The sequence below is a fragment of the Schistocerca americana genome, chromosome 1 (genome assembly GCF_021461395.2).
Source record: "Schistocerca americana isolate TAMUIC-IGC-003095 chromosome 1, iqSchAmer2.1, whole genome shotgun sequence".
NCBI classification, from domain to species: domain Eukaryota; kingdom Metazoa; phylum Arthropoda; class Insecta; order Orthoptera; family Acrididae; genus Schistocerca; species Schistocerca americana.
Window position 1 is genome coordinate 141,148,609 of NC_060119.1, and position 288,358 is coordinate 141,436,966.

Here is a 288,358-nt window from a genome sequence, read left to right on the forward strand (position 1 = left end):
GCTGAACACAGGAAGAACGTAGATACAGGATCCATCACTATCACAGTGGTAAATCGTTGTAGCTGTGTTGAGAAAGTACCACAGCTCCAAGCGCCAACAGCACGCACTGATGCTCAAATCGTTACAGGTACTGAAGCTCGCTAAAGCCGGGATAAGTTCAGCAGAAATTTTTTGCGAAGAACTTAACGGTGTTCCGAAAGAAGAGGCTAAACACAGTTGGCGGTTGTGTGTTTTTTGGTGTTAGAAGTAGTTTATCTTGTTGCGAAATTGAAGCAGGTGGTTCCTGTGAGTTACTGGGGGCAGAGGTAATTCTTGGCAACCGGAATAAAACAATAACTGGATCCTTTTACCGACCTCCCAACTCATATGAAGCAATTTCTGAAAGGTTCAAAGAAAACTTGAGTTTAATTTCAAACACGTAAAATTATAGTAGGTGGTGACTTTAATTTACCCTCGATATACTGCCGAAAATACGTGTTTAAATCCGGAAGTACGCAAAAAACATCATCCGAAATTGTGCTAAACGCATTCTCTGAAAATTATTTCGAGTAGTTAGTTCATGAGCCCACACGTATAGTAAACGGTTGTGAAAACACCCTTGACACGTAGCGACAAATAATCCTGAGCTAATAACGAGCATCAAAACGGATACAGGGATTAGTGAACACAGGGTTGTCGTAGCGAGACTGAATATTGTAACCCCCAAATCCTCCAAAATAAACGAAAAATATGCCTATTCAAAAAAGCAGATAAAAATATATTTGACGCCTCCACTCCCTCCAAAGTAACAATATAAGTGTTGACCAGATGTGGCTTGAATTCAAAGAAATAGTATCGACAGCAACTGAGAAATTTATACCAAATAAATAAACGACGGTGCTGACCCCCCTTTGGTATATAAAACGGGTAGGACACTGTTGCAGAAATAACGAACGAACGCAAAATCTCCAAGACTGGAGACAGTTTACAGAAGCTCGAAATACAGCGCGGGCACCGATGCGAGATGCTTACAGTAGTTTCCACAACGAAACTTTGTCTCTAAACCCGGCAGGAAATCCAAGGAAATTCGGTTGTATGTAAAGGATGCTAGCTGCAAGACACAGTCAATGCCTTCTAAGCGCGATAGCAATGGAGATACTATCGAAGACAGCGCTGCGAAAGCAGAGTTACTAAGCACAGCCTTTCGGAATTGTTTCACCAAAGAAGAAGAAGTAAATATTCCAGAATTAGAATCAAGGACAGCTGCCAACATGCGTAACTTAGAAGTAGATATCCTTGGAGTAGTGAAGCAACTTAAATCAATAAAAGCAAGTCTTCTGATCCAGACTATAGAGGGTGTTACAAAAAGGTACGGCCAAACTTTCAGGAAAAATTCCTCAAACGCAAAGAAAAAAAATATGTTATGTGGACATGTGTCCGGAAACGCTTACTTTCCATGTTAGAGCTCATTTTATTACTTCTCTTCAAATCACATTAATCATGGAATGGAAACACACAGAAACAGAACGTACCAACGTGACTTCAAACACTTTGTTACAGGAAATGTTCAAAATGACCTCCGTTAGCGAGGATACATGCATCCTCCCTCCGTCGCATGAAATCCCTGATGCGCTGATGCATGGAATCCCTGATGCGCTGATGCAGCCCTGGAGGATGGCGTATTGTATCACAGCCGTCCACAATACAAGCACGAAGAGTCTCTACATTTGGTACCGGGGTTGCGTAGACAAGAGCTTTCAAATGCCCCCACAAATGAAAGTCAAGAGGGTTGAGGTCAGGAGAGCGTGGAGGCCATGGAATTGGTCCGCCTCTACCAATCCATCGGTCACCGTATCTGTTGTTGAGAAGCGTACGAACACTTCGACTGAAATGTGCAGGAGCTCCATCGTGCAAGAACCACATGTTGTGCCGTACTTGTAAAGGCACATGTTCTAGCAGCACAGGTAGAGTATGCTGTATGAAATCATGATAACGTGCTCCATTGAGCGTAGGTGGAAGAACATGGGGCCCAATCAAGACATCACCAACAATGTCTGCCCAAACGTTCACAGAAAATCTGTGTTGATGACGTGATTGCACAATTGCGTGCGGATTCTCGTCGGCCCACACATGTTCATTGTGAAAATTTACAATTTGATCACGTTGGAATGAAGCCTCATCCGTAAAGAGAACATTTGCACTGAAATGAGGATTGACACATTGTTGGATGAACCATTCGCAGAAGTGTACCCGTGGAGGCCAATCAGCTGCTGATAGTGGCTGCACACGCTGTGCATGGAACGGAAACAAATGGTTCTCCCGTAGCACTCTCCATACAGTGACGTGGTCAACGTTACCTTGTACAGCAGCAACTTCTCTGACGCTGACATTAGGGTTATCGTCAACTGCACGAAGAATTGCCTCGTCCATTGCAGGTGTCCTCGTCGTTCTAGGTCTTCCCCAGTCGCGAGTCATAGTCTGGAATGTTCCGTGCTCCCTAAGACGCCGATCAATTGCTTCGAACGTCTTCCTGTCGGGACACCCTCGTTCTGGAAATCTGTCTCGATACAAACGTACCGCGCCACGGCTATTGCCCCGTGCTAATCCATACACCAAATGGGCATCTGCCAACTCTGCATTTGTAAACAATGCACTGACTGCAAAACCACGTTCGTGATGAACACTAACCTGTTGATGCTACGTACTGATGTGCTTGATGCTAGTACTGTAGAGCAATGAATCGCATGTCAACACAAGCACCGAAGTCAACATTACCTTCCTTCAATTGGGCCAACTGACGGTGAATCGAGGAAGTACAGTACATACTGACGAAACTAAAATGAGCTCTAACATGGAAAGTAAGCGTTTCCGGACACATGTCCACATAATATCTTTTCTTTATTTGTGTGTGAGGAATGTTTCCTGAAAGTTTGGCCGTACCTTTTTGTAACACTCTGTATACCAATTACGTCCCTTTCAGAGTATGCTAAGGCAAAGGATCCATACTTAACAATCACATATTGTATAATCGGTCGCTCGACAAAAGATCCGCACCCAAAGACTGGAAAGTTGCACAGGTCATACCAATATTCACGAAAGGTTGCAGGAGTAATTCACTAAATTACAGGCGCGTATCATTGACGTCGATATGCAACAGGATTTTGGAACATGTATTGTGTTCAAACATTATGAATTACCTAGAGGAGAATTGTCTGTTGATACACAGTCAACACGGATATAGAAAACATCGTTCTTGTGAAAGACAACTAGTTCTTTACGGTGATCTCAAATTGATTCCGTATTTCTAGATTTCCAAAAGGCTTTTAACAATGTATCACTCAAGCAGCTTTATAGTGTAATTGCATTCTTATGGAATATCTTCTCAGTTACGTGACTGGATTCGTGATTTTCTGTCAGAGAGGTCACAGTTCGTAGTAATTGGCCGAAAGTCATCGAGTAAAACAGAAGTGATTTCTGCCGTTCCCCAAGATAGTGTATAGGTCCTCTGCTGCTCCGTACCCATATAAGCGATATAGGAGACAATCTGAGCAGCCGTCTTAGGTTGTTTGCAGATAATGCTGTCGTTATCGTCTAGTAAACTCACCTGAAGATCAAAAGAAATTGCAAAACGATTAAAAAAGACAACTGAATGGTGCGAAAATTGGAAATTGACCTTAAATAATGAAAAGTAAGGTCATCCACATGAATGATAAAAGGAATACGTTAAACTCCGGTTACACTATAAATTAGTCAAATCAGAGGCCGTAAATTCAACTAGATACCAAGGAATTACAATTACGGACAATTTAAACTGAAAAGAACCCATAGAAAATGCTGTGGGGAAGGCAAATCAAAGACTGCGTGTTATTGGCAAAACATTTAGAAATTGTAACAGATCTACTAAAGAGACTGCCTAAACTACTCTTTTCCGTCTTCTTCCAGAGTCCTGCAGCGCGGCCTGGGATCCTTACCAGATAGGACCAACGGAGTACACAGAGAAAGTTCAAAGAAGAGCAGCACGTTTTGTATTATCGCGAAATAGGGGAGAGAGTGTCACTGACATGACACCGGATTTGGGGTGGACACAATCGAAACAAAGGCGCTTTTCGTTGCGGCGGAATCTTCTCACGGAGTTTCAATCACTAACTCTCTCCTCCGAATGCGAAAATATTTTGTTGACGCCGACATATGGAGGAACGATATCACAATAAAATAGGGGAAATCAGAGTTCGCACGGAAAGATATACCTGTCCGTTTTGTGCGCGCCCTGTTCGAGAGTGGAATAACAGAAAATTATTGTGAAAGTTGTTCGATGAACCCTCTGCGAAGCACTTGAGTGTGATTTGCATAGTATCCATGTAGATGTAGATATAGAATTCTTATACTAGGGTAATCGCAAGGGAAAAACAAATACTAACATAATTTCAAGCATACTGAAATTACAAAAATGTTCCCCAAAAATATTACACTGACTGTGTTGTAAAATTACACAACTGGCGGTATGCTGACTAATCTATTGTAGCTGGACATATCGTCTACCTGTCGAATGCCTTTCTCGAATTTAAGCCCCAAGAGCACAAGCGCAATACGTGGCTGACAGAGACACGAGGGAATGAGGAAAACTACGCATATCAATTCCAATCTAAAGCAGATCTGAAGTGAATACACTCTAATGACTCACTTCAGTCCACTGCTACAGAAATGTTACTTGTCTATCAACTTGCAAGTCAGATGTATTTTGTTAGTATCGAGTTCATGTGAGCCACGCACGGATTAATTATTCTTCGGACTATGCAAATAACGTGATTATAAGCGAAGTATGCCTTGTGGGGAATGAGATTCATCGGCTTGATTAGTAGAATCGGTTTCTCGACATAAAAATTATGTTAGGCGGTAAAAATTAACTTGCCACCTTACAATGTCATTGTCACCATTCCATTATATAGCTGATGGCTGTTCGTATTCGCAAATACGACTACTTTTCATGTACTTCGTAACGGTTGCAGTCCCTGCAGTGCCTGTTCTTTCGGACATACAGCGCAGACACTGGAATACCCTACTTGACTTATTATTCCAGCAAATACTTTGAAGCACTGTAGCTCAAATAGTCTCGTTCCAGTTCTTAGTCCACAGAAATCGGCAAGAAAAATCGGAGGCCTTCGGTCATACAGCATATTTGCTCCCGCCGCGAAGCACTGCATCCCCCAGTATATGCCATGACTTAACGACGGCATCAGGTTGCTGCTGCAATCCAACACCATTTTGGATTATATTCTAAAAAAGGGCTTAGAGATCCGACTACATTACAAACTTATAAATGAAGTTAATTAGTTAGTTACGCATGTTCCATAGATCATTTGAACGATTGTTTTATCGAAACAATGTAGAACGAATCACTTTACAGAATATACATACACCATTAGTGCTAACATTAATTAACACTTTTTTTACTGGCTACCAATTTTTAAGTAGAAATTCGTCCATAGAATAGAATGAGTTGTCCAGGGAAATGATTTTAAATTATATTTTAAACTTGTTTCGCTATCTGCCAGATATTTTATTTTATTGGGTAAATTATCAAAAATTTTTATTGCTGCACATTGAACTCCTCTATGAACCGCTAACAGCTTTAATATCGGGTAATGAAGGTCTTTTTCCCCTCTGGTGTTGTAGGTTTGCACATCACTGTTCTTCTCACATTATGATGGGTTATTTATTACGAATTTCATTAGCGAAAATATGTACTGACACGGCGCATTTAAAATACCTAGCTCTTTGAAGATGTACTGACATGACTTCCGTGTGTGAACACCACATATTATTCTTGTGCTAGCTTTTGTGGAGTCAATAATTTCTTTCTAAGTGATGAGTTATCCCAGAAAATTATTCCCTGCAATATTATTGAGCGGAAATATGCAAAATATATCAGAAGGCTGGTACGTTTCTTTTCAAGATTAGCAGTTATAAGAAGAGCAAAAGTAGCTGACTTAATGTCTGGGAAGCTCAGTAATATGCTTCTTCCAGTTCAGGTTTTCATCAACATGCACACACACAAATTTGGGGCACTCTGTTCTGTTTACTGACTCCTGCTCACATCCTACATCATTTGTTGGTACGCCTCCGTTTATTGTACAGAACTGAACGTAGTGTGTTTTTTTTCAATATTTAGGGAAAATATTATTTATTAATTCTTCTGTTGCTTTCTCTCTAATGAAATTTATTATAACATTACTGTTGTTGTTGTGGTCTTCAGTCCTGAGACTGGTTTGATGCAGCTCTCCATGCTACTCTATCCTGTGCAAGCTTCTTCATTTCCCAGTACTTACTGCAACCTACATCCTTCTGAATCTGCTTAGTGTATTCATCTCTTGGTCTCCCTCTACGATTTTTACCCTCCACGCTGCCCTCCAATGCTAAATTTGTGATCCCTTGATGCCTCAAAACATGTCCTACCAACCGATCCCTTCTTCTGGTCAAGTTGTGCCACAAACGTCTCTTCTCCCCAATCCTATTCAATACCTCCTCATTAGTTACGTGACCTACCCACCTTATCTTCAGCATTCTTCTGTAGCACCACATTTCGAAAGCTTCTATTCTCTTCTTGTCCAAACTAGTTATCGTCCATGTTTCACTTCCATACATGGCTACACTCCATACAAATACTTTCAGAAACGACTTCCTGACACTTAAATCTATACTCGATGTTAACAAATTTATCTTCTTCAGAAACGATATCCTTGCCATTGCCAGTGTACATTTTATATCCTCTCTACTTCGACCGTCATCAGTTATTTTACTCCCTAAATAGCAAAACTCCTTTACTACTTTAAGTGTCTCATTTCCTATTCTAATTCCCTCAGGATCACCCGATTTAATTTGACTACATTCCATTATCTTCGTTTTGCTTTTGTTGATGTTCATCTTATATCCTCCTTTCAAGACACTGTCCATTCCGTTCAACTGCTCTTCCAAGTCCTTTGCTGTCTCTGATTGAATTACAATGTCATCGGCGAACCTCAAAGTTTTTACTTCTTCTCCATGAATTTTAATACCTACTCCGAATTTTTCTTTTGTTTCCTTTACTGCTTCCTCAATATACAGATTGAATAACATCGGGGACAGGCTACAACCCTGTCTCACTCCTTTCCCAACCACTGCTTCCCTTTCATGCCCCTCGACTCTTATAACTGCCATCTGGTTTCTGTACAAATTGTAAATAGCCTTTCGCTCCCTGTATTTTACCCCTGCCACCTTCAGAATTTGAAAGAGAGTATTCCAGTTAACATTGTCAAAAGTTTTTTCTAAGTCTACAAATGCTAGAAACGTAGGTTTGCCTTTTCTTAATCTTTCTTCTAAGATAAGTCGTAAGGCTAGTATTGCCTCACGTGTTCCAATATTTCTACGGAATCCAAACTGATCTTCCCCGAGGTCCGCTTCTACCAGTTTTTCCATTCGTCTGTAAAGAATTCGCGTTAGTATTTTGCAGCTGTGACTTATTAAACTGATAGATCGGTAATTTTCACATCTGTCAACACCTGCTTTCTTTGGGATTGGAATTACTATATTCTTCTTGAAGTCTGAGGGTATTTCGCCTGTCTCATACATCTTGCTCACCAGATGGTAGAGTTTTGTCATGACTGGCTCTCCCAAGGCCATCAGTAGTTCTAATGGAATGTTGTCTACTCCCGGGACCTTGTTTCGATTCAGGTGTTTCAGTGCTCTGTCAAACTCTTCACGCAGTATCTTATCTCCCATTTCGTCTTCATTTACATCCTCTTCCATTTCCATAATATTGTCCTCAAGTACATCGCCCTTGTATAAACCCTCTATATACTCCTTCCACCTTTCTGCCTTCCCTTCTTTGCTTAGAACTGGGTTGCCATCTGAGCTCTTGATATTCATACAAGTGGTTCTCTTCTCTCCAAAGGTCTCTTTAATTTTCCTGTAGGCAGTATCTATCTTACCCCTAGTGAGACAAGCCTCTACATCCTTACATTTGTCCTCTAGCCATCCCTGCTTAGCCATTTTGCACTTCCTGTCGATCTCATTTTTGAGACGTTTGTATTCCTTTTTGCCTGCTTCATTTACTGAATTTTTATATTTTCTCCTTTCATCAATTAAATTCAATAGTTCTTCTGTTACCCAAGGATTTCTACTAGCCCTCGTCTTTTTACCTACTTGATCGTCTGCTGCCGTCACTACTTCATCCCTCAGAGCTACCCATTCTTCTTCTACTGTATTTCCTTCCCCCATTCCTGTCAATTGTTCCCTTATGCTCTCCCTGAAACTCTCTACAACCTCTGGTTCTTTCAGTTTATCCAGGTCCCATCTCCTCAAATTCCCACCTTTTTGCAGTTTCTTCAGTTTCAATCTGCAGTTCATAACCAATAGATTGTGGTCAGAATCCACATCTGCCCCTGGAAATGTCTTACAATTTAAAACCTGGTTCCTAAATCTCTGTCTTACCATTATATAATCTATCTGATAACATTACTATAGTCTGCAAAAAGTGCCAGTTTTGCTTGTTGAATGCTAAGTGAGGGGTCATTCACATATTTACGGAATAAGTGTGGACCCAAAATTGAAACCTGAGGGACTCCCTTTAAGACAGTGACTTTAGGTTATGCAAGCCTGGGATCCGGCGTTTAATATGGCTGAACCATAGCGGCACCCAACACGGAAATCTGCTCCCCTCGTGGGAACTGACGAAGGGGAGGACGCAGTGGCGCCACGCTGGCAGAGACCCACGTCTGGCACCGGCAGCGTCGCGACGGAAGCCCCAGGTTCGAGCCCGGACACCGTATTTCCCCACCACCGCACCAAGTCCGCACCCTGAGCCGGCCACCTGGAGGCAGTCAATCTCGTGAAGTTCGCTCCCCACTTTCGATAAATACACAGCGTGTCAATAAATTATCTTTACAACTTAAGACCCGAATAACTTTAAGACTTTAACCCTGTAAGGGGTTCATTAGGGGTGCATTAATATTCGCTAGTGCACTTGAGCAGGTGTAATTTCGATGGATTGCTCACGCGCTGCCTGTGATATGAAATATCTGTGCTACAACAGAATCGCAGGTCAGAGCAGTGTTGGCAGTAAGTCGAGTTTAGTAGTTCGCAGAAAGTAGTCGTGTTTTGTAGCTCGCTCAGAGCACTTGAATTATGGAGTTCGGACACGGCAGTGCAGCGGTTGACTTGTGCTGGGCCGGTCGTGCAGAACGATGGAGGTGCCTGAGCGATGTGGTATAAGTTAAAAAAATATATATGTTATTGTTCTTTGTTGCCACGAGCATATGTTAATTGCCACAACTGATTTAACCACAATTGTAATGTTAAAGTCCCATGTAATTCCTTGCAGAAATGTTTCAGCAATAACTTTTGTTCTGAAGAAAACGTTTGCCAGTCATTTATCTGAGTTTAAAGATTTTACGAATTTTTCCTGTGCATATTCATGTTGATTAAGCAAAAGAAAATCAGTTTTCCTACAAATGAAAATCTAGTGGCCAGCACTGCACTGGGCTGAGGTAAAAAATTCTTATAGGAGCAGATATATAGATAGCGTAATTCGGCGACATCATTATGAGGTAAGAATTTTTCAGTTTATTCAGGATGATTTCACAGGGCCATGACGCAGCGCTGCTGAAGTCAAAACTTATTAATCTCGATATGCAATCAGTCTTTAATAGAAGGTCACATTAAAACTTGAAATTTTTTAATTGGAAAGAAATTATTCTATTGGGAACTTAAACGAGATTTCTCTGTTGGGAGGTTACACTAAATACGAATATTATAATAATTTTTCTGTTGGGAGGTTACAACCCAAGTGCAACACGGTATGGAAGGCAACCACCGTCCCGACCAACTATTCTGGCCTGTCGTACGTCGTTTATGGAAAAAGGTAGTGTTCTCCATAAAAAGGGTGCGTGTCGCCCATCCATGTATCCAGCCTACCGAATTGTCATAACGTTCATGTATGGGGTTCACGGTGTCCACGTGTTACACGTGAAATGGAAAGAGACAGTCCAAATGTGAATGCTTGGTGCGGACTGATGCACAGTTGTACCACTGGTCCAGTCCTGTTCGTCGAGTCTACCGTCAACGGTGGACGTGTTACAGGAGTTTGATGTGCCACAACTGGAACACGTGAAATCTGATGTGACATTCCATCAGGATGGAGCACAACCCAACTGGTCCCTAAACGTCCGTCAATTTCTAGATGAAAAGTTGCCGGGTAGGTGGGTTGGACGAGATGGCCGCCACGATCCTCTGATCTCGCACTACTAGAATTCTTCCTGTAGGGTGTTGCAAGGCATTTTTTACACCGATCCAACGTTTCAAACCTACAGGACTTCAAGGCACTCATTAGCAGTGCATCTGAATATGTCGACGTGGACATCTTGAATAGCACGGGAGACAAGTGGAATTCTGGCTAGACATTATCCGTGCCACTATGGTTGCACACATTCATGTGTATGAATGAGAAAACAAAACTTTATGAGTCGAAAATCTTTTTTTAATGTCTAGTACAGTTTTAAAGATATTAAAGTAGTAAGTGGTAAAGATAATTTATGGACTTGCTATACATTTTGTGAAACAAAACATTGTCTGTAGTAGGATGTAAGCTATACAGCCTCCTACGGATGACGTTTTCCTTTATAAAACTCTAGGAGGCTGTGGATCCCCATGCGAACAAAATACATTTTTTTTCAGAGTTCGTGTTGGATATGCTGTAGTATTACAGTTCTCTGTGGAAACTTTCAGGAGTTCTGTAGAGTTTTACGAAAGGAAATTTTGATCACAATTCTGATTAGCTGGATAGCTGTGAAGTTCTTGATAGATATGCAGTAGTACAAAATGTACAAAATGTGAATGGTTCTGCAGAACTTCGTGAAAGCAATTATGACACAATTCTGAATTGTTGAGTAGTTGTAGATATGGGCAAATTCGTTCATCTTCGGTAACTAGTTCACTGGTGATCGTTCCTTTTTGGGAACAGTTCATTTCTATTACTTCACCGTTCCTTATTTATCTTACTGTATGCTATATGGATTTCAGATGAATTTCCAAAAAAAAAAAAAATAAATAAATAAATAAATAAATAAATAAAATCACGTACACACAAGTGCTACTTCCACATTATAAATTCATTGATCACCTAATGTAGTCAGGTTGTTTACTTCGATTTCCTCAGCTGAATGCGTACCTAGAAGCATCACATCAGTTGGGTGATGCAACAGTCCAGTGACCGCAAGGCAGTCAGAGATAGGCCCGGGCAAGATGAACGGAAGTACGGATTACGGAACCTGTTTACGACACATCATGGACAGGAGTTGTCATTCACTGTCGAGGGAAGCTCGTAGTCGTAGAAAGCACAATCCCTTGGTAAATTAACTACACACCAAAATGTAATATGGAGTGGGAAGCGAAAATTTATTTGGAAAATTATAGATTTCCGACTCAGGGGCTAAGAAACTGTATCTAAAATTAGAGGATTTGTATCAGTAAAGGCGGCAACTACATAAATATGCTGGGAGGTCGTCGAAACTTAACAGGTGGAGAGAAAGAAAACATTTTTTAAAAAAACTTTGAGGGCATAGCACACGTATCGTTCTTATTATCAGCTACACCAGAGCGACTGCACAAGAGCACCGACTGAGCGGGTATAACTATGCTGTCGAAACCAGCGTGAGCAATATTGTTGCGTACAGCCCTTACATCTTTATAACAATACTATTTGGCTTCACCAGAGTATTTTATTGGCTTTATGTCACTTTACGTGTTTCGGCGTATCGCCAATTTCGAAAGATATAGAATAAAATGTTTATCCATGAGGGATATGTGATAACGTCCGAAACAGTAAGTACACCGTGACAAGCAAATGAAACTTAACCCTTAACTCATGAGGTGACTTTTCTGCAACTGAAACCACAAGGTGGGGTCTCTGGTACCCCTATGTTAAAATAGACATTTAAAGCTCAGACCATTTGAAATTTTTGATTAACGTTATATTTTTATCACTATTATTTAAGTGTTGTTTAAATATTTCGTGTTTCTTTTATTGCTTAAATAAAGCATGCACAGCCATAAAGTGTATGAAATTCGCGCTGTCACAATAGCATAAAATACTACTCCTTTTAGTGGTATCTGTGTATTCTGATTGAAAACATTTTGGAGAAAGATCTCTTGCATTAACCTTGCAGGCATCAGATTTATCAGAAGATTACACTGGTAGTTTTTGAATTAACTCTGAATAATCTCAAAGAACCATTGTATGGAGTATCTTTCCGTACTCCAAACGGATCCATTATGTTAAGCGGATTGAAATATTTTGCGTTCCTTGATGAAACTGTGTTGCGAGCAGTAGAATATATTTGAGGTTTGCCGACGATATTGTAATACTGTCAGACTGCAAAGGACGTGGAAGAGCTGATGAACAGAATGGACAGTGTTTTGAACTTAAGATATAAGGTGAACATCAACAAAAGCAAAACAAGGATAATTGAATGTTGTCGAATTAAATCAGATGATGCTGAGGGAAGTAGATTAGGAAATGAGACACTGAAAGTAGTAAATGAGTTTTGCTATTTGGATTGCAAAATAACTGATGATGGTCAAAGTAGAGAGGATATTAAATGTAGATTGGCCATTGCACTTTTATCACACACTTACTTTTGTGTGGTGTTTTTTTTAAATAGTACACAGAAATGAACTGTTCCAGAACTCAATTTTACATTCTGAAAAATTATAATATCTTTGTAGCAAGTAAATTATCACATAAATCTAAGTTCCAGTGTTTAAAATTGCACTTGATAGGTGCAAAAAGTTTACAAAACTGACATTCTATGGTAGATCTATGTTTTTTATTTTATGAGCACTCAAAACATATTTGATTTTAACTAAAATTTTACGTATTGTATTAGAGAAACAGAAAGGTGCACATCACAGTTATCTTAAAGTTCTTCTTCTGAATGATCCTCTTGTTAGCAGAACTATGATCACTGGCTACTGTAAAATCGTCGCCTGACATCTTCTTCCATCCACTGACTAACAGTTTCCTCAAACTTAGGATTGTTAAAAACAGAGATATTAGAATACAGGGATCACGAGGTGCGTGCGCAGTAGGAAGCTGGGCCGCTGACGTCAGAGTGAACTCAACTAGCGCCCAGGAGCCCGCAATTGCCATAATGTATTGAGTAATAATTGCGTTTCCCAGCGGAAACAAGGTTATTTAGAGCAGTGTGAATTTTTATTAGTGGTCAGTTACTGAGTACAGAGTCACACCGTAGTTATGAGTGTATTGAGAAATCTTTTAGAATCAAATTTTAAGTGAAAACAAAGGTTGCCAGTTCTACGAATCACAGTAGACAAGTGGGTTAGGAATAAACTTTCATATAATTTCTAAAAACAATAAGACGAAACGAAAATGGATAAATGCCAACGGCCTTGCCGCAGTGGTAACACCAGTTCCCGTCAGATCACCGAAGTTAAGCGCTGTTGGGCTGGGATAGCACTTGGGTGGGCGACCATCCGGTCTGCCGGGTGCTGTTGGCAAGCAGGGTTGCACTCAGCCCTTGTGAGGCAAACTGAGGAGCTACTTGATTGAGAAGTAGTGGCTCCGGTCTCGGAAACTACATACGGCCGGGAGAGCAGTGTGCTCACCACATGGCCTCCATATCCGCATCCAGTGACGCCTGTGGTCTGAGGATGACACGGCGGCCGGTCGGTACCGTTGGGCCTTCATGGCCTGTTCGGGAGGAGTTTAGTTTTTATAAAATGGCTAAATGCTTGTAAATATGCAGATTCGTTTTCAGTTGAAGATACTCGTGTCAGCTCAGTTCAATTTTATTGGTTCAAATTATGAACTGTTGTATAGTCCTTCGAATCGCCATTTGAAGACTGATCCTGTTCCAGCCCTAAATCTACCATCCTCCGGTGCTTTTCGGGGTGTAGTGCTGAGCCTAATAATGAGAGAAATTTTGGGGCACAGAAACGAACCTGCCATAAAAAAGGAGAAGATATTTCACACGTAAGTAAATTACCAAATGACGAAGAAATTAGTACTACACAAAACGGTAAACGCGAAACTTAACACTGCTGTGAATGCGAAAATCCATGCGTACGCCAACAATTACAAAGTATGGTAACAGGGATAAAAGACGTTCGGCAAAAGAATACAGATTTACAGGATCGTCTCTATGTGTTACTGAAATTAAAACATCTTCAAAAAGTGATACGTGGCTCTTTTTCTGACTCTCAACAAGTGGTTATAAAAGGACGATGTAGTAACTGATCATCCGAAGGTACCGAAAAGGCTGCGACCTTACGTCGCCTACTTTTTAAAGCGTTACCTTTTGTCAGGGACGTATTGAAATATCCTCTTCCTAGTGAAGTCACTACTAAAAGAAGACTCAGGCAATTTACCGAGCCATTAGGTTTTACTTAGTGTTTTGAAAACTCAGTCAAAGTTATTAGCAAAATTTGAAACAGACGAAGTTCTTAGCTTCGATGAAATAAAAGTAAACAGTGATTATGTTTTAACTACGCAAAGGAGATTATCAGCGGGCAACGCAACAATGCGGATGTTATCGTCAACAGAAGTTTGGTAAGAAATTGGATGCAGTCCATTTATTACAAATTTGACACAGCCGTTTCTATAGACTTGTTGACTGAAACGATTCAAGTAACAGAAAATGTTGAGTTTGAAGTGGCAGCATTTGTGCATGATATGGGGCCATCAAATAGAAAACTTCTAGGGAATCTAAAGATTAAGTTTGAGGTTTGCCGACGATATTGTAATACTGTCAGACTGCAAAGGACCTGGAAGAGTTGCTGAACAGAATCGACGTGTTTTGAACTTCAGATATAAGGTGAACATCAACAAAAGCAAAACAAGGATAATGGAATGTTGTCGAATTAAATCAGATGATGCGAAGGGAAGTAGATTAGGAAATGAGACACTTTAAGTAGTAAATGAGTTTTGCTATTTGGGTTGCAAAATAACTGATGATGGTCGAAGTAGAGGGGACATTAAATGTAGATTGGCTATGGCAAGAAAAGAATTTCTGAAGAAGAGAAACTTGTTAACATCGAGTATAGATTTAAGCGTTAGGAAGTCGTTTCTGAAAGTATTTGTATGGAGCGTAGCCTTATATGGAACTGAAAAATGCACGATAAACAGTGCAGACAAGAAGAGAACAGAAGCTTTCAAAATTTGGTACTACAGAAAAATGCTGGGGATTAGATGGGTAGATCGAGTAACCAGTGAGGAGGTACTGAACAGAATTGGGGAGAAGAGGAATTGTGGCACAATTTGACTAGAAGAAGGGATTTGATGGTAGAACACGTACTGAGGCATCAAGGGATCACCAATTTAGTATTGGAGGGAAGCGTGGAGTGTAAAAATCGTAGAGGGAGTTAAGAGATGAATACACTAAGCAGATACAGAAGGATGTAGGTTGCAGTAGTTATTTAGAGATGAAGAAGCTTACACAGGATAGAGTAGCATGGAGAGCTGCATCAAACCATTCTCTGGACTGAAGATAACAACAACATTATGAAGATTTTAGTAGATACATGCATAAATAAGCACTGAATGCAAACACATCTAACATTTTAAACGAAATAGGTGCTAGATTCATAAAGGAACAATTTTTGTAGTGTATCCGATAGTTAAACGTGCAAAGTACACCTTAAGTTTATATTAGATGAAAATTTTCTTTATATGTGAACACATAAATATGCACTGAATGCAAATACAGTTAACAGTTAATAAGAATTAAGTGCAGGATTCACCAAAATTATTTTTGCACTGTATCCAATAGTTTTATGTTCAAACAGTACTTCAAGTAAAAAAATTCATTTCCTTGTCGTAAAACGTTCCAACTCCATCATTGAACAACAGGATAAATTAATCACTTGTATAGAGATGGCAACACATGGATCTTATAAAAATAGTTTTTTAGAAGCTTTAGTACTCTTCACACCAATGCACTAATTCACAATGGGCTGGTTAGTTTTGAAATCTCGAAAATATTCTTGTTGAAAATTATTTTAGTCTTGCATGTAAATATAGGATGTTGATACTTGTAAAGGTAGAGGCAGGGGCTATTAAATTTCAAGCAATATCCTGTTATTGTTCACAAAATAGGATTCTTCTGGATAGTTGTGAAACAGAAATTTTCGTTTCTGTCTTCTTGTATTTTTCTTAACCTTTTCTGTAACTAAAAAGAATACTGCCACCTTATTATGGCAAGTGATATGTCTTCAGTTAGAGAAGATTATCTTCTGGAGATTTAAAATGTCTTCTTGTAGAAACTAAAATTGACTCCTTGCCAAATAAAGAAATAAGAAATAATAATGATATTAACATAAGATAGTTCTGCTAGTTTTGCTGGTTTTCCCACGTTATTGTGATATGTTGTTTTGTAGTGACTTAAATTGATCCACCTCTGCCGGCCATGGTGGTCCAGTGGTTCTAGGCTCTTGTCTGGAACCACGCGACCGCTACGGTCGCAGTTTCGAATCCTGCCTCGGGCATGGATGTGTGTGATGTCCTTAGGTTAGTTAGGTTTAAGTAGTTCTAAGTTCTACGGGACTGATGACCTCAGCTGTTAAGTCCCATAGTGCTCAGAGCCATTTGAACCATTTTTGACTCACATCTGCACAATAATTTTCAACACGCCACCATATGTGTCAACGTAATCTTTGTCCTCTTAACTTTGAATGTTCCTATTCCATAGACGCACAGTATTCTTCAAGTGTTGCATGACGATGATTGATAATATAAGCAGCGGTGTAACCTAAAGTCCAAATGGCAGCATTTTGGTTCCTGCGGGGGGTTTTGTATTTCCTCTGGTCTGGTTAATTCCATGATGAAGGCGGTGTCGGTCGTGCACTTTGCGGAAAAACGTTTTTTTTTTATCTGGAGAGGTGCGAGGCATTCTGGTTTGGGACTTCGACCTGGAAGCAATTTCTGGTGGAAGCTCTGGCATGTGTGGTTGGTACTTGGGATCTGTCCTAAGACTTGCGAGTAGTTTGACTGGGGAGCCTGGGGTGAAGTTCTTCCTCTACCGACAGTGTGAATTCAAAAGTCTCGGACTACTCGTTTGCCGAGGGCACACTTATTCGTTTTTGGTTAACCAGTCTTGATGTTTGGCATCCTTGTGCGCTCTGTCGTATGAGTGAGCCAAATTGGTCCTCGGTACGACCAGCGAACGTGTGTGTCACACACTGAAATCTACCGTTATTTCTGGGCTCTGGCAGAGAGTAAATTGCGATCCGTGCGCCTGAGCGGTAGATCGTGAGATTTTGCATTTCTTTCATGGCCGCGATCGATTCACACGTGCCGCCTTGCGCCTCGCCTCTGTCGCACACTTGTCAGCTGCAAGTTACATCGCTGCACGAAGCAAACAGTTTTTTAGTACTGCTCTCCAGCCTTGACTCGGAGAACAAATCCCAATCGCCACTTGCTCTGTGCTGCACCTATTGAGACTTCTGTAGATCATGGATCAAAGTCTGCTCAGCGTCAGAACAATTCAGATTGCGTTATACACATTATTTTTATGGCCAGAGTACTTGACACACTTTTGCCACCCAGGATGCTTGTCCATTGTAGTCTTAAACCACCTGTTAGTTATTTACGATATTCTACTAGAATTTGTTTAACTTTAATTATGTCTGTCTTTGCTTGTATTTTTGGGAAAATAAATGTTGTCAGTAAACTAAATTTTGCTTACATTCTCAATCAAATCATCACTTTTATATAGTCACCACAAGTGTTAACGTTCATTGTGGCGTCCCATCCCAAGATAACTTTCATTGTGTACGACCCTGCCAGGTTCTCAGTCACTAATTTTTATACAGCCAACAAACGGGTTAACTTTCAAGGTTTCTCGGCGATAAGTGTAGAAGGCCCGTTCCAAGCTGACGAAGTAAGCGCGAGGAAAATGGTAAGAAGGAATAAGGAGCTATACCATAAGAGGATATAGCTATACCAACCAGTCTCGTTTTGGTATCTTTCCACTAAGTTTTTCTTCGTACGACCAACTGAGTAATTTTAAATTATCCTGTCAAGAGACCCACGAAATAACTTCCAAGAAAAACAACATTCTTGCTCAAGTGGGCTAAAATGAGAAATATCAATACTTAAATGCAGATTATTGTTATTTATTTATACCGGTAAGTCTAACTGAAATGAAAGAAATTATTGAACACCCTTTATTTTTCCATCCCAGAAGAATAGGTAACTGTTTATTTTGTTTAATGAACTACTTTTAGTTTATTTTGACATAAGATTATCTTAGGAGACATTAAGAAGACTGAGCATGTAGATGCTGTCATTACTGTCAAATTATATGCTGTTGACTAATTTATTTTTTTAGCTTCAGCACATTTGAGGCTGGTCTCGCAAAAAAATGACTGTAATTGATTATTAATAAAGGACTGAAAATATCCGACTGACTCCGTTTCTATTTAAAATAGGTACTCCGGCTGTTAGGGTAAAATATCAGTCCCGTCCGGCTCTTGTTGGACCTGTCAACGCTAAGTGCACATAATCCTAAACAACAGTCCCTTTACTATTTTCAATTTAAAAGCTGCTGAGAATTAATTTCCTTTCGGTACCTGTAATGTGTGTACTTGTGCCCTACAGACAAACAGCATAAGGTGGAATGACTTAAGTTATAATTTCTTTCTGTTAAACAGTATATTTCGTATGCCAGCTTCTTGTGGTATTACTTTCTCAAAAGGAAACGATACGCACTTGTTTTCATTAAGTGTTGTAAAACTATAGCCGTAGAAACAGCATTCCCATCGTTGCGAAACTCAGCAACACAGTTAAGTGCGAAGTAGACGGCTGCCAGCAGGCTCCATATTAACAAATGTTAATTGCTGACAGCGAAAAACGTTTCTTGATCCTGATATAAAATAATTTATTCAATTCAGTATACACGCTATTGACCCTGTGCTGGCAATCGAGAACGGATGACATTTCCTGACGACACCCGAAGAAACCCAGTACGGAAAGTTCGTAAACATGTTTTATTACAAAGTTTTACACAAGACGCTTACCACAGTTATTGAAAGCGATTGACAAAAATATTCGCCCCCGGGTGGGCTCGAACCACCAACCTTTCGGTTAACAGCCGAACGCGCTAGCCGATTGCGCCACGGAGGCAGATGCATGTTCAGTTCCTGATAAAGCCAATTACTAGTCTACACAGAGCAACGGACCCTTATTATTTTGTAGTGGGGTCAGTTCTCTGCTTATTAGGCCATCATCAAATTCTAATAGCACAACTGTTAATTTCCACGCCCTACATTGTTAACGAGATTTGATTATTTTTTAACATTCAAAGTGTCTTTTTCACTAATTAAATTTTTGTTGACCTTTAGGTGGAAACAATAGACGCATTACAGTTGCTTGTCAAGATTAGTGAAGAGAATTAAACCTTGAGATACAGCATCAATATGTTACTTAAAATAAAGCTGTTGGAAAAAAAAGCGTTGTTAATATTCATGGTAGACAGTCGCGTGAATGACTTCATTTACTGAGAGCAGTGCTTAATATGCGGCTTACAGATTACTGATTAATAGAAAATGAAGACAGCTACCAGCACCCTGCGAATGAGTTTCCAATAAGCTTGAAGTAAAAATCCAACCCTATTTATACAAAAGATAAATAAAAAAAAAAAAAAAAATTGGACAATGTGCTTAAAATACAATCATTTCAGCAGCCTTTAAGCGAAGATCATTATGGCAATCGTGTGGAAATAAGTCGCTATGCAATTGTAAAATTTTATTAAGCGGCACACGTTTGTTAATTTTTTCTGACGCCTTTTTGAAATGCGGTACTGGGAACAGAACATTTTTCTACACGAGCGACTAATAAAAGCCCATCACTCCTTCCCGCTTTCCCCACGTACAGCTTCACCTGTGTCAGGTTATTGTTACTAAATATGATCGCACCTACAAGTGCGTGACCTATTCGCGTGGCACGCGAGCGCCTGTAGTGTGCGAGTGAGAGTTGTTGAAGATTAACCATACTTATTCAGCCGCGTGAGAGCTTGTTCTTAGCGACGCGGAACTTTCGCACCTGCTCTCACTCGCACAGAGGCTGCGAATTTGCAGTATGCGCCTGGGCGATGCGCTTCGTTTGCCTGCTGACTTGGGCGAAGTTTATGGGATTAACGAATAACGAATATAAGTGTAAATTACACAGGTTTACAAAAAAAAAAAGAAAAAAGTTGTCAGCTGCATGAGATATTTTTACTGAATTATATGTTTTGGAATGCGCTGATTTCAGAAGTGATTTCCATTTTTTTTCTATCACATAAGGTTTGTTTGCAGCTTCAAACACCAAAAATTGGTAAAAGCACTCGTTTATTCAAAATTATCAAACATAACATTTTTTTTACAACCAATCAAACATTATTTTGAGACATATAATAACAGTATTATACTTATTCATGTTATTTATGTAGCCTTTTCTTCTTTTCCTTGATACCTCGCCGAGTCCTTTTCCGATTTTCGTCTTTAGTTTCCCGCTTAAGCATCCAACAGTACATCTACATCTACATCCATACTCCGCAAGCCACCTGACGGTGTGTGGCGGAGGGTACCCTGAGTACCTCTATCGGTTCTCCCTTCTATTCCAGTCTCGTATTGTTCGTGGAAAGAAGGATTGTCGGTATGCTTCTGTGTGGGCTCTAATCTCTCTGATTTTATCCTCATGGTCTCTTCGCGAGATATACGTAGGAGGGAGCAATATACTGCTTGACTCTTCGGTGAAGGTATGTTCTCGAAACTTTAACAAAAGCCCGTACCGAGCTACTGAGCGTCTCTCCTGCAGAGTCTTCCACTGGAGTTTATCTATCATCTCCGTAACGCTTTCGCGATTACTAAATGATCCTGTAACGAAGCGCGCTGCTCTCCGTTGGATCTTCTCTATCTCTTCAATCAACCCTATCTGGTACGGATCCCACACTGCTGAGCAGTATTCAAGCAGTGGGCGAACAAGCGTACTGTAACCTACTTCCTTTGTTTTCGGATTGCATTTCCTTAGGATTCTTCCAATGAATCTCAGTCTGGCATCTGCTTTACCGACGATCAACTTTATATGATCATTCCATTTTAAATCACTCCTAATGCGTACTCCCAGATAATTTATGGAATTAACTGCTTCCAGTTGCTGACCTGCTATTTTGTAGCTAAATGATAAGGGATCTATCTTTCTATGTATTCGCAGCACATTACACTTGTCTACATTGAGATTCAATTGCCATTCCCTGCACCATGCGTCAATTCGCTGCAGATCCTCCTGCATTTCAGTACAATTTTCCATTGTTACAACCTCTCGATACACCACAGCATCATCTGCAAAAAGCCACAGTGAACTTCCGATGTTATCCACAAGGTCATTTATGTATATTGTGAATAGCAACGGTCCTATGACACTCCCCTGCGGCACACCTGAAATCACCCTTACTTCGGAAGACTTCTCTCCATTGAGAATGACATGCTGCGTTCTGTTATCTAGGAACTCTTCAATCCAATCACACAATTGGTCTGATAGTCCATATGCTCTTACTTTGTTCATTAAACGACTGTGGAGAACTGTATCGAACGCCTTGCGGAAGTCAAGAAACACGGCACCTACCTGTGAACCCGTGTCTATAGCCCTCTGAGTCTCGTGGACGAATAGCGCGAGCTGGGTTTCACACGACCGTCTTCTTCGAAACCCATGTTGATTCCTACAGAGTAGATTTCTAGTCTCCAGAAAAGTCATTATACTCGAACATAATACGTGTTCCAAAATTCTACAAGTGATCGACGTTAGAGATATAGGTCTGTAGTTCTGCACATCTATTCGACGTCCCCTCTTGAAAACGGGAATGACCTGTGCCCTTTTCCAATCCTTTGGAACGCTACGCTCTTCTAGAGACCCATGGTACACCGCTGCAAGAAGGGGGGCAAGTTCCTTCGCGTACTCTGTGTAAAATCGAACTGGTATCCCATTAGGTCCAGTGGCCTTTCCTCTTTTGAGCGATTTTAATTGTTTCTCTATCCCTCTGTCATTTATTTCGATATCTACCATTTTGTCATCTGTACGACAATCTAGAGAAGGAACTGAAGTGCAGTCTTCCTCCGTGAAACAGCTTTGGAAAAAGACATTTAGTATTTCGGCCTTTAGCCTGTTATCCTCTGTTTCAGTACCATTTTGGTCACAGAGTGTCTGGACATTTTGTTTTGATCCACCTACCGCTTTGACATAAGACCAAAATTTCTTAGGATTTTCTGCCAAGTCAGTACATAGAACTTTACTTTCGAATTCATTGAACGCCTCTTGCATAGCCCTCCTCACGCTACATTTCGCTTCGCGTAATTTTTGTTTGTCTGCAAGGCTTTGGCTATGTTTATGTTTGCTGTGAAGTTCCCTTTGCTTCCGCAGCAGTTTTCTAACTCGGTTGTTGCACCACGGTGGCTCTTTGCCATCTCTTACGATCTTGCTTGGCACATACTCATCTAACGCATATTGTACGATAGTTTTGAACTTTATCCACTGGTCCTCAACACTATCTGTACTTGCGACAAAACTTTTGTGTTGAGCCGTCAGGTACTCTGTAATCTGCTTTTTGTCACTTTTGCTTAACAGAAAAATCTTCCTACCTTTTTTAATATTTCTATTTACGGCTGAAATCATCGATGCCGTAACCGCTTTATGATCGCTGATTCCCTGTTCTGCGTTAACTGTTTCAAATAGTTCGGGTCTGTTTGTCACCAGAAGGTCTAATATGTTATCGCCACGAGTCGGTTCTCTGTTTAACTGCTCAAGGTAGTTTTCAGATAAAGCACTTAAAAAAATTTCACTGGATTCTTTGTCCCTGCCACCCGTTATAAACGTTTGAGTCTCCCAGTCTATATCCGGCAAATTAAAATCTCCACCCAGAACTATAAAATGGTGGGGAAATCTACACGAAATATTTTCCAAATTATCCTTCAGGTGCTCAGCCACAACAGCTGCTGAGCCAGTAGGCCTATAGAGACATCCAATTACCATGTCTGAGCCTGCTTTAACCGTGACCTTCACCCAAATCATTTCACATTTCGGATCTCCGTCAATTTCCTTCGATACTATTGCACTTCTTATCGCTATAAACACGCCTCCCCCTTCACTGTCCAGCCTGTCTCTGCGGTATACATTCCAATCTGAGTTTAGGATTTCATTACTGTTTACGTCTGGTTTCAGCCAACTTTCTGTCCCTAGTACTATATGGGCGTTGTGACCGTTTATTAATGAGAGCAGTTCTGGGACCTTTCTATAGACGCTGCTGCAGTTTACTATTAGCACATTAATATTGTTATTCCCTGTTGCATTTTGCCTACTCCTACCTTGCCGCGTCTCAGGAGGCGTCTTGTCGGGCCTAGGGAGGGAGTTCTCTAACCTAAAAACCCCCATGTGCACTCCACACGTACTCCGCTACCCTTGTAGCTGCTTCCGGCGTGTAGTGCACGCCTGACCTATTCAGGGGGACCCTACATTTCTCCACCCGATAGCGGAGGTCGAGAAATTTGCACCCCAGATCTACGCAGAATCGTCTGACCTTCTGGTTTAAGCCTTCCACTCGGCTCTAAACCAGAAGACCGCGATCGGTTCTGGGAACGCTACTACAAATAGTTAGCTCTTGATTCCACCCCGCGAGCGAGGCTTTCCGCCTTCACCAATTCCGCCAACCGCCTGTACGAACTGAGGATGACCTCTGAACCTAGACGGCAGGAGCCATTGGTGCCGACATGAGCAACAATTTGCAGTTGGGTGCACCCAGTGCTCTCTATCGCCGCCGGCAGGGCCTCCTCCACATCTCGGATGAGACCCCCCGGCAAGCAGACAGAGTGAACACTGGCCTTCTTCCCCGACCTTTCCGCTATTTCTCTAAGGGGCTCCATCACCCGCCTAACGTTGGAGCTCCCAATAACCAATAAACCCCTCCCCCCGTGTGCCTGCTCGGACCTTGCTGAAGGAGCAGCCACATGTCCACTCACAGGCAGAGCGGGCGATGCCACACGGCCAGCCTCCACATTTACCCTCCGCCTCGTGCGCCGCGAACGCCGCTGAACCCGCCACTACCCTTGGGGAGAGGGTGGCCCAACCACGTCCGGTACCTGCGAAGATGTCTCGACAGCAGGGACAGTGGGTGAAGCATGTAACAACCGGGGTGTACCATGCGACGCACCAGACTCCCCACTGCCGCTACACTCAGAGGCAGCAGCCTGAAGACGGCTGACCGCGGCCATCAACACGCTCAGCTGTTCGCGAACAGTGGCCAGCTCCTCCTGCGTCCGTACACAGCAGTCACACATCCTATCCATCCTAAGGAATCAATTTACTGTAGAGAGTTAACCAACTTTTAACTAGACTGCTAATTCACTAAAGGCGGCTGATTGTTGACTAAACTGTGATTGCTAGCCACTTCTTGCAGAAAACAATGAAAATAGCACTACCTGTCTCTGGACTGTATTGATAACAAACACTAGCACTACTGGCTCTATGGCTGACTAAAGGGACTCTCTCTGACTGTATTCAAAACAAACACGAAATCTATGGAACACTATTACTAGCACTCGACAATTAAAGCTTCCTGAAAGCAAAAACACACGGAAGAAGAAGTGACAAGACGTGAAGCAGACGGCAGTTACGACGACACTGACACTAGTAGTCAGCAAGTATGGTGACATCCTATCTTCTTTGGTACCGTCTCTCCATATCACGGACATCCTGGCGAAACCGTTCCCCCTGTTCTTCACTGAACGCTCCCAGGTTTTCAGGAAAAGTGTCGTAGTGTGAAAAATGGACCTTCGAGCTCATATTGCAGCCTTGAGCTTCGTATGCTGTTAGCATCCGTTGAACAATGGTTTTGTAGTCAGGATCCTTAGTATTTCCCAGAAACTTTCGCACTACATCTTTTTCCTTCTCATTCATACTTTCCACAAAGAGGGCGTCGCTAAAAAGTTTTCTTATGTCAGGGCCAGTGAAAGCACCCGCTGTCAATTTTGCTTCTGACAGCTTCGGGAATTTTGTACATAGATATTTAAAACAGTCCCCAAATTGTTTCATCAACCCCAATTTGATATGGAGAGGGGGCAACAAAACCTTTTCTGGTGGAACCACAGTAGTATAGATAACATTTTTCTCTCCAGGTTTAAGTTTCTCGGGGTGGCCAGTCGCTTTTAGTCCATCGCTGTTCTCTGGCTCTACTATCCCACAAGCATAAGATGCATGGGTATTTAGTATAGCCTCCTACTGACCCAAAAGCATCGTGTAACGTCACAATAGGTTTCGTTACATAGTTAAAATCAGTGTAATGTTGCTATCAGCTGATAGACATTATCAGTATAAATTAAATTACTTCACATAATTAATGAACAGTGAAACAATTTCAGCCCCAAATTACATGCATGTAGAAACAAATGGTTCAAATGGCTCTGAGCACTATGGGACTCAACTGCTGAGGTCATTAGTCCCCTAGAACTTAGAACTAGTTAAACCTAACTAACCTAAGGACATCACAAACATCCATGCCCGAGGCAGGATTCGAACCCGCGACCGTAGCGGTCTTGCAGTTCCAGACTGCAGCGCCTTTAACCGCACGGCCACTTCGGCCGGCATGTAGAAACAATTATGGATCAAAGTCTCTTATTCTCATTACAATATGCACGTCCTGTGTGCCTATTTACATTTCCCCACCTCTCCTTAAAGTACGTGGTCAGGTGTGAATGTTTTGAGTGTGGTAGCAGACAAACCAGACATGTAGTGGGTCTCAGAATCTTCTACCAACTTTAACACAGTCAGTGGAAGGCAAAGAGCAGGAACAGGATGGTTTGACCAGAGGTCCGAAAGTCTAAAAAAAACGTTTTCTTACCAGAGGTTGGTCATGGGCCCCCCACACCAACTCGCGCTGCTCGGGAGAAAGAGCCGCGCAACGGTTACGGGGAGTTTTTTGGAAGACAGGTAAGCGACCAGGCGTTCCTTCAGAACGCTGCGTCGAAATCAGGACAAAGGTATTTGAATGTTTAAATACGTTTAATGTTAACAGTTTATTTATCAGAGGCTTTTTCGCGATTGATTAATTAAGAACCATTTATTGATTTTTGTTCAATTCATCCGATATAAGAATAATCTTCTCCGTTCGAGATTTCCGTTACGACCCGCCACGTGGTGCATAGTTTCAAACTGCAACCACCGAGAAAGCTAATAGAGGAAGTTGTAGCCAGTTTTTGCGATTGCTGAAAATTTTTGCTAGCGTGTGTCGATGTTTAACAAGTTATTGAAAATTTAGTGACGAGTGTAGCTTTTCTAAGATGAATCGTTTCGTATTCAAGCACTTCGCGCTGAAGATACCAGCCACGAGTCCTGCTCGGCACCAGCCATTGTACATAGAAAATCTGCATAGAGAAATAGTTACGATATTTGCATTTCAGTGATAACTTAGTGCATGTGCATGTATCAGTATAGTAGTAGTGACCACGTGCTCTCCAAGATTTTCCTTCCCCCCACAGGAATTTGCAAATCAAAGGCAACACGGTTTGTAATTCAAAGGAGAAATAATCTATGTGCATAGTTACATAATCTTTGTCCATAGTTTAATGAAAATTCAAAGCACAATTAGTGAAATGTGTATTCAAAAGATTGTTAAGAAGTAACTTCGTAAATTTGTCTAATGTTGGTTAAAAGTAAAATTAACTTTGTTTTTCGAAGTAATTTCTGTTCTCGGGTTGCTAATTTAAATCACACTTAAGAAAAGAGAACCATGTCAATCACGCTGCCCCTTTACTCAAATTATTGGCACAAGGCTAGATTCATGCAGGATGTAGTTTTCTCTGACAATCCCCAAAATTACAATTGCGTTATCAGTTGCGACTTCAAATTCAATCGATAAGATTGTATTCTGAACTTTGATGGGCCTAAACATCAATTCTAAAGCGGGCAGATTGGTCAGGGAAGGTAACGCTGCCGAGAGAGAAAAAAGTGTGCATGAGATCCTTCCCCACAGCCGGATTATATAAAAATGAATAAAAGTAATCCCTGCTGATAAAATTAAGCAAACTCCCTTCTCAGCCTGCCACAGACAGGGAGAATTAACGACATTTACTATCCAAATACCAGTCGTTGGGAGCTTGCATGTGGTCGACCCTTATCCAGGAGTAACATTCGAACACCGGTTTCTTCCGATCGTGTGGTCAGTGGGGATAGGATGTACTAATTAAACCTCTTTTTCAGGCATCCACAATTCTGTTTCTTGTCTTCTTTCAGCGTTGATAACGGTGTTGAAAGTGCAGCGTTGCTGTTGTGTTTTATTTTGTTTTGTACTGTGTGAAAACCTTTTGGAGGGATAAAAAAAATTATGAGTAATTGATTAGTATTTTCACTTATAGGATAATTATTTGAAAAAAAAGGTCTTTCCGTTAGGCATATTGTGGTATGCGAATTACTAGGGCGCGAGCGCGTAGTCTGATAGCCATGGAAAACACAGAGTATAGCTTAGTGCCAGTTGAGAACGTAACGGCTGACCAAGGTCCCGAGGGTGCGAAAACGCAAACCAGCACAATGGGCAGCGCTGGTATGCAGGGGGGTACAATGGAAAACCAGACCGGCGGCCTGCCCGCCGCCGAGGCAGAACCGTTAGACCGCTCGGGGGTGCGAGGTAGCCCGCTTTCACAAGGCCAAACACCGGGGCACTCGACGTTCGGAGAAAGTGCACAGCCGACACTGGCGATTACCACTGGTACCTGCAGTGATATTTTAGGAGAAATTCTTAAACTCGTGCAAGAACAAAACCGTAAATTAGATCAACAGAAAAAGAATTCAGAAGAACGGAACCGAAAATTACATCAGCAATCGGAAGATTTAACGAAAAAAAATTCTGCAGTAGCAGACGACTTGAATAAACGTTTCGATAGGCAGGAAGAAAAATTAGCCCAACAAAACCAAAAATTGGGAGAATTTGAAATCTGCGTTAATGCGTTAGCAACAAAGAATCAATCAAGTAATAAGGCCATAAGTACTGAAGTCGGTAAAATACGAAAAGATATGGAAGAAATAACCGAGCGAATAGAAAATCGAATTGTAGTGATGGTTCAAATGGCTCTGAGTACTATAGGACTTAACATCTGTGGTCATCAGTCCCCTAGAACTTAGAACTACTTAAACCTAAGTAACCTAAGGACGTCACACACATCCATTCCCGAGGCAGGATTCGAACCTGCGACCGTAGGGGTCACGCGGTTCCAGACTGAAGTGCCTAGAACCGCACGGCCACACCGGCCGGCTAATTGTAGTGATTGAAAGTGACTTGCAAGGGCACTCTTAAATTGTAGTAAATCCGGAAAAAATTAAAGAAGCCGTAGAGCGCGTATGTGAAGAGCAACAGGAAACTCTGAACAGTGTTTGCCAGCAAGTTTGTCAATAAGAAGCTGCACTGAAAGCACAAGCGGGTGCAATGACGCAAGTCGCGCAGAAAATGGAAGTACTGACTTTAGCAGTCGAGAGTACGTCCGAACGGAGAGAAAATGATTCCGATAGGACACTCCCTGTTGCTGTTCGTGATAGTGAAGAGGTGCAGTCACTACTACGCGACATAAATAAAAGAAACCGCGAGTTGCTAAACCAACTTCTACAAATGAACGAGCGCGAAACAGCCAGGCGTGAACACGTCATAGATGTGGGATCATATGATAGAGAAACAGGCACAAACGAAAGTAATGAAAATGACGAAATCCGTCAAATGGAACCGCGCCTGTACAATCTGCAAAGAACAGATGCACATCCGAGTTCCGTTAACAGAGTTACACTCGCGACAGCAGAAGATGAAAACTGTAGGAAACATTTCATTTCGGTACTGAAGTACTCGATATTCCCAGATCCAAACATTTCGCAACATCGCCGAATTTGGATTGCACAGTTTGATACCTACACCATGGGGGGAGCTGTTACAAATGAAGTTCGTGTATAACCACCTCCCAGACGAAGCAGCTGTCAGAATGGACCTATGCTTCTACAGTGCAAGTCACATGCGGAGTTTCGCGCTGCGTTCATTCGAGAATTCTGGTTAGAAACTAAACAAGAGAGAACAAAATTAGGATTCTGTGGTGTCACCGCCAGACACCACACTTGCTAGGTGGTAGCCCTTAAATCGGCCGCGGTCCGTTAGTATACGTCGGACCCGCTTGTCGCCACTATCAGAGATTGCAGACCGAGCGCCGCCACACGGCAGGTCTAGAGAGACTTCCTAGCACTCGCCCCAGTTGTACAGCCGACTTTGCTAGCGATGGTTCACTGACAAAATACGCTCTCATTTGCCGAGACGATAGTTAGCATAGCCTTCAGCTACGTCATGTGCGCCGGCCGGTGTGGCCGAGCAGTTCTAGGCGCTTCAGTCTGGAACCGCGTGACCGCTACGGCCGCAGGTTCAAATCCTGCCTCTGGCATGGATGTGTGTGATGTCCTTAGGTTAGTTAGGTTTAATTAGTTCTAAGTTCTAGGGGACTGATGGCCTCAGAAGTTAAGTCCCATAGTGCTCAGAGCCATTTGAACCATTTTTTTACGTCATTTGCTACGACCTAGCAAGGCGCCATTATCAGTTGCTATTGATATTGTAAATAATGTACAGACAAGAGCTACGTTCAACATTAATGGATTAAAGTGAAGTATTCCACCATCTGCGTCCGTTTTTCTAAGTTCTAATTTCCTTGTCCTGTTCCAGACCTCACGCCAGCCTGCGTGAGCTAAAACGCGTGCCTTTCGGCTTCCTCTGTTCATACGGGTTGGCTCTCCTGCCAGCCCACAACAGAATCCTTATGAACGCAGACTATAACGACCGTGATCACCCAGATCCTGCCGCTTACTTTCGCGATTTAGCACGACGAAATCAGAACCTCGATGCACCTTATTCACCTTCTGAGCTCATTAGAATATGTTTGACAAAACTACCTCACAAGCTCAGGCGCGAGATAACAATAGCAGGAAGAAGGCTACAAGACGTCACTTCTTTTCAGCATCTCCTGCAAGAACTCGGACGACCGCGAGTGCAAAACAATTCAAATGCGACCCGAAATAACATAGAAAACGCGCCTCCACGTAATGATGACCGCAGGAATCGGTCGCAACATTCTGCACCCTGGAGAAATTATGACCGGTGGGACAGAAACCGTGGAAGAGGAAGTTGGGGATCGCGACCGTATGACAGCCAAAGAGCACGTAATGTCGACCGCGGACCGCCAAATGATGCCCGAGAACCGGTACAAATAGTTGAGTTGCGATCTCCAGACCCACGCCACAATGAGCGTGAGCATCATACGGAACGTAACGAAATCAGTATATTTTTTATTGACTTTGAAAAGATACGTGAAGAGTTTTGGAAGAAGGAGATGAAATAATTTCGGAAAAATGCCCCATAATAAATTTAAGAATTAACGGTATACTTGTGCCTTCTGTGCTGGACTCAGGCAGCGAAACATCTGGATTAGGGAAGACGCTCTAAATCGTTGCAGTACGAACTGCGAATGGCCATCTTTTACCACTGCAGAAAACGAAAGTTAGGGGGGCTGTCCAGAGCACGTGTGTTGACGTACGGAGACAAGTACACCTAGAGTTTACTTGCCAGTCACATGTATTTAATGCTGTATTTTTGGTCCTACCGTTTCTGGCAGTGGAAATAATTCTCGGGCGCGACTTTTTAAGCACATATCAAGCTGTCCTTGATTTTAGACAGAGCTGTGTTTCATTAGCCCGGCAAGGGCGCACAGTGGAAATAAATCTGGCCGAGCGGTTCTAGGCGCTACAGTCTGGAACCGCGCGACCGCTACGGTCGCAGGTTCGAATTCTGCCTCGGGCATGGATGTGTGTGATGTCCTTAGGTTAGTTAGGTTTAAGTAGTTCTAAGTTCTAGGCGACTGATGACCTCAGAAGTTACGTCCCATAGTGCTCAGAGCCATTTGAACCATTTTTTTGGAATAAATTTTAACAACGAGACAGACTCCGACGATCTCGAATCCGAATTATCCAACATGAGACTAGAATCAGATGAACCTTTAAGGGTTACTCGGTCTGCAAGAAATATGCAAAACGAAAATCAAGAGCCGGCCGCGGTGGTCTCGCGGTTAAGGCGCTCAGTCCGGAACCGCGCGACTGCTACGGTCGCAGGTTCGAATCCTGCTTCGGGCATGGATGTGTGTGATGCCCTTAGGTTAGTTAGGTTTAAGTAGTTCTAAGTTCTAGGGGACCGATGACCACAGATGTTAAGTCCCATAGTGCTCAGAGCCATTTGAACCATTTTTGAAAATCAAGACGCAGACGTAAGTTTCGAACGAATAGTGAGAAACAGAACAGAGCATATCGAAACGGAAGAAGATAGGAGAGAGCTGGAAAAAATTCTGCAACTCAATACAGCAGTGTTTTCGGAAATGCCAGAAACAATCCGGGATTTTGCGTATGAATTCCGTATAAAACAACATTTTCTGTTCGTCCATATGGGATACCGTTAGCGTATCGAAATAAAGTAGAGGCTGAAAATCAATCTATGCTATCACAAGGGATCATAGAAACAGCTGTCAGCGCCTACAACAACCCGTTACTCTGTCTGGTTAAGAATGACGGTTCTATCCGACTCGTTCTCGATTCCAGAGAGATTAATACAATAATCGAGCCGGATATGGACCGCCCTAAACCTTAGATGAATTGTTACAACGATTTCACAGAGTAAAAGTATTGAACTCGCTCGACCTCCGATGGAGTTTCTGGCAGGTCGAACTCGCACCCTCCTGCAGAAAATACACTGCCTTCTTATGCTACAGGAGATGTTATCAATTCCGAAGACTTCCATTCGGACTTAATGTTTCGTCCTCTGCATTCATACAGGCGCTGTACACCGTAATACCGAGGGAAATTAGGAACAGGATAACATTATATGTGGATGATGTGCTCATTGCAGAGAGATCGTGGTCGGTACACAACAAATTGCTCGACGTATGGTTAAACGCATTCAGAAACAAAGGCGTCACGGTGAATCCAAATAAATCCGAATTTGGCAAAAGGGAAGTGAAATTCCTGGGACACATTGTATCATCAGATGGAATCCGCCCTGATCCCAAAAAACTCAGTGCAATACAGGACTTTCCCGTACCTAAAACAAGACGAGAATTGCGCAGTTTTTTAGGAATAATAAATTTTTATAAACGTTTTGTAAAGCTAGCGTGTGTGACGACTCCGCGTCCATGTACTCTAACCGGTAAGAAAACTGTTTGGAAGTGGGATGAGAACGCACAAGTCCAATTCGACGAATTAAAGAAGGTACTTCTTGCTGCTCCTCTGCTTGCACATCCTAATTTGAACAATGAGTTCTGCCTGTGGACAGATGGTTCACGAGCTGGATTGGGAGTGACCCTGTTTCAAAACTTTGAACAAGACGGAAAGATAGAACCCAAACCCATATCATTTGCTAGCTTTTGTTAAAGAAACCTGAGAGAAACTATACCGTCACGGAACTGGAGGCTTTAGCAATCATTTGGGCCTTTACCAAATTTAGATACTATCTGTTCGGTCAAAAGACAAAAATATATACCGGTCATAAAGCCCTCCAGTTTCTCATGACGGCAAAATTATATCATGGTAGACTTCAACAGTGGGCGGTATACGTGCAAGAATTCCAGTTCTCAGTTATCTATGTTCCCGGATCACAAAACATCGTGGCTGATGCCTTATCGCGATGTCCCATTGGACTCACGGAAGGTGCAGACATGGAACAAAATGAGATGCGGTTTGACGTTTTATACATGAAACAGGAGCCGTTTGAGAATTATATAACGGTAACACTTGCAGGGATAGGAAAAGAACAAGATAAAGATCCTACATGGTCTCCAATAAAAAATGAGCTAAAGGAAGAAAGAACTTCATCTTTGAGCAAATATTATACCATTGAAAATGATGTTCTTTTTCTCCGAAAGTGCGCCAATGAAACAAACTGGCGCCTGTGCATTCCAAATGAGCTCATCAACAAACTAGTATGGTATTGTCATCTAAGCTATGGACATTTTGGGGCACAAAAAAGTTACAAGAGTCAGTCTACTTTTAACAATATGGCCAGGCACATTAGAAGCGTCCTCAGTATATGTAAAAGTTGCCAAAAGGTAAAACCACCAACCGTGTCGTTCAAAGCACCGTTGTATCCGATAGTACCCACTCCATTAAATGAAGTGGCGGCAACTGACCTCTTCGGGCTTTTACCCAAGACAATAAATGGGGTTCGATATGTTCTAATAGTGGTAGAGCTGGTATCAAAGTATGTTACATTCTCTCCACTACGCAGCGCGACCGCCAAAGCGGTGTGCACAGCATTCGTGCGAGACTTTCTCGCCGTGGTCGGACACGTAAAAAGGATAAAGTCCGACAACGGACCACAATTTAGGTCCAAAGAGTGGAAATCGCTGTTAAATAGACGACAGATCACGCCTATCTTTACATCCAGATTTAGCGCACATGCGAATTCTGCCGAACGAACAATAAAAGAACTAGGCAAACTCTGTAGAATTTATCGTCACAAACAACACAGGAATTGGGGTCTTTACATCGAGGAATTCCAAAGAATATTGAACACCATGCCCCACGGAACAACAGGAATCTGTCCGATAACTGTATTAAAGAATAAACCGGCACCTGACCGGATCAGAGAGATCGTGAACTTTCCAACATCACAGAAACCAAGACATTCATATGTTGTTCGCCGCGCCATAAAACGTGTCACAGAGGAAGCTGAAAACAGAAAACAAAGGCAGAAAGGTCCATTGCGACAGATACATCTACAGCAAGGAGATAAAGTCCTAGTCCATTTTCACCGGTTGTCTAAGAAACCTAGTTATCTGTATAGTAAATTTTTCAATCTCTATGAGGGATCATTTCATGTAAAAAGAGTGGCACACAAAAACACGTTTGAAATACAAAATATTAGGACGAGAAAATCCAGGGGTTTACACCATATCAGCAACCTCAAACTGTGGAAGGAATAGGATACTAAAAAGAGGGTCGATTGTGTTTTTGATGTAGTAGTCATAATAATGAAGGTTAAAGTAATGCTATGTTTTTAACTCACAAGTATATGTTAAGATAGTTCTCTGAATGTTGGTCGTTTGCAAATTCAGCAACAACAAGCTATTCAGATAATTTGGTTGAAGTCTGGTTACACTGTCAGTCCCAAGCAGTATGTCCAGGTGAATGAGAGGCAGGCAGGGCAAGGTGCATTATCTAATAAAGGGGAAACAGATTTGATGACCACGTATCGTGTCGAAAGTAGGGAGTTTGCGCCATATAGGAACGCCTCAAGTCATGCTAAAGCGGAATGCGCCATGTACAAATTAAATGTTGAGAAGCCCATAGAGGCGAAATATTACGTGCCGTAATGCAGCACGTGCATTATGGATAGATAGTGCAAGGCAACGAAAGGAAATCGATAGAGGGAAGAGCCCGAGAATTCTGTGTTTCAGGATCACGAAGTATTGCTGCGACTGTGGCGACGGAAACAATGACAAGACCACATCAGGAAAGAGATCTACTGCAGCGACGAAGTTTCACTACCCTCAAAATAAGATGAGAGTGCGTAAGAAGAGAACAGGGAGTACATTAACTAAACATAAGTATTTGAATAATTATTAACAGAAGGAACTGTTACCTGAAATATCATTAATCTTAATTTGTCTGATACATGAAGTTACTAGATAATTTTGTTGACTACCTTAGCCATAAACACAATCACCAAGTATCTGTAAGGAATTTATACCCATGAGTAAACAGTTTTAGAGTAGATGTCATAGTAAATGTTATTCACATATTAACAGATTAATGCTGAACTAGCGAATGGTGCCTCAATGAAGGGTAAAAGCCTTAAATAAATAAAACTTGGGTACAGAGCAGGTATAGAAGGAAGACATCCATTCACACCTAATCAGCAGCAACAGCCTGGAGAGAAGGGTATCCCTGTGGTAATCGTATCGGTAACATTTTCTAGAACAAAGATTCACAAGGTAAAATATGAAACTGAACAATTAATTCATTCAGGATGAATGACTGAATGATAACTTTATCTATATGAAACAAATGAGCTTACACAAACTATAAGCCAAGTGATGTAAGTGACAGAATTACATTTACAAAAAATGGGTCATTTAGCTGTTTTACAGTGTTCACTATTCGAAACGTTAGTCCTTTCTGGACTGGTATTGACGGTATCTTTGAGTGAATTTTGCATGTAAAAAAAAAAGGAAGGTGTGAATGCATCTAAACCTTTATGAGATGAATGTAATGGTACTAAGATTTTCAAAGTGTCTTAATTTCTCCATCTATGATATTACTAATTCATGGAGTATTTCCAGTAGTTAAGAAAGGTAATAAACCAGAGGTGTAAATGGGTAACCTAGGCTCGGACTTTAGGGATATTAACTTGTTTAATCTGTTTGCCAGTGTATGCTACACATGATGTAATAAAGTGACGTAATAAACTCGAGTAATTGCATGATTGGGAGAGCAGATTTGGTAAAAGAGGCCTCATCCTCAAATACCTCAACCTCACCAACAAACCTTTACCAACAATGTCAGATTCAACAAAAAAGAAATAATTCAGATAGTGAAGGGAGATGAAAATTTAATAGTCATGGGTGACTGGAATTCGTCAGTAGGAAAAGGCAGAGAAGGAAACGTAGTAGGTGAATATGGATTGGGGGTAAGAACTGAAAGAGGAAGCCGTCTGGTAGAATTTTGCACAGAGCACAACTTAATCATAGCTAACACTTGGTTCAAGAATCATAAAAGAAGGTTGTATACATGGAAGGACCCTGGAGATACCAAAAGGTTTCAGATAGATTATGTAATGGTAAGACAGAGATTTAGGAACCAGGTTTTAAATTGTAAGACATTTCCCGGGGCAGATGTGGACTCTGACCACAATCTATTGGTTATGAACTGTAGATTAAAACTGAAGAAATTTAAAAAAAGTGGGAATTTAAAGAGATGGGACCTGGATAAACTGACTAAACCAGAGGTTGTACAGGGTTTCAGGGAGAGCATAAGAATGGGGGAAAGAAATACAGTAGAAGAAGAATGGGTAGCTTTGAGGGATGAAGTAGTGAAGGCAGCAGAGGATCAAGTAGGTGAAAAGACGAGGGCTAATAGAAATCCTTGGGTAACAGAAGAAATATTGAATTTAATTGATGAAAGGAGAAAATATAAAAATGCAGTAAATGAAGCAGGGAAAAAGGAATACAAACGTCTCAAAAATGAGATCGACAGAAAGTGCAAAATGGCTAAGCAGGGGTGGCTAGAGGACAAATGTAAGGATATAGAGGTTTATCTCACTAGGGGTACGATAGATACTGCCTACAGGAAAATTAAAGAGACCTTCGGAGAAAAGAGAACCACTTGTATGAATATCAAGAGCTCAGATGGAAACCCAGTACTAAGCAAAGAAGGGAAAGCAGAAAGGTGGAAGGAGTATATAGAGGGTCTATACAAGGGCGATGTACTTCAGGACAATATTATGGAAATGGAAGAGGATGTAGATGAAGATGAAATGGGAGATATGACACTGCGTGAAGAGTTTGACAGAGCACTGAAAGACCTGAGTCGAAACAAGACCCTGGGAGTAGACAACATTTCATTAGAACTACTGACAGCCTTGGGAGAGTCAGTACTGACAAAACTCTACCATCTGGTGAGCAAGATGTATGAGACAGGCGAAATACCCTCAGACTTCAAGAAGAATATAATAATTCCAATCCCAAAGAAAGCAGGTGTTGACAGATGTGAAAATTACCGAACTATCAGTTTAATAAGCCACGGCTGCAAAATACTAACGCGAATTCTTTACAGACGAATGGAAAAACTAGTAGAAGCCGACATCGGAGATCAGTTTGGATTCCGTAGAAATATCGGAACATGTGAGCTGACCCTACAACTGATCTTAGAAGCTAGATTAAGGAAAGGCAAACCTACGTTTGTTGCATTTGTAGACTTGGAGAAAGCTTTTGACAATGTTAACTGGAATACTCTCTTTCAAATTCTGAAGGTGGCAGGGGTAAAATACAGAGAGCGAAAAGCTATTTACAATTTGTACAGAAACCAGATGGCAGTTATAAGAGTTGAAGGACATCAAAGGGAAGCAGTGGTTGGGAAGGGAGTGAGACCGGATTGTTGCCTCTCCCCGATGTTATTCAATCTCTATATTGAGCAAGCAGTGAAGGAAACAAAAGAAAAGTTCGGAGTAGGTATTAAAATCCATGGAGAAGAAATAAAAACTTTGAGGTTTGCAGATGACATTGTAATTCTGTCAGAGACAGCAAAGGACTTGGAAGAGCAGTTGAACGGAATGGATAGTGTCTTGAAAGGAGGATATAAGATGAACATCAACAAATTAAGTCGGGTGATGCTGTGGGAATTGGGTTAGGAAATGAGACACTTAAAGTAGTAAAGGAGTTTTGCTATTTGGGGAGCAAAATAACTGATGATGGTCGAAGTAGAGAGGATATAAAATGTAGACTGGCAATGCCAAGGAAAGCGTTTCTGAAGAAGAAAAATTTGCTAACATCGAGTATAGATTTAAATGTCAGGAAGTCGTTTCTGAAAGTATTTGTATGGAGTGTAGCCATGTATGGAAGTGAAATGTGGACGATAAATAGTTTAGACAAGAAGAGAATAGAAACTTTCGAAATGTTGTGCTACAGAATAATGCTGAAGATTAGATGGGTTGATCACATAACTAATGAGGAAGTATCGAATAGGATTGGGGAGAAGAGAAATTTGTGGCACAACTTGACTAGAAGAAGGGATCAGTTGGTAGGACATGTTCTGAGGCATCAAGGGATCACCAATTTAGTATTGGAGGGCAGTGTGGAGGGCAAAAATCGTAGAGGGAGACCAAGAGATGAATACACTAAGCAGATTCAGAAGGATGTAGGTTGCAGTAGGTACTGGGAGATGAAGAAGCTTGCACAGGATAGAGTAGCATGGAGAGCTGCATCTAACCAGTCTCGGGACTGAAGACCACAACACAACAACAATAATCAAAATGATGTGCCACATGTAAAACCACATGTCACATTTTATTCTAGAATAGATTAGATATTAGCGTATGACCTTCTGTCATCAAACCATGTGCCATACGTAAAGCAATCATGGCAGATGTTAGAATAAAATAAGTGTTAGAGTACGACTTTTTGCTATCAAATCTTGTGCCGCATGTAAAGTTATCAAGGCACACTTTATATTAAATATTCGCAGGTTTAAGTATCTTTTCTTGGGAATGATACGCCACTTGTAAAGAACTTGTGGCAAATGTAATATTGTAAATTTAGGATGTAAGTCTTTTGTTGAGGGAACTCTGTGATCTAATGTGCTGTTGCAAGGCACGTAAAATTATATAAACCATACTCAAATATAGCTTCGATTGTGTACCAACACCTTTGAACATGTAATCTGTGTTGTCTCTGGATTGTGTTGAAGCTGACTGCCTTCATAGCGGAAACCAGTTCGGCAGCGAGCGGCAACGAGGTTGCAACTCGAGGACATGAGCAGTGGGCCAGGGTAGCCAAGGTAGCGCTAGCAGAACCCTGCACACGCCGACTCACCGTTACCCGGCCCCAGTCAGTGAGGGCTGTGACGCAGGAGGGAAAGTGGAGTCGCCCCTGCCCCTGCGTTCACAGCTGATGCGACTGAATGGACCGAAGCTCGGGCAACTGGGCGGTCAGTGGACCGCCGGCACACACCAGGGAGCCCGGCGGCGTGAGAACCACATGCTCCAGCAAACAATATGCTCGACATACTTGCACCGAAACTGTCAGCAATAGAAATGCCGCGTAAGAGCGAACCTCGCCCCACATTGAATGTCACGTACAACACTGCAAGGAACCACAGACTGTTAGGTCATTGCAGGGGCGTGACAGCTACTAAGGAACTGATTGAAATTTTGGATCAAAGACACAAACACATGACTGCCATTGTAGTAGCACAGACATGTTAGTTACACAGAATTTATAACTGGTAAGATTATGGGAATTCTGGAACGGTATTCAGAATGCAAAATGTCAAATAAAGGACAATGTCATTTAGAGATGTCAGACTCAGACAATAATGAAGCAGTCATGAAAAACTCTATATTCAATGTTAATGCCAGATATAGGGATTTTGTAGACAATGGGACAATGTCAAGTGGGCGGCATCATAGACACTGCCACAATCCAGTGAAGTACTCCCTTGTAGTTAATCCTCCAAGTCGTTTTTAGAAGAGATGTGAATGACCACCCAAGCACCTCTAGGACACCCTGTGATATCAATTTGCGTGTGATACAAACAAATAGAAATGAGTAGGAGAGTGTTTCTGAAGTTGCGAGGTGCCGGGGCTAGCAGTGTATTTAACACTAAATTATAGAACCTACATATGTAAATGATGCTCTAAACCCCCCCTCCCCCCTATTCTAACTCCGACTTTTGCTGTTGCACAAGGATTCAAAAATATACGCGAACTGACTGTAATCAACCCTGCAAGTGGAGTAGAAAAGAGTTTGGCACCTGCAATAATTTAATTTGATAAATAAGTTAAATAGACGAAGGTTTCATTAACATAGTGAGGAATGATAGGTTTGCTCTACCGATTAACAGAATGAAAGTTCTGTCCAAAATAACAATATGATTTATTAAGACTAAACACAAAATACTAAACTAAAACACATGAAACATTTACAATACATCAAATTGGCTCAAATTGGATACTCATACAAACACTGTAAAGGTGAAGTTGTCCCTAAACTAGATTGTGAGGTTTAAGACGAAGTGGTATGTGGAGCCAATTCCTTCCTACTCAAATCATAAGAGAGACACACAACTAACCCAACATTAATTGCTGCTACTCAAGACAGAACAAAGTTAGAAAAAGACGAATAGGCGCGCTCTGCTGAGCTCTGATTATCACCTAGGAAAATCCCTATCTGCCGGTGCTGCGGACATACATTACCAAACTGTCTTCTTAACTGCCAGAACACGATCTGGCATACCGTAGGCGATGGCTGGTTGCTTCGACGTCCTCGACCGAAAGGCGAGAGCCGACTACCCACAAGAGCACCTGTACAGGCCGAACACAGAACATTCCCGCCCCCACGACAGTGGCCGTGGTTAAACGTTCCAATCAGCAACTCGAAAACCGGCGGAAAATTCCGCCCCATTGCCAGAACACTACCATTCCACCAATGGAGATTCTTGGCGCCAATTTCTGCGCTGATTTTGCTACGTCACGGAGCTATGCCCTGAGCAAGCCAATCACAGTTACTATTTTGCAGAAAGCGCGGGAATTTTCCCGCCACAACTGCCTGGGTACACAAGTCATTCCCACGCCTCGCTGGTAGCCCGCCAGAAAGTGTTTTCGCTAAGTTTCTGCGAAGTAACGGAACCTCTAGCCCAGCCGCTACTTCAGGCCCCGGCGGGCGTGTCTCTTGACAATGTCGTCGTCTGGAAAGCATTCACTCGACTGCCTCACACACGTCGGCTTAACCCTCTCGAGATCAGTGGAGCCCGCCTGTCACCGGACCACCTGGGTGACGAGAGACGCTGCGTGGGAAGTCGGCGTGTGAAGGAATAGCAACTTTCCACCGCATGCAATTATAGAGGAGAATCGTAAGATAGAAATATGAGAGGGGGCTCATGCCACCTCTCAAAGTGACCACTGGTCATATTTCACGTGTGAAGATATTTTCACATAAATGCAGGTTCTTTTTACTATTCTGTTGTATATGTATTTGTTTTTCTTTTACAGAATGATAAATGTCTAAGATTACACATAAATGTAGATTATCTCTTGACTTTTCTGTTGTATATGTATTTGTTTCTCTTTTACACGCTCATAAATGTCTATTGAATTTTGTTGTTAGTCATGTATCTTTATATACACCTGAGCTCTGTAAACAGCACGAGCACGTTCGAATTCTGCAAACCAACGAATCACTGTAGTTCGAATGCACAGAGCAGAAAGTTTTTTTCTCTAACTTTGACCTCATAATTTTGACATCTTTGTTTTACTAGGCATAACTAATAAGTTCAGCAGTATCATTTATTGCAACTACCACATAATAGTGTTTGATGGTAACTTTGCAAATCAATGTTTACATTCAATTATAACTGGAAGCAAAACAAACTATGTAATGTTCTAAATGTGGTATGAGTCAAAGTAAGTTCCTAATAAGAATAGAGGACCATGCCACAGGAAGCTGTGGTACAGTATAATTAAATTTTACCTTACAGAAGTAACAAATCCATCTATTTAACACAAAAAAATTCATACCTCAGTGGAGGTACGCTGTAAGATTTTGTCTACTCTATATTTTACTTTAATTTTGCTTTAGGATAGCCATTGATAGATAATAGAATCAATTCGACGCATATTTGTTAACTTGGGTATTGAGACGTCTTTAGAAAGATAGCTCCTAACTTAGAGTCATATCAATCATTTTAGAACCTTGGCAAATTCTTTACTAGTTATTCTCACCTCATAAGAGGCATACTATATTTGTAGAATTTAACCTGATCTGAGGACATTTTGATTCTATGTACACCACAACTGCAAGTCACAAGACTGATTGTATTGCTTATTCTGTGACTGCAAAAAGATAGAAAAAAATTCAAAGGAAGAATATTAGATTAAAAAAATGTTTGTGATTATCCTTCCATTGGAAGAATAATCCCGAACCATTTTTTTTGTTTCTGGCGTAAATTAAATTACTTTACATAATTAATGAACAGTGAAATAATTTCAGCCCCAAATTACATGCATGTACAAACAATTATGGATCAAAGTCTCTTATTCTCATTACAATATGCACGTCCTGTGTCCCTATTTACATTTCCCCACCTCTCCTTAAAGTACATGGTCAGGTGTGAATGTTTTGAGTGTGGTAGCAGACAAACCAGAGATGTAGTGGGTCTCAGAATCTTCTACCAACTTTAACACAGTCAGTGGAAGGCAAAGAGCAGGAACAGGAAGGTTTGACCAGAGGTCTGAAAGTCTAAAAAAAAAACGTTTTCTTACCAGAGGTTGGTCATGGGCCCCCCACACCACCTCGCGCTGCTCGGGAGAAACGGTTACGGGGAGTTTTTTGGAAGACAGGTAAGCGACCAGACGTTCCTTCAGAACGCTGCGTCGAAATCAGGCCAAAGGTATTTGAATATTTAAATATGTTTAATGTTAACAGTTTATTTATCAGAGGCTTTTTCGCGATTGATTTTTGTTCAATTCATCCGATATAAGAATAATCTTCTCCGTTCGAGATTTCCATTACGACCCGCCACGTGGTGCATAGTTTCAAACTGCAACCGCCGAGAAAGCTAATAGAGGGAGTTGTAGCCAGTTTTTGCGATTGCTGAACATTTATACTAGTGTGTGCCGATGTTTAACAACTTATTGAAAATTTGGTGACGAGTATAACTTTTCTAAGATGAATCGTTTCGTATTCAAGCACTTCGCTCTGGAGATACCAGCCGCGATCTGGGCGCTGCAGTCGGGAGCCGAGCGGCCGCTACGGTCGCAGGTTCGAATCCTGCCTCGGGCATGGATGTGTGTGATGTCCTTAGGTTAGTTAGGTTTAATTAGTTCTAAGTTCTAGGCGACTGATAACCTCAGAAGTTAAGTCGAATAGTGCTCAGAACCATTTTTGAACCAGCCGCGAGTCCTGCTCGATGCCAGCCACTGTACATAGAAAATCTGCATAGAGAAATAGTTACGATATTTGCATTTCAGTGATAACTTAGTGCATGTGCATGTATCAGTATAGTAGTAGTGACCACGTGCTCTCCAAGATTTTCCTTTCCCCCGACAGGACGATGCAAATCAAAGGCAACACGGTTTGTAATTCAAAGGAGAAATAATCTATGTGCATAGTTACATAATCTTTGTCCATAGTTAAATGAAAATTCAAAGCATAATTAGTGAAATGTGTATTGAAAAGACTGTTAAGAAGTAACTTCGTGAATTTGTCTAATGTTGGTTAAAAATAAAATTAACTTTGTTTTTCGAAGTAATTTCTGTTCTCGGGTTGCTAATTTAAATCATACTTAAGAAAAGAGAATCATATCAATCACGCTGCCCCTTTACTCAAATTATTGGCGCAAGGCTAGATTCATGCAGGATGTAGTTTTCTCTGACCATCCCCAGAATTACAATTGCGTTATCAGTTTCGACTTCAAATTCAATCCATAAGATTGTATTCTGAACTTTGATGGGCCTAAACATCAATTCTAAAGAGGGCAGAATGGTCAGGGAAGTTACGCTGCCGAGAGAGAAGAAAGTGTGCATGAGATCTTTCCCCACAGCAGGGTTATATAAACATGAATAAAAGTAATCCCTGCTGATAAAATTAAGCAAACTCCCTTCTCAGCCTGCCACAGACGGAGAATTAACGACATTTACGATCTAAATACCAGTCGTTGGGAGCTTGCAAGCGTGAGTATTTTGAAGTCCCGACAATCCATCCATTGATGGTTCTGATATTTGATTATTTCTAAATGTAACTTCATCCAACTCACTCGGAAATTCATCCAAACTGGAAGGAGGCTGTGGGATAGGTATTTCAGAGCTATGGGGCACTGGACGTATAACTGAGTCAAGGTTAGGATAAGTTATGTTTCTTTTGTTTTCTGAATTGAATCACTTTACGTCAACTGAAGTAGCAATCAGTGGTATGGTTTTTCTGCTCACACCATATCATAGGACTCCCAAATCGAAGTGCATTTTTCTTACCCTTAAACGACAAACAAAGATCTTCTTCACATCTTCTACACACCTTATGCAGGGCCCATGGTTTATCTCGATCACCAAGTTTTAATTTAAAGTAAGCAAAATAAACTTTTCTCACAAAATCACTTATGTTTCTCTGTTGACTTTTAATAGAGTATTCACCACAGATATAACAAAAACTGTTTGGAGAAATATCACAACCTCTTCTAGCCATGGCTAGACAGAAACAACAGCACTGTTCACTTGAACAGCAATATGTCTACTGAGAGTTTCTCTTCATTTCATGCGAGATATAAATCGTCATTTGACTTGTCGCAACATGATAAAACTGAACAATAAGATTGTTTCCATTTGCTTCTGGTGCCTAGGAGTTCATGGTAAAACCTGCAAGTGGTAACAAAGAATAGTTAACCTGGTAATTTTTTTAAAATTTAAGTTGATTTTATCAATTATAATTGATATAATTTTTAATAATTATTAAATTGAAGAACAACATAGGTTTATTACTAATGAACATAAATACTGCAATATAGATAAAAGCCTATGTGAAAGAATTTTTTAAATATTTTTCCTGTTTCTGGGAGGTCAAAATCTAGAAGAAAACGTTAAAAAATCCTAAGCAGTTTTTTAGTCGCAGACTTGTGTTATTTTTCGTTATTCGCGAATAACAAATATCATTCGAAACAGTATTCACTTGACATGAATAAAACATCTGTTAAGTGCTATGAAAAATAGATAAATTTGAAATCCACCTATGTAATCGAACATTAAAAGACATGGAAGATTCATTACAATTTGTAAACGGTTCAGCATCGTACTTCATAATATATATTAATGCTGACTTCCTACTCTTACATGATTGAACATCAAATAAACCCACAATAAGACCGAATATCCATTCCAACTTAGTCCTAATATCAGACAATACATATATATTCGACGTCTTAAAATACCCATGTAAATGCCTCTACTCACCTTCAGCAAATCTCTCTTCGCACACACAATATTCCAATACATAAAGATCTGTTAACAAATACTGACCAAAGGCAGCTATACATCGAACAGAGTCTGCATTGACTGTAACTAGAAACGACATACTACCCTTTTTTATCGTATTGGGGTCTGGAGACAACATTGGAACATATCCATGCCTATCCGGCATGCCCTGGCCTACTGCCGAAGTCGTTAACCTTGGCGAATGCCAGGTGCTGATGTCACTTAATGGGCATCACAGAATCACTGGGGTTGTAATACTAGACTCCAGCGAAGACGTTGAGTGGTGGGGGCCTACCAAGGCCCCCAGTTGGTCTTGTGCAACAGAGGATGACTCATGAATTGATGAAATATACCCTGGTAGTTCATGCAGTCACATGTCCCGGCTTGCATTAGAGGACAGTGGAAGTTGCTTGCTTGACCTTGTTCGCGTTTTATCACTTTCAGAACGATGTTTCTCTTGCTTCTTCTCTCTAGATACATAGAATGATACCAGTCAGCATTGATATATATTACAAAGTACGATGCTGAACCTTTTACAAATTGTTATGAATCTGCCATGTCTTTTAATGTTCGATTACGTAGGTGTGCGAAGCTTACCAAGCAGTTCGATTACACCGATCCTTTTTTGGTTAGTCACTGGTCGTGTGCGAAGTTTATTGAGAAGTATTGGGAAGCGTGTCAGCAAAATTGGAAGGAAAATTGTCAATTGTCGCATTGTGATTCGTTATATTCTGGTTGGGCTAAAGAAGTCTGCCTAAAATCATAGTAACTGTTAGCACACCTTATACCATTAGGCATAAAAACATATTCTCGGTAGGCTTCTCTAAATTGTGGTAACAATTACTCCAAATTGGGTTTATAATGCCACAACTCTTCTAAAACAATAACAGCTGCTGATGCATTTATTTTATTTCCATAAAATGTTCTTGCAAGTTTGTCAATTCGAGCGTCAGAATCAAAAACCAGGAAAGCTAGCCGGAGACTATCAGGATAATGTCGGATATGTTCGCAGTTTACGTAAAAAAGTAATATTACCAACATCAGCTGAAACAATACGCCTTTATTTAAAATGTTATATTGCCGACATTATCCTGATAGTCTCCGGCTTGCTTTCCTGGTTCCTGATACCGACGCTCAAATTGACTTACTTGCAAGAACATTTTATGGAAATAAAATAAATGCATCAGCAGCTGTTATTGTTTTAGAAGAGTTGTGATATTACAAACCCAATTTGGAGCAATTGTAAACACAATTTAGAGAAGCCTAGAGACAATATGTTTTTATGCCTAATGGTATAAGGTGTGCCAACAGTTATTATGATTTTAAGCAGGGTCGTTACCGACCTCTGTGGTATACGTATCAGAGCCTCTATAATACACTACTGGCCATTAAAATTTGATACACCAAGAAGAAATGCAGCTGAGAATGGGTATTCATTGGACAAATATATTATACTAGAACTGACATTTGATTACATTTTCACGCAATTGGGTGCATAGATCCTGAGAAATCTGTACCCAGAACAACCACCCGGGCCGTAATAATGGCCTGGGCACTGAGTAAAACAGAGCTTGGATGGCGTGTACATGTACAGCTGCCCATGCAGCTTCAACACGATACTACAGTTCATCAAGAGTAGTGACTGGCGTATTGTGACGAGCCAGTTGCTTGGCCACCATTGACCAGATGTTTTCAATTGGCGAGAGATCTGGAGAATGTGCTGGCCAGGGCAGCAGTCGAACATTTTCTGTATCCATAAAAGCCCGTACAGGACCTGCAAGATGCGGTCGTGCATTATCCTGCTGAACTGTAGGGTTTCGCAGGGATTGAATGAAGGGTAGAGACATGGGTCGTAACACATCTGAAATGTAATGTCCACTGTTCAAAGTGCCGTCAATGCGAACAAGAGGTGACCGAGTCGTGTAACCAATGGCACCCCATACCATCACGCCGGGTGATACGCCAGTATGGCGATGACGAATACACGCTTCCAATGTGCATTCACCGCGATGTCGCCAAATATGGATGCGACCATCATGATGCTGTAAACAGAAGCTGGATTCATCTGAAAAAATGCCCTTTTGCCATTCGTGCACCCAGGTTCTTCGTTGAGTACACCATCACAGGCGCTCCTGTCTTTGATGCAGCGTCAAGGGTAACTGCAGCCATGGTCTCCGAGCTGATAGTCCACGCTGCTGCAAACGTCGTCGAACTGTTCGTGCAGATGGTTGTTGTCTTGCAAACGTCCCCATCCGTTGACTCAGGGACTGAGACGTGGATGCGATGCCTGTCATCTCGACTGCTAGTGATACGAGGCCGTTGGGATCCACAATGGCGTTCCGAATTACCCTCCTTAACCCACCGATTCCATATTCTGCTAACAGTCATTGGATCTCGACCAACGCGAGCAGCAATGTTGCGATACGATAATCCGCAATCGCGATAGGCTACGATCCGACTTTTATCAAAGTTGGAAACGTAATGGTATGTATTTCTCCTCCTTACACGAGGCATCAAGCAACGTTTCACCAGGCAACGCCGGTCAACCGCTGTTCGGTTGGAAACTTTCCTGATGTCAGCACATTGTAGGTTTCGCCACCGACGCCAACCTTGTGTGAATGCTCTAAAAAGCTAATCATTTACATATCACAGCATCTTCTTCCTGTCAGTTAAATTTCGCGTCTGTAGCACGTCATCTTCGTGGTGTAGCAATTTTAATGGCCAGTAGTGTATAAAATCTCAAAAGTCGTACCTCAGACGCACAGCCTAAGGCCATCCTAGAAATTTGCCTCATGGTTATGGAAAGAAAAACGTAGTTCTGAAAGTGATGTAACGTGAACGAGGTCAAGCAAGTGACTTTCAACGTCCTCTAATGCAAGCCGGGACATGTGACTGCATGAACTGACAGGCCATATTTCATCAGTCATCCTCTGTTGCCCAAGACCAACCAGTGATCTTGGTAGGCTCCCACCTCTCAACGTCTTCACTGGAGTCTATTATTACAACTCCAGGTATTCCGCGATGCCCATTAAGTGACGTCACCACCCAGCGTTCGTCAAGGTTAGCCGCTTCTGCAGTTGGTCAGCACGTGCCAGACAGGCTTGGATACATTCCAATGGCGTCTCCAGACCCCAATACGTATAAAAAGGGTGGTATGTCGTTTCTAGTTACAGTGGATGCAGACACTGTTCGAGGTAAAGCTGCTTTTGGTCAGTGCTTGTTAACAGGTCTTTACGTATTGGAAAATTGTGTGTGTGAAGAGAAATTTGCTGAAGGTGAGAAGACTCATTTACATGCGTATTTTAAGTCGTCGAATATATATCTATTGTCTGATATTAGGACTAAGTTGGAATGGATGTTCGGTCTTACTGTAGGTGTATTTAATATTCAGTCAGTCATTTAAGAGTAGAAGTCTGCATTAATATATATTACGAAGTACAATGCTGAACCGTTTACAAATTGTAATGAGTCTGCCATGACTTTTAATGTTCGATTACGTAGGTGTGCAAAACGCACCAAGAAGTTCGATTACACCGACCCTGTTTTGGTTAGTCACTGGTCGCGTGCAAAGGTTATTGAGAAGTATTGGGAAGCCTTTCACCAAAATTGGAAGGAACGTTGTGGATTGTCGCATTGTGATTTGTTGTATTCCGGTTGGACTAAAGAAGTCGTAGCTTGGTACAATGCGTCCTTTCATTCTACAAAGGTGAGGAAACCTCAATTGTATTTGTTTGATGACACAAATATAGGGAAATCGACATTGATTGAAAAGGTGTTAGGTCGTAAACAGGAGGAGGTTTATGTGTCTTATTGTTCTGAATTTGGATTTGGAGGGTATAATCCATCTATTCAATATGTTATTTTGTTTGAAGAATTTGAGTGGTGTAGATGGAAACCTTTTGCAGGTATTTTGAAGAGAATTGTTGAAGGTAAGCCGGTAACAGTGAATGTCAAAATAAACCCGGCCTAACAATTACTCATTCGGGCCCGTTATATTTGTGTCGAATGAAATGGCTATTGGTGATGAGGCATTGTTGTCTCGATTAAATATTGTCCATGCTAATTGTCTTATCGGGCATTGTATGTCTGTTAAGGAGGAGATAGACACTTTGTCATCCCTGTATGTTTATATTTCTTTGTCAATTACGTGTATGGATGTCGTTGTAACCCTCCCTTGGTCATGAGCTGCCATAGAGGTCAGCTACTTGTCTTTAAATCGTGGGTAAAACTTTGCTCCAAATCTTTGTTCTTTATTAAGTGAATGTACTTTTTGTTTCTTTTAAATCAGTTTTCAGAAAACTTTTTTTTCCCAAACATCTCATCAAAACTTTCTTTGATTTCCGGAGATTTACCATTCTGACACTAAAATGTTCTACACATGAAATGCATTCCTGAATTTGCCTTTAATCACGATAATCATGAAGACTCAAAATGTTCTTGAGGAAAAATTGAGAAATCGTCAATTCCTCTGTAGATTTTAGCAAATAATTCGTTATGATTCTAATTTAACGCCACTTCTGTAGTCACATTCCAAATAAAATCCATTCACATGGTAATATTTTTCGAAACTCATGACCCGTTTTCTTTTACATTTCTTCGTCAGTTACGTGTATGTATGTCGTTGTTACCCTCCCTTGGCCATGGGCTGCAATAGAGGTCAACTGCTTGTATTTAAATCACGGGTAACATTTTGCTGCAATAATTGCAGTTGGTGTAGAAACGCAAATAGCGTCTCCCAGTCTTCTCTTGATACTCTCACGCTACAAAAGCTGTTAACTTTTTTTATGTACCCAAACCCAGTATCTGTTCCAAAATTTTTCAATCTCAAAGCTCTACGTAACTGGTGAGACGACTGTTGGATAAAAAAACTATTCCATGTTTTAATAGCCGGCCGCTGTGGCCGAGCGATTCTAGGCTTTTCAGTCCGGAACCGCGCTGCTGCTACGGTGGCAGGTTCGAATCCTGCCTCCGGCATGGATGTTTGTGATGTCCTTGGTTAGGTTTAAGTAGTGCTAAGTGTAGGGGACTGATGACCTCAGAAGTTAAGTCCCATAGTGCTTACAGCCATTTGAACCATGTTTTATTAGCAAGCTTACTAAGAGTTAATCCTAAAACAGTTTAGATGACTTTGGTCGTCCTGCAGCATTCAACAAACGTTTAAGGATACTTTAAATTAAAAGTCTGGTGATGCTGTTTCACTCAATTTCACAAACTCGAACGAATTGCGTAACTATATCAACGAAACGCGCATGTCCAATAGTGTTAGCAATCTAAGAACGATACTGAAGATTGAAGAGTTTCCATCGACTGTATTCTCATCGTTGGTTGCTTACGTAGAGTTCCTGCAGTTATTAGCAATGGGAGGGGAGACAATGGCAGGTGCACAGTCAGTAGAATGCGGCCCGAGCCCGTATTTACACGCACACGTTGCAGAAGTGTAGGCAGCTACTGCGCAAACTGAAACGCACGGGCTTCTTAGCCCGCACCGGTTTGCAGCGCGCTGCGCTGACAGAATCGAAACGCGCATCCATCAATCTTTCTCAAACGATTTTATGGAAATTATTCGGTAATATATTTGATTTTTACATTACTGTTAGCTTATACGTCAGCTTAATTGTGAAGTGCCCATCATCTTGCTAATCGTCATACTTATTGTGGTACACTCATTTAAGTAAGACACTGCGCAATAGTAGAAAAATTGCAACGAAAAATAGGGTTCGCTATGATTTTGCGTTTGATGCATATTATACCACATGTTGCTGCGTGTGAATTTTAGCTAAAATATTGAATTTTTCTTTGTACTTGGGAGAAGGTCCCTCTATCTCCGTCCTCGAGAAAATGGATCGCACACGCGGGAGAATGAAATATTCATAACAAGCCTCATATCTATTAACTCTAGAACACAAACGTTCTTCGATTATACAGGGTGATTCAAAAAGAATACCACAACGTTAGGAATTTAAAACTCTGTAACGACAAAAGGAAGAGGTAAGCACTATCTGTCGGCAAATTAAGGGAGCTATAAAGTTTCATTTAGTTGTACATTTGTTCGCCATTTCAGCCAATAAAGTTTTTGGTCCCTTTTTCTTCGAAGGTGCTACTGTAACTGGACTACAGTATCTGGAGATTTAGAGAATTGGCTGTTCCCTCAGCTCGAACAAGAAGAACAACAATTCATATTTCAGCAGGAGGGAGCGCCACCACATTGGCACTTATCTGTCCGTAACTACCTGAACGTCAACTACTCGAGGCGATGGATCGGCCGCCAGGCAGCCCGTGACAGAGCACTTCATCACTGGCATCCAAGAAGCCCTGATCTTACCCCCTGCGATTTTTTCTTATGGGGGTATGTTAAGGATATGGTGTTTCGGCCACCTCTCCCAGCCACCATTGATGATTTGAAACGAGAAATAACAGCAGCTATCCAAACTGTTACGCCTGATATGCTACAGAGAGTGTGGAACGAGTTGGAGTATCGGGTTGATATTGCTCGTGTGTCTGGAGGGGGCCATATTGAACATCTCTGAACTTGTTTTTGAGTGAAAAAAAACCTTTTTAAATACTCTTTGTAATGATGTATAACAGAAGGTTATATTATGTTTCTTTCATTAAATACACATTTTTAAAGTTGTGGTATTCTTTTTGAATCACCCTGTTTAATGTAACAAACGTTCGTTTTTTTTACAACATAACAAAAAGTAAGCAAAATTTGGTAACACATTTTAGTATTTATTATCACTAATGAACAATACAGGCCACAGTCTATAATCACAGAAACAATAGTTTTTGACAACAATGAGAACATTTATTTCGAACAATTAGTGCATAATTGCACTCAATGGTCTTTGCAAAATGCCTTACAACAAACAGCACAAAACGTTGTTCTCATTCTTCTCTTTTAGGACAGACATTTGGCAGATAGTTCTCCTCAGGGCAGACGACAATCTAGCATTTCCACCAATGTTCTCACGATGTGATTCGATTCCAAGGACGGACTGGATAGTAGGCGCAGATCATTAGGTATTTTTGGTATGTGAGCCTGCTTTGCATCCATGGTGAGAGTAGCTCTTCACGCAGTCGCATTAGGAAGTGTTTCCTCTTTAGGAAATTCTCCTTTTCACGGGTGATGTGAACGTGGATTATCCACATATTACCACAAATAATGTTCAAAATTCCATAAAAGACACCCAAAGGCCAGCGTTTAGTTTTCCGACTGCAAGAAATGTTGGGAGACATCTGGTCTAATGAATCAACGCCACCTTTTGTGTCGTTGTAGCAATGAATCATCTTAGGTTTCTCAGTTACTCTATTTGAGTTTGGTCGTGCATCGTCGGTAACAGAAGGAATATTTTATTTGCCTAGTTTTATATGAGATAAGATCCTTGTCAAAGATCAACATGGATGTGTCTATCTCTCTCTTCTTGGTTATAAGTAGTTCTGGAAGTATTTCTCGCTTATCGTGTCTCATAACACCAACGAGAGTGAGTTTCTCCTTTAGCAGATCGTCGGCTAACTTGATATATGTGAACCAGTAATCAACTGCAACATTCCTCTCATTGTGTTTGAGATCTCCTTCACGTATTATTCTCCAAGTGGCATACCGTTAGTATCTGTGCTTTTGCCGAAATATGGGGAAGCGTCAACCATATATTTTGTTCCTGCGTCACTCACCTTGACAATTTTAATCCTATATTTATCGGGTTTGTTAGCTATACCGCGAAAAGGAAGGAGTTGTTCGTCCACTGTAATTAATGAGCCTGGTCTGTAATAGTTACGGCAACTGATAACAAATTCATCCCTTAATTCCGTGATAGCTGCAAATGGATCGGACTGCTTTCGTTCCTCATGAGTCACCTTATCATCAAACCTCAGGTAAGAAATTCCAACAGCCCCCAAACTCAGAGCACAACCAAAAGTCCATAAAACCAACATAACCTATCAGGCCTATTGTGAACTCAATTAATAGCCCAGCCTACAAATTAATGAGAGAAATAAATGACATACGTGTAGAAAAATACACATTTGAAAAATCATATTCCATAAAGAACAGCTATGAACTTATTAACCGTTTGAAAGATTTGACAGCACCACCTCAAGCCAAGCTTCTATCCCTAGATATTGTTAACCTTTACATCAGTATACCTGTAAATGAAACAGTTGAGATAATAAGAATGAACCTATTGAGAAACAAGACAATGAGCAAACCAGAAATCATAGCACATGTAGATGTACTTAATCTAGTGCTCTCACATAATTACTTAACAATAAAATTTACGAGCAGGGCCAAGGACTAGCAATGGGAAACCCTCTCAGTGGCCTATTAGCTGAAATATTTATCAACTATATAGAAAATAAAATTCTAACACGAAATGATAACATCACAAGCAAAGTTAAATTCTATAAGAGATATGTAGATGGCACCCTCATTCTATATGATGGCACAGAGGATAAAGTGACAAACCTTTCTAACAAATTCAGTAGCCTACATAAAAATGTTCAATTCACCCTTGAACAGGAGGAAGACAACACCATACCTTTTCTTGACATAAAAATATCAAAACAGAACCAAAAGGTAGCTTTCAATATTTACAGAAAACCTACTGGCACTGACACCCCTATACCAAACTCCTCAACTCATCCCTCCTCCCACAAAAAAGCTGCTTATAGGTCATTCCTGTACAGAGAACACAAATTTCCACTTCAACATACAGAACTCCAACAAGAAATGGAAACCATAACATATACTGCAATAAACAATGGATATGACCCTTCTCTAATTAATACCATGTCACAACAGATAAAAAATGAACTGAAGAAACAACATCAAAATACCCTCACAACTGACAGTGCCCCAGCAGTCAAATATGTAAAAATATCTTGGAGTAGTATCTGACAAATTAGCAAGACTATTCAAAAACACAAAGTAAAAATCAGCTTCAGCACCAACAACAACCTAAATAGGAAGCTTATTTACAATATAAAACCACCTGATACAAGTATTGATGCATCTGACATTTATAAAATTACCTGCAGCCAATGTAATATATATTATTTGGCCAAACAGACAGAAATTTCAGAACCCGATTCAAAGAACAATTAGACTGCTAAAGGCTTGATAAATGTAACAAATCAGTAGTAGCAACTCTTGTGTCACAAGACAGAGGCCACCCTTTGAAAATCGTAGACAACCTCGAAATTTTACACAAAATAGGAAAAAGTAAAAGGATGGATATCATGGAAGAAATGTAAATTTTCATACATAACACAAATCATGGAGATAACATTCTTAATGAAATAACCGAATTCAAAAACTCAAAATTCTTCAAGTCTTGCCGGCCGGAGTGGCCGTGCGGTTCTGGGCGCTAGTCTGGAACCGAGCGACCGCTACGGTCACAGGTTCGAATCCTGCCTCGGGCATGGATGTGTGTGATGTCCTTAGGTTAGTTAGGTTTAATTTGTTCTAAGTTCTAGGCGACTGATGACCTCGGAAGTTAAGTCGCATAGTACTCAGAGCCATTTGAGCCATTTCAACAGTCTTAAGCCAGTTCTAACTCAATAGATTCAAGATATGTCAATGTAAATAATTGACAACAAATCTGTCAGTACCAAGAATATCAATACAAAACCTCGATAATCGATATAGACTCACATGCTACAGTCCGCCATCTTGTGTTGTGTGTATAACATCGAAGCAATTTGTGCAGTGAATTACGTTGGCAATCAGTGACAAAATATAATGTGCAGTAGTGTAATGTCAATCAACAGCTCCGCCATTACACCAGTGATGCAAGTGAAGCAGCAAGATGATGAAATCGTAGGTGATCAACTGTCATATAAAAGCCTTTCACACTATTTTCATAACACATAACTGATGCGAATCTATCTGCATCCTATACAGGCTGTGATATAGATATTCAACCACAAGGAAGAAAACCAGCAGAAGACATCACTGATTTCGATTTCTAGCCATACACTGCCCCCCTCCTTCCCCTCAAATGCCACACCAGCAGCTACAGTAAAAAACAATGGACAAAGAGTTCTAGATTAATCTAGTTTAAGACTGTTTATTTGTAAGTAACATTTCTCTGTATGTATGTATAAACGCCTGAAGATGAACAGAACATGTTCGAAAGGCGTTGCATTATGTTAGATTAAGCATAAAATAAAAAGTGACTGGTAGCAGAAACTTGAAATAAATAAGTATCCCACACAGTCACGGTTCACAACATAGCCATTATCGCTGAAAATAAATAGTTTAAGCTACTTTAAGTAGTGTGTAAGTCTAGGGACCGATGACCGAAGCAGTTTGGTCCTTTAAGACTTCATACACATTTGAACATTTACAGGGAAAGGTCAACAGCTGAGATTAATGAGTGTGACAGTAATACGGAAACTAGCCAGGTGTACCTTGTGAGGAGAAGAGTTCACATCCTTCGAAAACCATTGTGATGAATGTAGGCCTGCCTTTGTCAACAATACGTTGCACGCAGCAAATTAAATTCAGAAGATATATAAATATGAATACATAAAATATATAAAACCGCACACTCTTTCAGTATACTCATACTTTCGCAATAATACCGACCACGTTCTTCATTTGAGTAACCTGTTGTTTAATTAGTTTATTGATTCTGATACAATGTATACAACCACTGAAATTGTTTTTCTCGTCACTACACGCAAATTAGAACATTGACATTCGTGAAGGTTTCTCGGCTGTTTCCAGCTTACAGTGAAAATATGATGTCCACATGCATGTAGTATAATGTCTCTTATTACATCCATGCCCAAGTAATCGCAGTGAAACTTAATACACTTGTGATCTTGGACGCTTTTTAGCAGGAGCAAAGAGGGGATACATCTGTGAAAATTCCCCGTTTTCGAATTTTTGTAACAAATGGTTCAAATGGCTCTGAGCACTATGGGACTTAACTTCTGAGGTCATCAGTCCCCTAGAACGTAGAACTACTTAAACCCAACTAACCTAAGGACATCACACACATCCATGCCTGAGGCAGGATTCGAACCTGCGACCGTAGCGGTCGCGCGGTTCCAGACTGTAGCGCCTAGAACCGCTCGCCCAATTTTTGTAACAGATCGCACAGATACACGAGCGTAATAGGCTGCACGTAAACTACCTTGTTCACTGTATAATATTTAAAAGTTCCTGCCCTGTTTCTTGATCACATGCTTATATTATATTCCTTCCAATTTCACTTCTCTCACTATGAGTGGCCTATCCCTTCTTGCGATCTGAACACATTGTGGAGGCAGAAGACGTAAACCCAGTGGTTAACGGCTGTCACTGAACTGTGTATTGTTCATGACAAAAGGAAAACAATAACGAAACAAAACAGCAATGCTGTATGGATATAAATAACTTAGAAATATGATGTACTAATGAAAAAAAGAACGAGAGCTTATATGGCGAAAAACGAAACACTGCTCAGTGACAATAAAGTTTAGTACTAAGGCAATATTTTTCGGACGGCCGATACTATCACTGCCCGAATTTGCGGTGCTCCCCGCTTCCGCCCTACCGTGGTGATGGCGTGGCGTAGGAAACTGTGCCACAAACACAACGCCACGTGACCAGCGCTACAGCCTGGCTGCGGTAACCAACAAAACAATGACTTACGTGGCAGCCCGCGCGCTGGGCAGCTGGGATTTCCCGGCAGCGGCTGCCGTTAGAACACGTCCGATTGCACGGCAACCAGCTGGCTCAGCGCAGCCAGTTGTGAGCATTGTGTTTCTTGGAGAACACATTATGTGACTGTTTGCAGTACCAGTGGACTTGTCGAAGCAGCCAGACCTTGTTCGCATCCCGAGACAAAATTCGCGATGACTCTCGACTGCTTGCAGGGCCTAGGGGAGTTTCCAGTTCTGGAGGGACGTATAGTGTGTCTTCAAATATATATTTCTTTAAAGTGCCATTATCAGATGTTTCCTGTAAGCAGGTTAGACAATAACAGTGGAATACATAACGAGTGATATAACTGTATAAGAATACATATTTGTAATGCTTACTTACAAGTGTTATAAATTGCCTAACATGGCATACTGTCGCATTAAAATACACTATTAGAGTCGATATTTCTGGCAGAGCCTACTGCTTTGTTTCATTACTGAGTACACCGTCTTGACTGAATGGCAGTTGGCTAAGTGTCAAATTGCCTTGGTCAAAGAAATTCCTGTTACAAGCAGGTGACCTTTTTCTAGTCTTTGGACTCAGTGTCCGGTAGGATAGGAAAGGTTTGGAGCAATTTATTTTCTCTGGTAGTTGTAACATCTTTGCAGTACCTGTTTATCTTAGTATACAATGACGTTGCCTGTTCATAAACATAAACAGTAACAAACCTCTCGATAATATTCGCTGCATCCATAAATATAGCAGTTCGGCTAGTTATTGACGTTGTTTAAAGTACATTTTAGTAGGTAAACATACAGCTTTGTACGTGAAATTAACACATGGCCAACTCTAAGTTGTGTAATTTTGCCTCAATTCAGAATTAATACAATACAGTGCAATTACTTTTTCTACTCACACATTAATTAACCAGTGAGGTTTGAAGCGATATTTATGATGTACATACCATCAGGCATGTAAATCCTGTTATATGTGATGGAACACTACTTAGGAATAAGTGCAAATAACTCTTAGACAATGTGTCTAATAGTGTATGCCATCTTAGGCAATTTATAACACTTGTAAGTAAGCATTACAAATATGGATCCTTATACGGTTATATCAATTGCTACGTATTTCACTATTATTGTCTAACCTGCTTTCAGAAAACACTTGATAATGGCACTTTGAAGCCGAAGTCATGATTGTGTAAGTGTAAATGTAACGCTGTAAATAAACAAGTCTAATGGCGGTACTGACCTTAAAGAAATATATTATGAATGTGGCCCTGCAATATGAAAAAAAATTATTCAAATATATAGCTACTTCTTTCTCACACATATTTACGTAAAACATATTATGCTTACACAGGGTGTCCCACTCGAAAGAGGCACCACAAACAAATATTTGCTTAAATTACACTTACAGGCTTTGCACAAATATCTGGAAATGGAATGAAGATGCTATACCTTGATCATGGGGAAATAAAGGTGAATCACTAAATGATTTGTTCCTGTAGCCTTCGCCATTTAGGCCACCCCAGATGAAAAAGTCAGGTGGTGTTAAATCAGGGGACCCTGGGGGCCATGATCCTTTCGAAATCACTCTGATTCGACCTCAGCCATGGTTGGGTGTCGCATGTGGCACCATCCTGTTGGTACCAGCCGAAGGTAAATTGTTCATCGTCCAACTGGTTCAAATTCCCGAAATATTTCGATGTAAACTGCACTTGTCACCGTAGAGTCGAAAAACATTGGTCCGATGATGCCACTCCGTGATGTTGCACAGAACACTCCAATCATTTGTGAATTGAGGGGTTGTTCGTCTACTGTATGTAGATTTTCATTAGCCTACACTACAAATGCGTATTTTGAGAGTTTACATAGCCAGAGAGGAGTAACTACGCCTCAACACTGAAGCATGTGTATTGCAATATTCCTGGCCCCTAAGCAACAAATTGCTGAAACCAAAGGCAATATGGAATGCGTTTATCTTTGTCATTGACATTAAGTTCCCGAACAACTGTAAACATGAATGGGGCTACTTTTATCGCAGTTCTGTGACATGTGCTCCGTGACATTCCACATTCCTGAGATAAACGTCGAACAGACTTTGCAGGAGAGGCCAACAATCATTGTTTCACGTCAGTCACTTTCTCTTTCGATTATGGCGACCATGCCCCGCCATGAAGATCTAACACTCTTCCATTGCTCTCCATCTTGTTCACTAATTTTTGTATACTACATCTAGACGGTATATGCCGGTTAGCAAGCCGTTCAACAAAAATTCGCCGACATGTCTTGATTCAAATGGCTCTGAGCACTATGTGACTTTACTTCTGAGGTCATCAGTCCCCTACAACTTAGAACTACTTAAACCTAACTAATCTAAGGACATCACACACATCCATGCCCGAGGCAGGATTCGAACCTGCGACCGTAGCGGTCGCGCGGCTCCAGATTTTAGCGCCTAGAACCGCTCGGCCACTTCGCCCGGTCTTAATGGAACCAGTAATCCAATATTATTTCACAAGAAACACGCGCTCTTCGACGGAATAGGGATACACGCCACTTAACACAAAGTGAACACTGAGCTCCAGTCACAGAGACGCATCGGAACACACTGTTGGGTCAAACGCTGTTGCAGAGTGCAGTGTTGCTACGTCAAACGTCACAAATTACGCAGTGCAATTTCGGCGGAATTACTAAACATGTTTGTGGGCTTCTTTCGAGTGGGACACCCTGTACTATGGCAATTGCAAATTCTTCCATTGGGCAATGAAAAATTGTCAATTTATTTGCCAGTACGCCAAATGTTCATTCTATAAACCGCCTAACCCAAGGCTGTCGATAGTTATTCTTTTGTTATTTGTGAAACCCTTCCTCCATATGGACGCATTAAGTTTTCAGATATACCAAGTGCTTCGTCTCACACAATGACACAGTACTCACTGCTTAATATGGGACGTTTCTCCAGTATTCTTAAATTTTTATTCATCAGTTTTTCATACAAAACTGATTGCTTTAAAACAGATGAGGCAAAATATTTTCCCTACACTCAAAAATCTACGCATGTGAAGTTATTATCCGCAACGCATAAAGCAAGTACAACAATGGAAATTAATGTTTATAATTATAGTAAAGTGAGCGTGATTAATGTGGCTTTGCTTTCGTTATGAGAAAAAAAGCATGACATATTCCATGTGCATCTCGCTCGGCCGGTCACGACTGGCCTTAGCTGCTTGCTCAAATTCTCAGCTGCCTCGTGCATTATACACTACTGGCCATTAAAATTGCTGCACAACGAAGATGACGTGCTACAGATACGAAATTTAACCGACAGGAAGAAGATGCTGTGATATGCAAATGATTAGCTTTTCAGAGCATTCACACAAGGCTGGCGCCACCTACAACGTGCTGACATGGGGAAGTTTTCCAACCGATTTCTCATACACAAACAGCAGTTGACCGGCGTTGGTGAAACTGTTGTGATGCCTCGTGTAAGGAGGAGAAATGCGTACCATCACGTTTCCGACTTTGATAAAGGTCGGATTGTAGCCTATCGCGATTGCGGTTTATCGTAACACGACATTGCTGCTCGCGTTGGTCGAGATCCAATGACTGTTAGCAGAATATGGAATCGGTGGGTTCAGGAGAGTAATACGGAACGCCGTGCTGGATTCCAACGGCTTCGTATCACTAGCAGTCGAGATGACAGGCATCTTATCGCATGGCTGTAACGGAATGTGCAGCCACGTTTCGCTCCCTGAGTCAACAGTTCGACGACGTTTGCAGCAGCATGGACTATCATCTCGGAGACCATGGCTGCGGTTACCCTTGACGCTGCATCACAGACTGGAGCGCCTGCGATGGTGTACTCAACGACGAACCTGGGTGCACGAATGACAAAACGTCATTTTTTCGGATGAATCCAGGTTCTATTTACAGCATCCGTGTATGGCGACATCGTGGTGAACGCCCATTGGAAGCGTGTATTCGTCATCGCCATACCGGCGTCATGGTATGGGTTGCATTGGTTACACGTCTCGGTCACCTCTTTTTCGCATTGACGTCACTTTGAACAGTGGACGTTATATTTAAGATGTATTACGACCCGTGGATCTACCCTTCATTCGATCCCTTCGAAACCCTACATTTCAGCAGGATAATGCACGACTGCATGTTGCAGGTCCTGTACGCGCCTTTCGGGATACAGAAAATGTTCGACCGCTGCCTTGGCCAGCACATTCTCCAGATCTCTCACCAATTGTAAACGTGTGGTCAATGGTGGCCTCGCAACTGGCTCGTCACAATACGCCAGTCACTACTCTTGATGAACTGTGGTATCGTGTTGAAGCTCCATGGGCAGCTGTACCTGTACACGCCATCCAAGCTCTGTTTGACTCAATGCCCAGGCGTATAAAGGCCGTTATTACGGCCATAGGTGGTTGTTCTGGGTACTGATTTCTCAGGATCTATGCACCCAAACTGCGTGAAAATGTAATCACATTCCAGTTCTAGTATAATATATTTGTCCAATGAATACCCTTTTATCATCTGCGTTTCTTCTTGGTGTAGCAATTTTAATGGCCAGTAGTGTAGAACTGCTGAACCTTCCGCTAAGGTATTTTAACGTTTCATTGTTACACTGTAAATCAGGTACAACCGTGCTCAACTCGAGGGTTGGTTTGAGCAGTGCAGTGCTTTACTGGGTATTGTGGTGTGCTCTTGACATATTCTGCCTCTGAAAGTCTTACACAGGCATTTCAAAACGAGCTCCGAAATACGATGCAACTTGACTTGGCATTACTGTCATTGTAACAGGTGAAAGAAGCGATGAGTAACGAAGATAACCGTTGGACCAACTGGGGATCGACCCCTAAACTTTTATTTTTGTAGTCTGGAACTGAGCCACAAAGGCACATTTCTGGACAACACATTAATAAGTTATTTACGAAACAGAAACTGCACTGAGCCAAGAGAACAAATACTAATTCTGCACAATAAGTAAACAAAGAAAATACGGTGGCATTATATGTTATTCGTTATTTAAGTTGCAATTAACTTATTGAGGGATATATTTGAATGATCTGCTTATGCGAATAATTATCCAGATAGAAATATATTCGAATATTATCCGTCTCTTCTCACCCTAAACCTTACGCTTCCTTTCTGTTTCCGTTCGTATCAGCTGTAACGAGTTCTATTACTTCGTTTGCTCCTTTTGTTCACGAAAGCCTGTTATGTAACTTTCATGAATTTTTTCGTTAATTACAAACAAAGTTGACAATTATAGTCTGTTGTCACGCTCATCAACATAAATCTTTTAATATGTTCTGATCAAAATATGTTTCAGTATCAGTCCGAATATAGCATCTGACAGATAGCGAGTATTATTTCATCAGCTATCGTTTCACGCAAATATGCAGTTCCACAACTAATACAATCAGCTACAATAACAGTTAGTATTCGATCATCACTATAAAATTTTCGTTACACTTGCGGCAACACTTGGTGAATATGAAGTATACTGCACACATTTTCTACATACACTACTGGCCATTAAAATTGCTACACCAAGAAGAAATGCAGATGGTAAATGGGTGTTCATTGGACAAATATATTATACTAGAACTGACATGTGATTACATTTTCACTCAATTTGGGGGCGTAGATCCTGAGAAATCAGTACCTCTGGCCGTAATAACGGCCTTGATACGCCTGGGCATTGAGTCAAACAGAACTTGGATAGCGTGTACAGGCACAGCTGCCCATGCAGCTTCAATACGATACCACAGTTCATCAAGAGTAGTGACTGGCGTATTGTGACGAGCCAGTTGCGAGGCCCCATTGACCAGACGTTTTCAATTGGTGCGAGATCTGGAGAATGTGCTGGCCAGGGCAGCAGTAGAACATTTTCTCTATCCAGAAATGCCTGTACATGATCTACAACATGCGGTCGTGCATTATCCTGCTGAAATGTAGGGTTTCGCAGGGATCGAATCGAAGGGTAGAGCCACGGGTCGTAACACATCTGAAATGTAACGTCCACTGTTCAAAGTGCCGTCAATGCGAACAAGAGGTGACACACGTGTAACCAGTGGCACCCCGTACCATCACGCCGGGTGATACGCCGGTATGGCGATGACGAATACACGCTTCCAATGTGCGTTCCTCGCGATGTCGCCAAACACGGATGCGAACATCATGATGCTGTAAACAGAACCTGGATTCATCCGAAAAAATGACGTTTTGTCATTCGTGCACCCAGGTTCGTCGTTGAGTACACCATCTCAGGGGCTCCCGTCTGTGATGCAGTGTCAAGGGTAACCGCAGCCATGATCTCCTGCATGCTGCAAACGTCGTCGAACTGATCGTGCAGATGGTTGTTGTCTTGCAAACGTCCCCATCTGTTGACTCAGGGATCGAGACGTGGCTGCACGATCCGTTACAGCCATGCGGATGAGATGCCTGTCATCTCGACTGATAGTGATACGAGGCCGCTGGGATCCAGCACGGCGTTCCATGTTACCCTCCTGAACCCATCGATTCCATATTCTGGTAACAGTCATTGGATCTCGACCAACGCGAGCAGCAATGTCGCGATACGATAAACTACGATCACGATAGGCTACAATCTAACCTTTATCAAAGTTGGAAACGTGATGGTACGCATTTCTCCTCCTTACATGAGGCATCACAACAACGTTTCACTAGGCAACGCCGGTCAACTGCTGTTTGTGTATGAGAAATCGGTTGGAAACTTTCCTCATGTCAGCACGTTGTAGGTGTCGCCACCGGCGCCAGCCTTGTGCGAATGCTCTGAAAAGCTAATCATTTGCATATCACAGCATCTTCTTCCTGTCGGTTAAATTTCGCGTCTGCAGCACGTTATCTTAGTGGTGTAGCAATTTTAATGGCCAGTAGTGTAGAAAGCATAGAAAATCGACAGCTAAAAAGAAATTCTAATTCTAAATGTATTTGAACGCTTGATGAGCCCATTAGTGCAGCAAGTTGTAACAAAGCTGTGTAGCGTCTATGTTTCTTTACGCGCGTAGCGAGTGAGTGAGTGAGTGAATTGCCAGCTGCGTCCTTCCTCGTGCGCCTGCATAGCGGGTGACGTAACATATACATAGAGTGACGCGAGAAAGCGAGTGGCTGCCGCAGCAGTCGCTACGAGCATTTGATACAGAAAAAGTATTCGAGAAAACTGAAGTTTAATTAGGGTATAAAATACGTAAAAACCTGTTGCTGTTGTGGTCTTCAGTCCAAAGACAGGTTTCCTGCAGCTCTCCATGCTACTCTGTCCTGTGCAATACCTCTTCATCTCCGAGTAACTACTGCAACCTACACCATTCTGAATCTACTTACTGAACCTATCTCTTGATCTCCCTCTTCAATTTTTACCCTCCGCTTCAATCCAGTACTAAGTTGGTGATCTCTTGATGCCTCAAAGTGTCTTACCAACCGATCACTTCTTCTAGTCAGGTTGTACCACAAATTTCTCTTTTCCCCAGTTTTATTCAGTACCTCCTTATTAGTTACATGATCTACCCATCTAATCTTCAGCATTCTTCTGTAGAACCTCATCTCCAAACGCTTCTATTCTCTTCTTGTCTAAACTGTTTATCGTCCAAATTTCACTTCCATGCATGGTTACACTCCATACAAATACTTTCAGAAATAACTTCCTGACACTCAAATCTACACTCGATGTTAATAAATTTCTCTTAATCAGAAACGCTTTTCTCGCCATTGCCAGTCTACATTTTATATGACTTATACCATCATCAGTTATTTTGCTTACCATCTACTACTTTAAGTGTCTCATTTCGTAACCTAAGTCCCTCAGCAGCACCTGATTTATTTCGACTACATTCCATTATTCTCGTTTTGCTTTTACTGAAGTTCATCTTACATCCTCCTTTCCATTCAACTGATCTACCAAGTCCTTTGCTGTCTCTAGCAGCATTATGATGTCATCGGCAAACCTCCAATTTTTTATTTCTTCTCCCTGGACTTCAATTTCTACTCCAAGTTTTTCTTTCGTTTCCTTTACTGCTTGTTCAATACACAGATTGAATAACATCGGAGATAGGTTACAACCCTGCCTCACTCCTTTCTCGACCACTGCTTCCCTTTCCTGCCCCTCGACTCTTATAATTGCCATCTGGTTTCTGTACAAATCGTAAATAACCTTTCGCTCATTGTATTTTACCCTTGCCACCTTTAGAATTTGAAAGAGGGAATTCCAGTCAGCACTGTCAAAATCTTTCTCTAAGTCTACAAACGCTATAAACGTAGGTTTGTATTTCTTTAACCTATCTTCTATGAGAATTCTTAAGGTCAATATTGTTTCGCATGTTCCTGCATTTCTCCAGAACCCAAACTGATCTTCCCCGATGTCGGCTTCTACCGTTTTTCCATTCGTCTGTAAAGAATTCGCGTTAGTATTTTGCAGCTGTGACTTATTAAGCTGAGAGTTCTGCAATTTTCACACCTGTCAGCATCTGTTTTCTTTGTAATTGTAATTACTATATTCTTCTTGAAGACAACGGGTATTTCACCTGTCTCATACATCTTGCTCACCAGATGGAAGAGTTTTGTCACAGCGGGCTCTCCCAAGACTATCAGCAGCTCTAACGGAATGTTGTCTATTCGCGGAACCTTGTTTCGACGTAAGTCTTTCAGTGCTTTGTCAAATTCTTCAAGCAGTATCAAACCTCCCTTCTCATCTTCCTCTACGTCCTCTTCCATTTCCATAATACTGCCGCCAAGTACACCTCTCTTGTGTAGACCCTCTATACACTCATTTACATTTCTGTTTTCCTTTCGTTGCTTAGGACTGGTTTTCCATCTGAGCTCTTGATATTCATACAGGCGGTCCTCTTTTCTCAAAGGGCTCCTTAATTTTCCTGCAGGCAATATCTATCTTACCCCTAGTGATATATGCTTCTACATCCTTACGTTGTCCTCTAGTCTGCTTAGCTACTTTGCACTTCCCTTAGATCTCATTTTTTAGACGTTTGTATTTCCTTTCGCCTCCCCCCATGAACCATGGATCTTGCAGCCGTTGGTCGGGAGGCTTGCGTGCCTCAGCGACACCGTAGGTGCAACCACAATCGAGTGACATCTGTTGAGAGGCCAGACAAACGTGTGGTTCCTGAAGAGGGGCAGCAGCCTTTTCAGTAGTTGCAGGGGCAACAGTCTGGATGATTGACTGATCTGGCCTTGTAACACTAACCAAAATGGCCTTGCTGTGCTGGTACTGCGAACGGCGAAAGCAAGGGGAAACTGCAGCCGTAATTTTTCCCGAGGGCATACAGCTTTACTGTATGGCTAAATGATGATGGCGTACTCTTGGGTTAAATATTTCGGAGGTAAAATAGTCCCCCATTCGGATCTCCGGGCGGGGACTACTCAAGAGGACGTCGTTATCAGGAGAAAGAAAACTGGCGTTCTACGGATCGGAGCGTGGAATGTCAGATCCTTTAGTCGGGCAGGTAGGTTAGAAAATTTAAAAGGGGAAATGGATAGACTAAAGTTAGATATAGTGGGAATTACCGAAGTTTGGTGGCACGAGGAACAAGACCTTTGGTCGGGTGAATACAGGGTTACAAAAACAAAATCAAATAGGGGTAATGCAGGAGTAGGTTTAATAATGAATAAGAAAATAGGAGTGCGGGTAAGCTACTACAAACAGCATAGTGAAAGAATTAATGACAGACACGAAGCCCACGCCTATCACAGTCGTACAAGTTTATATAACTAGCTCCGCAGATGACGAAGAGATTGATGAAATGTATGATGAGATAAAATAAATTATTCAGATAGTGAAGGGAAACGAAAATTTAATAGCCATGGGTGAGTGGAATTCGATACTAGGAAAAGGAAGAGAAGGAAACGTAGTAGGTGAATATGGAATGGGGGTAAGGAATGAAAGAGGAAGCCGCCTGGTAGAATTTTGCACAGAGCATAACTTAATCATATCTAACACTTGGTTCAAGAATCATGAGAGAAGGTTGTATACATGGAGGAAGCCTGGAGATACTGGAAGGTTTCAGATAGATTATATAATGGTAACAGAGATTTAGTAAGCAGATTTTAATTTCCATGGGGCAGATGTGGACTCTGGCCACAAGCTATTGGTTATGAACTGTAGATTAAAACTGAAGAAACTGCAAAAAGGTGGAAATTTAAGGAGATGGGACCTAGATAAACTGACAGAACCAGAGGCTGTAGAGAGTTTCAGAGAGAGAATTACGGAACGATTGACAAGAATGGGGGAAAGAAATTCAGTAGAAGAAGAGTGAGTAGCTTTGAAGGATGAAATGATGAAGGCAGCAGAGGATCAAGTAGGTAAAAAGACAAGGGCTAGTAGAAACCCTTGGGTAACAGAAGAAATATTGAATTTAATTGATGAAACGAGAAAATACAAAAATGCAGTAAATGAAGCAGGCAAAAAGGAATACAAACGTCTCTAAAATGAGATCGACAGAAGTGCAAAATGGCTAATCGGGGGTGGCTAGAGGACAAATGTAAGGATGCAGAGGCATATATCACTAGGGGTAAGATAGATACTGCCTACAGGAAAATTAAAGAGACCTTCGGAGAAAAGAGAACCACTTGTATGAATATCAAGAGCTCACATGGAAACCCAGTTCTAAGCAAAGAAGGGAAACCAGAAAGGTGGAAGGAGTATATAGAGGTTCTATACAAGGGCGATGTACTTGAGGACAATATTATGGAAATGGAAGAGGATGTAGATGAAATGGGAGATAAGATACTGCGTGAAGAGTTTGACAGAGCACTGAAAGACCTGAGGTGAGCCGTCCGAAGTGGCCGAGCGGTTCTAGGCGCCGCAATCTGGAACCGTGAGACCGCTACGGTCGCAGGTTCGAATCCTGCCTCGGGCATGGATGTGTGTGATGTACCTGGGTTAGTTAGGTTTAACTAGTTATAAGTTCTAGGGGACTAATGACCTCACAAGTTGAGTCCCATAGTACTCAGAGCCAGTTTTGAACCTAAGGTGAAACACGGCCTGGGGAGTACACAACATTCCATTAGAACTACTGACAGCCTTGGGAGAGCCAGCCCTGGCAAAACTCCACCATTTGGTGAGCAAGATGCGTGAGATAGGCGAAATACCCTAAGACTTCAAGAAGAATATAATAATTCCATTCCCAAAGAAAGCAGGTGTTGACAGATGTGAAAATTACCCACTTATCAGTTTAAGAAGTCACAACTGCAAAATACTAACGCGAATTAATTACAGACGACGGGAAAAACTAGTAGAAGCCGACCTCGGGGAAGATCAGTTCGGATTCCATAAAAATGTTGGAACATGTGAGGCAATACTGACCCTACGACTTACCTTAGATTAAGGAAAGCCAAACCTACGTTTCTAGCATTTGTAGACTTAGAGAAATCTTTTGACAATGTTGACTGGAATACTCCCTATCAAATTCTGAAGGTGGCAGGGGTAAAATACAGGGAGTGAAAGGCTATTTACAATTTGTACAGAAACCAGATGGCGGTTATAAGAGTCAAGGGGCATGAGAGGGAAGTAGTTTCTTCAGTTTTAATCTACAGTTCTTAACCAATAGCTTGTGGCCAGAGTCCACATCTGCCTCCTGGAAATTAAAATTTGCTTTACTAAATCTCTGTCTTACCATTATATAATCTATCTGAAACCTTCCAGTATCTCCAGGCTTCCTCCATGTATACAACCTTCTCTCATGATTCTTGAACCAAGTGTTAGCTATGGTTAAGTTTTGCTCTGTGCAAAATTCTACCAGGCGGCTTCCTCTTTCATTTCTTACCCCCATTCCATATTCACCTACTACGTTTCCTTCTCTTCCTTTTCCTAGTATCGAATTCCTCTCACCCATGGCTATTAAAGTTTCGTCTCCCTTCACTATCTGAATAATTTATTTTATCTCATCATGCATTTCATCAATCTCTTCGTCATCAGCGGAGCTAGTTATATAAACTTGTACGACTGTGATAGGTTGGCCGATGACATCGTAATTCTGCCAGAGACAGCAATGGACCTGGAAGAGCAGTTGAATAGAATGGACAGTGTCTTGAAAGGAGGATATAAGATGAACACCAACAAAAGCAAAACTAGGATAATGGGATGGAGTGGAATTAAATCGGGTGATGCTCAGGGAATTAGATTAGAAAATGAGACAAAGTAGTGAATGAGTTTTGTTATTTGGGGAGCAAAATAACTGATAATGGTCGAAGCAGAGAGGATATAAAATGTAGACTGGCAATGGTAAGGAAAGCGTTTCTGAAGATGAGAAATTTGTTGCTTTTGAGTATAGGTTGAAGTGTCAGGAAGTCGTTTCTGAAAGTATTTGTATGGAGTGTAGCCATGTACGCATGTAAACATGGACGATAAATAGTTTAGAGAAGAAGAGAATAGAAGCTTCCGAAATGTGGTAGTAGAGAAGAATGCTGAAGATTAGATGGGTAGATCACATAACTAATGAGGAGGTAATGAATAGAATTGGGGAGAAGAGGAGTTTGTGGCACAACTTGACTAGAAGAAGGGATCGATTGGTAGGACTTGTTCTGAGGCATCAAGGGATCACCAATTTAGTATGGGAGGGAAGCGTGGAGGGTAAAAATCGTAGATGGACACCAAGAGATGAATACACTAAGCAGATTCAGAAGGATGTAGGTTGCAGTAGTTACTGGGAGATGAAGAATCTTGCACAGGATAGAGTAGCATGGAGAGCTGCATCAAACCAAACTGAAGACCACAACAACAACAATTTCCTTTCGCCTGTCTCATTTATTGCAATTTTATATTTTCTCTTCGTTTAAATTCAATATCCCTTGTATTACCCAAGGATTTCTACTAGCCATCTGCAACGGTCAACAGTTTGAACATTTTCGATAAATGAGTTGTTTCTACACTCACATTATCCTGAATTCTGAAATTATTCCGTATCTTAATAAATATTAGAGCTACACTCTTAAAAAGAGAGTACCCATTTTTGTGGGACTCGCTGTACAATTATTCTTTGAATGCAGTCTTAACGGAGCGGAATCGATTCTCACAGAATTTTCATTTTCTAGAACCAGTGAATATTCTCTACTTCTTAAAGCTATGCCAGTCTTGTTTTAAACTTCGTGCGATAACCTCGAGAACAACCAGGCTATATTTGCATGTTTCATGTCTTTGCTGTGGTGTCACCGCCAGACACCACACTTGCTAGGTGGTAGCTTTAAATCGGCCGCGGTCCATTAGTACATGTCGGACCCGCGTGTCGCCACTGTGTGATCGCAGACCGAGCGCCACCACAAGGCAGGTCTCGAGAGACTGACGAGCACTCGCCCCAGTTGTACGGACGACGTAGCTAGCGACTACACTGATGAAGCCTCGCTCATTTGCAGAGCAGATAGTTAGAATAGCCTTCAGCTAAGTCAATGGCTACGACCTAGCAAGGCGCCATTAGTAACATTGCATGTATCTAAAGAGTCTCACTTGTATCGCCACAATCTCCAGATGTACCAAAAGGATGGATTAAAGTTAAGTATTCCAGAAGCTACGTACTTTTCTTTATAGCATTCATTACGTATCCTGTTTCAGACCTCACGCCATCCTGCTTTAGCTTAGCGCGTGCCTTTCGGCTTCCTCTCATTGTGTCTAGGCTGTCTTGTCTAGACACAACATTTGCCTTCTAAACCTTGTTCCCTTGTTTTCAACTACACAAAATTGGTTCAAATGGCTCTGAGCACTATGGGACTTAACTGCTTTGGTCATCAGTCCCCTAGAACATAGAACTACTTAAACCTAACTAACCTAAGGACATCACAAACATCCATGCCCGAGACAGGATTCGAACCTGCGACCGTAGCGGTCGCGCGGTTCCAGACTGTAGCGCCTAGAACCGCACGGCCACTCCGGCCGGCTCAACTACACAACCAGGTATTTTTATATTAAATATTACCAAACATTCCGGACTTCTAAGGTTTTTTTTTTTTTTTTAGAGAATCACTGAATCTATTAAGTAAAATAACTGTGAAGCAACTTTCGCTAAGTTCTCAGTTGAAATTTTAATACTGATAGTATCATTTCCAAAGCAAGCATAAATCCACTTCCTATACAAGCATTCCACTTTTGGAAAGTTATAATATTTCACTAATGTATCTTTCGTTTTTCTATAGGTGTGACTCCAGGTAGAGGGAAGCCTTTCTTAGTCGTGGCATAAGGAGTATGGGTGGTGAGGGGGGGGGGGGGGGGTGATGGCGGGCCCATCTCCCCGGCCGCCTTTTATTCACGGGAAAGTTCCCCGTTCTCATTTGAGACCGTTCTCATTTGAGAGCAGGCTGGCAAGGGGTCCGTGCCTGTTCCTCATTACAGATTTCGTCCAAATTTATGGTGTATGCAGGGTTTGCCCTGAAGTAAAAGTGAGATTAGTGGAAGCTCCAAATGGCCAAGAATTTAGAAAAAGGAAAGGAATTATTGGCGCGGACCGGGCCAGATGTGATCCGTTATGTTTGCCTATTTTCAAAGCAGCAATTGGCGCAGCGGAAAAGAGTACGGATTGGTAATACGACGGTCGCTGGTTCGAGTCTGCATATGAAAACTCTTATTCTGCACATTTTCAGTTTTTTACGCTTCTTATATTGCAAACAAACCGGAATAATCGCCAGTATATTGCATTTATTAATATTTTTATAAAAGGTATCAAAAGGAATGGAAAAGGAAATTTGGGACTAAAAATGAACTTCCAGGAAGGGTTTCTAATTTTTACACGAGAATTTCGTATATAAAATTAGATTGTTTTATGATTTTATATTTGATGATTTACACTTAAACACAGTGGAACTTGCTGTTCACCTGCAGCTGCCGTGGGCTAGTCGAAGGTGAAAATGAGACTAACGGAAGTCCTGTGAGTTTTATTTACAATTCCTGCTTGGAAAGTTACTTGCAGAATTCTCGTGGACGCTTTAAGTACAATTCTTTCTTGTAAATCATTAACATTCCCAAGTTTTTTTGCCATTCCTTTGTATGTCTTTTACGAAGATATTAATAAATAAAACGTTTTGAGCATCTTTTCAGTTTATTATCAATGTAAGTAAAGTACAAATTGAAAATAAAAGAAGTTACACACAAGGGCTCGAACCCACGACCCTAGTATTACCGTTCTGTACACTTTCCACTGCGCCAACCGCTGCCTTGAAGTTGCGCTACCCTAAATGGTTCATCTCTCGCCCCGACCCGCGCAACAATTCTCTTTTATTCTAAACGCTTGGCCATCTGAAGTTCTCACCTCCAGCCAAGCCCTGCATATGCTATAAATTTGGGCGAAATCGATGATTACGAGCAGACGCGATCCCTTTGTGATTGGACCTCGGGCCGTCCTGGAGGAACTGGGACGAGTAAAACTTGCCGCCCCCTATCGGAACTGAACTTGGGCTTCCAAGCCCGGAGTCTAGTGCCCTGTCGGCTAAATCAGCACAGCCACACTTGGCATTTACTAATTTAATATTCTTACCTTTTAAGTGTAAGAATAATCAACATTCAGAAAATATTGTGATTAACTATGAAACGTTTGGGACACGATTAGTATTGTGTCTTGTCTTTCAAATTTCTTCTGGTATCACACATTCTCAAACTCGTCAAATGAGTTGTACCAAAAATGCCAATTTTAGAATCTTGATTCCTCTTCGATGAATTACTGCAGACGCCCATGAATGGAAATCAATTATGACAGCTTTCGTTTAAATTCGTCAACGCTGTCATTGTCACCAATATGGCGCACTCTTCCTGTCGCGAAATACTTCTACATACTGCCAGTTACTTCCTCACTGTGGGAGGTCTATCAGCTGAGTCACGTTGTGTGGCATTCCAAGAACGTTGATTACAGCTCTCCTTGACATTAACAGGGTCGTGAACGACGAAACAAACGGATGCGATTACACAAGCAGAGGATAAGGAATACATTAATATATCGATTTGTGAAGGTGGTGACCCATAGTAAGCTGTCGGCCGTGGACCCGTTTCAGCATATGCGTCAGAAAAACAGCACTGGGGGTGACGTTATTTACATGATAGACCAGTGGAGATACCGTCAGAGCTTACTGCACGAGTGACCAATTACACACACACACACACACACACACACACACACACACACAAACACACACATACATATATACAGAGAGAGAAAGAGAGATAATTCTCTTGAATTCACCGCTCTTGAGTCAAATATCAATAGACCATAACGCATCGGATTGCTTCCGACTGGAAGCTTTATTAACAAACACGATTAGCTTTAAATCGAAAGATATATAGTTAGGCTTGACTGTTATGAACATAAATCGAAATTACGAATTGTTGTAACCACTGACATTTATTACACTTTCTACTACGCATGTCGGAGTATTACAGTCCACCATGAGGTGGATATTAGTCATGGATGTGTTGTGTGTACGAATTTTGGTGGCCTACGCCACTGACTTTTAGTAAGCGTAGGCTCCTTGGTCTAGGAGCAACATCTTTGAACCCCACCACTGTTTAAGTTTTGAAAAAAAAAACACATCAGCAAGGCGTCCGAGGACTTACGGCATAAGAAGTCACCTCGTTCTGCCAAAAGCCCTGTCAAAGAAATTCTTCAGTTGATGGATGAAAGAAGGCAATACAGAAATGTTCAGGGAATTTCAGGAATACACAAATTCAGGTCACCGAGGAATGCAATAAACAGACGAAATGGCTGCATAAAAAGTGTGAAGAAGTCGAAAAAGAAATGATTGTCGGTGAGACTGACTGAGCATATAGAAAAGTCAAAACAGCCTTCGGGGAAATTAAGGAAGGGTGGTAACATTGAGAGTACAGTGGGATTTCCACAGTTAAATGCAGAGGAGAGAGCAGATAGGTGGAAAGAGTACACTGAAGGCCTCTCTCAGGGGTACACTTGTTCCATGACGTGATAGAACAATAGACAGCAGTAGATTTTGAAGAGAGACGGGATCCTGTATTAGAATCAGAATTTAAAAGAGCTTTGGAGGACTTAAGTAACGCAGTAGGGACAGAAACATTCCATCAGAATTTCTAAAGTCATTGGGGTCAGTGAAAAAAAAAAACAACTATTCACGTTGGTGTGTAAAACGTATGGGTTTGGCAATATACCATCTGACTTTCGTAAAAATATCATCCACACGACTCCGAAGACTACAAGAGATGACAAGTGCGGCAATTATCTCACAATCAACTTAATAACTCGTGCATTCATGTTGCTGCGAAGAATCATGTACAGAACATCTATTAGATGGCTATCAGTTTGGCTTTAGGAAAGATAAAGGTATCAGAGAGGCAGTTCTGATGTTGCGGTTGATAATAGTAACCACACTACAGACAAATCAAGCATAGGATTTGTCGATCTGGAGAAAGCGCTCGACAACGTCGAATGGTGCAAGATGTTCGAAATTCTGAGGAAAATAGGAGTAAGCTATAGAAAGAGACGCGTAATACACAACATGTACAAGAGCCAAAGGGGAATAATAAGAGTAAAAGACCTAGAACGAAGAGCTCGGATTAAGAAGTGTGTAAAACAGGGATGTAGTCTTTCGCCCCTACTGTTCAATCTTCAGGTCTAAGAGGCAATGATGGAAATAAAAGAATCGTTCACGAGTTACTGAGAAAAGTTTAGTGATAGTGTTGTTTTCATCAGAATCGACAGCAAAACCACATCGACAACTATAGTTCAGTTATATATCTCAACGTGCAAGCAGAAAATGAGAAGGTACGGAAAATATATGAGGATATTGAACGTGTAATTCAGAACGTAAAGGGAGACGAAAATATGAAAATCTACACTACTGGCCATTAAAATTGCTACACCAAGAAGAAATGCAGATGATAAACGGGTATTCATTGGACAAATATATTATACTAGAACTGACATGTGATTATATTTTCACGCAATTTCGGTGCACAGATCCTGAGAAATCAGTACCCAGAACAACCACCTCTGGCCGTAACAACGGCATTGAGTCAAACAGAACTTGGATGGCGTGTACAGGTACAGCTGCCCATGCAGCTTCAACACGATACCACAGTTCATCAAGAGTAATGACTGGCGTATTGTGACGAGCCAGTTGCGAGGCCACCATTGACCAGACGTTTTCAGTTGGTGAGAGATCTGGAGAATGCGCTGGCCAGAGCAGCAGTCGAACATTTTCTGTATCCATAAAGGCCCGTACAGGACCCGCAACATGCGGTCGTGCATTATCATGCTGAAATGTAGGGTTTCGCAGGAATCGAATGAAGGGTGGAGCCACAGGTCGTAACACATCTGAAATGTAACGTCCACTGTTCAACGTGACGTCAGTGCGAACAAAGGTGGCCGAGACGTGTAACCAATGGCACCCCATACCATCACGCCGGGTGATACGCCAGTATGGCGATGACGAATACACGTTTCCAATGTGCGTTCACCGCGATGTCGCCAAACACCGATGCGACCATCATGATGCTGTAAACAGAACCTGGATTCATCCGAAAAAATGACGTTTTGCCATTCGTGCACCCAGGTTCGTCGTTGAGTACACCAACGCAGGCGCTCCTGTCTGTGGTGCAGCGTCAAGGGTAACCGCAGCCATGATCTCCGAGCTGATGGTCCATGCTGCTGCAAACGTCGTCGAACTGTTGGTGTAGATGGTTGTTGTCTTGCAAACGTCCCCATCTGTTGACTCGGGGATCAAGACGTGGCTGCGCGATCCGTTACAGCCATGCGGATAAGATGCCTGTCATCTCGACTGCTAGTGATACGAGGCCGTTGGGATCCAGCACAGCGTTCCATATTACCCTCCTGAACCTACTGATTTTATCAAAGTCGGAAACGTGACGGTACGGATTTCTCCTCCTTACACGAGGCATCACAACAACGTTTCACCAGGCAACACCGGTCAACTGCTGTTTGTGTATGAGAAATCTGTTGTCAGCACGTTGTAGGTGTCGTCACCGGCGCAAACCTTGTGTGAATGCTCTGAAAAACTAATCATTTGCATATCACAGCATCTTCTTCATGTCGGTGAAATTTCGCGTCTGTAGCACGTCATCTTCGTGGTGTAGCAATTTTAATGGTCAGTAGTGTAGTAAAAAATATATTAATCGACACTCAAAAGCGTCTGAATGATAGGAAGACTGCCAATTTTATTGCCATGCAAACCAAAGTGAGTTTGAGGAAATTAAAGAATGAGAACCCTAACCAAAAAATAATTAATTTGATTTCGAAATTTGAGAAAGAGACACTTGCTATCCACACCATAGCATTTGATTACTTAGAGAAATGGGCTGTTTCTTGCAATATATATCAAATTTTTGGTTGGATGTCGCTATTTGAAACCTCAAAGTGAGTGATGATTGAAAACACTATTATATACCTGACTAAAAATGTTGTGTAGATTTCAGGTGACAATTGTTTTGCATAATAAATGTGTCTGAAGAGCCTTTTAGAAACCAAGCATGAACCGGAAACACGAAAACCGAAACTCCTGAACCCAAATGCCAGCGGCTAAAGTTATGCGAATATTTGCTTCAAAAAATGGCTCTGAGCACTATGGGACTTAACATCTATGGTCATCAGTCCCCTAGAACTTAGAACTACTTAAACCTAACTAACCTAAGGACACCACACACATCCATGTCCGAGGCAGGATTCGAACCTGCGACCGTAGCAGTCGCGCGGTTCCGGACTGAGCGCCTAGAACCGCGAGACCACCGCGAACGGCGAATATTTGCTTCTTTTCTCGCACACAACGCTAGTGTGTAAAGAGTATTTTTCCTGATGGCGGCCCAGTGTATAGATCGAAAGAAATCGATTGCTGGTAGGAACTGTGCAGTCAGTCTTACAGTGCAATGTAACTACAAGTTGACTTGCATGGAGTTTTATAAACACGTAAAAGGGGAAAAAGACTTGCCGAAGAAGGTGTAATCTTCCTAAAAATGCGATGTAGCAACTAATTCCGTCGCAACAAGATACATGTAATTGTGCTCTAAATAAAAAGTAATTATATTAAATAAATATTTTCACTTCTCCACCCCCATCTCAGAGTGTCCTGACGAGTTCCCAGCTAGATATAGCAACCTATTCGTATTGTTTCATTTACCACATCATACCAGACTGACCATAGGCGGGATTTAAAGCTGCTGTTGTGAATATTTTACATACTGGTTTCCATTTTACGCTGTCATATTTGAACTAAATCGCTTCACATCACTTTCTTAGGATTAGCAGTAGGTATATTTCGCTGCAGGTAAAAGTTGGGACATCATCGTGAATGTAGCTACGTTCAACACAATATCTGCTTACATACTCTTAGGTCTTCATTTATGTGCTGACATTAGTCGGTACTGCTAAAACTCCTGATTCCAGAGCTGCAAATAGGCTGTTTGTTGAAGTACCCACATTGTTCCTCATTAGTTTTAAGTTATGATTTAAAAATGTAGCCGTACAGTGTTGTTATAATTCATTAGTATTACTAAGCCTCCTCGGAGCAGAGCTAAATTGACCTCTAAAAGTGCGCAGCTCGTGGTCGTGCGGTAGCGTTCTCGCTTCCCGCGTCCGGGTTCCCGGCTTCGATTCCCGGCGGGGTCAGGTATTTTCTCTGCCTCGTGATGACTGGGTGTTGTGTGATGTCCTCAGGTTAGTTAGGTTTAAGTAGTTCTAAGTTCTAGGGGACTGATGACCATAGATGTTAAGTCCCATAGTGCTCAGAGCCATTTGACCTCTAAAAGGAAAGTTTAACAATATTCCTCCGCCGTAAAAACCAACAAACAGGCACTAACGTTCTTTTTGCGATTGTTGGTGAAATGGGTAAACAGCAGCAGCATAGCAAAGTTTACATTTAACAAAGTTATTTACAAAAATTTTAAAATTATTCTGTAGCACCACATCTCAAATGCTTCGATCCTATTCCGATTTACTCACAGTCCATATTTCACTGCCATACAATACTTTGCTCCAAACGTACATTCTCAAAATTTGTTCCTCAAATTAAGGCCTATGTTTGTTACTAGTAAACTTCTCTTGGCCACAAAATCCGTATTTCCCTGTGGTAGTCTGCTTTTTACCTCCTCCTTGCCCCATCGGTCATGGGTTGTTTTGCTGCCTAGATAGCAGAATTCCTTAACTATCTACATCGTGAACCCCCCCCCCCCCCCCCCCCGTTCTGATGTTTAGTTTCTCACTGTTTTCATTTCTGCTACTTCACATGACCTTCGAATTTCTTCTACTTGCTCTCAGTAAATTTTCTGCAGTCATTAGACCGTTTATTCTATTCAACAGTTCTTGTACTACTTCTACACTTTCACTCAGGACAGCAATTTTAATCTCACTCTTGAACCTGTCTTTTATTTCCGTCATTGCTTCTGCGATGTATAGATTGAACAGTAGGGGCGAAAGACTGCGTCCCTGTCTTAAATACCCTTTTTAATCCGAGCACTTCGCTCTTGGTCTTCCATAGTTATTGTTCCCTTTTGCTTCTATTATTGTATATTGTATGTTACCCGCCTTTCTCTACAGCTTACCCCTATTTTTCTCAGAATTTCGAACATTTTGCACCATTTTACAGTGTCAAAGGCTTTCTTCAGGTCAACAAATCGTGTCTTGCTTTTCCTGTAGTGTTGCTTCCATTAACCACAACGTTAGACGTTAGAACTGCCTCTCTTGAGCCTATGCTGTTCCTAATGCCAAACTGATCGTTATTTAAGAGATCCGCAATTTTTTTCCATTCTTATGTATATTATTCGTGTCAGCAACTTGGATGCGCGGACTGTTAAGCTGATTGTGCGATAATTATCGCATTTGTCTGCTCTTGTTACCTTCGCAATTGTATTGATGATGTTTTCCCGAAAGTCAGATGATATACCGCCAGTCTCACACATTCTACACACCGATGTGAATAGTCATTTTGTTACCACTTTCCCCAATGATTTTAGAAATTCCAGTAGAATGTTACCTGTCTCTTCTGTCTTACCGGGATTTGACCTTTAGTAGAGGCCTTCAATGCATCTTTCCGCCTATCCACTCTCTCCTCTGCGTTTAACAATGGAATTCCCAGTGCACTAGTGTCGTTATCACCCTTGCTTTTAATTTCACCAAAGGTCGTTTTGACTTCTCTGTATGACGAGACAGCCGTTCTGATAATCATTTTTGGACTGATAAGTAAGGAATGAGGAGGTTCTCCGCAGAAACGACGAGGAAAATAATATATGAAACACTGACAAGAACGTACAGGATGGTAGGACATCCGTTAAGACATCACGGAATTATTTCTATGGTACTAGAGGGAGCTGTAGAGGGTAAAAACTGTAGAGGATAGAGATTGGGATACATCCAGCAAATAATTGAGGACAGATGTGCCAAGTGCTGGTCTGAGAGAATGGATTGGTACAGGGGAGGAATTCATTGCGGGCCGTATCAAAACAGTCAGAAAACTGATGATTAAAATAAAAATCACAAAATGTGCTCTCTGCAGTCTGCTGAACTTCCTTATACTCTGCCCTTTAATTACTGCACAAATGCTCTGAGTTTCCCTTCTCATTTTATTCGTAAATTTAATTTGAGTTTGGCGCGACGTCTTCCCTAGGTGTCTCATTTTGGTGGTTTCTTTCCAAACATGTCATTCCCGCAATTTGTATTCTCCCTTCTCACAACAGTATCTTAGACTTGTTTTCCTTAAGCCTAGCACCAGATGTGTGCAGTTTTTCGTTAGTGCTCGCTATAAGACTAATCCGCATATGCGTGACAAACAGATTTGGTGTTGAAGGTTTGTAGTCCGTTATCGACGTAAAGTGAAAAGACCGCAATGGCAAACAGTGTGATCGACAAGGGGCATCCTGGTGTGGCGGATTGCTTTACAGATTGCCAAACCCATCTTCCCGGAAACGTTTCTTGTTAGTCGAATGTTACTGTTATGTGATAACTGCAATGCCCACTAAAATTGACAGGCCACATTGCACAGTCTTTAACATACTCAAAAACGCTTTGGTGGTATATATGCTGTCTATACGGGTTGTAGATCTGCTGTTGTCATACGCGTACATTAAAACATTCAGTCTTAGTTTAAGCCAAGTGTCTGTTAAAGCCCATACTGTCTACAAATATTTGCAACTCATCACAGAAGTTGTAATGTTTAGTTTGGTTTTCAGGTCGCAACACGCAATTACAGTCACCGCCTGTCAATAATTCGACGATTTCTTCGCGTTTGTCATTTGTTCCGGTTGAAGCACAAATGTTAACAAGGAGAGTCATAAAGCTGTGCTTTAATTCTGTTACCATTTTCTAAGACGGCTTGCCCTTTGCATCCTATGTCGTCTATGTGTAGGATCGCACGTGTTTATAACAGCGTCGTGTCTTGCAGCTCTCATTCATCTCCTGAACATTTTTACCACAGAAGCGTCACTAACTGACATTTAAGCATAAGAAGTCGTATTAAAAGTGAGGTACTGGCGATAAATCTTCAATGCACCATTGCTTTAAGGCGACATACTACTATAACAAGTTTTCAAAGTTGTCGACTCCCATGATCGCAGAGAGTGACAAGTCTGTTCGACTCCACTTGCCAGCAGAACCGAGCGTGTCAAAAATATCTCTCTTATAAGAGATGAGGAACGTGAAGGTGAAGCATTGGTTGAGAAGGAAGTGAGACATGGTTATAGTCTATCCCCGATGATATTCAATGTGTACATTGAGCAGCGTGCGGTTCTAGGCGCTGCAGTCCGGAACCGCGGGACTGCTACGGTCGCAGGTTCGAATCCTGCCTCGGACATGGATGTGTGTGATGTCCTTAGGTTAGTTAGGTTTAAATAGTTCTAAGTTCTAGGGGACTGATGACCTAAGATGTTAAGTCCCGTAGTGCTCAGAGCCATTTGAACCATTTTTGAACATTGAGCAAGCAGTAAAGGAAAGCACGCACGAATTTGGAGAGGGAACTGAAGTTCAGGGAGAAGAAACAAAAGCTTTGATGCTAACTGTTGACATTGTAATTCCGTCACAGACAAAAAAGGACTTGGAAGAGCAAGTGAATCGAATGGATAGTGTCTTGACAAGACATTATACGATGAACATTAAGGGGAAGGGAAAGTAGTCGAATTAGGTGATGCTAAAGGAATTAGATTAGAGACGTTACAAGTAGTAGATGAATTTCGCTATTATGGCAGCAAAATAACTGACGATGACCGAAGTAGAGACGTTGGAAAATGCAGACTGGGAAGGCACGAAAAAAATTTTCAAAAAGAATTTGTTAACGTCAAATATAAGTTTACTTGTTAGGATATCTACATCTACATCTACGTGATTACTCTGCTATTCACAATAAAGTGCCTGGCAGAGGGTTCAATGAACCACCTTCATGCTGTTTCTCTACCGTTCCACTCTCTTAAGGCACGCCGGAAAAACGAGCACTTAATTTTTTTTCGTGCGAGCCCTGATTTCTCTTATTTTATCGTGATGATCATTTCTCCGTATGTAGGTGGGTGCCAACAAAATGTTTTCGCAACCGGAGGAGAAAATTGAAATTTCATGAGAAGATCCCGTCGCAACGAAAAACGCTTTTGTTTTAATGATTGCCACTCCAATTCACGTATCATGTCTGTGACACTATCTCCGCTATTTCGCGACAATACAAAACGAGCTGCTCTTCTTTGTACTTTTTCGATGTCTTCTGTCAGTCCCACCTGATGCGGATCCCACACCGCACAGCAGTACTCCAGAATTGGGCGGACAAGTGTAGTGTAAGCAGTTGGTATGGTAGACCTGTCGCACCTCCTAAGTGTTCTGCCAATGAATCGCAGTCTTTGGTTTGCTCTACCCACAATATTATCTATGTGATCCTTCCAATTTAGGTTATTTGTAAATGTAATCCCTAAGAATTTAGTTGAATTTATAGCCCTCAGATTTGTGTGACTTATCGCGTAATCGAAATGTAGCTGATTTCTTTTAGTATTCATGTGAATAACTTCACACTTCTCTTTATTCAGGGTCAATTACCACTTTTCGCACCATACACATATCTTATCTAAATCATTTTGCAAGTCGTTTTGATTATCTGATGACTTTACAAGACGGTAAATGACAGTGTCATCTGCAAACGATCTAAGACGGCTACTCAGATTGTCTCCTACGTCGTTAATGTAGATCAGGAACAATAGAGGGTCTATAACACTTCCTTGGGGAACGCCGGATATTACTTCTGTTTTACTCGATGACTTTCCGTCAGGAAATCACGAATCCAGTCGCACAACTGCGGCGATACTCCGTAAGCACGCAGTTTGATTAGATGACGCTTGTGAGGAACGGTGTCGAAAGCCTTCTGGAAATCTAAAAATATGGAATCAATTTGACATACCCTGTCGATAGTACTTATTACTTCATGAGTATAAAGAGCTAGTTGTGTTTACAAGAACGATATTTTCTGAATCCGTGCTGACTATTTGTCAATAAATGGTTTTCTTCGAGGTACTTCATAATGTTCGAATACAGCATATGTTCTAAAACCCTACTGCAAATCGACGTTAGTGATATATGCCTGTAATTCAGCGGATTACTCCTACTTCCCTTTTTGGGTATTGGTGTGACTTAATCAGTTTTCCAGTCTTTAGGTACGTATCTTTCCGTGAGCGAGTGGTTGTATATAACTGCTAAATATGGAGCTAGTTTATCATCATACTCTGAGAGGAACCTGACTGGTATACAATCTGGACCGGAGGCTTTGCCTTTATTAAGTGATTTAAGCTGCTTTGTTACACCGAGGATATCTACTTCTATGTTTCTCATCTTGACAGTTGTTCTTGATTGGAATTCAGGAATATTTACTTCGTCTTCTTTGGTGAAGGAGACGAAGTAAATATTCCTGAATTAGACATCGTGAGAGAGCAGAATGGGGCGCTCCGCGGAGCTCACGGACTTAGAACGTGGTCAGGTAATTGGGTGTCACTTGTGTCATACGTCTGTACGCGAGATTTACACACTCCTAAACATCCCTAGGTCCACTGTTTCCGATGTGATAGTGAAGTGGAAACGTGAAGGGACACGTACAGCACAAAAGCGTACAGGCCGACCTCGTCTGCTGACTGCCAGAGACCGCGGAGAGTTGAAGAGGGTCGTAATGTGTGATAGCAGAGATCAATCCCGACCAACACACAGGAATTCCAAACTGCATCAGGATCCACTGCAAGTATTATGGCAGTTAGGCGGGAGGTAAGAAAACTTGGATTTCATAGTCGAGCGCCTGCTCATAAGCCACAAATCACGCCGGTAAATGTCAAAACGACGCCTCGCTTGGTGTAAGGAGCGCAAGCATTGGACGATTGAACAGTGGAAAAACATTGTGTGGAGTGAATAATCACGGTACACAATGTGGCGATCCGCGGTATGGCGAATGCCCGATGAACGTCATCTGCCAGTGTGTGTAGTGCCAATAGCAAAAGTCGGAGGCGATGGTGATATGGTGTGGTCGTGTTTTTCACGGAGGGTGCTTGCACCCCTTGTTGTTTTGCGTGGCACTATCACAGCACAGGTCTACAGTGGTGTTTTAAGCACCTTCTTGCTTCCCACTGTTGAAGAGCAATTCGGGGATGGCGATTGCATCTTTCAACACGCTGTTCACAATGCCCGGCCTGTGGCGGAGTGGTTACACGACAATAACATCCCTGTAATGGACTGGTCTGCACAGAGTCCTGACCCGAATCTTATAGCACACCTTTGGGGTGTTTTGGAACGCCGACTTCGTGCCAGGCCTTACCGACCGACATCGATACTTCTCCTCAGTGCAGCACTCCGTGAAGAATGGGCTGCCATTCTCCAAGAAACCTTCCGGCACCTGGTTGAACGTATGCCTGCGAGAGTGGAAGCTGTCATCAAAGCTAAGGGTGTGCCAACATAATACTGAATTCCAGCATTACCGATGGAGGGCGCCACGAACTTGTAAGTCATTTTCAGCCAGGTGTCCGGATACTTTTGATCACATAGTGTAGACGGGTAGATCGAGGAGGTATTGAATCGAATTACGGAAAAAATAAATTTATGGCATAACTTCACTAAAAGAAGGGATCAGTCGATAGGACATATTGTAATCGTCAGTTTGATAATGGTGGGAAATTTGAGGAGGAGGGGAGGGGGGTAAATAGTGAAGAGGGAGACCAAGGAATGAATACAGTAAGCAGATTGAAATGAATGTAAATTGCCGTAGTTGTTCGGAGATGAAAAGGCTGGCACAACACGGATTAGCGTGGAGAGCTGCATCAAACCAGTCTTCGGACTAAAGGCCACGACAACACCGATATTCGTATGTGATGTAAACACACCGGTCGTGTTTACATCACATACAGTCCGAATACAATGTTTGTGGAGTGCGTCGCAGTCAGCCACGAGAGTAAACAAACGAGAACTTCGACCGACCGATGGGTGAGGAGAGGAGCGGGGGAACAAGACACTCGAACAGCTGGCAGTGATAGGAAAAATCGAGCGGTTAAAGCCGATACCGGTAGTTTAGTTCTGAATAACCGGTGTTTTTCGGTATTTGTCTGGTTGCGGTTCTTACAGGTGTTTTTAATTTTTTACTAATAACCAAGTAAAAAAACCGAAATATCAATTACCAATAGCAGTAGTGCTTAAATTTGCAATGAATTACAATGTAACATTCGCTTTAAAATATTGAAGATTTATCTGCGATTTCTTTGAAATGATGAAAGAAGACTGAAATTATGGCAACAGTAATAAATTAAAAACTTAGCAACGATTCATTCGTAGTAGACAATGAAAATAGAAAGTAGTTGATCTGCTCCCTGTAGTTACATAACATGCCTTCATCTGCTTGTAGCCCTTAAAAACGGACGAATTAACACAAAAAACCGAGTTTTTCAAATCCAGATTTCACCCTTTGCACTGATTATTCATAGTGCCCAAATAGTGGTACGATCACCGATTACAAAATAATTTTTTAGGAGCGTTTCAAAAAATAAGTCGATAGGAGAATACTTGTGATATTCTGTACCAGTCAACCACTTAGTACTTTTCGAGAAGTTCGAGAAGAGTGGTTAATGGTGGGTAGACTGAGTTTTTTTGTGTGCCTATGTGGTCCAATAATTTGATTCTACGTATCCTGAAACTGAGAGGGACAAAATTTTTCAATCTGTGCTCGATTTCTACTTTTATTAATGTACAGAAAGTAATAGGAATCATCATCATCATTTCCTGGTGCCTTTGTCGCACTTCAACGCAGGGTAGGCCTTGTTACCATTGATTTAGCTTTGTTAGTGTTAGAGGGTGGCCGGATGCCCTTCCTGCCGCCACCACATACCCCCCAGGACAGAATTAGTGTGCCCCAGCTCTCTGTGCCATATGTGATCCATGGAATAGTGCGAACGTGTTCAGATGTCTGCGAGTCGTGTAACTGAGGCGGGACGTGGGGACCGGCCCGGTATTCACCTAGCGGGATGTGGAAATCCGCCTAAAAACCACATCCAGGCTGGCCAGCACACCGGCCCTCGTCGGTGCCGGTGCGCCTATTCGAGACCAGAGTGGAGTGCATTAGCGCTCTCGACTAACCTGACTGGTCACAGGAAATAATAGGAATAAAAGAACGAAAAATATGTTATTTCAGAAATTGGTTAGTTTGAGAGGGTTTCACAGTCAGATTAAACTGGCATGGAAAAAAGCGATACAACCGAAAACCGGTTGTTACAGCTACAACCTCCGTTCCTAGGAGCTGACAACCTACGTGCGTGTTCTGTGCTCCTGTAAACCAGAAGCTGTAGTCGAAACCCCATCATTGACCAGGATTACTCTCTTCACTCATTTCAAAACGAGAATAGAAAACAACGACCAACGACCAATGCCCAACATAAATGCCTTGTTATGGAACCAACACCTAAATCACGTGACGAAGTGCAAAAAGCCGGGTTTCTGCCATTATGGATTACGAGAATTGAAGCCATCGGTTACAGCGATTCTCATTTATAGCACAGTTGTAACACTGATTCTAACACCTGAATGAATAGTTATGGTACTATTGCACAGGTCCTGTGTCACGGTTCGAACCTCACCACTGCTTAAATTTTGAATAAAAATCATCAGCAATAATGGCTGAAGACTACCAGCATAATAAGTCAACCTCGTTCTGCCCGCAGGATCGGGGGGGGACATTGCCAAGGGGGAGGCGAACATGAGAAAAAGATTGAATAACAAACCAAACGGTATTTTTCTATGAATCGGTGTTCGAAATGTCACAAATCTGAACGTGGTAGGGGAACTAGAATATCTAAAAAGAGGAATGCCAGGGCTCACTCTACATACAATTAGGTGACAAAAGTCATCTGATGCCTCCTAATATCATATCGGATCTGCTTTTGCCTTGCGTAGCGCAGCAGATCTGGAAGTTCCCTGCAGAAACATTGAACAATGCTGCCTCTAAAGCCATAAATGTTCCATGGGATTGATCTCAGGCGACTTGGGTGGGATGTCGACTTCTTCTTGTATTCCTATTGTTGTCACACATTCGGTCCCATGCACAAGAATTTTCCTGTATCAAGCAGACATGTAAGCATTTTCTTATTCTTCCCCAATTTTCCCGCTTTTTGTCGTATATTCTCTCAATCTGTACGCCTTTTACGTCAATTTACGTACTCTCTACCGATCACAACCAAGCTGTGTCAGATAACAAATACCTTACGGAACAGTTGCTGAATGGCTTTTTAGAACAACCTGCAGTATATATACTGACGTAATAGAAACACATGCAAGTTGACCGCTGTCTTGGAGGATTTTCTAGAGAAAAGAACCATCTGCCTCTAAATTGAGCCGGCCGAAGTGGCCGTGCGGTTAAAGGCGCTGCAGTCTGGAACCGCAAGACCGCTACGGTCGCAGGTTCGAATCCTGCCTCGGGCATGGATGTTTGTGATGTCCTTAGGTTAGTTAGGTTTAACTAGTTCTAAGTTCTAGGGGACTAATGACCTCAGCAGTTGAGTCCCATAGTGCTCAGAGCCATTTGAACCATTTGAGCCTCTAAATTGACATGGATATGTGTTAAAGGATAATAGAAAGTAGATGGAGTAATTGGATGAAATGGGTTGTAACGAGGTAGACTGATGATGCGTTCTAGAGGGAGGGAGATGTGGCAGGTCATTTATTGCAATTTTAATCATTTTTTCTCGTTGTTCTCTCGGGCTGTATCACTTGCGCAATACAACATGTGTTCGACTTATATACAACTGCATATTCTTGGTGTGACTTAGAGTGCTATCTACCTGCAATGATTAATAGCAAACCTCTCCATATCACAGTCAGCAGAGGACTTCCAAGCATGTCTGCTAAATCATATTCATCAAACCTATGGAATACCTATTTGGACACCCTTCTATAGATCAACAAAGTTGCATGTGAAGTATTCCTTTCCCATGCCACAGCTTGGACATAAATCAAGTCTTCTATTTCATAACTGCAGTCATTCTACGTCAGTGACAGGGGTTTGTGAAGTACTTCATTCCCTATATCAACATCTGCATAAGAGTTGTGTGTGTGGACAAGAATGTATTCTGTTCACAGAATTCTTGCAGCATGACACGAAATTTCACATGTCAAACACCACTGCTTTGCATCTGTCTGTTTTCTCGTAAGTTGCCGCTCTTTCACTCTTTCTCCGTTGGTGACGATAATTTTATAGGACTAATACGAGTATAGCGTAATTTCCGAACCCTAATCTGACGTTAACAGTGGGCGCTATATACCCCCAGAAACCTATACGGTGCATGTATCACAAAGAATCTACTTTTTTCTTTGGTATAAAAGGTAGTAGTTTAACATCTTGATGTTTGTCACCATAGTGACTCGGCTAGATAACATGCAGAATTGTGTAGCCTTAGGAATGTGTGTTTATGTTCTAAGATCATTTCTCTTTTTTCAGTACCTTCCCGGTATGGACTCCAAACACTAGAACAATACTCCAGAGTTGATTGCACAATTCATGTACGTTAAATGTTTCAAATTCTTTTTTTCTGGAGCCCCATCATGCATAAATCACACGTTTCTTCTTCTTCGTAACCGACTGTTCCGTTATCACAACACCGTCAATTGTACCTGGTTCATATCTACTGTACACCAGTAAGGCGTGCTAACCTCCTAAGCATGCATGCATCTAGAGAGATTGTGTGTACTGGAGTGGGTGACGTTAGTAAGATTCACAGAGAACAGTCTTCGCATACAGCAGTTATGATACTAGAGTGGGAATACCGGTCTGTCGGCTGTGCCGATTTGGAACGTATGTTACGCTCTTTCTGAACGCAAGATATCGAGGTGTATTGAGTACATGGAATTCAGCTCGTTCCGTTCCTTCACGGGACATCGAATGTAGCGGGTGTAGTGCCCTCCTGCTTTGATCAGTTCCAAATTAAATGTCACATGGAGGGTTGGTTACAGATGGAGGAACAATTTGTGTAGGTACATCATGAACGACCCCCAGGATACCGTTAAGTTAATATTTATTATAAAATAAAAAAAATTGAAACACCGATCGATCATAAGGATTAGCAAAGACGTTAAATATGAATGCGTGGTAAGGCGCAGACAAATGAAAGAAACACATTTGTTCATTTTTTGTAGATGATTTTGTTTTTTTCACAGTCTCTTGTATGTAGTTCTGTTGTGCCGTACGGAGGATGGCGGGCTACGAGTATTTTGTATCACACATGTTTGAAATAAGAAAGAAATTTGATATCAGTATTGAGTATTTCTTATTCAAGTGAAACCAGATCAGTAGGATTTTGCTCCACAAAGGGCAGCCCTCCGGAACTTGCGAGCAGAGCCGGTTACAGTGGTACTTAAATCGGCCAAAGGTAATACTACTACCGTTTCTGGAGTTAGGAACTTGCTTATTAATAATAGTGATGCTGTAACTGTTGGTTGGTAATATTTACTGACAAAATGCAACCGAACGCTAGATTGCGTACTTGCGGGTATCCTGTGTGGCCGTTTTTTTAGTACAACTTTAAAAGAGAGAGAGAGAGAGAGAGAGATTATTAATTGATCACCGATGCGTCGGTTCTCGATTGTATTCAGGAGACGTACGTATTGATTACGCGAATAATTGACCTTTTGACACGGATTGCCTTCACGCAATCAGAATCTTCGATGAAAATACCTAAGGGCCCTATTTGAATATAAAAATGGAAATGAAAGCAAATGAGTGGAATTTCATAAGAGAAAGATCAACAGATCGGAAGTTGATCACATTAGTGGTCTCCCAAATACAATCGAGACACCGCGATAAAGAGCGAACCAGTAACAAATCTCATATACAATTTGATCATTTTTGGTTAGTGAAAGAAAAGAATAAGAAGAAAATTACTGCATCGTAAAATATTAATATATTTTGAACAAATTGGCTTTACACTTCTACACATTGACAAATACACAATAAATGCATGACTTACGTCTGCTGCCTTGTCAGTCCGTTCCTTCTTAAAATTAAATGTCCTTGCGTGTGCGTAAGTACATTGTGTCCTCACCCGCGTTACTGAAATGTTTGTTCGTCGTTTCACATAGTTTTTACACAAAATAAAAATACAACTTGTAGCAATACTATGTAGTACGTCTTAACATGTCGGCGACCAAAAGTACAAATGATAATGAAGTCTCTAGAATATTTCTTAACAAAAGATAGATTGTTCTTTCTTCTGTTTCGCAGCTTCTTGCTGTCAAGCGCTGCGGCAATGATTTTAAATATCTGCGCCCAGTGTGTCATAGTGTTTATTTAGAGAATTTAAACTCTGGACGCGCGTTTTGGTATAGGCGCACATTAAAAAATATATATATTTTTTATTTCTTTACTCTCGCGCTGTGATGCTTAGCATCTTCACGTTGGCTGTCCTTTTCTTTAATGACAAATATCTCCCATGCAAAGAAGCTGAAATCCAATAATATTACACGTTTTAATGCTACGGGAGGACTATATTAATAAGATCAATGTTTTATTAAACGATTCAACATATCGCAAAATCGATAAGGGTCCTACTACCAGAGTGGTGCGGAAAACAGCACAACTTCTAACAGTTCCTTACCAAAGAAGGTAATTAATAAACTGAAACCAACTAGTTCAGTTGCACCTAGGCTATACCGATTGCCGAAGATCCACAAGGATAACGTGCCATTACGTCCAATTGTAAGTAATATTGGAGCAGCCACCTACAATTTAGCAAAGTATTTGGCGTCTTTGCTCAAACCAATGGTAGGAAAGTGTGCACATCACATAAAGAATTCTATGATTTCATCTGCAGACTTAAGTTATTGCAGCTGCGAAGTTGTGACTTGTTGGGCAGTTTTGATGTAGTTTCACTTTTTACAAATGTACTTCTTGTGGACTCACTACATCTCATTAGCAATAGGTTTGGAGCTGACATTACAGCGCTGTTTGAGCACACCCTCTCCTTCACATATTTTTTATTTAACAACGAGTTTTATGAGCAATCAGACGGTGTCGCCATAGTTGTCCTTTGTCTCCCCTTGTGGCCAATCTTTTTATGGAAGGTTTTGAGGAGCGGGTACTCGCCTCAGCCACTTTTAAACCAACAGTGTTTTAGCGATGTGTTGATGATAATTTTATAGTTTGGCGTCATAGTTTGGATCGTCTGCGAGAGATGTCCTACTGGCAAATAAAGCTCCATGAAGAAAGCTGAAAATATACAGCATTTATTTGTGGTGGCAAAAGCTACGAATTCCGAGTTCTACCCTTTGGACCGAACATTAGCGCAGGAGTGTTTATATCTGAATTAAACAAGCTTTTAGGACCATAATTGCTTAGCAAAGTCACTGTTTATGTAGACGACATGCTTGTAACTACACCCACTTTGTTAGAACACATCAGGCTCATTGAACAGGTGCTTCAACGATTTGCAGATTATGGAGTAACAGCCAGGTTAAAAAAGTCTAGTTTTGGAAAAAGAGCAAGTCAAATTTTTTGGACGTGTTGTGTCTCAACAAGGTATATTACCTGAGCTGAAAAAACATGCCTTACGCAATTTTCCAGCTCCAAGGAATAAAAAACAACTAAAAGATATTTTAGGACTAGCATCCTTTTTTCGTAAATTCGTACCACAGCAAATTATGAACAGTGATGCATTGCTCAACTTGTTACGAAAAAAAAAGCTTTGGCTAAGCTATGATCGGTGTCAAGAGGACTTTAATAACATTAAACAAGCATTAGTCAATGCAAACATTCTTAGCCACCCTGACATGTCCAAGGATTTTTGTCTATGCACAGATGCCTCATCTCAAGGGCTCGAGGCATGGTTCATCCAGTTGCGAGAGGAAGAAGTTAAGGAAGTACGCAAGGTCATCAGTTTTGCTAGTCGTACGTTATCAGATGATCTTAGTCTGTGTCAAAATTGGAAAGTTTAGTGGTAATACGGGCATTTAAAAAGTTTCAATACTTTTTGTGGGGCAAGAATACCAAAGTTGACTGTGACGATCAGTCACTGTCATTTCTTTTAACATGTAAACTAACGCACCGTAGATTAGCTAGATGTTGTCTATATACACAAGAATTCAATTTGGAAATGATTTATATTAAAGGAAGTCAAAATGTTATTGCAGATGCCTTGTCTAGGTTACCCCAAGGTTTAAAGGAATTTGGTGAATTAACAGAGCAGGATGCAGAACTCAGAACGTTATTAATGCAAGGCACAGCACAACAGTCTGATTACCATGAGTTTTGTAAGCAACAGAAAATTATACAACAGCAAGATGGCAGATGGAGGAAAGTTAAGCAAAACCTTAAGCAAGATGAAGATGGAAAGGTAAGTAAAAGGGCGTTTTGTTTCGTAGGAAACATGAAAAATCTGATCAATGGTGTGTGTGTATTCCTGAATATTATATCGACGAATTTATAACACACACATGAAGTGTGGGGACATTATGAAGTGAACAAATGTACTGTAAAAATTGCAATACTTTCGTATTTTCCAAATTTGAGAAGATGAGTCCTACAGGTATTAAGAAAGTGTGCAATATGTCAAAAGTCAAAAGAGTCCATTGTGTCAAAATATACTGAGCTACACCCAATACTCACAAAAAACCGTCTAGATACAGTATCCCTGGACATAGCTGGTCCATATCCAAGAAGTAAAGGAGGAGTTAGATACGTAGTAGCACTATACGATTTTTCTCGAAACATGTCAAAATGTATGCCATTAAAAATGCAATGGCCTCAAATATCAGAAAAAGAATTGAGGGAGACCATTTGAGAAGAGTAGGTAAACCAAAGGTACAACTAACTGATAATGATTCATATTTCGTTGCGCGAAAGTGGAAACAATTTATGACCTCACAGGGCATAAAGCACATATTAGTAAGCCTTTTTCACCCAAAAACTAGCCCAATAAACGAGTCTTTAAAGAATTTAACCGGTTTATTAGGACATACACCCCTCACAAACACACCCGATGGGTAGAATACGTAACTCCTTTCATGCAAGTTGTCAATAATCTTCCACCTTCTTCAACAGGTTTCACACCTAGCGAATTGATGTTCCGGACAAACCGAACGAATGAGTGGGAGTCGCCCATACCAAAGGTATCCACTACAGAAATGACACTACAAGACAAAATCAAACAAGCCATGGTTACTCTAGTAAACAGGACCGAGTACAGAAGGAAAATCTACAACAAGAAACTGAAACGTGTTACACATTTTTTGAGGGGCAATGAGTCCTCTTACGGACGCACTCTAAATCAACAAAATTTGGAAAACTAAATAAGAAGTGGCAATTACTCTATTCAGGACCATATGTAATTTCCAAAATGCCGTACCCTGGGACGTACAGATTAGCCTATGAGAAAACAGGGAGAGACCCTCACAAAGATATAAAAGCCTTTATAGAATGGCGAAGCGTGGTAATATTTTTTTTATCACGAGATAATTGTACATAGTGTACATAATTCTAACTGTAATTTTTCTTTTGAAGTGTATTTTAAGATAAGGTAATGTGTATAGGCATAAGCAATTCTTTTGATATGTAACGTAGGCATAAAATTAACAGCAATGGGAAGTTACACACAGCTTCATGCGAAGCGAAAGTATAAACGAAATTAGATTATGGCTCAGCAGTCCGCACTCAACAATACGCTCTGACGTCAGTAGTGGGACAGGAGGCATTGACCTGTGCGCATGCGCGACAGACTGACAGAAGGCGTAACCAAATAGGAATGCGATATATACAAGTACTTAACTTAAAAACAAAGTAAACGAAAATATTACGTAATTAAATCTACTATCTAAGAACTAAGGAACCTATTGATATATGCACACAGAGATTTAATTAAATACTAAGCTATATCTAACGTATTCACAGGCAAGAGGTAACATTATGAAAAATTATACGAGATGTATAAGCTAAGGACTAACGACAAAGTATTGTGAGAAATGCCAAATAATTTTCTTCGTGGAGTCAATGGTCATAGTGGCTAACGGAATAAACAAATGTCTAAGAATTTACACAAAATACGAAAATATCTGCGGACATATGCAATGACCAAATGTATCAGTGGCCACCGAGCTAAATAATGCAATTAGTTTTAAGTTTTCTCTTTCAGCGACCAGTGTATCGTCACGGCGCAGAAGAAGAGAATTACGCCGAGAGTTGTTGGTACCAAATGAAGAAACGGGCCGAACCTCGAGTAAACAATTTAGTTATAAGGATATTTACACAAAGGTCATACGGCAAATGAAAAATGAAATATGCATCGTCGCAGTGTGTCTCCGTGACAATTATCAGTATCTATTCGCTGGAGAGTACACACAAACATTAAAGCGTGTGATTTTACAAAAACCAGTTAATTTTGTCGCGTCACATGAAAGCTTGAATTATGACATTTCCAGGTAATTGTGAAAGATAAGTCTACGATGGTTAAAACATCACATTTCACACTAAGCCACACGTGAATTGAAGTAAACAGCACTAACACATGAAGAAACAACACGATACTACATGGGTGATTAGTCGGTACACATTATTTCAATGAAGAAAAAGTTCCTTGGCAACTAGTTCATCATCGTACGAGTAACATTTCCTCATTAATTCTTGAACCAGTAGATGAGTATTTCCTTTCTTCCCTCCAAAACAAGGAGGCGGCGCCAAGTTTAGTTAGGCTAGCAATGCGCAATGTTTTAGTCCTATTTGCAATGTTCTTCTCCCTCTTCTACCTACGGAAGGAATGAGCACCCATACGTGATAAAAGTCTATCTATAAAATGAACTATAAATGTGTCATATGCTTGTATTGTGTCATAATAATGCGATATGTAATTAATTTGTACATGTGATGTGAATGAAGAGAAGTTGAAACTAACAAACAAACTGTAGTAACAGAACCCAGTTAACGAAAATTTTATGCCGTATTAAAACCTAAAAAAATTATGTTCGTAGTATAAGCTATAGATGGAATGTCATTCATAGGTATAAGCTATCATGTTATGTATATTGCTGTAACTCAATACTTGTATGAATTTTCATTGGAAACCAAAGTCTATATGAAGAAAGGAACAGTGAAGACAAGCAATTTATACAGTGTTTTAGACGGCTATGTGTGTCATTTAACAAGTGGACGGTCGAGTGTGGTGACAATAACATGCGTGTGCAACGAAATAATTTCTGAGTATCGTGGCTCACAACACTTGATACATTGACAAGTGAGGTATAGTTGTTCGAGCCGGTACTTACCTCATCGACGGATGCTGTTGGTCAGGGTTCTGTGCGCTGAAAATGCGAGTGCGATGGGTCTGGTCAACACCTTACGCCATCGCTGCACTTGTGGCGGTCATCTCATTGACTGGAAATGGGTGCAGTAGAGGCTGGGCCTGATTACCCACAGCAGCCCAGCCAGCCACTGCACCGACATCCTGCTCTGGCCGGACGCGAAACATTTTCCCGCTACCAAGAACAACACCGTGATGTGGATGTTAGGACAGTTTGTGACATATATCATCATCCACAATAGTGAAGATAATCTCATTAGTTTCGAGGCTTACATGAGAACGGCACGCTGGAAGATGAAACGTTACCCAAATTTCAGGAAGATGTTTGCTAACATGTTAGACATAATTTTTGAAAAACAAGGCGTAGGGTAATTCTCGATGCCGGTAAGGACACAAATCACATGCAAGACTATGTAGCGGACAAAATACACAACGAATAAGGGGTTATACCAGTTCCTAGGACTACTCCCGACTTCTCAATGGTGTTATTAACTTCGTTATGACGTTTTCATTAATTTGTGTTCCTGTGCATCTCTTGTTATCCGTTTGTGTGCTCCAAATGACTTTGAGTTTGGACGGTTATGAATCAAATGACAGAACTGTCATTCCAGTTAATACAATCAATTATATATATGTTTGCGTTTCGGATCTATGTCTCTGTCTGGACTGAAGAGGCTATTGTCAGTTTACTATTTATGTTCTATTTTGTAAGCTTACAAATGGCACTATCTTGAAACGTGTTCTTCAGTCTATTGTAGGATACAATTCGTGTTGAATCAGTTCCAGCACTTCAATATTTTGTTTTTGTGCTTATGTACATATATGGTTGTTTTAATAAAGGAAAAAAAGGTACTAATGACGCCCGGGCCGTAAAAATGGAGATTTATGCCACAGATCTTTTAAGACTTATGTATGGAATGTATATACGTAGTTCATGAGACTTATTTAATTTCTGGGGAATAGTGTTTTTGAAAAAGAAAATAATACCAATTTTCACCATTTTTACCTATAATTTCCGGCTTTTCTGCAGACACAGATCTACTACTGTAAGGATAACAGGTGCATCACAGTGTGCAAGGGAAGTGAATGAAGTCGAAGTACACGGGACAGTACGATATTTGGGGGCAAAACGTCTGAAGTGCACACAGGTACCCCTGACGAACGTGCTTGTTTGAGCAACACGATTTACTTTTATGAGAGATCTGTTGTACAATCCACACAAGGCACCCACATTTCCGCAGACTCAGTGCAAAGTTTGGAGAAGTCACATTGATAAACCACTTTGTTGAAGCAGAAAGGATGGGAAACTGGCACCTCCATCTTGACACGGTTCAAAAAATTGATTCCATGTTTTCACGCTATTGGATACTTTTACTACGCCAAATATACTCACCTTGTAACACGCCCGGGGGTACTAATGGGTGGGGGAACTGTTTAACTGGTTGTCGCTTTTCGTGACCGCGCGCCCTGTCCACACCACATACCTGTCAATCCCGCGGCGGTCGCACTGTTCTGCTCTGCTGCTGGCTTGCCTGAAATTATGAATCTAAATATGCAAGCGGATTTAGGGGAACCGCTCAACGTTAAGCGCAACACTGTATGAACATTATATTCTGAGACGATAATAACTCACAGGTTGCACTGTTTACATTCTAACTCTTAACTGCTTATCCCAATTAACATTCTTGATGATTATCTGTCCACAATATCACTTGGACGAGCGTACGCGTAACCGACACGACGCGGGTGATTGTTGAAGATGCGGAAGCCGAATGATCGAACGGAAGTTCTTACGCTCGTCACGCATACACAGATATTTGGTACCAGTCCTCCTTGACATCAGTAATAATATAACACTGTTCATGGAGTTAATTTTTCAGTTGTCAGTTCTCACTTGTACGAGCGTGTGCGTAACCGTCGCGGCGCGGCTGATTGTTGATGATGCGGAACGCGATGACCAAACGCACGTCCTCACACTCACTACAAGACAATGGCACTTGAATGCTCCTTTCGTGGTAAACTATATTGCTGGTCGACATTAGTTCATTCTGAGGGGCCGAAAATGGGGCGGATGATTGATGTATGGTGCGACACGCAACGAGAGGATACACAAATACGTTATCGGCGACACTGCTCATTTTTAATTACATCATTACGCACTTTCCTCTGAATCACTTCCATATTTCATCACTTTACTGTAATAGCACTTGTAGCAACACTTGAACTTTCATAATAACAATGCCTCTCACATGCAGAGCTACCCACAACACAACCCTACAGTTCCGTGTCCCGTGCTCGACACTGCAAAACGCGCTGCCCGCAAAGATACTCCGCAACTAAGCCAGCGATATGACAGGACGCTTACAACCTATGTGTGCAAGATGTACTGACTCTTAAAGATAAAACAGATGCATTAGACTTTCAAAAATTCACAACTCGTGGCTATTTCGCCATCAGACGCTCTGACAAGTTTTGGGCTGGGATATGGACGAGTATGACAGCTGAGCAAACCCTCATGAAAAAAATGAAGACTTACGGTGGGCCGAATCGTGAACGAGGTATAACGGGCAGCGTTCTCACTCGCTGGACTCTGGGGTCAGTTGCATTAGAAAATGCTACAACAGAACCACACACTGACATGAGATGTTCCCGTGTCGCCAGGGATAATAGTGACGTTAATAAACTAAATCAGTGGTTTTCCAGTCGCAGTCCTTTGTCGCCTGTTAAATAAACTAAACTCCTCCCGAACGGGACATGAAGGCCCAACGGTACCGACCGACCGTCGTGTCATCCTCAGCCCGTAGGCGTCACTGGATGCGGATATGGAGGGGCATGTGGTCAGCACACCGCTCTCCCCGCCGTATGTCAGTTTCCGAGACAGGAGCCGCTACTTCTTAATCAAGTAGCTCCTCAGTTTGCCTCACAAGGGCTGAGTGCACCCCGCTTGCCAACAGCGCTCGGCAGACCGGATGGTCACCCATTCAAATGCTAGCCCAGCCCAACAGCGCTTAACAGGAACCGGTGTTATCACTGCGGCAAGGCCGTTGGCAAACTGTGAAATACCAAATGTTAATAAGTAACGGAGTTGACTGGAGGTGAAAACGTCAACTGGCATCTGTGTTGAAAGAATGGCGCAGTGGTTCCCATTACCCCTTCCATTACTTCTGAGTTCAATCAGACATTACGTAGTGCCCTCGCCATCCCTCTGTGGTGAAATAAATAAAAAAAATTTGAATTTATTTGTTTTTTTTTTTTAATGAGAAAAAATTATGGATATGGAACTGTAACTTTAGAATTTTTGAGAGGCTTTTTTACGGATTGTATTGACCGGCTTGAATGCGGACAAATACAGTGCTGCGTGAAGTATGCCTGTAATATAATTTACCATTCCGATTAATTTCATTTTGAATTCTACGTCATTGTTGATTTAATCAGAGTTCTCACCTTAGACGTAGAATTAGTCCTTCTGCCACAATATTAATTCATTAGTCGCCATCGGTGTTCTTCTCTTTGTTGACCGTGTGTATCTTGCTAAGTCGGCATCGGTTCACTTCACGAAGACGGTGGAAACCAAGAATTACACTGCTACGTTGCTTTAAATAATTTTTGTAACACTTCGATACTTCTCACTATTTTTTATTCACAAGACAATAAGACTTACTCTGCTCGTCGCACAAACCATAATTACTAACAATATGGCTACCTTTCCGCACACCAAAAATTACGTCCATCCTCCACGAGGCAACAATCGAAAGTGTCCCTTAGCTCCTTGGAGTATGAAACAAGAGAGAATCCAATGTGAACATTACAAAGATTATAATCTACATGCCTCTCAATTTAATCTTTGGCGCAGCCTTTAAGGTATTGTATGTGACTGCGTCGGAATGTGTCATTACAACTGCCCCCCTACTGTATACTGTCACCAGAAAATTTTATTTGGTTGACAGGATACAGTAGTCGACTTTGCAATTGATATGTTTGAGGGTCTTTTTATTTACAAACTTCATTTTTACTGTCTCATTTTCATGGCACTGTGAATTCTTTGGTATTACTAAGTGTGTGTCAGTTTCTTGGTATACTTATGCTAATATTTACAAACCTTAATCCTAATATACAAAGTTCTGGTTGATACTGAGAAAACGACATCATGTGGTAAAGTTTGTACAATAAAATATACAATGAATACAACGTTATTTACAAATGTTTCCTTCCTCATCAGCGGTGAAAATTAAGTCCTTGTATTGCTTTCTGTATTTATTCTGGGGCGACGAGCTTTGTTCGCTAGCCCCAGTGTTGAATATGGGCGGGTGATACTCGCGCCTGATTGTTTGGTCGTCCGTTAGCGGGCGACGTTGGTTGAATGCACGCGCCAGTGCACTGAATATACACTGACGTGCCGGTACCGTCGAGACTTCCGAACCTCAGTATGCGTGTGCTTTTTGTAGTTCCTTCCAGTACTTAGACTGGATACGACGAGGTACATGGGAATATGTGCCCCGAAGAACACACCACACTATGTGTGAGGCGGAGGACGATCCCGTCGATGCAGCTCCAGGTAAGGAGCGTACCATGTCAAACTTGTTTGGCATTGTCCTTTCCTATTGTGACGCCATGGGTAGTTTGACGAAACAAGCTTCAATTTTCGATGTCACTTGTTTAGGCTCGCTGACACTTGCGACGTAGTACTACTTGGCACAATTTTAATTTTTACACACACCACTTTAACCGGGAGTATTGCGATCGAAACTTTCTTTTTCACTACACCTTTTTTTTCGCATTAAACCCTTTTACCTATTGTACCGAGATTCATTTCCCTCAATACTTCTGGTCAATGTACATAAGTATTCACAAATTTGTAAGTCAACCGAGATTCATTTCCCTCAATACTTCTGGTCAATGTACATAAGTATTCACAAATTTGTAAGTCACGGTACTTGGCATGAAATACAACGTACATCACATACAATGGAATAACATATAACACATACAATACATTGTTTACATTAACTACAGGAAAAAACTATCGACTAAAATTGAAAAAAATTTTGACCACTCATAGTGGCTTCTTCGTCTTGGATTTTACTGACACACACACCTTTTTCCATTAATCTGTTAGAAGGAACAAGTCCTTTGTTTTCCTTCTTGAACTCGAGTATATGTTAAGGTTTACCTCCGTTACATATTCTTCATACGCAACGACATGCATCAGCATGCAGAGAATACACCTGTAGCCACTCCACTGAAGCTTGGGAACGGAATTTTCTACCTTCTACTTAGGGTAGTGGCAACGACTACGTGTATGCTACGGTTTTTACGTATAAAATCTGAAAATGCACGAAATAATCATTTATATGCAGCATAACCCTAATATGTACAGTGTTTTGGGCGTAAGCACATTCTGGTGTGCTTGTAAATCATTAACCCTAATAAAACTTCCTACTAATCATGTACATATAAACATAAAATTTTGAAGTTCAGGGTGTAACTACTATTACTATGTACAGTGTTTCATAATAGCGGCACGCCCTTGTGTGCGTGTACCATCTTCAATTAAAGTGTGCTTATAGGCGTCTTGTGTTATCGTGGGAGAAAAAATACAGACATTTTAATACATCGGTTGTCACGAAAATCTATGTACACGAATAATCCGACTTTCATAGCTTCAGTGCAGCATGAAATTCTGTATGACGTTTTTTTTTTCATAGTTTATTTTATAGACGATTCCTTTGCTTACAGGTCGTCCATCACACTACTTACCTGTTTCTCGTACAGCGGCGAAATCATTTTCATTCTTTGTGACCGTAAATCGTTATATGTATGAAAGATATAATTTTGACATGATTTATCATTTCATATTTCAAGTGTGTATAGTAATTCATACCTTCCTTCCGCATACATGAGTGAAGAATCGCTAATGTTGCACTGGGTATCAGGTTTTTCGTATTTTCTCGTAAACTCGTAGAGTCTTACGGTTTTAATTAAGTTATTTCTTGAATGAGATTTTCACTCTGCAGCGGAGTGTGCGCTGATATGAAACTTCCTGGCAGATTATAACTGTGTGCCCGACCGAGACTCGAACTCGGGACCTTTGCCTTTCGCGGGCAAGTGTTCTACCATCTGAGCTACCGAAGCACGACTCACGCCCGGTACTCACAGCTTTACTTCTGCCAGTATCTCGTCTCCTACCTTCCAAACTTTACAGAAGCTCTCCTGCGCAGGAGAGCTTCTGTAAAGTTTGTTCTGCTTATACGAGGTTGTCTTAGAGTTTAATTTTCCTTATACACTTCTATGTTGTTTAGGTTTCGTACATGTACAGAGCTTCTTTCGCCTTTCACACATTCATACATACGTTTATACACAAAAAAATATCAACCACTATAATATACACTTTGCTGGTGGGGCCCTTTTTCGGTACCCTGCACCATTCCCTCAATATTCCAAAATAATTCAGGGTGTGCTGAGCATCGTCCCCTCATACTAATAATACTTACAACTAAATATTTCTTCTTACATACATAACTGCCTTACGGTCCATTTATGCGCAATCATTCCATATTTTCCTCCTTTACACTTTAGCTTTCGTACATGTAACCTCGTGTATAGCTTATATATTCTACAAAGTTGTTTGCTGAGTGCTTTTGGTGTTTCCTAACGTTAATGTGTTTCTCTCTCTATAAATCCTAGGTATTTGTTTTGAGAGCGATTCAGTTAATTACTCACGCTGCATAGATCTGTTTATTATTTTCCTATTTTAAAGCTTGTGCCATTCTTTTCCTTAGTCACAAAAATTCACGCGTTTACCTTGTTCATTCTGAAAATCGCTAGCTACTGTGTAATGTAAATGTATGCGTTATCTCTTTGCTGCTTTTTCCCTGTATGTAATTGTGTGTTGTTCTCGTGTACATAGCCTTTCTTCCGGTTATATATCTGCATTATTTATTTATTTTTTGTTCTATTTTCTGTCTCCTTCCGTACAAGCTAAGATTTTATTCAATATAATATAATATTACAATACCGTCCATGACCAGTGTGTGCTTTTATGTTCACTTAATACTACGTAGTACCAGCTTATAATTAAATCTTCTAAGCTACTATTAACAAGACTTGTGTACCCTTTTCTTTCTTGTTTTTGAATGACTTTCGTCACTGTGTCTCATAGTAAGCGTGGTCTCAAAACTTTTAAACGTTCCGCGCATCCGCGCTTATGTACCATGACTGGACTGCAGGCGCGGGGAAAACTCTGCATTGTTGGTGAACATTATTCGTGATAGCCGCCATCGTGTAATATGAGTCACATGTCGTCTGGACTCGACCGCGCATGCGCCTTCGCGCTTTGTATACACTCAGCTGATCGGGCAGGGAAGGGGGAAGATTTCTCCCCGGCTCGCTGCCTACAGCGCAGCCAATGACCTCGTCTTGCCATGACGCTATCGCGTGCTCCTCAGCTGAGCGTTCGATTGCAATTTCGCCGCGTGGTTTATTGTTCGTCTCAAGCGAACAAACTCTGACCTTCGCGCTAATTTGTCTTTGTTCCTCTCTCTTAAATAACTGAGTTAGACTACAAAAGTACCGTATGGTTTATTTTATAGTGTTAAGACTCACAGTAACACATGTTTCATTAGGTGTGATTAACTATGCGTTTTTAAGCTGGCATATGCCCCCAGTTGGTTACTAGTTTCGATGTTAATTGAAATTTCAGTAATGTTTTCTAGTTTAATGCATGTTTTTCACTAACTGACTGTCTTTTTCAATGTACTTCTTGATCTACGAACACTGGTTTTAGAGTCTTTTTCGTGTTCGCAAGTCTCTTAGGTTAATGACAGCAATTTTATTATGTGATCCAAGGTTGTATAATTTCAATTTTGCTAAAATAATATATAACCTTTAATGAAAAAATTCCTTGATATCCTTGTGGGGGTATATAACCCTTTCACCTTGCCCGTTCGTGTGTTACCTAACAGATAACATCCTGGGTGAGGTTTGTCTATTATAATGAAAGGGCCATCATACAATAACTGCCACTTAATACTTTTTGACTTGTTACCTACAGCTGTCAAGATTTTACAATTTTCCGTTGGCAACACTGGTACTTTTAATGCTTCCGAAACTTCTTTAAATAAACTGTTAGAAATAATATTCGTAGATGCGCCTGTATCTAATAAAATTACGTTGGTAATTATAGTTCCTATCTTTGCTGTTATTACTGTTGTGACTTGGCAAGACTGCCAAGTCACAATGAGAGGAAGCCGAAAGGCACGCGTTAAGCTCACGCAGATTGGCGTGAGGTCTGGAACAGTTAAAGGAATTAATAGTAGCAAATAAGGTACGTAGTTGATGTAATACTTAACTTTAATCCACAATTGTAGAACATCTCTCTTGACGGTACATGTTATAACCACAATATAAAATAATATCAAATGCTATGGCGCCTTGCTAGGTCGTAGCAAATGACGTAGCTGAAGGCTATGCCAACTATCGTCTCGGCAAATGAGAGCGTAGTTGTCAGTGATCCATCTCTGGCTAAGTCGGCTGTACAACTGGGGCGAATGCTAGTAAGTCTCTCTAACCTGCCGTGTGGCGGCGCTCGGTCTGCAATCACTGACAGTGGCGACACGCGGGTCCGACGTATACCAATGGACCGCGGCCGATTTAAAGGCTACCACCTAGCAAGTGTGGTGTCTGGCGGTGACACCACAATTACAGCCTGCACGAGGTCACTTACCTTGTCCGGTGCTTTCATCTCTTCTTCACATAGATCATCTTCTACGGTAGCATCCTGATCATATCTTAAAAATAATTGTTTAAGATGTAATGTGTGTTTGTTTGTGCCCCCTGTTGTCAAATCGGTCGGCCGGTGAGGGCTAATTGCGACCGATTGTTGTTTACCGAGGGGGACAACGGCGTTGATTGATTACTGTCCGTTACCTCTACGAAGTGTACTGAGTGGTTATTCTGTCGCCAATTAGTTTCCGGACCGCTGCGTGCAACATTTCCTTGCGACCGGTCGTCGCTATTTCTCCTTGGTCGGTCATTCCTATTACCGTAACTATTGAAATTTTCATTTGTGTGCCGCCTTTCATAACGCGGACCTGACCAATCATTCACGTGATTTCTATCATTTCCATACCGGCGTGGACAGTAATCTGTACTATATCTTCGGTCTTCACGTCTCTGTGGCGCCGAATTCCTCCGATTTCCGTAATTCCAGTTTCCATTATTTGGCCTTGTCGCATACGGATGCCAACTGTGATGGTTTTGTCCATTGCCATTAAAATGATTCCCGTTACAGTTGTTTTGATTGGTTACGGAGTGTTCATTCCGATTACTTGTGTTCGGCTCTTCTTCATATATTAGATCAATTGAGTCAAGCACGGAAAGAAAGTATTCAAGGACGTTCTCCGGTATGGTTACCAATTTTTCGCGTAGGTTCGCGGGTAGTCTGTTTTTCAGAATTTTGAGAACATCTACGTGCTGTATTGGATTGTTCCAATAGCGCGTTTTATTCAAATACCTTTCGAAATACTTTCTCAACCCGCCGTTTTTTAGGTTGAACGGTTGTGGGTTGAATACCTCACGTCGCATTATTTCTTGGACCCCAGCAGACCAATATTTCTCCAAGAAAGCCCGTTCAAATTGTTCGTAGGTGACGCACTGTTCAGCCATGTCTGTGGCCCACAAAAGTGCTTCGCCTTGTGTGAAGCCTACTACGTATCTAATCTTCTGTGCCTCAGTCCAGTTTCTTGGTAAGACATTTTTAAATGCTCTTACGAATACGACTGGATGAGTTTTTCTGGATTCTGTGGAGAAAACTGGAAACTGTCTATGTTTCAACAGGCTCTCATCGACTAGAATCGTCGAGATGCAAGGCGACACGCCTACTGCCTGTTGCAGCACCGCGTTTGGCGAATAGCCATTGTTTGCCTGCGCCGGTGCGTGCACATACGCCGGACTGGGCGTGTGATGTTCTGCGTTATTGACATCGTAATCTGGCACGGGTGAGTGTCAGGCTGCCTGTTGCTTGACGTAGGCAAATCATTTGAAACATTCAGTCTACCCGCAATTTCCTTACGTATTCTGTCCTCGGCTACTTTGATTTCATTACCTAATTTTTCAAAAAGTTTTGTTTCCCGGTCAGTTATTGATTCATTTACTTTAACGGTTTCTAACGTTTCATTTATTTTGATAATGTCCGCCTTGATACGTCCAGTCTCCTGTTTCAGAAGACCGACTTATTAACTTGATCAGGTATTTCTTCACATGCGGACTGTACTCTAACTAAATTTAATTGAATAGCCTGTACGTGTTCATGTATTTCTTTTTGTACGGTTTGTGTTTGATTGTGTGTTTCTACTATTTCTGACAGTTCCTGTTCCTGTTTGTTTGTAAGATCTGACAATTTCTTTTCTAAGTCATTTGCCAATACATTGTACACACTATTGACGGTTTTGATGACTTTGTCTTCGATCTTTTGATCGATTTCATTGGTGAGTTTCTTTAAGCGTTGATCGAAATGTCTGTGCATGTTTTCAAATTGCGTGTTTACACTTGAAAACTGCTGTTGGAACCCAATTTCCATGTTTGACAATTTTGTGTTTGTCATGTTGTGGCTGATTTCTAGATTCGACAGTTTTGTGTTGGTTGTGTTGTGGCTGACTTCTAGATTCGCCAGTTTTGTGTTCGTTGTGTTGTGGCTGATTTCTAGATTCGCCAGTTTTGTGTTCGTTGTGTTGTGACTGATCTTTAAATAAGATAATTGCTCGCTCACGTTTGACATCAGACTATATAATGCCTCAAGCGTAACTGACGAAGCTTGTGTGTTTGTATTTATGCCATTATTTGTTGCCATTGTTTCTCTGCCACGGTCTGATTGAATCGAAACCGGGCTAGGTTCACTGATTTCACGCGAAATATTTTCATCTGATCTAGTAATCGATGCTTCATCGACTGTGTACAAGGTTTCATTTGCAAGTGGTTCGTTATTGTTAATCCCTGTGGAGTGCAATTGAATTGTATTTACTTCTACATTATGTTGTGCTGAAAAACTAATTGCGTCATCATTTACGTCACTATTGTCAGAATCGGTGACGTGTCCATGAACATTTGTCAAATTAAAATTCTCCGATTCCATTGTGGAGATATTATTTTTATCTGTACTTTACTGAATCTAAATCTTTAAAATCTCTCGCAGTTGAATTAATAAAAATATCTCGTGATTGTTATTGGTTGCGCGTCGGAAATTTACAAGATGGCGCACTACGTCTTCTAATTCTGCGATTGTTGAACATAAAAAAGTAATTATCAAAGTGTAATTGTGTGTTGCCACAAACACTACCAGGATTTTAATATGGAAAGGAAAAGGTTCTGCTTTAAGTGGAGCTAAGGCAAGGTGCAGCCACTGCATGCGTTTGCGCTTTCCTACCTTAATTCCGGCTGGGCTGCGTCACTCACGATTACGTTAGTTTTGTAAATCCTTGTCCTTGTTCCTTCTGGTTATTGTGCCATCCGTTTATACAGTTAATATTGTTTCACCTTATTCGTCATTTTCCATGTGCGTCATATAACAGAGAAACAGTAATTAGTACAAGTACATTTGTAGTACAACAATCAAGTACTTACTCTTTGTTCCACCAGCACTGTCCCTGTCAGCGGTCGCCAGTGTGGCGAAATAAATAAAAAAAAATTGAATTTATTTGTTTTTTTTTTAATGAGGAAAAATTATGGATATGGAACTGTAACTTTAGAATTTTTGAAAGGCTTTTTTACGGATTGTATTGACCGGCTTGAATGCGGACAAATACAGTGCTGCGTGAAATATGCCTGTAATATAATTTACCATTCCGATTAATTACATTTTGAATTCTACGTCATTGTTGATTTAATCACAGTTCTCACCTTAGACGTAGAATTAGTCCTTCTGCCACAATATTAATTCATTAATCGCCATCGATGTTCTTCTCTTTGTTGACCGTGTGTATCTTGCTAAGTCGGCATCGGTTCACTTCACGAAGACGGTGGAAACTAAGGAATACACTGCTACATTGCTTTAAATAATTTTCTTAACACTTCGATACTTCTCACTATTTTTTATTCACAAGACAATAAGACTTGCTCTGCTCGTCGCACAAACCATAATTACTAACAATATGGCTACCTTTCCAGGCACACCAAAAATTACGTCCATCCTCCACGAGGCAACAATCGAAAGTGTCCCTTAGCTCCTTGGAGTATGAAACAAAAGAAAATCCAATGTGAACATTACAAAGATTATAATCTACATGCCTCTCAATTTAATCTTTGGCGCAGCCTTTAAGGTATTGTATGTCTCTGCGTCGGAATGTGTCATTATACCTCCTACCGTCTGTCCTCTATGCCCCCCACCCGCGCCCCAATCCTCCACATTATCGCCAACTTTAGCACCTAACTAAGCTGTAAAATGAAACACTTTCCTTGGAGCATTTTCATTTTTAAAACGATGAAAGACGCGAAAGACGAATGATACTTAGTGTGTGTGTGTGTGTGTGTGTGTGTTTGTGTCAGAATGAAAGAGGAAGCAATCTGCGGCGCATTGGAAGTGCTACTCACAACTCCTTCTCAGATAAGAAAGCTAATTATCCACAACGAGTGTAGACACTTGTTACATACTATACATACACCCCCTGCATTACTCATCTCCATTGCGTCGCTTGCTTGACCTGCACACTGCAACCTCATTTAAAATCAAACAAGTTCAGACGTGCGCGCTATGCTTACTGTTTCTGAATCATTTGATTGCTGGACTCCTTACTTCTGAACTGGCACAAATTGGGCTATTTTAGACTGTTAACGTTTTTGGTCGAACAACTTCAATAATAATACTGCGTACAGTCTTATGCAGTTACTGCTGTGTCGTGCTGTCAATTAATTCATTTACGTAACTTCCTGGCAGATTATAACTGTGTGCCCGACCGAGACTCGAACTCGGGACCTTTGCCTTTCGCGGGCAAGTGCTCTACCAACTGAGCTACCGAAGCACGACTCACGCCCGGTACTCACAGCTTTACTTCTGCCAGTACCTCGTCTCCTACCTTCCAAACTTTACAGAAGCTCTCCTGCGAATCTTGCAGAACTAGCACTCCTGAAAGAAAGGATATTGCGGAGACATGGCTTAGCCACAGCCTGGGGGATGTTTCCAGAATGAGATTTTCACTCTGCAGCGGAGTGTGCGCTGATATGAAACTTCCTGGCAGATTAAAACTGTGTGCCCGACCGAGACTCGAACTTGGGACCTTTACCTTTCGCGGGCAAGTGCTCTACCAACTGAGCTACCGAAGCACGACTCACGCCTGGTACTCACATACGAGGTACTGGCAGAAGTAAAGCTGTGAGTACCGGGCGTCAGTCGTGCTTCGGTAGCTCAGTTGGTAGAGCACTTGCCCGCGAAAGGCAAAGGTCCCGAGTTCGAGTCTCGGTCGGGCACACAGTTTTAATCTGCCAGGAAGTTTCATATCAGCGCACACTCCGCTGCAGAGTGAAAATCTCATTCTGAATTCATTTATGTGTTTCGAAGCGAGTAATGAAGTGATTTCTGGATGACTGCAGGTAATACCTACAACTTGGAGAAGATATTTTCTTGAGATATATATAGCATTTTTTATTCGTATGTCTCACTTTTATCATCAGCAGCATTCGGGACAAAGCACTACATATGTGTGTAGTGGGTGGAGTATGTGAGGAACCTGTAACATCCACCTGATTAATGCTTCCAATTGAGAAAAAGGTATTAATAATAATTTATAGAATTAATATAAGAGTCCTACAAAATTGTGATAATAGTTATGATCTTTCCAAAATAATTTAGTTTCGTGACTGAAACAGAATAAAATCGTTTAGTTTTTACTCCTTAAAAAATTTCATTTTGCCCCTCAGGGGATAATTACCCCAGGTTGGGAACCATTGTTCTAATGCAATGAACAGAATTGCGAACAGCAACTGAGGTCATGAATTTCCGACGCAAAGATACAATAGTTGCTAACCGTATAAACACGATCAAAGGAAAAGTAGCTCTGTGTCCTCTGATGCTTTCCCACAGGATGATCGTCTACAAGAAATCTGATGATGATCTGAAAAAATACTTCGAGTACGAGCGTGCTCCCTTTCCACTCTCACTATTTTTCTGAGGAAGGTATTCGCAATCGACAAAGTCTACATTTTACTCTGCCTTCGCGCCCTTACCAAGTGACTTAGAAATGGGAAATAACGAAGATGATATAGTAGATGGTGGCCGCTTCCTGTAGAGAGTTCACTGGAATTATAGCGAAAGCTTATTTTTTTTTTTTTTTAAATGTGACCTACGTACAGCGACATCATGTTCAGAATGCTGTAGTAGTCTTCGATGGGTATCCCACAGAGGAAAATAAAAGCAACACAAAAAACACCGAAAGGCCACAAACTTTTGCAGAATTTCTCTTTGATTGTATTATGTTCCCGCAGATGCCAGGGGATAAATTGTTATCGAATGGAAAAAAAAAAATTTGCCGATTCATCTCGTTGCTTCAGAAGGAAGCACAAATAGTCACCAAGCAGGAAATAGAAGATGCACATTTGTTAATTGTGAAAACTGCCGTTTCGTTGTCTTCCGATCATAGTTCTGTTGTTGTTATCGGAGGAGACATTGATCTTTTGGTTTTGGTGACGGCTTTATCGTCAGACAATGTGTTCTTTTGCAAATCTTGAAGGGGTTACATAGGAGATGCGCTGTATTCCAAAACTCCCTTCAGATGCAAAGACATTGGGGAAAACATTGCATCTCTCCGTGCGATAATTGGTTGTGATGCCACTTCCACTCTGTCTGGACAGAGGAAAAATAAAGTTTCCGCCGCACTTGAAAGTGATGCTCCTGACAACAGAAGTGCAGGAAAACAGAAGAACGTGAAAGCAACTGAAAATTTCCTTGTGGGAATTTATTGAGGTGTCTAGAACACTTCTATAGACGAGTGCGATATCTTCGCTTTTCTAAAGTTGCTGCAAACACCAGATTGTATCTGGCACAACTACTTCCAGCAAGAGATGCAGTTCAATATCATGCATATAGAACTTATCCATAAGTTCGAACTTAGATGGGGTATGAAAAAGACATCCTCAAGTAGCACTAGAAGAAGGGTATTGGTGGTCTAACTCCAGTGCCAATGAATAACGAACCAACTCCACAGGCTTTGCTGAACAAGATTTCATGCCAATGCAAAAAGTGGCAACAAATGGACTTGTAGAGAGGTAGGACTTCGATACTCTACTCTATGCATCCACTGTGGATTCGAATCACGCGGCAATACACCACAGGCTGAATTCAACATGGAAGGGGGCAAGTTGGATGATTCAAATGGTTCAAATGGCTTTGAGCACTATGGGACTCAACTGCTGTGGTCATAAGTCCCCTAGAACTCAGAACTACTTAAACCTAACTAACCTAAGGACATCACACACATCCATGCCCGAGGCAGGATTCGAACCTGCGACCGTAGCGGTCGTGCGGTTCCAGACTGTAGCGCCTTGAACCGCTCGCCCACACCAGCCGGCCCAAGTTGGATGATCCACTGCCTGTAGGTAGATGTGATGGCTTGTATACATCAAGCACATTTGAGTCAAAACAGCAGAAAATGGGGAACTTTTAACTTCATATGTAGTGTATATCAGTAAAATAAAATTTGAGATGTATTTTAAATTTAAACTATATTTTGTTGAAATATAACTGTAACTAAAAGTGTTAAAATTTGTGTTTTTCTATTTAAAAAATACGTATTTCCCAGAAATTACATGAATCTCATTAACTCTTTGTATATATATTGCACCCGTAATGGCTTAAAGATGATGTTACATTCAGGAATACTGTTTTTGACTGTGTTTTCTGTATTTTCTGTTTCGAGTCCACTTGCACTGAAATTGTGAACGTAACGTTTCTCGGTGTGAATAGCGAGTAATTACAAATATTTTGAGTGAGTCTTCAAGGAAATTAAATCCTCTACAAGACTGGTTAATATGCATTGTGCACAAAACTGCACTTAAAATGTTATTACGAAACCACTAACATATCTAACTTTTTTGCGATTTCTTGGCATTTTTTCAGGCTTCCACAGTAGCTGTTCCGAATTTTTGCACCATGTTGTATAAGAAACTTACAGGAAATTAAACGCTCTTTAAAACTGATAACGGCATATTTTTGCTTAAAACGCACTAGAATCGCGTTACTGAGGAAAAACTAAAAAGTGTGGCATTTCGTAGTGGTTTTTTCAAGACGCTGGATAACGCACAAGGGGGACAAGATCTAAAAGTTGGATTTTTCACGAAAGCGGTTTTACATAAAACGAACCTGAAAATCAAAATTACTCCACCTTTTGCAGTCCAATCCTTCACTGTACTGGATCATATAACGCACTGTGGTCTTACTGATCCATTACTGTCTATCGAAGTAAATCCGAATTTAATGTAACTATCGCCGTATTTCCTCTAGAAAAATAAAACGAAAATGCAAACGAATACAATCATTGCAAACAAAAGCGTATAAATAATACTTTTTTATAATAAAATAATTAAATAATAAACAAGTATATATACTTTTTCTATCTTTAGTTTTAGCTAGCTCTCCTCGGCAACGCTTTGCTGTAGGTAAGTCTGCTTAAACAGGAACGAAAGAAAAGAGAAAGCACACTTTATAACGTGTAGCTCCTAATCTCCTTCTCTGCCTCCTGTCCTTCCCTCTCCCTCTCTGCAAATTCAGATTCTGTAGCAATATTCTAACCGTAAAAATTTGAAGTAAATTTTGAGTTTATTGGTAACAGTGTTTTCTCTTTATGTGTCACATATATATGTTTTTATAGTATATGTATTAAATACGCATATGTTAATGAACTAGATATGTAAAAACACTCCCGTATTAGAATTCAACGTTATTCAATATTTCAAGGCAATCGGCCGAGGCCTATTGGAGATTAACGATTTTGAACAGTTTTCTGTTAGAAACGGAAACAGAAAATGAACTGTGTTTGTAGCGCCGTATCGAAAAAATTTCGCTTTGATGTATTGGTGGAAACACCTTTGAAATTATAAAACAGTCGTACGAAGAAATATGCATACTGCAGAAATGTTTAAGTACAGCTGCTTCGTCCGCAGCTCGTGGTCGTGCGGTAGCGTTCTCGCTTCCCGAGTCCGGGTTCCCGGGTTCGATTCCCGGCGGGGTCAGGGATTTTCTCTGCCTCGTGATGACTGGGTGTTGTGTGATGTCCTTAGGTTGGTTAGGTTTAAGTAGTTCTAAGTTCTAGGGGACTGATGACCTCAGATGTTAAGTCCCATAGTGCTCAGAGCCATTTGAACGGCTGCTTCGCGCGCGTGTCCACAACGCGATTTTGTAAACGTCTGGGAGTTACAGTGGCTGCAACACCTAGAAGACACCAAATGTTTCACAAACAGGCAAGGGGCCTTATTTTTAAAGTGTTGTCGTTCTTCAAACGTAAGGCAGTTTCAGGAAAGCCAGTCTGGGAGGTTACCAGAGTGGAGAAACGCACTGCATGGTCCTATGGCGATATTGGTGTACAGACTGTCAGATGAATTTGCAAGATGCCAAGCTGTGTGGCAAGCAATAGGAAGAAACCTAGCACGCCAAAGCGCCTAGGAGGACTCGACGACTTCGATCAAGATGTTTTACTTCGAAAAATTTTCGAATTTTATGAAAGGGGCGAGTTCCCCACGTCAGCGATATAGCTCCCTCTTCTGCGTGAAGCTACTGGGATTGAACGAAATGCAATGTCAATGCAAAGAATATTGAAGAACATCGGATTTAAATGTGTAAATCTAATGAGGGATGGAAATTTTTAATGGAACAAAGTGATATTGGTGCTGCTAGGATGACGTTTCTAACAAGGGAAACACCCCATCGCACGCTCCTCACATTTAGTGGTAATATGACACAGTCAAAAACACAGATCAAGCACGGAAACAGGAAAAAGGTGTAGCGAACTGTGAGAAAAGATGCAAAATAGAAAGTCCAAGCACAAAATATGCAACATCGAGCGATTTACGCCAGTAACGACGTCGTAGTTGTGTGGTCACGGTGTTGGACTGTAAAACGGAAGATCAGTGTTCAAATCTGCCTCGCACCTCTCTTTTTCGCGAAATTACAAACTTTGTTCGCTCACTGACGTGTCTGTTTTCCTTCAGTAGGCTTGGCACTTGCCGTACTGTACTTTGCTGTATATGGTAAGAATATATTACCTTCGCAAGTGAGCTATGTTACAACAAAGGAATTCAAGAGTCAAAACTTCCAAAATGGAACGTAAGAGTCATAACATGTGGTACTTGTAGGTCAAGTAAGAGGTACGTACGTCTAGAGGTCCCTTCCTTCGTCGCTGTTGGAAGCGACCGTTACACCACAGAACACAGACACAGATTTAAATACAGTGAACAGTCACATCAATAGCCGGACGGACAGTTCAAAATTTTGTGAAAAAAAAGCGGGACACGAGGGAGATAGGAACCTCGTTGGGGTTGGGTTGATTTGGGGGAAGAGACCAAACAGCGAGGTCATCGGTCTCCTCGGATCAGGGAAGGATGAGGAAGGAAGTCGGCCGTGCCTTGTCAAAGGAACCATCCTGGCACTTACTTGAAGCGTTTTAGGGAAATCACGGAAAACCTAAATCAGGATGGCTGGACGCGGGATTGAACCGTCGTCCTCCCGACTAAGGATGGGGCCCCTCCACGCCCGCACCAACGTGGTGACCAACACAAAAGTTCTACTGTCACCTCCGTATGCATGTTAGTTTTGAATCAAGGCGTCACAGGATGCAGGCTGTGATGTTATCCATGCGTCTGGGTAAGACTACTCATTAACATGGTCCATCAGGAGATAGAAGTGGTCGAAAGCGATCGAAGGGTAGCGGTTGTAAGAGCAGAGGAAAAAAAGTGCCAAGGCCAGCGCCAAGGGAAAAAAACCTCTGCGACAGTAGGACGGGTAGTAAGAGCAGCAGCGGTTTGCTAGCTGCGACAGAGCATGCAAGGTGAGGGGGGTTAGCGTGAGGTATCGTGCAACGTTACCTATGTACTGCGTAGTCGTTCGCTGGGTCAGTCCGGTGCCGCGGCTGGGCTCCCTCGTTGTCTCCTGGGCCGGCCGCAGTGGCTTACTCCCTGTAACATAAAAGTTCGGCGCGGCAGCGCGGCGACGCTTGGCGATGAAGACTGCCCTGGCGGTTTTCTTCTTTGCACCTTTCACCTGCGGTGCTGCTGGGGCAACCGCTGGGACAGGCGCGCGAACGTCCTTCTGCGAGGTCGCAGGAGTGTTCGCAGGTACGACTGCACTGAGGCCTTGGGCGAAGACTGCTCGCAGTTGCCTCAAGGCCTCTTCCTTCTCTGCAGCCACGGCGGCTGCGAAGGCAGCCCTCTCCGCCGCCATGACGGCTTTGAGAGCTGCTGTGGCCTCCTTCACGGCGATGCCGAGCTCGAGGTCACATCTCTTCGCGGGAGGGCGAGCTGCGTCCTGGCTGCCCGTTTCCGAGCGGCCGTCCCCGCCCCTGGCAGGTGGATCTGCTGCTGCGCCGTCCCTCAGCTGCACCGGGCTGTTCTCCGCCCTACGCCGTTTCCGACGTCGTCTTCTCTTCTGCTGCTGCGTCGGTGCGGCCGCGGCCGCTTCGCCGCCCCCGGCACGGCTGCGGCTAGAGAAAGCCGCGCAACCGCGCCAGCTGGCGACGTGCGGGCCGCCACACCGGACACAAGTCGGCAGAGCGTTGCTGCCGCGGTCGCAGGCGCGGCTGTCGTGCTCACCTGAGCACTTGACGCACCGCGCCGCGTTGCGGCAGTACTTCGCAACATGGCCCTCGCCCTGGCACCTGAAGCACTGGGGCTGAGGATCCATGGCGGCCGGGAGAGCTTCCGTCGTAACCGGGAAGCCCAGCAACTTCCGCAAGTCGAAGATGTCGCTCCCGCCGTCGACCGTTTGCACGGTCACGGCATAGAGCGGCGCCCTCTTCCTGTTGGTCCGGTTGTGCAACCTTGCGGCTGCATTACCAAACCCGGCTCGCAGCAGCCCTTCCCGGACCGCTGCCTCATCACAGCACCAAGGCAACCCCCTGAGGAGTGCCTTAGTCGTCTTCATCCTTCCTACGGAAGGTGCCTTCTCACGCGCCGGCGGCGCGTCGACGATGTGGTCGGCCACTGCGACCTTGATCGCCCTGTGGTCGGCCACGTTTGCGGCTCTAACGCAGATCAGCGAGTCTGTGTCGACAGACTCGTAGACCACCTCGTTCCGAGCGCAATTCGTCATGGTGTCGAACAGCGCTGTCCACCCGCCTTTGCGCTTGACGTACAAAGGGGGGACAGGCCGCGACTCGTCTTCACGGGAGTTCCTTGCACGGTCGGCAGACTCAGAGAGTCGCACAACCGAAGGACCCTTCGTAGCGGCAGGTTTCCTCTGCGCACCCTTCTTTCCCATGCTGCGAGGCGCGGAACACGACAATTTGCACGCGTTGTAAAAACAACGCACGACAATTTGCTCTCCGCAGCGCCCACAGCACAGAAAACCTCTTCACGAGCTCTCAACGGCCGAGTAAGCGAAGCGCGAAATAGCAGCGATGCGCTCGCCTCGCCAGCTCAGGCCCTCCCGAATGCGAGTCCAGTGTGCTAACCACAGCGCCACCTCGCACGGTATGAACCTGGCTCTCCCCCCTCCCACTCCAACACCGTGACCACATATCCACGACGTCATGGCCACCAAAGCTCGATCGATGTTGCGGATTTGAACTTCGACCGTTCACTGTTTCAGTTTTGCTTCTTTTTTCACAGTTCGGGACACTTTTCTGTTTCCATCTTTCATCTGTGTTCAGTTTTTGACGGGCTTTCAGCTGGACCATCTTACCACTAAATCTGAGGGGGTGCGATGGGGATTTTCGATTGTAAGAACAATGCATGAAGTCAGGTCAAAGGGAATTTCACCAGTATGCTACTTGCACGAGACTTGGCTAAATCAAAACCACACTAGAAGTTTAATTTGGTAAACAACAAAGGGACAAGGCTGTTTGGAAGTTAACAGTGCGGAAAGGAGGGCGTCTTATAATATGTTCAGCCGGTTCCGTTGCTACCGGATTTGTGCCTCAAAGTAAACCTGTATTCTGATCAAAATCGAAAACCAACTCTGACTACCATTCCGAAATGAACAGAGAAACATTTCGAGAATTGTTTCAGAATCAGCCGTTGCCTTAAAAGATCCAGGCTCTGTCTTTGTTATGGATAATTCCAGCTATGACGTTGTTATACTAGACAGGCTTCCCAGTACAAACACACCTGCGAAGTAAAATTATACGAATTCTTGAAATACAGACCAGAGCAGAGCTGTTGGAGCGTGCTAAGATTTCAAAAGGCAGCGATAAAAAAATACGAAATTATTTCCATAGCTCTGCAACATGACCACAATCTCATACGAATACCCAGGGCCGGCCTTAGCCATCCAGGTGCCCCGGGCGAGTCGTCCAGTTGGCGCCCTTTATTGTATAAATAGCGAACCTGGCAGTGCTTTGCAACACGGTATTTGACTGTTTTCTAGAAATCGTCTTAAGTGGTTAATGACGTCATCTTATGATCATAACATGGTTTTTTCCATCGTAAATTTGAGTATTTTATTTTTTTAAATGGAAATGAAGTCCAAATAATCTGAAAGCCCGCTAAGACGCTCCATGTGAGTCTCGTGTAGCCTGTGACGTCAGTCCAGCATGATACTGTCGCTGCCGTAACAGTCAGTATAGCAGTGATATATTGTTTGGCCATTCACGTTTTGGGAAATTGTCTAAAAATATTGCGTAGTACTGCACTGTACATCTACAACAACTCCAGAAAATTGTTTTTGCGTGTTCCAAACAAAGAAAAGATGCGTAAAATGTGGTTGAAACAGGCTCGTATATCCCAAATATTTCTTTTCTTTTCTGAAGCACCCCTGTACTAAAGCGAACAAAACAAAACAAAAATTATTCAAATTGGTCAAGCCATTTCTTTGTTTTGGTGAGACTAACACACAACAATTGATTTTTATATATAGGAGGTAATATTTATAACGAAAAAACACTAATTTTGAATTGGGTACCATATTTTTATTGAATTTAATATAACTGTAAGCCATAAACCTATATTTTCTGTCAGTCATCTGAACACAAAACATATTACGCCTAATGAAAAACAATTATAAACGACTAAAATTTTACTTTTCTCGCTTTTCTGTCGGCAAAGTCTCTGATCAGATTAGCAAAGTCCAGGTTTTCTGCAAGTTCATTTTCAATGGACAGTGAGGCCAAACTGGTTAGTCTTGTTTGAGACATTGTAGACCGCAAGTACGTTTTTATCAACTTCAGTTTGGAAAAACTGCGTTCGCCGCTTGCGACAGTCACTGGTATTGTTAGCAAAATACGTAACGTTATCCAGATGTTGGGATATAACTCTTGAAAATTATGCTTTTTTATGAAGTTTAAGGCTTCAATAGGCGTTGCCTGGTTGTCTTCGGGATAGTGTTGCAGGCCTAAAATTTCGTCGCACAGCAAATTTCCATCAATATCTGACTTCATGTTGACAGTTAACTTTTCTTGTAATTTAGAACAGCATTGTATTAGTTCTTCTTTATTTTGATTTTTTTAATGTCAAACAAGACACTCCACGTCGCAGAAAATTCTTGCATCTGTTCAAATCTTTCTTTCATGGATATGTGCGCGGTGTCCAACAGTGCATTGAAAAACTCTACTTTAAACTTCTTTTTTGGGTCAGTTATTTGATCATCAACAGCCTCTTCACCCGGCCTGCGTTTAATACGTCTTAATCGCATTTGTGGTTTAAATAATGGCTGCGTATCAAGATCCGAAGCCAGTTCAGTTGCTGTTACAATAGCTTGTTCGAAACCTGTTTGTCTATATGTTTCCAAATAAGAGCAACATTTGTCAAGGATTCCCATAAACTCGACAAAGTTGATTGTGGGTGACTGACTTACTTTACTCACAACGTTAATTTGAAACAGAACATCATACCATGTCACGAGAGAAACAATGAAGCTGAAGTCTTTTAATTGTCCTCCTAGTGTTGTCGCTTCGTGTGACACCGCAGCATCGCTTTGTTCAGTAGCATCGGCCAAGGAAACCAAAGCGTCATGCATTTCGCATAATTGATAACGAACCGCTTTGACGCTATCAATTCGAGCTTTCCAGCGTGTGTCACTTACATTTTTCAGGGTGTATATCTTCAAATGGTCGGTCAAAATTTTCCATCTATTTACCGATCCAGCAAATAGATCAAACATTTTTTGTAACATTCCGAACAGTGTCACGGATTTTACTGATGATTTTGCCGCATCACACAATACCTAATTATGACTATGGCATCCACATGGCACAAAAAAAGCTAGTGGATTTAACTTCTTAATTCTGTTCTGGACGCCTTTATTTTTCCCCTTCATGTTCGCGCCGTTATCGTAGCCCTGTCCTCTGCAGTCATTAATGTTAAGGTCAAGATCACTCAATGTTTTTAAAATGCTTTCTGAGAGGCCTTCACCGGTTGTATCATCTATTTGCAGAAATGAGATGAAATGTTCTTTTACACTTACGCCATCCTCTGTTATGTCGGCGCATCTTAAAGTTATCGAAAGTTGTTCTTTGTGGCTTATATCTGGAGTACAGTCAGCTATGATTGCATAATACTTTGAACCCTTTATGCGGGATACGATTGTAGACATAACGTGTGATGCCATGAGTTGTATTAATTCATTTTGTATATTTTTGCCGCAATAATGGTCAGCCAAATCACCATTCAATGCCAGTCTGACGTGCTCTTCCATGATTTGATCAAACTTTGCCAATAACGGTACAAGACCTAAGAATTTTCCATTATTTGGGGTAAATAATTTATCTGATAACCCTCTGAATGCCATATTATTTTCAGCCAAATACAAAGTAATGTGCAACAATCTTTGAAGCACATTGCTCCATCGTAAACTTTCTTTAGAAATTAGCTTTTGTTCTTCCTTGTCAATAGTTAATCCAGCTTTAAACCTGATTTCAGCTTCAGTCCATTGAGTAAATGCTTTTTTTTTTGGTTAGGACTATTTTCATGCAGTTTCAGAGCTTCACTTAAATGTTTCCAATTTCTGAAACCCACAGTGGTAGTCAAATTAGTAGTTGACTTTAAATCAAACAGTCGACAACAAAAGCAAAAGACACTGTCGTTTGATACAGAATAAACTAGCCACCGTCGTCTGATAGTTTCTTCGTTTGATAGTTTTCTTGTGTAATGAGTTGAAGAGAAATGACGCCCATTTTCATCTTTTGGAAAGTTATTTAGACATACTTGTGAGGGTCCACATATTATAATGCGATCTATATCTCTAGCATTAAGTACTTTTGGCCACGTACCTACATCAGAAACATTGTATTCTTTTATTGCAAGAACGTTGATACTTTCATCGACCACAGATGTCATATGTTGATTTTGACTTGGAGAAATATCAGAGGATTCATGCAAAGATGTACTGAGCTGGTCAATTTGTTCACCTTCGATAGGTGATTGTATATTTTTTGTGTATAATTGTTCACAGTCTGAAGAAATATTTGCTGATACATGGACTTTTGATTCAATATCTGAAGTATTTGCCTTACAATTTCCTTTAAGGTACTTATAAATATTCATGTGCTTTTTAGTTTCTTCAAGACCTTTTTCTTTTTCAGCTTTTCTTTTCCGATTTTCTGAACAAAACAGCTTTTTTTTTAATCATTTCCTTCTCTTCTGGCATGATTTAATAATTTGACAAATTATTGCTTGGACACTGCTCTATTTCGCGACCACAATATTCGATCTATAACAAATAAAGAAATTCACCTATCAGTAGACGTAACTAGAAAAAAACCTGAACTGAAAGATAAAAATGTTTTTCGCACTTACCAGAAAATTAAAATGTTGACACAGTCACGACACTCGTTTCACTCACCATTATTCAGCCGCGAAAACATGACCGCTGCCTCCGACTCTTACTGACATGCGGGTGCAAATCGTAGCGCTGCCAACATATGCAGTCTAACAAACATTGTGTGGCGCTGTATTATTTCAGTAAGTTAGGTGAGAATTCTCTATGAATGCAATGCACGCATTGCATGATCTATTAATTAATGTACATGAGTCATTAAGTCACAAATATTCGATATAAATACATTCGTACTAATTAAATCATAATGTAATGTATATTTCACAGTCTGTATTTTCTTTTATTTGGAGCGACCGGTAGTTTCTGTTGTAAACGAGAGATGGTGCGGCTGCATGGGCTCTTCCTTGTTGCAGTTCTTGAAACAAATAAGAGAGGCGCTTTGGTAGAGCCCGTGCTAGCCCGCGTCAAACATGGATGGTTGCAGACAATACGAAGATTGCATTCAGCATGATTTCTCTTCTGCTACCCCGAATTCATCGCGCATTCGTGAGATTAGCGACGTATGTTGAATGAGACTGAATAATATTTTAGTTTCGCGAAATGGGTGATTGTAAATTGTAATTTTTTTTTTTTACATGCGTTTAGTACGTGGCGCCCCTTGGGCCCCGGCGCCCTGGGCGACTGCCCGAGTCGCCCCACCCTAAAGCCGGCGCTGCGAATACCACCTATAACCGCCATTATAATCCAATAGAACCGGTGTGGGCACAGGTGAAGAGATACGTGGTAGATAAATACGCTACGAGGGTCGTTCAATAAGTAATACCACAATTTTTTTTTAAAAAAAAAGCCATTAATATAAATGGACAAACGTCCCTGTTGGTACTTCACATTTGGTGTTTGTTCTGCGCGCCGGTGAAGTTTCGAACCGTTCAGGCAGATGGCAGAGCCGCAGTACAGCGTCAAAATGGCGTCTATACACGACTCACGTTACAAGCAGCGTGCTGTTATTGAATTCTTGTACGCAGAAATAGAAATCGTGGTAAACATCCGTAGGCGTTTGTGTGCAGTGTATGGCGATGCTGCAGTTGATACGAATACAGATGGGCGATGGGTAAACAAAGTTACAGTCTCAGGAAATGCAGAAACAGAGCTCCACTATCAGTCACGCTCGGGACGTCCTGACACAGCCACTGATCCAGACAAGCTGAATCGTGCGGATGCCATTATTCGTGCCGACCGGCGCATCACAACTCAACAATTGGCTCTACAGTTGTCGGTCGGCATTTGAAGTGCGTCTGCAATGATGGAGACTTTCGGATATTCAAAGAGCTGCTCACAATGGGTTTCACGAATGCTCACGGCGGACCACAAGATTCAAAGAAAGGCCATTTCATCTGAATTGTTGGAGCGTTTTGAAACAGTCGGAGAGGCCTTTCTATTGCGGATCGTTAAGGGGGACGAAAGCTGGGTGCACCACTTTGCGCCGGAAAGTCCATGGAGTGGCGTCAGCCTCATTCACCACAAAAGAAGAAATTCAAGACAACACCCTCTGCCGGAAAAGTCATGATGTCAGTCTTCTGGGATTGTGATGGCGTCATTCTAGTGGATGTGATGCCAAGAGGGTCAACCATCAATTCCGAGGCATACGTGAAGACACGTTTTTGACGTTTTCGATCGGACAAGGATCCAGCAGAAATTTTGCTCCAACACGATAATGCCCAGCACACAAGTCTGCGAACCTGGGAACACAGCACCATATTGGGTTGGACATCATTGCCTCATCCACCCTACAGTCCGGTCCTGGCACCCTCGGACTTCCATCTCTTTGGGCCGCTTAAAGATTCTCTACGGGGAACACTCTTTGCAGATGACGAGAGTGTCAGTCATGCAGTGAAAACATGGCTACGCCTCGAGGACAAGAGCTTTTACCAGCAGGGAATACACACTCTTCCACAACGTTGGCGTACGGCCATAGAACGTGTTGGAGACTACGTAGAAAAATAGGACATGGACAAGACATGTTGATGTATATTGTAACCAAATTCTGACTCTTTAACAGTAAATATGTTCAGAGAAAAAATGTTGGGCATTACTTATGGAACGACCCTCATACGTTTAAAGTAGCCGACAGTGAAAGACTGATCCATGAAGCAACAGATAGAATCACCGTTGCTGATTTGGAACCTTGTGTACGTTACACTGACAAACTGGAGAAAGAAGATATCCAGAAGGAAGTTGTTAGAGACGAAATAACGGATTCGTTAGTTGTCAATCTGGCACCCACGTCCAGAGACTCCAGTTCTGAAGGCAATGGCAGTGAAACATCTGAATAAAAAGGTAAGTGAATGGAATGAAAATTTATTTTGTAATTTTCACTAAACGATTACTTTCCTGTCTAGCTGTCTGTACAGTAGAAAGTAGTTCAGAGCATAATCTGTTCTTTATTTACTTATCCCGCTCTTCTGACTGCAGTACAACACAGAAGGTTCCTTAAGGACCAATTTATTATAGTATCCATTCTGCAGTGCGAGAATCTGTATCACTGGTTTCTCTTCGTGTCTTTATGACAGGGGAAGACTGAATACACATTCCATTCTTTCATGTGAATCTCATACTTATTGGCTACACTTAATGAATGCCGCAGCGGTAACACCGATTCCCGTCAGATCACCGTAGTTAAGGGCTGTTGGGCTTAGATAGCACTTGGATGGATCACCGTCCGAGTCTGCTGAGCGCTATTGGCTGCACTCAGCCCTTGTAAGACTAATTGAGGACATACTTGATTGAGACGTAGCGGCTCTGGTCAAAGAACTGACTACGGCTAGGGAGCGGTGTCCTGTATGTAGGAAGATGGTGACTGTGCAGCTCGTTAGAATGAAATTACAATTAAATCAATACAATGAAATGAATACTCTTAACTGCTTACAGGCGTTGATATACGTCAACGGGGACAGTTGAAAATGAGTGCCCCGACCGGAACTCGAACCCGGGATCTCTGTTTACATGGCAGACGCGCTATCCATCTTTTTTTTACATTCCTTGTTGACCTTATTTTGTTCTATTTTGTTGGCTGGCTCTGAGCACTATGGGACTCAACTGCTGAGGTCATTAGTCCCCTAGAACTTAGAACTAGTTAAACCTAACTAACCTAAGGACATCACACACATCCATGCCCGAGGCAGGATTCGAACCTGCGACCGTAGCGGTCTCGCGGTTGCAGACTGCAGCGCCAGAACCGCGCGGCCACTTCGGCCGGCTTCTACTCGTATTTTGTTCGTTGTATATGTTCGGGGCGGACGTCTCATGACACCCGTTCAGGTTGTTCGTTGATCCGTTTTTATTACAGAGGGTAGCTAACCCTCTGACCGAACACGCTGAGCTATCTGAGCCACCGAGGACACAGAGGATAGTGCGACTGCAGGGACTTACCTCTGACATGCCTCTCGTGAGACCCATATTCCCAACTTATTGTTCCGCACTATATTCGTAGTGCCCCTGTTCATTCCACTCATTACTCGCGGCTGCTTGCCCGATTCCCGCAAGAGTTCGGGCAATGTGTATGCTTGCAGGAATCGGTCAAGCCGCGACTAATGAGTGTAATGGGCAGGGGACAATAAGTTGTGAATGTGGGTCTCACAGGAGGCGTGCCAGAGATAAGTCCCTGCAGTCGCACTGTGTGCTCGATGGCTCAGATTACCGGCACGGTAGCTCAGCGTGTTCGGTCAGGGGGTTCGTTGCCCTCTGTAATAAAAAAACTGAGTAAATGGATTAGCGACGAACTGAAACTGGTGTCTTCCGCCGTCCGCCACTAGCGGATACAACGAACGAAAACGAACAAAATGAGATTTTAAAAAAAAGAATAGAATAAAGATGGATAGAATGTCTACCATGTAAGCAGGTGGTCCCGGGCTCGAGTCCTAGTCGGGGCACACATTTTCAACTGTCCCTTTTGACGTATATCAGCGGTGTGCTGATCACATGCCCCTCTGTATCAGCAGCCAGTAAAGCCTTTCGGAAGAGAATGACACGGCGGTCGGTCGGCACCATCGGGCTTTCCGAGACCTATTTCGACGTAGTTTAAGGGGCTCCGGAAAGGCTCAAAATCATGAAAAGTTCAATTTTTACTATTTTGCGTTTTCTGAATCTGCAGACTATTACCTTTTAATAGATATATAATTTATTCAATTCCGAAGACTACAACTATTTTTAAATTTTTTTTGAAATGTGTTCTACATGGGCGTGACCCACTGTGGCGCTGTTAAACTGCTGTCAAATGGTGTTATTATTAACGTCCGTCTTCATCAGGTACATTTTAGTGATGTGAGATAAAGTATGTGTTGTGGCTAACCTGTGATGGTTCAATATATATCGCTGGTGTGATTGTCGATTGTTTCATGTTTATTTACTCTGTCGTTATCTCGAAAATATTTGTAATTAATTCTGTTTCTTGAGTCTCTGTTTTGTTGAAGTATAATAATGAGTAAAAGTAAAGTTATTAGAAATCCTCTGAAGGCTTTTAAGAAAAGGAGAAATGTTGGAAAGCCAAAGGTATGTGTTATTACTGTAAACAATAAAGACGATAACCAAGTGAGTGAAACTAACCTCTCAAGTACACCTGCCCATAGCAGTCAAAGTGGGAAAGAAAATACTTCACAGAAGAATCTTGGTTCAATGAGTGAAAACCATGAATGTTTTATGGGCGAATCGGATGTGAATGAAATATTTGAAATGTCGGTTCTCAAAGGATTTTTTTCAAACTGTGTAAGATGTATTCATTGTAGTGAAGTTGGTCTGCAACTCTCCATAATAAAGCACGTAGGACTTGCTAGTGAAATACAACTGAAATGTGGTAAGTGTTCATACATGACCACCTTTTGGAACAGTGTTGCAGTAACTGCAACTGAAGCAAATGGTAGCAAAATCTACGAACACAACAACCAGCGATGCTTGCTTTAGACAAGGAACGCCTTCGGGCTGCAGACAGGGCTGTAAAGAGTCTAGAAATACAAGCAAGAGTAAACAGGAGGAGGAACAAGAGGAAGCTGGAGGAGGAGTTTGCAGAGGATGAAGATAATCCATCCTATGGACCTGGAATGCAATAAAAAGTTAATCCAATCTTTGTCGCTCGATTCCCAAAACTTTTATTTTCTCATACTAATTACATGTTTTCTAAGGATCTTCCAAACATATTTGTTTCAAACTTTCAGTAAATGTTACACAGTACCTTCTGCATAATTTAACACAGCCTTTTTCCAAAAATCTGTATATTTTTGAATATATAAATAAAAAATTGCAAAAAAATGTTGTGAATTTTCATTACAATTGAAAAAAAATCATCTTTCAAAACTGAACTAAAATTTTGTAAAATCCCTGTGTTAAGTTGTAGCCCATACTCCAATAAATAATCTGTAAAAAGTTCAACTTCCTACCTCAAATACTTTGTGAGGAAAGATGTAATTTATAAGCGTTATTTTAACATTGCAAGTATAGGGCGTCCCGGAGCCCCTTAATAAATTTATCACGAAACGGGTTGTGGCGCACAGTCAAGCAGATCGTAGCAAGATGCTATTGCAGCTGTCCGTGTCGTACCCGCCGTCTACGCACTTTCAGCCGAGCTCACAAAGCAGCAGTCCTTGCGAGCTGTGCGGCTAGAGGCTATTAACGATGTCGCCGGCTATACGTCATCAGGACACAAGCGCTAGCTCATCTTGATAATACTGGGGAAGGCAGTCGATAGTAGTCTTGTACCAGGAACCGTTCAAGCATCTGCCTGATTGATTTGCGGAAACTATAGCGTATCTACAACAGAATGACAGGATGGAATCTGAACTTTGCACTACCCGAGTACCTTTAAAATCTGAGCCACTGAACTGCCTTGGTAGATACACTGGCTCAAATAGATCGTAGGGCACTTTATGCTGGAAACTGGGGTATCTTTAGTTTAATAAACAATACTAGGTTGGCATAATAAACGTGACCCGCAAATATTTACAATAAGGCACCGGCAATATTTTCTGGTGTTCGCACTCTTTTCGGATATTTACAATTTTCATTCGCTACAGAACTCGTTTGGCGCAATTTTGCCACTAAGTTTGGCGTTGCAGACTTGGCTGGGGGTTTTGCCGAAACACTTCCAGGTTTAAACTCTTGACCAAACATTTCGCAGGAGAGCTTCTGTGAAGTCTGGAAGGTAGGAGACGAGGTGCTGGCAGAAGTGAAGCTGTGAGGACGGGGCGTGAGTCGTGCTTGGGTAGCGCAGATGGTCGCCGGCACGGTAGCTCACCGTGTTCCGTCAGAGGGCTGCGTGCTCTCTGTAACAAAAAAACTGAGTCAAGGAATCAACGATCAACTTGAACGGATGTCTTGTGACGTCTGCCCAGACCATACGCAACGAACTATATCGACAAAAAAGAGAAACATATGGTAGAGTACTTGCCCGCGAAAGCCACAGATCCCGAGTTCGAGTCTCGGTCCGGCACACAGTTTTAATCTCCCAGGAAGTTTCATTCCTCCACACGTTTTCTACGAATTGCGCTTTGCTTAACACTCGACAGTGAAAACGTCTTGTTTTATTGTGACCACCATTTTGTGTTACGTCCAACCGTTCATTAAAACACGTCTGCTCCTCTTACGATCTCAAACGTAATGACACAGCGAAGTACTCGGAACAGAGCATGAAGGAGGCGCGCGCGCGCAGATATGTGACAGCAACCGACTGGTGCATCGATGACACGGTTTCAGGGATTAGCTGTGATGCGCAAGTCTCCTGTTCATTAATAAGGCTCAGTTCTGCGTCACTCTTATGAATATTTTCCGGGCCAGTCTTCTTTTGCTCACCCTCAAATCACATAATTACAATTATTGTAATGGCAATTTTAATAACTAGGCTTGCAATATTCCTTGGTTATCATCCTATTGGATGATTTAATGCACGTGCTGGATGGGGAAAAAGATGCAGGAATGTTATGGAGCGCTACCCGGAACATATGAAGAGCTTGTTTCAATAGTGGTACAAGTCCATTTTTGTTCATATTGAGATACAGACTCCTAAAGTTAAATGAGAGCTGAAAAATCTGCAGTTGAGATACCAGAAATATTCAAGCATATGGCTTCTTGCTAGAGATGAACCTTTCTTTCTGTTTGTTTGGCTCATTAATTTCAGAAGTATTATAGACAGAAAAGTGGAGGTAATGGAGTTGTACAACTATTGAAATAAGCCCTTCATATATGGACCAATAAAGTTGGAAATGGATCGTTGAATTATGTGAAAATCTTAATTTGTACTGATTTCCACATATTATCGCCAACTACCCAGAAAACAAACATCATGACTAGGAATATTTCAAACAGACCATGTTGCTATATCTCGGAGGCGTTGTCCAGAATTAATGAATGTTAGATTCAGAAAGGAGATAAGCATACACGTGATCAATGTGTTTCTGTCACATTCGTCAGACTATTACCTTCGAATGTAATGAGCAATACAAACGCTGTATCAACATTCGACATCAAGAAATTATTAGAAAAGGAAAATAAATTTAGAGGGCTTACTCGACCAACAGAGAAAGACTTCGAAAATACAAAAACGCAATTGGTACAAGTTGTAGCGGGGATGAAAAAAAGAATGAGAGACGAATATTAGGATGATAATTTCGAACAAATATTGAAAAATCGTTTGACTGCTTGGAGAAAATACTACAGAACCAAGAAAGAAGCAAACAGTGGCACGGATAAAATCTTATGACCAAAAACAGCAAAGAAAATACGCAGGGAGACGCGAAAGTATGAGAAAGAACCATTGAACAAGATGGAACACCACAATCATCTAAATGAGTACAACGCATATTACAGATACTTTTAATAAGAGGATAGGCTGCAAGGATACATCCCTTCCCCTCCAATCCCTTCCACGGATTTGAGAGGAAAGATGGAAGCTGTACAATTTCAAACGAATAAAACTGTGAAAGCCTTGTCGAAAACTTTAAGACCAACTAACCCAATTAGAATTAATAAACCATGAGGTCAAACATCCTTTCCCAACGCCTCTCTCAGTTTTCGAAGGAAAGACGGGATCTTAGCAACGTCAAACGACTAAAACTGTAAATTCTTTCTGAAATACCTTCAGATTTTTCTAAATGGTGAAAACCCAACGAATCTAACTGGAACTAATAAATTATGAAATCTGAAATCAGTGGCCCCTTTTCCGGAATGCTGTGAGCTCAAAGTCTCAGACGACTAAAAAGCAACAGGGCTGCATGAGAAGACTCCATACTAGCACTGTTATGGAAACTTATGCCTGAAGAACAAGTAGATGCTTTCAAAAAAAACCGTAGTAAACATATGGGAGAAACAAGAATTAAAAACGACTGTGAACTAACCTTGATTATACTGCACATGAGAAAGGAAAAACTGTAGAGGTAAATAAACATCGTGGCATCTCATTACTCCCAGTAAGGCTAAAAATGGTTCAAATGGCTCTGAGCACTATGGGACTTAACATCTATGGTCATCAGTCCCCTAGAACTTAGAACTACTTAAACCTAACTAACCTAAGGACAGCACACAACACCCAGCCATCACGAGGCAGAGAAAATCCCTGACCCCGCCGGGAATCGAACCCGGGAACCCGGGACTCCCAGTAAGGTACATTATCCATCCTATAATGCCAAAGGCAAGCCGCGCATAAACTGCGAGAATTTCAAGAACAGCTGTCGTAAAAACGTCATATTACAAACACTGTCAAAAACTTGTGGAACAAGTAATTCATTGTAATTTACGAGAAAAATATCATATGGCATTGGTAAGCAAATGGCGTGATGATAAAGTGGAAAAAAGGTCGAAAATAACAAGCTGCTCTTCCAGACTTGTGGAACTCTGGAATACAATACACCGCACATTACAATCGCGGAGTAAATGACGGATGTTGATCGCTATTCCAGCCAGTAGTAGCACAGACGATAAACGATGGAAGAAACTTACGAGACACGAAGACCTGACATTGAACTTCAGAATCTCTGGCAACCCAGTGAAAGCGGTTCCGTTAGCTTTTAGCTTATGTGGTGGGCTCTTGAAAACTATTATCGTTGATAAAATACCCACCTGCCATTTATAAAAAGTCACTTTTCTGATATCCACACACATTATCCGACACATCAAGCAGTTCCAGACACTGATGATGAAATATGAAATCTAGCGTAGTGACCTTCTTGCTTGTGTTTTCTGTTGTCTTTTAGCCAATAATAATAATAATAATAATAATAATAAACATGTTACATCACTCTGAATGCCAAAAGATTCAGATGAATTGTTTCCCCTAACGGGATGATTTAGTTTCATTGCACGGTAAAAAAAGTCTGAATAGAACAATCTGAAGATCCATTATTTACTAGGGAAGTCTTTCACACTATAAACTGGACCGGAAAAACTAAAGTACGGTGGCCATCCGACACATTGAAGGGTCTCAAAGATTGTTGACCCCACCAAAGTGACAAGATGAATTAGTGGGAAGACAGGAAGAACAAGAAAATAAAGCTAACCAATAGCCTATGTACTCTTTAAAGAGCCGAACGGAATAACAATAGAAATAAATAAAGAACGAAATATTACATTATTCACTCACTTCTCAAAAAGGGAGGCAAACAAAATGTCAGCAGCTACGGAGAGGTGTCACTTCTACCAGTGGCATACAAAATATTATCAAACTTTCTAGTGAAGGGATTCGAAGAAACTTGAGACAAATAACTGATAGAAAGCGAGGATGGTTTACGAAAGGTGAGATCCTACACGGAACAGATTTCTAGCTTAAAATTAATAATTGACTACAGAATGTTTACCAGCAGACCAATAACCGTGTCATTTACTCTTTTCAAGAAAGCATCTGATGCTGTGAAAGAGAAAGAAACTTAAAATGCCTAGAAAATTTGGTATTAAACCAAAATTAGCAAATATAAGTCTTGTATCTCTAAAAAAAGGTGTCTAAACTGAATTTAAGGGAGAAATATCTCAGTTATTTGAAATAAACACAAGGCAAGGAAAATGCGCATCATCTTTACTGTTCACCTGCGTTTTATTAAAAGTTGTAAGGATCTTGAATTTAAAACAAAAAAAAGTCACAAAATAGAACCAATAATTCTGTGAAGAAAATAAAATGGAATTAAGATGAACTGGCTGGTCTGTGCGTACGATTTTGTACAAGTTTCAGAAAATCTGACAGAAGCAGTTACTCAAATCATTATTCTCGAAAGAATAACTGATGGAAATGTTCTCCGAATTTCAGCTGAAAGAACAAATTTTATGACAAAAATTTAAAAAATGCAACAAAGTACGTAGAAATACAAACAGGTAAAACACAGCAAGTTAGTAAATAATATAAGGTGGACAGAACAGAGATAACTGGAAGACGTATTATTAGGAAGATGATGAGTTCAATACAAATTACAGATGGTTGGTAAACGAGAAGTAATGAGGAGATATACCAACATATACAGAACGTATCAGAAGTAATGAGAAAGTGCAGATTAATCTTCTTTGGACACCTCTACCGAATGAGTGAGAACAGGCTAACGAAACAGATATCCCCAGGTCCTGGAAAAAGAAGTCAGCTGAAACATGGATTACAGAAATAAGAAAAGAATGACAAATCAACATCAAAGAATAGGAAATAATAGAAACGTTTATTAAATTTAGAAGGCTTTCAAGGCAGAAAAAATAAAAAACCAGTACTGTCAACACGTATGATGGATTTACGGTACCCCCGTGTTCTCGTGGGTGACCAGCGTTCGTGTTGGACTAGCGAAAAACCGGTGCCTGGAAACCGAGAGATCGTGGGTTCGAATCCCGGCCGGACTACGGAAATTTTCAGTCTGCCCGTAATCTAGCTTCATCTCTCCAAGATGTGATGAGCCACCAGGAACGACACGTGGTTCGGACTCCACGTTAAACTGTAGGTTCTCTTTCCCCGTTAGATAGCAGGGACAGATGAGGGACACACAGGTCGCCGATGTGGGGTCCAGTTGAAAGACTTGCACCCGGCCATTGAGGCACAAGGCGTTGTTATTGGCAGCGTGCGTGCTGTCAGATTACGGGGGACGGACCTCATAGGTCAGAGGCTCAGCTCGCTGATAACGCGCACGTGATACGCGCTCGTTTGGAAACCCAGCTCCAGTGGGACAGGTCAGGGTATATAAGGCTCCAGTCGCCACTTGGTGGGTTCACCCTCACCAGAGCGACACGTTTGGGGCTTCTCGTACTGCCTCTCCGACCTCTTTCTTGTTTCGACCTCTACTAGCAAGACAACAGGTAAGCTGCCACCCAGTCATGTCTGATATGGCTCAGTGCCTGTACACTGGTTCATATTTTTATGGTAGGGAGAGGGGTCTCCAACCGACGTGAGTCAATTACCTGTCTGGCCATTCAGTTTGATAAGGAGAGGTCCTTCGCGGTGCGATCGACTTTTTGAGACCATCTATACGGTTACGTAGATTACGATCCAAGGTATCACACACTGCAGCCATTCAGCCTGGTGGGCCCTCGTTCGCGAGTAACCCGCGAAAAAAAAATTCGGATTTTTACGTGCGGCTGCGGCTCAATAGCATTAAAAAAGTAGTATAATAGAGACTGGTTGCGTAGTGTATTTGGTGGGTTAAGGCCTTCAGCTGCTTAAAAATTTCTTTTTACTTTTAATTTTTCTCGAAATGACTCTTTGATCATTATTTTTATTCAATTAATTGCTTTAAACGTAATTTTTTTATTTCTGTTCCTTTGTCACATCATTTTAATCATCATATCAACTTTTTCCACTTTATCATTCTTTTTCCACTTGAAAATTCTTCCTGTGTTTTTTATTAATTTTATCTTTTAATTTTGGTTTAATTTCTTTCGTTTATTATCCTGTTTTTTCGTCCATATTGTCGCATTCATTTTTTCTATCCCTTATTTTGCTTGAATTTAGTTTTAATTCTAATCCACTCTTCCGTTTAAATCTTCATCTGCGTTGTTTTGTCCATAGTGCAGTAGGGATTTACGCTACGTTTTAAACGTTTGTATGACGATTGCTATCCACAAAGACACACAACTTTTAGCGAGAAATAATTTTTGACATCACTGCACAGTCAGTATAAATATATTATTTCGCCTTTTGTTTTTTAATCGATAGATCGGCATTGTCAAATATTTATATGTTATAAGAGGTTAATATCACTATATTCACATTCACAAAAATTCCGAGTGGAAAAAGAATGATGTAAGGATAAAATGACAACAAATGAAAAAGTTCATACGATGTGACAAAGGAACAGAAATAAAAAAATTACATTTTCAGCAATTGACTGACTGATGTTAAAGCCTATTCAATAAAGATTTTAAGATAAAAAAATTCTAAACCTGACGAAATTCAAAACCATACATGAAGGTCTTACCTATTAAGTACACCACTCAACGTGTCCGTGCAATACTACGTATTACTGTTATTGAGCGTGAAGCAAAATTACGATTTTTTTCGTCAATTACGCGCAAGTCAGGGCGCGCCACGGGTGTGAAACTGGGGATCTTAGCCTACGTCACCGTAGAGACGGTTTCAAAAAGTCGATCCCACCGGTGGTGACCTCTCGTTATGAGATGTTTTGTGGTTGCTCTAATCACTTGAAAGGCTTGCAAGTTCCCCCTCCCAACTCATAAACAAAACGAAATCCCATGTGTAACAAAGCTTCGTTTCAAGAAAATCTAGTTTTTCACCCATCTCAATGTCTTATGATGCCTTATTTCACGAACTACGTGACGTGCAATGATATAATTTTGCAGGTACATTCAGTGATGTACGTGATTACTATCTGCAAAATGTGTTGCGATTACAGCTGGTGGTACAGAAATGGCTCTGAGCACCATGGGACTACACTTCTGAGGTCATCAGTCGCCTAGAACTTAGAACTACTTAAACCTAACTCACCTAAGGACATCACACACATCAATGCCCGAGGCAGGATTCGAAACTGACCGTAGCGGTCGCGCAGTTCCAGACTGTAGCGCCTAGAACCGCTCGGCCATTCCGGCCGGCGGTGGTACAGAAATAACAAACTAAAACGGTTGGCGTGATGCTGAAGTTTTTCTGCACGCACAGCGAAAATGTAGCAAGTGGTTTTTTTCTTTCGTTATTTCATGAAGTGTCCCTGGGAGAAAACCTTTCCTAAAGGTTTGAAATTATATGTGAGGTTTGTTGGAACTCGCTAACGGGACGACCTGCTCTATACGTCGTCACTGATTACGTCGAAATTTATGGTGAGTACAGGGCTTGACCAGACGTGAAAGTGACAGAAGTGGGAGCTTCAGATGGCAAAGTATTCAGAGAGAACAGCATCTTTGGCACGGGTCGGGCGACGCACGAGGCATTTCGTTAGCTTAGCTTCCAGGTAGTGGTGGGCGCGGCGGAAACCACAGAACTGTAATGGGAGGGTCGTGCTGTCGAATACCTATGCTGAAACCTCATTTTCAATTTTTATGTTACGTTGCAAATAAAGTGAATAACCAGATGAGATTTTCACTCTGCAGCGGAGTGTGCGCTGATATGAAACTTTCTGGCAGATTAAAACTGCGTGCCGGACCGAGACTCGAACTCGGGATCTTTGCCTTCCGCGGTAGAGCACTTGCCCGCGAAAGGCAAAGGTCCCGAGTTCGATTCTCGGTCCGGCACACAGTTTTAATCTGCCAGGAAGTTTCAAAGTGAAATAACGTACACTATATTGTATTTATTAATACTTTTATAAAAGACATGAAAAGAATATTTATTAATACTTTTATAAAAGACATGAAAAGAATAGGAACAGTAAAATTTAGAATTGGAAATAAATTTCCAAGAATGGATTATAACGTATACACAATATCTTCGTATATAAAATTAAATAATTTCATTGTTTTACAGTTGCTCAGGTGATATTCCCTGTAAAAACAAAGGAAGTTGTAGTATTCTCGGCAGCCTGCACACGTTATTAACACCACATTTTTACAGTTACGCGTAACACATCATATCGCCAAATATTGGTGAGGACAACTCGTGATGTACAGTGGGGCGTATTTTGACGCTGTCTTCTCTGGACGTGAATTCTTTTTCCCTCTCAATGAGGAAGGAGTGTTTTGAAGCTGTTTGATTAAATTCTTTTTCTGATTATAAAAAAGGACATCGCAGAGCTCCACTAGCATTTGGGAGGGAATCACTTTAATACTGTACAATGGCAATCTTTCTTCACTTTGAAAAGTGAAGTTGTGGATTTGTTTCTCGTCCCACGAGCCGGCAGCTGTGGCAGAGCGGTTCTAGGCGCTGCCAGTCCGGAACCGCGCTGCTGCTACGGTCGCAGGTTCGAATCCTGCCTCGGGCATGGATGTGTGTGATGTCCTTAGGTTAAGTTAGGTTTAAGTAGTTCTAAGTCTAGGGGACTGATGAACTCAGATGTTAAGTCCCATAGTGCTTAGAGCCATTTGAACCATTTGAATCTTCGCACGATTCATTTAACAAATGAAATTTGCCGTCCTGCGCGGAGAGCTTCATCACATCAGTCAGTTTTTTTTTTTTCGTTTAAGGCTGTTCTAAGTTTATGTGTGATGTCTGTTCTTTCGGACATGTTCGAAAGAACAGATACTACATATAAAGAGAGTCAGTGCGGATGCACTCTACGTTCGAGCTCTTATGGGTGTTTGCGAATTGCAGAGGGTAATAAGGATATCGGACAAAGGGCACTACATTAGTAGTGTGTGGATAGGTTGAGAATTTGGGTTTGACGTGAGGCGTGCTAGGGTACTCCGTGCAGCTCCGATGACCACTGTCCGCGGATAGCTTAATGGTCAGAGAATCTGCCTAAGTAGGCGTGAGACCAGTATCCGAATCACAGTCCGCCACAAATTTTCAACTTTCCCCTTTGATTTAAACCTATGCCCACTAGGAACCAAAGTCTGTTCAGATGGTTCAATGGCTCTGAGCACTATGGGACTTAACTTCTGAGGTCATCAGTCCCCTAGAACTTAGAACTACTTAAACCTAACTAACCTAAGGACATCAAACACAGCCATGCCCGAGGCAGGATTCTAACCTGCGACCGTAGCGGTCGCCCGGTTCCAGACTATAGCGCCTAGAACCGCTCGGCCACCCGGCCGGCGAACCAAATTCCTTTGTGTCTGTTATAAGTTTTCCAGATTTTGACGAACTAATGACAACATTCCTATACTATGCCGTGTACGCATCCACCGTATTTTTAATCGTCGGTCGAAAAGAGTCAGTACTCTCTTATACGTACACGTAGGCGACTATAATTTTACAGAAAGGGTTATAGAGTATTGTGCTGTATACGTGTGGTTACTTCGTTCATATTTCGGCGTATTTGCAGTAGCGCAAAGATTGAAAATTTTAAAAAAAGAAAAATGTTTCCGCACAGGAACTCGATCCCACGACCCTTGGATTACCCTGCTGAACTATTTCAGCTGCGACACCCGCTGCCTCGAAACTGCCCTATCATACATGTGCCATGGTTCGCCCGACCCTCGACAAAAATGCTACTTTTTCTAAATGTTTCGTCATCTGGAGCTCTCAGTTCCGTCACTTTCGTTTCTGGCCAGCTTATACCATAAATCTGGACGAAATCGGTGATGCCCACTAGGTGCGTCCCCTTGTAAGTGCTGTCAGTCTTAAATACTGGCTGAATATGATCTGGGTAATTTGCGCGTCATGGGTTATGCTGCCCAAGTTGTATACGCAGTTCCTAACAGTAATACCTGGCTTATTGCGTTACACCTTCAATGTAAGATTATACATCTTAATAAGCATATTATAACAACATTTCAAATTTTTAATTTCGGTCGATAATTATGTGAAATACTTAAAACCAAATTTTTGTTGCTCCTGAGAGCTATCAGAAATGCAACAGCGGATTTGATGTAGAACTGGAAATGTTTGGTGCTTGCATATCATGACATTTCTAGAGACCGAAAAACCTCCTCTTTAAGAATCAACATGGATACCGAAGACGGTGATGGTTTGAAACCCAGCGTGCTTCGTCCACGAGACCGAAAAAGTAGATACTGGTGTCGAGGTTGCTGCAGTGCTCCTTGACTTCCGAAAGGCGTTCGATGCAGTTTAAATAACTTACTGGATTAGGTAGGAAGTACCATTAGGTATTCGCGGATGACGCATTACGAGAATCAAAACTCTCCAACCCAGCAGCAGCAGCACAACTACAAGCTCTTACAACGACAACAGTAAGCCAAGCGTTACCATGACTGGAAGTGTCTGCATCTACAGCTACATGATTACTCAGCAATTCACAATTAAGTGCCTGGCAGAGGGCTCATTGAACCACCTTTAAGATACTTCTCTACCGTTCCATTCTTGAACAGCGCGCGGGAAAAACGAACAGCCGGCCGATGTGGCCGGTACTGACCGTCTAGGCATGGCTGAACTACAGACAACACGAGTCTTATAGCTCCTTCCTGGTGGAATGACTGGAACAGATCGGCTGTCGGAACCCCTCCGACTAATAAGCGCTGCTCAGGCATGGTTGCTTACATCTTTAGGCGGCTTTAGTGTCATCTCTGAACACTCAAGGGACTGCGTCTGTGATACAACATCTACAGTCAACGTATATCCTTAAAAGTTCTGTTAACCGGGGTGATGGAAAACATTTTTTGATGTTCATGTTCACCGAAGACTTTGAAATAATGCACATCGGATCACAAAAAGTTTTAATTCCAATTTTGTTGCCTCGGAGGGGGACATACAACGATACCACACTCGACCCGCCACCCAAAACCCCTGCGTGGCTGCTTTGAAATCTTCAATGGGAACCCCCGTTTTCTTTGCAGATTACGATTCTACGGGAAAATCTACACGCGTTTTGTTTGAAACATTTTCATCCTATCACCACAGATGGCTCTGTAATTGGAGGAATAGAAATGGGTACATGTCGTAACTGGTATGCGGTTCTTCTTGTCTCCAGCTGTTGTGGCGAACTCGATGTTCCCGATGGTTTTATACACTGTCTGTTTAGAACGGCGACGAATTCTCCTGTAAGGCATCGTGGCGGCGTTCAATGCAGTTGCCTGTACAGCAGCAGCAGCGCGAATGAGCCTCTGCGCGGCTCTCGCTCGCTTGTATAGTATATGCAGTAGCTTCGACTTGAAGATTTTGACAGTGCCAGCGGAACGTTATCCCGGACGCGTACACCGGGTTGTTCTAGGGCAGGCTGTTCCAACCGAGCTCCCGGGAGCCGGAGCGCGCTCCGGAGCGCTCACTGCGGCAGCTCGGAGCCCGCGTGGAGGGGGAAAGCGAACTCACTGCCCCCTGGCCGCATGCAGCCGTAATAATCCGTGCTCAATGACAGCTATGACTAGCCGCGGGAGCTCTGTACCTCTATTGGAGGATACCTTTCTATTCATTGAGAGGGATGGTCTTCCGCAGTGTCTTGTATGTCATAAAGTATTTAACTCTGCGAAGAGGTACAATATACAGAATTAAATACAGTCAGGTAGAAGGCGTTGCACGCAGAGAACTGGTAGCCAGGCTTAAGAACGACATACCAGTAGACGTATGTTTAAAAACGAATTCGTAATACGGAAGGTATCAAAACATGCAACATAGTTCGTGTTCTGTAATGCACCAAGAGGCACTGTGTGCTGAAACAGTAGAGCTAGGTGGCGTAATGAAAGATGTCGTGAACTGTGTGAATTTTGTGCGTCGTCAAAGGATTCCTGAAAGATGTGGAAGCGGAGTATGGGGATATATCTTACCACAGTACAGTTCGTTGGCTGAGTTGGGGAAAAGTTCTTGATGTTTTCTTTGCCATTAGTGAGGAAATACCCATTTTCTCGAAATGAAAGGGGAAGAAATGCGTTGTCTGAAAGATATAAAATGGATATCAGACCTGGCGTTCCTAGCTGACATAACTATGCATCTGAATAATTTAAATCTGTCATTGCAGGGCAAAGGGCAGCTAATCGTTGACATGCACGACCAGATCAAAGTGTTCATGGAAAAGTTACGTCTATTTGAGAGACAGATGAGTAATGGACATCTAACGTTCTTCAATCATCTTGCTTCTTTAAAACTACCTGATGGTACTACTTTCGGCGATTACCAAACAAAGTTAAAGCAGCTCATCACGTCGTTTGAAACACGATTCCGAGACCTCACTAGTTTGGAAATGGAACTTAAGGTATTCAGCACTCCTTTTACAGTTTCCACCGATGACTTGTCATCGTCGCTTCAATTGGAGATTATTGATTTGCAAAATTCAACTTTGTTGAAAGAGAGGTACTACATCACGTTGTATTTGTCACGATGGTAGTATTCATTACAGAAAAAACATTTCCCAAACTTCACAACAATGCCGCTCAGATCATGTGCATGTTTGGATCTACGTTTTGATGTGAGCAGCTTTTCTGAGCAATGAAAACAGTTATAAAGTAAGGAACGATCGCTTCTTCAGGATGCAACAATGAAGGCCATCCTCCGCATTAACGCTGCGAACACTTTGACGCCTGATATTTCCGATCTTGCAATGAAAAGAAAATTTCAAACTACAGAGGCCCAATAAATTTAGTATGCAATTTCTTGTAAAACATTTGTTTCTTATTTATTTCCTGAAGATCGTATTTCCTGGTGTAGCACGTCACCACGTCTTAGCAGCTAAGAGTGTGAGGTTGTCGATCTTGTAAGACGCAGCTGGCACATCAAAACCCTTGCCTTGCCGCCTGCCTCAGCCAGCCGTGCCACGTGCTGGCGTGCCGGCCCACTTGACTGGTCACAGCGAGAGACGAGGCTCCCTGGAGCAGGGAGCGCTCCGCGGCTCACAGCGGAGCCCACGAGCTGGAACAGACTGTTCTAGGGTGTGCGCGTCCGCTGGCGCGCCGCCACGATTGCGTCAGACAGCCGCAGCTGCGCGAGGTCGGCAAGGTCAGGCGTTAATAGTACAAAACTGTTGCCTCCTTGAGCCCCCCGGCTGACGCTACAGATCAGTTTGCATACAGATGAATTTATTTATGAAAATACAAAGTACAGTCACCAACAAACTTTACATACTCCATTACCTTTAACCCAAATAAATACAGACTCATTATCAGATATTTTTCTCTCATTACGAGTATACAAAGACAACGCAGAAGGAGACATATAAGCAGATTTACCAAAGTCCTTATTAGCAAGTTCTGCCATGTGGTAGGAACGATAGGCAATAATGTCTCTATCAACAAAACTTTCAAGTCCAGGAACACTAGGTACTCCTGTACCTCCATGTACAATGGCTACAGTGAGCCAACCATTACCATGATCGAAAGTATCGTTAATGTCAATACTAAAATTGAGTCTGCAACCACAGGAAACACAAGGTCCGTCGAGAAGTGCAGTAGCAGCAACACTCTTAACTGGTATGCGGTTCTTCTTGTCTCCAGCTGTTGTGGCGAACTCGATGTTCTCGATGGTTTTATACACTGTCTGTTTAGAACTGTATCATTTCTGTGACACTCTCTCCTATTTTCGCGATAATACAAAACGTGCTGCCTTTCTTTGAACTTTTTCGATGTACTCCGTCAGTCCTATCTGGTAAGGATCCCCCACTGCGCAGCAGTATTCTAAAAGAGGACGGGAAAGCGTAGTGTAGGCAGTCTCCTTACTAGGTCTGTTACATTTTCTAAGTGTCCTGCCAATAAAACGCAGTCTTTGGTTAGCCTTCCCCACAACATTTTCTATATGTTTCTTACAATTTAAGTTGTTCGTAATTGTAATACCTAGGTACGTAGCTGAATTTACGGCATTTAGATTAGACTGATTTATCGTGTAACCAAAGTTTAACGGATTCCTTTTAGCACTCATGTGGATGACCTTACACTTTTCGTTATTTAGGAACAACTGCCACTTTTCGCACCGTTCAGATGTCTTTTCTAAATCGTTTTGCAGTTTGTTTTGATCTTCTGATGACTTTATTAGTCGATAAACGACAGCATCATCTGCAAACAACCGGAGACGGCTGCTCAGATTGTCTCCTAGATCGTTTATATAGATAAGGAATAACAGAGGGCCTATTACACTACCTTGGGGAACTCCAGAAATCACTTCTGTTTTACTCGATGACTTTCCGTCAATTACTACGAACTGTGACCTCTCTGACAGGAAATCACAAATCCAGTCAATATAACTGAAACGATATTCCATAAGCACGCAATTTCACTACAAGCCGCTTGTGTCGTACAGTGTCAAAAGCCTTCCGGAAATCCAGAAATACGGAATCGATCTGAAATCCCTTGCCAATAGCACTCAACACTTCATGTGAACAAAGAACTAGTTGTGTTTCACAGGAACGATGTTTTCTAAACCCATGTTGACTGTGTGTCAATAGACCGTTTTCTTCGAAGTAATTCATAATGTTCGAACTCAATACATGTTCCACAATCCTGCTGCATATCGACGTTAACGATATGGGCCTGTAATTTAGTGGATTACTCGTACTACCTTTCTTGAATGTTAGTGTCACCTGTACAAATTTCCAGTCTTTGCGTACGGGTCTTTCGTCGAGCGAACGGTTGTATATGATTGTCAAGTATGGAGCTAATGTATCAGCATACTCCGAAAGGAACCTAATTGGTATACAGTCTGGACCAGAAGATTGCCAGTCTTGGGAATTTTGCGTCTGTTTAAATTTGGCATGTTTGTTTCGTTGTATCTGCAACAGTGTTCTAACCCAGAGTGTACCAAGGAGGATCAGCTCCGTCGTTTGTTAATTTATTTGGTATAAATCTCTCAATTGCTGCCGATACTATTTCTCTGAATCTAAGCCACATCTGATCTACACTTATATTATTAATTTGGAATGAGTGGAGATTGTCTCTCAGGAAAACGTCAAGTGAATTTTTATCTGCTTTTTTGAATAGGTATATTTTTCGCTTATTTTTCGAGGATTCGGGGATTACAGTATTCAGTCTCGCTACGACAACCCTGTGTTCACTAATCCCTGAATCTGTTCTGATGCTCGTTATTAACTCAGGATTATTTGTTGCTAAGAGGTCAAGTGTGTTTTCACAACGGTTTACTATTCGCATGGGCTCATGAACTAACTGCTCGAATTAATTTTCAGAGAATGTGTTTAGCACAATTTCGGATGATATTTTATGCATACCACCGGAATTAAACATGTATATTCAGAAACATATCGAGGGTAAATTAAAGCCACCACCAACTATTGTCGTATGAGTCAGGTACATGTTTGAAATCAAACTCAAGTTTTCTTTGAACCTTTCAGCAACTGTATTATCTGAATTGGGAGGTCGGTAAAAGGATCCAATTATTATTTTATTCCGGTTGCCAACAATGACCTCTGCCCATACTAACTCACACAAAGTATCTACTTCAACTTCGCGACAAGTAAAACTACTTCTAACAGGAACAAACACGCCACCGCCAACCGTGTTTAGCCTATCCTTTCGGAACACCGTTCCGTGTTTCCCTATCCCTGTTAATACATGCCGGTAAAACGAATATCGCACTATACTAATATGGGACCGCCCTATGGAATGGACACGTAAAAGTCAACTTTAAAAGTAATTTTGTTTATAACGGGAAACAAACAGACGTTTTCTTTCGACACTGGGCATCGCATAAAAGACGTGGTGAGCAGCATTTGCTTTGGCAGACTAGCTACACATAGCAAAGACGAAATTGCAAATGCATGCCGAAACATCAGAGAAAATGCGCCTGAAAGCTCCTAGGAGAGATACACAATATTCTACTGCCATCTAAAAGCTTGCTGGTAACGTGACCACTTTTACAAGTAACTTATTAGGCGTGACCCAGTACATCACTTATTCTACAGTTCCTCTCATTTAATAACCAAAGAAACAAAAAGGAAACTTAGTTTTCACAAACTCTGTTGTCTACAGTAAGGCCTCTTCCAATTGGGGTGTGCCGCGTCTCCGTGGAGTACCACAGTTACTCCCGCTGACGATGAAATTACCCCTTTCTGTAACCCGTTGCGTAGTGGCTAATAGGTATGCGATCGATTAGGACATTTTGCATGATGATCTTGCTGAAGGTGACGAGGAGCTCTTCCATTACCATGAGATTCGCGGTACAGAAAGCTCATGTCGGTGTATTCTGCAAACGTGTACTCAACCACGCAGCTCTAACTCTGAGGCAGTTTAAACAAACTTGAAACAGGCCAGAGGGGTAGGACAGACGTCAAATGCCGTCAGCCGATTCGACGTAAGCACCCTCGATCATTACTACCCTGTTGCATACCTACCTAGCAAACATGTTTTCAAACGGCTCTAGCACGGAAATGGTACGTTTTCGGAGATGGGTTCCAGTTCTAAATATTGTCTACTCAGTCCCCTGGAAGTTTGTAACGGGAGTTTCCGAATAGGCTATATATTGGACAATGGACAACGTTGCCCAGAAATAAATTGAAATAGCTCCAATACCCTAGATTCGACCAAGGTTTTCGGACAGTTTTCCTTGGTTATCAGGCGAATGCCAGAACTGTAAATCTCTTCCCTAAATGTTGCCACTTGGTATCTTTTCTGTCACACAGCTAGCCTGCCTGCTAGAATATTTGGCTGAAATGGATAAAGTTCCACAATAGCTCGCTCGCTCTAGTCAGCATCGAATGGAGAAGTGCGTAAAATATTAATTTTTATTATTTATTCATTTATTTAATCTGATCTGATTAGTCTCTGTAAGTCCATCTTAAATAGATGGGCCGGCCGGAGTGGTCGAGCGGTTCTAGGCGCTTCAGTCTGGAAACGCGCGACCGCTACGGTCGGAGGTTCGAATCCTGCCTCGGGCACGGATGTGTGTGATGTCCTTAGATTAGTTAGGTTTAAGTAATTCTAAGTTCTACGGGACTGATGACCTCAGCAGTTAAGTTCTATAGTGCTCAGAGCCATTTGAACCATTTTTTAAAGAGATGGTTGCGAGACTTCGGCTCTTCAATATAATATGAAAAATTAAAACACCTTCAGCTCTCTAAATTATCAGTAGTTATTCTATTTGAGCAGCCAGTTTCGGGGCTACATTGCGCCATCTTCAGGCCCCTGACCAACGTGTAGGAAGCATCCCACTTCTGGCCAGCATTCAGTGAATGGTATCCATAGATTACTTCGTAACACAGCAGTTCCTTCGATCAACACTTGCCAGCAGTTGAGAAACGGACGGGAAGAAATCCGATAAATTTTGGGTATACGATAAATCGCACTAATGTAAGGGCTGTCAATTCGACTAAATACCTAGGAATTACAATTTCGAGCAACTTAAATTGGAAAGACCACATAGATAATATTGTGGGGAAGGCGAAACAAAGACTGCGCTTTGTTGGCAGAACACTTAGATTACTTAGAAGATACGACAAACCCACTAAAGAGACAGCCTACATTACACTTGTCCGTCCTCTGCTAGAATATTGCTGCGCAGTATGGGATCCTTACCAGGTAGGATTGACGGAGGACATCGAAAAAGTGCAAAGATGGGCAGCTCGTTACGTGTTATCGCGCAGTAGGGGTGAGAGTGTCACTGATATGATACGCGAGTTGGGGTGGCAGTCACTGAAACGAAGGCGGTTTTCTTTGCGGCGAGATCTATTTACGAAATTTCAATCACCAACTTTCTCTTCCAAATGCGTAAATATTTTGTTGACACCCACCTACGTAGGGAGAAATGACCATCATAATAAAATAAGAGAAATCAGAGCTCGAAGGAAAAGATTTAGGTGTTCCTTTTTCCCACGCGCCATTCGAGAGTGGAATGGTAGAGAAGTAGTATGAAAATGGTTCGATGAACCCTCTGCCAGGCACTTAAGCGTGAATTGCAGAGTAACCGTATAGATGTAGATGTAGATGTAGAAGTGATGATCGAAGGGATCGCTGTATTACCAAGAAATCTGCGGGTATCAGTCACTGTATGCTGACCCCTACTTCGACTGGACCAGAGGTGGCATTCTTCCTACATGTCGATAAGGGGCGTGAAGATGGCGTGATGCAGCGCTAAACTGGTGCACAAGTAAAATAACTGGAAATTTAGACTGCCGAAGTTGTTTTAGATTCGTCACTTTTTATTTTACTCCGATTTGGGCCCATCAGCCCATCTCCTACACCAGACCAGGCTTTCACACGTACAGTATGTATTACATCATAGTTACCTCAGAAAATAAGAGTTTCAATATCACACCTAGTATTAAAATGACTTTAGTGTCTGATATGGCGGTGTGAGTAACTTATATTGAGTATTAACTAACAATACTGGCGTTACTTGTACTGTTACAGCTGCAGCCACTGATAGTAATAATAATAATAATAATAATAATAGCAATAATGACAATAACTGTGACATTTAGTGATACTACCAACAATATTACGATACTGTATGTCACAGCGTACATTACTTTGAGTTCGGAGCCGGCCACTACTTCCCAGTGAGCAGTGTTCATTGTTATCGGTTTGCTCTCTCTGTGTTGCAGGAAAAAGAAAATGCTGCGTAACCTGGTGGCGAGTGCCTCTCGCTCTCTGGTGTCTGTGGGCAGGAAGAGCCGTTTGGTGTCCACTCAGACTGGTGCAGCAACTCAGCAGGTACGGCCAACACTCCTACAACTCCAAGGCTTAGCCTCTGTTCTACATGTATGACAGTTAATCGCGCACTTGCTACTGATTGTTCAGCACGTGGGGCATCTCGCCACGTTCTTTCGTGAAGGCCCTGCTGTAGGTGGTTTGCTGTTCCTAATACTTTTTTTTGTATGAGACTACTGCCTTAATCAGTATAAGTAGAGATGTAAATGTTCATTATTTCACAATGTCTGGAAGTTCTTCACCGATGGCTTTGAAATTTTGATACGACGTTGCTTTCGAATACGCGTGTGTTCTTGTACTGGGTGTTCGGAAATTCCCGTTACAAACTTCTAGGACGTGTACAGGGATGTGATTACATAATATTTAGTATAGGAACTTGTGTCCGGAAACGTACCGTTTCCGTTCTACGACGATTTCAATTCATATGTGTAGCTCATCCACTTCTGCTTGAGGAATTAGGCGTGACGCACTGCATTTATTAGGCAACAATTCGAAAAGAACCGTAGCCAATCACCCATTTATCACTTAACCACATTTGTTTTAATAGTTAAACATGATGTGTTTACATTATTCCAATACTAAAAACAACCCAGAACACTGTACAGACAGAACAGTTTTGATGCATTACAACAGCGGCTCGATGTCGCTACCACCAACGTTGTCACAGACATTGTACACTCGGAGCATGTCCTGTACACACACCTCATCCCACCTGAGGTCTCCACAGTGTCCAGTGCAGCGGCCAGCACTCGCGCCAGCAGATCACCCTCTGTATCTGTAGGAGACTCGTAAATTAAAATTTGCTTACAATCTCGCAAGAAGTGGTTCATAGGAGTTAAATCCCGCGGTCACGGCGGCCACGCATTTGGACCACTTCGGTCTATATTCTTTCACCATATCGTCTGTTGAAGAGCGAGGTGGAGCAAATTCACGCTAAAGCCACGTCGTTTCCTGAAGGACTATCAATGGCATAGCTTCCAAGAAGGGGTGCAGTACGTCTCGTAGGAAGATCAAGGATGAAGGACCAGTTAGCTTGAGTGGAAGCAGATGTGGACGCGTTACACATCTGAACTGTTACCATTGACATGGGTTCCTATTCAAAATATTATGTACCCACTCCCCTCTGCAACTCCTACAAGTTTGTAACAGGAATTTCCGAACACCCTATATACCTGCTGAGCGTCTTCTCTTGAACGTAAATACATTTATAAAATACACACATCAAAAAAAGTTTTGTATCACCCTGGTTCCCAGAACTCCTGATGATATTGTATTACAGACACAGTCCCTTTCACTGTTCAGAGATGTCCGTAAACCCGCCCAAAGATGTAAACAACCATGCATGTGCAGCGTCTATTAGACAGAGGGGGCCCGACAGCCCATCAGTTCCAGTCATTCCACCAGGAAGGACGTACACGGCTCGTGTCGTCTGTAGTTCAACCATGCCTAGACGGTCAATACCGCAGTTCGATCTCGTCCGCATTGTTACTTTGAGCCAGGAAGGGCTCTCAACAATGGAAGTGTCCAGGCGTCTCGGAGTGAATCAAAGCAATGTTGTTCGGTCATGGAGGAGATACAGACAGACAGGAACGGTCCATGACATGCTTCCCTCAGGCCGCCCAAAGGCTACTTTCGCAGTGGATGACCGACGAGTGTCGCATATGTCTTCAACCACACAATCTTCGGAGATATGTTTGGAGGCAACCTGATCAGGCTGAACGCCTTAGACACACTGTCCAGCGAGTGCAGCAAGGTGGATGTTCCCCGATGTTTTGGGGTGGCATTATGTGGGGGCCGACATACGCCGCTGGTCGTCACGGAAGGTGCCGTTAAGGCTGTGCGATACGTGAATTCCGTCCTCCGACCGATAGTGCAACCGTATCGGCAACATATTGGCGAGGCATTCGTATTCATGGACGACAATTCGCGCCCCCACCGTGCACATCTTGTGAGTGACTCCCTTCAGGATAACGACATTGCTTGACTTAAGTGGCCAGCATGTTCTCCAGACCCTATCGAACATGCCTAGGATAGATTGAAAAGGGCTGTTAATGGTCGACATGACTCACCAACCACTCTGAGGGATCTACGTCGAATCGCCGTTGAGGAGTGGGACAATCTGGACCAACAGTGCGTTGATGAACTTGCGGATAGTATGCCACGACGAATACAGGCATGCATCAGTGAAAGAGGACGTGCTACTGGGCATTAGAGGTACTGGTGTGTACAGCAATGTGGACCACCATCTCTGAAGGTCTCGCTGTATGGTGGTACAACATGTAATGTGTGGTTTTCATGAGTAGTAAAAAGGGCGTAAATGATGTTTATGTTGAATTCTATTCCAGTTTTTTTACGGGTTCCAGAACTCTCGGAACCGAGGTGATGCAAAACTTTTTTTGATATGTGTATAATAGCGAACACCGAAACATTGTTAGCAAAAATCTTGAAAAGCTCTTGACTGATTTACTTGAAACATATCTATATGAATCGACAAGGAAAGAGATGCTGAGAGAGAGGGAGTAGGGGGGAATGGAGTAAGAGGAGGAAAGTGATCTACAGTGAGAGGTGGTCGGAAGTGATGGACAGAGACAGGGGAAGGAGAAGGAGATGAAGAGGAAGGGGAGAGGAGATGGACAGAGGCAGGGGGTAGGAGGAGATTAGGACATATATCCGAGTACCATACATAATTAGCTACTGCAAAGCATAGCCTAGTACATAATGAGTTGAAACTTGAATACGTTAAATTGTATCTTTGACAAAATGTAAATGGCAAAATAAATTGTAACTCACTCAGGACGGATAGTTATTGAAAGTCTGTTGACAATGGTTATGATTTATTTAGAAAGAGACTGAACTTCTTTCTTCATGCATCTGAATCTCCATTGAAACCAACAAAAAATACTAAACTGTATCGTAAATATTGATTAGCAATAATTCGTTAGCTATAACGTTAAGGATAAAGCCAGTCTTTTCGTAACACTCACCAAAACATGTTTTTTTTATTATCTCTGAATATAAAACGGGAACTCCGCTGCGTGTAACAAAGCGTCATTTCTTGTCAGTATGAAGGTTAGAAAGACAGCGATATTACTTTTCGAGTTCCTCTTCGAAATAGGAGTCAGCGAGCAAAAATATATGCGATGGCAGAGATTTAAATTACCTGCGATGCATCTCTGATGTAGCCAGCACACACTAATAGACCACAGGCATAATTCATAGTATTCTATGCTTTATTTGACTTTGTCGTTACAAAGCCCACAATGGGAAAAGACTTTCTGCTTGTAAACATCTCTGACACCGTTATAGTTTTATCACTTTCTTGTCACTAATAATTGTAAAATTATTTCCTTTTAAAATATCTCTTTTGCGGAAGGCCTTACTAAAATTATATTTTTAGAGTGATTTTTATATGCAACATTTCTTATTTTTTGAGAGGGGTGTTATGCTTCTTTAGTAACAATCTTTGACTTAGTATTAGGGAAAACCGTAAGCGCTATCTCTGGATAGACACACATGTCAACCGTTACTGAGTCGTAAAACACAAGGTAATCTCGTACAATACAAAACAATTCCTTGTATGCAATTAAACTGAATAAAGTTACGCCAGTAAAAAGAAGTGAATTTTTGAAGCGCAGCTTTGCATAATGTAGACAATTATTTATGGATATTATTTTAAAGAGTGCAGTTGTAACATGTACAAAGATGGTTATTTTAGAGTCTTGCACATTTATGTATTTGAGGAGAGTGCTTTTCAGTTCTGATTGCTGGCTAAAATTTAGATAGTCACTCGTTAATTTTTATAATTACTTGGTCAAAAATACTTGGAATGGAACTCAACTCAGGCTGAAGTGTATGGCTACTGTCCCATGCCATATGTTTGTTTGATAGGAACCTGAGCAGCTGGCTCATATCCCAACTGCTCTGTAACTTTGGGGGAGACTGAAGTGCCACATAAATGCTATCCATGAGTGATTCCTTATTCACACATTTCCTTGTACACTCTATACTTTTTAACTGATTTTATCACTTCCAAAATGATATTGCGCCATATGACAAAATGTAGACCTACAGTTTCTCTTAAGCTTTAAAGTTCCATCTGTACTTGCATTAGTCAGGCCTTCTGCCGAGACTGAACTTCTGCCAAGCCGCTAATCACTGCTTCTTTAATTTTATTGTCAGTTTCTACATTTTTTAGAAGTTGTTAGTCAGTCTTTCTCCTCTCATTCATTAAATTTTGTGTGACCTACTATACTAATTTGTTTGTCCTTCTCAGTAGACCATTTAGACAATTCGTTATCCATGTGATATGTATGTGCATCAAAGTGCCCCATTAAAACTCTTTCCTGTTCAACTGAAGTATTGTTTACTTTTTCTGATAATTTGCAGACAGTTCCTTCTACCCCCGTCTGCGCTTGGATAATTTCAGAAACTTCACGTGATAACTGACGATAAGTTCTGTTACCCCTGTCTGCGCCTGGCTGATTTTATAAACTTCACCTGATATCCTAATTTGTGCTGATCAACTTTCAGCTACGCATGTTGGTACAATAGTCACTGTTGTGATCAAAAGATCTATTTTTCTAACATTTACAACATCTGATCGATAGTTTCAGTTATTTAAACACCCAATTTCAGCTTCCGCGCCGTTCTCAACGTTACTTAGTCTGGTTGCTTCCATCTTTTGCTCTTTGGAACCTTTGCCGTACCTAAAAAAGTCGTTGTTTAATATTGTTATTAAATCTTCAAAAGTGGCTGGCCAACTTACTTCATATTTTTACACGATACTCTCTGACAGATATAGACTGACAATTTTTTAAACAACAATGTACAGGTTTTCTCTTGAAACAAACTGCGAGAAAGAAAATGCTGTGCTACGTTGTGCTGTGAATGTATGTGGTTTCGCTTTTTCTTACAGTCAGTTTTAACTACAATACCACGACTATTAAACCTTTAGAAAAATGGTTCTCTTATGTATATATTCTTTCTTTCTTTCTATATATATATATATATATATATATATATATATATATATATATATATATATATATATATATATATATCAAAAAGTGCATACGCAGCTATGTACTGATTTTTCTTTCTGACAGTTTTCACAGATAACAGGAAAGTTGTATTTATGGGTTATGGGTTTATGATTACACTACTGTTATGGTATCTGAATCATCCGAAACTTCGTAATCCTATTGAAACTACGCTAAATACTGTCAATGAAGCTACTATCCTCACATATCAAGCAGCAGGAAAAGTCTCTCAACCTCATATACCCAACCAATTTACCCATTCATTTTTAGTGGCTTTAGTTCCAACTCAAATGATTCATTGGGAATAACAATAAACAAGGGTCAAGATTAGAGAGAGGAGGAAGAGGACATGGACAGAAAGGAGGGAGGAAACTGATATAGAGAGAGGGAAGAAGATGGACAGAGCGGAGAAGGATATTAGGATATATATCCAATTGCCATACGTATTTAGCGACTACAAAGCATTCCTGGTTTGCTAGTAGTAAATAAAGTCAACAGCTTCTCTTTTTTTCTTCATTAAATTAATTAATTATTCTAATTTTCAGATGTACACACATAATAGCGTCTAATATAAAGCGGCAACCTAGTTATGTTTTGCATCCTTGAACATCCTACTACACCACAATCTTGTCCCCACAAAAATACTAAAAACTAAAACTTCGCTACTAAGGAAATTTATCAAACCTATTAGCTGAATTTTGAATTTATCAAACCTATTTGCTGAATTTTGAATACTAGAGTATTATTTTCTTTAAAACTCGTCTGGCTCGCTCTACCAATGCTGGTCTCACTTAGAAAGTTTGTTTGCACATCTTGCTTCTGGCAGTTTTCAGTTAATAAACTGTTTTTATTTTTTTATGCTCCAGCATGCCAGAGTTTTGTTCATGAAACAAAGAAAAGGCAACATTCACAGATATAAAAAAGTCATAATTTTTTTTACAACTGTTGTATTTCACTTTGCCTTATTGCAAAAATTTAACACGTAGTTCATGTTTCTGTTTACTGTCCTGTAACATCCAGAGCCACTTGTAATATATTATTTGCTGAATACGTAGTGAACTGAAAAGTGAAATTTTATCTTTGACTGAATAAAAAGAGCAAATTAAATTCTAACACTCTGAGGAATGAAAGTTATTGAAAGTCTCTTCGTAATGGTTGCGATTTTGATAGAAAGACATAGCGTATTAAAATGAGGGTCTTTCGTTATGCATCTGCTCTGCCTCTTCATTGAGATCAACAACAAACGCTAAACTGTACTGCAAACGAAACTTCCTGGCAGATTAAAACTGAGTGCCGGACCGAGACTCAAACTCGGGACCTTTGTCTTTTGAGGAATTAAGGCTGTGAGGACGGGTCGTGAGTCGTGCTTGGGCAGCTCTGTCGGTAGAGCACTTGCCCGCGAAAGGCGAAGATCCCGTGTTCGAGTCTCGTTTCGGCACACGGTTTTAATCTGCAAGCAAGTTTCATATCAGCTCACATTCCGCTGCAGAGTGAAAATTTCATTCTGTACTGTAAACGTTCGTCAGCATTAATGTCAATGATAAAACATTATGGGCAGCGCGTTTTGTAATATTCACCAGGAATGATTCTTTTTTTATTGTCTCCGAACATACAACAGCCACTTAATTGCGGATAAGAAATATTCTCATCTTGCCTATAGGCCTATATTGTCTCAAAAAACAATGATATTATTTTCATCTTCCTCTCTGAAATCGTAGTCTGCGAGCAAAAATGTTTGCGATGGCAGATACTCAAATTATCTGTGTTGCGTCTCTGATACATCAAACATACACTACTAGCCCCGTGACATAATTTACTTTATCGTAAAGCATGAATATTGATTGATTGAGATTCAGCACATTTCACTTCTCTGGACTCTGATTGAGAATAACTACGCTGAAAACTTGTACAGTGCAGTGTTTTTGGCGTTATGGATGAATGTTTCGTTGTTATGAATGAATATCAAAGTCAAGGGAAGAGTTAGTATGAAGCTCATCGTCGGCGCTTAGTCCACCCCTCTCAAACAGGATCAAGTATCTCTCTTCAATTTTTTAGCGCCTACACCGCCCCCCATTACCAAAAATAATTATTACTAGTTGCTTCACGGATTGTTTGACCAACCTGTCCCTTCCTTTAGTCGTACCGTAAACATATTTCCTTACCCCTTCACTAGTATTGAAGCTTCGGAAACCATCTGTAGCTTCCGTTCGGAACCGTGCGACTGCTTCGACAGGTTCGAATCCTGCCTTGGGCATGGATGTGTGTGATGTCCTTTGGTTAGTTAGGTTTAAGTAGTTCTAAGTTCTAGGGGACTGATGACCTCAGATATTAAGTCCCATAGTGCTCAGAGCCATTTGAACCATTTTGAACCATCTGTAGCGCCACATTTCAAAAGCTTCTATTCTGTCTGTAATGTTTATCGTCCTCTTTCACTTTCGTTTGAGGCTACACTCCAGACAAATTCTTTCAGAAAAAGACTTCTTAACGTTTAAATTTGTATTTGGTGGTAATCATTTGTCTTTCCGAGAAAAGTTTTCCTTAGCATTTCTCTTCACTTTTGCAGTCGTCAGTTATTTTATTGCCCAAGGAGCAAAACTTTTCTGTTATTTTTAGTGTCTTATTTTCTAATCTAATTCCCCTAGCTTCACCGAATGGTCTCAGTTAACTGTGTGTTATTTCTGCTGATGCTCATTTTATGAACTTCTTGAAGAAATTTTATTCTGTTCATCTTATCTTCTAAGTCCTTTGCCGCCGTTACAGAGTTAAAATGTCATTTCTTCTCCCTAAACTGTAATTCCTTTTTCAAATTTCTCCTTTCTTTAGTGCTTGGTTTAAGCAGACATCAAATGGCGTGCCCCTATGTCGTTACTCCATTAGCTTGATCTTTTACCCAGTATGTTGGAGGATAATGTGTTAATCAGAAACTTCATGTCATTATCTCTCCTTCTGATGACTGGATACTGACCTGGGGATGAAAGTTTCTTCAACCATTAGGACTCGCCCGTAACACCAGCATTTATTACTGACTTTAGCTACATATGCGATTTTTAACGCATCTAAAGGATGCAAATAGAGAAACACCATGTTAAACTATTTAGATACCAACCGTAACCGTTCTGAGGACAGGAATCGTGCCACTAACACTAAGTCGAAGGTCTGATTGAAGTGATTTTCTGATGAAAGTCTAGGAACTGACTGAAAAAGATGTGTTAGTCTTGCAACAGCAAGTTGGAGGATATTAATGGGAAATCCCAGGTATAGTTATTTGCAGAGTGGACAAAATAAAAACTGGCCCAGAAAACGTTTCGCGTAGCTTAAGACAATTAATCCAATTTCCAGATGCAAGTGATTTCAGCTGTGTTGTTTAACTTAAGGTGTGTGAAATATTTTCCAGGCCAGTTTTACTTTGTCATTTCCTGTCACATACGGCGTATGGTGGGTTGACAACAGAACACTTTTCTCTTCTTCAGTCTAACAACATAATACTCTTAAATAGGTTTTTAATGGAACTGGAATATGAAAAATCTTGAGAAAGTGGTTAAACGTGTTTTGATGTTGTTGATAAATGAAGAGATGTCGCTCACGATTCGTTGGTATATTAAGATACTGGTGACATTGATATAAAGTGTAAGATCACGGTGCTTTTTTGATTTGCAGAGAAAAATCCTCATCTAGTGTGGTCTGATCCAGTGTTCGGAGATATTGTGGGTTACGTGAGGAAAAAGTATGAAGCATCAGACGTGCGATCTCACCTGGCGGAATATCTTAGATAAGGTTGTCCGTTTTCATGGAAATGTGGGACTATGAAACCAAGAATGGACTTCAGCGAATTGAAGTGTTACAAGGAGAGCGTGCAGCTTAAACTGAGTTGTCCAAGTAGCTGAAGATGGAGTGATCTTCTTTATGAGAGCTGATACAATTGACATGATGATGAATGTAGGGCAGACATCAGAGTTTCCCGAGTGGATGGGTACATTCCGCAGGATGGCTGTTAGAAACCTTCATCTATTGGCTTCTAGTGATGACGAGCGTTCGTTAACAGGGCACATACATTTAATTCAGCTGTAAGTTAAGAATTTATGGTTTCTATGTCCAGCTGTATGTGGGGTGGGATTTGTTGCATGTACTATGTATGGCCCAAGGGAAACATGCGCGAGGGTAGTTTCCGTATGATGTAAATTTGGAGTTAAGTCATTATGCGAAAACATCTGCGTAGTTGCGGATGGGAACTCAGGGTTCAACATTAAGACTCTGTAGTAAGTCTCCTTTGTAATGAGTTGGTGATTATTAGAAGCAGTTTCGGTGATGAAGTGGCCTTAGTGAGTGGGCATCATTTAACGTTTTCAAGAGTTTTAGGACTAACGTAAGTTTACAGTACTGTGTACTATAACGTGGGATAATGAAGAAGTAATAATAATACTCGCGACAAAATAGTAATCTGTTTGTCTTATGCTGTGTGCAGCACCCAAAACCTTTGGCGACGGTGGACGGTGAACTGGTATCGCTACAGCTGCCCTCTGGGGAGCACCACAAGTTTCCCATCATGTGGCTCAGGGACAACTGCCAGTGCCCCAAGTGCTTCAACAGCCAGCAGATGTCGCGCATCATCTACTGGGACGAGCTGGACACCAACGTCAAGCCTGCTGACATACAGGTAAGTCTCAATCCCTTGTCCCCTGGATCGGTATTAACGCCAGTTCTCTAGACATTATGAACTGTTTTATAATAAATGAAAAGCACCAGTTTGCTTATGTTCTACAATATTACTTTTATTGTTAACCGGTTTTCGGCTTACAAGGCCATCTTCATACATTTACTGAGTATTATCACCAAAGAAGTTACAATGTTTGCAAACAACATTGGAAGAGAAGTAACACGCCAAGACTGAAGTAGAAACATACAGTAAGTAACATCTTTAACAGTGTGGTGGTAATGCAATGAAAAAGTAAAAATTGAACAGTACATAAATAACAATGGAGTAGACAAGAAAACCTTTAGCACAAAATAGGAATAACATGCCTTCATAACAGTTTCTATTAATAAACAGAACTAATAAAATAAAGTAAAATTAGTACTAGACAAGGCTACATCAGGAGGTATGAAACATGGAGAGTGATGCACAAACCAATCAAAAGAAGAGACAATTATTAATGTAACTACAGAATACACAAGGAACTTAAGCAATATCAATCAGATAAACAGAAATAAATAAATGCAGGAAAATAGAGATGTTTGAGGGAACCTACAGTAAGTGCAATCTTTGAGAGTGCGGTGGTACCGCATTTTAACATTAACAATATAATGTGGTCCAACCAAAACATTCGTACCTCTTTACGTACTACACGAATGTGTAATGAAAATGGGGGTTCCTATTTTTGAAAAACGCAGTTGTTATCCGTTTGACCTATGGCAGCACCATCTAACGGGCCAACCATAGCGCCATCTGGTTTCCCCCATCAAGCTAGACAAGTTTCGTCCTTTGCAGTTTTTCGTTTGGCGCTTATTTCGTGAGGTATATGGCCCAGTCACGATCAATGGACCACCCTGTATAAATAAACTGGAGAAGATTAAAGCATGGGAGGCATTCATTTCATGGAGGCAAACGTGCTTCATAGAAGAGGATATCTGGTGTGCCATGACAAACTGAATATATAACACATTTTCAGTGTCATTAAACGACTAAGTAGACAAAAAATGTTTCATTTCATTGATATTTTGAGCAAGGCCATCAAAGATATTTTAAAGCAGTCGTGGTAATTGCCCCTCTGTGCTGGTAATGTATTCTGCAAATTCGTCACACACACCATTCACATTTCTTGCTGCTTGCGTTGGACCTGTTAACATTTAACGTAAACCACAAGTAGTCAGAGTGTCCTCAAATCTGTATTCATCTCAATCACGTACATAATTGTGAAACACACACCTGCTTCTTGTAATACGAGGGCTGTTTGGAAAGTAAGGTCCGATAGGGCGCGAAATGGAAACCACTGTCAAAATGTTTTATTTCCAACAGTTAGATATACTTTCCAGCTACTTCTCTACATAGTCGCTGCTCTGACTCGACATTGCATACGATCAAACACTTCCCATCTTCATTGACCCTGCAGAGCGCGGCCGAGAATTGTCATGAAGAAAACGCATGACAGCTCTGCTATGTGGGCTGCATGACATCAGGCGAAATCTCTCACCAGGCCTTCATACTAGGCAGGAGATAATGTTTTCTAAGCATCTTTACGTGCTCACTGTGCCCTCAGAGCAGAAAAAGAATGACGTGACACGATCAAAAGGGCACACAAGAGATACTGCCCAACTCCTCTGTGCAAAGCCTCGACAGGTTTTCACTGTGATTTCCATTTCGCGTCCTGTCGGGCATTACTTTCCGAATAGCCCCCATATCTTCAGGAATTCCTAGAGATTAATTCAGAAGACGATGGAAAAATTTCCAATCATTGAAAAGAATGCCAAAAGCACTTTCAGCAACGTTCGTCAAAGGAGCTCCGCGACATTCATAAATACGGAGATAGACTTCCCGTCATCCTGTATGTGGACCATCAACCTTCTCAACAATACTATTCAATAAGTTTGAACTGTGACTGGATATCTTCCTCTTTCTTACAGGCCGACGGAGAAAAGTTATGTGTGAAGTGGTCAGACGGCCACAGCAGCCAGTACACGCTGGAGTGGCTCCAGGACCGCAGCTTCCACCCGGAAGACCAGAAGAAGTGGCTGGAGGAGACCTACAGGCTGCCCAAGGCTGGCTGGAATGCCGAAAACTTCGAATCCATCCTCCAGAGATTCAAGTATAGCGACGTCGTAAACAGGTAGAAGCTACGTCGTGAAATGAAACAATTTCCAACATGACATCTTGGGTCGTCGGGTGTTTTGCCAGATATCAGCGTCGTACTTGCACGATATTTCGGTCACGTAGCTCGTAACCTTCATCAGGTGCGACCTGACACTGCTCCTCGAGTGGACCTGGTCCAGTATTTATGCCTATGGCCTTCCCCCTCCACCAACGGCTGCAGGCGCTTCCTCTGTGGTCCGCGCCCATTCCCTGCGACCTGCTGGAGCGTTGCTGCTCCGTTTTCCGTCCGCTGCGGTTCTATGTGTCATTAGATGTCATTAGATCGCCGGGCAAGCCTGAAGAATTTCCAACATCTTCATGACCGCATTTAACTTCACCTTACTCTGCAGTTTTTCTTCTTTCGGTTGCTGCGTAGGTATTCATCTACTTTCGTTAACTTTAAAACTGACAGTAACTCACTTTTTTACTGGATAAGTACTTAGCTGTTCCCTGGAGAGGGAAGAACGTCCGTTACAGTTCGTCAGCAACAACGAAAATTTTCTCTCGGCGTTAATTCCTTGGTGTTTCCACTTCTTGTCATGCATTACTTCCTTTTTAAGCTCGCAGTATTCATTCTTTCGAAACGTCAAGCTTTCCATTGCTTTTCGTTTTCTATTTCCTTTGTATACCTCCTTTCAGTCTCTATTCTTCTTACGAGATATTTGCTTTCGCGAACATAACTTTCAACGATTTCTCTTAAGTGCATCGTATCTGATTTTGTACAATGATTTTTATTCCGTGAGCAACACTGTCCTATTGCTATCGTTTCCAAAAGTTTTTATGTTTTCTGAGAAGACCATACAGTCTCCATGGTTGGTCTACTCCACACACGCTTTTTAGAAATTACTACCTCCAAGAAACTCAAGAGAAACAACCAAATGATGATACTAGATCAGTTTTTGTTATTTTTGTTATTCAAAAAATAAATTTTTTCGTTTTATTTACTTAGCTACTTTACCACATCCCGCTCTTCTTTTCTAGCCAGGAACATTTTCGTGGGTGGCTAGAAGCAATGGCCAAGTATGGTGTCGCTATTATGTACGACACACCTCCAACGGTAGAGTCATTGCGTGAACTGGGAGACAAAGTAATGTACCCTAGAATGACTCATTATGGGTAAGATCTTTTCATTACCTTGTGGCGACTTGTGAACATGCAAAACCCACGTAGACTACACACGTTCATTTTTCGTTACTTTTCAGTTTGCAGTACCATGTGAAGATCAAACCCGACGCCACAAATGTGGCGTTCCTCAAGGATAAGCTAGAGATGCACACGGATCTTATGTATTGTGAAAACAAGCCCGGGGTAAGATATTTTCACTGATATGGTGCAACGAGTGAAGACTACTAAAAGTCTTGTCTACATAAATCCCACAGTATGATAACTAATAAAACATCTATTTTTTCCAGATAAATTTGCTTCACTGTGTGGTGCAGACGAAAGGAGATGGAGGTGATAACCTCTTGGCTGACGGTTTCTATCTGAGCGAAAAGCTGAAAGTTACCAACCCTGAGGCGTACAAAACTCTGAGCACCGTCCCTGTAACATGGTCAGACGTTGGAAAGCATGGAGGGAGGCTCTTCTACTACTTGTACAGGACACCTGTCATCACGTAAGCCTGGTTTTATACTTCCGTGCTTTAAGGATGGGACCTCCTACGAGGGTTGGAACTTTAATAGAGCAACAATTTACTTACAGCTCGTACAAAATAGATACGTTAAAGAATGCATTAAGGAACACGAACGGCACATGCGGCTAAAACAAAGTTCAAAATCGGCAGTAACGGAACATCATGAGAACTGTGGCTCTGACATCGATTTTAATAACGTACGTGTACTGGATAAGGAAACAAACTTTTATAGAAGAAAGGTCCGAGAAGCGGTTGAAATTTCTAAGAATGCATCTAATTTCAATAGAGAGGACGGCTATAGGCTTTCGGCATCGTGGCTCCCTGCCATCAAGGAAGTAAATACGCGGCCGCGGTGTGTGAACGGCATAACAACGCAGTGCAAGTCACCTCGGTGGACAATAATATTTTGGGTAAACATTCCCCCTCTCTTGCTCTGTCCGTTTCGAATCTAGCCAGTGATGACGACCAACCAATAGCGGTAGCAGGAATTTCAACCAATAACCCTATCTCCAGCCTTTCTATCCAACGACGATGGGCCGCCTATGGTGTCCACTGGAGATTAACTAACAACGCCCCTTCTTCTGCGTCAGAGCGGGAATATTAGTGTTGTAACGGCGACCGAAACGGTCGCGGGGTTGAAATGACATATAGTAGAGATGGGACCCCTCCACGCCCGCACCAACGTGGTGACCAGACCAAAAGTTCTACTGTCACCTTCGTCAACATGTTAGTTATCTAATAAGTGGAGCACAGGATGCTGGGCTGTGATGTTGTCCATGTGTCTGGGTAAGACTACGCATTAACCCGGTCCATCAGGTGATAGATAGTGGACGAAACGCGAATGAGGGTAGCAATTTGAAGAGCAGAGGGAAAAAAGTGCCAAGGCTCGTGCCGTGGGAAAAAAACCTCTGCGACAGCGGGATGGGTAGTAAGAGCAGTAGCGGCTTACTAGCTGCGATAGTTCATGCAAGCTTGGGTTTTTCAGTGTGGGTGTCACGCATCATTACCGTGGCAGGCGATGGCGATGTATCCCAATTTGCTGCAGCCGCTGCATTCCTGGAACAATCAAGATCGTTATGTAGTAGTGGGGGATCGGCCATAGATCATCTCGCTGTGTGGGGTGTGTGTGGAGCTTGTCTGCATGCAGTGTACAGTACGGCTTCCCTGTGTGGTGCCAGTTATTTGGCAGTGTGTTCCAGCTGGATATCCAGTAATGGCGTCTGATTAACAGGGGCTCACCTGTACCGTTGTGTTTGCGTGTGCTTGGCCATAGATGTTAGGTCCTTTCAAGTATGTCTTTTGGTCTTTTATGTTTCCATCTATGGTTTTGGTCGTAGTTCCCCAGATTCAGAATAAACGGGTTCTGCGAATGTCTGGAGTTTTTGTATAGTCTTGTGGTGAGTTTGTGGATTACCTCCGTGAGAGTCTCAAGTCGGTATTCCCGGTGAAGGTCCGCGATGCGTGTGTATCGTGGAGCATTGCTTATGATTCTGAGTACTTTGTTTTGTATGAGCTGCAGACGGCGCAGGCGTGTGGGCGCAGCGTATCCCCCCAAACAGGAGCTGCGTACGTCATCAGGGGTCGAATAAGTGTCATGTACGTGGACCTCGACACCCATCTGTTCAGTGTGCTACGCCTGTTGAGCATAGGGTAGAGCTATTTGAGCCTCGCGCTTGCTCGGTTGGTCATGTGTTGTATGTGGTCCCCCCAGAGTAATTTCCGGTCCAGCCAGACACCGAGGTATTTGACTTTCTCACGGAAACGTATTGGGCGTGCATGTAGAGTTATTGGTCTGCAGTATCGGTGTTCCCGCAGTTGCTTCGGTCTTCTAGTGAACAGAACGGCTTCCCACTTGTCGACGTTTACTCTAACACGCCATTTCTCCAACCAAGGCTCAGCCACTTTGAGTGCAGTCTGTAAGCCTGACGTAATGTTTGATGGTTTCCAATCTTGCGCGAGGATGGCAGTGTCATCCGCGTACATTGCCATCGTTGTGTTGTGTGTGGTTGGGAGATCGTTTATGTAGAGGTTAAACAGTAGGGGTCCTAGGATGCTTCCCTGGGGTACTCTCGCATGTATACCGTGTCGTGTTGATTGTTTTCCCTGCACGTCTGTGTTGAAACTCCTGTCTGTGAGGTATTATTATTTAGCGTATGGCAAGTACAAATCACGTTTATAGAGAAATAAGCTGCTACAATAACTTTATAACTTTGGCACTAAAAAACAAGACATAAAGAATTAAATACAGTTATGTCATGAACAACATATATATAACTACAAATTAACATTTAGGTTTTTAATATATTGATCTGCACTTCGAGTCGCATCCAGGAAGTCCGTTGTTTGACCTGAGTAGGCTCTCAGGGGGCACTCTGCAATGATGTGCCGGATCGTCTGCTTCTCAGCGCCGCAGTCGCACTTTGGGGATGGTGCTCTTCCCCATTAGTGTAGAGAGTCCGCACATCGACCGTGCCCTGTCCTGATCCTGTTGAGGATGGTCCAGGTTTTACGTGGTAAGCCAAAGCCTGGAGGTCTGTTCGACGGTTTCAGTAAGGTGTTTACCTGTGGTGGTACTGATTCTTCTCATTCCACTTTCCAGCGTTCTTCAAGACAGAAACCATTTTACTCCAGATCTTTGGACCTTATAAGAGGTGGATGTCTAGAGCGCAATCTATCTTCGTCAATGCCATTGCTCAAAGCGTGAATCGGAAGTTGCGGGTTGTCTTGTATTTTTTTAAATTCTCTGAGAAGCGCATGTTCTCTTCGTAAGTGAGGTGGCGGTATGTGGCTCAGTACAGGTAGCCAGTGAATGGGGGTTGATTTTATTGTACCTGAAATAATCCTCATAGTTTGGTTCAGTACTGTGTCCACCATCTTGGTGTGAGCGCTCTTTAGCCAAACAGGGGAACAGTACTCTGCCGCAGAGTAGACAAGTCCCAAAGCAGAGCATCGCAAGGTAGAGGCGGAGGAGCCCCAGCTGGTACCACATGGTTTCTGAATGATATTGTTCCTAGTACGGATTTTTGCAGCAGTGTTGATGAGGTGTTGTTTGTAGCTCAGGGTTCTATCTAGTGTCACTCCCAGGTATTTTGGATTTTTATTATCAGGCAGAGTATTGTTATCAAAATACACTCCTGGAAATTGAAATAAGAACACCGTGAATTCATTGTTCCAGGAAGGGGAAACTTTATTGACACATTCCTGGGGTCAGATACATCACATGATCACACTGACAGAACCACAGGCACATAGACACAGGCAACAGAGCATGCACAATGTCGGCACTAGTACAGTGTATATCCACCTTTCGCAGCAATGCAGGCTGCTATTCTCCCATGGAGACGATCGTAGAGATGCTGGATGTAGTCCTGTGGAACGGCTTGCCATGCCATTTCCACCTGGCGCCTCAGTTGGACCAGCGTTCGTGCTGGACGTGCAGACCGCGTGAGACGACGCTTCATCCAGTCCCAAACATGTTCAATGGGGGACAGATCCGGAGATCTTGCTGGCCAGGGTAGTTGACTTACACATTCTAGAGCACGTTGGGTGGCACGGGATACATGCGGACGTGCATTGTCCTGTTGGAACAGCAAGTTCCCTTGCCGGTCTAGGAATGGTAGAACGATGGGTTCGATGACGGTTTGGATGTACCATGCACTATTCAGTGTCCCCTCGACGATCACCAGTGGTGTACGGCCAGTGTAGGAGATCGATCCCCACACCATGATGCCGGGTGTTGGCCCTGTGTGCCTCGGTCGTATGCAGTCCTGATTGTGGCGCTCACCTGCACGGCGCCAAACACGCATACGACCATCATTGGCACCAAGGCAGAAGCGACTCTCATCGCTGAAGACGACACGTCTCCATTCGTCCCTCCATTCGCGCCTGTCGCGACACCACTGGAGGCGGGCTGCACGATGTTGGGGCGTGAGCGGAAGACGGCCTAACGGTGTGCGGGACTGTAGCCCAGCTTCATGGAGACGGTTGCGAATGGTCCTCGCCGATACCCCAGGAGCAACAGTGTCCCTAATTTGCTGGGAAGTGGCGGTGCCGTCCCCTACGGCACTGCGTAGGATCCTACGGTCTTGGCGTGCATCCGTGCGTCGCTGCGGTCCGGTCCCAGGTCGACGGGCACGTGCACCTTCCGCCGACCACTGGCGACAACATCGATGTACTGTGGAGACCTCACGCCCCACGTGTTGAGCAATTCGGCGGTACGTCCACCCGGCCTCCCGCATGCCCACTATACGCCCTCGCTCAAAGTCCGTCAACTGCACATACGGTTCACGTCCACGCTGTCGCGGCATGCTACCAGTGTTAAAGACTGCGATGGAGCTCCGTATGCCACGGCAAACTGGCTGACACTGACGGCGGCGGTGCACAAATGCTGCGCAGCTAGCGCCATTCGACGGCCAACACCGCGGTTCCTGGTGTGTCCGCTGTGCCGTGCGTGTGATCATTGCTTGTACAGCCCTCTCGCAGTGTCCGGAGCAAGTATGGTGGGTCTGACACACCGGTGTCAATGTGTTCTTTTTTCCATTTCCAGGAGTGTATATCTTAAGGCGTCTGTTAGCGAATTTATTATTCAAGTGGAAACACATAGCCTCAGTTTTAGTTGGACTAGGTTGTAGTCTCCATTCACGAAAGTTCGTTCCCAGCAAGGACTAGTCGCTTGTCAGGACAGTCTCAGTATGCTCCATATCTCGATGTTGTGTAGCTATGGCCCAGTCATCTGCATATCCAAACTTTTCAGATTTAGTATTAGGCATATCGGCTATATACTTGCTGAAAAGTAGCGGTGCCAGGACTGATCCTTAGAGCAAGCCATTATTGAGCTTCATTGTTTTGCTCCTATAATTTCCAAGTATCACCTGGAATGGTCTGTTGCAGAGCATCTCGTTGGTAAGGTTAGCCATTTTCAAACATGGCACGATGCGGAGTAGTTTGTAAATCAGGCCTTGCCTCCATACAGTATCATAAGCCGCTGTTTTTCTTGTCTTTGGAAGCCTGCCTCGATGTAGGAAGTTAGTGAGAGGACTTGATCTGTGCAGCTCCTGTTTGGCCGGAAGCCTGCTTGTCCCACAGGGATATACTTTAGGATATCTGGACTTATTCTGTTACATATAAGTCTCTCAAGTAGTTTGTAGATCATGCTAAGAAGGGCAATTGGGCGGTAGCTGTTTGGTTGGTCATTCGGTTTACCTGCTTTCAGTATCGCTATGATTTTTGCTTTCTTAAGGGTATTTGGTATTCTTCCAGTTTCCATCATGCTGGAGAAGAACTGCGCAAGCCATAATTTTGTAAATTTACCGCAGTGAATTAGAAACTCTGGATGAATTCCATCAAAACCTGGGGCTTTCCGTGGGTTGATGTCTCTCAGAGCCAGTGTTATCTCTTCGATTGAGAAGGGCTGCGAGTGTAGTGAATTGTTTCCTACTAAGGATTTCAACTTTTTAAGTTCCTTTTTAACTTTTATGGTATGAGCTCGATCCCCTGGAGCTTTGGAGGTTTTACTGATGTGCGCCGCAACTGTGTTTGGAGAAATAGAGCTGGTTGGTCGTTGGTTCCTGCTACTGCCACCAAGCTTCTGAAGTAGCGACCACGCCTTTCTGCTTGATTTTGTGAAGTCCATTTCCTCAACAGTCTCTATCCATTTAGTGCGCCTGGCAGCGTCCAGACTGCGCAATAAGTCATCTGCAATCTCCCTATCCCCATGCTCTAGGAACTGTTTATAGAGCACTCACTCTCTTCGTTCCACCCCGGCACGTATTCTTTTCTAAATCCCCGGGGAATGCTGTTCTTAGCTGAGCTGATGACTGCTCCCACAGATCTTTTGTAATTTTTATAAGTTGGAGGTATCCATCCAAGGCGTTTATCAAGTTTTTCTGGGAAAGTAGCCCAGTCTGTTTTCCCAAAGTTCCATCTGGGCCGAGGATACGAGGAAATTAGGGGAATAGTAAGGCCTATTTCTATGAGCACCGGACGATGTTGGGAGTGAGGGAAGTCCCCAAGTATTCTACGGGAGGCTGGTATAGGTTTGTTATTAGTGTCAGCCGTAACAAAGCATAGATCAGGGTGGGTTTCAGTTCCCCATGCAGCTGACTTAAATGTACTTTGGTCTTTGGCGTCAAAGATTAGCTGTGTATTGCAATCTTCAGCCCATGAGCCTGTGTGTCAGACAGACCAGCGCGTCGGGGAATCCCGCGTCGCTGAGTTTGCGAATGAGGCCGTTGTGCCATAGACGGTCGAAAGCCTTTTCGATGTCCAGGAATACCGCCCCTATTCCTTTGTTTGTGTTGAAGCCATGTGTTATATGTTCAACGACCAGTAAGAGTTGTTGTGTTGTGGTGATTCCTGCAGCCGAATTGCTCCGGTCTCAGGATGTCATTTGTTATGCAGTGCCCAGTGAATGCGAGCCAGGATGCGCGCGCCACTACAGCATACGGCGCGATGGTGCAGAGACCTCTAGGGGTCCTCGACGTCCATGACGTCTGGCGGGGATTCAAATTCCGCGGCGCGCGGTACCAAATTTTGCCTATGACTATGGCCCACCAATGGTAGCCATATGATTTTTAACCAATACTATCACTTCTCTGGCACGGACGCCTGAAAACTCCTCCTTTATAAGAGGACGCGACACTCGTCTCTGACAGAGCTCTAGCAGTAGTGGACACCAGAAGATCGTGAGGAAGATCCCAGCAGAGGGGTCGAAGCGTCGATCATTTTAGAAGAAACATGACGCGGTCTAATACCCCAGAAGATTTTAACTTCAGTGACAACGGCCACGAAAGCCAGCAGACTTAAATAAAACAGATACGTGTTTCAAAGTTTTACTGGCCTTCAAAGTAGTCACCAGCATTGTGCATAACGCGTTGCCAGCGATGTGGAAGTCGTACGATACTCTTAGCAGTGCCAGTTATGCTGCCAGTTCGAGCAGTACGGTCTATTGTCCGACGAATTTGTAGCAGTTCTGAGGCGAAGCCTTGGTGAAGTGTTTCCTTCAGTTTAGCAGGACGTGTTTGAGCATTGTCCTGCAAAATGATGGTCAGGTCCTGCAGAATGTGTCATGGCTTCTGTCTCTAAGCTGGTCGTAGGTTGTGTTCCAAATACGAACAGAAGTGATGACACGAGGCCGTTGGGATCCAGCACGGTGTTCTGTATTACCCTCCTGAACCCACCGATTCCATATTCTGATAACAGTCATTGGATCTCGACCAACGCGAGCAGCAATGTCGCTATACGATAAACTGCAATCGCGATAGGCTACAATCCAACCTTTATCAAAGTCGGAAACGTGATGGTACGCATTTCTCCTCCTTACACGGGGCATCACAACAACGTTCCACCAGGCAACGCCGGTCAACTGTTGTTTGTGTATGAGAAATCGGTTGGAAACTTGCCTCATGTCAGCACGTTGTAGGTGTCACCACCGGCGCCAACCTTGTGTGAATGCTCTGAAAAGCTAATCATTTGCATATCACATTATCTTCTTCCTGTCAGTTAAATTTCGCGTCTGTAGCACGTCATTTTCGTGGTGTAGCAGTTTTAATGGCCAGTAGTGTAAAACTCTATCACAATAGCATTCTGACATCAATTGTAGGATACATGTCAGCAGTCTGGGTCCACAGGCTTACGAGGGTCATGCCTGCCATGGCCGTAAGGAGAGTGCAGTGTAGGGGCATGTAGGACAACTCCAAGGGGGAGCATTATCAGTATTGATGGGACTTTGTTCTCTTGATATAAAGATTAGGGTATTGGGTAAGAAAGGAGAAGAGAGACAAAATAATTGAATTTATGGGGATTCACGTGGGGAACAAATCAGAAATCAAACGTAGGGTGGAGGAGCTATGGCACGAACAGTGGGACAACGACGAAACGGGTCGTAGAACACACGAGTTGTTGCCCAACATCATGGAGCGATTACAGCTACACTACTTCAAGCCATCAAGAGGACTGCAACACTTCCTTACTGGACATGGATCCTACCCGGCATACCTATGCCGGTTTGGGAAGCGGGCTACACCAACGTGTGACTATGGGGCCACACCAGGCACCCCTTCCGCAGCTCGTGGTCGTGCGGTGGCGTTCTCGCTTCCCACTCCCGGGTTCCCGGGTTCGATTCCCGGCGGGGTCAGGGATTTTCTCTGCCTCGTGATGACTGGGTGTTGTGTGATGTTCGTAGGTTAGTTAGGTTTAAGTACGAGGTGCATTCAAGTTCTAAAGCCTCCGATTTTTTTTCTAATTAACTACTCATCCGAAATCGATGAAATTGGCGTTACTTCTCGACGTAATCGCCCTGCAGACGTACACATTTTTCACAACGCTGACGCCATGATTCCATGGCAGCGGCGAAGGCTTCTTTAGGAGTCTGTTTTGACCACTGGAAAATCGCTGAGGCAATAGCAGCACGGCTGGTGAATGTGCGGCCACGGAGAGTGTCTTTCATTGTTGGAAAAAGCCAAAAGCCACTAGGAGCCAAGTCAGGTGAGTAGGGAGCATGAGGAATCACTTCAAAGTTGTTATCACGAAGAAACTGTTGCGTAACGTTAGCTCGATGTGCGGGTGCGTTGTCTTGGTGAAACAGCACACGCGCAGCCCTTCCGGGACGTTTTTGTTGCAGTGCAGGAAGGAATTTGTTCTTCACAACATTTTCGTAGGATGCACCTGTGACCGTAGTGCCCTTTGGAACGCAATGGGTAAGGATTACGCCCTCGCTGTCCCAGAACATGGACACCATCATTTTTTCAGCACTGGCGGTTACCCGAAATTTTTTTGGTGGCGGTGAATCTGTGTTCTTCCATTGAGCTGACTGGCGCTTTGTTTCTGGATTGAAAAATGGCATCCACGTCTCATCCATTGTCACAACCGACGAAAAGAAAGTCCCATTCATGCTGTCGTTGCGCGTCAACATTGCTTGGCAACATGCCACACGGGCAGCCATGTGGTCGTCCGTCAGCATTCGTGGCACCCACCTGGATGACACTTTTCGCATTTTCAGGTCGTCATGCAGGATTGTGTGCACAGAACCCACAGAAATGCCAACTCTGGAGGCAATCTGTTCAACAGTCATTCGGCGATCCCCCAAAACAATTCTCTCCACTTTCTCGATCATGTCGTCAGGCCGGCTTGTGCGAGCCCGGGGTTGTTTCGATTTGTTGTCACACGATGTTCTGCCTTCATTAAACTGTCGCACCCACGAACGCACTTTCGACACATCCATAACTCCATCACCACATGTCTCCTTCAACTGTCGATGAATTTCAATTGGTTTCACACCACGCAAATTCAGAAAACGAATGATTGCACGCTGTTCAAGTAAGGAAAACGTCGCCATTTTAAGTATTTAAAACAGTTCTCATTCTCATCGCTGGCGGTAAAATTCCATCTACCGTACAGTGCTGCCATCTCTGGGACGTATTGACAATGAACGCGGCCTCATTTTAAAACAATGCGCATTTTTCTATCTCTTTCCAGTCCGGAGAAAAAAAATCGGAGGCCTTAGAACTTGAATGCACCTCGTAGTTCTAAGTTCTAGGGGACTGATGACCATAGATGTTAAGTCCCATAGCGCTCAGAGCCATTTTTGAACCAGGCACCCCAGAACATGTGGTGTATGAGTGCCACTTCTTCGACGATGTAGCGGCACATTTAAGACAACATCTACCCAATTACGACACGTACCACCTTCTCAGGCAAGAGGACCACTTCCACATCCTGAATAAACTTGCAAATGGAATATCAAGCAAGGTTATAAAAGAATTCCTAAGGAACAACCATTAATAGATCATACCTGATTTAGACTCCTTACACCTATCCTGTTCCGCCAAGGCGTGGACCTAGCCAGCCGCTTCACGTCTAGGATTAGGGGGGGGGGGGGGTGCACGTTCTAACCGATTCAGACATTCACCGAATATGACTATAGAATTAGTTTAGGTTAGACGTAGGATAAGACAGGATAACTCCATTAGCACAGTACTACAGCGATTCACTGTTCCGGGCTAGCTTGGTACCAGGGGCACGCCCACTGGGATTAGCTCAGTGGGCACGCCCAACAATGCAAGTTTATAAACGATGGCACAGCTGTAACGCTACAGGTAGAGTAGACTAGCAACAAGTAGTAGGTAAGTAAGACCCTGGTAACCCAGAAAGACAGCAAGTAATGCCCATAGTGGAAACAGGAACAACACCACATTCTAGAACTAGATAAGCTGCAGTAAGAGTAATTGTAATAAGCATAAATTGGGAACCACTAATGTATTAGGTAGGGGGTTATTTTGTACCATGTATTTTAAGAATAAGGATTTAAAACAAAAACAAGATGTTACATAAATAAAAAATTAATTACCTGCCGTGAGGTCAGTCAGCGAATGCGGAATTGCTTGCACGATTGACAGTTATTGCCACGTGGCTATCGACAAAACATATTTATGTATTGTTCAGGGCATACAGTTATATCGCCAAGTGATGACAGTTATAAATTAGGGCAGTAAACAAAGTCCAAACAATAGAATCAAATGATCACTTTAAATGAGAATTCTGACGCTAAGTCGTGGAACTAAAGTTCATTTGTGTCCTAGTACAGTTACTGTAAGTTAATCAATTACTTGGAACTACTTCTAAATGAATTTTATCATTTCACCTAAAGATTAAGTTCAATTAATGCTAGTTATTCTGTCACTTGAAGGCTACACCCAACTGGAAGACTGACTCTTTACGTGGTGACTAAGTCCAACGAGGCAGTGGTCTCTCGTAAGAGCAAAGATTCATCCTAGGAATGGCTTGACAGCTCGTTGACTTGCTGGAGTAGCGTGTATCCTGCACCGGCCCAGTAACTGGATCTCGTTCACTAGGTGCTGGGCGGCCTCTTAAATGCTCGCTGTGCTGGTTCCTCGTTCTATTACCAGTCGGGCACGTGAGCGGCCTAGAAATAGTCTGGCGACTGTAGCAGCACTGGTGACCATGTTGCGGCCACAGGTTCGCCCAGAGCCTCCCACAAGTGCGCCAGGAAACATGTTTATATTTATTTGCTATTGACGCCTGCCGGTGTGGCAACTTGTCAGCCGTGGCTGATATACAGTGAAGTCGAAGTCGTAGGGTACAGCAAAATTCTTGCTAACTCCTTTTCTGTTCCTGCTGCGCGCCTATGGAACAAGTTGTCGTACACTCTGTGCACAATTCATTACCCTGTAGCACTTTTAAAAAAAGCTGAAGCACTTCCTTTTATGAGTCTCATAAATTTTCCCTTAAAAGTTAATATTCATGACCAGCTTCTCTCTGTCAGACAGTGAAGCAAATGCTCCCATCTTCTCCCAGTTACTCCTCTTTGTGTTTTTACCTTTCACTATAAGATGTGCTATATTATTCGCCACTCTCTTCAATACTTGTGTTCTGTCATGTTCCTCCTTTTATGCACATTCCATCCCTTATCTCAGTCCACTGCTACCAGCGCTCTCTACCACACTTTAACTAGTCTTTGTTAATCTACTTTTGACGAACGATTTTTTCTGCCGTAGCTACTACCATTTGCACTGTTAATGGTACAGTTATTTCTAAGTCGAAATAAATAAATAATAAAAACGTGCTGGGTCCGGTGGACAACGAGGTTGTGGCCCTCATACCTACAGCCCCTCGATCCGGCAATGCCTGCGTGCCGCCAGCGGTGCAGGCGTGTCCTAGCGCTGCCGGACCTCTCTGCTGCTCCGTCCCAACCGAACTCGCGACACACCCGACCCAGAAAACACTTCACGTCCTTCCAAAGATAGTACGGGTACTAGATATCGATAAACACTTCTGCTGCCACTTGCGGACAGACAACGCTAGCAAACGTAGTGGCGCCAGTAAACAGAAGAAGATAACGGGACCCACTATCCCTATTACACGATACCTACCTACCAACGGCACCAACTTGAGCCACCCATGGCTCAGCTGAACGCGAAATCCTTGACATCAACTGCATTAGGTATAGATCTAGAATCCAATAGTAACATATGAAAATGTATGCCAGATTCGAACCTGTGTTTCCTGCTTATCACGAGCGGTTGCCTTAATCACTTCAACTATCAATGCATGCTTCTCAGGCCGATTCAACTTCCGCATGTCACACTGTTTACATCTATATATCACAGTCCACTGATTTTATCATCAGTGATCAACGATATAAAGATGTGGACAGTGTGATACGTGGAAGTTTGGGTCGGTCCGGGTAGTGCACACGAATAGCAGAAGTGGTTAAGGTGATCACTCATAATAGACGGTAAATCCGGATTCGAGTCCTGGTCTGGCACATATTTTCATATGTCACTACAGGGTAGTAGATCTATACCTAATGCTGTTGATATCAAGAAATTCGCGTTCAGTGAATTTATTTCGAATTATTTCGTCACCTGTGGTCTGTAAAGTGTCCGTTCTTTCAGACGTGTGTGTAAAAATTATTTCCAAGTATCCGATTTCTTATTAAATGTAGAACTTATTATAACATGTACATTAAGGTGACAAAAGTCATGTGATACCTCCTAATACCGTGTTGGAACTCCTTTTACCTGACGTAAGGAAGCAAATCTTCTTGACATGGACTCAACAAGCCGTTGGAAGTTCCCTGCAGAAATATTGAGACACGCTGCCTCTGTAGCGGTCCATAATTGCAAAATGTTACCTGTGCAGAATTTTGTGCACAAAGCGACGTCTCGATTATGTCCCATAAACGTTCGATGGGATTCGTGTCGGGCAGTCTGACAGGCCAAATCGTTCGCTTTAATTGTCCAGAATGAGCAGTGCTGCGGTTCGCGATGGTGCTGTTTGTAGGTTTCCGCCCTCAACTGGAAGTCAGACCGTATCCTTTAGTTGACATGATTGCGATTTTTTGTCTTCTTCTCGTGTTGACTGGCGCCACTCGTTTCGCAAGCGATGCCTGTCCGCTAGTGGCAGCAGTGGCGGTTACCGATATGTAGTAACTGTTCCCCTATCTTTGGGGCGACGTCGTTGTTTTTCCGTGTCGTGTGAGCGTGGCAGTTTGGTTGGGGACTCAGGAGGCACCAGATCCGCGCAGTGCCAGGACACGCCGGGACCGCTGGTGGAACGCATGGAATGCCGGATGGAAGGGCTGTGGTCACGAGAGTAAACCGGACCCAGCAAGCTTTAAGATGAGAGCATTTCAATCCAAGTAGAGAAACCTCCACCATTGTGATATCTGGCGATTCTCCAGTGACTTCGTGTTGCTGCTCGTAGTGTCCCCAAGGCGAAGAGCAGCGAGTAGAATGCTTGGGGAAAGCGGATCTGATTAGCTTTCCTCGACTTGTTATTACTATTTACTGCGTTCAACTTGTTACAATTTGTTAAGTTCAATCAGCTAACTCCCCACTTACCTGCCCTGGGGGCCGGTTGCTGATTCTTCTACTCTGGTGGTAGTGATTCCTTTCTCGTTCTGGGCACTCTAAGCACAGTATTCTGGAGACGTAATGCAGCCCACCGGTTCCGGCTTTGGCGTGTTGTTCCATTCTTGCATTTCGTTTATTGGACGTCAGGTAGCTTCAGCAAGATTATCATTAGTCATTCGTTAGACTGCCACCAGTCTGAGATACCATCTTGTCAAATGACTGCAACTCTTGGCTGCCTATCTCATCGCTAGCCTAAGTGTTTGTTGCCGGACCTTCTCAGAGGTCGATTTCTGGAGCACCGTCTGTGACTGGTCCTTGTGTTTTATTATTGTATTATTTAGTACCATACCTTGTAATGCCTACATTAAAGGTTATGTATGTCTAGTTAATAGTTCTGGTCGCCTTCTGGGATAAATCTATCAGTGTAAGGGTTGTGTTACAAAGTTAGCATCATCTTATTTCACCCGTTTGGTTGTTAGTTGCTTGTTTCTTTTAATTAACCTTTGCTTGTATTTGCTGTTTTACAGGAGGTTCCAAAAATTTTTATGTAATTGCCGTTCGTGGCGTGTAAGGCCTTCAGCCTTGATTGTGGTCATTTGGTTTGAAAAAATAATTCGATATTTGTATTTTAGCAGTAAGCCTTAAAACATTATTTACTGCCATTCCTGGCGTCTGATACCTTGTGCTGTGTTTGTGGCCACTTACTTTTAATATTTCAATACCTGTAAGTTGTAATTGCAGCGAGTTATTAATCATCCTGAATTTATTGCCATTCTTGGCGTGTAAGGCCTTCAGCCGTGATCACAGTGGCTTGTTTTGTTTTTAAACATTATCTGTATCTGCATTTTATGGTGATTTGCTAAATTGTAAAGCACTGAAAACACAGTTGTTTATTCCTTCATTAATAACGTGTGGTATTTATTTATTGTTGAGTCTGGTATTACTGTTTTAAAAATAAATGTGTGTAACTGATCACGGCCCCGTCCACAATCGTAGCCGAATCCTGCCTTCCCCTGACCATCAGGTTTCACAGAATGTTCAAACCAGTTGCGAACAACTGTGGCCTGATGACAAGTAGACGAACGTAACTATTTCCAGTCGATGATCGGTGCATTTGCACCAGAGGACCCAGCCAATTTCAGCTTGTACAGTGCGTCGTTGACAACTTGGGTCCATGGCATCGTGGGGCCTGCGCCACACACAAACCGTACCATTATATCTCACCAGCTCAAATCGGGGCTCATTTTCCCAGGCCACGGTCTTCCAGTCGTCTAGGGTCCAACCAATATAGTCACGAGCCCTGGTGAGACGCTGCAGCTCATGTGCTGTTAGCAAAGGCACTCGCGTCAGGCGTCTGCTGTCATAACCCATTAACGCCAAATTTCTTCGTACTGTCGTATAAGTTCGATGTACGTCACACACTGATGTCTGTGGTTATTTCACGCAGTGTTACTTGTCTGGTAGCACTGGCGACACTACGCCAACGCCACTGCTCTCTGTCTTTAAGTGAAGGCCGTTGGCCACCCCGTTGACAGTGGTGAGAGGTAATGCCTGAAAGCTGGCATTCTCCGCCCGCTCTTGACATTATGGATCTAGGGATATTGAATTCCCTAACGATTTCCGGATTGGAATATCCCGTGCGTCTATCTGCAACTACCATTTCGCGGTAAAAGTCTGAACTTTCGTCGTGCGGCCATAATCACGTCGGAAAACTTTTCACATGAATCACCTGAGTACGAATGACAACTCCGTCAAGGCACTTCCCTTTTATATCTTGTGGACACGGTACTACTGCCATCTGCATGTGTGCGTATCGTTTTCCCATCACCAGTGTATATCGTAGTGAACGTAGCGCAAAATACAGGGTGATTCAAAAAGAATGCCACAACTTTAGAAATTTAAAACTCTGCAACGACAAAAGGCAGAGCTAAGCACTATCTGTCGGCGAATTAAGGGAGCTCTAAAGTTTCATTTAGTTGTACATTTGTTCGCTTGAGGCGCTGTTGACTAGGCGTCAGCGTCAGTTGATGCTAAGATGGCGACCGCTCAACAGAAAGCTTTTTGTGTTATTGAGTACGGCAGAAGTGAATCGACGACAGTTGTTCAGCGTGCATTTCGAACGAAGTATGGTGTTAAACCTCCTGATGGGTGGTGTATTAAACGTTGGTATAAACAGTTTACAGAGAATGGGTGTTTGTGCAAAGGGAAAAGTTCTGGACGGCCGAGAACGAGTGATGAAAATGTAGCACGCATCCAGCAAGCATTTGTTCGCAGCCCAGGAAAATCGACTCGCAGAGCTACCAGAGAGTTGCAAATTCCAAAATCAACTGTATGGAGAGTCCTACGAAAAAGGTTAGTTATGAAACCTGAACGTCAACTACCCGAGGCGATGGATCGGCTGCCACGCAGCCCGTGACAGAGCACTTCATCACTGGCCTCCAAGAAGCCCTGATCTTACCCCCTGCGATTTTTTCTTATGGGGGTATGTTAAGGATATGGTGTTTCGGCCACCTCTCCCAGCCACCATTGATGATTTGAAACGAGAAATAACAGCAGCTATCCAAACTGTTACGCCTGATATGCTACAGAGAGTGTGGAACGAGTTGGAGTATCGGGTTGATATTGCTCGTGTGTCTGGAGGGGGCCATATTGAACATCTCTGAACTTGTTTTTGAGTGAAAAAAAACCTTTTTAAATACTCTTTGTAATGATGTATAACAGAAGGTTATATTATGTTTCTTTCATTAAATACACATTTTTAAAGTTGTGGTATTCTTTTTGAATCACCCTGTATGTAGAATATATCATTTCGTGTAACAGAGGACCATATAGCTATAACATTGCAAGTATACATAAATAAATCAATGAATAGTTCGTGCAAGTGAATGTTGCAAGGTATTGTGTCGGAAAGTCCTGATTCTCACTTGTGTCTGTATATAAGAGAAACTTTGTTACTTCTGCAGATTTGGAGTGTCCAATTTCACGGCTTTCTGATTCAGTTACTAAATACAATATTCCTTTTTTTCCAGCAATGACTTGTATGGAGAGTTCGTGAGGATAAATTACAGCCAGCCTCAGAGATCCTCACACTTCACTGCTCCCCTAGACCAGGTAGTCGCCTGGTACAAAGCGTACGACATCTTCACAAAAGAGCTGAATAGTCCAAAGAACCTAGCTCGCATCAAGACACGACCAGGTAATTAGATAGCTCCACACTTGCAGGGAAGGATGACTGATACACTACCTACAACGTGAAACTTTGAAATACACTACTGGCCATTAACATTGCTACACCAAGAAGAAATGCAGATCATAAACGGGTATTCATTGGACAAATATATTATACTAGGACTGACATGTGATTACATTTTCACGCAATTTGGGTGCATAGATCCTGAGAAATCAGTACCCAAAATAACCACCTCTGGCCGTAATAACGGCCTTGATACGCCTCAGCATTGGGTCAAACAGAGCTTGGATGGCGTGTACAGGTACAGCTGCCCATGCAGCTTCAATACGATACCACAGTTCATCAAGAGTAGTGACTGGCGTATTGTGACGAACCAGTTGCTCGTCCACCATTGACCAGACGTTATCAATTGGTGATAGATCTGGAGAATTTGCTGGCCAGGGCAGCAGTCGAACATTTTCTGTTTCCAGAAAGGCCCGTACAGGACCTGCAACATGCGGTCGTGCATTATCCTCCTGAAGAGTAGGATTTTACAGGGATCGAATGAAGGATAGAGCCACGGGTCGTAACACATCTGAAATGTAACGTCCACTGTTCAAAGTGCCGTCAATGCGAAAAAGAGGTGACTGAGACGTGTAACCAATGGCACCCAATACCATCACGTCGGGTGATACGCCAGCATGGCGATGACGAATACACGCTTCCAATGTGCGTTCACCGCGATGTCGCCAAACACGGATGCGACCATCATGGTGCTGTAAACAGAACCTGGATTCATCCGAAAAAATGACGTTTTGCCATTCGTGCACTCAGTTTCATCGTTGAGTACACCATCGCAGGCACTCCTGTCTGTGATGCACCGTCAAGGGTAACCGCAGCCACGGTCTCCGAGCTATTAGTCCATGCTGTTGCAAACGTCGTCGAACTGTCCGTGCAGATGGTTGTTGTCTTGCAAAGGTTCCCATCTGTTGACTCAGAGATCGAGACGTGGCTGCACGATCCGTTACAGCCATGCGGTTAAGATGCCTGTCATCTCGACTGCTAGTGATACGAGGCCGTTGGGATCCAGCACGGCATTCCGTATTACCCTCCTGAACCCACCGATTCCATATTCTGCTAACAGTCATTGGACGTCGACCAGCGCGAGCAGCAATGTCGCGATAAGATAAACCGCAAACGTGATAGGCTACAATCCGACCTTTATCGAAGTCGGAAACGTGATGGTACGCATTTCTCCTCCTTACACGAGGCATCACAACAACGTTTCACCAGGCAACGTCGGTCAACTGCTGTTTGTGTATGAAAAATCGGTTGAAAACTTTCTTAATGTCAGCACTTTGTAGGTGTCGCCACTGGCGCCAACCATGTGTGAATGCTCTGAAAAGCTAATCATTTGCATATCACAGCATCTTCTTCCTGTCGGTTAAATTTCGCGTCTGTTAGCACGTCATCTTCGTGGTGTAGCAGTTTTAATGGCCAGTAGTGTACGTATGCTACATAATCTATAACGCAGCCTAACTGGATATTGTGTTCCGATTGCAGGAGAAATTCTGATCTTCGACAACATTCGGCTGATCCACGGTCGAGCAGCCTACGACGACAATCCGGGCAACGAGAGGCACCTCATAGGCCAGTTCATCGACTGGGACGAAGCGTTAGCCCGCCTCAGGGTTCTCCGAAAGGACGCCGGCCTCGTCAACATCTAACGCAACTTCTCACAGAGCTCCGAACGATACAAATATACCCCACGATGCAACTTCCAGTGGTGAACAACAGCAGTTAAGCCACATCATCATAATGTACAGGATATATCTGAAGAATTGAGTGAGACAAATAAGTCATTTTCCTGTTGCCTGGCAGAAATATGACTCATCTTCATCCGGAATGCAACACTGAGTGATAAGATAATTTCTACTTTTGGACTTGTTTTCTGTAGCTGTTTGTGTATGAATGTGTTTTTGTGTCTATTTGTGAATGACAGCATTACGTGATTTAATATCTTACAAACGTAACAAGACTGATGTCCTCGTTTAATTATTGAACCGCTTGGTCACTGCGCTATTGTTAGCAACTTTCAATGCATTTCATTATCGTTGTGCGGCAGTTTTTGTCTATTTTTATTCTCAGAATGTAATAACAATAAATTATTTTTATGTTCATTATCTCCAGTCGAACTAGCGACCAAATTCATAATTTCCTTCTTATACCTTCTTATAAGGTTAATACAATTTAAGCTATAGCACACTACAACTTTCCTTCTGAAACGCTGCTAACACATTTGTTGGAGAAATTCTTGTTTTTGATGTACCTGGTGCGTCAGGTAGCATGTCAAAAAAAAGTTTTAAGCTTCAATTAATTATTCCTCTTATTTCAGGCATATGACGTGACGTTCTATCCACCCCATAAAAAAAAGAAAAAAAAGGCTGCTCTCCTAACTATTAAAATGAAAGGAGAGCATCATAATCAAATCTCTCTTTTCCGCACACGTACACACGCACACACACACACACACACACACACACACACACACACACACAAACAGGCGCGCGCGCGCGCTTTTCCATGTGACTTACATTACTTGCATAGAGTGATATTCTTTACTGAAATGGAGATCGTTTCGTCAAAACACCTTGGCAGTGAACTACATTTCCTTTGCAGGAGTTGATCAAGCAGCCCGCTTCCATCGATCTCAGTCTTTCTCCTATGTAAACTCGCTTCTACCATCGCATGCAATTTTGATCATCCAGTATTATATACCCTTCTGATTGTCGACTCCCAGAACTAATTCTGTTCGATCGCGGATGGAGTTCTTCTGCGAATGTCGAAAATACACTGGGGGGGAAAAAATCGCAGCAGCGAAAAGCAGTTAATGTAGAGTAATGAAATTTCAGGACTACATTTGTCTGGGCAACACATTTGTGTGACTGCCGTTGTAAGATCACAGGTTAATGAAAGCGCGGGATAAGCCATTGAAAATGTAAAATTCTCGTACATTAATAACTGGTGTAACCGCCAGACAGGTTAATGCAGGCATGCAAATATCCTTGTTAATGATTGAACCGTTCAGTCATGTACAGGTGATGGATGTCAATTTGTGGGCCGGTGTTCCATGCCCGTTGCAGTTTGTGGGTCAATACAGGAACGATTAAGGCTGTTTGTGAATGAGGGTCGAGTTGTCGTTCGGTGACGTCTCACGTGGCTCTATCTGGTGATCTAGCAGACCAGGTCAACGTGTCGACACTATATAGAACATGTTGAGTTACAACAACGGTGCCCGCCGGTGTGGCCGAGCGGCTCTAGGCGCTTCAGTCTGGAACCACGCGACCGCTACGGTCACAGGTTCGTATCCTGCCTCAGACATGGATGTGTGTGATGTCCTTAGGTTAGTTAGGTTTAACTAGTTCTAAGTTCTAGGGGACTGATGACCTCAGATGTTAAGTCCCATAGTGCTCAGAGCCATTTGAACCATTCTGAACAACAACGGTGTTGTGTACATAGTTCCGCGTAGTCAGCGCGTACACAACTTTCCCACTAGAGCCGACACCCCCGGGATAACAAGGCCGTCCAGCAGTGTTAGTGACGTCACACTAAGCGGCCCATAGCCGACGCAGCAGTCCACGGACACCTCCGTACAGACGCGCCTGATACTAACGATCTTCTGTCCGTCATACAGAAAGGAGCCAACTATAATTCGAACCAAAGACCAAATTATATGTATTCTTGCAAACAGCATAAAGGTTCGTAACGAAATACCGATTACATATACGGGCAGGAATAGGTTCTAGAACTCCTCTGAAAAGTGTTTATCTTCAGTACCAGAATGAACATCAAATTGTCAGGTTCTCTAAATAGAAAAGCACTTTGTTAGTAACAGACAGCAATAATGAGACTTGCAGTTGGTAATTTCTACGTGGAAATGCTGTAGAGAGATTGAAAATGGTAAGTAAAGAGAGCCTCAGCCTTTTGCTCACATTATTACATGTAATGCACTTGGTTGTTTTTCATTTCCTTACCTTTCATAACATTTTTAATATTGTTTCAAGAAGTGTATCTTCAATAGCAGAGTGAACTTCAAATTGTCAGGCTTTTCTTAAAGGAAAGAGCAGTCCCTTAGTATCACAGTGCAAGACAGAATCTTGTGTTCAGTGATGTCTATGTTAAAAGGAGAATATTTGATATCTGTCTTCTGTTTCCATTCTTTATTACTGGGGATACACTTGTAAAAATTCTTGAAAAGAGCTGTCACCATGAACATATGAGTAAATTCACAATAGTCATGTTTTTATGAGATAAAGCGAACTCTTGTTACCTTATTGTAAACGAAAGTTGTGAGGGTTTTGCTATGTATGACAGTGTTTAAGATAATTTACTTTCAATGTAATAGCTTGAAAATGTTAAGTCCTGCTGTCAGTTGGCATTTGTCACCACCTGTATGCGAGTTTTAAAGCTGAATAGTGTTCTGGCAATTATAAAATAGTGGCAAAGTTCCTCAATCGATTAAACTTATTCCTCCCCGTATATGTAATCGGTATTTCGTTATGAACCTTTATGCTGTTTACAAGAATATGTATAATTTGGCCTTTGGTTCGAATTATAGTTGGCTCCTTTCTGCATGACGGACAGAAGATTGTTAGCATCAGGCGCGTCTGTACGGAGGTGTCCGTGGACTGCTGCGTCAGCTATGGGCCGCTTAGTGTGACGTCACTAACACTGCTGGACGGCCTTGTTATCCCGGGGGTGTCGCTAGAGCGCGCCCCGCTAAGCACAACAGCGCAGGCGCAGCGCTCGTCCGTCTCCACACTACGAGATGGCCCTGCCATAGAGACGAACCAAATTCTGCTTCCGCCGATCCGCGTATTAATATGTAACGCAGCCAATGAGATTGCTGCTAACGTAGAGCCTTTTCTCCTCGCGGATCACACTCGTGCAGTGATACATGACCGCGCGAGGTATTATAACCAGTGTACAGACCTCCGATTAGTCAGTCTGCATTTGTCTGCATTAGTCTGTACCAGTCTGCATTGGTCTGCACCAGTCTGTACCAGTCTGCATTAGTCTGTACCAGTCTATAGTCAAGTTTCAGTCTGCACCTAAGAAGATTATAATATTCCTGTACATAGCCTTGAAGATAAATGTGTAGACACTTTGTCAAGTATCAGAGATATGTGAGAATAAGATTAACGTACCAAGACCAAAGGAACTTCAGTTTGTCAATTGTAAATAGCATCCAGAATCAAGTTACGTAATATTTATGCTTGTTATGATTTTAATAAATGTGTGTGAAAATTAATGAAGTTCTGTTTAAAGTTGGTCACCGTCAATCTCCTACTCTAAGTGTGCAAGTGGCATTTCTATCGTCTGACCTAACGGCAGAAGATAATCACGCCACGATAAGACCACGAGACATATTGCTGACACTCGCCTACTTCGTTAGAGCGACAAGTCAAATAATCTGATGGTGTGTGTACAGAAGGTCTTACAGTACGCACACCACAAACTGTATGTGGGCGAACGTTATCTTGTTAGAAAACACCCACTGGAAAGCTGTTCGTGAATGGCAGCGAGACAGTTTGTACCACCAGACTGACGTACAATTTGCAGTCAGGCTGTTTGGGATAACCACGAGAGTGTTCTTGCTGTCATAGGAAATTGCACCCCAGACCATAGCTTCAAGTGTAAGTCTAGGATGTGTAGTAGGCAGACAGGTTGGTTGCGGGCCCTCAACTAATCTCCTTCGAACCAATACACAACCATCACTGGCACTGAGGGAGAAACAGTTTATCAGGAAACAACACAACGTGCACCCTGCACTCCAGTGAACTCCCACTTGCTCACGACCGTTACGTGTACTTAAAGCAAACCTCTTTTGCGTCCTCATAGTGGCACTATTGGTGCCACTCTTATGCGACTATCGCGAAATTTGAATAGACGTCATCTTTCAGATGAGAAACACGCCAGCAACTTTCGTTTATGTCACATAACTTCACTTTGCTGTTGCGATATTTTTTTCCGTCTGTGTATACCCTTCTTTTTGAAAACCTTGTTACTCATTGCGTCCCAAGAAGTTTTATTTAATTATATCAGTATATGCCATACATACAGGGTGCGTCAAAAAATGTATACACACTTTGAAACGTCATAGATAATTTACTTCCAATTCTACAATGTTAAATTTCTGGAAATGGGAAGCTTAAAGTCCAATTGGAAAAATAAATATACTTTGCAAATGTGATTAATGTTCAAACTGGTGGCCTTCAGCATCAATACATTTCTGAGTACGAGTCACCACTGATTCTGTACAACGTACCAAAGTGTCGAATGAGATTTCTGCGCACGCCGTCTGAATCTCATTCCAAAGTGTGTACAGGTTACGTGGTTTACGTTTGTACACCTCATCTTTTGCTGTGCCCCATAAGAAGAAATCCATCGGCGTGAGGTTTGGAATGCGTGCAGTAAACTCGATTGGTCCCCCGCGTCCTATCCACTGGCCTGGCACACTGTGATCCAGGTATGCTCGTATGTCCTACGATAGTGCCACGGGGCGCCATCTTGTTGGAAATAAAACTCATCATTACCGTATAATGCACGAATGGCAGGGAATATGGAATCAGCAAGCATTGTTAGGTAAGTTTCTCCAGTAACAGTACCTTCAAAGCGGAAAGGCCCAAAGAGTCCCCTTGCAGACAAACCACACCACACATTTACACTAGGCAAATTCACAGCCTTTTCAACTGTAATGTGAGGATTATCTTCAGACCAGTACACACAATTGTGCCTATTGACAGTTCCATTGAGTTTGAACTGGGCTTCATCCGACCAAATTATGCTACCCATAAATCCCGGTTCACATCTCACCATCTCCTGAACTCATTCACAAAATTCTAACCTTCGATCTGTATCGTCGTCACTTAGCTGTTGCACCAGCCTTGGAATGTACACGTGAAACTTGCCTTTCTTCAGAATGGGTAGCACACTACTAGCACTTACATTACTCTCACGTGCCGCTTGCCTTGAAGATTTTTGAGGCGAACGCTGAAACAGTTCCAAGACCGCAGTTGTGGAATCATCACTTGTAGCTGTACGAGGTCGCCCTGATCGACCTTTATGCAAATCACGCACTGTTCCATGGATTTCGAATTTGTCTCGTAGACGTGTAATTGTTATCCTTGAAGGTGGTTCTGTACCATACTCACTTCTCCACTGTCTTCGCACCGCAGCTACAGTCTCAAACTTCCAGTACCACTTAATTATCTGCTTCCGCGCTTCAAAGCTCAAACGCACGTCCGCCATGTTGCAGTTACTTCCTTGCCACTGCTGCCACCTGTTGAAGAAACATAACATTACTTTCTCACAAATATTTAACCTTGAAGAACGGGAAATAAATTGTCTATGACAGTTCAAAGTGTGTATACATTTTTTTGACGCACCCTGTATATTCCAAGTTTTATGAAGACCAACGTTAGTATACATAATATGAAGCTATTTTCTCGAGTTTTTCCCCGTTTTAAAGTGTCGTACGTCAGCCTTTTTTCCTCCATCGTAATAAATAAATATGTTTATGTCCATACTTCTTTAAATCTTTGGCAGCTCAAATTGTTAGAAGTGTGACGGCACCTCCCTTGTTCATCTCAGTTTTCACCGGCAGCTGAGAAACCTTTTGTTTCGTACTCCAGGCCATATCCAATTCGAGAACATTTTTCGGCACAAGCGACGCATAATTTGGCGTCCTGCCGCCCCCTGCTGTCCACCTCTGCTCAGGTATTAAATAACTTTCCCTGGAATTTTACTCATTTTGCTGCCTGTAGCTGAATAGTGGCCTTCACCCTTTTCCCGCAGTGGACCTGGGTTCGATTACTGGCAGGGCTACAGTTTAAACTGACACATCCATCACAGAGATGATGTCAGATGGTAGAACTGCACCAAGTTATGAGCAACACGAGATTTATTATTTTCATACCTATAGTAAGGATAATATTGTAATATGAAGAAGGAAACACTTCCTAATGTTCCGCAAAATTATATTTATTCGCACGCGAATCGGCTTTCGGCCTCTCAAGCAATCTTCATGTGACAACTGAATGTAGCGAACACTAATAAAATGACGAGCGATTTACACAGATATTATTCACAGATATTATTTTGTAATGACGTGATAGGCTTTCAAAATCCAGAAACTTCAGTCAAATCTCGAACTATGAAAGGTTTACGCTTCCGTCAGACAAGCACAAGATGCCTGTCCTCTTCTTTTGCTCTCGACTTATTAAAGAAAAATACGTGTCAAAACTCAAGCAAAGTTGTTCTAGAGCAAAGCTAGTCATTCAAATTCCATTATATGATAACGACCGTTCATAAATATGCTTACCTCCGTCATCTGTTTCGCTGAGAGATTCATACGCCTATCCGAGGGGGTGGTAAAATGAGTGGTCGCTGGAAAAATGCTTATTACTTCCGGAATCGCTCGATGGACTTTGTAATGCTGACGCATTTTGCTCTTTAGAGCGTCTGTTGCTGTTGTGCATTTCACTGACGCGCAGCTCTAATTCCGAAAAGATACAAGCAAACAACAACGTTACACTTGTGTGCAGCAAACAGTTTATAGTGCACAGGAATAATTGTCGAAACCAAAGAGAATATGAGTACTGTCGAAACTGAAAAAATAACGGACATGAGACTTTGACATAAACAACAACTCTATAGTCATTTGTACGAAATATGAGTTCGATCATTGTTATAAAAAATAAGCACCTATTTTGACTTTGATATAACAAGTTACATGAATTCAAAACTATAAATCACAATCGTAATCATATCTTGCACTTGGATCACTTCAGCTTTCGCACCAAATTAGTGCCGTAATTTGGAGCCATAGCGATCCGGAGTGGTTTTTCACCTGGACCAGTACGACGGAATGTATTTTTCAAAGGAAGATCAATTCTAAAGTGGGAGATTCAGACGTTCTTGCGGAGAACGGTGGTTTTTATACTTGGATCAATGTGGCATGAAAATTTATATTTACTCCAGTGCATCCATGCGAAAAGCTCCAACAAAGAAAAAACGTCACTTGGATCAGTATGATTCTATGGTCCCCAACTTTTTGGTTAAGTTTCAATTTAACTTGGCTCGAATTTCACCCATGGGTCGTGGTTGAGGAATGTGGTACATTTATGATGGGCCAGTGGCACATTTTGCTGTTAATGGGAAGCAACATCCAATGCGTGAGTTTGCTCCGAGTTAGATAGACCCAGCACAGCCTGTACTTTTGCCTCCAAGCTCACTTGACCTTAGTTCTCTGGATTTTTCTATCTGAGATAATCTCAAAAGTGAAGTGTGCAGAACTTCCTTCGGCATTGGTGAAGGACTGGAGCAGCGAATTATACATTCGTGCCAAGATTTGCGACATGATTCAGTAATTTTTGAAAGAATTCGTAGCTCACTGCAGAGACCTGTTCAGTATCACATCCAAATGTGAGGATGCCCTTTAACAGACAGAAGTGTACTTTACAGTAAAGTTTACCATGTAACACACTAAAGTAAAGGGTGGGGCAAGTAAAATAGCCCATAGAACAGAGCTTCCGGCCGCAAAGAAACACAGCAATGGAAAGGAAAAACAGTACAAACGTCACTATAGCCGATATTGAAAGTGTCCACATTCACCTCTTAGCACTTTAAGGCCCTGGTCAGCTAGATTCTAAAGGCGGATCGAAGCTGGACTGCTGGAATTGCTTCAGTTTTACCCGCAATTCTTGAAGACTATGTGGATTGTTGCTATACACGTTAGACTTTAGGGTTCCCCACACAAACTAATCACACACTGACAGATCAGCTGACCTGGGTGACCAGCTAGGGCCACGACCAAACTGACCTCTGCTGACAACTATGTCAGGCGTGAAGATTGTGTAAATGTTCAAGATTCAGCCAGCTGTACTGGCAATTGCTCCATCCTGTTGAAAGTAAACTATAGGTCCTTTCCTCCTCGATTATTGCTGCCAAAAATGTTTCAGTATGTTGGCAATGCAATGCGCCGAAGGCCAGGCCACTTTTACTTGTCCTGTAGTTATATATTTCTTGTTAAGGTAGGCCATTTAGGTTGGGTTTTAATAGTAAAGTTTACATTTCATATATTAATTAGGACAATGTTTGATATTAAACTCAATGGCAGCTCATAACCACAGATTAGCGATTATCTTGCGACACAATTGTGGATCCTTGTTTACTGAAGCGTTTTTGCTTCAGTTGTCATTTACTTTCACTTGTGACAGTTTTCACTCCTGAGTACGATACCCTGAGCGCAAATTCTGCGCTTGGATGCCTCAGGCTCCGCTTTCAGCTCGCCACCCCGAGTCGGTGCTCGTATCCCTTGGACCTTAAAGCCAGACCTGTTTCGGTCAGCGAATTTAGTAAACTCGAAGGTCACTTACTGTGGCCTTCCATAAGAAACAGACACTAGGGCTGTTTCAAAAGTCCTACACACTTCACACTTGCGACCGTTACGGTGGTTTGATCGAGGTGTAATTCGTGCCAGTTGTGAGCGAGACTTTAGACGTGACGGTCGTATATACACTCCTGGAAATTGAAATAAGAACACCGTGAATTCATTGTCCCAGGAAGGGGAAACTTTATTGACACATTCCTGGGGTCAGATACATCACATGATCACACTGACAGACCCACAGGCACATAGACACAGGCAACAGAGCATGCAGAATGTCGGCACTAGTAAAGGGTATATCCACCTTTCGCAGCAATGCAGGCTGCTATTCTCCCATGGAGACGATCGTAGAGATGCTGGATGTAGTCCTGTGGAACGGCTTGCCATGCCATTTCCACCTGGCGCCTCAGTTGGACCAGCGTTCGTGCTGGACGTGCAGACCGCGTGAGACGACGCTTCATCCAGTCCCAAACATGCTCAATGGGGGACAGATCCGGAGATCTTGCTGGCCAGGGTAGTTGACTTACACCTTCTAGAGCACGTTGGGTGGCACGGGATACATGCGGACGTGCATTGTCCTGTTGGAACAGCAAGTTCCCTTGCCGGTCTAGGAATGGTAGAACGATGGGTTCGATGACGGTTTGGATGTACCGTGCACTATTCAGTGTCCCCTCGACGATCACCAGTGGTGTACAGCCAGTGTAGGAGATCGCTCCCCACACCATGATGCCGGATGTTGGCCCTGTGTGCCTCGGTCGTATGCAGTCCTGATTGTGGCGCTCACATGCACGGCGTCAAACACGCATACGACCATCATTGGCACCAAGGCAGAAGCGACTCTCATCGCTGAAGACGACACGTCTCCATTCGTCCCTCCATTCACGCCTGTCGCGACACCACTGGAGGCGGGCTGCACGATGTTGGGGCGTGAGCGGAAGACGGCCTAACGGTGTGCGGGACCGTAGCCCAGCTTCATGGAGACGGTTGCGAATGGTCCTCGCCGATACCCCAGGAGCAACAGTGTCCCTAATTTGCTGGGAAGTGGCGGTGCGGACCCCTACGGCACTGCGTAGGATCCTACGGTCTTGGCGTGCATCCGTGCGTCGCTGCGGTCCGGTCCCAGGTCGACGGGCACGTGCACCTTCCGCCGACCACTGGCGACAACATCGATGTACTGTGGAGACCTCACGCCCCACGTGTTGAGCAATTCGGCGGTACGTCCACCCGGCCTCCCGCATGCCCACTATACGCCCTCGCTCAAAGTCCGTCAACTGCACATACGGTTCACGTCCACGCTGTCGCGGCGTGCTACCAGTGTTAAAGACTGCGATGGAGCTCCGTATGCCACGGCAAACTGGCTGACACTGACGGTGGCGGTGCACAAATGCTGCGCAGCTAGCGCCATTCGACGGCCAACACCGCGGTTCCTGGTGTGTCCGCTGTGCCGTGCATGTGATCATTGCTTGTACAGCCCTCTCGCAGTGTCCGGAGCAAGTATGGTGGGTCTGACACACCGGTGTCAATGTGTTCTTTTTTCCATTTCCAGGAGTGTATGTTAGTGGTTCGAGAGGCTGTGTCGTGAGTAATTCCCTTTTAAACTGAAACCGAATCAGGTCGGATACACATAGTGACTTGAGTTCCTACATCAAAATAGAATCCCTAAATGAAAAGAACCCCACGGAAATTTACAACGCTTTGAGAGAGGTGTGTGGGAATAGTGCAGCGGATCGTAGCACAGTATCGCGGTGGTCAGCTCCTTTTGATGAAGGTCGGATGAGCACCGAGGGCAACCCAAGAAATGGGAGACCTTCAAGCACCTTCAAATGGTTCTGATCAATATGGGACTTAACATCTGAGGTCATCAGTCCCCTAGAATTTAGAAATACTTAAACCTGACTAACCTAAGGACATCACACACAGCCATGCCCGAGGCAGGGTTCTAACCTGCGACCGTGGCGGTCGCGCGGTTCCAGACTGAGGCGCTTAGAATAACTCGGCCACAACGGCCGGCAAGGTACACCTCTCAGGTTACTGTTAATGACATTTTCAAATGGTTCAAATGGCTCTGAGCACTATGAGACTCAACTTCTGAGGTCATCAGTCCCCTAGATCTTAGAACTACTTAAACCAAACGAACCTAAGGACATCACACACATCCATACCCGAGGCAGGATTCGAACCTACGACCATAGCGGTCTCGCGGTTCCAGACTGTAGCGCCTAGAACCGCACGGCCACTGCGACCGGCTGACATTTTCTAAGAGGATCGACGAAAAGCGTCAAGAAATTGCATATTAGGCCAGAATGGGTGTTACTTCAGTTTATAGAATCATAATTGAAAAGTTAAAGGCGAGAAAAGTTGCTGAAAGGTGTTCCGCACGATCTGAGTGAAGAGTAGTAAGCAGGTCGCAAAAGAATCGCAGAAGAATTGCTTCAGCATGTAGAACAGAAGAACAGTTTATGAAGGGGATTGTTGCATTTGATAAAACCTGGGCAAGAGATTTTGAGCAAGAAGTGACGTCTCAGTCGTCACAGTGGAAAATTTCCGACTCTCGCCCGAAAGGTTTTCCTTCGCCCCAATCAAAGGTAAAACTGATGATGGTCTTTGCGTGCGACATGAATAGAGTCGTAGCTACAAATAGTGTGCCCCAGGGGACGTCTGTAACAGTCGCATACTACAAGCTGTTTCTGCAAAATGTATTGCACCCTAATATTCGTCAAAGAAGGCCTGACATACTTACAGCTGGTGTCGTCATCTTGCACGATAATGCCAGACGGCGTATTGCCCTACCAGTGAGAGAAACGCTGGACAGTTATGGATGGAAAATACTCCCCCACCCACCATACAGTCCTGATACGAGCCCACCAGACTTTCATTTGTTTAGCAAACTTATATAATAAATACGTGAAACATGTTTTTATACAGTTCAGCATCTACATCTACATGGATACTGCGCAAGCCACGGTAGGGTGCTTGGCGGAGGGTACGCTGTACCAGTTCTTGTCATGTCCCCTCCTGTTCCACTCGCAAATAGAGCGAGGGAGAAACGACTGTCCGTACGCCTCGGCATGAGCCCTAACTTTTCGTATCTTATCTTCGTGGTTCTCACACGCGATGTATGTTGGCGGCAGCAGAATCGTTCGGCAGACAGCTTCAAATGCCGGTTCCCTAAATTTTCTCAATAGTGTTTCCCGAAAGGAAAGGCGCCTTCTCTCCAGGGAGTCCCGCTTGAGTTCCCGAACCATCTGCGTACATTTACGTTTTGTTCGAACCTACCGATAACAAATCAAGCGCCCCTTCTCTGAATTACTTCGATGTCTTCCTTCAGTCCGACCTGGTACGGGTCCCGAACGCTCGAGCAGTACTCAAGAATAGGTCGCACCAGCGTCCTATATGCAATCTCCTTTACAGGTGAACCACCGTTTTCTAAAATTCTCCACTACTATTTGCCTACCCTGCAACACTTTTCACATGCTCTTTTCACCTCATACCGCTTTGCAACGTTACGCCCAGGTATTTAAACGACTTGACTGTGTCAAGCAAGACGCTAGTAGTACCGTATCCGAACATTACAGGTTTGTCTTCTTACTCATCCGCATTAACATTTTTCCACATTTAGAACTAGTTGTCATTCATCACACCAACTGGAAATTTAGTCTAAGTCGTCTTGTATCTTCCTACAGTCACTCAACTTCGACACCTTACCGTACACCACGGCATCATCAGCAAACAATCGCAGATTGCTGCCCACCCTGTCCGCTAAATCATTTATGTACATAGAGAACAACAGCTGTCCTATCACACTTTCCTGGGGCAGTCCTGACGAATCCCTTGTATCTAATGAACACTGGCCGTCGAGGAGAACATACTGGATTCTATTACTTAAGAAGTCTTCGAGCCGCCCACATATCTGTGACCTTATTCTATATGCTCGTACCTTCGTTAACAGCCTGCAATGGGTCAGGAAATTTGGAAATATGGAATCTGCCTCTTGTCCTTCATCCGTAGTTCTCAGTACGTGATATGAGAAAAGGGCAAGCTGAGTTTCGCACTAGCAATGCTTCCTAAAACCATGCTGAATCGTGGCCATAATATTCTTAGCCTAAAGGAAGTTTATTATATTTGAACTGAGAATGTGTTCAAGGATTCTGCATCAAATAGAAGTCACCTGCGCATTTTTCCAGTCACTTGGGACGCTGTACTGGGTGAGAGATCATGATAAATGCAAACTAGATAAGGGGCCAATGCCGTAGAGTACTCTTTGTAAAATCGAACTGTGTTGCTTCCTGACCTGGTGATTTATTTGCTTTCAAATCCCTCAGTTGTTTCTCTACGGCATCTATGCTTATTACTATGTCGTTCATACAGGAGTCTGTCAATGGTCAAATGCAACCTCTCTCACACCTATGGCTGGCGGAAAGGCGACAGAAGGCGTCAGAATTGCAATCATGCGCGCTGACTAGGCCAGCAGAGGGCTCTGCGAACGCCGCTAGAGGTCTTTGGCCCCACAGACCTATTTACTTCGGCAGGCCACGTGATCGTAACTACACTCATGCTCATAAATTAAGGATAATTGCAGAATGTGGTGCCATATAACGTGGCACTACATAAAACTGGCGCTAATAGCATAGGCACATAGGGAACACACACGACACAGATCTGTAAGTCCACGGTATTGGTGATAAGTTGAGAAAACCGTCCCGAAACACATGCGCTACAAACTACCACTGTTTCCTGCGCATGTACCCCGACATCAGTGTGGGATATGATCACCATGAGCACGTACACAGGCCGCACAACGAGTTGGCATACTCTGGATCAGGTGGTCGAGCAGCTGCTGGGGTATAGCCTCCCATTCTTGCACCAGTGCCTGTCGGAGCTCCTGCAGTGTCGTAGGGGTTTGTGGACGTGCAGCGATACGTCGACCGAGAGCATCCCAGACGTCATCGATGGGGTTTAGGTCTGGAGAACAGGCAGGCCACTCCATTCGCCTGATATCTTCTGTTACAAGGTACTCCTCCACGATGGTAGCTCGGTGGGGCCGTGCGTTATCATCCATCAGGAGGAAGGCGGGACCCACTGCACCCCTGAAAAGGCGGACATACTGGTGCAAAATGACGTCCCGATGCACCTGACCAATTAAGTTCTTCTGTCAAAGACATGCAGGGGTGTACGTGTACCAATCATTATCCCACCCCACACCATCAAACCACGACCTCCATACAGGTCCCTTTCAAGGACATTAAGGGGTCGATATCTGGTTCCTGGTTCACGCCAGATGAAAACCCGACGAGAATCACTGTTCAGACTCTCGTCCGTGAACATAACCTGGGACCACTGTTCCAATGACCATGCACTGTGTTCTTGACAGCAGGGTTTACGGGCTCTCCTGTGACCAGGGGTCAGGAATGCACCTTGCAGGTCTCTTGGCGAATAAACCATGTCTGTTTAGTCGTCTGTAGACTGTGTGTCTGGAGACAACTGTTCCAGCGGCTGCGGTGATGTCCCGAGCATGGCTACCTGCAGTACTCCGTGGCCGTCTGCGGGCACTGCTGGTGAGATATCGGTCTTCTTGTGGTGTTGTACACTGTGGACGTCCCGTACTGTAGCGCCTGGACACGTTTCCTGTCTGCTGGAATCGTTGCCATAATCTTGAGATTACACTTTGTGGCACACGGAGGGCCCATGCTACGACCTGCTGTGTTTGACCAGCCTCCAGTCGCCCTACTATTCTACCCCTCATAACGTCATCAGTACGTGTTCTTTGAGCCATTTTCAACACACAGTCACCGTTAGCACGTCTGAAAACGTCTGCACAGTTACTCGTTGCACCACACTCTGACATGCAGCAACACACCTCTGCATTTGTCGCTGGCCATGCCACTGTGCGACGACTGCAGGTCAAATGCACCGCATGGTCATACCCCGAGGTGATTTAAACCCGCAAAATGCCCACCAGAACGTTGTTTCACCATGTATCAGTATTATCCTTAATTTATGAGCATAAGTGTAGTTCCACTGCTATCTCTACTCCGTCTGGCTATTTAGGGCGGTGCAACGCCGCTCCAAGCCAGTCTTCTGTCGAGGTCTCGACCAGGGGCCCTATTCTGTACCTCTGGACCACTCTGCCAATTGGTTCGGTAGGCGAGCGCACTGAGTGGCCTGGTTATCTAAGGGGAGCCCCCACGTAATTCTGCAAGCATTTCGAAAGCGAAGCCGCATGATTCCAGCGAACCGAGACGCTTTTGTCGCTTCTCCTCACGTCAATCAATCAAAAGCAAGCGGCCGCAGATCTGCGGCGCTCACAGCGTCATGAACCTGATGCGGCTAGCAATCGGCACAGTCACGCTATTTCTCGCAGAACCGAAAAGTGTGTTTAAAGTACATAGTACTGCTCAAATTTCCCTGACCACGTGTTTACACGCATGCATAAGAACCATAGGATATATGACTCTGTTCTGGAAATTTTCATAAATGCCATATTGTGTCATTTTATTCTCCTTCACACTGATATTTTGTTTTGGATTTTATGTTTCGGAAAATGATTTACGAACAGTGTGTAGTACTTTATTGTATAAATACAGCTATAAAAACACCCGGAAAACTGTTTCAGTGGATGTCGAACAACAAGAAGATGTGTAGCTCAGCGTGTTCGGACAGAGGGTTAGCTGCCCTCTATAATTAAAAAAAAAAAAAAAAACTGAGTGAATTCATTTCCTAGAGATCCAAATGATGAAGTAGCCTCCTTCCCTACGCGATAAAACAAAATTTAAAAAACACCTTTCCAGAACGTGTGCAGAATGTAGCTATTTAAGTTCGTCGAAGTTTATAACAAGCATCTGATGAATCACAATGTTTCATATGTGATAGTATAGGCTAAAAGTATTATGGCGGGAATCTTTCATGTCTATCTAATGTTGTTCAAGATTGATCGCAGATAAATACTTGCGACAAGCAAGAGTATAAAGATGATTGGTGCTAGTTTCATTCGCTGCCCGTGGTCTAGGGGTTCTCGGCACGGTAGCTCAGCGTGTTCGGTCAGAGGGTCAGCTGCTCTATGCCTCTATGAAAAAAAAAATCAACGATGAATTTCAACGGGCGTCATGGGAACAAATGCAACGAACAATACTAAGCAAAACGAGATTAGGGAAAAAAAGTGGGGTGGGGGGGAGTGAAGAGCGTCTTTCATTTGTAATCAAAACGTTATCGGTCCCTGCTTCGAAACCAGTCACCACTTAAATTTTGATTAATAATCAGCTTTGGCAGCGGAAGACTTCTGGCATAAAAAGTCTCCCTCATTCTGCCAAAGGCCTAATCAGAGGGCGGAGGAGCGGACAGAGGTTCAAGCCACTCTCTTGTCCATCGGGTGGGAAACTGCCCTTTAAGAGCTGAACAATCAGCAATGGTCAACGGCATGGAGATGCAGAAGGCAATAGAAACCACTGCATTAAAGACACATAACGTGTATCCACAGGACGTGGAGCGCGTAACTGGAAAAGTGTCATGATGATCTCTCCATTGGTAAAAGATTCCGGAATAGCCCCCAATCGGATCTGTTGGAGGGGACTGCCAAGGGGGAGGTGACCGTGAGAAAAAGATTCAATAACCAACGAAAGAATGACGTTCTACGAGTCGGAGCGTGGAATGTCAGAGGCTTGAACGTGGTAGAGAAGCTAGAAAGTCTGAAAAGGGGAATGCAAAGACTCATGCCAGGTATAATAAGGGTTAGTGAAATGAAATGGAAAGAAGACAAGGATTTCTGGTTAGATGAGTATAGGATAATATCAACAGCAGCACAAAATGGTTTAACGGGAGTAGGATTTGTTATGAACAGGAAAGTAGGGCAGAGAGTGTGTTACTATGAACAGTTCAGTGATAGGGTTGTTCTTATCAGAACCGACAGCAAATCAACACCAACATCGTTAGCTCAGGTATATATGCAGATATCACAAACTGAAGATTATGAGACAGAGAAAGTATATGAGGATATTGAAATGGTAATACAGTACGTGAAGGGACATGAAAATGTAATAGTCAAGGGGGACTGGAATGCAGATTTAGGGGAAGAAATAGAAGGAAAGGTTACAGGGGAATATGGGCTTGGGACAAGGAAAGATAGAGGAAAAAGACTAATTGAGTTCTGCAATAAATTTTAGCTAACAATAGCGAATATTCTGTTCAAGAATCACAGGAGGAGGTGGTATACTTGCAAAAGGCCGAGTGATACGGGAAGATTTCAGTTAGATTACATCACGTTCAGACAGAGGTACCGAAATTAGATACAGAAATACCCAGAAGCAGATAGAAACTCAGATTACAATGTAGTAGTGATGAAGAGTAGGCTGAGGTTTAAGAGATTAGTCAGGAGAAATATACGCAAAGAAGTGGGATACAGAAGCACTAAGTAATGAGGAGATACGGTTGAATTTCTCTAAGGCTATAGATACAGCAATATGGAATAGCTCAGTAGGCAGTACAGTTGAAGAGCAATGGACGTCTCTAAAAAGAGCAATCACAGAAGTTGGAAAGAATAACATAGATACATAGAAGGTAACTGCGAAAAAATACTTCAATTGATCGACGAAAGAAGGAAGTACAAAAAAAATGTTCAGGAAAATTCAGGAATACTGAAATACGAGTCCCTGAGGAGTGAAATAAATAGGAAGCGCAGGGAAGCTAAGACGAAATGGCTGCATGAAAAATGTGAAGAAATCGAAAAAGAAACGATTGTCGGAAGGACTGACTCAGCATACAGGAAAGTCAAAACAACCTCCGATGAAATTAAAAGCGAGGGTGGTTCAAATGGCTCTGAGCACTATGGGACTTAACATCTATGGTCATCAGTCCCCTAGAACTTAGAACTACTTAAACCTAACTAACCTAAGGACAGCACACAACACCCAGTCATCACGAGGCAGAGAAAATCCCTAACCCCGCCGGGAATCGAACCCGGGAACGCGGGCGTGGGAAGCGAGAACGCTACCGCACGACTACGAGCTGCGGACCCCGAGGCAGGATTCGAACCTGCGACAGTAGCGGTCGCGTGATTCCAGACTGAGGCGCCTAGAACCGCTCGGCCACACAGGCCGGCAAAAGCGAGGGTGGTAACATTCAGAGTGCAACGGGAATTCCATTGTTAAATGCAGAGAAGAGAGCGGATAGGTGGAAAGAGTACATTGAAGGCCTCTATGAGGGGGAAGATTTGTCTGATGTGATAGAAGAAGAAATAGGAGTCGACTTAGGAGGGATAGGGGATCCAGTATTAGAATCACAACTTGCCGCGAGGGATTAGCCGAGCGGTCTAAGGCGCTGCAGTCACGGAATTTGCGGCTGGTCCCGGCGGAGGTTCGAGTCCTCCCTCGGGCATGGATGTATGTGTTTGTCCTTAGGGTAATTTAGGTTAAGTAGTGTGTAAGATTAGGGACTGATGACCTTAGCAGTTAAGTCCCATAAGATTTCACACACATTTGAACATTTCTCAGAATCACAATTTAAGAGAGCTACGGAGGACTTAAAATCAAGTAAGGCAGAAGAGATAGATAAATACCGCGAGAATTTCTAACATCCCTGGAGGAAGTGGCAACAGACCGACTATTCACGTTGCTGTGTAGAGTGTATGAGTCTGCTGACATACCATCTAACTTTCGAAAAGATATCATCCACACAATTCCGAAGACTGCAAGAGCCGACAAGTGCAGAATTATCGCACAATCAGCTTAACAGCTCATGCACCCAAGTTGTTGACAAGAATAATATACAGAAGAACGGAAAAGGAAATTGAGGATGTGCTAGATGACGATCAGTTTGGCTTTAGGAAAGGTACAGGCACGAGAGAGGCAATTCTGACATTGCGGTTGATAATGGGAACAAGACTAAAGAAAAGTAAAGATACGTTTATTGGATTTGTCGACATGGAAAAGGCGTTGGACAAAATAAAATGGTGCAGGATGTTCGAAATTCCGAGAAAAATAGGGGTAAGCTATAGGGAGAGACGGTTAATATACAATATGTACATGAGCCAAGAGGGAATAATAAGAGTGGACGACCAAGAACGAAGTGCTCGGATTGAAAAGGGTGTAAGACAGGGATGTAATCTTTCGCCCGCACTGTTCAATCGGTACATCAAAGAGGCAGAAGGAAGGTTCAGGGGTGGAATTAAAATTCGTGCTGAAACGGTATCAATGTACTGTTCGCTGATGACATCGCCATCCTGAGTGAAAGGGAAGAAGAATTACAAGATGTGCTAGATGGAATAAACGGTCTAATGGGTACAGAATATGGATTGAGAGTAAATCGAAGAAACACAAAAGTAATGAGAAGCAGCAGAAATCATAACAGCGAGAAACTTAACATGAGGATTGATTGTCACGAAGTAGATGAAGTAAAGGAATTCTACTACCCAGGCAGCAAAATAACCAATGACGGGCGGAGCAAGAAGGACATCAAAATCAGACTAGCATAGGCAAAAAGGGCATTTGTGGCCAAGAGAAATCAGCTAGTATCAAACATAAGCCTTAATTTGAGGAAGAAATTTCTGAGAATGTACGTTTGGAGCACGGCATTGAATGGCAATGAAACATGGACTGTAAGAAAACCGGAATTGAAGAGAATCGAAGCATTTGAGACGTGGTGCTACAGAAGGGTGGTTACAATTAGGTGGACTGATAAGGAATGAGGCGGTTCTGCGCAGAATCGGAGAGGAAAGGGATGTGTGGAAAACACTGATAACGAAAAGGGACAGGATGATAGGACATATGTTAAGACATCAGGGAATGACTTCCATGGTACTAGAGGGAGCTGATAGGGCAAAAACTGTAGAGGAAGACAGAGTTTGGAATGTTGTTGTTGTTGTAGTCTTCAGTCCTGAGACTGGTTTGATGCAGCTCTCCATGCTACTCTATCCTGTGCAAGCTGCTTCATCTCCCAGTACCTACTGCAACCTACATCCTTCTGAATCTGCTTAGTGTATTCATCTCTTGGTCTCCCTCTACGATTTTTACCCTCCACGCTGCCCTCCAATGCTAAATTTGTGACCCCTTGATGCCTCAGAACATGTCCTACCAACCGGTCCCTTCTTCTTAAGTTGTGTCACAAACTCCTCTTCTCCCCAATTCTATTCAATGCCTCCTCATTAGTTATGTGACCTACGCCATCTAATCTTAAGCATACTTCTGTAGCACCACATTTCGAAAGCTCTTCTTGTCCAAACTATTCATCGTCTATGTTTCACTTCCATACATGGCTACATTCCATACAAATACTTTCAGAAATGACTTCCTGACACTTAAATCTATTCTCGATGTTAACAAATTTCTCTTCTTCAGAAACGCTTTCCTTGCCATTGCCAGTCTACATTTTATATTCTCCTTACTTCAACCATCATCAGTTATTTTGCTCCCCAAATAGCAAAACTCATCTACTACTTTAAGTGTCTCATTTCCTAATCTAATTCCCTCAGCATCACCCAACTTAATTCGACTACATTCCATTATCCTCGTTTTGCTTTTGTTGATGTTCATCTTACATCCTCCTTTCAAGACACTGTCCACTCCGTTCAACTGCTCTTCCAAGTTCTTTGCTGTCTCTGACAGAATTACAATGTTATCGGTGAACCTCAAAGTTTTTATTTCTTCTCCATGGATTTATATACATCCAGCAAATAATTGAGGACGTAGGTTGCAAGCGCTACTCCGAGATGAAGAGGTTGGCACAGGAGAGGAATTCGTGGCGGGCCGCATCAAACCAGTCAGAAGACCGATAATTAAAAAAAAAAAAAAACAAAAAAAAAAAAAAAAAAAAAAACTTGCTCTTCAGATTCTTGTCCAGCCACTGACTCTAGAATCTCTACGTGTTCGGAAAAACATGTGAATTATTTGTGACAAGAAAAAATATAAATGTCACTGTCTGTTTCATGCATAGCAGTTGCATCTGTAACAATGTAAATAACAACGAATACTGCAGAGAGTGTTGACATCTGTGTCCTGAACTCGAGTCATCAAAGTAAAGGTTTAACGGCTGGAAATCGGTTTCTTTCCAGTCAAACGTGTCACTTAAGCGAGCTCGTCCCTGAACCGTTTCACTGTCACTTTCCGTTTCCTCGGATTCAGACGAACTGCTGACTGTAATTCTTGCTCTCCCCTCTGTTGTAAAGGGCTGAGGACTACAGCTTCGAGATTCTGTTGAAGACTCGTGACTGCCAGCAACACCATATAATTCACACTCACTGTCGCTCGTAGTGAGCATATCCAGGATCTCTTTATCTGTGCAACCATGGCGACGTGACATTTCTCCCGTAGAAAAAAAAAAAAAAGAAAACTCACTTAAATAAGGGAGGCGAAGTCGAATTATGAAGAGGGAACACAGCAACAAGAATATACGCACTCTAGAACTATACAGTCAGACCACTGAACAGCTACTGGAATAGCAGGGCGGAAAAGAGAGCAGCTCTGCGTGTTTACGCTACTGTTGCGCTCAGGTAGCTGTGACTCAGCGCCGGCCGAAGTGGCCGTGCGGTTAAAGGCGGCAAGACCGGTACGGTCGCAGGTTCGAATCCTGCCTCGGGCATGGATGTTTGTGATGTCCTTAGGTTAGTTAGGTTTAACTAGTTCTAAGTTCTAGGGGACTAATGACGTCAGCAGTTGAGTCCCATAGTGCTCAGAGCCATTTTTTGTGACTCAGCGCGCCTAAACTCGACTGTAGCGGTAAAAAGGCCGGTGGCACGGTACGCGTCAACACGTCCTTAGCGCTATACGGAAACCCAAGAGCCGCGCTTAAGCTGGGTTTACACTAGCAAGTCGCTTGCAGAAGTTATTGCTGCAAGTTATTGCGAGCCGCTTGCAGCTGTGTTTACACAGTATCAGCCTAAGTATAAAACGACAAGTAGGCGAGTGAGATATGCTGCAGCTCTTGTAATTGTAATGAAAAACGTGAATAAGAAAAAGAGACGTATTTGGGTTAGAGAGTGGATAATGAGAAGATCGCAAAATAGTGCCTATAATAACCTTTTGCAAGAACTTAGTATCGAGAGCATGGATACTTTTGAAAACATTGCAGAATGTCCTCAAATGATCTGGAGTGTTTGTTGACGTTAATAGCTCCCGTCATATCAAAACGAGACACAAACTTCCGTACTGCTGTTTCAGCAAAGGAACGTTTGCTAGTCACTCTACGATTTATAGCTACAGGTGAGCTACGAATAAAATAGGCCTTTTCATTTTTTTATGTGAAACATACAACCAAAAAAAGTTTGAATTTTGAAATCTTTTCTTTGTAGGAGACACATACAAGTACCTAATGTACTTGTTTCATATTCCCGTCAGCACGATTTCTCTGATAGTACCAGATGTATGTAGAGCCATTTTTGACGTCTTGGAAAGGGAAAATTATTTGAAGGTATGTGAAAACACAACAGTGAAATTAAATTTTTATTGAAATAAACTCCATTTTACAGAATATGCTTATAAAAATGTTTTTTTTCTAATGTTCATAAAATGGAAAGTGACAAGCTAATTAAATAGAACATGTAATAATTACACATCGTCTTTTTTTAGACTCCTAAAACAGCAATCGAGTGGATGCAGGTGGCAAAGGGGCTGTGTCTGCAAGTTATGCTACTTTCTCTGTACCGCTTTCATAGATGTGTCGAATATCGACGAGATTTCATTTAATGCGCTCATCTTCTTCACTCTATCCTTAAGTCCCGGTTGTGAACGTTCCATATTTCGGGGTAGCTCTCCACGCCTTCAATAAATTGCTCTGTATCCTGCTTCATCCATTCCCGTTTCTCCTCCATTTCTGAAATTTGTTTGCATATAATACGTAAGATGGTTGCATAAAATTAAGTCACCACATTAAGTAAAATGTTAAATATGAGTGTTATGCAGACGACATACTTACTATAACTTGCGCTTCCTACTTGCAGGAAATAGAAATGAATCCAGAAAGCTGCAAGTTACTTGCAGATACTTCTTGCGTGGTGTTCACACTGGAAGCGGAAAACGTGCTGCACGTCACTTCCGCAACAAATTGCTACAGTCGCAAGTCGACTTGGCGATATGTTTACACTCGCAACTCGCGCGGCAAGTTCCTCCACGCAAGTAAACTGCTGCAATTACTTGCTAATGTGAACCGCGCTTTAGACAAGTCGTGCGCGCCAGGGGAACGGCGAGGCATGAGGAGTTAACACGTCCCTAGCAGTCAAAGGGTTAAGAGCTCTCATCACTGTCAGCCCTGCCTTGCAGTCTTAATATGTATCTGACACATAACCACTTCATATTGTCTGATCCGTTAGTCACTGCCGAACAGATCCTTCGTTGTGTCAGTCTTTGCCGTGCCGGTGTTTCTTTCATCTCTTCGTCCTCGACTGGATCGTCTGCCCAGTTCCCTTGAGACTCTCGTTGTTAATTTGTTGCACCTGCAACATGGCTCAATTTAGCATCGGTGGAGGCACTTTAGATAGATAGTACTGTTGGATTGTGGGCAGAGGTTCCCACAGACACTTCACTGATTGTATTAGTTACTTGTTTATTCTTTGCACGCATTAGCGGAGAACTTTGTTCAGCCCCTCACGCACAAGCCTTCGTTCTTGGTTTCTTCATGCATTGACCGGCAGAAAAAATACTATTGTCGCATAGTGCTGGTTACACGGACTGGAAGCTTGTTTTGTTCCCTATTGGCAAAATAACACAATTATAAAAACTTCTCGAAATGCTGTATTTGTCTGGAATCAAATATTCACTGGAAAAGCGCGAGAAATTTTTGATTTCTACAAATCTCTCTAAATTCACCCCTTTAAAAAATACAATTAATTAAAAGCTATTTTTTGGACACAGGTAAGTAGAAACAAATGAAGGAAAAATAAATATTCAGTATTTCTTGCAAAATAAATCACTGAAGCTGAACGATATTGGAACAGAAAAAATACTTGAGAATTAGAAATAACAGAGAGAAACACTTTAAGGATCAAATATAAAAAAAATTGTGAGATACCCAAGCAGGAAAGAAGGAAAATGGCGACTTTGGAAAAAGATGAAAGAGTACAAGAGATCTCATGAAACAACAGACAAGAGAATTTAATGCTGGAATGTGGTCTCCGTTGCCTAATACGAAAATGAAAAACAAAAAAAGGACAAAATAAAAAATAGGCAGATAGAAGATTTAAAGGTAGATAGACAGAAGATTTAAAACATTCCTTTTAGGCCGACGCTAGCCTGAAATTGTATTATACATTTATTTTCTAAATTTTTTCAGAAAAGGTGTTTTAGACTTTTTTTTGAGTCATCAATCTTCTGACTGATCTGAATTCCTCTCATGTGCCAACTTTTCATCTTGGAGGAGCAACTGCAACCTATGTCCTATATTATTTCCTGGATGTATTCGATTATCTATCTTCCTCTACAGCTGTTACCGTCTGCAGCTCCCTCTAATACCATGGAAGTAATTCCATGACCTCTTAACAGATGTTCTTTCCCTTCTCCTCGACAGTGTTTTCCATATATTCCTTTCCTCGCCGATTCTGCAGAGAACCTAGTTATTCCTTACCTTAGTCTACCTTACCTTAGTGTTGCAGCTGCGGTCCAAATGACGCCAACGTCCACGTATCGTCTCATGCGCCAGAGTTTACACCTCTATCCATACAAAATTCAAACGCGGCAACCCCTCAGCGCCGCTACCATTGCTGCACGAGAGACATTCGCTAACGATATAGTGCACAGGATTGATGACGGCGATATGCATGTGGGCAGCATTTGGTTTACTGACGAAGCTTATTTTTACCTGGACGGCTTCGTAAATAAACAGAACTGGCGCATATGGGGAACCGAAAAGCCCGATGTTGCAGTCCCATCGTCCCTGCATCCTCAAAAAGTACTGGTCTGGGCCGCCATTTCTTCCAAAGGAATCATTGGCCCATTTTTCAGATCCGAAACGATTACTGCATCACGCTATCTGGACATTCTTCGTGAATTTGTGGCGGTACAAACTGCCTTAGATGACACTGCGAACACCTCGTGGTTTATGCAAGATGGTGCCCGGCCACATCGCACGGCCGACGTCTTTAATTTCCTGAATGAATATTTCGATGATCGTGTGATTGCTTTGGGCTATCCGAAACATTCAGGAGGCGGCGTGGATTGGCGTCCCTATTCGCCAGACATGAACCCCTGTGACTTCTTTCTGTGGGGACACTTGAAAGACCAGGTGTACCGCCAGAATCCAGAAACAATTGAACAGCTGAAGCAGTACATCTCATCTGCATGTGAAGCCATTCCGCCAGACACGTTGTCAAAGGTTTCGGGTAATTTAATTCAGAGACTACGCCATATTATTGCTACGCATGGTGGATATGTGGAAAATATCGGGCTATAGGGTTTCCCAGACCGCAGCGCCATCTGTTGTTGAAAATTGTAACTACTGTAATTTCGAAAGTTTGTCTGCCTGAAAATGTACTGTTGTCCCAAGCATATTGCAACAAACGGTGTATTTCTATCGCTGCTCGTTTAGTTTTTATTGCCGTTTCAAATATACCGGTCATTTTTGAAACACCCTGTATATGGACTGCCACAGATAGACTGGCAAATTGCGGCGATTACTGATCAATCCTGATTCGTTTTGAGGACGGATGATAACCGCATGTGGAGGCAGCCTGGTACAGTTCCACCCACACTGTTGCGCTCCACAACGCCCGCACAGCCGGCGTAATATACAGGGTGGTCCACTGATCGTGACCGGGCCAAATATCTCACGAAATAAGCATCAAATGAAAAAACTACAAAGAACGAAACTCGTCTAGCTTCAAGGGGGAAACCAGATGGCGCTATGGTTGGCCCGCTAGATGGCGCTGCCATAGGCCGAACGGATATCAACTGCGTTTTTTAAAATAGGAACCCTCATTTTTTATTACAGATTCGTGTAGTACGTAAACAAATATGAATATTTTAGTTGGACCACTTTTTCTCTTTGTGATAGATGGCGCTGTAATAGTCACAAACATATGACTCACAATTTTAGACGAACAGTTGTAACAGGTAGGTTTTTTAAATTAAAACACAGAACGTAGGTACGTTTGAACATTGTATTTCGGTTGTTCCAATGTGATACATGTACCTTTGTGAACTTGTCATTTCTGAGAACGCATGCTGTTACAGCGTGATTATCTGTAAATATCACATTAATGCAATAAATGCTCAAAATGATGTCCGTCAACCTCAGTGCATTTGGCAATACGTGTAACGACATTCCTCTCAACAGCGAGTAGTTAGCCTTCCGTAATGTTCGCACATGCATTGACAATGCGCTGACGCATGTTGTCAGGCGTTGTCGGTGCATCACGATAGCAAATATCCTTCAAATTTTCCCAAAGATAGAAATCCGGGGACGTCAGATCCGGTGATCGTGCGGGCCGTGGTATGGTGCTTCGACGACCAATCCACCTCTCATGAAATATGCTATTCGATACCGCTTCAATCGCACGCGAGCTATATGCCGGACATCCATCATGTTGGAAGTACATCGCCGTTCTGTCATGCAGTGAAACACCTTGATGTAGCATCGGTAGAACATTACGTAGGAAGTCAGCATACATCGCACCATTTAGATTGCCATCGATAAAATGGGGGCCAATTATCCTTCCTCCCATAATGCCGCACTATACATTAACCCGCCAAGGCCGCTGATGTTCCACTTGTTGCAGCCATCGTGGATTTTCCGTTGCTCAATAGTGTGTATTATGCCGCGTTACGTTACCGCTGTTGGTGAATGACGCTTCGTCGCTAAATAGAACGTGTGTAAAAAATCTGTCATCATCCCGTAATTTCTCTTGTGCCCAGTGGCAGAACTGTACACGACGTTCAAAGTTGTCGCCATGCAATTCCTGGTGCATAGATATACGGTACGGGTGCAATCGATGTTGATGTAGCATTCTCAACACCGACGTTTTTGAGATTCCCGATTCTCGCGTAATTTGTCTGCTACTGATGTGCGGATTAGCCGCGACAACAGCTAAAACACCTACTTGGGCATCATAATTTGTTTCAGGTCGAGGTTGACGTTTCACATGTGGCTGAACACTTCCTGTTTCCTTAAATAACGTAACTATCCGGCGAACGGTCCGGACACTTGGATGATGTCGTCCAGGATACCGAGCAGCATACATAGCACACGCCCGTTGGGCATTTTGATCACAATAGCCGTACATCAACACGATATCGACCTTTTCCGCAATTGGTAAACGGTCCATTTTAACACGGGTAATGTATCACGAAGCAAATACCGTCCGCACTGGCGGAATGTTACGTGATACCACGTACTTATACGTTTGTGACTATTACAGCGCCATCTATCACAAAGCGAAAAAAGTTGTCCAACTAAAACATTTATATTTCTTTACGTACTAGACGAATATGTAATAAAAAATGGGGTTCCTATTTAAAAAAAACGCAGTTGATGTCCGTTTGACCTATGCAGCGCCATCTAGCGGGCCAACCATAGCGCCATCTGGTTTCCCCCTTGAAGCTAGACGAGTTTCGTTCTTTGTAGTTTTTTCGTTTGACGCTTATTTCGTGAGATACTTGGTCCGGACAGGATCAGTGGACCAGCCTATGTAGTCTGGGTGGCATAGCATGCGATAGTTGGTTCCCACTAATTGTGGTATGTGGAACCTTAACGGGCCAGCGTTAGGTTGCTGACAATCTTCGATGCCATGTGGGATCTTTACTGTATGGGTAACCTGGGGCACTTTTCCAGCAAGATAATGCTCGTCCACATACAGCTCGAATTGCTCAAGACTTCTTACGTCATGTTCCGACTCTTCCATGTCTGGCTGGTCCCCAGACTTGTCCCCTATATAGCATGTGTGGGACCAATTGAAGAGCCCAATGGCACCTCGTCACTCTGTACATGATTGGAGGTGGCTGTTCGAGAGCTGTGGGCCAATCGGCTTCAGTGGAAAATTAGACCCGTAATCAACTCGATGCTGGACCGTGTTGCGGCATTGACTGAAAGTCATCGAGTAAAACAGAAGTAATTTCTGGTGTTTCTCAAGGAAATATTATAGGCCCTCTACTGTTCCTGATCTACATAAACGACATAGGAGACAATCCGAACACCCCTCTTTAGATTGTTTGCAGATGATGCTGTCATTTACCGTTTTGTAAAGGCATCAGATGGTCAAAAGCAACTGCAAAATGGTTTAGACAAGACATATGTAGGGTGAAAAAAATTGCAGTTGACTCTAAACAAGTGCGAAGTTATTCATACGAGTACTGAACGAAAACTAACCGAGGTGGCACAGTGGTTGGCACAGTGGGCTCGCATTTGGGAGGACGACGGTTGAAACCCGCGTCCGGCCATCCTGATATAGCTTTCCCGTGATTTCCCTAAATCGCTTCAGGCAAATGTCGGGATGGTTCATTCTTTCTCTCCAGGTACAAGCAACCACTGTATCTCGTTTGGTAAAATTCTGTGGACATGCATATTACTCAATTTTTTCTGCATAAAAACTGCAATTTGAAAGATTATTTACTTGAAACTGTCAGTCGGCCGGAGTGGCCGAGCGGTTCTAGGCGCTTCAGTCTGGAACCGCGCGACCGCTACGGTCGCAGGTTCGAATCCTGCCTCGGGCATGGATGTGTATGATGTCCTTAGGTTAGTTAGGTTTAATTAATTCTAAGTTCTAGGCGACTGATGACCTCAGATGTTAAGTCCCTTAGTGCTCAGAGCCATTTGAACCATTTTTTGAACTGTCAACATACCCAATTTTTTAGATAGTTCAATATATTCGGCCATTTTGTGACTCTTGGTCATTATATTTGTCACCTATTTTTGCAGTTTGAACGCATTTTCCATATTCTACGTGTTTGCACCACAGAACGTTATGTCATAAGTGATGACAGGATGTTTGTTCGCAAATTATGCTGTTTTTAGGCGTGAGCTATTACGCACTGTGATTAATATTCGTAGGCATAGCATACTGTACTAATTCTCTCAGATGTGCATCCCATGTAGTGTGCTGGTCAACATATATACCTAAAAATTTTGTGCTAGCTACACATTCTACAGTCTGCCGCTCGTAGTGTCGCCGTAGCGTTCTCGCTTCCCGAGCACGGGGTCCTGGGTTCGATTCCCGGCGGGGTGACGGATTTTCACCTGCCCTGAGGTGACTGGGTGTTGTTGTGTCGTCTTCAACATTATATTCATCCCCATTACGCTCGGAGGAAGGCAACAGCAAACCACCTGCATTAGGACCTTGGTTAGTATGGCGGTGCGGGTCTCCCGCATCGTTCCCCTGGGCTCTGTCAAGAAGCATGGGACTTCATTTCCATTTTCCACACATTCTACAACCTCATTATGTATTTGTATATGTTGGTAACAGATTTTTTACTTGCATAGAAGTTCATGTTATTAATCTTTTTCATAAGGAATTACTTTATTGGTTCTCGGCCAGTTATGGACTTGGCTAAACACGGCGTTCCCTTGCTGTTTGAATAGAGCTAATAAAAGTCTACTATAATGCGTAGTATAGAGCTTTGACTAATATTTCTAATTTGCGCCAGATAAAGATTCAAAAATAAAAATCTGTGACGTCTGTTAGCTCTTAAATGAGAGAAAGTTTTATTTAACATTATCTTCTCAGCCGGCCACTGTTTAATGGTTTAAATGGCTCTGAGCAGTATGGGACTTAACATCTGAGGTCATCAGTCCCCTAGAACTTAGAACCACTTAAACCTAACTAACCTAAGGACATGACACACATCCATGCCCGAGGCAGGATTCTAACCTGCGACCATAGCAGCAGCGCAGTTCCGCACTGAAGCGCCTAGAACCGCTCGGCTACTCCGGCCGGCAAGCCATCGAGGGCGTAGAGGATAGTGCGACTGCAGGGACTTATCCCTTGCACGCTCCCCGTGAGACCCACATGCCCAACTTAATGTCCACACACTACACTCGTAGTGCCCCTGCCCATTACACTCATTACTCGCGGCAGACAATCTTACCGAGTCCAGTAAGAGTTCGGGCAATGCGTGTACATCCAGCACAGAAGAAGGTCAATTGCCGGTTAGCCTTAACTATATGAAGATGATATGTTTTTTCGGACATGTCCGAAAGAACAGATGCTATCGGCGACCATGCAGCTCTCTTAGAATGTAGTGTGTGGATATTAAGTTGGGAATGTGGGTCTGACGGGGAGCGTGCAAGGGATAAATCTCTGCAGTCGCACTGTCCTCTGTGCCCTAGATGGCTCAGATGGATAGAGTGTTTGCCATATAAGCAGAAGATCCCGGGTTCGACTCCCAATCGGGGCACACATTTTCATCTGTCCCCGTTGATGTATATCAACGCCTGTCGACAGCTTAGGGTCTTGATTTAATTATCATTTCATGCTTAGAGAACTGCATGCCCGAAAGAACAGATACCATCTTCACATAATGGCAAAACGATCCTCTTTAAAACGAGAAAATCATTTTCTTGTCGTGCTGCGTCCAATGGCTTTATCCTACACACGGTGCAAATGTTTCTGGCTGCCTCCAATGCTGTCACATCTCTACTGAAGTCAAACAGAAGGGGATGTCAAAATGTTTCTGTTTCTCCACTCGGCAGTCCATTTTTTAGTGTCCACAGATCCACTCTCTATCTCCAAATGACAAAATGACAATATGTTACATCAGATAACAACAGTGAACTAAAAATAAAAAATGACAATCGATTAATAGACCCACAGCAACCGGAGTACCAACATGCAAAACTAAAATGCTACGATCTTATGCAACAACCTAATAGATAACAATTTTACTACATAAATATGGCACCGTTTGACATTTATTTATTAAAAACCATGGGACCTTAGTACTAGTTTACAGAATGGAGATTAGAAAATTTGTAAATAAAGACTTAAAGCAATTAATAAAAGAGGAGAAAAGAGAGTATATCAATAAATAACAGATCTCAGAGAACTCAAAAAAATGGTTCAAATGGCTCTGAGCACTATGCGACTTAACTTCTAAGGTCATCAGTCGCCTAGAACTTAGAACTAATTAAACCCAACTAACCTAAGGACATCACACACATCCATGCCCGTCAAAGAACTCAACTAGTGCAAAGAACTCCTGCACAGAACACAAAGATTGTGCCACAGAGGAACCTTTCAACTTGCATTTGAGTACCGTGCTGAATAGTGCACACTTTTCTGTACAATGCTTCTGGAAGAGTTATCTAAATGTATATCGTATGTCCCTATAGTGGTCATTCACTGAACGATGCAGTTTTTTCCTGAAAGAATCACAATTGTCAGCAACATATCTCATGGTAGAATATGTGGACAGGAACGGCAGCGTTAATATTCCAAGACGCCTGAACGACGGCCGAGAGAAGTTCGCGAACTGACACCGCAGATCATTTTGACATTCCGCTTCTGGGCTAAGAATATTCTTGTGAGGTCACAGAACTGGCCCAAAATTGCCTTGGGAATATTATGTTACACTAGACTTCCACGAAAAATGTAGCATAGGGATTCTAACAGCAGTTAGCGTATTTAAGATGTGGCTTCATACACACTGTTTTGTGAGTAAACATTGGCAAAGCGCAAATGTGCGAAGTACATTGTTGAATGCGTCAACCTTTAATTGAAGCGCTGAAATCAAGAAGAGCCTGAAGCACACTGTCATCAATTTTGAGATTTGATTTAATGGTGAACCTGGTTTATCTACATCTGTACACCCACACTGTACATGTGAACATTCATGAAAAGCTGTCTCGCCGATTTCCCGGATATTCATTTCCATATGGCCCTAAAGCACAAATTATAATTTCGTTGCTCTGCACTGTTCAGTTGTTATCTAAGGCACACAATTTAGTGTATGCATCCTGTACGTAGTAGTAGTACTTCGTAATAGGAGGTATATCTGCAATTTTATCTGACCCTCATGTCGTAGAATTTGCTTAATGGAAATGATAATGAGGACAATGAAGTGTTGGAATAGGTCATTACTGAGTGTGTGGTGCATTTAGTATCTGTTTTTTATGTTCTGATTTACTTTCACATTAATTACAAGTACAAATTTTACAACTGTAAAAATACAATATTGTTACTAGACTATAACTGGAATTTTTGTGCATTAATAATAATAATAAATAGTCTTCAATGTTAATTAATATTTCTTAGCAAAACGTGGGTAAATTATTTTAATTAACAATAATAACAAGTATAACCTTAACTATTAATCAAAATAAATGTAAATGTCGTGTGACTAGGGCCTCCCGTCGGATAGATCGTTCACCGGGTGCAAGTCTTTCGATTTGACGCCATTTCGGCGAGTTGCGCGTCGATGGGGATGAAATGATGATGATTAAGACAACACAACACCCAATCTCTGAACGGATAAAATCTCCGACCGAGCCGGGAATCTAACCCGAGTTAGACCACTCAGGTACCGGGGGCGGACAACAAGTAATTAATATTTCGTAACATAAAATGGGTACATTATTTTTTCATAGGAAGTATAAGGCGTTGATTTTGTTAAAAACAATTCAGACCTATGAGACTGGTAGTTTGTCTATGAACTGGATTTTCACAAACCTCTTTTTCTCTCACAACTTCGATAGTCCGCTTTGGAGCCTTATGGTTCTCAACTGCCGTGCATAGAAGGAGTGGTGGTTTTCATTCTAGGTTCATTGATAATATTTCATTTAAAAATTAGAACTTCACTCTATCATTAAAATGGAGACAGAAGATTTTTAAAAAAACTTGAGTAATACAGTTTTCAAAAAAGTGAAAAATAAAGTTCAGATTTGAGTGCTGACATTCCCGGTGAATGCAGTTGAAAAGCTCTCCGGTTTCCGGCCGGGTGGCAGTGTTATAAAACCGCGACGCTTCGGCGAGTGAAATACTCATCATCTGGCAAAGTGTCGAGAGAGTTTGCGGATGCCGTCCTACTTATATCTGCGGTGTGCCGCCCCCTCCCCCCCCCCCCCACCCTCCACCTTGCTCCTGGAGGTTGGGTACAGTGAGGCCGGCGAGTGGGTGGGGGATGACGTCGCGGTGGTGGGGGTAGCGAGAGCTTCGTTCGCATCTCTGTCAGAGCATTCCGGCCCTGTCTTTCGAGGACGACGGCGTAGGGCGCGCTCTCGGCGAATTGCTGCTACCGATTCCATGCCACACTCAGTTGGCATCCTTCGTCGCTCTTTACAAGATTCTCGATGGACTCTTATGACGCTGACCCATTCGGCTGCTCGGCAGAGCACCTTGGTGTTCTCGAAGTGAAATGTGTGATCTTTCTTGATGCTGCGTTCTGCTGTCGCCGATTTCTCCGTCTGTACCAGCAGCACATACCTGAAATGTTCCTCGCAGCGTTTAGATCTAGAGCATCGCCGTAGATTTGATTATAAAAATCGTTCGTCTTCTGTTCAGTGCAATGTGAAATGTAACCGCTTGGAGCACTAGCATCGCTACAGCTACTTGATGTCTCGGTAGTGTGTTTGTGTACGTGGTTCAAAGTTTCGTTGGTGTGTTCCTTCGAGTCTTTTTTAATAAACTTCCTTCGACTGGGGTGAGCAAGGGGCACAATGCATGCTATTAACCGTATGTCGATGGTAAAGTGTAATATGCTGCAGGCGACTTCATATCTATAGTCACAGCTACAGCCATCCACCTCTGCATCTGGACACATCCAGGCAGATTTTCAGCAAGCCGAACTAGAAGAGGTGGTCACACTTTAAAATAAAAAAAAAAAAAACTTGGCTTTCCCTTCCACTTTAACAAGCGGGGTGGTGCGGTGGTTAGCACACTATACTCGAATTCGGGAGGACGACGGTTCAAACCCGCGTCCGGCCATCCTAATTTAGGTTTTCCGCGACTTCTCTAAATTGCTTCAGACAAATGCCAGGATGGTTCCTTTGAAAGGGCACGGCCAACTTCCTTCCCCATCCCTCCCTCATCCAATGGGACCGATGACTTCGCTGTCTGGTCCTTCCCCCCGAGCCAACCAACCGAGCAACCTCTCCACTTTGTCTACTTTTGAACTATGGAGCCAGCAGGTTAAAAAGTGCTTCGCCTGCTTCGTACTTTTTGTTGATTTTGTAGTTGTTGGGACAATAATTCTATTAATTAAATTATTCAAAAACAAAAATAGTTCTTATTGCCCATATAGTGTACTAAACATTTATTTTCCTTCACACGTTTCTGGAATTATTTTGGATAATGTGCACTGTGGTATTCGAGTACTGTATTGTAAACTAGGGTAGCTCTCTCCTGTATCAAGAAATCGCAGTGTTACGGTGAGCCTGTCTTCTGAACATATAGCATTTCTCAAGAGAGTATTCTGTTTTGTAATATGAGAAGCCACTTTACTGAGCAAATACTGAAATGCACGCTTGTCTTTTCATAATTAATTTATATACACTCCTGGAAATGGAAAAAAGAACACATTGACACCGGTGTGTCAGACCCACCATACTTGCTCCGGACACTGCGAGAGGGCTGTACAAGCAATGATCACACGCACGGCACAGCGGACACACCAGGAACCGCGGTGTTGGCCGTCGAATGGCGCTAGCTGCGCAGCATTTGTGCACCGCCGCCGTCAATCTCAGCCAGTTTGCCGTGGCATACGGAGCTCCATCGCAGTCTTTAACACTGGTAGCATGCCGCGACAGCGTGGACGTGAACCGTATGTCCACTTGACGGACTTTGAGCGAGGGCGTATTGTGGGCATGCGGGAGGCCGGGTGGACGTATCGCCGAATTGCTCAACACGTGGGGCGTGAGGTCTCCACAGTACATCGATGTTGTCGCCAGTGGTCGGCGGAAGGTGCACGTGCCCGTCGACCTGGGACCGGACCGCAGCGACGCACGGATGCACGCCAAGACCGTAGGATCCTACGCAGTGCCGTAGGGGACCGCACCGCCACTTCCCAGCAAATTAGGGACACTGTTGCTCCTGGGGTATCGGCGAGGACCATTCGCAACCGTCTCCATGAAGCTGGGCTACGGTCCCGCACACCGTTAGGCCGTCTTCCGCTCACGCCCCAACATCGTGCAACCCGCCTCCAGTGGTGTCGCGACAGGCGTGAATGGAGGGACGAATGGAGACGTGTCGTCTTCCGCGATGAGAGTCGCTTCTGCCTTGGTGCCAATGATGGTCGTATGCGTGTTCGGCGCCGTGCAGGTGAGCGCCACAATCAGGACTGCATACGACCGAGGCACACAGGGCCAACACCCGGCATCATGGTGTGGGGAGCGATCTCCTACACTGGCCGTACACCACTGGTGATCGTCGAGGGGACACTGAATAGTGCACGGTACATCCAAACCATCATCGAACCCATCGTTCTACCATTCCTAGACCGGCAAGGGAACTTGCTGATCCAACAGGACAATGCGCGTCCGCATGTATCCCGTGCCACCCAACGTGATCTAGAAGGTGTAAGTCAACTACCCTGGCCAGCAAGATCTCCGGATCTGTCCCCCATTGAGCATGTTTGGGACTGGATGAAGCGTCGTCTCACGCGGTCTGCACGTCCAGCACGAACGCCGGTCCAACTGAGGCGCCAGGTGGAAATGGCATGGCAAGCCGTTCCACAGGACTACATCCAGCATCTCTACGATCGTCTCCATGGGAGAATAGCAGCCTGCATTGCTGCGAAAGGTGGATATACACTGTACTAGTGCCGACATTGCGCATGCTCTGTTGCCTGTGTCTATGTGCCTGTGGTTCTGTCAGTGTGATCATGTGATGTATCTGACCCCAGGAATGTGTCAATAAAGTTTCCCCTTCCTGGGACAATGAATTCACGGTGTTCTTATTTCAATTTCCAGGAGTGTAAAATTTAACGTTCCCGGTTTGCAGCTGTTGTAACATATTTTGCTGAATAATTTTATTATCTCGACGTAAAACCCATGGCTTCATGCACGTATGTTTCCTTGTTTTCTGCCACTTCTCTTCCAAATGCACACACAATGCAATTGCGGTACATGCAACTGCTGCGGGTAATACAAAGTTGGTGCTGTCAGCCACCTTAAACTTTGACGAAAAATATTAATACCCCTTTTCAGTGCCACGTCGGGGATCTTCATCAAAGAAATTTGACGAATATTTGATCATATTTATTTGTCAAAGAAATATAGTAGTGTAACCACAGAACACCAATATAGGAGAAGCGCGAAGACCACATTATTATACGGAAACGACACCAGCGCTGCTTGTGGCCTGGCTGTGAACTTCAATACGAAAAAATATGGCGCGAAAATCTCTTATGTTTATTTCTAAATGCGCGAATTAGATGACAATATCTTTCATTTAATCTTTGAATGTGGGCCGCATAGTGCAGTTATAAAGGTTTTTGAGATCTTGCAAAGTAATATATAAAAGAAATCTATCAAAAACAAACATTAACTACTCGTAGCTGCAGTTTACATTGTGAAAATTTTCTTAAATTATGACGTCACCTTTTGACTGTGAAATTTTTTTGTGAAACTCAATATTGCGATTTTGTCCGTGTGGCCATTATCATGTGGAAATAAACGAGCTTTAGCACATGTCAGACTAAAAAATCATCTGACATTGCATGCATATATAAATGATTTTTACGTTTCGACATATCCTAAAGCACATTATGTCCACTCGCATGATCAAAAGTGGAATAGTAGGTTACACAAATAAATAACTACAAAGCTAATGGATAACCAAGAGGTCATTTACAAAAAAATCTGTGCTACAAACCAAAGATGTACTGTAAAGTCTACAAAACCCGATTTATTATTTTTTCTGTTGATTGTTATTTATGGATATTCAGTCATCTGAAATTGAACTTCTGCACAGTTCAAATAAATTTATGAAACACACAAAATACTACTTTACATCAACTGAAAAACAAATTGGGAGCAGAGCAGGTAGACACTCCATGATTATAGCCAAAATGTTTTTGCCAATGAGACGTACAAAGAAAATGAACTAAAACACATAACATTCTTTTTCCCCAACTTGGCTGTTATTTTGGAAACACCCATCATGTTTAAATAATGAAAGAAGACGCTGGTACAACATTTATTTTTAACATATTTATTTATTTACTTCCTCTTTGAAAACTTTGTTTGGTACACTACTGAAAATTAACACAAATTTCCCTTGACAGCACTTTATTCATTATACTTTTAGAATCCAATCATCACATCTAGAAAGTGTTAAGTTATGTTCCTGCTGAATTACCAGATTTTGTAATAACAAATCAAAGGCATGATTTTGATACAAGAACATGTAATTCTCTGCTTTTAAAACAACATTTGTATATGTATAGGGAGCTTACTCTCATTGTACACATAATAAACAAAATACAAAGTCTTTTAACATGATATGAACTTCTTTTTAAGTTGTTGCACACACAATTTCCTCTTGTTTGTAAATTTCTTTTCTTTCACATACTTGTATATTATAAATGGAATATTTGTCTTCAGAAATCTCTCTTCAATGTCATGTTTATTACAAATTGTTGTATGAGACAGAACAAATGTTTTTTTCTTAAATTATCATGTAGTATTGTTGTGTGACCATGACTATTTAGATACTCATACAGCTGATCATGGAGTGCCCTTAGGAAAATCATGACTCTTTCACTTGCATATTTCAAATGAGAATGCTCCTCACTATTCTCTTTAAATGAGGTAAACAAATGATTTTCAGTCACAACAGAGGAGTAGAGACTGGTATTACATGTTTCACAATCATCTGGTACATCTATGGCTTTTAATACATAGCCTGCTACATAGGCTAAGGATTGTTGATCTTCTACAGACTCGATGGTACCATCTGAGCAAGAATAAATTTGCTCAGGTGTATCAGTGTCATTCATCTCACATTCACTTAAATGTTCACTCCTACCACTAGCTGCCAAAAAGTGACACAAACTGTTCAAGGGAGTGTAATCATCATTTTCACGGTTACTTACACTCATGGCTTTGAAAGGCAAAGTCATATGATTGACAACACAAGTCTTCAGAGCTTGTACAAACTGAAAACAAGTTGGGTTTGTATTAGCAATACCATGTTGTCTTATACAACAAAAGAAATTTTCTAAAGCATCTTGATTGAACGCCTTTACATTTAAGTACTTAAAGCCAACCACTTTCAAGGTCTTCCACAAGAAAATAATAGACTGTAATGTAATCTGCCAACCTTTTATGAAGCTAAACATATTAGTCTTGTTTCTTCCCATTTTTAAATCTATTATTTGCCAGCTGCCTATTTCCCTCAATATGCTATACCACATTTCTAAATGTGGCGAATTTTCTTATAAAGCACACCTAAATTATTTTCCATCCCTGGGATATTGCTCATTACTGTTGAGTGAATCAAAGAGATTATCTACCTTTTCCACAAACTCAGCTGTATGTATAGCTTCAGATGGTAATGTGTGAGTAGAAACATATGTTTCAATTGCAGCTGCAACAGTATGGCTCATTTGTGCAGCAGCAACTTTTACCTTCATTTTGACATGGGAATCAGAAAAGTTAAAGTGTTGTGCTTTTAATTTGGGTAGAGTTTTGAACCGTTTTTTTTTTAATCCAAAAAGAACACTGTACTGATGTACTCAAACTTTGCTGCTTTGTGAGGTTCAAATTGAATTTTATTATCTATCAAAGCATTTCTAGTGTTTTTGAGCAGATGTGGTACATCATAAATGGTAACAATTGGTTGATTATTGACGACAAAATGAAATATACTGGGCTTCAACGAATTTGCTTCACACAGTTGCTTAAGGGCCTTTTGGTTTGTTGCATTCTGTTCACATACAGTACAAACCACTTTGAACCCAATATTCTGTAGTTCACTTATGATGTGAACAATGAGTGATTTCAAATGGGTGTAGTGGTAAGTGGTTGCGGTAAAGTAATATGCTAGAACTTGTTTCCAAGTTCTGTGAACGCCTTTCAGCATAAAAACCAATGCTTGACTAGCAGCTACAGGTGAACGTCCTAAATGACCCAAGTCCTGATACCCATAGATTAACTGTTTGTGTGCATCATAGTACATACCATCAGCCAGAGACATTTCATCAAAAAGTAGAGCACAATACTTGTCATTTTCATGCATATTACTTACTTCCCTTCCTAAAAAGTTTAATAAAGCTGGATTAAGTCCTGTATCAAATGGTATGTGGGAAAGCACTCCCTTGAGCAGCCTGACAGATGGAAGGGAGAAGTATGTGGCCAAATATCTGTACAACCGGGGACTATGCTTATAAATAGATAAAGCAAATGCCTTATCTTGTATAGACCACCGTTCTGCTGTGAGCTGCGTATTGGCATTTCTTAACTGACTATTAATAAAAGTTTTAGTCACATCATTCAACTCTTCTTCAATTAACTGAAATTTCCTTTCATCATACAACTCTTTTAGAATTTTCAATTTATTCCTCTCATTCTGTAGCTGTTTTTTCAATTTACACACTCTGGAAACTGTAATTCTATGCAGTTTATACATTTTGTGTTCTCTTAGAGTTAAATCACGTTTAGAAACGCCAGATCCCATTACACCTGGACTACTTTCAACATCATAAACAGGTGAGGATAAAAAGCTGTACTCACCATCATCTGTGCTCTGTAAAGGGGGACTGCTTCGTTGTATTACTGTAGATTTTGCATTGTGACCTGTCTTGTGCACACTTATATTTGCACCCGATGTGGTGAAACTGCCACCACCACCACCACCAGTGTAACACAGATTTAGCCTGTGTCTAGTATAGTTCACAAAAGCTGCTTCATAAAAATGATCCTCACACACATAATAATAACTACAGTTGACACCTTCATCTATATTACAGATCAATTTCCACATTTTAAAGTCTCACTTTTTGATGCAGCTGGAAATTTATAGAAATGTTTATTCTTGTGTTTGGAATTTGTTTTTGTATAATAACTACTCCCGCATCTAGGAAACTTGCACGAGTATTTCAATTTCAATCTCAAACTGGATTCCTCTCTTCCTGTATGATCCATCCTCATGTGTCTGAAATGTTATTCAGACCAAAAATTAGGAACGAGAAAAAAGATCAGGTATGGTTTACATTGATTGATGTTAAAGAAAACTCAATGTGAAATTAATTTCACTATCAAAAATCATATTAGCTTATGTCTAAATGCAGCTATCCTGTACTGAAGTACTGATAACTGTTATCATGGCTTGTAATCTGATGTGGTATTGCTACAAAATTGTGAAAAAACGAAACAAATTCTCATTTCTACTACGGATATGCACATCACTCTACATATAACTGCGTGAGCGTAGTTGCACTATTTCTATATTCAACACTACTTCATTAACAGTGCTATCAGGCAGTAGAAATACTGCTTATTGTACCATTTCAGTATACTTCAGCATCTAGATACCATGGTAGATACCAAATTCAACTGTACATTATCAGTAACAGTTACAGCTGTAAATCTGTATTACATTGTGTTGAGCATTAAAGTGCGAGAAGATTTCTACTGCATTGGATATTGCCACAATAATACGTGTAAATGTCCAACTGCTTGAAGGACCTGCTTTGTGTGACTTCCAAACAAATGTCTTATTATGTGAGAACACAACCTTTGTCGATACAACAGCAACAAACACTTTTTACCTGGATAAAGTGTGTGATATTCGCTATTTTTGGCTTAATTAAAACAGCAAATTCAGCCAGAAGGCAAATACTTGTTTATAAAGAATGATTAATATATAATAAGGCGTCGCATGGCGACGGTGGAATTTTCTAAATAATGTAATTCGTCGTCTTTGGGCGGCAATATAAACAGAAATACGGATAGATGTGCGATCCTTCACTATTTTGTTCGCTGGAGAACAAATGAAGCCTTCAGCGCTAAGAAGACTTTTACTGTTTTTCTCGAGTAAGACGGACGCAGATTTGTGGCGGTCTGATCTAATTATTTTTACTAAATAAATAAAAACGTGTTCCGTCTAAGTTTTGAGTGAAGTGTAGGAAGAAGAACTGTTGTAACTTACCGTGACGAAGCACGAGCGACTCAAGAGGACAATGGCTATATAAAAGAGCGCTCAATGGACATGATATGGACATAAAAATCTACCGTCATTGTAGTATTAAGCTTAAGGTACGATATATGTTTTAGTTATAATAAATATTTGTTCTGGGAATACTGAATCATTTAGCAGTGCTCATTTCTATTATCTCCTCAGTATTATTTTCATTTTAATTATGCATTTTGCTAATATTACAGACTCCAAGATCAGCAGTCCAATGTGCGTGTTACATTGATAAAAAGAAAACTGTTTTATCGTCTTCTTGCATCAGCTTTAATATTGAATTTCTCTTTTGTGTGATGTTACAGTTGTTTTTGCGCCCTTAAGAACTTTCTGGTCCCTTAGGAAATTTTTTTGTCATAACAATAACTTCACAACCGGGTATGATCGTATCTACGATCATGAAGAAATTAGAAAGACGATAACGCAACTTCTTAATCAATAGCACGCTAGTTGTGACTGCGTCAAGCCACGCGAAACCGCAAGTAAAAACTATTCACATCTCATAATGCAATATTTTATGACAATGGTCAATCCATGATTCTTACGCCAATTGTGATTGATAAAACAGTTAGTTAAATCTCAATTTCCAACTTTCCATTGAATAGCAACATCACTTCTATTTTGTAACATCACACTTGGCGCCCGAACAGGGACTTGACCAAAAATTAGTTCAAATTCTTGGAAAATTTTCTATGTGCTTGTGTTAATAAATGTTCTGTCGTTTCATGTACACATCGTCTCTCTGTGAGAATAACGGTCGATAACGCAGTTTAATTACCGAGTGAAAAGAAAAGAAAAGAGACGTGAATTTGCTGAGACAACATAGCGGTATTCAAGCCATCCAAAAGTAAGTCAGAATTTTGCATACGCAGTGTAGTGCTTCAGTAGCAACGTTGCTTTTCCAAGTCGATCCACATCCTTTCTATCTCCTTCCCGCTATAGAAAATCTGCTTTATTTTATCTTTCAAAGTAAAATTATTCGTAATCTGATAATAGAAATTATTTCTCCCCATTGTTAGTATACCTGTATTGCATTTTCAACATGGTGGATAGTGTGCGCAATTTGCAGTGAAGAGCATCTTCATTCATTTGTCTGAAACGGTTAGGTTCCATCTTGTCTTCTTGCCAGATAGAATTTCATTTGTTGCTCACGCGAGAGCGGTGCTCTTAGCGGACTCACCACGTCACTGACAAACGACGAAAGCCTTGCGTAGCACCTGATTTACTGACGAAAATGGCAGATAGTAAACAGAGACAGGTGACAGTCCAAACTCGTCCCGCTGCAGCTACAAATGACCTCGGTGCGTTAATGGAAATGCTGAAACAACAGTTTGACGCAGTAAATGAGAATATAAAAACACAAAATGAGGCTATAAAAACACAAAATGAGACTGTTAACGCCCGACTAGATGCTGTAAGCGAATCATTAAAAACAGAGCTAGGCACAATCAAAACAGATCTGCATAAAGAAATTGCGGCTGAATTAAATACCCATTTGGGTGAGGTGCAAACTAAGATCAGTGATCAAATTCAGAAAATGCAGAAACAGGTGAAAAGTGAAATAACTGAAGTATCTGGAACATTAAACACAAAAATTCAGGCAGCTACCAAAGAAATAAACTCAGTTAGAAATGCAGTATCTGACATTGAAGGTGTAGTAGAGGATCTGTCGAGGCAGATAGACTCAATCAATATCGAAGAACAGGTTAAGAGCACCGTGAAAGCACACGCGGAGGCATTGTCGGAACACTACAGTGAATGGATAAAGGGTAAAGATATTTTTATCGAAAGGAAGGTCAGGGAGGAGCTTAGGGAGACTGTCAAGGATGTAACTTATGAAATCTTAGCTGCTCCTGGTAAGTCGGGAGACACAGTAGTTTCTGAATTGGGACAGATTCGGAGGACACTTACACGGGATCTTCCCGAGTGGAAGCAGCAAGTAGTGGACGAAGTCAGAATGCTGAGAAACTGCGTAGAAAATCCGCACACACATACGCAAACTATAGGGAACAACTCTTTAGACGGTGACGAATGTCAGTCAACTCCTTATCGTTCACCGCCTGATTACATGCAAAACAACAGTCCTGTTGAGTCCCGAGTAGGGAAACTAAATGATCCGCCCACAATTGTGAGTTTAATGCAAGAGGAAAGTGTGATTAAGCATCGCACTTTTCCTGTTTTTCATCCGCAGAAGCGAGAAATACACCCCATCGTGTTCCTAAAGAATTTTTCCGGCATATTTCCCAGGAGCTGGACAGACAGACAGCGTATTCAGTTCGTCACTGGCTTTATTTCTGGTGATGCAGCATTATGGGGAACGGAAATGGTAGACACGTGTAGGAATTATGAAGAGTTTGAGAAAATGTTCTTGGCAAAATTTTGGAGTAATGGGGTACAGCAAAGATTAAGGAAGGAGGTGTATGGTGCGGAAATTTTCAATGAGAAGCATGGAAGTCTCCGGCGATACTTTGAGAAGTACCTAGCAAAAATTAAATTCTGGGATTCTCCGATTTCTTCCAAGGACGTAATTATGATTCTCAAAAGCAAACTCCCTGTGTCTATTAGAGAGAAATTAGTAAATGTGTCCGAAGAAGACACGGATGTATTCCTTTCTGTGCTGGATTCCTTAGATTTAATTAGCGAGGATGTGCGCTCCAAGGTTGGCAGCGGCAAATTCTTCCCTGGCAGCCAGCAGAATGCATCGCACGCGGACAACAATGCGCCCAAGGAGAGAGCGAGCTACTGCGACCGCTGTTACCAACCTGCCAGCCGTTATGAAAACGCAAATGGCAATAACTTTAAATGGAAGCAGAAAACCAATTACAGTAATCAGCAGAGATACCACCCAATTTACAACCACCAGGTACAACATCAGTACGGAAACCCACCCTTTAATTCTGCGCCTGAGCAGTATGGAAATTCTCCACAAACTAGTGGTAATTTTTCAAATGGGCCAGTGTACAATCAAAGTTATAGGTCGAAATATAGCAAGTGGCATGGGCAAGGCGGAGGCCACCCAGCACAACATAAGAACAACTATTCACAGGATAGAGGACCGCGGAACAATTTTCTAACGGTACCAAATGCGAACTTTCCTTCGCAAGGAAATGGTTTTGCCGGCAACCAAAAGATCGGGCGACATCAGCCTTCTCAAGTATTCTATTCACAAGTGAATGCACCCAGTGGATTTGACCCCTTTACACCGGCATTTGTACCACATAACCAGCACCAATATGAAACGGAACAAACACTTAAGGCCATGAATGACAAACAGGTTAAACATCCTGCGGAAAATTAGAGGCAGCACCTTTCAGCCTCCTAGAGGTCGCTACCGGTTCCAGTGGGGGTACTAACGAATACTCTGATTCTGAGTATGTTAATGCGATACGGTACGACCATGAGACCGACTTACGAGATGACCTTGCACCTGACCTAGAAGCTCAAGACATTAATGACATTTATGATGAACAGGTCCAGGCTTCGATTAAGATTTCTATTGCCAACATTCCTTTCACAGCCGTTGTTGATACAGGAGCAAACATCAATGTCATGTCACCATGTTTCTTCAGACAGGTGTCTTCTGTTTCACAAGTTTTATCATTGGCGATTCAGGGCTGCTTCCATATCGGGAGCGATTGGTCCACTGAAACAGAGAGTTAGTTTACAGACGCAGCTTCAACTGCAGATAGAATCTGTTTCGGTTTCCTGCCTCTTGCGTACTGGAAATTCCCTTGTGTGAACTGTTAATGATAAGTATTGTGTTGAACAGCGCACTGACTACATGGTAACGGCTACTACATGTCATCTTTAAGTATTAAATGCTATGTATGGAAAAATTGTTTATAGTGATGGACATGAACTGATATTTCTTCAACAAGCTGAAGCAGGAAATTGAGGTTGCACCAAGAATTTCAATTTAATTTTAAGTTAGTATTAAAAAAAAAAGTGCTTGCGAGGCGATTGCCCGGAGCTATATAAATATGTAAAGGTGAGAAATGGAGAAGGATGCGTAAATAAGCACTTCTCTCAAGGTACAAGAAGATTTATAGATTTATTTTTAGTAATGTAAGTACTTGAAGTTCTGTTGTAAAAGCCCAAATTACCTGCTTAAAAAAAAAAAAAAAAAAAAAAAAAAAAAAAAAAAAAAAAAAAAAAAAAAAAAAAAGGTACATGTTCAAACAGTCCAGACAGTGGACAGGAGTAGAAGAAATAGCTTAAAGTTCAGTTAAAGCGTGCTGTTAAATGGAAAAACAAGTGGTAACCCACATGTGTTCACGCAAGGAGACAATAAGCTGTAGTAAACTAAGTTAGGTGAAATACAGTACAAATGGAGGCAAACCATGAAGCATCAATAAGGTAGCGTAAGTACTCCACGAGGCCACTAATTGCTATGAAAGTAAACTATTTCCCTGTGATCTGAGCCCAATGTAAAGAGTATATGAGGAATGTTAGCTGACGAATTGATTTCAGTAGAATCGAGGTACTAAATAACCACACAGCAAGCCACCTGTATCATAAATAAGTCCAAGTAAAGATCTTCAGAAGATCTGTAGTGTAATCTAGCGACCATTCAATACCCTAATTGAAGGCTAATCTAAAGAACAAGCAATGCAGTGATATTTAAACTTAATATTGACTATAACCTGAGTAAGACGTAGAAGTAGCAAAGCATGCTGTAATGAAAGACGTTGAAATTTATATATGTGCCTATGTTTATTATGATAATTTTATTTACGTGCAGATTTTATTGCAAAAATGTCTCCTAAGGCACTCCTCTTATGAAATCCATTTTCCTTGTGCCCGTTCCTTTTGATCCTGGTTCGTTAACCCAGACCAAGGGTCGACTTGTAAAAGGCACGTGTGCTTCGAAGCAAAGCAGTGCTTATGAGAAATGAGACACGTAGCGTGATGAATTTCGCTAGCTTTGGTAATGTTTGTTATGGACCGGTTGCGTAAACCCAGTGAACTGTCGGTAATTCCATTCATGCAAAAAAAAATAGTAGACACGCGTTACCCTATTTTTTTTTAACAGAGAACGATTGCTGAGTACATGAAGCGAAGAGGGAGACCTATTGTTATCCAGTCTGCCCTCAAATATAAAAAAAAATTTGGCAAGCACAAAGGAAAGCACAAAAAAAAAAAAAAGATTCAGCGTTAAATGTGTACTCGTTAAGTAGTAGATATGCTGCGTGGCAGTAGAAAATGATCTTGGGTGCACTAAAGAATAAATGCAACGAGTGTTGCGAAACCTGTAGTTTTCATAATGAGGAGATGAGCACTTAAAAGAAAGTTTGAAAGAATATTTTTAGGTTCACTAGTGAAAGCAAATCTTGAGATATAAAGAGTCCATTCATAAAGCAGTTGTTCACTGGACTTAACAAAAGGAGTGACCATTAATTGTAAATATTAGCTCGTAAGTGATCTTTTGTAAATAGTAGAAGATAAGTCTTTCTGTACCAATGGAGGAAACCTGCAAAATTGGTTGTTTTGTAAATGAACTCTATCGGCGAAGGAACTAAGCACGAATGCTGTGTGAAGATGCACACTAAAGTGCGACGTGCATAATAAAAATAACTGTTCACTGTATACTAGTGGTAGTGTTGTACTGCAAGTGTAAAAAGAAGTCAAGGCTACGACAACAGGTGCAACGCAAAGTTCAGTGTTGTTCTAAGTGCAGCGACAGCTAAAACATTCGTCGACACTTACCTGTGAGCCTCATGGGAGGCAGTTGACAGAGAAGTATGGAGGCAGCTTCAGTGTCTGGCTCCTCCGATGGAAAACGCGCGCGAGGTGTTTGTATCGATGCACTCGTGTGATACGAAGTTCATAAAAAAAAAGGAGCACTCGACGACCACCAGCTCTGTTACAGCCTGAGCGCGAACGGATACTGAGTGTTGGAGCTCACGCAACACTGTGCAGCCGCTGTGAGTGGCTGACGTGTGGGTGACGAAACAATCCAAACTTTAAACTGCTAACCGCCATGACTTCAATCGTACATACTGGAGGAAAGACATTTGTACACTTGTGTGACTACATTTTCATATGTAAATTAAGCAATTTTCTTGAGTTGAAGTTAAGATGAGTGAGAAGTAGATTGTTAGATTACTCAGGCCTTAAAGCCATTAATACCGGCACTCCTGAACACTGCTAAAATGAATTATAATCCTGTCTCTTGATGGACAAAGAAAATGAATGTGCACTATAGGAAGACCCTAAACTCCAGACCAGTCCCGATCCTCAACAAATGTATCCAGTAGCTTGTAAGTCATACTAATAATTTTCCACTTCTTCTGTTTCATATTGTAAATAAAAACCCGGGAAGCCACTTGAATTCCTGGCACCACAGTGGAAAGGACAGATGTACTGCATGATGAACGCCGTAGACAGCTAACACAGAAAGTGAAAGCATCACGAAGTGTAGTGCTACGTTATTAAACTGTAATTGAACCACAAGTAGTCAACAGATGCTCGAACATTGTCCACTCTAGTTTAGTGAAAATAAGCACTCACTGTACTCATGTATTAGTTGTTAAGCTCAAGAGAAAGTAATTCCTGAATTCTATCCCCTGAAGTGCGAAATGAACGATCACTTATTGTTATAAGCAAATATGGACCAAACTTAAATATGCGCATAAATGTTAATCTTGGTATTATGGAATGAAGTGACCGATGAACAAAGAATGAAAAACTTTATTTTGAAAAATGATAAATATCTGATATATGTTTATAAATGTGATTTCAATTTATGTACTTTGTACGCCAGTAACGTTATGTAAATGTCACACCAAAAATCACGAATATCTCATGAGGACATGAGGATCGAGGTAATCCTTCGGCATTCCCTCTCTCCTCATGGGAGGCAATGTGATATTCGCTATTTTTGGCTTAATTAAAACAGCAAATTCAGCCAGAAGGCAAATACTTGTTTATAAAGAATGATTAATATATAATAAGGCGTCGCATGGCGACGGTGGAATTTTCTAAATAATGTAATTCGTCGTCTTTGGGCGGCAATATAAACAGAAATACGGATAGATGTGCGATCCTTCACTATTTTGTTCGCTGGAGAACAAATGAAGCCTTCAGCGCTAAGAAGACTTTTACTGTTTTTCTCGAGTAAGACGGACGCAGATTTGTGGCGGTCTGATCTAATTATTTTTACTAAATAAATAAAAACGTGTTCCGTCTAAGTTTTGAGTGAAGTGTAGGAAGAAGAACTGTTGTAACTTACCGTGACGAAGCACGAGCGACTCAAGAGGACAATGGCTATATAAAAGAGCGCTCAATGGACATGATATGGACATAAAAATCTACCGTCATTGTAGTATTAAGCTTAAGGTACGATATATGTTTTAGTTATAATAAATATTTGTTCTGGGAATACTGAATCATTTAGCAGTGCTCATTTCTATTATCTCCTCAGTATTATTTTCATTTTAATTATGCATTTTGCTAATATTACAGACTCCAAGATCAGCAGTCCAATGTGCGTGTTACATTGATAAAAAGAAAACTGTTTTATCGTCTTCTTGCATCAGCTTTAATATTGAATTTCTCTTTTGTGTGATGTTACAGTTGTTTTTGCGCCCTTAAGAACTTTCTGGTCCCTTAGGAAATTTTTTTGTCATAACAATAACTTCACAACCGGGTATGATCGTATCTACGATCATGAAGTAATTAGAAAGACGATAACGCAACTTCTTAATCAATAGCACGCTAGTTGTGACTGCGTCAAGCCACGCGAAACCGCAAGTAAAAACTATTCACATCTCATAATGCAATATTTTATGACAATGGTCAATCCATGATTCTTACGCCAATTGTGATTGATAAAACAGTTAGTTAAATCTCAATTTCCAACTTTCCATTGAATAGCAACATCACTTCTATTTTGTAACATCACAAGTGTTATGTACTGTACAGAATATGTACTGTCGAAAACGGGAAATAGAAAACACTCAAGGCATTACGAATCAATTGTAACACGTCCAATATTTGGTATGTAGTAAACGGCACAATAAATGGTACTTATTATGTCACTAAGAGTACTTCGTGGCAAAAAGGAAGATGAATCAAAGCCAGAATTATATTCCGTTATAGGATTCGGAAAGTTGAATACCAACTACGTCAAAAGCTGCTAGAATGGGACTCTCTATGAAATACAAGGAAATATGAACAGAAATAAGAAATACACTTACCCTTTAAGTAAACTGAGCAACGGAAATTGTATTTCTTTGCAGGAACAAATATACAAGAGTCCACAGAACGTAATGTGATGATACAACCTCGTGTTCTATATGAAACAAAAGTAAAAATCACACCATAAAATATTACGAATGCATCCAAAAATTAAGCAGAATAATAGTAACATACATACACTGCAATTTAAACGAAAAATCACGATCACGTTGCTACGATACCAAAACAATTATGGAAGACTACGTCATCCAATAGGAACACGAGACTATAAATTGCTAAACTTGCAGCGCTTCCAGTGGCCTGGGACCAAACCATCGTCGTGTTACCGGAAATCCCTATATGAGTTTCACCCCCCTGAGTGTAACACCGGCCTAAGGCCGGTATTACACTATCAAATTTCTTTGTCAAAGATTTGATCAAAGATATGATCTAATATTCGTAAAATTTATTTGACAAAGATATTTGATGTGGCGCTAAAAGGGGGTTTTGCACTGTCATCATATTTTTCGTCAAAGTTCAAGATGGCTGACAGCAGTTGCGTGTACCACAATTCCACTGTGTGCACATGTGGAAGAGATGCGTGGAAAAATAAGGAAACGTACCTGGGTGAAGCGGTGGGTTTTACGACGAGACGTTAAAAGCATTCAACAAAACTTGTTACGTGAGCTTGTAGTGGGGGATATCAAGTCGTACATGGATTACTTAAGAATGGATGAGCATACATGTCAGTATGTGCTCAGTGAAGTGTATCCTCATATCACAAGGCACAATACTCACTTAAGAAGTACTATATCTGCAGAAGACAGGCTCACTGTTAGCACTCGGATTCCTTGCTACAGGAGAGAGTTACTCTAGCTTACAGTACAGCATTCGAATACCACAGTGCACATTAACCAAAATAATGCCTGAAATGTGTGCAGCAATTTATAAAGCACTAAAGGACCACTGTCTGATGGTAAATAAATGTGCATTAAGAACTTTTTTTATTTTATAAACAAATCAGTTACATTTTGTGTCTGAAAACCGTATCTCACGGCTAATGACCTCAGCAATATTTTTGTAGTTCTCCAGTCTTCTTAATCTATTTTTGTATTCATGGTGCCTCACGTTGTAAAGCGCCTCATCAGCTTCATACATCTCTATTAATTTTGTAGTTGACAGAACACAACAATTGTATTTACCGGCCATATTTATAAACACACTACAGATGAAAGAACGCTGCAGCGGTGCTAGCGCCCCACGTGGTAACATGTCACAATGCAGTGAACAGAGGACAAGCGATTTTTTTGATCAAATCTACAGCGAGGCCCTAGATTTGATCAAATTTATTTGACGACAGACGAGATATGACAAAGTGCCATGTTACACCATCAAACTTCTTTGACATAAATATTTGACATTTCAACGTTGACAAAGAAATTTGATAGTGTAATACCGGCCTAAGCGACACTGGGCAGTGTATGACTGAAAACGAGTAATTTGGAATGGTGAATCACGCTATACCCTGTGGCTTTTCGATGGAAGAGCCTAGGCTTTGCGAATGCCTGGAGAGCTTCACCTACCATCATATGTAATGCGAGCAGCGAAGCACAGTGTGGAGGGAGGGGGGGGGGGGATACACGTTACGGCATGGGGATGATTTTCGTGGTTAGGACGCGGTGCTCTTGCTGCGCTTGAGAAACCACTAAATGTGGAAGGATATGAACACATTTTTGCCCATTATACACTGTATACAGCAGTGGAGCAGGTCTAAGATGAGGAGTGTATCAGCAAGACAATGCACCCTGTCTTAAAGCAGCACCTGTGAGGCAAAGGTTTCTGAAATTGTCTGGCCTGCCCAGAATACCGACCCGAACTTAATCAAACTCCTTTGGTTTGAATAATTAGAATGTCGACTTCGCTCCAGATCCTGGACTCCAATATCACTTAACATCTCTGGTTTCATGAAATGTATTCGCAGTTGCAAATGTGAACAATTATCAACTGTATAATAGAATGATGACAATGAAAATTTGTGCGGCACCGGGACTCTAAAGCAGATTTCCCACTTATCGCGAGCAGTCGCCTTACCATGTGGCTACCAAATCACGACTCACGTCCCGACCCAAACTTCCATATGTCGTCAACCACCTGCCTACAACCTGTACTAGTACATCCATTATATACAGGGTGGTCCACTGATCGTGACCGGGCCAAATATCTCATGAAATAAGAGTCAAACGAAAAAACTACAAAGAACGAAACTTGTCTAGCTTGAAGGAGGAAACCAGATGGCGCTATGGTTGGCCCGCTAGATGGCGCTGCCGTAGGTCAAACGGATATCAACTGCGTTTTTTTCAAATAGGAACCCCCATTTTTTATTACATATTTGATGTGTCGACAGAAGTGCCGACACAGTGTGGTTTGAGGAGACCAAAATGCACGCTATAAGCTCACGCAGGATGGCGTGAGGTCTGAAACAGGATACGTAATGAATGCTATAAAGAAAAGTACGTAGCTTCTGGAATACTTAACTTTAATCCATCATTTGTATACATCGTTCTTGATGAGACATGCTTCATACGATAACTATCAATTGCTATGGCGCCTTGCTAGGTCGTAGCCATTGACTTAGCTGAAGGCTATTCTAACTATCTGCTCTGCAAATGAGCGAGGCTTCGTCAGTGTGCATCGCTAGCTAAGTCGTCCGTACAACTGGGGCGAGTGCTAGTCCGTATCTCGAGACCTGCCATGTGGTGGCACTCAGTCTGCGATCACTGACAGTGGCGACACGCGGGTCCGACATGTACTAATGGACCGCGGCCGATTTAAAGCTACCACCTAGCAAGTGTGGTGTCTGGCGGTGACACCACATTCCTCCCCCGCAAATCGGCGAACGGTCGTGTTATAAGGCTTCCGCCCGCTGTGGGGAGGACCCCATGTTGACGTATGCGATGAGGTGGGGAGCCTAACAACAGGTGAGGCTGTGCCACCCGCACCCGGCCATTCGGTCCGAGGGGAGCTAGGAAACGCCTGAAAACCTAGTCCAGGGTGCACGTCAACATGCGATGTATGCGCCAGTAAAGAGACAGGAGGGGCCGAAGGGTCGACCTCCATTGCGTCGGGGTACCCGACGCGCGAAGACGCCATGTGGTCCGGAGCGGGCAAGAGTTCCATGGCGGAGGACAGCTGGTCACGGGAAGCAATCGGCGGCGCGTGACCCAGGAAGGCGCTTGGCGGTTGCAGCGAAGCGTACACTGCGGGCGGCGCCGGCGGGAGAACAAGCGGCGGCGGCGGCGGCGCGTCGCCATGGGGCAAAATGGAAGGCAGCGTCGGTAACACCTGAGGATGAGGCGAGCCAGTAGATGGGTCCACAGGGCGCTGACCGGACGGCACCGTCGCTGGAAGCAGACGGGGAGCGGCAGAACCCGTGCGACGACAGAGGCGCAGCTGATTGAGATGCCGACGCACCTCACCAGAGGCCCCCAAAACCAAATACATCGCGCGGCCGAGGCAGCGAAGAATGCGCCCTGCGAGCCAACGCCGTGAACCTCGATAGTTGCGATAGAATACAACGTCGTCTGGAGCAAAAGCAGGTGTCTGCCGCTGCACAGGAACCTGATGCGGCGGATGCAGCAAAGACATCAAGGTTCGATGAGGACGACCGTGGAGCAACTCAGCCGGCGAGCGACCATCTCGGGGCTGAGAGTGATACGAAGACAAAAAGAGCAACAACGCGTCCTCCCGAGAATGCGACTCTTTCAACTTCAACATCTGTGACTTGAAAGTCCGGACCAATCGTTCAGCGGCACCGTTTGACTGTGGCGAAAACGGCGCGGACGTCAGATGTTGAATACCAGTGGCCTTGCAGAATGACTGAAATTCTGTGGACATGAATTGTGGGCCATTGTCGGAAACAATAGTCTGTGGAAGACCTTCAATGCAAAAGATAGCAGACAACGCTTGGATGGTGGCAGTTGACGTCGTGGAAGACATCCGGACAACAAAAGGAAAATTACTGAATGAATCGACCACAACCAACCATCGAGCATTCCAGAATGGACCAGCAAAATCTATGTGCAAGCGTTGCCAAGGGGAAGTGGCTTTCGGCCATGCAAAGAATTTCCGCGGTGGTGCGGATTGTTGTTCGGCACACGCCATGCAAGAAGAGCACATATTCGTAATCGCAGCATCGATTCCGAACCAAGTACAGTGCTGACGAGCAAGTTGTTTCGTTCGCACTATACCCCAATGTCCGTGGTAGAGAAGCCATAAGACAGAGGACTGTAACGAACGTGGGACCACGACTCGGGACTGATCATTATCAGAACGCAACAGCAAAACACCACGTCGTACAAAAAGTCTCTCCTTGTGAGCAAAAAATCGGCGAACCAACGGATCCTCGATCCGCGACTTTGACAAGGGCCATTGCGTAGCAACAAAATGCAAAACGGTAGCAAGGACAGGGTCAGCAGCTGTGGCGGTAGCTACACGACGAAAATCAATCGGAAACGATTCGACCACGTCATCGGTTTCCGAATCAATGAACATGCAAGCAAGTTCGCAAGAATCGAATGCTCTATCCTCAGCAACAGGCAAACGGGACAACGCATCGGCGTTTCCGTGCTTAGCAGTGGACCGATACAAGATATCGTAGCGGTACTGCGAGAGGAAAATAGACCAGCGAAGGAATTTCTGCGCTGTACGGGGAGGTACAGGCTTGTTCGGATGAAAAAGCGATGTCAAAGGTTTGTGGTCTGTGATGATGGTAAAGTGACGACCATACAAGAAATCGTGAAACTTTGTAACACCAAACACGAGAGCCAAAGCTTCTTTCTCGATCTGTGAATAATTTCTTTGCGCTGACGAGAGCAATTTGGACGCAAAGGCAATAGGGCGATCATGCGAACCATCTTTGTGCGCAAGCACAGCTCCGATCCCGAAATCCGATGCATCTACCATCAACAAAAGGGGTTTCCGGGGATCGAATGGCGTAAGGCAAGTATTTGAAAGCAACGCCGACTTCAACTGGCGAAAGGCGCGTTCGCATTCCGTCGTCCAGACGAACGGAACACCTTTACGGCGTAAGCGATGAAGCGGAGCTGAAATGGAAGAGGCATTGCGCAGAAAGCGATGATAGTAATTTATTTTACCCAGCACACTCTGTAGGTGCTTCAAATTCTGCGGCGAAGGCAAGTCTCGTATGGCACGGAGGTGCTCTGGACTGGGGTGTATGCCTTGGGCATTGATTACATGTCCCAAATATGGTAAGTCACGAGCAAAAAACACACATTTGTCCTTCCGCAAGCGAAGACCATTTTGTTGCAAGACCTGAAATAATGTCCGGAGGTTTGCTGAATGTTCGTCTTCTGTCTTTCCGGAGATCACAATATCGTCCAGATAGTTTGCTGCAGTAGGGACCGACGCACAAATAGTTTGTAGATACTGCTGAAACAATGCAGGGGCGGATGCGCACCCGAATGGCAGTCGTTTGAATCGATACAAACCAAGAAGCGTGTTAACCACCAAAACGCGCTGGGATTCTTCGTCCACCGGTATTTGCAAGTACGCATCTGCTAGGTCCAACTTAGAAAAATATTTACCCGGCACAGTTTGTCAAAAAGATCTTCCGGGCGGGGTAAGGCATAAGTGGCAATCACTAGTTGTGGATTCACTGTTGCCTTGAAGTCCACGCAAAGTCTCAATTTTCCTGAGGGTTTTGGCAAAATTACTAAGGGTGAGGCCCAGAGAGAAGCCTGCACACGTTTAATTACACCTTGTGATTCTAAATCGTGTAATGTTCTTGCGACCTCATCACGCAATGCGTGGGGAACATTGCGCGCTCTGAAAAATTTCGGTTGCGCGTTTCTTTCAGTTCGAAATGTGCTTTATAGTTCTTAGCACAACCAAGGCCCGGTGCAAAAATGTCTGAAAATTCTTCACATAGACGAGAAACACTGGCGGAAGGCACAGTCTGATTCACTGATAGGACCTGATTGACTATAGACAAGTTAAACAACTGAAATAAATCTAAACCAAACAAGTTCACTGCAGTAGAAGAACGAAGAACGTAAAATGACACAAGTTTTGTTTGTCCCTTGTATGTTGCAAGAAGGGTGCACTGTCCTAACACAGGGATCTGTTGTCCTGAATATTTAGTTAGCTTAACATTTGCGGCACGCAACAGAGGTTTGCCCAGCTGTTTGTACGTGTCGTGATTGATCAAGGAAACTGCAGCTCCGGTATCAAGCTGGAATGGTATCATGTTGCCATGAATGTCCAAATCTACAAAAAGTTTATTGTCCTGCTGACGACAAGAGCGACTGTCTCGTGCAACGTGAACAGACACTGGTACCAAATCACTTGCTAATTGACGTGATTTCCGGCGACATCGACGCACACTGTTTGTGGGGCGAACACAGTCACTGTTAGAGAGAGTGGCACTGGGCGGAGTGGAATCAACTACATGAATTTCCATTGGCGAAGGTTCACTAGCCTGAGTATTCGTGGTTCGATTCCGGCGCGAAGCAAAAGGCCTGGAATGGTTGTGATTGTCCGATCGGAGTTTTTCTGGCAAACACTCTGAACATGTCCGTTTTTATTACAGAAAAAGCACATAGCTTGGCATGACGGGCAATTCTCACGCGAATGTCTAGTAGCACACCGCGGGCATGATTTCACTGCATTTGCGTGCTTGCGCGGGACACGTAGCTGCGCGGACGTGCGCGAGGGCTGTTTACAGTTCCGTGCAGCTCGCCCGGCGGGCCGGTTAATATGACACACAGCTGGCGAAGTTGCAAATGATTGCTGAGCAAAGTCAAGTGTGTCTTGCCTATCCAATATTTCTATCACTTGTTGAAAGGAGGGATTGACTAGTTTCAAAATTTGCTCCCATATACGAACATCAGAAACGTTCTGTGCAATTGCATCACGGACCATAGTATCTGAATAAGGGATTCCACATTCACACTCAAAAGCACAATCCCTTGTAAGGCCTTGCAAAGTTGTAACCCACTCCCGATTAGTTTGACCGGCCGTACGTTTTGTACGAAAGAACGTATACCTTTTTGCAACTACATTAACTGTTTCCTTGAAATAGGCATCTAAAGCAGACAAAATTTCTTCGTAGGACAGAGTTGCTACGTCGCGTCGGGGAAACAATTTCACTATCACACGGTACGTGGACACACCGACACAGGCCAAAAGAAAAGGCTGCCGCTCGTTACCTTGAATTCTGTAAGCGGCGAGATGGAATCCAAATTGGCGTGACCACTCCGTCCAGCTTTCCAGGGCCGGAACGGGTGTGCAACAGCATGTTGTGGCTGTGGTAGCGGTGAAGCGGCGGCCGCCGCATCGGTTTGCATTGCACGTTGAACCTGGACGAGCTGTCCAAGGGCATCCAATAACGCCTGCGTCTGCTGATTCTACAAGCGATAAAATTCGGACGTACATCTGGAGATTGTGGCGAAGCCATGACACAAGCAAAGTAGAGCAATACGAACGCGAAATCCTGTTTTAAGCCTCGTCGCCAATATGATGTGTCGACAGAAGTGCCGACACAGTGTGGTTTGAGGAGACCGAAATGCACGCTATAAGCTCACACAGGATGGCGTGAGGTCTGAAACAGGATAGGTAATGAATGCTATAAAGAAAAGTACGTAGCTTCTGGAATACTTAACTTTAATCCATCATTTGTATACATCGTTCTTGATGAGACATGCTTCATACGATAACTATCAATTGCTATGGCGCCTTGCTAGGTCGTAGCCATTGACTTAGCTGAAGGCTATTCTAACTATCTGCTCTGCAAATGAGCGAGGCTTCGTCAGTGTGCATCGCTAGCTAAGTCGTCCGTACAACTGGGGCGAGTGCTAGTCCGTATCTAGAGACCTGCCATGTGGTGGCGCTCGGTCTGCGATCACTGACAGTGGCGACACGCGGGTCCGACATGTACTAATGGACCGCGGCCGATTTAAAGCTACCACCTAGCAAGTGTGGTGTCTGGCGGTGACACCACAATATTCGTGTAGTACGTAAAGAAATATGAATGTTTTAGTTGGACCACTTTTTTCTCTTTGTGATAGATGGCGCTGTAATAGTCACAAACATATACGTACGTGGTATCACGTAACATTCCGCCAGTGTGGACGGTATTTGCTTCGTGATACATTACCCATGTTAAAATGAACCGTTTACCACTTCCGGAAAAGTGCGATATCGTTTTGATGTATGGGTATTGTGGTAAAAATGCCCAATGGGCGTGTGCTATGTATGCTGCTCGGTATCCTGGACGACATCGTCCAAGTGTCGGTACCGTTTGCCAGATAGTTGCGTTATTTAAGGAAACAGGAAGTGTTCAGCCATGTGTGAAACGTCAACCACGACCTGCAACAAACACCTGGACAGATGAAAGGAGAGAAAAAACGGAGGGGGGGGGGGTGGAACCGACGGAGGGTGAGGACTCATAAGGGCAGGGCAGGGCAGACACAAGAGGGAATGGGGAAAGGCAGAGGAGGGAAATGCAAAAGGACTAAGGGGATAGAAGGGAGGCAGAGAGAGGTAGGCAGGGAAAAATTAGGATGGAAGGGTGGAGGGAGCCCAGGAAAAGGACAGAGGAAGGGAGAGGGCGGTAAGGATCAGAGTAGATAGGAATAAATGGAGGGAGAGAGGCCATCATCTGGGAGGGGGAGTCGACAGAAGCCACCTTGGGAAAGGAGATGAAGGGTGTAGTGATGGGGGGTAGGGGAGGGGGGACAAAACGGGAAACCCGCGGCAGAGGGTGGGTAGTGGGAGAGGAGAGGAGCAACCAGGGGATGAGGGCGATTAAGGTGGTGGGAGGTGTGGAGTATGCGGATATGTTTACGGAATATGAGCAGATGGGGGAAAGGAATTAGGTCATAGAGGATCCCTGTGGGGGATGGGAGGCGTATACGGAAGGCAAGGTGGAGTGCATGGCGCTTGAAGATCTGGAGGGACTTACAGAATTTGGGGGGGGGGGTGGATATCCATGAGGGACTGGCATAACAGAGAATGAGACGGATTAAGGATTTGTAGGTGTGCAGGATGGTAGAGAGGTTGAACCCCTATGTCCGGCTAGAGATGAGTTTGAGGAGTTGGAGGCGGTTGTGGGCTTTGGATTGGATAGAGCAGAGATGAGGGGTCCAGGTGAGGTGATGATGCCTGGTGTTGGCGAATAAATACTATATATATATTCGGAATAACACAGGCCCTGCAATATCGTGTTTATCTGCAGACACCGGGCAAGCGAGTTTCAAGTAAAATGTGTCACCTGGACGGGAATATACAGAATGATTATAAGTTACTTTCAAAATGCTGTAGAAATAACATCAGAATGACGTAAAATTGCGACGGAAAATTATCGGAGAAAACGTATGGCAGAAGAAACATAAATAGTTACAATGTGGCAAGCATCATAATTTCATAGTGGTTGACTACAGACAAATGAATCATACAAGAATGCCTAAGATGTACGTTTGACGTTAAAGAAACTGTACTACTCAGTGTGTGTGGGATGACAGGTGTGATACTGTTAGTTACGTAAACCCATCCACCACGGCAAGGTCATATCACATCGGATGGGAAAAATCGGTTTTTAAATGTCCCGAGGCCAAAAACCGCATAAAAAGCATCACTCACATCGGTTTTTAACTGTCCCCAGGCCAAAAACCACATAAAAAGCATCAATCACATCGATTTTTAATTGTCCCGAGGCCAAAAACCGCATAAAAAGTGTCAATCAAAATCAAATCGGATTATTAATTTCCGTGTGGCTCGCGCAAAACATATTCAATATGTTGTCCACCGTTTTCTGCAACAAGTTGAAATCGAGAAACAGCATGTTCGACAACTGGACGACGTGGGGTCACGTTCAAAATGTGTTGCGCAATGCGTGCCTTCAATGCAACTAAGTTTGTAATCAGGGCACTGAATACAACATCTTTCATATAGCCCAACAGCCAGAAATCACAAGGATTAAGATCAGGTGATGGGAATGGCCAGGCTGTAGGGAAATGGCGGTTGACAGTTCTAGCGTTCCCGAAATGGCGCTTCAGCAGCTGCTTAACTGGATTTGCAATGTGCGGAGGTGCGCCATCTTGCATAAAAATGATCTCATTCGTACATCCACCCTGTTGGGGAGCTGGAATGACACGGTTACGCAAATGACACTCATAGCATTAACCAGTGAAGTACATGTAACAGGGCCGGAAGCACCTGTCTCTTCACACTTCAGTCTGGAACCGTGCAACCGCTACGGTCACAGGTTCGAATCCTGCCTCGGGCATGGATGTGTGTGATGTCCTTAGGTTAGTTAGGTTTAAGTAGTCCTAAGTTCTAGGGGACTGATGACCTCAGAAGTTAAGTCTCATACCGCTCAGATCCATTTGAACATGTCTCTTCGAAAAAATATGGCCCTGTTGATAAATGATGCTGTAAACCTGCACCACGCAGTAACCTTTTCAGAATCAAGTGGTACTGGTCGATTTGCATGTGGATTCTCTGCTGCCCATATTCGACAATTCTGTGTATTGTCATATCCTGTCAGATGGAAGTGGGCTTCAACTGTTCACAAAATCTTCCTCAACCAATCATTGTGCACTTCCATGCGAGCAAGAAATTCTGAAGTAACGATCTCTCTTACTGCCAGGTCAACAGGAAGCAGCGCTTGCACATGGGTAATTTTACGAGGTGCATTCAAGTTCTAAGGCCTCCGATTTTTTTTTCTCCGGACGGGAAAGAGATAGAAACATGCACATCATTTTAAAATAAGGCCGCGCTCATTGTCAATACGGCCCAGAGATGGCAGCACCATACGGCAGATGGAATTTTACCGCCAGCAGCGAGAATGAGAACTGTTTTAAATACTTAAAATGGCGACGTTTTCCTTACTTGAACAGCGTGCAGTCATTCGTTTTCTGAATTTGCGTGGTGTGAAACCAATTGAAATTCATCGACAGTTGAAGGAGACATGTGGTGATGGAGTTATGGATGTTTCGAAAGTGCGTTCGTGGGTGCGACAGTTTAATGAAGGCAGAACATCGTGTGACAACAAACCGAAACAACCTCGGGCTCGCACAAGCCGATCTGATGACATGATCGAGAAAGTGGAGAGAATTGTTTTGGGGGATCACCGAATGACTGTTGAACAGATCGCCTCCAGAGTTGGCATTTCTGTGGGTTCTGTGCACACAATCCTGCATTGACGACCTGAAAATGCGAAAAGTGTCATCCAGGTGGGTGCCACGAATGCTGACGGACGACCACACGGCTGCCCATGTGGCATGTTGCCAAGCAATGTTGACGCGCGATGACAGCACGGATGAGACTTTCTTTTGGTCGGTTGTGACAATGGATGAGACGTGGATGCCATTTTTCAGTCCAGAAACAAAGCGCCAGTCAGCTCGATGGAAGCACACAGATTCACCGCCACCAAAAAAATTTCGGGTAACCGCCAGTGCTGAAAAAATGATGGTGTCCATGTTCTGGGACAGCGAGAGCGTAATCCTTGCCCATTGCGTTCCAAAGGGCACTACAGTAACAGGTGCATCCTACGAAAATGTTTTGAAGAACAAATTCCTTCCTGCACTGCAACAAAAACGTCCGGGAAGGCTGCGTGTGTGCTGTTTCACCAAGACAACGCACCCGCACATGGAGCTAACGTTACGCAACAGTTTCTTCGTGATATCAACTTTGAAGTGATTCCTCATGCTCCCTACTCACCTGACCTGGCTCCTAGTGACTTTTGGCTTTTTCCAACAATGAAAGACACTCTCCGTGGCCGTACATTCACCAGCCGTGCTGCTACTGCCTCAGCGATTTTCCAGTGGTCAAAACAGACTCCTAAAGAAGCCTTCGCCGCTGCCATGGAATTATGACGTCAGCGTTGTGAAAATTGTGTACGTCTGCAGGGTGATTACGTCGAGAAGTAACGCCAGTTTCATCGATTTCGGGTGAGTAGTTAATTAGAAAAAAAATCGGAGGCCTTAGAACTTGAATGCACCTCGTAAATGGAGAGCAAAGAAGGATGTTTCGTAGGATTTTACGCGCCGTGCTCACGGGTATGTCCAATATTCGGGCAGTTCTCCGTGCACTGGAAGTTTGCACACCACCACTCGTCTCCTCCTGCACTGCTGTGGCCACTGCTTCCACTGACGTCGAATCAACCAATTTGTAAGGCATTCACTCGTGATAAGCGGGACATCTGAGTTCGAGACCCGGTCCGGCATAAATTTTCACTGTGGTTATTCCATTATACAGCTGACGGTCGCCCATATTCTCAGCTGGGAATCCATTAATGTGTTTCGTAATGGCCGTAGTCGCTGCAGTGCCTGTTCCATCGGACATGAATCGCAATTCTGTACAACACAGGCACTGCAATATAGTAGTCTATGGTTTCGTATCCGCGGAAAAACGAGTTGCCACTCCTTCACAGACATTCAGACACTTCACTGGAAATGTCCAAACCTGAAATCAAGCCGTCACAAAGGCAAGGGTGGACACATCCGATATTAATGTCCTCTAATAGCGGTCCGGATACTTTTGATCAAGTCGTGTACATCGGCAGCTTATAACTTTTCTTGCAAATTTTTCGAGTTTAATTAGCTGCAGAGCTCGACTATTTAACGTCGCGATTCCTTATGCTCGCAGAAAGGTCATGGAATCTATTCGTGGTAACGCCTCACGTTCTTCAATTATCAGATGTGGACTACGACTCCTGCCCCATGACCTCTCCTCTCGGAGCTGATTATACGTTTCTTGTGATGTCTGTAACCTTCGTCATCCGTACGTCTGTGGGGGATTCCTCAGTTTTATCAGCCCAGTTTCCCGTAAAAGTGCATTTCGACGACTCCTTTCCATTTAATCGATAAAATCAGAAACCCCCCAGGCCCACATTTTTTTCCAAAATGAGAGAATGGCGGATTTTGTATCTTTGAAGATACCGACAGTGATTGTGGATGGAATACTTAATGTCTACTTAACGGTTCCATGTTGTGAGACGACAAATTTTACTGGTTTGTTCAGAAATGTGTCGTGTCCAGTGACATGAGGCGTTTGTGTACTTAATGACTGGAAATACTTTCCTCTTTGATTTGTCGTCGGTTTCCTTGATGGTTTGCTTTGTTTTCTAAGGTTGGTGTACCTGACTCCTAGACAGCTGACAGTCAATAATATACGTAAACGTTATATGACTGTAGTGTAACTAATACTATACTTAGTTTTCATTACATTGTTGCATTATTTAACTACATTTACATCTACGTGACATCTACATCTACGTGATTACTCTGCTATTCACAATAAAGTGCCTGGCAGAGGGTTCAATGAACCACCCTCAATCTGTCTCTACCGTTCCACTCTCAAACGGCGCGCGGGAAAATCGAGCACTTCAATTTTTCTATGCGAACCCTGATTTCTCTTATTTTATCGTGATGATAATTTCTCCCTTTGTAGGTGGGTGTTAACATAACGTTTTCGCAATCGTAGGAGAAAACTAGTGATTGAAATTTCATGAGAACATTTCGTCACAACGAAAAACGCCTTTGTTTTAATGATTTCCACTCCAATGCACGTATCATGTCTGTGGCACTATCTCCACTATTTCGCGATAATAAAACGAACGCCTTTCTTCGAACTTTTTTGATGTCATCCGTCAGTCCCACCTGATGCGGATCCCATACCGCACAGCAATACCCGAGAATAGTGCGGCCAAGTGTGGTGTAAGCAGTCTCTTTAGTAGATCTGTTGCACCTTCTAACTGTTCTGCCAATGAATCGCAGTCTTTGATTTGCTCTACCCACAACATTATCTATGTGATCGTTCCAATGTAGGTTATTTGTAATTGTAATCTCTACGTATTTAGTTGAATTTACAGCCTTCAGATTCGTGTAATCGAAATTTAGCTGATTTCTTTTAGTACTTATGTGAATAACTTCACACTTTTCTTTGTTCAGGGTCAACTGCCACTTTTCGCACCGCACAGATATCTTATCTAAATCATTTTTCAATTCGTTTTGGTCATCTAATGAGTTTACAAGACGGAAAATGTCAGTACTATATGTAAATAATCTAAGAGGGCTACTCAGATTGTCTCCTATGTCGTTAATATAGATCAGGAGCAATAGAGGGCCTGTAACACTTTCTTGGGGAACGCCGGATATTACTTCTGTTTTACTCGATGACTTTCCGTCTATTACTACGAATTGTGACCTTTCTGAAAGGAAATCACGAATCCAGCCGCACAACTGAGGCGATATTCCATAGGCACGCAGTTTTGTTAGAAGACGCTTGTGAGGAACGAAAGCCTTCAGGGAAATCTAAAATTATGGAATCAATTTGACATCCTCTGTCAATAGCACTCATTACTTCATGAACATAAAGAACTAGTTGTGTTTCACAAGAATGATGTTTTCTGAATGCGTGTTGATGGTGTCAATAAATTGTTTTCTTCGAGGTAATTCATAACGTTCGAACACAGTATATGTTCCAAAACCCTACTGCAAATCAACGTTAGTGATATGGGCCTGTAATTCAACGGATTACTCCTATTTCCCTTTTTGGGTATTGGTGTGACTTAAGCAATTTTCTAGTCTTTAGGTACTGAACTTCCTGTAAGCGAGCGGTTATATATAATTGATAAATATGGAGCTATTGCATCAGCATACTCTGAAAGGAACCTGACTGGTATACAATCTGGACCGGAGGGTTGCCTTTATTAAGTGATTTAAGCTGCTTTGCTACACCGAGGATATCTGCTTCTATGTTTCTCATCTTGGCAGTTGTTCTTGATTGGAATTCAGGAATATTTACTTCGTCTTCTTTGGTGAAGGAGTTTCGGAAAATCGTGTTTAATAACGCTGCCTTAGTGGCACTGTCATCAGTGACTTTACCGCTATTATCGCGCAGTGAAGGTATTGATTGCGTCTCTTTGGGTTTTCTGCCAGATTCCAAGACAGTTTCGTTGTGGAAATTATTAAAAACATCTCGCATTGAAGTACGCGCTATATTTCGAACTTCTGCAAAACTTTGCCAATCTTGAGGATTTTGCGTTCTTTCAAATTTGGCATGATTTTTTCGTTGCTTCTGCATATGCGATCTGACCCGTTTTGTGTAGCATGGGGAGATCAATACCATCACTTATTAATTTATGTGGTATACATCTCTCAATTGCCGTCGATAATATCTCTTTGAAATCATTTCACATCTTATCTACGCCTACGTGATCAGATCTGAAGGAGTGGAGACTGTCTCTTAAGTAGGCGTTAACAGCATTTTTATCAGCTTTTTCAAATAGATTTACTTTGCATTTCTTTACAATGGTTGTAGGTATTACGGCATTCAGGCTAGCAGCAACTGCCTTGTGGTCGCTAATCCCTGGATCCGTCATTACACTCCCTATTTGTCCAGGGTTATTTGTTGCTAAGAGGTCAAGTATACTTTCGCAACCATTTAAGCTTCGACTGGGCTCATGAACTAATTCTTCAAAATAATTTTCTAAGAAAGCATTCAGTACAATTTCGGATGACTTTTTATGCCTGCCGCCGGCTTTAAACGTATAATTTTTCCAGCATATCGAGGGTAGATTGAAGTCGATACTGACTATAATTGTATGAGTGGGGTACGTATTTGTAATGAGACTCAAGTTTTCTTTGAGCTGTTCAGCAACTATATCTTCTGAGTCGGGGGGGGGGGGGGATGTCGGTAAAACGATCCAACTAATAGTTTAGTCCGATTGTCAAGTACAGGCTCTACTCATACTATTTCGCAGGAACTATCTACTTCAATTTCGCTACAAGGCAAACTACCTCTGACAGCAGTAAATACTCCACCACCAACTGTATTTAATCTATCCTTTCTGAACACTGTTAGGTCGTTTAAAATAATTTCGGCTGAACTTATTTCCGGCTTTAGCCAGCTTTCCTTACCTATAACTATTTGAGCTTCAGTGCTTTCTATTAGGACTTGTAGCTCTGGATCTTTCCCAACTCAGCTACAACAATTTACAACTACAATACCGATCGTTTCAAACAACTACCTTACTGTGTTTTCCCTGACCCCTTTTAGACGGACGCCCTTTCTGTGGTTTCGTGAGACCATTTGATCTAAAAAAAAAAAAACACTCAGTCCCTTCCACACAGCCCCCACTACCCGTATAGCCGCTTCCTGTGTGTAATAGACTCCTGACCTATAAAGCAGAACCTGGAAACTCACCACCCGATGGCGCAAGTCAAGGAATCTGCAGCCTACACGGTCACACAACAGCCTGAGCCTCTGATTCAGACCCTCCACTCGGCACTGCACCAAAAGACCACAGTCGGTTCCATCGACGATGCTGCAGACGGTGAGCTCTACCTTAATCTTGCAAGCAAGATTGGCAGCTTTACCATTTCCACTAGCCACCAGAAACCAGAGTAAATCTCCTCTGATCCAAAGCGGCATACGTCATTGGTACCAACATGGCAGCACCCTGCACTCTACATGGCATCTGGAAGCACCCTTTCCACATCCGGAATAACTCCCCCAGGTATGCACACGTAGTGCACACTGGCTTCCTTACCCCTCTTGGCATCCATGTTCCTAAGGGGCTCCATTACGTGCCTAACGTTGGAGTTCCCAACTACCAGCAAACACACCCTCTGTGAATGCCCAGACCTTGTGGGCTGAGAAGGTTCCTCGGGAACAGGGTGGACGACTGCATCATGCTCAGGCATTGTCAGCCACAGATAACGCCCGAAACCTGTTCGTCAAATGAACCGGGGAGGCCCTACAATCGGCCCCTGGGGAAGTTTTTCGCTGGGTGCCACTTGACCATGGGTGAGCGGTCAACCTCAGTGCAGGCAGTACCCCGGGCGGCCACAGCAGTGGACCTATTGGGGGACACGTGGGACGTGTTCGACGTCCCTCACATCCCCGCGTCCGACCCTCCAGCCCTTGGCAGCATCTTCATTCTGTGTGACGAAGCCAATGCGGCCTGGAGCTGTGAGCGAAGGGTCCCCAACTCAGCTCGCATATGTACACAGCAATCACAGTTCCTATCCATTAGTGAAGTCGCTCCTGTTTGAAACTCGTAAAAATATGTAATAAACGAACGGTGTACTCAGCTTAATAGGAGCAGGAATTTGAAGTGCTCTCTCAGTTACGGTCTCAACGACACTGAGCTGTTCTAACCAAAACAAACAAAAGCCTGTACGATACCAGGATCGATACAAGGGTCGATTGCAAAGTCGGTGCTGTACGCTACAATGTTTTCAAAATAAAAGGTTGTTCCTAGTAAGCACTCAAATACGCAAGAAATTACAAAAATAAATTAGTAACTACACAGGTAACTGAAAATAAGTCGATCCTGTTTGAAGCTCATAAAAATATGTATTGCACTGTTAAGGCGTTTGTAATATGAGTGATGCAGAAAAACCAAGAAAGAGAAGGAAAAGCGTTCGCAGCATACATAAACGTCATATTATGAAGTAAGTGAGAGTGAACAAAAGAAAATGCACAATTAGAAGGGGATAAGACGTTTTGCCGAAAGCTCATGATTTACAATGCAGCACATATTGTACACTATTTTGTTATTAATACATTAATAACTACCACTAAAACGCTATTTGTTGCAGTTTGTTTGATGTAGAAACCCACAAGTTCACGCTTTGAGCAGAGACTTCTCTCATCCAGTAGTTATACATACACTCCTGGAAATGGAAAAAAGAACACATTGACACCGGTGTGTCAGACCCACCATACTTGCTCCGGACACTGCGAGAGGGCTGTACAAGCAATGATCACACGCACGGCACAGCGGACACACCAGGAACCGCGGTGTTGGCCGTCGAATGGCGCTAGCTGCGCAGCATTTGTGCACCGCCGCCGTCAGTGTCAGCCAGTTTGCCGTGGCATACGGAGCTCCATCGCAGTCTTTAACACTGGTAGCATGCCGCGACAGCGTGGACGTGAACCGTATGTGCAGTTGACGGACTTTGAGCGAGGGCGTATAGTGGGTATGCGGGAGGCCGGGTGGACGTACCGCCGAATTGCTCAACACGTGGGGCGTGAGGTCTCCACAGTACATCGATGTTGTCGCCAGTGGTCGGCGGAAGGTGCACGTGCCCGTCGACCTGGGACCGGACCGCAGCGACGCACGGATGCACGCCAAGACCGTAGGATCCTACGCAGTGCCGTAGGGGACCGCACCGCCACTTCCCAGCAAATTAGGGACACTGTTGCTCCTGGGGTATCGGCGAGGACCATTCGCAACCGTCTCCATGAAGCTGGGCTACGGTTCCGCACACCGTTAGGTCGTCTTCCGCTCACGCCCCAACATCGTGCAGCCCGCCTCCAGTGGTGTCGCGACAGGCGTGAATGGAGGGACGAATGGAGACGTGTCGTCTTCAGCGATGAGAGTCGCTTCTGCCTTGGTGCCAATGATGGTCGTATGCGTGTTTGGCGCCGTGCAGGTGAGCGCCACAATCAGGACTGCATACGACCGAGGCACACAGGGCCAACACCCGGCATCATGGTGTGGGGAGCGATCTCCTACACTGGCCGTACACCACTGGTGATCGTCGAGGGGACACTGAATAGTGCACGGTACATCCAAACCGTCATCGAACCATCGTTCTATAATTCCTAGGCCGGCAAGGGAACTTGCTGTTCCAACAGGGCAATGCACGTCCGCATGTATCCCGTGCCACCCAACGTGCTCTAGAAGGTATAAGTCAACTACCCTGGCCAGCAAGATCTCCGGATCTGTCCCCCATTGAGCATGTTTGGGACTGGATGAAGCGTCGTCTCACGCGGTCTGCACGTCCAGCACGAACGCTGGTCCAACTGAGGCGCCAGGTGGAAATGGCATGGCAAGCCGTTCCACAGGACTACATCCAGCATCTCTACGATCGTCTATATGGGAGAATAGCAGCCTGCATTGCTGCGAAAGGTGGATATACACTGTACTAGTGCCGACATTGTGCATGCTCTGTTGCCTGTGTCTATGTGCCTGTGGTTCTGTCAGTGTGATCATGTGATGTATCTGACCCCAGGAATGTGTCAATAAAGTTTCCCCTTCCTGGGACAATGAATTCACGGTGTTCTTATTTCAATTTCCAGGAGTGTATTAATATTTCGGTTCCTGTAATAGGCATATGCAACGTTTTGGGTCTAGAATAACATTCTGCGTAGTAGTAAATATGGGATATTTCTCAACAACTTTCAGTTGTTGGTCCCTCTGATAATCACATTTTTTTCTTCTCCTGAAAAATTTGTGGTACTTGACATAAGGGCTTTCTGATTTTCTCAGTTCATTTGTACGTTGCAGTTTGGTCCCGTCTGCCGAGTCTTTTTTTAGTGTTATTTTACTCTTCACCTTTCTGTTGGTTATACATTTCCACGTCGTATTTTCAGGCATTGCCTGCGGTTTTTTTTTAGAAAGTTCGCCTTTCTATGTTCCTCATCGAGTTACGTATTCTGCTCTGTTTACGTTATGTTGTTCGCGCTCTGCTTCAGGGGTTATTTCTGGTAGTTTTGAAGGAGCTGTATTAGAGTCTTCCATACAGCTGATTTCATCTGCTACACCACAACCATTATCGTTGATATCAGTGTCCCTTGCAACGCTTGATGTCGAGGCCACGGTCCCGCAGATTACCAATGCATATACCTCTGACCTCTGGCAATGTTGAAGTCTATGCGGATATGACTATTTCTCCTCCGGCTGGTAGCTGCATCAATCTTCGTTGCGTAAACTCTGAGCGAGTCTGTTTTTCCGCATTGTTACTCACAACAATTCCAAACACATTTATCTTCTCTGCAGAAGTTTCAGATGGTAGATCACATATCTAGAGAGTTGTAATTCCAAGACCTGCGTGAGTGACCCTAACTTCTATATTTCCATCATACAGACGGTAACTGAAAGAAATACGCAGTGGGGTCGGCGGACATGACGCTTTTATCCCAAGATAAAAATTACACAGAAGTCACCGCGCTATATTATGGTGCGCTGAACATTACATACACTATGTGACCAAAAGTATCTGAACATCCCCAAAAACATACGTTTTTCATGTTAGACGCATTGTGCTGCCACCTACTGCCAGGTGCTCCACATTAGCGACCTCAGTAGTCATTAGACATCGTGAGAGAACAGAATGGGGCGCTCCGCGGAATTCACGGACTTCGAGTGTGCTCAGGTGATTGGGAGTCACTTGTGTCATACCTCTGTGCGCGTGATTTCCGCACTCTTAAACATCCCTAGGTCCACTGTTTTCGATGTGATAGTGAAATGTAAACGTCAAGGGACACATACAGCTCAAAAGCGTATTGGCCGACCTCGTCTGGTGACTGACAGAGACCGCCGACAGTTGAAGAGGACCGTAATGTGTAATAGGCAGACATCTATCCAGACCATCACACAGGAATTCCAAACTGTATCAGGATCCACTGCAAGTACTATGAAAGTTAGTGGGAGGGGAGAAAACTTGGATTTCATGGTCGAGCAGCTTCTCATAAGCCACATATCAAGCCAGTAAATAACAAATGACGCCTCACTTGGTGTAAGGAGCGCAAACATTGGACGATTGAACAGTGGAAAAACGTTGTGTGGAGTGACGAATTACGGTACACAATGTGACGATCCGATGGCAGGGTGTGGGTATGGCAAATGCCCGGTGAATGTCATCTGCCAGCGTGTGTACTGCCAACAGTAAAATTAGGAGGCGGTGGTGTTACGGTGTCGTCGTATCTATAATGGAGGGGGTTGCACCTCTTGTTGTTTTGCCTGGCACTATCACAGCACAGGCCTATATTGATTTTTAAAGCACCTTCCCGCTGGCCACTGTTGAAGAGCAATTCGGGGATGACGATTACATCTTTCAACACGATCGAGCACCTGTTCATAATGCACGGCCTGTGGCGGAGTGGTTACACGACAACATTCCTGTAATGGACTGGCCTGCACAGAGTCCCGACTTGAGTCCTATAGAACACCGTTGGGATATTTTGGAATGCCGACTTCGTGCCAGACCTCACCAACCGACATCGATACCTGTCCTCAGAGCAGCACTCCGTGAAGAACGGGCTGCCATTCCCGAAGAAACGGGACTGAACGTATGCCTGCGAGAATGGAAGCTGTCATCAATTCTAAGGGTGGATCAACAACATACTGAATTCCAGTATCACCGATGGAGGGCGCCACTAACTTGTAAGTCATTTTCAGCCAGGTGTCCGGATACTTTTGATCACACAGTGTAAGGCAGGTCATGGTTCTTAATAGGGTAGTGATCACCACGGACACAGTATATGCTCTGCAACGTGCTCCCACGCTGGTCAAAACCCTAGTACGGAATTCTAGTGCGTTCCTTTCCTCGTCCGAAGCAGACAATAACTGCTCGATGGTCGTTGGTGCACGTGCACTTGCTGCAGTACGACCCCCCAACAAATACCACACGTGCTCGATGGGATTTAAGTCGGGGAACGAGGAGGCCAGTTCATTCGTCACAGTAAGACTCAGATTTTACAGTTTCTAACATACAATTCAACAAAACCTGACGTTTTGAAAATGGTTCAAGTGGCTCTGAGCACTATGCCACTTAATTTCTGAGGCCATCAGTCCCCTATAATTTAGAACTACTTACACCTAATTAACCTAAGGACATCACACACATCCATGCCCGAGGCAGGATTCGAACAGACGACCGTAGCGGTCGCGCGGTTCCAGACTGAAGCGCCTAGAACTGCTCAGCCACAGCGGCCAGACCTGACGTTTTAATTTCACATAATGGGCATATGATTAGTGAAACTGAACGGTTCAAATCTCTAGGTGTTCAGATAGATAGTAAACTGTCGTGGAAAGCCCACGTTCAGGATCTTGTTCAAAGACTTAATGCTGCCATTTTTCCTATTCGAACGGTATCTGAAGTGAGTGAGCGTCGACAGGAGAATTAGTCTACTTTCTTATTTTCATTCGCTTATGTCGTATGGTATTATATTCTGGGGTAACTCTTCCCATTTTAAAAGGATATTTTTCGCTCAGAAACGGGCTGTTCGGGCAGTAAGTGGTGTAAGTCCACGAACCTCTTGTCGACCCCTGTTCACGAGTCTGGGTATTTTGACATTGGCCTTTCAAGATATGCTTACTGTCATTTCTTGTTAACAATATTAGCTTACTCCCAAGAATAAGTATCTTTCAGTCAGTTAATACTCGGCAGAAACCAAACCTGCATTTGGATCGGACTTCCTTAAGGGGACCCAGAACGTCCTATACCTCCAATGTTAAATGTAAGGAACATTTTCTTATGAACTATTAACACCAGAATGATGAAACTTTTACGGTATAATATTACATATATTTAATACCAAGTACCATATGAATTTTAATTTATTGGTGTTTTCGGGAAGACATTAATTATTTTGTTACTGAAAATAATTGACACATTTTTTGGCATAGTATCTTTGAAATAAAATCTGTTATCAGTCATGTATCACAAAAAGGCTATGGTACACGGTGTATATTGGCACTGTTTACATTCCTTGAAAATTTTGAGTCTTTATCTCTAATAGTTTAGCAGAAAATGTTCCTTATATGGCAAAAAAGTGAACTTGAGGAAAACGAGTTTCAAAGTTTCACTTCACATTTTAGTGGAGTCCAGCACCATAAGAGGGGTTTTCACTGTCACTAGACATCTCCCCATCTAGCCTTCTTTCCATACCTTTCATTCTGTGTCTGGCTTGCCTCTCACACTCCTTTTCTTTCCTTTCAGCATCCCGTTTCCTCTCATTGTCTATCGACATCATTGCACTCACCATATACTTTCCAGGCATCACATCCAACTTCTGCAGCCCATTGCACTTTATAATGTCACCTTTGTTGTACGTAGCAATGGCATCATATACTCCAAAATGAAGAGTATGAATTTCCACAATCACATTTGTTGGGATTCTGGTCCAAATTACATTATTCACACTCTCATTTTGATTTTGCGTACGTCCATGGAGACATTTCTTCAAAAGTTCTGTTGCAGAAAAATCTCTGAAAATTGGTTTTATAGCCTTCATGACAGTTTCTGGTAGACTGTGATGATGCTTGTATACACGTTCAGATCCCTGATATTTGTTGTACTTGCACCAGGAATTGGGTCCCTGTGGGCATAGTCCATGTAGTGGTTCCTCGTCAGTCGATATGGTGTGATAGTAAAGTGCCATTACAGCCTTTTCCATTGCATCATCACTGTGAGTATTTTGTCTTATTGCCAGTCTGTTGATTACTTCGTCTGTCAATCTTTTAGCTCCACCCAAAGGTTTACCACCACTGAATACTTGGCCTTTCATTGTGGTCTTCAGTCGACGCAGCCTTGTTCCCATACGTTCCTGAATGCAACCTATGCACTCCTGGTTAGTAATGGTAACATTATTTCTATAAGGTTTCAGCTTAGATACAGCAGCAAAAGATTTCGAATCACCATCACCCAGGAAATGTAGGTATCTGACCTTGTACCACAGAAGAGAGCGACTGAAAATGTCTTTCACACCGGAAACTTCCATGGCCCCACTAGACCCACTAATTCCTTCGACGGTTTTCTGCATGCTCATCCTTCACTCTTTTAGGACACCTACAGTGCTTGGATTTAATTACATCTATAACTTTTGTAGTATCAGCACTTGTTGCCGTTATAACTGTGGTGTCACCGCCAGACACCACACTTGCTAGGTGGTAGCTTAATTCGGCCGCGGTCCATTTAGTACATGTCGGACCCGCGTGTCGCCACTGTGTGATCGCAGACCGAGCGCCACCACAAGGCAGGTCTCGAGATACGGAATAGCACTCGCCACAGTTGTACGACGACATTGCTAGCGACTACACTGACGAAGCCTTTCTCTCATTTGCCGAGAGACAGTTAGAATAGCCTTCAGCTAAGTCCATGGCTACGACCTAGCAAGGCGCCATTAGCCTTATATAGTTTGATAGTTATCGTAAGAAATGTCTCATCAAGAATGCTGTATTCACAACAAGGATAAATAAAAGTTAAGTATTCGAGGAGCTGCATACTTTTCTTATTAGCATTCACTACTTATCCTGTTCCAGAATTGACGCCCGTCTGCGTTAGATAGCGTGCATTTCGGCCTCCTGTATCTACAAGGTGTTGGCACATTTGCCAACACATCAATTACCCCATTATGTGAAGTGTGCATGCGCTTCTACCACGTACCAGCTAGTGCGACAGTCCGGTCCCGAGGATTCTGAACGCCTGGAATTTCTTCATTCACCGCCACAGCCTCCTCCACTGCTTTTTTCATGGATTCTTGGGCAATATCTTCAACACAGGACCCAACAACCGAGTTATATTTTGAGAATTTGGTTGGTGGTGGTGGTAGATTCATTACACCACAAAACATTTGTCCAGCAGAGTATCACTTACAGACTGACCTTAGAGCATAAACACATATAATATTTGCACCATAGTACTTGCTTTTCTCACTATCAGTTTCACCTTGGCCAATTTCGACATATTCTGAGTTCCAAAATGAAACACTGTAATGACAACTAGTACAATGAAGACAGATTTTTGCTGCAAGTCCTATGTGTCGCTTTACATTTACTGACATACTCAATTTGCAACATTTCTTACACAGTACTGAACTCTCAATCACCTTTGAGAGCAATGAAATGTTAATTATTTCGTTCACATTATCCTCACTACACTTCTCCAATAAACTGCAGTATTTTTCAGTTGATCCATGCAACTTCTTGCTTGTGCTAGAGACAAGATTAGATTTCACTTCATGAATAACCTCACTATTTTCAGAATCATTTCCCAAGGTCGAAGAAATTGTCACAGATCCACTAGTGTACCTCGGAGGAGGCTTCTTCCTCTTGTAAACTCTGTTTCTAAATCGAGGCATATTTGATAAGTTCCAGTTACGCAATAGAAATACAACACAAATCGTGCAATAACCACCAAATGCTCAATGTAAACAACAGTATCCAAAGACCACAATACGCAGACAAAGCAACTGCCTATCAAATCGTGTTCCAACATAATATCAAGTCTTTGGAAAGACCGGAAGTTTTGAAAAACGATGTTTTCAATGAACATGTATCCATGGAAATTCAATGTCGCGGCATGTCCTCTACAGCACATTATTGAAAATAATATTTTCAATACTTGGAGTCCAGCTACAGGTAAGATTTATATGTCACTTTAAAGAGGGAGATCTGTAGTATTTTATTTCACAATAAACTGAAAACCCAAAATTTCATCATTTTTAGGTTCCAGGTTCCCTTAACTCTTGTGCAGAAAGTTGTGCAGAATACTGCTGCATCCCTTTTCAATAAGCTACCACTGTGATTTCCCTAAATCACTCCAGGCAAATGCCGGGATGGTTCCTCTAAAAGGGCACGGCCGACTTCCTTCCCAATCCTTCCTTAATCCGATGAGACCGATGACCACGCTGTCTGGTCTCCTTCCCCAAACCAATCAACCAACCAACTAAGCTACCACTCGAATTTAATAATCTTAATAGTAATCCACGCGCTTTCAAATCGAAACTGAAGAGTTTCCTACTGGTCACTCATTCTATTCTGTCGAGGAGTTCCTTGATAAAGGAAGCTGATTCTTGTTGTACAGTTGATTGCGTTTACTGAAACTTATGTATTGATTTTTTGCGTGTTCATAAACATTTTATTTTTATCTGTTATTACTTTTATGTTGTAATTTCATGTACTGACACATTCCATGACCTTGGAGATTTGCTCCTCAACTTGCTTCTACGGAACTTGACGTGTAAATAAAATAAATAAAAATATCTTCTGCGCAATGCTGACACGAAAAGAAACACATGGGAAGGAGAACAGTGCCACGATAACGTTGACTGGTAACAGTCCAGTATTCAGAGATTTGGAGGTCACTGCGTCCATGCAACATTATTCTTTCCCACACTGTAACACTTGGACCGCCAAAACGACCATGTTCGATAATGTTCCTGGGTGCATTAAATGTCCCCACCTCTCGCTTTGTGAAGGTTCTCCAGCCCTGTCATTTCTGTTCGTGCTCTTCAGCTATCTTATGTACTTTAGTGTGGCAATTCTTTTTGTGTATGGTCAAGTTTCATAGAGCTATGTGCAAGATGAGCATTTCATCTGTATTTTTGTAAGTTATCGATGTGCAGGTCCGTGAGAGAGCAAGTTATGTTACAGGCTTCTGACTGTGTGAATCACAGCATTCTTTTAAGTAAATTAAAATATTATGGCATCGCTGGTAGTGCTGCAAAGTGGTTTGTCATATCTTACTAATAGAAAACAAAGGGTGTCATTACGTAACACTTTACCAGTAGGCAATCAGACATCATCTGTCTGGGAAGAAATTACATGTGGTGTTCCCCAAGGTTCCATACTAGGACCACTACTTTTTCTTGTATATATTCATGATCTGTCATCTGTTACATTACCAGATGCCAAGTTTGTCTAATTTGCAGATGATACAAACATTGTAATAAATAGTAAATCAAATATAAAATTAGAAAGGGCAGCCAATCAAATTTTTACTGGCATTAATAGGTGGTTCATAGCCAACTCACTGTCATTAAACTTTGAAAAGACCTACTATAGGCAGTTCAGAGCTTCCAAGAGATTTCCTTCTAGTGTGTGTATAAAATATGATGACATGGAAATAGGAGAAGTTGAGAGTGTAAAATTCTTGGGATTACAACTTGATAATAAATTCAGTTGGGAGCAACATACTAACGATCTGCTAAAGTGCCTAAGGAAGTCTGTGTTTTCAATGCGAATGATGTCAGACATAGGAGATATAAATATAAACAACTGGCGTATTTTGCTTATTTTCACTCCATTATGTCATATGGAATCATATTTTGGGGTAACTCCACAAACCGAGAAAAAAAATGTTTAGAGAACAGATGCGTATAATAAGAGTAATGTGTAGTGTAAATCCAAGAACATCACGTCGAAACCTATTCAAAGAATTGGGCATACTAACCAGAGTTTCTCAGTATATTTATTCCTTAATGAAGTTTGTTGTAAATAATACATCTTGTAATGTCTCTTGCAGCGGTCTCTCTTTTAAGAAATACTTTGAGAAATATATAAACAAATCGCGGTATTGGGATAAGCCTATGCCTCTACAAGACGTGATTGGCATATTAAAATCTCGACTTCCGGCCAGCATCAGAAATAGAATGCTGTATATTAATGAGCATGACCTTGACTCTGTCATGACTACGCTTGACACTATAGATATGATCGAGGAAGATGAACATCGGCCAAGACAACCGGTTATGCAGAGGAGAGCGATTGAGGCGCCAAACGCAAACCGGAACGGAAACGGATTTAATAATTATTGTATTAGGAATAGTCAGAGATTCAATGGAAACAATTGCAACGGAAATGGAAATTTCAATAACAGTGCTGCGACGGGCGGGTTCAGAGACAATCGAACAGGCCGCACATACAACCCAATGTTTGGAAATGCAAGAGATTATCAGAACCAGCAGTTTTCAAACAATAATAATGCGTACAGAAATTCTGGCCCTCGATTTGAAGCAAGTAACACAACCAGTCATCAACAACAACCAATCATAAGAGAAGTAGTAGATGATTGAAGAGGAAATCGACATTTAAACTGAAGAGGGCCGCTTTATGCTCCGTAAAGTCGGCCGGGGAATACAAAAGGGGCAAACCTGTTTTAAACGAAATTAATTCCGTGGCAATGTTGAGATATAATGAAGGCGAATGAATTAATGACAGATGAATTGACGAGAGACTTAGAGGCCTGTGTAATCGAAGATAAAAGGGTTCCTGCGTCTGAGATCATCACAGAAGTGGGAGGAATTTTAACCAATGTTGTATTGGACACAGCTTCATCTACAGACGTACTATCCGGAACTTTGTTTCGCAGAATTAGTAAAATTAAGAAAATCCCTGTCCTACCAGTACAAAATTGCCGAGTTGTAGGTGCAGTGGGCCCGCATCTCGTGGTCGTGCGGTAGCGTTCTCGCTTCCCACGCCCGGGTTCCCGGGTTCGATTCCCGGCGGGGTCAGGGATTTTCTCTGCCTCGTGATGGCTGGGTGTTGTGTGCTGTTCTTAGGTTAGTTAGGTTTAAGTAGTTCTAAGTTCTAGGGGACTGATGACCATAGCTGTTAAGTCCCATAGTGCTCAGAGCCATTTGAACCATTTTTTTGGTGCAGTGGGAGCAAAATCCCGGAACGTGAAGATACAAACGCTTTTAGAGATAAAATTGGGAAATGTAGCTAAGCAATGCACATTCCTTGTTAGTAGATTGTATTCTTGGCATTGTAACTTTGCAAGCCTGCAATTGCAAGTTGGACTTGGTAGAAGGAAAGGTGCATTTTAAAATCGAAGATCAATTTGTTACACTGATCTTACTGAGAAAGGAGGCAGTGTATGAGCGATATTTCCGTGGTGCTGCTGTGCAGTTGATTTGTGCTGAAAATAATAATATGTACCGACTACCGATCAAGTCAATTCAAGTAGAGGATTTCAGACAAACAGTCGAACAGAAGATTGCTGAGTCAGACTGCCTAACGGATAGTCAGAGGGAACAATTAACAGAATATGAGTCAGTTTTCGATGAAAAGCCCGGAATTATTAGAGGATATGTACATTACAGATTAAGCCCCATAAGACATTTTGCCACACACACACTATCCCATTCCCTGGCGATTAAAACAACCAGTTCAGGAAGAGATACAAAAAATGTTAATCTGGAATCTTATTGAACCGTCGAACAGCCCATATTGTTCTCCGTTGCTTGTTGTACCAAAGCCAGGAGGAAAAGTTCGATTGGTATTAGATGCAAGGGAAATTAACAAAATTATAGTACCTGTGCGCACACATCCGGAGAACATCGATGAGTTAATACAGAAATTTCAAGATGTATCCTATTTAACCAGTATTGATTTGAGAAGATCGTTCTGGCAAGTCCAGTTAGACAACGACTCAAGAAAATATACTGCTTTTATACATGGAGGGAGAAGCTATCAGTTCAAGGTCGTTCCGTTTGGTCTCAATATCAGCTCTGGAGTTTTTATTTCTGCGTTGGACTATGCCCTTGGACCAGAACTACGTAGTCGAGTAACAATTTTTGTGGACGATTTATTAATTGGCTCTAAAACTTGGGAGGGACATGTACAACTTATTATGAGGATTTTTGCTGTGTTCAAACAAACTGGTATAACTGCAAATCTAAAAAAAATCCCATTTTTCTCTACAGAGAATTAAATTCTTAGGACATATGATTAATGCAAAAGGCATTCTTCCAACAGAAGATTAGTGCGTTAAAAATTTTCCAACTCCAAGAACCAGAAGACAACTGAAAGGCTTTATAGGCTTGGCTTTATTTTTCCGTCGATTTATTAAAACTCAAGCAATGAACTCTGAAGCACTAAACCGGCTCCTGAGGAAAGATGTACCATGGCAATGGTCTAATGATTGTGAAAAGGCTTTTTGTGAAATTAAGGATCAACTGATAAATGCTCCGTTATTATACCACCCTGATATAAATGTCGGATTCTGTTTAGCCACTGATTCATCAGATGTGGGATTAGGATCTTGTTTATTTCAAATTAGGTATATCGATGGTGTAAAAACCTTTTGTCCAATTGCATTTGCTAGCAGAGTTTTATCCACCTGTGAAAGAGCATATACCACTACGGAATTGGAAGCTTTAGTAGTTATTTGGTCTTTGAAAAGGTTTAATTATTATGTATATGGCTCAAGGATAACCGTTTATTGTGACCACCAATCACTAGCCTTCTTACAAACTTGGAAGTTGCTGCATCCTCGCTTGTCAAGGTGGACGCTGGCGATGCAAGAATATCAGTTTCAAATTATTCATGTAGCCGGAAAAGAAAGTATTGTAGCTGACGAGTCGTCAAGATCTCCAGAAGGAGTAACACCTGAAATGGATGTAAATAATAAGGCAGAATATCCAGTGCTTCTTCTTCAAGAAAATAATTACAAGTTATATTATATTCATTTATGTAAGACAATGGCTCAGCTTCAGAAGAAGGATCGGCGATGGAATGCTATAATACGACAATTCAATCAACAAAATCCAACGGTCAATTTGGAATACTACCGGCTTGTGAATAATATTTTATTTTTTTAAATCTGGGAAGACTGAGAATCCAAAGTGGTGTGTCTGTATACCCGAAGAATATGAAGAACTATTAATTTGGTTTACACATTTGACCTGGGGTCATGTTGGTGTTGTAAAGTGTGCTAATAAGATTAGATATTATTGTTACTTCCCAAATATAAGGCGAAAAGTGCACAAAGTCATACAGAAATGTGTTCTCTGTCAAAAGGCTAAGCCAGACAACAAGGGAAATAAAATTGCGCTTCACTCAATAATACCTGAAGCACCAAGATCACTTATATCATGTGATATTTGTGGACCACTTCCTAGAGCCAGAGGTGGTGTTAAGTACATTATTTGATTCTGTGATGTGTTTACAAAATATGTTATATTATATCCTATAAAATCAGCTACTGCAAGAGCTGCCGCAGTAAAGTTTGTAAATGACTACATTCCTCATGCAGGGATTACAAAATCTATAATCTCTGACAATGCGAAGATATTTACTGGATATTTATGGAGAAAATTAGTATCACAACTAGGAATAAAACAGATATTTACATCTTGCTATCATCCACAAGGGAATTTAATTGAACGAGTTTTCCGAGAACTAAACAGATTCATGAGAACGTACTGTCATGATAAACAAACTACGTGGATAAACTATTTGACCGAGTTTGAGCAGATTTATAATAATTTACCACATAGTTCTACAAATTTTACCCCGAGTGAACTGATGTTCAGAGAAGACGAAAGAAACTTTTGGGTAGATAACTTGCCTACACTCGAGGACACCAAAATGTCATGGGAAGAAAAAATTCGCAATGCTCTCATTAATACTACGGAGAAAGCAAGACTTCGAAAGGAAATCCATGACAGAAACATCAAATGGATTGAGACTTTCAATATCGGACAGAAAATTCTTTTAAGAAGACACATCAAGTCATCAAGGTTGAAGAAGACCATCAGAAAATGGAATCTAATTTATACAGGTCCATATGTAATAGTTGATATACCGAATCCTGGTGCGTATTTATTAGCATATCCGGATTCTGGAAGAATAAAAGGATTATTTCCCCATGCAGATCTAAAGAGGTACTTTTAAGGAAAGTGTGTCAAATTAAATGAAAAGTCTGTGTGAAGTATTTGGGTATTGAAAAAAAAATTGAAGTGCGAAGGACAGTATGCCTCAGCTACTGTGATAGGTTAAATGACAGCATGCCAAGCATCTGTGATAGTTTAATGAACAGTAAGCGATTGCTTCTGTGATAGTATAGGAATATTTAGAAAAGTAAGTGGAACTGTAGCTATTGCTGCTGTGAAGACTTACGGGTTATCTGTCTACGCGATGATCACCAAAGAAGCTTGTGCGTGTGAAATAATATACATTTAGGGAGTGTTAATCTCCAGTGATAATAAGTTTACTGTAACTATATGATCAAATACGGCGCTTGCGTGTGAAGTTAGTGTTTGTAAACTGGCAGTTCACAGGAGAACAAATGAATCGCGTTAGGAAATTAGAATCGATTGCAACTGTCCACAGACATAAAGACTCGCTGTTTTTTTTTTTTTTTTTTTTTTTTTTTTTTTTTTTTTTTTTTTTTTTTTTTTTGTTGCGAGCTAAATTCTATTCACGAGAATTTAATTAACTAGCTTAGTGTGTGTTTATAAAATTAGAGTTAATAAGAAAGCTCTTCATTGAATTTATAATAATGTATCATTTTCCAGTTGGATTTGTTTATTGTTGCATTGCATTCATGTATGTTCATGAGAAAATGAGGCAATCGGAGTATAAAAGAGAAAAATTTGATCGTCAATCACTACTAACAAAGATTAATTTCAGCTGGAGAGGTCATGCAGCAAGACTTAATTAAACGTTCTCTTTCAGCAAAATTTCATTGTAATCATGTATGAATAGGATATAATTTTTTTGAAATTGTCTCAAATAATAAAGTTTTTAATATTCTGACATGCTATCCACATTCGTACTTGAAACCAAATTAGGAAAGATTCAGATCTACTTACACCTAGAAAAGCTAACGAAAAAAAAATTAAAACCAAGATTAGAACCTTTCGGCTTACTCAAGAAGATGTATGAAATTATCCATGTTTTCAAAATTGTTTTCCGATCTGGAGTTGTGATATTGTGCGACTACAGTATCGATTAAGACACCTAGGTGTGGAAAGTATAAGACGAATGGATTTTCCCACTCTTCAGATGGAAGATTGGATGTATCAGGTCCATATTTGAGTTCAAAATGAATCTGGAGAAATTCGACTAACCCTTCTCTTCCAGGAATCTTTAATAGTTGACCATTCCTTAGACGAATTTCGATTGTTTCATGCCACAATCCTGAGTACCTGTTCCTGAGGTTCCTTCTGGTCTCTCAAGTCCGTTACGTCTCCTGTCCGGTACGCCAATGCGACGCCTGTCCTCCGTGCCGTGTCCCATGTTCCTGTTCGATCAGTTTCACCGCAGTTCAGCACGACATCGATGAAGAAAATTTTTCAGAAGATTGTAAAAATTTGCATGTGTAAAGATTTTTTTTTTGGCTATGAGGCAGATTTTATCTTTCCTATGAATTCTACAATATCTCTCAAATTTCTAGTTTATTCTGCCTTTCCTATCATCTGTGATACGTAGTTGGGGTCCAAGCCTCCAGGTTTTCCGGGGTTTCCCTGTGAAGCCCAGTTCCTGAATAGGTAGACCTGATTAACAACTATACAAGCCCAGCTTCCCTGGTTGTGTACGTGGGATGCGGGTATGGCCCAGTACACGTGAAAGCAACAACTAGGTATCTAGGTAACGAAGATCGGTGTTACCTATACCAAATCTCTTTCAATTCTTGTAATCAAAAAAATCGTACTAACTTCTTAAAATTTATAGGAACGTATGTTCCTCAAATTCTAACGAGTTAGCTAAGCCAATAGTTAGCTCGCAAAGTGGATACATATCAACTTTGCTCACTGCGAGGGGCGAGGGGCTCTTGCAGCGGTCTCTCCGCGATATTTTCAGAAATTTTTATAAATGATATAACTCAGTACATATCTCGAAATATCTCTTCTTATCTTAGCGATTCCTAAAGTTTAATATACGATGATTATGAATGCAAAGAAGTTTCAAGCCCTATTACACCTTGGAGCGTCCATTTACTACATGGAATAGCTTCTCTACTATCTATGTTTTCTCTTATGAAAAGAATGAAGGAGATCTTGCCGATTAGCCGTGAGAGAACGAAGATGTATATGTATGTATTGTTGAGCTAGTCGCCATCTTGATGAGATTCTGTATGAGAAGGAATTTAATACATGAGCTAAACTAAAGTAAGTGTGTTCGCGTATTATTTAACTGATTATTATTGACAGTGTCTGCTTACTACGCTGTGTTGCACGGGATCAGTGGGGAACGTCTGATTTACACTGGACGAACCTGCCGTTTTGTATGCTCAAGATATCCAGTTATTTCAAATAAATAGGCTAACACGGTCTTACCAGCAGATCTCCGGTCTTCCCCATGTGATCACCGAAAGTTAATAATTATTACAAATGTTTTCAGGCGATCGATTGACAATTTTCGTCGCTCCGAGACTTCGAAATTGCTTCACTGCCTTATGGAATTTAAGTTAAGCTCAATTTAATCAGGATAGAACGGCACTGAACTGTGTGAATGTGATAAGCCTACATTGTGAATGAAAATTCCCTTAATATACGCATGTTTTTTACTATCCTGATCAGTGAAGCTAAATCAGGCCGGCGTGAGAGAGGTATTTAAATTTTAGATCCCACAAAAAATATTAAAATCTCTTTTTCCAACTAACTGCTTAGTACACAGTATCAATACTAGGAGTAAGAGCAATATACATAAAGATTTAAAACTTACTCTTGCCCAGAAAGGAGTCCAGTATTCAGCAACGCATATTTTCAGTAAGTTACCAGCAACCATTACGAGTTGACAAGGCGCAATGTAAACATAATTTAAAAGAATTTTTGGTGGCCAACTGCTATTCCATCCATGAATTTCTCAACAAGTGCAGTAGACTATTTTAATGAAGGTTTATTATACTTTAATTTTTGACAATATTTGGTTGTAACAGCCAAGTAACTACCTACTGTGTGAATGATGGATGTATGGAAAGCAGATGTAAGTCTTAAGTCTGTAAATAGTGGAAGTTTAATTTTAAATCTCGTACATAATTTGACTGTTCTTAACTAAGGATCATTGAAATTAATAATTTCCTTTAATTTTTGACAATAATTGCTTGTAATAGCCAAGTAACTAGCTACTGTGTGAATGATGGATTTAATGAAAGCAAACGTGAGTATTAAACCTGTAAATATTAGAAGTTTAATTTTAATTCATGTACATAATTTCACTGTTTTTTGACTGAGGATTACTAAAATTAATGAAACTCAAGTTTTTCTTATTACATTTTTGTAATGTGTTTATCTGATATGTTCTACACCCAGGAGGATCCCCTCTGGTGGGTCTATGAAATGAATAATCTAATCTAATCTAATCTAATCTAATCTGTTAAGCAGTCTGTGGCTCTTTTGTGGCACAGTCTTCAGCCAGCACGGTAGCTCAGCATGTTCGGTCAGAGGGTTAGCTACCTTCAGTAATAATAAAAAAAGAGAAAAAAACTGAGTGAACGGATCAACGAAGAACCTGAAGGCGTGTAATCGGACGTCCGCCCCGAACAAATTCAACGAACATTATAGAACATAATGAGATTAAAAAAACAAAAAGTGGTCAGCGCGACGGTGTGTCATTCCATGGGAACCGGGTTCGGTTCCCGGCTGGATCGGAGATTTTCTTTGCTCAATAACTGGGTTGTCAAGACGGCCATGATGCCAACTCCGCCCGTAACCAAGCTGACCCTGCGAAAATATGGGACACAGGCACAAGCAAAAAGAAGAAGGTGACGCTGTTCGATCTTTACAGAAATTCTCTGTTAACATTGCAGACTTTTTAAATCATTGTTCCCTTTGTTAAGAATGTATTGTTCAAACCAATGTTACGCGAGAAGCTTACGTGAAATTTTACTCTGTCTTTTTGAATACATATTTCATTCTAAAAGTGTTGTCGTGAAATATCATTTTATAGGAATATTTACACTTTCCATCTCACTGTTTAAAGAAGGTTTACCTTTCCACATTACTACATTGAACCATATGGTATGCAGCAGTTTGAATATTGCTTGGAAATTTTATTTAGAAAATAGAAATCTAGTTTAGCCGCTGCCTGCATGCAGTGTGCTGTTGATACAATGTTATTAAGTCACGACGTAAGTGGAAATTTTGATTAGGGCCAGATAATTATTTTATTTCGGTTGAGCATTTAAAATAAAGGGAAATGTATTCAGACCAGTTGCAGTTCAATTCAAACTAGGTTCTGTTTAGTCAAAGTTTAGCATACGAGAGTGTAGGTTGAGTAACAGGTTTTGAGCACATAGTTTTCGTAATACGTAGACTTTTTGTAGAGTGGGAGGTAAATTTGGACTACATTTCATACAGAAACATATAGTGCGGAGCTTACATGTTATTTGCAACGGCCTTGCCGCAGTGGATACACCGGTTCTCGTGAGGTCAAAGAAGTTAAGCGCTGTCGGGCGTGGCCGGCACTTGGATGGGTGACCATCCGGCCGCCATGCGCTGTTGCCATTTTTCGGGGTGCACTCAACCTTGTGATGCCAATTGAAGAGCTACTCGTCCGAATAGTAGCTGCTCCGGTCAAAGGAAACCATCATAAAGACCAGGAGAGTGGTGTGCTGACCACACGCCCCTCCTATCCACATCCGCAATGAGGATGACACGGCGGTCGGATGGTCCCGATGGGCCACTTGTGGCCTGACGACGGAGCGCTTACATGTTATTTGACAGTGACACATAAAGCGAAAGTTACTTTCATTCTTATTTTTTTCACACCTACCTACAATCGACAAATGAATCCCCAATACATGATCAACATTTACCTTTACTACTTCTCCTTCTGTTTCTCCCACTGGTAGTTGAATCACCCGTTGTTACATACACTATTAGCATTAATCTCCGATTAATCCATAACCGGTATAAAGTTCCCGTCAAATTGGAATGTTCAGTTGCGTCGTCTTTAGATTCTGTACATTTTCTACATAACCAATTTGTGTTTCGATACGCTGCGAAACGTCTGACTCCCCACACACTTCTCAAAGCGAACCAACCATCGCACCGTGGAGGGTAAATAATATGTAATGCACGCCTTTACTCGGCCGGCCCGTTAAGCGCTCAGGATCTCGTTTGGGATCTCCTGTACTGAGGTGTATTACAGGTCAAATAACCCAGCTTAGAACTGAACTATCGCTAAATGTCCCGTATTTTTCAATATTTCACAGAAATATCCGAGAATTGAAATGTTGTTGACGTCTTCAACTTTTATAGTCCTGTCTTCTTCAGTTGCGTGTAATACTACGGTATATTGATAATTTTTACTTATGGACCGTCTGACAGCAACTGAATAAAACACAATTTTAGAGCCATACGCGTTTCGCCTTTATTTTCTGCAAGGCATCATCAGTGGCATGGAATATGTACATATGTTAGCTATTTTATTTACATTTTTGTCATTGTGGCTATAGGTTATAAACAGTTCTGGTCGTTGGTATTTCCTATTAAGTAGTAATGTTTTGAACTGTACTTAAGGGTTGCGTGGACAATTTCTTACAAATTACGCTCCTGTTGCATTTTTGGTGTTGTTCTTCTTCTTATGAACGCCAATTTGCGGTTTTTTCCACATTCCACAGTACTATCCACTGAACGCTTGTTTTAATGCAATGTTTTGGTTTCTGTTGCCGACTGTCAAATGTTTTTGCCAAAGATCGAATGTTATTGCCAAACTCATGAGTGTAACTACTGAAGTATCTGTGGTCTGTTCGTGTAAGCATTTGTGCGAGCGTTTGTGTGTGTGTGTGTGTGTGTGTGTGTGAGTGTTTTTTGGTTTGATATACATTTTTTGTGCTGTGTGTGTGTGTGTGTGTGTGTGTGTGTGTGTGTGTGTGTGTATTTTGGTGTTGTATAATTTTTTTGCTGTGTATGTGTGTGTGTGTGTGTGTGTGTGTGTGTGTGTGTGTCTTCAGATGGTGTGGGGAAGAGTTTTTTATTTTTAATTTGATAAGATAACCACAAATGAAAGTTTCAAAATCATATATTGGTACAGATATGTGGATGACATTATTTGTCTGGTAGATGAGCCAAGTGAAAAAATAGATGAACTCCATTCAGAAATAAACAAAGCTCATCAGATCATAAAATTCACACTTGAAAAAGAAAATCAAATACATTTTCTTGACATTACAATTAAAAAAGAAAATGGTAAACATACATTTAACATCTTTAGAAAACCAACAGCCACAGACACAATAATACATTCCACATCCAACCACCCTCACAGCCAGAAACTTGCAACACTAAGACACATGTTACATAGATTAAACAGAATCCCACTCAGCAAGAGAAACTATGAACAAGAAATGAGTACAATCATACAAATAGCTAGGAACAACGGGTATGACACACATGTGGTACACAAGATCAATCAAAAAATAAAAACACAAATAAAAAACAAACACAACAGTTCCACAATACAAAAGAACTCACAAGCTGCAAACTTACAAACACACTCAACAAACACACACAATGACAACACCACACAGAAAAGAACCAGATGGTACACCATGACCTACACACATAAACTAACACACAGAGTTGCAAACATCCTAAAGAGACAGGGCTTCAAAATAGCATATAAGCCTGGGCAAACCCTTCAATCACACCCAGCCAGCTACCAAGAGGGACATATTCCAACAATCAGGAATATATAAACTTGAATGTCAAAGTTGTGATGCAATATACATAGGCATGACATGTAGGAATTTTCAAACAAGATACAAAGAACTTATCAGATGTTGGAAGTATGAAACAAACCATTCCCTATTTGCAGAGCATTTAAAACACTACAACCATCATCCTACAAACATGGAACAAGAAATGAAAATAATGAGAATAAGCAACCATGACAAACATCTTATACAAATGCAAGAAAACTTCCGCATCCAGAAAGCCATAGCAGAAAACAAACATGTGATAAATGAACAAACACACATCAACACAGGCTCCCTACTACACTTAGTAAAGGAAATGATAACATACAACAAAAAATGAAAATAAAAAAATAAAAAAAACTCTTCCCCACACCATCTGGAGACACACACACACACACACACACACACACACACACACACATACACAGCAAAAAATTATATAACACCAAAATACACACACACACACACACACACACACAGCACAAAAAATATATATCAAACCAAAAAACACTCACACACACACACATACACAAACGCACACTCAAATGCATACACGAACAGACCACAGATACTTCAGTAGTTACACTCATGAGTTTGGCAATAACATTCGATCTTTGGCAAAAACGTTTGACAGTCGGCAACAGAAACCAAAACATTGCATTAAAACAAGCGTTCAGTGCATAGTACTGTGGAATGTGGAAAAAACCGCAAATTGGCGTTCAAAAGAAGAAGAAGAACAACACCAAAAATGCAACAGGAGCGTAATATGTAAGAAATTGTCCACGCAACCTGTAAGTACAGTTCAACTCATTACTACTTAATAGGAAATACCAACGACCAGAACTGTTTATAACCTATAGCCACAATGACAAAAATGTAAATAAAATGGCTAACATATGTACATATTGCAGGCCACTGATGATGCCTTGCAGAAAATAAAGGCGAAATGCATATGGCACTAAAATTGTGTTTTATTCAGTTGCTGTCGGACGGTCCATAAGTAAAAATTATCAATATACCGTAATATTACACGCAACTGAGGAAGACAGGACTATAAAAGTTGAAGACGTCAACAACATTTCAATTCTCGGATATTTCTGTGAAATATTGAAAAATACGGGGCATTTAGTGATAGTTCAGTTCTAATTTGAGTTATTTGACCTGTAATACACCTCAGTACAGGAGATCCCAAACGAGATCCTGAGCGCTTAACGGGCCGGCCGAGTAAAGACTTCATGCGTGCGTACCGGTGATTAACTAAAACACGTCGTTATAGGAATGAATAGTTATAGTTGTTGCTGTAATAAAATGTCACGTTACGATTTACCTACGGTTAATGCCTTCATATAAGATTGCTCTCTCAGGAGTGAGTCGTTATCGTCAATAATTTAAAAATTAAGAATGAAATTGTTTTATAATTTGCAGTGTGCTGTTTCAAGGTAATGGAGCACTGTAAATTTATGATGGACCGTCACCGCTACCACTAAATGTCGCTTAATAACGCGCCAACGATATAAGCCTTCAATAGGCAACACGATTCCCAAGACAGGAGACAAATCGCACACAAAGTCCTAGGAAAAGAAAAGGGTAATCGATAATGTTGTTTCTGGAGTCGGAACAAACGAGTTCGCATCCTGTCGCATATATATTTTTTTTCATGTTAGCGTTGTTAATACGTTCTGGGACTTTCTTATGACTGTAACAGAAGTACGCTACGCAATATTGTATGTTATTCACATTCCGTCTGATTTGAGAACGAAGAAGGAAATAAATATTTGCCAATTTCCGAGTGTGTGGCTAGGCAGGAACCTAAGAGGATAGCTTAAATTGTTGCGTCTGAAACGAGCAGCTATAACATTCATATTCAGGTTTTTCACAAATACTTTGCTGTATATTTACCAATAGGTGGCGATTTCCGAGTATATGGTTAGGCGGGAACCTGAAGGTACAGCTTTAAATGCCGCGACTAAAGAGCAGCAATAAAATTCGTAGTCTTCCTTCTCACAAATATTTGGCTCTATATTTCCGAATACGTGATGACAAAAACGGGGGAAAGAAATATAGTAGAAGTAGAATGGGTAGCTTTGAGAGATGATATAGTGAAGGCAGCAGAGGATCAATGAGGTATAAAGACGAGGGCTAGTAGAAATCCTTTGGTAACAGAAGAGATATTGAATTTAATTGATGAAAGGAGAAAGTATAAAAATTCAGTAAGTGGAGCAGACAAAAAGAAATACAAAAGTCTCACGAATGAGATCGACAGTAAGTGCAAAATGGCTAAGCAGGGATGGCTAGAGGACAAATGTAAGGATGTAGAGGCGCATATCACTAGGGGTAAGACAGTGACTGCCTAAAGGAAAATTAAAGAGACCCTTGGAGAAAAGAGAGCCAGCTGTATGAACATCAAGAGCTTAGTCGGAAAACCAGTTGTAAGCGAAGAAGGGAACGCAGAAAGGAGGAAGGAGTATATAGAGGGCCTATACGAGGGAGATGTACTTGAGGACAATATTATGGAAATGGAAGAGGACGTAGATGAAGATTTAATGGGAGATATGATACTGCGTGAAGAATTTGACAGAGCACTGAAAGACCTAAGTCGAAATAAGGTCCCGAGAGTAGACAACATTCCATTAGAACTACTGATAGCCTTGGGAGAGCCAGCCCTGACAAAACTTTACCATCTAGCGAACAAGATGTGCGAGACAGGTGAAATACCCTCAGACTTCAAGAAGAATATAATAATTCCAATCCCAAAGAAAGCAGGTGTTGACAGATGTGAAAATTAACCGAACTATCAGTTTAATAAGTCACAGCTGCAAAATACTAACGCGAATTCTTTACAGGAGAATGGAAAAAATAGTAGAAGCCGAACTCGAGGAAGGTCAGTTTCGTTTCCAAAGAAATGCAGTAACACGCGACGCGATACTGACCCTACGACTTGTCTTAGAAGATAAGGAAAGGAAAACCTACATTTGTAGCATTTGTAGACTTCGAGAAAGCTTTTGACAATGTTCATTGGAATACTCTCTTTCAAATTCTGAACGTGGCAGGTGTAAAATACAGGGAGCTAAAGGCTATTTACAGTTTGTACACATACCAGATGGCAATTATAAGAGTCGAGGGGCATGAAAGGAAAGCAGTGGCTGGGAAGACAGTGAGACAGGGTTGTAGCCTATCCCCGATGTTATTCAATCTGTACATTGAGCAAAACTGTAAAGGAAAGAAAAGAAAAATTTGGAGTAGGAATTAAAATTCATGGAGAAGAAATAAAAACTTTGAGGTTTGCCAATGACATTGTAATTCTGTCAGAGACAGCAAAGGCTCAAAATGGCTCTGAGCACTATGCGACTTAACTGCTGAGGTCATCAGTCGCCTAGAACTTAGAGCTAATTAAACCTAACTAACCTAAGGACATCACACACATCCATGCCCGAGGCAGGATTCGAACCTGCGACCGTAGCGGTCACGTGGTTCCAGTCAGAAGCGCCTAGAACCGCACGGCCACACCGGCCGGCCAGAGACAGCAAAGGACTTGGAAGAGCAGTTGAACAGAACTGGCAGTGACTTGAAAGGGGGGATATGAGATGAACATCAACAAAAGCAAAACGAGGATAATGGAATGTAGTCAAATTAAATCAGGCGATGCTGAGGGAATTAGATTAGGAAATGAGACACGTAAAGTAGTAAATGAGTTTTGCTATTTGGGGAGCAAAATAACTGATGGTGGTCGAAGTAGAGAGGATATAAAATGTAGACCGGCAATGGCAAGGAAAGCGTTTCTGAAGAAGAGAAATTTTTCAACATCGAGTATAGATTTAAGTGTCAGGAAGCCTTTTCTGATAGTATTTGTATGGAGTGAAACATGGACAATAAATAGTTTACACAAGAAGAGAATAGAAGTTTTTGAAATGTGGTGCTACAGAAGAGTGCTGAAGATTAGATGGGTCGATCACGTGACTAATGAGGAGGTATTGAATAGAATTGTGAAGAAGAGGAATTTGTGACACAACGTGACTAGAAGAAGGGACCGGTTGGTAGGACATGTTCTGAGGCATCAATGGATCACCAATTTAGTATTGGAGGGTAACGTGGAGGGTAAAAATCGTAGAGGGAGACCAAGAGATGAATACACTAAGCAGATTCAGAAGGATGTAGGTTGCAGCAGTTACTTGGAGGCGAAGAAGCTTGCAGAGGATAGAGTAGACTGGAGAGCTGCATCAAACCAGTCTTTGGACTGAAGACCACAACAACAACAACACGTGATGACTTCCGAGTGTGCGTTTAGGTAGGAACCTAAGAGGGCAGCTTAAACTGCTGCAGTGAATCCAGAAGCTATAACTTTCATATTCATCCTTGTTTCAAAGTCGATAGCCGATCATGAGGCCGTCGATATTACGTTTGCAGGAAGTGTGAAACGAATGTTACCCCGAGGTCATGGGTGACAATCTGAGCGAACCAATATCGGGTTTTTAGATTTCTAGTCCTTTTTAATATTAGTTGTAACTCCGTTTTCAAAGTCAATTTACAGAGTGGTTTGAGTTCCCTCACTGACTAAGAACTACATAACTAAGCTTAATAACCAGAGAAACGAGTCGCAGGTAGCCACCCTTTATTGTCACAATTTCAATCCGTTGCATACGGTTCATAAGAGTGCTTGGGAATTGCAGCATATCGGCGATCCACTGCTAGCATCTCCGATTTACCGACACTCATGCGCTCTCTAGAGACAGATCGCGCCAACTGGCGACGGACGGCTGCGATACGCCCTTGTGTGTATGATTCTAACACAAAAATTGAAAACTATCTCACGGTCGACTTGAGCTCTTTTTAAAAATAATTTTATCCATAGAAGTCCGTGGCTGATTTACAGAGGGTCCAGCGAAGGAGTCCCTGGTTTCAAAATTAAATTCACTATGTGATCAAAAGTATCCGGACACCTGGCTGAAAGTGACTTACAAGTTAGTGGCGCCCTCCATCGGTGACACTGGAATTCAATTTAGTGTTGGCGCACTCTTAGCATTGATGACAGCTTCTACTCTCGCAGGCATACGTTCAATCCCGTTTCTTCGGGAATGGCAGCCCATTCTTCAGGGAGTGCTGCACTGAGGACAGGTATCGATGTCGGTCGATGAGGTCTGGCACGAAGACGGCGTTCCAGAACATTCCAAAGGTGTACTGTAGGATTCAGTTCAAGACTCTGTGCAGGTCAGTCCATTACAGGGATGTTATTGACGTGTTAGCACTCCGCCACAGGACGTGTATTATGAACAGGTGCTCGATCGTGTTGAAAGATGTAATCGTCATCCCCGAATTTCTCTTCAACAGTGGGAAGCAAGAAGGTGCTTTAAACATCAATATAGGCCTGTGCTGTGATAGTGCCACGCAAAACAACAATCAGTGCAAGCTTCCTCCATCAAAAACACGACCACACCGCAGAACCACTGCCTCCGAATTTTACTGTTGGCACAACACTTTCTGGCAGATGGCGTTCACCGGGCATTCGCCATACCCACACCATGTCATCGGATCGCCATATTGTGTACCGTGATTCGTCACTCCACACAACGTTTTCCCACTGCTCAATCGTCCAATGTTTACGCTCCTTACACCAATCGAGGCGTCGTTTGGCATTTACCGCCGTGATGTGTGGCTTATGAGCAGCAGCTCGACCATGAAATCCAAGTTCTCTCACCTCCCGCCAAACTGTCGTAGTACTTGCAGTGGATCCTGTGTGATGGTCTGGATAGCTGTCTGCCTATTACGCATTACGACCCTCTTCAACTGTCGGCGGTCTCTGTCAGTCAACAGACGAGGTCGGCCTGTACGCTTTTGTGCTGTACGTGTCCCTTCACGTTTACATTTCACTATCACATCGGAAACAGTGGATCTATGGATGTTTAGGAGTGTGGGAATCTCGCGTACAAACGTGTGACACAAGTGACACCCAATCACCTGACCATGTTCGTAGTCCGTGTGTTCCGCGGAGCGCCCCATTCTGCTCTCTCACGATGTGTAATGACTACTGAGGTCGCTGATGTGGAGTAGCTGGCAGTAGGTGGCAGCACAATGCACCTAAACGTGAAAAACGTATGTTTTAGGGGTGTCCGTATGCTTTTGATCATATAGTGTAAAACTAAGATCGATAGACGAGTGAGTTCAAATGGTTCAGATGGCTCTGAGCACTATGCGACTTAACTTCTGAGGTCATCAGTCGCCTAGAACTTAAAACTAATTAAACCTAACTAACCTAAGGACATCACACGCATCCATGCCCGAGGCAGGATTCGAACCTGCGACCGTAACGGTCACGCGGTTCCAGACTGAAGCGCCTAGAAACGCACGGCCACACCGGCCGGCGATAGACGAGTGCAACAAAAGATATGTTTATTTTCTAAGGTGTAAGAATTTCATACAGAAATTTCTAAATAGTTCTAAAAACTGCTCGTCTCGTAGAGTATCTGTTTGCGTCCTCTGCCCGCAGTCTTTGTAGCCACATCACAATGCTCTCGAAACGTCCACCACTAGCAATACGGAGGTGGCGTAAAAGCGCAATGAAATTTGCCGTCACATGATGTAGTGCCAGCGAAAATGACTTCAAATGCCACACAGATCATCGATTCAGACTCGTCCAGCGTGGCGATATTGTTCCAGTACTCAGTGTCTTTCAATGATCCCACAAAAAGTAATCACAAGATCGGGCGAATGAGCCCAATCCATCCCTGTGCCAATAAATATGCAATAATCCAACGCAAGTTGGAGGTATTCATCAAGAAGCGAAACACATGTTGTTAGGAAGAAATCTGCTAATGGTTGGTAAAATTGTTGTTTATTAAAAAAACATCCGGTTTCGCGGCTAAAAGCCGCATCATCAGGTGCAACATAAGCGATAAAAAGCAAAGTACAGTGTCGCCACATTTTGTGGATATTAAAATTAATGAAGGAATATCTAAAATATACTCACAACGTTAAAAGATCATAGACGTACCCATCGCTTCTAATCAAAATTTACTAATCAGAGAATATCATCGATACTATGACGAGCGAAAGGTAAAGCAGACGTGCTCCATTCTTTTAAAATCTGCCTGCATCTAAACAGAAAATAAAAATATAGTGCGCGGACGCTATAAGTTTTTAAAAATACTTCATAAAGAAGAAAAAAGGTATATTTTCAATATATTAGATATAAAAACGGAAACGCACAGTTCACGGTGAATAACCAATTGGAATTAAAGCATTCTGGCTAATTTTGATTGTTTGTGTGATTAGGTGTTAGTACGTAATAAAATTCTGTATTATTCTCGCTTGTAAAGGCAGCGATTCAGCGCTCCAAGTCATAAGTACATAACATCACACATGCATAGCTTCCGTTCCGCCAACCTAGCTAGTTTTTCTTTGTCGTTCGTGCAGGTCGCTTTTGCTTTGCCCTGCACTGAAGTACCCTGCCGCCACACTGGGAAGACACTGCCACCTGACACTTTCCACATAGTAATTTGCATAGTGCCGCGACTAACCATGTTACCAGTGACAATTTCATATCGCAGTCCGGCCCCTTTTTAAAAACATTTAGTGTCCGCTACCTATAAAATATTGTCTTTTTAGTTGCAGACAAATTTTAAAGAATGGAGCACATCTTCTGTACCTTGATGATATTCTCTGAATAGTAAATTTTGACTAGGAGCGATGGGTATGTCTAAGATCTTAAACGTCGTGAGTATATTTTAGACATTTCTTTATTGATTTTAATATCCTCAAAATGTGATGACACTGTACTTTGCGTATCACCGTGTAGGCTGCACCAGATGTGTTATAATAAACAACAATTTTACCAGGTGTTAGTGGAGTTCTTCCTAACGTTATGCGTTTCAACAGCTCCGTCACTTCGATTATAAAATTATTTGTAGAACACGTGTTCGTTGCGATGCGGTCTGACGCCGCCTTGCATGAACGAGTCGGTGCCTTATCTCTCCTCCAACACTAGCTGTGTGGCGACAATCTGTTCCAAAATTCCAACGTGACATACGCCAGTGATCGTTTCTCGGATGAAAAAAGGTCCAGTAATGCCTGTGCCGCCTATCACAGCCCAAACAGTCATTTTGGGAGAATACGTGTTTTTTTTTTTTTGCTTCACAAAAATGGTGATATTCGAAACACCAAAATCGCCAATTTTCTGTATTCGCGACTACATTCAGGCGGAAGTTTGCTTCATCTGTGAACCAGGTGCAGCCAAAGGAAATCCTTCGCTATTAACCATTGAGAGAATGTAGTTTTTAAAGTCATCTATCTGTCGCACAACTCGTACGGGTATGGTCTGGTACCTTTGGGTTTCGAATAGAAACACGCGTAGGCTCTGCCTCTATATTTTCAGCTTTGTGAAACGCTTCAGGCCAGTCTCTACTGCAGTTCTTCCGACTGATCTCCCTGGATTTTACTCCAAAACCCGTGGAGACATTTTCTGGAGTAACTAAAGTTGGGCCGGCCGGGTGGCTGAGCGGTTCTAGGCGCTACAGTCTGGAATCGCTGCCGTCGCAGGTTCGAATCCTGCCTCGGGCATGGATATGTGTGATGTTCTTAGGTTAGTTAGGTTTAAGTAGTTCTAAGTAGTTCTAAGGCTCAGAGCCATTTTTTAACTAAAGTTGGCCGAAGGCCAACTTCCCCTGCCTACCCGTTAAATTTGGTAAAGAGCGTCGGGAACTTATGGAACACTAAATCATGTTTAAAATCCCTAACCTGTGGTATTTCTGCACCGGAAAAACACATCGTTCCATGGAATACATGATTCCATACTCTTCCTTCGGTACACTAACCTCTTTTCTCGTTTCAAGGGTGAAAATGATCGCTCTGAACTGCGGCGCAGTATTTATATGCATTATGTATTGCGATTATAGCGCCGTCTGTTAGCAGCTTTTCGAACTACTTCGAAACTTATGTACAAAATACTTAAAGCTTTCACAATAAGTATACGTTTGAAACATGGTACTTAGGAAAAGGCAGCATTCGGTGTGGATGGGGCCTTACTCAGTTACCGTTGGTAGCTCTTTCTCTTTTTTTAAAAAATGACGTACACTTTATTTGGAACCAATTGCAAATAAGGTTGACAATACGGAACAATCATCAAATTTGACTCTTAAGACACAATGTCTAAATAAACAAATTCTTAAGCAAGTTGCACTCAGGGCTGAGGACCTTATTGACCCGAAATTCAAATTATTTGTCAGCTTAAGGCCCCAATAGTAATAATTTAAAATTAAAATATTTTTTTTAAGAAAGACAATCATCAAAATTTCAGTATTAAGAGACAACATCTAATTAAAAATTCTTAGGACAAATTGCATTCACAGCTGAAGGCCTTATTGACCAGAAATTCAAATTATTTGTCGGCTGAAGGCCCCAATAGTAATTCAAAAAACAATTTGATGGCTGAAGGCCTGGATAGCACATTATTAAGAAGTTAAACTTCTCCAAGATATACTAAAATGTTTTTAAAGAAGACAAAATATTTCTTTAAAAAAAAAGGAATCATCACAATCTGATGAACCAAGAGAGAAGTGGGCCTCAAACAGTGCTCCAAGGAACGGCCTGAGAAAGTCGCTCGACTTCGTAACACATGAGACAGGCAGCCAAGAGTTGTATTCATTTAACCGGATGGCAACCCAAACTAGTGACAATTTAAATGCTGGCCAACACTCTTGCAACATCTACCTAACGTCTGATAACCAACACAACGATGGAATATCCCAGGCAAGGCGGAACCGGCGGACAGTACTGCATCTTCAGAATCCAGTGTTTAGAGCATCCAGAAGCAGAAGGAATAACTACGACCAAACAGTCCAACAGAAACAACATATCCGAATCACAATCAAGGAGGCTGTCTAACTATACGCCTTACTTGACAGCAGGAGCAAGGCGAGGAAAGGTACACTGATGTGAAAATACACTAATCTCCAGAGCAGGTAATTGGGCCGTTAGCGGCCACTAGGTAGAAAAATACCACTGGTTGAACTTCATCAACAAACAAAAGGAATTCAATGATTAATAATAAAAGGTGGAGGATGGCTAATTAATTTCGCCAACTGCTAACACTCCACTCGTTGCTCTTCGTCTCAGCGACCCTGCAAGCAGCAATGCGCGAAGAAATGGCGTCATCTCAAAATAGTGCAGGTTTCACTACTGGGTTAATGTTCATTCTACTCAAACGTCCTGGGTCCGGTGGACAACGAGGTTGTGGCCCTCGCAACTACAGCCCCTCGATCCGGCAGTGCCTGCATTCCGCCAGCAGTCCCGGCATATGCGTGTGCTGCCAGCCGTCACTGCTGCTCCGTCCCAACCGAACTCTCTACACTCCGACGCGTAAAACACTTGACGTCCTTCCAAAGATAGTACCACGGTGCTAGATGTCGATAACGGCTGCTGCTGCCACTCACGGACAGACAACGCTAGCAAACGTAGTGGCGCCAGTAAACACAAGAAAAAAAAAGCGACGCTACTATCCCCGATACATGATCCCAACCCACCAATGGCACGAGCGCGAGCCGCAACACAACGTTTGTTGCACACTTCTATCCATCTTAGTTTGCGAGATATTTAATTTTGAATTCGAGGACTCGTTCGCTGGAAACCCTGCACATTCGTAAAACATGCAGTAAAGTAAAAATTTGCCCTCGGTGACAAATCGTGCAATTTTTTTTAAATTAAAAATGGCAGTTTGTACTAACAACTACGTACTTCGCTTGTTATCGTTTAGCTGGCCGGTGTGGCCGTGCGGTTCTAGACGCTTCAGTCTGGAACCGTGTGACCGCTACGGTCGCAGGTTCGAATCCTGCCTCGGGCATGGATGTGTATGATGTCCTTAGGTTAGTTAGGTTTAAGTATTTCTAAGTTCTAGGGGACTGATGACCGCAGATGTTATGTCCCATAGTGCTCAGAGCCATTTGAACCATTTGTTATCGTTTGGACTGTCTTGAAGTGGACAGCCTACAATTCTAAACAGCAGATTTTGCACGTTACACTGGTTTTGTCATCATCTGTTAACATTTCGAGTGTCTACATACGCTATAAAAATTTGTAAAAGAGTAACTGTAACAACAATATTCAGACTTCCAAAGACAACATCTAAGTTAGCCTCACTCGTTTAACATACGATCTTGTACTTAGCACATAAACAGGAAAAAACTCACTTGTTAAATAACTTATACTTTTGCCCAAAAGAATCGTCTGAGAACATTATAAACAAGCAAATTGGTTATGCACACGACAGGATTGACTCAGTGAACGATACATGGCAGAACATTATGAATATTACGCAAAGAATTCTTGGGCTTTTTACAGATCGGTGAGGTTATCGGGAACAGTTTTCACGCTATATGTTTCTGATTACACGTTATGTTTCTGATTATCAAAACGAAATCGTCTAGCCGTGAAAGACACTTCTCGAACTTTGTGTATAACAAGAAGGCAATTTTTTTGAACTGCATTACTACAGTCATAGCTCATCTCTAGTGGAACTCGGAGTAAACCAATCTTTTTTTAAAAAATACTTCTCGTACACAAATCCTGACCCGATTCCGGTCTAGCGAAGTGACAACACAGTAAACAACATTTTATGTAAGTGAGCCAAGTACGCATTCGTTTTTGAATTTATTTTTTAGTAAATATTTTATTTTTATACAAGTATTGCAATTATTATTCTGCGTACACTTTCGTTCTCACAATCATCAAATTCTTTGATATGCAAGTCATCAGCATTTCAGCGCAACAGCACAAATTGGGTAGGAGTAACATCATGCATTTACATACTGTATATAAGGAAAGAGTTCGAAGCGTGTGAGTTATTTACATATCACATTTGCATCATGGTCAATCGTGAAATCAGCTCGTTTCGCCTCGTGTGAGAAGGAAAAACTTCTATTTACCAGCGTGTGTCGAAATCCGACAGCCACGGTATCGTGATTTATCGTTCGTCGATAATGCTGGTCGTAATGGTCAGGGTCTTGCAACTGTCATACGAGTATTATGGAATGGATGGGATCAGGAATAACATAACGCCTTGCAGCGTCGCATCGAATGGCTCTGAGCACTATGGGCCTTTACATCTGTGGTCATCAGTCCCCTAGGACTTAGAACTACTTAAACCTAACTAACCTAAGGACGTCACACACACCCATGCCCGAGGCAGGATTCGAACCTGCGACCGTAGCAGTCGCGCGGCTCCGGACTGAGCGCCTAGAACCGCGAGACCACCGCTGCCGGCCGTCACATCGACCCCTGGTGACTATCATCCGAGAGGACACTGGACAGACATACTGTTCGGTCTTCCGTGAAAGATCCACAGGCACGACGGAGGCTTAGGATTGCCAACTGTCCCGATATATCGGGACCGTCACCGTTATGGACCTTCTTGTCCCTACTCCCCGACGAGAAACAGTTTTGTCCTGACTTTACAAAATACTGTTACGAGCTTGGCTCCAGTACTGAAGTAACGCCATCTCTTAGTGCCACGTGTACATACATGCAGCCCCAGTTAGTTTTATTTATGTCCACAAGTTTATGATTATAAGGTAGTCTCATAGATGGCGTTGCATGTTGCGTATCCTGTATCGACGATACAAGTACCTTCTGAACCTAGCGCCATCATTCGACAAAATACCGGACTTCTCCAGAAGTATGGGGCTGGAACAACTTTCGCACGCAGGACACGCAAGGTTTTCGCCCAATGTTGCTGCTTGTCACTGGAGTGTCCCGTCTCCAGAAATCGCTCGCTTCTGTCGCTCACGTAGGACACGGCCTTTACGTAGCGCCGCGCGGAGAAATGAGGCAGTTTCGATTTGAATAGCGATCCGATAAGACGAGTCTTTAATGAAGAACTAGGAAAAATGTGGAAGAAATTGAATGCCCTGCATTTGTCCTCAACAATAATATATCAAGCAATGCTGGAATCTTAACTGTCGATAGTGAAATAATCGTCATGAAAATATTTAACTATTTTTCAGTATGCACGGTAAGGGCAGAGAAATCGATAGACTTCGGCTTATGCGTTGATGTCAATCATCAGAGTCTTGTATCTCAATCATAAACAAGATGGCTGTAGTCAATTGAGTTGAGAGAATTTTTATGCTCTGGATTCCATAAAACAATTTTTTGACGCCGAAGACATGCCACCTAAAATAATTTCAGATTTTTACAATAGGCTGATTACTGAAATTTACTTCATGTTTCTGAAGTAAAACTTCGCTCTATTTGGAAAAAAAGTGTAAAAAACATGAAGAAGAATAAAGACTCGATAATTGAAATGAGAAATATATCAATCGTCACTCAAAGATGTCTTGGTGAAAGGAAATTGCCAAATTTATTGGCCTGCAAACCAAGACAAATTTGAACAAATAAAAGAATGAGAACCCTATCCAGGAAACAGTTAATTTTATTTTGAAATTTGAGTAAGAGACCTTTCTATACCATAACATTTGATTACTTAGATAAACGAGACCTGTTGCTTTTAATAAATATCAAGTATTGAATTGGTTAAATCTATCTGTGACCCCAGACTGGATGATGACTGAAAACACTAATAGATACGTGGGTAAAAACGGCGACAATTGTTTGAAGGAATAAATGTACCTGAAGACTTTTTTAGAAACTAAGCGTGACTCGGAAGAATGGAAGTCTAGACACCTCATGGAAGAAAAGTGGATTTACTTTCTTAAGCAAACCTGAACGTAAATACCAACTGCTTAAAATTATGCGAGTATTTTTTTTCTGCTCCCGCACACAACGTCACTGTGGAAAGAGTATTTTCGCTTATGACGGCCCAGTGGACTGATGAAAGAAGTCGACTGCTGGCAGGGACTGTGGAACCAATCTTACAATGACAGTTTAACTGCAGGCTGACTTGCACGGAGTTTACGTAAATAGGAAAAAACACTTCCAGAAAAAAGTGAAACCTTGAAAACAAATTTCTTGTAATTGTGTTCTGAATAAAACATAATTGTATTAAACAAAATTTTTATTCCATTTCTACACCTCCATCACAGAGTGTCCAGACGAGTTCCCAGCTAGATATGACAACTAAGGCTGTTGATGAAATACAGATATATCGATGCTTTTTCGGTATATGTAGGCGACATTATCTTCACCGATAAAGAATCGGCACCCGACACTGCAATTTTATTTATATATTCATTTATTTTACATTATATTTTTTCGCAATTTTCGGTAAACATATGAAATCCTTCTTTTGAAAGCGTAGTAGAGCATAACTTTACTTTCACTTTGTGAAGAAATCTTACTACTTTTTGAGCTTTCATAATTAAAATAATTTGCAACGCGTCTAGTGTGCTATTTCTTCACATCGGCATTTTTCAAAAGCAGTTGCTGAAAATAATGAACAAAATCTATATGACTAGATTGACCTCTTCGTCGAGGACAGAGGTGTGTGAGGGAAAATGCTGATGTAATCGCCACTCGTAGCTACTAACAGAAACTGCCACGCAATCTTGACACAACAGTCGCTAGGTCGCTAGCGTTTGTAGAAATGGAAAAAAAAACAGGGAAGACGACATCAAGTGTTCCGGAAAAATCCGGTATGTGACGAAACCGAACGACGGACCCATTGGACACCTTTTATTGTACCGCTTACATACAGCATTGCTAGCCAAGTGGCTATCATCAAGCGTGAACGTGCATCGTTTTCGACTCTTACTCTAAGGGGAATAAACAGGCTGGTAGCTTATTGATGTACAAAATATCTAATAATAAATCTGTACTTAAACATACAGCTCTAAAACGGGCGGTATATGTACAACGTGCAGCTGCTATTTTTATAGGCCAGTACATCGATTTTTTCCCGTCGTTGTATCCGACTATAGATGCCATTTTTCGATATATTTTGTGCCGATAGAGATAGTATTTTAAATATCGATATATCATGTTCCCGATATTTAAAAAAATATATCAACTGTCCTAATGGCAACCCTACACGTACCTTTCGTCACGGAATGGGGAGCAAGACATCTGCTCAGACAGGGCGACGACGACTGCCTCACCACCGATTGCCAGCACGGCGACCATTGTTGCGACTTTCCCAGACAGGGAGGCAGAGAGAATCGCCAACAATGGCACCCCTCCCCTCCCCCACCCAAGACAACACTGGCATCGCATCGTCTTTTCAAACGATACTAGGGATGGTGGCTATAGCTGAAGCAGCTGATTTTGGGCTGAACCGGTTGTTTCGTCTCCTTTTCACCCTGACTGTTACACCACACGAAGTAACCGGTTTCTGAAATAACCGAGTTTCGGTGTTTTCTTATTGGTATTATTTCCAGCAATAAATTTAATTATCAAATAAGACTGAAAAACCCAATGAAGGTGATGGTGTAGGATATCCATATCGATATGAGGTTGAGGCTGTGGCAAAATCGGTCTCATTGTCTCTGGTAAAGACGGAGAAGATGAAGGAGACGGTCGCGGTGGCAGCGAGAATGCATGGTCACTAGTTGACATCCTTCCGCATCGTCGCTTTTAAATGGAATCCATTTTTAATGTCAGCAAGAACGAACAATGCACGCACCTCTAAGCGAAACGCAACGACGGTGCTCAAGAATGTATTCGCACATGTTGAAAGTATAAATCAATTGTTCGTCTGCTTATTGTCATTGTCGCATCACTGACTGTTGCTGATATTAAGTATAGACATTGTACCAAATGTTATGTCCGATTATGAAATATCAACATTCGTCTGTTGATTTATATACTAGTTTTTGAAATTAATGAAAATTTTAACGTGCTCGCTCCAGCTGTTTCAGAAAATGTGAAAGATTTACTAAGTACAAGCACATATTGTCTGATAATAGACATTCCCTGACTTTCAAGAATCAATTTTAGTACATGGTCAAACAATGAGATTTCTTAAAGGAAAACAAAGCGATACTAAATTAAGTAGTCTTTTAATAAATTCAGTTCCAATCTCCTACGCAGTTTCTCAGTCATAACTGCAGTTTATTTTGTGACTCACCATTTTGTAACTCACCTTTTACATCCCATTAGTCCAAAAAGTTTCGAGAATGGATTACCAAAAAACAACGAAACTTTGAGAAGACAGTTTTAATGCTGCATCTGCTGTACACAGTCTGCTCTCACTTGTCCAATACAGAGCATCCGAAAAGTCCTTCTGTGGGATGTACGAGAGTTGCCCAGAAAGTAATGCATGCATTGCTTTTCTTCAACAAATCTTCATTGAACATAATGAGAATTACACACACACGAAAGAATGGTGTTTTATCTACACACCCTATTTTTCCATGTAATCTCCATCCCGTTCGTCTACGGCCTTCCTCCAGCGCTAAACAAGGGCGTCTATGACCCGTCGGTACCAGTCCATGTCCTGCTGATGGAGCCAGAGCTTCACTGTGTGAATCACCTCCTCATCGTCCTCAAAATGTCTTCTACTAATGGCATTCTTTAATGGCTCAAACAAGTGGAAGTCCGAGGGGGCTAGGCCAGGGCTGTCAGGTGTGACAGCCGTGGATTGTCTCCCCGACCGCTGCAAATCGTGGAGCTCCTTCGAACCGCCCTCTGATGACCTCACCCTCCGTGCCCAGCGACTACCTGTACTTCTATCGACAGATGCTCCATAGACTTTGAACAAGCCTTTGTGAATACTCCCCACAGTTTCTTTCTCTGTAGTGAGAGATTCAGTACGGCAGGTTGCTTGTAACGTACATCACCTACAGACGCCATTCTGAGACTGTCCTGCAGCTACGCTATCTGTCAGAAGTGACGGAAACTTGGCGCGCTCACTCAAATAATACATACGTAAAGTTTCGCATTCGTAGCACTGTTTTCGGCTGAGAAAAAAAAATGCGGTCATTAGTCTGCGGGCAACCCTTGTAGCTCAGCTTATGCGCCACATTCGCTTTAATGTCGGTTATGTCAACACAGCACTAACCCTTTACGAGAATTTTTTGCACTTTCTCTTGTTGTCGTATGTTCATATTGATATCACGAATTCTCGCCACCAGTGGTGACTTTTTCCAGAAAAGAATTTTCCGCGTTATGCATTTCAATCAAGTCGCAGCAAGGGTCTACGTTTTGTTGTTTTTGTCCGGGAGTCAAGCTGAGCAGCACATACTTTGCACACAGTTCTCTCTTCTTCAAAATACCCTGGAGAATATCTTGAACACTTGATTTGGTGGTTGTTGTTGCATTGCGATTTGTGACTCAGCAACGTCGGCACACTACGGGCGCAGGTTGTCAATTTAACGCTTCATGCTCTCACTGACTGCGCGGATCCACATCTGTTGTTTAAAGTTGTTAGTACAAGCTATCAACTTAGTTATTGTGCTAACATCGCTTCTGCGCCAGGAATGAAATCAGATTCTTCTTAGAAGGACAGTGGATATTTTTACCAATATTTTCAGACAATTTTAATGGTAAGTTTCCAGGTATTGCAGGTCGCAAAATTCCGGGTCCTGTGGTTATAGATCCTTTTCCGTATTTGCAGATTAACTGAATTATCACCAGAGGCAGCTGCCACCTCTGCCTGTGTAACTGGGGTAAGAGTGTTGCCGATATCATACGCGAGTTGGGGTGGTGATCACTTAAAGAAAGGCGCTGTTCTTTGGGGCTGCATCTTTCCATGAAATTTCAATCACTAAATTTCTCCTCCGAATGCGAAAATATTTTGTTGGCTCCCACTTTCATAGAGAAATGACCTCCGTAAAAAATAAGGGAAATCAGATCTTGCGCGGAAAGCTTTGGTATTCATTTTTCCCATGTTTAGTTCGAGAGTGGTATAGTGCTGAAACAGGCTGGAAGCGGTTCTATCAATCATCTGCCCAGCACTTAAGTGTGAACTGCAGAGTAGTAATGCATACGTAGATTTTTAGCACGTACCCAGAAAGCAAACAACATCAGCGGTAGGAGAATTCCAAGCCGAAAATGTCACTACATCTTAAAGACACTGTCCATAAATAACGAATGTTTGATTCAGAAACGAAAAAAATTAGATTCTGAGCAATATATTTCTGTCATAAACATACCTCTAACACAGTGGTTCCCAACTTTTCTGATACCATTACCCCTTAGGCCAATCAGATATTAGCTAGTACCCACCTCCACCCCCGGCCTCTCCATTCACCCCGCCTTCCACACCACCACCACTAGCAACAATCAACATAAGCGCCTAACTAATCTTCTTCGAACAGTTCCGTTTATAAATGACGACAGATAACTAACGCGTCCATGAGACAATTGGTACTTCTTATTTTTAACACGTCTTGTTTATAGAACGATGAAGCAATTTTCAATGCATCGCTATTGCCACCTGCAAGTCCATCTCGAAAAAAAAAAGCTAGCTATCGACATTGAGGGCAGACACTTGTTATAAAGCATGGGCTCCTTAGCGACACTTGCTTCACACACAACCTGCACCCCCATTTACAATCAACCAAATTAAAATACGTGCACTGAACTTGTTGCTAGAAAGTCACTTGATTGCTGGACTCCTTACTTCTGAATTGGCAGAAACTGGACAGCTGCCGGCTGTGTGTGCTTTCTGTCTGAAGACTGCCGCTAACAATAATAATGGTTCAAATGGCTCTGAGCACTATGCAACTTAACTTCTGAGGTCATCAGTCGCCTAGAACTTAGAACTAATTAAGCCTAACTAACGACATCACACACATCCATGCCCGAGGTAGGATTAGAACCTGCGACCGTAGCGGTCGCTCGGTTCCAGACTGTAGCGCCTAGAACCGCACGGCCACTCCGGCCGGCCAACAACAATAATGATAATAATCCAGTGTAGAACCTACAGCAATGGAGTAGCCATTTCGTAGTTACTGTTGTGTTAGGCTGTCAATTAGTTCGTTTATTATTGCGAAGTGAATAATGAAGCAGTTTCTGATCTATTGCAGGAACTATCTACAACTCAGAAAAGGCATTTTAATGAGACATTTATGTGAAGTATAAGCCTCCATTTTACTATCGCAAATACATTGTAACAAGTGTGTGTGTATAGTGGACGGGTGAGGAAAATTTTGTTCGTAAATTTGTTTCACAAGCTGTAATCTTGTAATCTCCACCACACTGTGTCACATGTTACTGCTAGTATTTAAAAAAAATGTATTTTTGGTAACTTCCGTAATCAGTATTACAGCCCTACGAATTAGTGATAATAGAAATGGCTTTTAAGCATTAGTTTCGTGACCGAAACTCAACTGAACGCTTCATTTCCATCCCCCACAAATTTTCATTTTACTCCTCAGGATGTTATTGTCCCAGGTTTGGGACCACTGCTCTAATAGCAAGAACAGCACTAGGGCTGTGTCGAGGCCCTACACCAAGAGACCGAGAGAAAAACAAAACGAATTCAAAATTCCCACTCGATCAATGGAGAAAGACTTCGAAAGTGCAAAAAGCCGCATCCCTGCTACAAAAGAAGTACCAGGGCTGAAAAGAGGAATAATGGAATAATAATTGCGAGCAGGTATTGACGAATCGTTTAATGCTTGGAGAAAATACCACACTTTGAAGCGCGGGGTAGCCGAGCGATCTTTGGCGCCTTGTCACGGTTCGCGCGGCTCCCCCCGTCGGAGGTTCGAGTCCTCCCATGGGCATGGGTGTGTGTGTTCTCCATTGCGTATAAGTCAGTTTAAGTTAGATTAAGTAGTGCGTAAGCTTAAGGAGCAATGACGTCAGCAGTTTGGTCACATAAGATCTTACCACAAATTTCCAAAAAAGTATCACACATCCAATAAGGAAGAAGAACGGGACGAATATCAGATCCTATGGCCACAAATAGGAAATACGCTGGGGGAGGCGGAAGTGTGAAAAGAACCACTGAAGAAGATAGAACACCACTACCAACAAAATTGAACTTGCGAATATTACAGACTTTCTGAAAATAGGATACAATACAAGGTTGCAGCCCAGTCGCAACGCCATCTTGTTTTCAAAGGAAAGATGGAACAATGTCAAACGAAAAAAATTTTAAAATATTTGTGGAATACTTTAAGACATTAGCAGTGGTAAGGAACTGGTGTAACCATAAGCCAGAAAAAGTGATCGTAAATGAACAAGCCAGGTTACCGTGGGACTTCCAGCCGTGTTGAACACTTTTACACAGCACACCGGACACTAAAATCGCGGAGGTAACAAGAGTGTTTATTGTTAGTTCGGTATTTCAGCCAACAGGAGCGTACGTGATAAACGGTACAAGAAACTTCGGAAGACCTGAAAATCTAACTTCTGTGTCTCTGGTATAAACCAGTGAAAACTGTTCCTCTGGTTACAGTCTCACTTGGTGCAGTGCCGGAAGATCTATGTGTGCTCTCGAAAACCATTGACACCGTTAAAATGGTCTCCTGCCACCTACGAAAAGTCACTATAGTGGTACCTGCACGCATTATTTTCCGATAGGGCACGCAGTTCTAGGCGCTTAGGAAGCGACCGATTGGTGATAAAACATGGAATCTAGCACAATGACTTCATTCTATGTTTCCTTTTGCTTTTATACCATTAAGAATAACACCAATAATAATAATAATAATTATTATTGTTGTTATTATTATTATAAATAAAGAAAATCACCATGGAGTCACAAAAATTCAGAAAAATTGTTTTCATTGACAGAACGATTTAATTTCTTTCCAGGGAAAAGGCATCTGAAATTTTGTCGAAATGTAGCACAAGAAATTCTTCAGCATCATAAATGAGACCCAAGAAACCACAGTGTGAAGGCTGGCTAACATTCGCAAGGATCCCAAGGAAGCAGCTGTTGACACGGTAGCGATTATAAGAACGAAATAATGGAATCAATAATCTCGATCATTTGTGTCTGCCAAGATATCGGTCCCACGGATTCGAATATTGTCGAGAATCGTCTAATGTCAATAATATAAACGTGACATTAAGTCATGCAGGAGGCGGGCGACCATTATTATAATTATCAGTAGTTCTCCAATCAGGCTGACTGGATCACAATGGTAAAAGCCACAACATCAGGCAAGGAATGACTTTATTGTCCATATGACGCGTTTCGTAATTTACCCATCGTCAGATATACAGGGATGATTACTACACGTAAATATAGCGTTTCAAGTTGTTTGTGAAACAATCACAGTTTTACCATTGCCACCAAGTTAGCCTGAAAGAAAAACTACTGGCCGTTTTAATTTCAAGTTTGGCATCAAATGACATACGACAAAAGAAATATTTTTTGTGATATAATTACAAAAATAACAGTTTTTGGTTTTTTCCTTTACTTGCGCTGTGAAATCTTGCTTCTTGCCAAATTTCATAAATCTACGTCAACGGGAAGTTCCCTATAGGTTTTGATTGAGTTTGCGCGTGTAAAAACATGTGATATAAATGGCCGTATCTTTTGATTGCACTGACTTAGATGCTTCAATGCTTTGCATCGTCAAGAGACCATAGATCTCATTACGTGACATAAATTTTAATTTGATACTTCTACCAGCTCCTGAGAAAAAGGGATTTTAACAGTCGGGTAGAACGAAGAAAGGCGCATTTTGATACGATGAAGTTTTTGGAAGACAAGAACAATGAAAATATAGTGATTATATGTTTTCTTGAAAGAACCGAACGAAGTACAATAACAACAAATAAAAATAATAATTTAACTCACCTCAGTATTTCACTATCAATTTATAGCGAAACTGTTACAGAATAAACAAAAACTCGTGTAAGTTTTCATGAGCACCATTCTTAACGCCCCTATTTCCCCACTTGAAAATGTACTTCACCGAACAGTAGAATCAACATGTATGATGGTTTCCTTGAGTTACGCGGAACTGTGGAATTTCTTCGGTGACCAGATGCGCCTCGTCAGATAACGGATTACAGAGCGCACAGGTCAGGCCGTGATGCAATGGGCACGGCCCTCTGATAACACGCACACACGATCTTCGCTCGCGGGTATTCCCTTCCATCCTCGACGGCCTAGTGCATGTCTTTCTGTTTCAAGCCACTTCGGCGACTTGGGCATCGACGACCATGAAATGTTGATGAGAGCAGCACAACACCGAGGCCCCAAGCGGAAAAATCTCCGACCGGACCAGGAAGAGAAACCGGAACGCCAAGATCTGGAGATAGAACCACTAGAGCATAGCCAGACTTCAGGTCTGAGGGTCTTGCGTCATAACAACATAACGAAAATAATTCCACTGCCGCAACGTAAGAGAACACAGAGACACCAAGTAGTACACAGATAGTGATGAAATAAGCAAGAAGTGCACAAAATAAACAGACGCACACCCACTCTTTCTTAGCGTTCATACCCTCCTTCGGTGTGCGCTGTTTTCGTGATATGGAAAATTTATTTTGTTTATGGACAGATACATTTCCCGTTGCCGCAGTCGTCAGTTAACCTGATAGGCAGGAAGTCGTGTACACTATCTGCCTGTCACTCGTGGAAATCGTCGTATTTTAGCTGTTTGTGCATCGTACTGTCTGAGGCGAAGGTTGGGGACCAGCCCAGCAATTACCTAAAAGAGCGTTGAAAACAGCCTAAAAACCACAGCCACATCATTCAGAAGCAAATTATCTCCTTGTGTCCAAGATTTTGAAACAGAAACTTTGATTCACTTTCCAAGCCTGCTGAAACAAAACCAAGAAAATAATATTGCTATTGACATTTGGTTTCTGAAAACAATAGCGTGAAATACGAGGGAAACTTTTCTCAACAGTTTTCACGATTTCAGAAACAGTGAAGTGACGTTTGCCTAATGAGAAAAATACCTCGTAATTCTACCGTAACAGAAATAAATGTTTCTCCCTTTAACACTGACTGGCAACTTTGAAATGAAACAGCCAGGTAAAGAAACAAAATCAGGAAATTGTGGGTCTTGAAACTGTAATGTCCTTGTGCTAACACAAGAATATTGGACGAATACACATATTAACTTTGTACACAACTCAAGTGGTCACTTTTAAATACCTGAAGAAGCAAGACATGTTGATTTTTAACACCTGGAATGGTATTCGTGACTCATTTAATCAGCTGAAAAATCTAGTGTCTGCTGTTCTTTCCATATTCAGGTCCAAACATTCATGCAAACAATCATTTTCAAGCATGAAACTTATAAATAGTAAACTGAGAAGTCGTCTTATTGATGATAACATGGAATCATGACTAAAATTATGAACAAGAACGCACAAATTTGACTTAGCCAAACTTCTAAGAAGATGCATTGTTCACGTTTGTGTTTGTCAGTCATTGGCTTGATTTAATTTTATGGATACCTTAAAAACTAATTTTGTCAATAAATGAAATCATTTATTAAGTATGATATCAAGTTTTAATCAACATGCGTATAGTTTGACTATGGCTTAAAACTTTAAGTAAATTTTTAAGTTAACTTTAGGGAGCGTTGTGGAGTGAAAGGCGACGTAGTACTGAGCATTGAGAAAGGTATGTCGAGATGGTTTAGACATACAGACAGGATGAGCAGAAGGAGATATGTGAAACCAATATGCAATATGACTAGGAATGGGATGATTGGATGGTTCCGATCTCAAAGAACATACCTCAATCAGCTGTAGATTTTTATTTAGCAGAGGTCAGCTTAGGAGCACTGTAATTAATAACAACGTACTATCTATACAGGGTGGTCCATTGATCGTGACCGGGCCAAATATCTCACGGAATAAGCATCAGACGAAAAAACTACAAAGAACGAAACTTGTCTGGCTTGAAGGGGGAAACCAGATGGCGCTATGGTTGGCTCGCTAGATGGCTCTGCCATAGGTCAAACGGATATCAACTGCGTTTTTTTAAAAATAGGAACCCCCATTTTTTTATTACATATTCGTGCAGTACGTAAAGAAATATGAATGTTTTAGTTGGACCACTTTTTTCGCTTTGTGATAGATGGCGCTATAATAGTCACAAACATATGGCTCACAATTTTAGACGAACAGTTGGTAACAGGTAGGTTTTTTAAATTAAAATACAGAACCTAGGTACGTTTGAACATTTTGTTTCGGTTGTTCCAATGGGTTACATGTACCTTTGTGAACTTATCATTTCTGATAACGCATGCTGTTACAGCGTGATTACCTGTAAATACCACATTAATGTAATAAATGCTCAAAATGATGTCCGTCAACCTCAACGCATTTGGCAATACGTGTAACGACATTCCTCTCAACAGCGAGTAGTTCGCCTTCCGTAATGATCGCACATGCATTGACAATGAGCTGACGCATGTTGTCAGGCGTTGTCGGTGGATCAAGATAGCAAATATCCTTCAACTTTCTCCACAGAAAGAAATCCGGGGACGTCAGATCCGGTGAACGTGCGGGCCACGGTATGGTGCTTCGACGACCAATCGACCTGTCATGAAATATGCTGTTCAATACCGATTCAACCGCACGCGAGCTATGTGCCGGACATCCATCATGTTGGAAGTACATCACCATTCTGTCATGCAGTGAGACATCTTGTAGTAACATCGGTAGAACATTACATAGGAAATCACCATACATTGCACCAATTAGATTGCTATTGATAAAATGGGGACCAATTATCCTTCCTCCCATACATTAACCCGCCAAGGTCGCTGATGTTCCACTTGTCGCAGCCATCGTGCATTACCCAATACTGCATATTATGCTGGATTTCGTTACCGCTGTTGGTGAATGACGCTTCGTTGCTATATAGAACGCGTGCAAAAAATTTGGCATCGTCCCGTAATTTCTCTTGTGCTCAGTGGCAGAACTGTACACGACGTTCGAAGTCGTCGCGATGCAATTTCTGGTGCATAGATATACGGTACGGGTGCAGTCGATGTTGATGTAGCATTCTCAACACCGATGTTTTTGAGATACCCGATTTTCGCGCAATTTGTCTGCTACTGATGTGCGGATTAGCCGCGACAGCAGCTGAAACACCTACTTGGGCATCATAATTTGTTTCAGGTCGAGGTTGACGTTTCACATGTGGCTGTTTCCTTAAATAACGTAACTATCCGGCGAACGGTCCGGACACTTGGATGATGTCGCCCAGGATACCGAGCAGCATACATAGCACACGCCCGTTGGGAATTTTGATCACAATAGCCATACATCAACACGAAATAGACCTTTTCCGCAATTGGTAAAGGGTCCATTTTAACACGGGTAATGTATCACGAGGCAAATACCGTCCGCACTGGCGGAATGTTACGTGATACCACGTACTTATACGTCTGTGACTATTACAGCGCCATTTATCACAAAGCGAAAAAAGTGGTCCAACCAAAACATTCACATTTCTTTACTTACTACACGAATATGTAAAAAAAAAAAAAATGGGGGTTCCTATTTTAAAACACGCAGTTTATATCCGTCTGACCAATGGCAGCGCCTTCTAGCGGGCCAACCATAGCGCCATTTGGTTTCCCCCTTCAAGTTAGACGAGTTTCGTCCTTCGTAGTTTTTTCGTTTGATGCTTATTTCGTGAGATATTTGGCCCGATCACTATCAATGGATCACACTGTGTAGAATGTTCGGAGATCCCTATTACGAACTTCTAGGATTTACAGAGGAAACTGAGTAGACAATATTTTGGATTGGAACCTATGTCCGGAAACAGCCGCTTGAAAACGTGTTTGCTAGGTAGGTACAAAACAGGGTAATCGTGGTTGGGTGTGCTTACGTCGGTTGACTGATGTAATGTGACGTCGATCCTACCCCACTGACCTGGTTCAAGCGTCATTCACGTGTATGTGAGTGTTAGCGTAACATGATTGAGTACACATTTGCAGAGTACACCGATATAATCCTTCTACATGGCGAAGCTCAGTGTAATGGAAGAGCTGCTCGTCGCCTTTCTCAAGATCGTGATCCTGAACTTATGGCTCTATCGCATGCCCTATACGCCACAATTGCCCAACGGCTTCGACATTGAGGTACCTTCGCCGTCAGAAGGCGTGACTGTGGTGCTTCAAGGTGACGAGGCATGACGAGGGGGTGGAGATCTCTTCTGAACAGCATGTTGCAAGGCATCCCGGATATGCTCAATAATGTTCTTGTCCGG

At 42.3% G+C, this 288,358-nt stretch overlaps 1 protein-coding gene, 1 non-coding gene and 1 pseudogene across 3 annotated transcripts; 2 read left to right on the top strand and 1 right to left on the bottom strand.

The window, feature by feature from the left end:
* Positions 1 to 13,409: 13,409 nt before the first annotated feature.
* On the top strand, positions 13,410 to 13,527 carry LOC124557216 (annotated as a pseudogene).
* A 5,549-nt stretch (positions 13,528 to 19,076) lies between these two features.
* Trnan-guu lies at positions 19,077 to 19,150 on the bottom strand. Its single transcript has one exon. It is a non-coding gene; the product is annotated as a tRNA-Asn (tRNA).
* A 28,807-nt stretch (positions 19,151 to 47,957) lies between these two features.
* On the top strand, positions 47,958 to 175,891 carry LOC124550997 (gamma-butyrobetaine dioxygenase-like). Of its 2 annotated transcripts, none has more exons than XM_047125843.1 (9): positions 47,958 to 48,055; positions 143,545 to 143,653; positions 153,152 to 153,343; positions 155,308 to 155,510; positions 156,515 to 156,649; positions 156,736 to 156,841; positions 156,946 to 157,148; positions 173,569 to 173,735; positions 175,272 to 175,891. In XM_047125843.1, the coding sequence occupies exons 2-9, from the start codon at positions 143,555 to 143,557 to the stop codon at positions 175,433 to 175,435; spliced, it is 1,269 nt and encodes a 422-aa protein (XP_046981799.1). In that variant the 5' UTR covers positions 47,958 to 48,055; positions 143,545 to 143,554; the 3' UTR covers positions 175,436 to 175,891. The 2 variants fall into 2 exon arrangements, with proteins under 2 accessions (XP_046981799.1, XP_046981790.1); XM_047125834.1 differs by lacking the exon at positions 47,958 to 48,055 and adding an exon at positions 130,243 to 130,369.
* Positions 175,892 to 288,358: the final 112,467 nt, after the last annotated feature.

Coding starts and splice junctions, on each gene's coding strand:
- LOC124550997 (XM_047125843.1), top strand. CDS start 143,555: ATGCTGCGTAACCTGGTGGCGAGTGCCTCTCGCTCTCTGGTGTCTGTG. Junction 156,650..156,735: donor CCTAGAATGACTCATTATGG/GTAAGATCTTTT, acceptor GTTACTTTTCAG/TTTGCAGTACCATGTGAAGA. Junction 173,736..175,271: donor TCGCATCAAGACACGACCAG/GTAATTAGATAG, acceptor TTCCGATTGCAG/GAGAAATTCTGATCTTCGAC.